At 39.2% G+C, this 288,358-nt stretch overlaps 2 protein-coding genes, 1 long non-coding RNA gene, 1 other non-coding gene and 3 pseudogenes across 5 annotated transcripts; 4 read left to right on the top strand and 3 right to left on the bottom strand.

Moving 5' to 3' along the window:
* The first annotated feature begins 16,498 nt into the window (after positions 1-16,498).
* LOC143680467 (bifunctional methylenetetrahydrofolate dehydrogenase/cyclohydrolase, mitochondrial pseudogene) lies at positions 16,499-17,653 on the top strand (annotated as a pseudogene).
* Positions 17,654-50,894: 33,241 nt separating this feature from the next.
* Positions 50,895-52,396, top strand: LOC143679254 (V-type proton ATPase subunit B, brain isoform pseudogene; annotated as a pseudogene).
* Positions 52,397-63,955: 11,559 nt separating this feature from the next.
* On the bottom strand, positions 63,956-80,681 carry DLEU7 (deleted in lymphocytic leukemia 7). Its single transcript, XM_077155826.1, has 2 exons — positions 80,247-80,681; positions 63,956-64,321 (listed from the first exon to the last, which is right to left on the bottom strand). Exons 1-2 carry the CDS (start codon positions 80,679-80,681, stop codon positions 64,115-64,117), a joined length of 642 nt encoding a protein of 213 aa, XP_077011941.1. The 3' UTR covers positions 63,956-64,114.
* On the top strand, positions 67,484-67,587 carry LOC143681924 (U6 spliceosomal RNA). The gene has a single exon (XR_013174965.1). It is a non-coding gene; the product is annotated as a U6 spliceosomal RNA (small nuclear RNA).
* A 41,455-nt stretch (positions 80,682-122,136) lies between the features above and the next one.
* LOC143681277 (uncharacterized) lies at positions 122,137-181,986 on the bottom strand. The gene is made up of 3 exons (XR_013174504.1): positions 181,895-181,986; positions 122,892-123,052; positions 122,137-122,469 (listed from the first exon to the last, which is right to left on the bottom strand). It is a non-coding gene; the product is annotated as an uncharacterized LOC143681277 (long non-coding RNA).
* On the top strand, positions 181,534-246,206 carry RNASEH2B (ribonuclease H2 subunit B). Of its 2 annotated transcripts, XM_077158171.1 has the most exons (11): positions 181,535-181,845; positions 209,153-209,224; positions 211,241-211,348; positions 214,453-214,529; positions 222,028-222,142; positions 225,641-225,705; positions 227,333-227,438; positions 229,380-229,461; positions 230,810-230,852; positions 235,123-235,203; positions 237,525-237,969. In XM_077158171.1, exons 1-11 carry the CDS (start codon positions 181,782-181,784, stop codon positions 237,639-237,641), a joined length of 930 nt encoding a protein of 309 aa, XP_077014286.1. In that variant the 5' UTR covers positions 181,535-181,781; the 3' UTR covers positions 237,642-237,969. The 2 variants fall into 2 exon arrangements, with proteins under 2 accessions (XP_077014287.1, XP_077014286.1); XM_077158172.1 differs by lacking the exons at positions 235,123-235,203; positions 237,525-237,969 and adding an exon at positions 246,075-246,206 and having other exon boundaries at positions 181,534-181,845.
* On the bottom strand, positions 215,426-217,016 carry LOC143679411 (iron-sulfur cluster co-chaperone protein HscB pseudogene; annotated as a pseudogene).
* Positions 246,207-288,358: the final 42,152 nt, after the last annotated feature.

The raw sequence follows: 288,358 nt of genomic DNA, 5'->3' as shown, positions 1-288,358 counted from the left end.
TCTCCTCTCCCCTCAATTCCAAGTCTCTATGGTAAACACTACCTCTATCCTCTGGTTTCTCAATTACATAAAACTGCCACTTTCTGTCTGACCTTTATCTGCACCTTCAGGTGGGCTTGGTAATACCCTTAGGGGAAAAGTTGTCTAAATATGGAATTCACTGAATAAGGGTCAAATCCCCACCAATTTTTGACAGCTTTTGTTCACTTCCCAGTTGTTTAGTTGGTTGATTGTTTTTTTCTCAGCTCATTATTGTTATTGGTGGGAGGGTATTCCAAGCCTCTCAGGCATTACCCTCTTTTGTTGTAATTTTCATCTATCTATGTTATATTCTTGGTAATTTCTGTACGTATATACTTCAATGCACTAAATCTGTCTCTCTGACCTTGTTTTGGCAGCTATTTAATCTCTCAACTGAGGTTTTAATTTGGATAGATATATATATCTACCATGGGCAGGCATCTGGAAATGACATGTCTCTGACATGGCAGGCAAGAGCTCTGCCTGCTGAGCCACCATGGGCCACCTGGGTGGTATATTTTTTTAATTTCTAGAAATTCTTTTTTTTAACATACCTTTTTCACCCAAGAATATTATTCTTTTCTTAACTTTTCAATTCCTTTTTAAGCCCCATAGTCATTTTAACAATGCTTAACTTATAACTTTTCTCTTAAAATTTATTTTCAGCATGTCTTGGTGATTGAATCCTATTGTTTATTGGGTCAGTTGACTTCTAGTCATGGTGGAGACTACCATTGTGTGTTTATACCTTTGGATTTTGAGTTTTTCTTCAACTGAGTTTTATCTGTGGATATGTTCTGCCAACCTTGGTGATGGATGTGGCCTTCTAGAGAGGTTTTGCATTAAATCATCATGATTCTAGTGCAGTCACTGTCACTTGTCCTGGGTACACTCTTAAGTAATTTTGTGGCTTCACAGTTCTTGTGCCTTACCAAGCTTTTCTCCAACCAGAGTTCAGGCTGAAATAGACAATATTCCTTGACATTTCCTTATGTTGATGGATATAGTTATTTCCAGTCCTTCCTTTTAATGAGGGGTTAGCCATTTAAGAGTCCTGGTTATAACTAGGACTCTTAAATGGCTAGTCCAGGATGTTTTCGAGCCTCTTGTGGATCCAAGAACTCAATTGCTATTCCTAAGTGGTCATTAAAACCCAAGCTTGGAAGGGTTGGGGAAAGGAAATAGGTAGTTAAGGCTTAAATTGTACAGAGTTTCTATTTGGAACGATGGAAATGTTTTGGTAATAGATTTGCTGTTAGTAGCACAGTATTGTGAGCATAATTACCAGCATTAAAATATATATATCTGAAACTGCACCACACAAACAATGAACCCTAAGTTAAACCAAAGACTATAGTTAATAGGACAATTACAGAAATGTGCTTTCATCAACTGTAACAAATGTATCATACCAATGCAAAGTGTTAATAATGGGGCTGTGAATGAAAACCCAATAATTTATGCATGATTTTTCTGTAATTTAACAACTTCTCAAACTTAAAAGAGAAAAAAGGGCAAACACAGCATCAACTACATGTTCACTACTCTTAGGATTTATTTTACCTTTCAAAGAGCTTAACTATACATTTAAATATCATTTTAAACATCTTACCTGCAATTACTGGATACTTTGTTAAAGGAGGGTTTCTGTTGTCTTTTTTGTCATGTTTTAGGGCAAGGAAATCCTAGTTCTATGTTTGTTTGTAAGTGACCTAATCAAGCAAGGATTATAGACAGAGGTTGCAAATTAGTGACTTACAGTGATTTGTGTGGTTGGTTTTCTTTAATCTAAACATTTCATACATAAATTCTGATTTCTAATTTCTCTTGAAAATTGAGAATCTTGGGCAACATTGGGTCATATTCTCATATGACAAGTATCAGCAAAAGCTGAGGAGTGGCTTCCCCTTTGAGAAGGAATATATGCTCTGGAGCTTGTCACAGTTCCTTGAGCACCACACAAACTTTAGCCTAATGTTGGAGAAGCCATGAAATATCGCTATTGTTGGAGAAGCCATAAAATGTTGCTAACATGGCTGCCGTGGCTGATGCAAGGCAACACAAAATGGCTGACCTGAAATCTGCCCTCCGCCCTAACAACAACAGTGACCAATCGTAATCTGCCCTCCAGCCCGACAACGACCACCAATCCCAGCCCGACACGTGTCCCTGCATGTTTCCCAGCCTATATAAACCTGTGCACTTCCTGAATAAAAGGACACCTTTCATTTTCTCCTGAGGGTTGTCTCCTGAGTCACGTGCTGTGTGCTCTGTGTCTGTGTGACTGACTCAGTACGGCCGCTTACCCCCAGCCATCAGCTAATCAACCATCAGCTCCCCCACAGCCTAATTGACTTTACTGACTATTGAAAGTAGTAAGTGTTCAACCACTAGTCTAACACAATTCTATCAAGTTGTTCTGGGTGGCAGTCAAACAAACAATTTCTTATTTTAGGAAGTCTTTCTTTTTCTTATTCATTTCCATAATCTATTCTTAAAAAAATAGTTTCCTCTCCTTGCCTAACAGAATTAGAAGTTCAGTTGTAGACTTACCTAACAAACAATGATGGGTCACAAAGTTTTGGGTAAGAAGGAATCTTTCATCTGTATAGTTTCCATCTTTCCATAATCTAACCTTCACCTTCTAATCTTTTTCCTTCCCATGTATTAAGCGATATCTCGTTTGTCTTCACCAAAAGGAGTGTGATGAAGTTTGATGAACACTGTAGTGGGAACTAAAAGACCTGCATTCTAGCTTTCAGAGTTTTTTATTAGCTAAATGACTCTGGTACATCACTCCCAGACTGTCAGGAAGACTGACAATCCCAAATTCTCAGGCTCTCTCTCAAATTCTTCATCTCTCTGCTGCTGTTTCCTTTTTCCTCTCTCTATCCTACAGGTAGGTGGGTCATCTTATATTAATCTAAAGAGTTTTTTTCATGGATAATTGCATTTTGAGAAGTTAAAATGTTAGAAAAACTAACCATATATACCCCATTGTAAAGAAAAATTCCAGGTATACCCCATTGTAAAGAATAATTCCAGGGATTTTAAAAGATTGTCTTTATATGAGAGAATAGCATAGTAATCTCTTTTAATTTGTAGGATAAAGTCTCCCAATTTTGCAAATGTTGTCAAGTAATTAACTTAAAACGAAATACTGGGTGGACAAAATAAAATAAGCCTGTGCACCCAATTTGGCCTAAGAGCCACTAATTTGAAGAAAGAAATCCTATATAAAAGGAAGAATTGCTTCATGGCTTTAGTGTTTAGTAAGCTAGATATATTAAACTTCAAAATGTAGTTTTTCACAGCAGCAAGAGAAAAACGATTTGCTATGTACAAGGGAAACCATAAATCTGAATTCAGACTACTCAACAGGCACTATGGAGGCAAGAAGTCAATGGAATGATACATTGAAGATCCTGAAAAAGAAAGATTTCCAGCTAAGAATTCTGTACCCAGCCAAACTGTCTTTCAAAACTGAGGGAGAGATTAAAATGTTCATAGACAAACAAATGCTGAGAGAATTTATCAACAAGAGACTGGCCTTACAAGAAATACTAAAGGGAGTTCTGTTGACTGAAAAAAAATGACAGGAGAAGGAAGTCTGGAGGAGGACACAAAATTGAAGAGCATCAGTAAGGATAGTGTAAAGGATAAAAAGAGTAAGAGGGAAAGGAGTATATAGCTCTGACAAATAAAATCCAAAGGATAAGATGGTAGATTCAAAGTAATGCCTTTACAGTAATAACTTTGAATATTAATGGACTAAGCTCACCAATTAAAAGACACAAATTGGCAGAACAGAATAATAAATATGATCCAGCTATCTAATACTCCCAAGAGACTCATCTGAGACACAAGGATACAAATAGATTGAAATTGAAAGGATGGAAAAAGATGTTCCATGTAAGCTGTAACCAAAAGAAAGGAGGTGTAGCTATACTAACAAGACAAAATACACTTAAGATATAAAGACATCATAAGAGACAAAGAAGGACACCACATATTAATAAAGGGGTCAATTCACCAAGAAGAAATAACAATCATAAATGTTTATGCTCCTAATCAAGGAGCTCCAAAGTACACGAGGCAAACATTGATAAAACTGAAGAGAGCAGTAGGCATTTTAACAATAATAGTAGGAGATTTCAATACACCACTCTCCTCTATAGATAGACAACCAGACAGAGGTTCACCAAGGAAATAGAGAACTTAAATAATTTGATAAATGAATTAGATCTAACAGACATATATAGCTCATTACACCCAAAAAACGACAAGAGATACATTCTTCTCTAGTGCTCAAAGAACATTTTCCAGGATAGATCATTCTGGGGCACAAAACAAATCTTTATAAATTTAAAAAGAGAAACTATTCAAAGCACTTTCTCTGATCACAATGGGATGAAGCTGGAATCAATAATCACCAAAGAACCAGAGTGTTCACAAATATGTGGAGATTAAAAACGCACTCTTAAACAACCAGTGGGTCAAAGAAGAAATTCCTAGAGAAATTGATAACTAACTGAAGATGAATGAAAATGAGAATTTGATATATCAGAACTTACGGGATGTGGCAAAGCCAGTGTTGAGAGGGAAATTTATTGCCCAAAATGTCTATATTAAAAAAAGAAGAATGAGCAAAAATTGAGGACTGAACTGCTCAACTGGAGGAACTAGAGAAAGAACAGCATGTAACTCAAAAAATAGAAGAATAGAAATAACAAAGATTAAAGCAGAATTAAATGAATTGGAGAATAAAAGACAACAGAAAGAATCAATAAAACCAAAAGTTGGTTCTTTAATAAAATTGATGGACCTCTAGTAAGGCTGAAAAAGAAAAAAGAGAGGATGCAAATAAACAAAATCAGAAGTGAGAGGGGAGTTTTATCATGGGCCACGAAGAAAGAAAAAGATCATAAGAGGATACTATGAACAACTATACACCCCAAAATTAAAAAACTTAAATGAAATGGACAAATTCCTAGAAACACATGAACAAGCAAGGGGGCAGGATATAAGATTAATGCAAAAATCAGTAATATTTCTATTCACAAGCAATGACCTGAGGAGTCAATTAAGGAAAAAAATTCATTCAAAATAGCATCTAAAAGAATCATGTATCTAGGAATGAACTTAACTAAGGACATAAAGGACCTATATAGAGAAAATTACATAACATTGCTAAAAGAAATCAGAGGATCTAAATAGGTGGAAAGACATTTCCTGCTTATGGACAGGAAGGTTAAATGAGTGAAGATGTCAATTCTATCCAAATTGATCTATAGATTCAATGCAATACCAATCAAAATTCCAACAACCTACTTTGAAGACATGGAAAAGCTAGTTACCAAATTCATTTGGAAGGGAAAGAGACCCCAAATAGCTAAAGATATCCTAAAGAAGAAGAATGAAGTGGGAAGATAAACACTTCCTGATTTCAAAGCTTATTATAAAGCCACAGTGGTCAAAACAGCATGGTACTGGTACAAAGAAAGAAGTATTGACCAATGGAATTGAATCAAAAGCACAGAAATAGACTACCGAATCTTTGGTCAACTCATTTTTGACAAGGCCTCCAAATCCACCCAACTGGGACAATATAGTCTTTTCAATAAATGGTCATGGGAGAACTATATAGCAATAGTCAAAAGAATGAAAGATGACCCTTACTTTACACCCTATATGAAAATACTCAAACTGGATCAGAGACCTAAAAATAAGAATGAGCACCATAAAACTCCTACAAGAAAACATAGGGAAACACCTTCAAGACCTAGTAATAGGAGGTAGATTCCTAAACTTTATACCAAAGCATATGCAATAAAAAACAAATAGATAAGTGGGAACTTCTCAAAATCAAATGCTTTTGTGCCTCAAAAATCTTTGTCAAAAAGGCAGCCAATTCAATGGGAGAAAATCTTTGGAAACACATATCGGATAAAGGTTTGTTAACCTGTATACATAAAGAAATCATATAACTCAACAAAAGTACAAACATCCTAATTATAAAAGGGGCTAAAGATATGAAAAGGTATTTTTCCACAGAGCAAATACAGATGGCTAAAAAGCACATGAAGAGATGCTCATTTTCATTAGCTGTAAGGGAAATGCAAATCAACACCACGAGATACCACCTCACACCTATTTGAATGGCTACTGTTAAATAAACAGGAAACTACAAATTTTGGAGAGAATGTGGAGAAATTGGGACACTTATGCACTGCTGGTGGCAATGTATAATGGTACAACTGCTATGGAAAATGGTCTGGCGGTTCCTTAGGAAACTATATATCAAGTTGTCCTATGATTTGGCAATACCACTACTCAGTATATACCCAGAGGAGCTGAAAGCAGTGACACAAGCAGACATTTGCACACCAATGTTCATAGCAGCATTATTCGCAATCATCAAAAGATGGAAGCAATCCAGGTGCCAATCAACAGACAAGTGGATTAACAAAACGTGGTATATACATACTTACCATGGAATATTATGCGGCAGTAAGATGAAATGATGCTCTGAACCACATGACAAGATGGATGAACTTTGAGGACATAATACTGAGTGAAATAAGCCAGACACAAAAGGATAGATAACTGTATGATTTCATTTATGGTCATGGTAAAGGTAGACTCAGAGACTTACAAAACTGAATATAGGGGAACTGGGTGAATGGTTAGCTGGTGAGGTTGAACTTTAATGTAAGGGAATGGATAGAAGTAAAGGCAGTTCATTAGTGGGTCTATAGGTAATATTGCCATATTGAATGTGAACATGATTGAAAGGGGTTGTATAGACCCATAAGCCCCACTGAATAACACTACAAATGTAAATAGGTTCTTGCATGAACTACTTCAAAGGTATGACTCTTGTACAAAGAGTGTACAATATCAGGGAATAGGGAGAAAACTGTTATTGCATGGTATGGGTTATGTTTAACAGGAAGACATCAATAGTACCATCGCAATACCAGGGGTAAATAATGGGGGAGGAGGGACAAGAGTTAAGAGGAGGGTTGGGAGAAACAGAATACAATAAAACAAGAAAATGTTTAAAAATGTTTCCCTTTCTTCCTTCCTTCCTTCCTTCTATCCTTCCTTCCTTCTCTCTGTCTTTCCTTTAAAAAAAAAAAAAAAAAAAAAAGAGGAGGGTTGGGTTTTCTATTTGGTGACATTGTACATAATGCCATATGGATGGAGGTGGCTGAGGGATACACTGAGAAGTAGAATGGCAAATGGTGGTGTATACATATAACAAAAATATTGTACTGCTACAGAAAGGAACGAAGTTGTGAGGCATGTAATGTTGTGAATGAAACTGTAGGACATTTTGTGATGCAAAATAAGCCAGAAACAAAAGAGCAAATAGTGTATGGTTTCATTAGAACACACTTATAAGAAAATTGAGGCCTAGCTTGTAAGCTCTTATAGCAGTCACATTTAGTCTGGAGCTGTAATTATTATGTCTAGATTTTGAGAGGCTGTGCCTTATATGTATAACCTGGTATTTCTCTGGAACTTTTGGTACCTTTGTGACACCTAAGACTCAGAGTAAGAGTTCTGCAGTTCTGAAGGTCAACATTGCCGCATGCAAAAACTATTAAAGAAATTGAAAAAAGAGATCAGGCTTCAATTAGAGACAAGAATGGAACCAATCAGGTTGGGATTCGAAATACAGGGGTATGGGAGACATTGTCTGTATTTTAGAACGTCACCTACTCTATGAGACCAAAGAAAGAACTATTTTGTCCAGAACCTAAATTTTCTGTAGCACATAATCTAACTCAACCCAACTAGGTGGATCATTTAGACAAGCCAAACACATGGAGCCCAGAGTGGGAATAAGGTCCAGTAACCCTGTGTAGCTTAATGTAATGCCTAGATACATCCCAGAGTATATTAAGCAGATAATCAAAAAGCATCATCAAAAAAAAACATCACCATCAGGAAATCCCCTGATACAGTGTCAAACTTTAGGGACACCCAAATCAATAGGCCATGGCCTTGATCTTGAGGATTACTATTGTGAAGCTTATGTAGGTAGGAAGAAGCTCCGCCTACCTATAGGTATGCCTAAGAATTACTTCTGGAGGACCTCTTTTTTTGCTCAGGTGTGGCCTCACTCTCTCTAAGCCCAATTCTGCAAGTGAAATCATTGCCCTCCTCAGTACATGGGACATGACATCCCGGGGTGAAGTTCTCCCTGGCAACATGGGAAAGGACTCCCAGGGATGAATGTGCCCTGAAACCATGGGATCAACAATTCCATCCTGACCAAAAGTGGGAAAAGAAGTGTAACTAATAAAGTATCAGTGACCAAGAGAGTTCAAATAGAATTAAGAGGCTACTCTGGAGGCTGCTCTTATGCAAGCTTCAGGTAGAACTTGCTACCTATCATAACCTGCCAAACCCCAAACAGGACCATTCCAGTCAATCCTAAAGAACACCACAAGGTTCCACAAGGGTTCCATGCACAAGTGTAACTTTCCAGAAACCTACAGACTCCAGATGGGTCCCTGGACCAGATAAGTCCTGAAACCTAGAGGGCCCAGCCTCTCCAGAACATCAGATAGTTCTGTGTGCCTACCCCATATTTGTGACAGACCCTTCCAACATGACAAATTTAGAATGGTCATACCCCAAACACCCCTTAAGAGAAGGATAGAAAGATCAAAGGTGATGGTGGAGCTATACAGAGAGGATAGGATTTAGCAAATGAATATGACTGCTGAATCACTAAATTGATATCTCTTTTAGTCTCCAGTATCTGAGAGCAGCTAGAAGTAAAAACCTAATATTGTGGGATTGTAACCCATGTCAAACTCTGAAATGTGTTCTACAACTAATTGTGGTGTTGCGCTTTGAAATTTATTGCTTTTTTGTATATATCTTATTTTTCAAAATTAAAAAAATGGATTATGGAAGAAAAAACATGATTCAAACAAAAGACAAAATATGAAAGAAAATGATACTGGCCATAATTGCCTATTAGTAGCAATAGTAGTAATAAATTTTATTTATTAATATTAGCATAAATATTAGTAGCAAAAAAATGTAGATTTTAATTTTATGTCATTTTCCCTTATCTAATGATTATAGATATTAATCTCTGGCCTCTCACTAGTACAATGGGAAATCATACCATTCACACATTGATATTTCCACACAAAGTTCTAGCAGGGTATAAGAGAAAGAGCAGACTGGCTTAGTCCAGCTAATGTTTTCACAGAACTGTAGACATGGAAAGTAACTAGAGAACTTCTAGTCCAAAGACGCAAACAACATGGCATACGTGCAGTCACCATTCCCCATCCTCAAGACAGACATTCCCTGGCACCATACCTGATCTTTGTACTTTCAGAGCTTGTGTTCCCTTGGATTAAGGTTAGGGTTTGGAATCTCCCTGTATTAGTTAGGGTTCTCTGGAGAAACAGAATCAGCAGGGAACACTCACAAATATAAAATTTATAAAAGTGTCTCACATGACCGCAGTGTCTCACGTGACCGCAGGAACACAGAGTCCAAAATCCACAGGGCAGGCTGTGAAGCCGACGATTCTGATGGAGGGTCTGGATGAACTCCACAGGAGAGGCTCGCTGTCGGAAGCAGGAAAAAGACTGTCTCTTCTGAATCCTCCTTGAAAGGCTTCCAGTGATTAGATTGTGCATCACTCATCGCAGAAGACTCTCTTCTTTGGCTGATTACAAATGGAATCAGCTGTGGATGCAGCTGACGTGATCATGATCTAATTCTATGAAATGTCCTCATTGCAACAGACAGGCCAGCACTTGCCCAACCAGACAAACAGGTACCACTTGGTCAAGTTGACACATGAACCTGACCATGACACTCCCTGAGTCCTATTTTAAAGAATAGAATTTCCAAACTTGTATTTCTTGAATCACTGATTTTGTGGAATAGCCTTAAGTACCAGATGGATAGTTTCTATGGTTGTGGCACTCAGGGTTTATAACCTGGATTCACTCTAGCTAGCTCAGGTTATTATTATTATTATTATTAATATATTTTTACTTCTCTCTTTTTTTATACTGGGGGACCAGACTGATGTGCTACATAGGTGGGAACAATGCATCTAGGGCCAAAAACTGGCAGAAAGTAATTCTCAAACATACCTCATTATTTTTTTTAATGGAAACCTCACTGCCACTGCCACTCTCAGCCACTTGGCAATGGCAGCATATGAGAGTGGACACCAGATGCTCCGTCACAGCTGCCACAAAGGAACTCAGCCACCTGCATCTCTGGGTTTGCCAAGGTATGCAATTCCTCCCTTATGTATCTATTTCCTCTTCCAGGCTCCACCTGGGAACATCTTGGTTGAATCTGGGTCCATGTGCTTGTATCCAACTCCCAACAGAACCCTGAGAAATTCCATTCTTAGAAAATGGAGATGGGCACATCCTAAGAGGAGTTGGAATAGGAGGTGGGTGAATGATCAAATTAGTTAAAATAGGTGTCTTTAGTTAGAACAGGCAAGTTTAAAGCATTGTCTTTATTAAAGTCTTTGCAGCACTTTTAAAAATTTGAATATTATTCTGAATTCTCCAAAAAGTGTTTTTTAAGGTTATTTGACCATGAAACTCTTGTTCCTAAACTCCCAGAACAATTGTGTTCTGTAGAACCCATTTTCACCTAAAACCAGGAGTTGGTTTATTGACGGTAATAGGTCCCTCTAAGCCTAGGCCTAATGCTTTGATGAATTTTGAAGGATAACCAGCAGAAGAGCAAAGCAGTCAGGATTTTTGAAATGATAGACTTGGGTGCACAGTCATGGTAGAGACACTTGGCACCTACTGGTTAACCTGAACAACTTGAGTTAAACTGTGTGTCCCGGAGGTCAAGAGTCACTCTGTTTGCATCGTTCCCAGGTAGCAGTTTCTGCACACACAGATTACTGCTCCCTTTGGATTAGATATCTGAACCCACTAAATGTATTTCATCAAGGACTTTTTGATTTAAAACCTGGTTTTAACTGTACTCCCAAATGCGAAAGGTCATTTTCTTTTCTACTAATGATTCACTTGCTGAGAGCAAACATCAATTTGCAGATTACTGAAAAGAACATTTGCAACACATTATCATGTGGGAATCAGATTACAGCTAAGGATTCCCTCGTAAAACAAGTTTTAACATTTACTGCATTTCTGGAGAAATAAAATGTGTTCTTTGCCTCAGTGAAGATGTAGTCATCTGCTTTATATGGATGTGGGGTGTGGAGAGAATACCATCTGACACTTCATGGTTGCTGAGATGAAGTAAGCTCAGTCCAGAAAGTAGAGTCAGCACTGGCCCTTGCCCAAAAAGATTCTTGCAGAAATGAGATAAGACACAAAGTAGAGGGAAAGGGAGAAGGCATTTGGTTGATCTCATGGAGATGGAATCTGTGGTTTTGCAGTGAAAGTCTGGCCAAGCAGGCCCAGAGAACGGCCAGTATGTCAATGAGTGCAGTATTTCAAACTTCCTCTTTCAACTCCAATTCTTTTCTTTTCTGCCTGATGCATCTCCATACCACCCACCCAGAGCCAGACTCCCAAATCTGGCTTTTTTCAAATGAAAAAAAAATGGGCATTTTTTTTCCATCCATCTGTCCATCTAACCCTGGGTTTGTTCAATCAACCAACCGTTCTCCGATTTTCTGCCTAAATTTTATCTGTCAAAAAATTGGACCATTTCTGCCTGCATTTCCTTAAGTAACTATCTTTTCCAAATCAATAAACATCCACATAGTATTGATCCTTCCAAGACCCCCAAGATTATTGAATTTACACTCTTAATCAATAATGGGAATCTGGAAAAACTTTTGTTGATGTGGGTTATATCAGTAATATTTACTAAATTAGATATCTACCATCATAGAAATTAATTGGAAACTAGAAAAAAATGTTTAGAACACAAGAATGCACAGACACATTCTACTAGTAATCTAAGATAGATGATGTCATATACATCGTGTAGCTTCTGGAAAACTTTGCTATGTATCAGCAAGAGAATGGAAGTGAAAAAGCAAATACCACCTTAAGATTATGTGAAAATAGTTTGACCTCAAGGACCTCCAGAGAGGCCTTGGGGACTGTGTCTTGTGTCAACCTGGCCAGGTTGTGGTACCCAGTTGTTTGGTCGGGCAAGTGCTGGCCTGTGTGTTGCTGTGAGGGCATTTCATGGACTTAAATCATGACCATGTTGGCTGCATCCCCAGCAATCAGCTAAAGGGAGTGTCTTCTGCAATGAGTGACCTTAAGAGAAGAGAGTTCGTTGAGAACCTTCACTGGAGCTGCCAGCTTGCAGCCTGCTTTACAGATCTTGGACTCTTGTATCTCCATGGTTACATAAGACACTTTTATAAATTTTATATTTACAGATATTTCCTGCTGATTCTGTTTCTCTAGAGAACCCTAGCTAATACAGGGACCCCCAAGAGTGCCCAGATACTTTGAAAACTGCTGCTCTAGAGCATCTCTAAATGTCCTTCTGCCTCCATTCCTTGTTCACTGAGTTGCTGCCTGGTTAGCCTTTCTAAAACACATATTTAATTGAGACACTCTCCTACCAAAAGCCCTTTTGTGGCCTATCTCATCATCTATAAGATAAATTACAAGCCTATGCATGGCACACCACACAGCCATGATCTGGGCTATGACCCTCTTTGCCTGGAAAACTTATATCCATCTTTTAGATCTCAGTTCAGATAGCTAAGCAATTGTGATTATTTTCACATTTTGCCTTACATAAAACAGAATGGAGAAAACATTTTCACTAAATCATTTATGTGCAGATTATTTCAGAATAAGAAGTAGATGGCTTTGATTTTATGTTAGGGGCCAGAAGATATTGAAATACTATGTCATGTGTACATTATAGCATTTAAATTTAAGACTCTGTAAGGCATTAATACCTTCTAATGTTTAAGAAGTCTTTCTTCACGTATTTATCCAAGCTGTGGATGTATTTATATACCTAGGGGTTGCCTTCTAGAATAAATGTATGTTACCTAAAAATGACAAAATTTTAAAAGCCCAATATCATATCTTTCAAGTAATCTTCCTTAACAGTCCTCCCTCCTTTTTAATGGTTTTCCATGAGTTCCCAGCATACCTAACTGTGCACTTCTATCTCAGCATCCGTGAGCCCCTTGAGGACATAAACCACTGTTTGTTAGTCTTTGTAGCCAGATTTTAACACAATGACTGGCATGATTCCTGAGACATAGTAGTCTCTCTAAAAATGTATACTAATAAACGGTTAATGAAATTCAAAAGTGTACATATGCTGTCCCTTTGCCAGGGTAATAATGTTCCTAACCTCCATATCATTCTCCATCACACTTTTTCTCCTTGACATCCAAGCTTCTGCTCTTAGCACCAAAATACTCTTCAATAGCCCCTATCAGAGCTTCAGTCATCTCTGAATCGTCCCTCACTCTTGGTCCCCTCATCCAATTCATGCCAAATCCTCTTCGCTTTATCTCTGCAATGTCTCTCACACCTATTTCTCCTTCCACTCTCCTCTGCCGCAGCTTTAATTTACTTCCTTTTATCTAGCCTCCTCATCTTCTCATCTTCTGACAAGAGTGTTCCAATTCCCACAAAATGAGCTTCTTAAGGGCAAAATACTGATTCCTTGCCATACTCCTGGCATATCGATAGCACAGGACTCAAAAAGTGTCTTTTGATGGACAATGTGAACTACTATTCACCAAATGCACTGTTCCCAAGAAAAAATAACTGCCAGGCACTTTCTAAGCATGTCTTTTACCTGTTCAAAAGCTTTCCATGTCTCCCTGTGACTTTAGCAAATACAGCAAATGCTGTTGATGCTTGGACCCATATCCCCTTGCCCCTTGAGTGCACCTGTAGCTGTGGAGTAGGGTTCCCAGCACATGGACAGTTTCCCTTCTGAAAGGCCTTCTTTCTTCCTGAGAGCTTTCTCCAGCCTTAAGAGCATTTGTTCTACAAATGGTATAATCCAGAAATTGGAAAAAGTCCACACCTCTGGGAGCAACCCTCAACCAATGGGGGTTGGGAGTCACTGGGTGAACATCTTGGCCTCCTCATTCTCTTGGAGACCAATTCTAAAGCACGGCCCTTCTAGTCTCTCAGAGGACCAGGCAGGATTGAGCTCCAGTCGACCACAGCACTAACCTACTCATTAGCAAATACTTTCCTCTCTTTTCTCCCTTCCTTCTCTTACTTGCCCTACTTCTTCACTTGTGTTTCTTGAGATCACCTCCCAAATAATCTGCAACCAAATGATGACACTGAGTGAAACCTAAAATTCTTACCCTCTCATTCAAATCCCCTCATAGCTTGATTCTTACCTCTTTTTTCCATGCTATGTCAGCTATTCCTTAGACATACTCTATCCTCTGGCCTGACTGGAAGGCTTGCTGGTCCTCACACCATCTCACTCCAAGTTGTGAGTGAGACCATTCCACACTTTAATGTACTTAGTAGGGCAATGAGACTACCGTGATTGGCTTAGAGCAATTGAGCTTCACTCCCCATGGTGGGGAAGAGCCTAACCTCCCCTAAATGATGTGGTCACTCAGAGGAGGGCGACTATATTGCAGTCCTCTAAGCAAGAGAAAATAGGCAATATGGCTGCTAGGTGGACAGCCAAGTACCTCCCACAAATGGAAAGAAGGAAGGTAAAAGAGAAAGAAAATAGATGGTCACCAAATTCAACACAAGATACTGGTGAGATGAAGCGAGCTATCTGGCATTTACCCCACTGAATTCTATAAGTGCCCATAGACCCAAACCTATGTCCCCTCTCTGATCCTTGCCATTGGCCCCACCCAGTGCTGGCCTATACTGGGACCAAGTGAATATCAGGGGCGGCTTTGCTAGGTCCAGCAGGTCTCTGCTCTGACTGCTTATGCCAGAATAAGGATCACAAATTTACCATTCTTGTTTTTAAGAAGTTATCAACACCTATTTAAGATTCCCTGCATCTTGCTGTATACATGATTTTTTGCTTGATGTGGATGTAGAAAATTTCCAGAAGTGCTCTGGAACTGATGTGGGTTTCAAGATATTAATCAAACACACATTTTAAGTGCCTTGGATGCGTTTTGATTTATTGATGTGCTAATATTGAGTGAGGACTATTTCTGGTGCAATCATGAATTCCTTTCAAAATACATTAAATATTCTTCTGAATATTTGTCCTTCGAGACTAAGCACTTTTCATAGCTCCTTAGAGTCCCATAAGTAGTAATGGAAAAATGCAGCCCAGCATCTCACGGGAAATCAAACATACTGTAATTCCATCTGTTCATCTGCCTTCCTTGAACTTGGCATTGATTCTCTGGGGTGTTCACACCTCTCACCTAGCTTGTTTCTGTCTCATAGGAAGAGGAGTATGGGAATTTGCAAGCACATTATTCTTCAAGAAAGATATTTCTGCCCCAAGCAGGTAATGGACATTTCCTCTCAAAAAGCATGTCACACTTAGATGAGCATCAAGTAAACTTTCCTGTAGGTACAAATAGCAGTTAGTACTGGAGACACTCACAGATAGACTAGATGACCACTGTCTTCCAGAGCCACGGATCCCACCCCTGATCCACTGATTAACCTTGGGCAAGCCACATGAACTGTCTGGGCCTCCATTCTCTGATCTGGAATAGGGGGACATTCTAGTTTGCTAGCTGCCAGAATGCAATATACCAGAAACAGAATGGCTTTTAAAAAGGGGAACTTAATAAGTCGCTAGTTTATAGTTTCAAGACTGAGAAAATGTCCCAATTAAAGCAATCTATAGAAATGTCCAATCAAAGGCATCCAGGGAAAGATACCTTGGTTCAAAAAGGCCCATGAAGTTTAGGGTTTCTCTCTCAAGTGGAAGGGTATATGGCAAACACAGTCAGAGTCTCTCTCTCATTCGGAAAGGCACATGGTGAACACAGTCAGGGTTTTTCTCTCATCTGGAAGGGCACATGGCTAACATGGCATCATCTGCTAGCTTCCTGTTTCATGACGCTCCCCAGGAGGCATTTTCCTTCTTCATCTCCAAAGGTTGCTGGCTGGTGGACTCTGGTTCTTGTGGTTATATCTTTCTGCTCTGCTGTCTCTGAATCTCTCATTCTCCAAAATGTTTCCTCTTTTATATGACTTCAGAAAATAATCAAGACTCACCCAAATGGGTGGAGACATGCCTCTACCTAATCCAGCTTAACAACCACTCTTGATTAAATCACATCTCCAGGGAGATAATCTAATTACAGTTTCAAGCATACAATACCAAATAGGGATTAGAAGAAACAGCTGCCTTTACAAAATGGGATTAGGATTAAAACATGACTTTTCTAGGTTACATACATCATTTCATACCAGCACAGTGGATAAATACAGCTGTGCAATCTCCTTCCTTGGATCTCTGTAAATAGTTGAGCTTTGTATACAAGTAAGTGATTCCTGCTCACCCAGCATGGGCAGCTGCACAGGCCATGGCTGGGTTCTCCCTTTTGTCCATGTTGGCCACTTGGCTTCTCCAGCCCACTCAGAGCTTCCCCCTCTGCCATCACCCCTTCCATCACTGGGTTGTTTGAAATGAAGCTGTCATCATTTCTGGAAAGAAACTTGGCCAGCAGATCAAGTGGCAAGTGTGGCAGGAGGTGGAAGAGTGGGTGGCCTTGGGCAATAGGTGGTTGCACCTGAACATGGTTCTGCTTGGTGAGAATCCCACCAGTCATTCCTATGTCCTCAGCAAGACCCGGGGCAGCCACAGATGTGGGAAACACCAGTGAAACGATTTTGAAACCAGCTTCAATTTCGCAGGAAGACTTGTTGAATTTGATCAATAAGCTAAATAATGATGACAATGTAGGTGGCCTCCTTGTTCAGCTGCTTCTTCCAGAGCACACTGATGAGAGAAAGGACGGCAATACTGTTTCTCCAGAAAAAGTTGTTGACAGCTTTCATGTAATTAAGTAGGGCGGACATGTTTGTGAGGTATTCCGTGCTCCCCACTACCCCATGCAGTGTGTGTGGAAATAATTAAATGCACTGAAATTCCAACACTAGGGAAGAATGCGGTTGTGGCTGGAAGGTCAAGGAATACTGGAATGCCCATTGCAGTGTTACTACACACAGATAGGGCACATGAAGGTCCTGGAGGTGATGCAACTGTTACAATAACTCATCGCTACACTCCCAAAGAACAGCTGGAGAAACACATAATTCTTACAGATATTATGATATCCGCTGTAGGCATTCCAAATCTGATCACAGCAGATATGATTGAGAAAGGAGCAGCAATCATTGATGTGGGAATAAACTGAGTTAAAGATCCTATAAACTCTAAGCGCAAGTTGGCTAGAGATGTGGACTTTGAAGAAGTCAGGAAGAAAGTTGGTTACATCATTCCAGCCCCTGGGGGTGTTGTCCCATGACAGTAGCCATGCTGATGAAAGATACCATTATTACTGCAAAAAAAGCTGCTGAGGCTTAAAGAACCAGAATTGCTGAAGTCTAAAGAGCTTGGAGTAGCAACCAATGAACGTTTTATCTTCTTTTTTATGAACAGCCTTCCAAGCCAATTCATGAAGCAAAACAGGCCAATAGAAATGCAATATTTTTTTATTCTACTGAAATGGTTTTAAATAGTGCTTTGTATTTATTGAAAGCTTGAATGGGTGGGTGTTTGCACAAATAGTTTACCAAGAGCGCACTGGTATGTTATTGGGCCATGGGACCCAAGAGATGCCATTCTCTTGGTCCCAAGCCATTCAACATGGAGCATTGTCAAATTGCAAATGAATGCTTAACTTTGTCAGGCTGCTGCAGTTGTTAAATTTGCCTTTTTGAGGATTGCTTTTCCTAAGTGCTATTCCACTAAGAGTTGATACCCACATTAGGTTCCAAACCTGTTGAGTTCAACTGGTCAAACCAAAGGAAAATATATTGCCAGAGAAAATTAAGGGAACAGTAAACAGGAAGAAATGATAGCAACTGAGTAAGAAAAAAATTACCAAGATTTACACATATAGTCATTGATAGCCAGATGTACCTAAATAAAACAATTGGGTTAGAAAGAAGAAAAAAATGTATGCTAATAGTATTTCTAAACTGCCAATTTGTGGCTTGGCCACTGGGAAGACATTTAGGATTCTAGCTGCTGTCAGATCTCATATTATGTATGTTACCATTTAGTGAGAGCTCCCCATGTTAATTTTCTCAGATTGAAAAGACCTATGTTATATGACTTATTCATGTGTGTTGTCATATTTCACTTTTGCTGTATCTTTAAACTTAATTGTTAATTTTTTTACTACTAAAGAGTATCTGTTTTAGTTTGCTAACTGTCAGAACGCAATATACCAGAAACAGAATGGCTTTTAAAAAGGGGAATTTAATAAGTTGCTAGTTTACAGCTCTAAGGCTGAGAAAATGTTCCAATTAAAACAAGTCTATAGAAATGTCCAATCTAAGGCATCCAAGGAAAGATACCTTGGTTCAAGAAGGCTGATGAAGTTCAGGGTTTCTCTCTCAAGTGAGAAGGCACATAGCGAACAGGGTCAGGGTTTCTCTCTCATCTGGAAAGGCATGTGGCGAACATGGCAGCATCTGCTAGCTTTCTCTCCCGGCTTCCCTTCACGAAGCTCCCTGGGAGGCATTTTCCTTCTTCATTTCCAAAGGTCACTAGCTGGTGGACTCTCTGCTTCTCATGGCTATGTCATTCTGCTCTCTCCGAATCTCCCTCATTCTCCAAAATGTTTCCTCTTTTATAGGATTCCAGTAAACTAATCAAGACCCACCCAAATGGGTGGAGATACATCTCCACTTAATCCAGTTTAACAACCACTCTTGATTGAGTCACATCTCCAGGGAGATGACCTAATTATAGTTTCAAACATACAGTACTGAATAGAGATTAGAAGAAATGGCTGCCTTTACAAAATGGGAGTAAGATTAAAACATGGCTTTTCTAGGGTACATACATCCTTTCAAACCTGTGCAGTATCTATATAGTTTCTTTGGTGTATCTTGAAGCTTATTTTTTAAAAAAAAACAAAACTGATAACAGAGTTGAGCTTAGTAATCAGAAGGGTAGCTTGTTTACATATGCAACTTTTTTTTCCACCAAAGATTTGTCAATAGCTGCTTGCTTTTCACTTTGAACCTGTTGGTTTTCCTAAAAGGTTTTTAAGAGCTTGAGTTAATAATGAATTTAATAAGAATTTTTTGATGAAAACTTTCTTAAAAAGAATAAAAAATAAGTGATTCCGATTTGAACCTGTCTTGTATCTCTAGCTGACTGGATCCCTGGTTTTTATTTGCCTTTGCTTCCCCCTAGAGCTGTCAGTCACCAACCTGGTACTGTCAGTCTTGAGATACACAAATTAGCACTTTTCAGCTGGAGGATAACATGGGGACTCAATTTTCTCCTCTATATTTAACATGATTGTGCTTCTACCTGGACGAGCTATAGGAAGGAAAAGGAATGATCCCTTCAGCTTACATCATTACTGTGGAGGTGCCATCGCTCCTTCATGTCAATTAGGACACCACTGGGTCCACTGCAGTCAGAAGTTTCCAAGGGATAATTTACTAGGGGGCCTCTGTTAGCATTCCTTACCATGACTTAAGTTGGAAGTAACTAATCTAGTCATGATATCAAATCATTTGAAGAAACTTGAATTCAATGGGCACATTTGATTGAAACAAGGGAGAGTCAGTGATGGATGCACTAGGAATTGGGACTGAGGCCAGTTACTCATTGATACTTCAATCATTTAGTTTCTCAGAAGGAATTTTAGCTTAAATCAGAAGATGTGACAGTTAGTAATAATAACCATTAGTATAATGTTGTCCCATTTCCTTGCTTTATTTGGCTGGGAGAGTATGGGGATAGAAAAGTTTCCTCCTAGAGTTTTGCTATATTAGGAGTTAAATCTGGTAGTTAATACTGGAGTCAACACAACCCACTGTTCTGGAAACTGAAGTGCTGAAGAATCCTTATAGCCCCATCCACAGCTGTAGAAAGATCACCAAAGTAACCTGGGAAAATTCTGGGTGAATATGAGGCTGTGAAACTAGATGGTAAATTAAACATAGTCATTATTATTAGACAGGCTCGTGGGAAACACTTCACTTTCTTCCTTCCTCCCTGGGCTGCAGGCAGTTTCCTGACTTCGAGAGTTTCATTTATGATCCTTTAAATGGAGATCAACACCTCCAAGTGTGGTGGGAAGATCCCATTTTCTCCAGGAGTAGAGCCTTTATTCCCAACACCTGATGGATGTTTACAAGGAACAGAGAGTTAGTATTAAGCATCACGGAGTTCCAGGTGGTGGCAGCTATGCTCCAGTCCTTTAAAAGATAAAGGCAGAGACATAGTGAAAACAACAACAGAATGTACAGAGGGCTGTAATAGAAGGAAACCACCAATTATAATTGCTTGAAAAGATTCTAGCATACGGACCAGCATTATGATGAAAATTAGGTGGGGACATTGAAGGTAGTCATCAGAGGATTTTGAAGTAGAGCATGGATGGTCCAGATTTGGCAGAAGAGAACCTGGTATAACACGATTTTGCTTTTCCGGCTTTGTAAATAGGACATACATGGGCCTGAGCTCTGGAAGAAGCCTGGTTCCTGAAATTTACATTGGCCTTACCCCTATTATCAAAGTGACTAATTTTTACCTCTTCTGTCTCCTCCCTCTATCTACAGCAAATATACTTGGTTCCCGTATGTATAGACAACCCTAAGACTCCTATAGAAAGGTCCAGATAAACTATATAATGAACCATATGGAAGAGCTTGTACCATATAACGCAAATACAATTTACCACGAGGTAGATTAATCCACAACCTGCCACATAGTAACAGTTCAGTAGATGTTTGTTAAATGAAATAAACCACCATTGGGTTCAGTAAGAAGAGAAATGGGGAAAAGTCAAGAATGAAGAAAAGAGTTTAACAAGTACATGGTAAGTGAATATGGAGACTTCTCTGTGGTCTCTAGCACCAGACTGAGTTTGAATTCTAACACTTACCATTTGGTTGTCTCTGACCTTGGGCAAGTCCCATAATTTCTCTGGGCATCAGTTTACTCATCTATAAAATGGGGATAATAATTTTTAAAATGCAACCTGCAAAACATAAAATCATGTCACTTTCCTGCCCCCAAATCTTCAGCTATTACCTATTCCCCACAGAAAAGCATCCAAGACCCACTGTCACTTAGTCTCAGCAGACCATCTCCACTGCTCTTTCCTTCAACCCACCCTTGTGGCCTCCCCCACCATCCATATTGGACCACCTGCCACCCCTCACATAGCTCCCAGTGCTGCTTCTCCTTCTCACAAACTTTACTCACCCTTCACAGTCTCCCTCTAATGTAACCTGCACTGTGAAACCTTCCCTTCAGCCTGAAATGACCTTCACTCCCCTCCTCTCCACTCACAAACTCTCTATTAAACCACCAATAGGAATTCGCCATCCCAGCTTATTATGTACAGTCTGAGGAATCAATGTCGTCTCCGCCTCTAGAGGTGACTCCTTAGAGTCCTGGGGCTAAGCTTCACTCAACCTCATGTTTCCTGGCCTCCCCCCTAGTGGCTGCACAGTCCCCAGCGGTAAATATTTGCTTACTGAGCTCTCTAACCTTACCCCTAGACTTTTCCTGGGGCAGGCTTTGGCTAGATGCTGAGCAACCCTGTTTCCCTTCTCTCATGGTACATGGCAAGACCACATTCCCCAGCTCCCCACCTTGGAATGTGAGTGAAAATGTGTAGATGAATTCCAGGCTGGCTGATGACACACCTCCACACAATACAGGCACCCATCCCTTCTTGTGTGTGTACATCTGCACATGTACATGTGTGTGTGCTTGGAAACATTAAAAAGTAACACCAAGGCTGTGAAAAAAAAAATGCAAACCTGCATTTCTAGAGAGACCTTCATTGTCAAGCACCCTCCTTAAATATTTAGGCTCCAGCATCAACTTGCTTGCCACCTCTTTAATACCTATGCTTCACTTTGAACACAGAACTACTACATCAGGTCTCTATTTCCTGGAATGATTTAGATAGAATGAAACTATATCACTTTTCAAGTGGCCAAGAAGTGAAAATGTTAAAAGTGAAAAATGATTTCCTGAGAGGAAAATAACATCAAGAGTTCTTGCTTAGAATTTTCAGGTGTGGAAACTACACACAGGAAAATCCCTACCTGAGGATAATAAGAGATATTGGGTTAAGTTTCCTAATAATGCTCCAAGTGAAAGCGTGATGATTAATTTTGCGTGTCAATTTGTCTAGGTTATGGTGTCCAATTGTTTGGTCAAATGCTAACCTATATGTTGCTGTAAATGCATTTTTAGGTAGGATTAGCATCTACAATCTGTTGACTTTAAGGAAAGGCAATGACCCTTGATTAATGTGATGCACCTCATCCATTTAGTTGAATGCCTTAAGAGTTAAAAATTCTTATTTGAGTTTCCCATCTGCTAGCCTGCCCTATGGATTTCAGACGTATCAGCCCCCATAATCGCAAGAGCCAATTCCTTAAAACAAATCTCTGATATATCTGCACACACACTTGCATGCGCATGTATATAATCTGTTTTATATATGTCTTTTACATATAACCTCTTGTATTTTTTTCCTCTGGAGAACCTAAACTGATACAGTAAGTGATGGGAAGGAGTGAGATTTGCTCCAACTTCTAAGTTAGGGTTTTTACCGAAGATTTAAACACAAGATTGGACATGAGCAAACAACAGTCCTATGTCCTCTCTGACACCATCCAACTCTGACACTCCTTTTGATACAGAGGCTGCCCCTATACCAACTGCATCTTATTTGCAACCATAAACACAGAGCGGGGAGCCTGGGTTCCATCAAAGAAGAGAGTAGCTAATAAGTAGTCTGTGGCAGCCTGAGGTTTATTTTTCCTTTAAAAGTCTGTAAATAAATGGTTTTAATTTTGGAAAATATACATCTGGAGTGTGGTTGTATTGCCAAATAGAGAAAGCCCTGTCACAATATGACAACAGCATCCAGAAAGTTGTCTGTTTTCACGGAATGTTGGGGTCTCAGAACTCAGAGTGTTCAGTGTTCACAGGTTAACTCTTGGGTTGGAGCCATGGAAGGACACATGTAACGGTGAGAACAGAGTGTGGACCCAGATTTTCTGAAGTTCTTTTCTTGGTTCTACAGCTGCCCTTACTTCCCAGTAACCCCCTCTGACCTCTCAGCACCTCATTGTCATCCCTTGGAAAATGGATGGACTGCCTTCTGTAGAAAAGCACAGCTAACCAAAATTGAGCTTGACATACTAGATAAAGAAACTCTGCATAAAGCTTCATCATGGGATTCATAAAAGCAGAAGATCCCACAATATGTTTAAAAATACATTTCAAAATGTATTTAATCACATTTTCAGGAGCATGATTGTTTCCTACAGAAAAGGATTTTTCTGAATTAAACACCCGTCAGTGCTTAATCAGTACATGTTGATGTGATTATGATACTTAAAAATACATAGGACAATATATGTATATATATATAGGACAAAAAACTCAACAAAATAGAGCTCAGCATTATTATGGACTTATGGCCCTAAAAGGGACCTTGGGAGTTGTTCCATCTTACTGTTCATATTGCAGAGAAGGAAACTGAAATCCAGTGAGATAAATTACTGGTTATTTCTAATATTTTTGCATATGGTTCCTATATAGGAGTTCATAATATTAGATAAAGAGCTGATCAGACAAAGTGACACATCTCAGAACTAAGCAGCAAATATTTTCACAAGTCTTTGTTTCCCAAAGTTATCTATCCACACGACAGTTTGTTTGACCATTACATTAATGTCTCTTTCTTTTGGTAGAATAGAATGACAAGATCTGAAGGGGGGAATGAATAGGAGTTGTGTGGGAGACAAGTTTGTTTTTCTTGTCTCAGATCCTTTCAAATTCTTTCCATGATACCATGTAGACTTGGAGGTTCCCTCTTGGGTCCACAGAGATCGCGTGTGAACCGAAATCAAGTTCCTTGTTTAAGGAGACCCCTGCTGCTTTTCCTTGTTATCTTTGAGGTATTTGCCATAGAGTCTGTCCATCATTCTTGCTCAGAGACAACTCTGAGAAACTCTTGGTTCCCTCCCAAGCCAGTGGGGAGGAAGCATGTTTGGGGAGACTGTGGAATGGCAGGGGGTGTGGAGGCCAGGCCATGGTGGTTCACCTGGGATGGAGATGAAGGAGTAGAGACTTGCTAGCTAGAGAAGGAAGACACCTCTGTCCTGGTCTGATTGTCCCACCAGAGGATGTATCTACTCCCATTGATCCCATTTAGACTCAGGGGGTGAGGCAGGAGAAATCAGCCATGGATGCTGTCTCTAGGTTCCATTACCTTCCCAAGCAAACCGGATGGGGGCTTTGCGCTCATTAGGAAAAACGCATTCCTTCCTCAAATTAAAGGAAAAATTATTTAGTATATTATTGGCCAACCTGAATTTACTTGGGTCACATACAAGAAAAGCCAGGGAAGGCGCTAGCACAGGGTGACATGGCTACCGCATACCCCAGGTGAGTGAGGTGCCTCTGGAGGGTGGCCTGTGAGAAGATGAGGGCATGGGAAAGAGAGGGGGAAGTGAGGACACAAAAAGGGAGTCAAGTATTGGATCTGGAGATTAAGTGATAAAATTCACCAAATATATATGTGCTGGTTTGAATCTGTGATGGACGCCAGAAAAGCTATGTCCTTTAATCCTCATTCAATACTGCTGGGTGGGAGCATTTTGATTGTTCCCATGGAGATGGGACCCACCCAATTGTGGGTGGTAACTTTTGATTAGATGATTTCCATGCAGGTGTGTCTCCACCCATTGAAGGTGGAGTTGCTTACTGGAATCCTTTAAAAGAGGAAACATTTTGGAGAGAGCCCCTTTTGTAGAGCCACGAGAAAGCCAGCAGATGCCACGATGTTCACCATGTGCCCTTCCAGCTGAGAGAGAAATGCTGAACGTCATGGCCTTCTTGAACCAAGGTATCTTTCCTTGGATGCCTTAAATTGGACATTTCTGCAGACTTGTTTTAATTGGGACATTTTCTCAGTCTTAGAACTGTATACTAGCAACTTATTAAACTCCCCTTTTTAAAAGCCACTGCATTCAGGCAGCTAGCAAACTAGAACAATATATATATACACAACTTGCGTTCTCATGAACCACACTTATTAAATGAATGCAGGAGTCCCATTAAAATTCAGGAGAAATTGTTGATGGACAGATGTGCCCCCTGGGCCTGTCTAGGCTCTTCCAAAGCAATTTCCAGGGCCAGGGAGGGCTGTGTACACACCTAGATATACCTCCACTCTCTCCGACATACATACCTTGGCATCCCCAGTGCTTTCCACCCCACTCCTTATCCCACAAAGGTGACCATGTAGGTTTCAGAGAATTTGGGGGGTGGAACATGGGTCTCCAGGAATAATCTCAGAGAATCCAAGCAGCAGTCAGGACAGAAGAGCAGGGTTCAGATGTGTGCCAGGGGGTATGAGCACTGGCTCTTGACTCCTCTAGAAACATCTGGAATCTTCCCTTACCTGACTGTGAACCCAGGTTTTGTGGTGCCTACAGCTTGTATCATTGAAGGATCCTCTCTAAAAAAAAAAAAAACTTGCAAATTCTGACTACAAATTTGGTATAAAAAGAAACATGCCTTTAAATGAAAAATGAAACCACAGCAAATGACAATTTTAAAAATCTGACAAATACCAAAAAAATCACAAAATCTATAACTATAGTATATTTTTTTCCTTTAATGGCCCAACACCCTTACATGTTTTCCCACATTATTTTGGCTGCTTTTCGATTACTACTTCCTATGGCAATGCTATTAGGAAGCATTGCATTGTTTTTTTTACAGAGAATAGAAAGACAATTCAATGTTTGTTTTCTAGCTGAAAATTGTCTTTCATCTTCACAACTTCTACTGACAATGTTTTGCATGTTTTTAGAATTGTTGTCAAATTTGACAAAACCTCTATCAAGTTTCTTTCATATAAGGGCTATAGGATTTCAGACCATCTCAATTTGTTTTTGCTACAGAGGCTAATTTTAAATATTATTTTGTAGTGGTGAATATAGGCTTTCTGCCTTCTTTATTGGTGTCAATATTTCATGTCAAATCAGCAGAAATTAAAACGTGTTCCTCAATATGTTCAAATAATCACTTCTCTTTCTTAATTGAATTATCAGGCAATTCAAGAACCTACTCATTACTTCTGTTTGAAGTACATCTTGGAAGATTTTCAATACAGGAAAAATGTATTGGCCCAATACCTATACAGAGAGCGTCTGTGAATCACCTAGGTATACTTCACTAAACCCAAACTAAATGATAATCTCCAAAGCAACCACCCTCAACTACATCCTGAAATGTCCATAGCCATTCCAGTTCCCTTCTCCCTTTGACACAGAGAGAAGCATGATAGAGGGGAAGAAAGTTCAGAAAGATACAGCAATCTTAGCCAATTGTAACTTAGAAGTCATTCTTTTGTAAGTTGTACGAAAACATGTGACTATATAAACATGTCTCCTCTTTCCAGGATGTTGGAAGAAGATTCCTGAATCCTCAGCCCTGCTCGGGTGGAGATGAATGTGCCCCTGGCCAGGACGTAAGTAATTATGTAAGTAGGTAATGTTCCATCCTCAAGTATTGCACCACCTTAACCGCTGTTCACACTGACCCTGAAGAAGGAGAGGAGAGGCAGTGGAAGCCTTCCAGAAACAAAGCTCAGAGATCTCTCTGTGCTTCACAAATTGTTGAGCCTGTTTGGATAGAAGTTCCACCAAAGCTCTAAGTATGGGAGATAATTTTTCCACAGATGGAATTTAATGTCAACACTTGCTTACTTCTAAGATTCCAAAGAAATTTCAAGAGAGCCTGGGGCTCTCTTGAAGGGAGATATCTCACCTAGCTTAGTGGCCTCAGCTTTGGATGCAGAGAGAAGGATTTTAGTTATAAGCCTTGCTCCCCTGCTTCCCACTAGGGGAGATCATTTAAATGGGGAAGAGGACACAGCCATGCTACTCCCTGCACTGTCCCAATGTGGCACCTCCTTTTACAGACGATGTCACTGGGGAATGAGTGCTTAATGAGATGCCTGAGAAGGACCAGAAATAACATCTCTTTGCTTTCTGAGGCAAGGCTGATTCATCAGGGAGAGCCTGGTTGACATTATACTACTTGTGTAACCAGAGCTTTGTTGACACCAGAGCTGAGCTCCACTCCCAGGTTTGGAGTCTCACTGCAAGAAAGAATTCAGGGACAAGAAAGCAAGTAGCAGTAAGCAGTACGGTTTATTGAACGATGACTGTATGCTAGAGAAATTGCTCAAGAGACATGCCCCAAGTGCCATAGGTCAGTCTGCTTTATAGGGAGGTTTAGCTAAATGATTTCTTGCTTTGACCTTTGAACACCAGGGGCCTTCTTTGTTTCAGGAGGTGATAACTATCAGTACTCATGCATACTTAAAGTTTGTTTGGGGCACTCAATTTAACAATCTTTATGACGTTAGGTTTTCTATTATTAACTAAAATTTTGCTTTGGGTCTGTGATTTTACAAGCTTCATGGTTTTGGGGGGGTTTCAGGGCTTTAGGGGAAATTCTTGTTCTAGGGAGTTTGCAGTTGTGCATTAACTCCTTCGGAGCTGGGTAGGAAACCAGGGACCACAGACTTGATGCTGTAGTATATGCTGCCTCACTCAGAACCCTGGATAATCAGATCTTAGTCATGCAACGCACATAGAGGAATGTCAAAGACTAGAGGGCTTGAGAGGTAGGACCATGGGTGTTTTCAAAAATTGTATTTTGATGTTATTATAATGTTGTTACAATGAAAAAAATTGAGGGGCAGGAGGTTTGGATGGAGAGACATAGAAGGATGGACCAACCCTTAGATAGCCACAAAGAGGCGAGCAGGAGAGCCAAATCGTGAGATGAGAAAAATTTCTCCTTAATACCTTCCCACTTCCTTTTCATTGGCCCATTTCTTCCTTTCACTCTGCTGCTCCTCTTCTCTACCCAATTTCAAGGACAGAATTTAGTCCAAATTTAAGCAAAGTTAGTGATTGGTGCTTGCGTGATGATTTTTTTTTAATGTCATTTTATGGTCTAATGGGTCTTTGGGCCTCAGCTCTAATGTGGGTTTTTTAGGAAAGCCTAACCAAACAGTTTAATTAAACCAGCCCCTTTCTCCCTGCTCACTCTTTTCGCATCACTTAGGTTTTAAGTGAATTATACTCGTTTGAAGTTATCTAGTCCATTTATTTGTTTGCTTATTATTGTTTGCATGCTTCTGCCCTCCTCTTCTGTTCCCTGCTGTAGCCCAGCTTCTCCACAATGTCCAGCTCAGCAAAGGGGCTCCATCAGTAAACCTAGAAGGAATACATCACAGTCCCCAATACTTTATCATTCAGGCTTGGATTTTGTTGAAAACCTCATGAAAGGGACCCTGTTTAATTTGAACTGGTTGATTATGATGATGAGATTCTAAGCCTTGGACATCTGAGTTTTTATAACCCGGGGTTGTAATCAGAAGAGGTATTATGCTCTTCATTTTTCAAATCCAGAAGGTGAAGGGCTGACTTGCCCAAAATCCTGCAGTTGAATTGGAGCCCAATTTGGTCTTGAACCCAGGGCCTCCGACCCCTATGCCTGTTTTTCATTGACTAGGTCAGGCTGTCAGATTACAGCTGGCATCTGATGAAAATGTCTAGTTCCTGGGGTTGACTTCCTATGGTTAGCAATGAACTTTGATTTGCAAAGCACTGGTGGAAGTGGTGCGTATGTGCTAAGAAAGAAGGGCATGCAGACGCTCTTCACATTTTCTCATTCTGTTTCACAATAGCTCTGTAACATCATCATTATTTAGTTTTTTTTTTTTTTAACTCAGGCTCAAATCGATCAATTTGCCAAAGGTCACAGTAAATGTCAAATTCAAGATTCAAGCCCAGATTAACCCCAAATGTCTTTCTTATACGAATTCCTTTGAGAGGGAAGGCCCATATTTACAAGTTGACTGGCTGGAGTTAGAAATCAAGTATGTGATAATCACACACAATAAAATTATTTGTTGAAAGCTAGACTAACATGTGACCTACTTCCATCTAATTAAGAATTTGGTGTTCTATCGCCCACAAGTCTGACTTCAAAATTCAAACCAAATGGCCCAAATTGTCAAGTCCCTGGCTTGCTTTGTGAATTGCCATTAATTAACTCAAAGCTGGAGATATGCTAGTTTACATCACCCATAGAAAATCTAAAAGTACTTTTCTGGAGAAGAGAGCTGACCTTGGAAAACCAATTTGTGGTCAATGGGTTCCATTTTTTTAGAAGGTTGAACAGATCCTCTTGGGTTCCAGCGGCCCTTTACTCAGAGTCCCTGGAAATAAGACTGGAGTCTACAGTCCAAGGAAAGATGTAAATTCATGTTACACTTATGCCCAGATTACCACCGGCCCTTCACTGCAGTTGAGTTTCTTGCGTACTCTCCAAGTCAACAAAAGCAACTTGACAATAAAGGGAAAGAGGGTAGAAATATGTGGTTTCCCACAGTTGTTCTCCTCCTTCCAGTCAGCAGTTCTGTTCCTTGGAGAAGAGTGATGGAGATGGTACTATAGCAAAGGCTGAAGCTTAATTTAGAAGATGTTGCATACCATACTAGGCATATGAAATATATCCAATTTTTGTTCAATATTCTTCAACTCAGATTAGGTCTCAAATTTTTTCTTTACTACTTTTATTGAGTTATGATTAGCATACAATAAACTACCCATAAACGCAGTGTACAATTTACTTTTTTAGAAAGTAAATTTTTTAAACATTAGAATTGTACATTTTGAATGATTAAATAAGGTACGTACGTATACATATTTGTGTTTCCATTAAATTCGTCAATAAATAGCAAACACTATTTAAATATTCTCTTATCAACAATCTAAAAGGTTAATCCCTATTGAGATTATTTTTAAAGTAAGCTACAGAATTGAGATCAGGTATATAAACTGGAAATTTGAAGATAATTGTTGTTATTAATCTCCACTCATTTTTATATCCTCATAGTAAAAAAAAAAAGCAATATAATATGATGAATAATAAGAGTTAGTCCTGATTATGGTGCAATTTGTCCCATCATCAAGGAACACTTGCAGTTCAAAGGTTTTAGTAATCTTTAATAGTGAAAGTTATGCGCTTGTGGTTGGTCTCCCAGGGCTCACCATCATCTGTGTTCTCATCTTCTTTCTCAGCACACTGCTGGATTCCATACTCCCAGTGGGAGTGCCCACGTGACTGTGTTCCAGCCAATGGAATGTGACAGTGAGATGTGCCACTTCCAGATCTGCTTGTGAACCCAACCCCCTTTGTCCAATCCTGGCTTTCCCCCCATCCTGACTACATGGAAAGGGGTCTAAAGACTTGGAGCAGGCAGACCTACCAGATGGAAGAAAACTGCGTCCCTGAGAGCCCACACGGACCCAACTCCCCTTCTGACTTGCATTGTACTGTACTATGAGCAAGAAGTAAACATTTTTGGTGATCATCCACTACTAATTTGAGGTTGTCTGGTAAAGCAATTATTGTCCCCTGGCTAATTCATTGAACAAAACATACTACAGAGAAGCCATAGGAAAACTAATTCCAAATAGAGATCCACTGCAGGGTTTGAAACAGACTTGGTTCATGATCAGCTTTGATGAGGATGTAAGAACTAAACATGAAATACATCGGATGGAGTCTCTGGTTCTGGTGTAAAAAGGGCAGAGATGTGAGACCAGAGAGTAGCTCTAGAGCCTGGACTCAACCCAAGGGAAGCTGTTGGCAAAGGTGCTGAGATTCTGCCTGCAGGAAACTGGGGCTCAGCGGTAAAAATCCAAGCACAGAGTCCAAAGCAGGAAACTCAGTCACAGGGGAGCGGGACACCAGGGAGGAAATCCAGCCAAAATCAATCTTGAGAGAAATCTAATCTTTTTCTGAAACATAGTAATATAATAAGGGCTCCAGACACAGAGGCCTTGTATCACACTTTAAAGGCTTCAATCACACAGCAACACTTACAGAAGTGGTTTTTCTTTGCAAGTTCTTGCATTTAGGAAAAAAATAGGAAACATTTTTGAAGAAGGCATGGGGGATGGAAAAGAGTAGGTATAGTTTCGTTTTGTGGTATTTTTAAAACATTATTGTATTTCGTTAGGCCTTGGGTTCAATAGCAATTGTCTACTCTCAGGGACAGAAAAGAAAAGGTGGTGGGAGTTTTCCTGCTCAGATCTTTACACATGTAACTAAGAAAAATGGTCAGAGATGCAAATCGACTTTCCTTTGGAAGATACTGAGGGCACTGACCATCCTTTTGGTGTCACATTTTGTATCTCTTCTCTTTTTCATATAAATTCGTTCATTGACTCAACAGATAATTATTGGGCCCTGATCCTGTGCCCCAAATGCTGCCAAAATCTGAGGGGACCACAAAAGAATGGTGAGTGACTCACCGCCCTCCCCCACCCCCCATCAGCTTTAGGAACATTCTTCAATTCATTTAGAAAATGTTTATTAAGCCTCTCTTCCGGGTCACACTGTTGGACTTTGGGAAAGAACAAGTAAAAAGGATTTCACAGTCTAACAGATGGGTAAATGAAGAATTAAGCATATTTTCATGATAATAATAGAATCACCAAAATAGCCTCTTCAAATGCCATTCTGTAAGTGCTATACCCATTTGAGACACTAATGTTTTGACAATTGTTTGTTGAGTGCACCCAGGTCTGGAAGCTCTCATTAATATCAATAAAGTGATTAACAACAGAAATCATTGAAAATGGCCTTATCTGCATGGATGAAATACATATTTATGCCTCATTCAAATACACAGGACACATATGGAGACGTGCGTAGACACAAAGTTGCCCCCAAACTCATCGGTTCTAAAAATAAGATTTTTAAAATATTTTTGGTTACTCAGCCTAATTTATAAGACCCATTCAGCTAGTGGAACATAAACTGAGTCTTAGTCAATATGATTCCCTAGAAGTTCAAGGCAGATGGGGAGGTGGGGAGGCAGTGAGGGGTTCCAGTGTGATGTCAGCACTTTTGCATGGAGCATTTAGTTCACGCCATCAGACAGGGCTGCCTTCCACCGAGATGGTCAGCCTCCTGTCTGGTTCTTGGCCCATAATCCATTAATCACATGTGTAGGTCCTGATCCAGCCCAGGGGGTATTTGTACTGTGTCTGGGGCATTCCTGGGCTCATGAGAACTATTTGGCTGCTCCCAAGCTGCACTGGAGAAGGATAAACTCTGTGAGGTTGTCCCGGTCCCATCTCTACTTCCAGACCACACTAGGCCTTAAAAGAAAAACAATTTTTCTGGTCACTCGCTCAAAAGGGAATCCCATGAGATAATCGAATTGTGCCATGCAAGCACAATGTCTCTGGAGTCTTCGTGCATTCTAAATCTTGGGTCCTCTTGGACCTCACACATGCGCGTGGGCAGCCTTCTCTCCTTACCCCAGCTGCAGACCCCCTACAGTCCAAGCACTTCTTGCATCTCCTCTGACTCTTCTCTTTCACCTAAGCTAGAGAAGCTATATCTTTCTCGCCAGGGTGAGAAGTTTTGTTATTTGTCTTCCCATTCTTTTCTGGGCATTGGTTTTTGAAACTCAAAAGCTAGAAAAGGCTCCCTTTTCTCTGTTTTGGCTGGAACACATCCTTTCCCTGAGTCAGAAAACCCCAAACAGCTATGAATTTTGCCTTATCTGGGGTAGGGCAGTGGACCTGTCAAGAAGCAACAAATAGCATCCTTCTACACACACATAAGTGCATAGAATGCACCTACATCCAAAGAGCATGACTACAGAACGGGCTAACGGAACTACAGCCTTTTTCACTGATGCAGCAATAAAACACACAGCAGAAATGGCCATGTTAAATTATGCCTGGTCCCTGTCTGGATACTTTTATTTGATTTGACTGGTTTGTGTTATTGGCTGGTCTTGGTCTCCATTTCACTTTGGTCCATATACCACTTTTACCACACCAGATGGGTCAGATTAATTCCCACCTACTACTGAAGCTGCTTTCTTAAGTACAGAGAATCCTGTCTTTCTGCAACTGCATAAATTTCTGACATGATAGTTTAAATTCTTTAATGACTCTATTTCTATAGCCTAGCTATTTTCATTCTTGGTTACTACTGCACAGATCTGGACAACTGCATGAAATTTAAGAGGCTTGGTTCTCCTCGGTGTGCAATGACTAATTCAAAATGTCTTCTCTCAGTATCATTAGAGAAGGCCCCTCTGATTTGCAGGCAGCAATTGAACAACTTTCGTTTTAGCTACCATCTAGAAAAGACTTCACCTCTCTCCTTCCTTCCTTCCTTAAAAGTCTTTCAGCTCTGTGATTATACCTGCGTTGCATTGTCTTCATTCTTCCAATGACAAAAACAGGGTTTACAATCTATCTCCAGCAATGCTGACGTTTGTTTTAACTATTCAGTGTCCACACAGATTTGTGTAAACACTATAAAAATGGACACAGGACATTGGAGGTGCAGAGAAGGGAATGATTAATTTTACCTGGGGAAAAAAACATTGGCAAGGGGCATTGGAGGCTTCATACAGGACGTAACACTCGAACTGTGTTGGAAGAATGAATCGAATTTCACCATGCGGGTGCAGGAAGCACGAGACAGAAGAGCTACAAATCGAAAGTAGCAAGAGTAAAAGGCTGTGGTATGAAAAGCACTATGTAGGTGCCATCCGACAGAGTGAAAGCATGGTTCTTGCATCAGAAGGGTGATATCTGTGGCTAATAACTCAGCCCTGGTGAATTGGGTGTGAAAGTGAAACTGAAAAGATTCAAAAATTAGTTGGGAAAATGCAAAGAAGAATAGCAAATTCAGAAAACAAGCAAGCACTCCTTCCTTTTTGGTTACAAACTGTGTCCTTTGCTTATCAGAGCTCTGAGCAGGAATTCCACACACTCCCTAAGGAATAAAGACTAGCCCCTTAAGTACCATTAAAGTTACTAATCGCTACCTACACCTCCAGGCATTAAACAACATTGAGAGCTGCTGTGGCACCTCTTTAGCTGCCCTTCGATAAAGAACATGAGCTAAAAATATAGCCAATATCAACCAAGGACGCATAAAGCAGAGCTTTCCCGAACACTGAAACTTCTGCCGGTCAAATCGCTTTAATCATGAAGACTCAAATTAATAGTGCTGAGCAAAAGATCCTAAGTGGAACAAAGACTTTCACTCGATTATATTTATCCTCTTAAGTCCTCCAATTATGGAGAGAAAGTAAGTTGTGGACTTTAGAGAGGAGAGGGGATGGGATGGGGGCAGCTACTGTCGCCTGTTGTCCTGATGGTTTAGTGGATTATTTGGGGAATGTTCAGCCTCAGACTCCTCCTTCGCACATCAATACACCACTTCTGCAGGGACCTAGAGATTCTCAAGGAAGGCCCACCCAAAGGGTGATCATTAGCAAGCCTGTCATGGGGTCGACTCTTTTGAAATGAGTGTTTGAGGAGACTTTTACAACTTCCTAGAAAATAGAGATTGTGACCCTGAGAAAGGAAGTGAAGGCAGTTCTACTCTCGGGAAACAATTCCAGCCACTGCTCCTTTTCAAAACTCACAAAGATAAGGAGAGGTCCAGCACCTCCCTCTCCAACCCCCGCCCCCCCCCCCCCCCCCCTCCCCGACTCCAAAATCTCTCCGCTGGAAAGCAATTCGCTGAAGTGGTAAATTGAAAAGGCTGGAGCCTCCTGTACACGCGGTCAGTCCTCAGGCCACCTTCTCCTTTTAAAGCAGCAACCTTTCCCGAAGCTGCCGCGAATGCTATTGACTAATTCAAACGCTCATTCAGCGGTATGAGGGTGTCGGCAATCTGTAAAGTGCGGTAACCCCCACCGCATTTTTTCACCTTTAAGGGTCCTTTCTGTTGCTGTTTTGTGAGCAAGGTCCTGTCTACGCCAAGAAAGTTCTGCAGTCCAGTTAAAACAACAGATCGGTAACTCAACACTGACCTCCAGTGGCCGCCACAGAAACACCTAACCCCTGCTCTCCAAATCCGGACTTTTTCAGAGAGGGCCAGGAGCTCTCTGCAACTTGCCTGGAGACGCCAACATTTCATTGATTAAAATGAAAGAATGGTTGTAAATCCCCCTTCCAGGAGGACCCTGGAAAGCTCCCCTGCACTGCCACGACGCAACCAGGACGCAGCCCCGTTTTACTTAGACCAAGTTTGGGAGTTCACGGTTGAATCCATGCGGGTTTGAGAATTCTGAGTCCATCTGTTCTCTTGTCGTTATGAACGACTACTCAGTTGTCATCTTCAAAATGCTTCAGGCGCGAATGGTCCATTTGACTCCATTTTCAATTGGCATAATGACCTCCCCTCCCCGCTGCCCGGACACCGCGTTGTCGCAGCCTTTGTCGCCTGCCAGCAGGCGGGCCGGGTAGACTCCATCAGCAACTGCTTCTGGGATGTGAGGGGTCGGGATGTGAAAGCAGACTGGGTTTTCCTGGAGAGGTGGAAGGCAAAGTCAACAGGAGGCCTCTGTAGCCTGAAAAAAATAAGAAAAAATAAAAGATAAAAAAAAAAAAAAAAAACAGACAAGTCTATTACTTTTCCTGGAATGGCTCCGTGCATTTAAATCCAGAAGGACCCGTCAGGAACTGGGCTGGAAGCCTAGCGGGGGCTTCCCGGCCTGGGTGGGTGCAGCGAGGTCAGGCAGCTTGGATGAGGTGCCAAGGGATTTGGAAAGACCTTCGTTTTGGTCCCATTTAGGGTCGGTCAGAAAGGTGTTCCTCACTCTGTTGGAAAAATTGGAGGCGAAAACAAAAGTTTGAAAACCGGGCAGATAGCAAAACCCTATGTTCTTCATATCCGAGCCTGCAATTGGTACGGGATGTTGCCTTAATGTGAAATATATTGAGGTGAATTTTAAAAAGAAAAAACAAAAAACAATAAATAACGCCTTTGCAATAGGTACCAAAAATTAAAGAATACAGTCTCAGTGGATGTCCTTGTCTCTTCAGTGCCTTTTAAATATATTAAATATTGCATTTATTTTTTGAATAGATAATACATATGCATGGTACTAAACTCAAAAGGTCTAAGAGGTAGAAAGTACCTTATCTGGATCCCAGAGACCAACAGTTCCCCTCCCACTAGGCAACCTCTTTTATTAACTATTTATTTATATAAATAGTCAATCTTTTATTTATTATTTTATTTATATGTCTATATAAATACATAACTATGTCTATATATTTATAGACCTATTGTCTCTGTCCTTCTAGAAACAAACTAAACGTCTGTAGATATGCATGCTATATATAATTTTTTTTCATATTTGTTCCCAGGTTATCCATGCTTGTCCATACCATTTGCTTTTCTTTTTCCAATGCCAAAAATATGTGCATTAGTCATTTTGATAGGTATTGCCAAATTTCTCTCCCTTGAGTTACCAATATGAACCCTTACCAACAACGTATAAGATGTTTGACTCTTCTTCCTCATGGGCCCAGGTTATTATCAAATGTATTGATCTTTGCTAATCTGAAATGAAAAATAGTTTTTCCTTGTAGTTGAATTTGAAATTCTCTTATTTTTAATGAATTAGTAATGCTTTGTCCTTTTTTTTTCCCCATTGGGTTGTTCCCCATTAGGTTTTTTCCCCATTAGGTTTTCTTGTTGATTTACGAGAATTCTTTCTCTATTAGGATATTTTATATTAAGTAAATAAATCCACTTAAGTGCTGTAAAATAGGGAGGCTGCCGGCCACATGTGGCTCTTGAGCATTTGAAATGTGGCTAGTCCAAATTAAGGTGTCTACAAGTGTAAAATACACACCAGTTTTCTTAATACTGAATGGAAAATATTTCATCTAAAACAGCTTATATTGATTACTTGTTGAAATGAAAATATTTTAATTTTGTCAAGTTAATGTATATTGAAATTAATTTCACCCATTTCTTCTTACTTTTCTATTTTTTTATTTTGTTTTTCTTCTTACTTTTTTAATGTGACTACTATAAAGTTAAAAGTTATGTATGTCCCGCATTATATTCCCATTGGATGCCATTAGTGTATAATATCAGGTTTATTTTTATGTTTCAAAAGTTATCAGTTGCTTTATGTCTTCTGAGTTTTATGATATACTTAGAAATATATCATATCCCACTATAATATTTTTTAAGTGTTTCATGGACTGCCTCAGTTCTTTTATATTTTTATTATTTACAGAGAAATCTTTAAATCATCATGAAATCATTTTGATGTAAGGGATGAAGTTAGAATACAATATGAATTCTTTTCCAGAGGGCAACTTCTAGTTATTCAAATGATTTATTGTTTAATTTCAACATCTTTTCCACTGATTTGAAATGCTACCCTTACTAAACATTCTGGATTAGTAACATACATTTTCTATTTTTTTTCTGAATTTTCCTAGTTCGTCTTGTTCATCTTCTATATGAATTTTAGGATCATATATATAGCTACCCAGATGCTGTTGATTTTTTTATAGGAATTGTATTACATGTTTAAATTAATTTAGAGAGAATTGAAAGTTTTGTGAAATTGCATTTCCCTTACTAAGAATATAGTAAACCTTTCAATTTCTTCAAGTGCTCTTTTGTGTCTGTCAGTAGCATTGGAAAGATTTCTTCATATGGAACTTGTACATCTGATAAATTTATTTCTAAATATTTTCTAATTTTGTTAATTAGAATGGTGGCTTAATGGCAGAGTTCGTGCCTGCCATGCCAGAGACCTGGGTTCAATTCCCAAAGTCTGCCCATGACAAAAAAAAAATTGTATTTTCTTCCATTATACCTTCTGTACTTTAATATATGACAGATAGTGCTTTTATATATGAATTTGGTGACCCAGGACCTACCTAAAATCCACTATTCATTATAGTAGTTTTTGAGTTGGATTACTTTTTATTATAATTCAAATATCAGATTTAATATCTGCAATTATTTGTCTTTTTCTTTGCCAATTTTTGTATACCTTATTTATTTTTCTTATGTAATTACATTGGTTATATTCTCTAGAACAATATTCATCAATAGTGGTGGTAAAAATTTCTGGGGTTTCCCATTAAACATGATGGTGCTCTTTAGACTGTAATGAATATATTTCATTACATTAAGGAAATTCTATCATTAAGTGCTTTTGTTTAAGCTAAGAATGGATGCTAGATTGTATCAAATACCTCACAGCATCTAGGTATTTGATAGGTTTTAATTTATTAGTGTGATGAAAAAATGTATTAATATATTTCCTATTACTGAAACAGCCTGGCATTCCTGGAATAAATTCCACTTGATTATGGTGTGTTAGTCTTTTGTGCTACTAGATATTTATTAGTGTTTACATTAACATTTCTTGCTTAGTGTTCTTAACGGACCTTGTTTATTATTTTGGTTTTCTTCTTCAGAGACACCAATACCCATTTGTATGAGAGCAATATTTCCTGACTGCCGCTTAGTTTTCCTCTTTCTTTCTTCCTTTATTTTCCCCCTTCTTTTAAAACTTTTGTGTAGATCCTGAGCGGCTTCCATTTTGATTGCTTGCCTTTGAGAGAGATCAGTTTTTCCTGAACTGGTTATTTCAAAAGTTTTTTTTAAAGGAGAGGGATATGGGCCATGTCCCAGCTAGCAGGAGGTTTATTTGTGGAAAGGATGGGGTTTAAAAGTGAGTTATTTTGGCCTTTAATTCCACCACCACCATCCCCCAGCCATTGATATCAGCCTATTTGGGCCATTCATGGAGTAACATCACTTTCCTCCTCAGTGCTTTACCAACAGACTGCTTCCAGCAGATACATGGCTTGTTTGTACGACTTCTCATGTAGTCTCACCTCTTCTCCTTTTTCTAGAAATCTCACCAGTTTCACATCCAGGCAAGCTCTCACTCAAGGCGGTACAGCTTCATTGCTATAGAACAGTGACTGGCAAGCTGCCGCCCACAGACCAGCTGCCTATTTTTGTAAATAAAAGTTTTATTGGAACATACGCCATTTGCTTACAGATCGCCAATGGTTGCAGTTGGGCTACTGTTGGTAGAGTTAAGTAGTTACAATAGAGACCACCTGGCCCACAAAGCCTAAAGTATTTACTCTATGGTTGTTTCAGATGAAGTTTGCTTACTAGCTGTTTATCTTGAGAACCCATATGAAAGGGGTTGCATCTGCTTGGCTATATAAAAGTTTGAACTTTCAGTCTGCAGTATCTTTAACAGGTTGTCTGTGATGCAGCACATTCTGGCTTAATGTTCATTCAACAATAAAACTTTTGTTGTCTGAAAAAAAAAAAAGTTTGCTAATTCCTACTGCAAAATGTTAGGTTTACCTGTCAGTACGTGTTGCTTGAAGCTGTGCTCTATGATTTTTTTCCCAGCTTAGCAGCCATGACATCATCCCTCTGGAGCTATGCTACTATTTGACCTTCCTCAATTTTGGAAGTCTTTTCTCTCATTTTTTCTCATTTTGGAATCTCAAGATTTTTTTTCCTAGTTTTCCTGAGTATGACCTTTGCATTACTCTTTTCCTTGTTGCTTTTGTGTGTGTTTTATTTTTGGAAATCTGAGTGATCTCTGCATTTTAAATTGGAAGTCTTCAGATGATATTCTGAGAAAAAATAAGTTTTTGTTTGCTTTTTTTGGTCAGTAATTTATTGGTTATTAGAGAAAGAGCCTAACATATTAATATCTTTTTTCCCCGCATCTTCTATAAAATTACTGCACTACTAGATGGTGTCAAGCTATAATTTAAATTAATTTGTATATTAGACTGCTATCTTAAAACAAAATGCCTATTTCATAAAATGTACATATTCTCTATATTCTCCAGTAATTAACAGATTTCCTTGAACTTTTTATATCAACAGATATATGAGCATAAATGTCATGGACATAATGTACTACAGTACCAGCTTTTTGAAGAAGTTTTCATTTACATCTTTACATTTTTGGCTGCCAAAAACAAGGGAAATATAAAAAAAAAGAAATAAAGAGATGGGATGGGTCTCTTCCCTGCCTCGTCCTACTCTCCTGAGAGCCAGGCTCAGGTATCGCTACCTACAAAGCCTTTTATCCAGAAACAGACTTCCTTTTTGGGTGTTGAGTTATTAATAAAAATTTTTAATGTTATTATCCTTCTTAAGAGAACTAATAGTTTGATTTGAAAATCTTGTCATCAGATATGCTTTTTAAAGAAAAGCGTAGAAACTCTTCTTAATTAGTCATTTCAGGAACTTTGAAGACAGAAAAAGAGAAAATATGTTTTGTAAGGGAACGTCTCACACATGCTCATAACACCAGCCTGGGCATCCTGGAACTTAGTCACATATTTTTTGCCCTGCATCTTCTTGCTCTCCAGTTTAGGGGGAGTGATAAGAGGTATACAGTGAGAAAACACCGTCTAGCCCAGTCAGTGATGGTGAAGCCAATGAAGGCTTCCCAAAGGACATGATGTCTGGCAGAAGGGAATTTCTTTCTGTGTAAAGGGATAAGCATGTGCAGAGGTTGGACAGCATGAAGGTGGAAAAACTGGACCACTGGAGTGGGCAATTAGAAGTTTATTGGTGCTCTCCAAGAGGAAACTTTCTATTAGAATGGGAGTAGATCAGTGGTTTAGCTTTGTAGGCTTATTAGGAACTCAGAAGATCAAGAAGGCAAAGTCAACAACATCTAATAGGGCCTTCTCAGAAACAAAGAAAAGCATTCCTCCTTAGCCTTAGGCTAAACCCTTCCTGCTGGTCAGCCAGTTCTCATGTGGGCCCTAAGGCAAGAGGACTCAGGCAGGAATGGAAATGTTTGATTACACATTCATCTAAATCAGAAGTAAATTCCAAGCATCTAACCTTCTTTGATGGGGTCAAACCACTACTGAGCAGTATCAAACTCAGTATATCCATTTCCATTCAATGGGCATCCAAGGCAGTTAAAAGAAACTGGATCATTCATGTGAGAACATGCATTTCCATTTTCTTTCTCTCTCTCTCCTTCCTTCCTTCCTTCCTTCCTTCCTTCCTTCCTTCCTTCCTTCCTTCCTTCCTTCCTTCCTTCCTTCCTTCCTTCCTTCCTTCCTCCCTCCCTCCCTCCCTCCCTCCCTCCCTCCCTCCCTCCCTCCCTTCCTTCCTTCTTCTTTCTTTCTTTCTAAAATAGGTCAAAATATGTTAAACCTATTTAAATATATGCATTTATAGGAGGTTAGGGAGTGGGACTTGAAAGGAGAGTAATTGTAGAAAACATGTCTTAAATATTATCACTATAAGAGCAGAATTCCATATCTCACTTGTACTCAGCAATATCTGCAGTACCTACAACGGTATCTGGCACACAGTAGGCACCTAATATGTAGAATTAATGGATGAATGAATGAATGCAAAGAAGATCCTGACTACAAGGTCTCCAGCTGCTGCTGTCAGAGTAGATAGGATCAATAAATGAGATAACTCCCCAAAGAGTCAGTTTGGAGTGGGGAGAGTGCAAAGGATAACTGGTTCATAAATTGGGCTAAGGAGTCCAAAATTAAACTCTAACAATCAGGTATAGCATAAGGATTCAAATGAGAAAGTGTGGAAGTTCTGAGGATGTCTATAAAATTCTGAGTCTAAAATTCTTTCTTTTCTTTCTGAAGAAAAAAATAGAAAAGTAAAAAAATAAAAAAGGAGTGTACTAGTTTGTTAAGCTTTATATACCAGAAATGGAAAGGCTTTTAAAAAGGGAATTTAAATAAGTCATAAAGTTACAGTTCTAAGCTTATGAAAATGTTCACCTAAGGTTTTCAGGGAAAGATAACCTTCATTCAAGAAAGGCCATTGGGACTGGAGCACCTCTGTCAGCTGGGAAGGCACGTGGCTGGCATCCGCTGGCCCCTTGCTCCTGGGCTCCATTGCTCTCAGCATCTGTTCCTGTGGGGGTTCCTCGCCTTATTTTTCCAGGGTTGGCTTTGATCTCTTGGCTTCCCTTGGCTCTCTTAAGCTTCTGTCTTGCTTAACCTCTCAGGCGAAGGCACACAGCAATGTCTGCTGGGCTCCAAGCATCTCCAAACATCCATGCCTCTGTTCTCTGAAGGAACTGTTCTCCAAGCATCTCTGTTGGCTCTTGTCATTTCTGAGGTTTCTCCAAAATGTTCCCCCTTTTAAAGACTCTAGTAAACTCATCAAGACCCACCTTGAATGGGTGGAGTCGCATCTCCATCGAATCAAAAGGTCACACCCACAATTGGGCATGCCACATCTCCATGGAAATAATCTAATCAACAAAGTTTGTGGCCTACAGTGTTGGAGCAGAATGAAAACATGTCTTTGCTGGGGTACATAACAAACTAGGCACCTAATATGTAGAATTAATGGATGAATGAATGAATGCAAAGAAGATCCTGACTACAAGGTCTCCAGCTGCTGCTGTCAGAGTAGATAGGACCAATAAATGAGATAACTCCCCAAAGAGTCAGTTTGGAGTGGGGAGAGGTGCAAAGGATAACAGGGGAAAAAGAAGCCCCAAACGGAAACCAGAATGGTGTCCCAGGACACATTTTAAATTAAAAGGTGCTTCAGCAAAATCTTTGTGTTGCGACATTTTTTTTAAAAGGGGTTACATTCCCAGTCAGCCAATTCTACGTCTTAAGATTGTCTACTTACTTGACTGACCCAAACATGATGATAGTAACTCAATGGGCAGTCGAACAGAGCTCAGCAAATATTCCTCACCCACCACAAGCCCCACAGGAGATATTAATCTCTGCAGTTTTTACCTTCTTCCTAATATTTAAGAAGTAAAACTTTAGCAATTCACTTCCAAATGCTTGGATTTTAAAAACAGAGAGGTTTCGCTCAATCTGTTCTAGAAATTATGGCCACCTCGGGACTGAACATTTCTTTCAGCCTTAACCCGAAGGCATTAAGGATGTTGTATGTATTTGGGGTGATAACAAAAAATTGAGTTGTGGTCTAACCCATTGCATCATTTCCATGCTAAAATTATTTTATGCTGGATGTAATGGCCCTATCGGTCAACCTATCATCTAGCTAGTTAAATGAAGTAGGAAAATAATCTCAGCTGGTCTCAGAGGAGTGGGAATTCAACCGCCTGAGGGGCTGAGATTTCCTGAGAGTTTGTTGCACATCTCTGTCTGGCCAGCCAGCATTCAATCTTACCTCCACCGAAAAGGCCATGGAGGCCGAGAGAAAAGGCGCTTTGGCTGAAGCCTGTCAGCCTAGATGGAAATAGTTACCCAGGCCATTTTTTTTTTTTCTTCTTGGTGGACCTAATGCACAGTGATCGCTCCTAATTAGGCAGTCTTACTTGAAAAAAATCCTCCCCAAATGCCAGAGGAGAACTCTCCTTTGACGTCTTTGAAACAAAGATACATCGGGGCAGAAAGTCAGTATTCATTTAAGAAGTCACAGCTGCATAAACAATGTTTGTGTGCTACAAGAAGAAAATTTATAGTATTTGTCAGTGAAAAGTAAACATATTGGGGGCTGTTTGTGACACAGTGTCATACTTCATGATCCTTTGAGCCAGCAGTCCTAGACAAGGAGCAGCAAGGAGATGGCTTTCTCACGATGTTTGGGGGCAGCACCTTTTTTTTTTTAACGGTAACTATTTTCTGTTTTCCAGTGCGAGGGCCTTACATTCAGCCCATCCTTACTTCTATGGATGCTGGGAAAAGGGAATAAAGCAGGGCGAAGACTGCCTTGACATTCCTCATTCTCTATCATACGTTCCAGAAGAGAAGAAGTCCTTCTAGAAAAGAAGCTAAATTCTCTTAAGAATTTCAGTGGTTATAGGCATTCTCTCTTGTTCTCCCCCAGGTCCTGGGGTGTGACCCAGTCTTACAGCAAAGTTTACCAGACTTTAGTTGACCATTTTAATTTCGTTCAAACTGGTTTTAAAACCAGTGCAGAATGTCCATCTTTTAATTTGATAAAGAAAAGACATTTAGGCAAAACAAAATATTTCTACCACCTACTACTGTCCTCCCTTTCAAAGAGATTGTAGATGTTAATACCAAAAACAGTAAGGCAAGGAAAACGAGGATAAACATCTCAAATAAAGGACAGAGTCTTACATTGAATACGTGCGGCTATTTGGGACGACTCACCGTATTTTCCCAGGGCTTCTTATGTCACAATGAACCATGGGAGGCCCTTGTCGATCGCTGGCTCTGCTTCCTGACTGGCATGAGGGATGGGCCAAAGAGAATGGACCAAGGACTGTAGAAAGGGGAGGTGTTTTGTTGCATGCTGGGCCATGCAGGGCTTTTTTGTAGTCATCCATCATTACCTACATTTCATCAACATACATGTGTTTCAGATGATCCTTGGGAGAGATTCAGCTGTGGCGAATTTTTTAGTTTATTTATAAGTTTGGCAAAATTTATATTCGACATCCCCAGAGTTTTACATCTTTAAAGCCCAGTGGAATTTCAAAGAGCTTAATGATGTTTTCTTTTTAATGCCCTTGACCCCAGAAATTCATTTTTAGAAGGAGTGTTATTGTAGAAAGCATTCTTAAAAATTTTCAGGATCACTTGTGGTGCAAGTGACACAGACTGCGTGGTGGTTTCACGCAAGGCGTTTGTGTGCGTGTGCGTGTGCATGAACGTGTCTGTGTATTACAGGTGTGTGTGCACTAATCTGTGTGTGCAGCAGCTGGAAGCAACTGCCAGGGATAGCCCTAGTTTTGTTTGTCATGACCTCAGGAACCTGTCACTTGTCACAGTTTTGGTCCTCTGCAGGGGACATCTGAACAGGAAAGGGAAGTGCAGGTAGAATGAGTTTAGCAGGAAGTGAATGTTAAAGGCCCAGAGACAGCAGTCAAAGGGAGAGGGGCAGTGTGACAGTTTGAGGTTGCATATACCCCAGAAAAGACCATGTTCTTTTAATCCATTCCTTTAGGTATAGGCCTATTGTAGGTGGGACCTTTTGCTTAGGTTATTTCCATTGAGATGTGACCCACCTCACACAGGGTGAGCCCTAATCCTCTTAGTAGAGTCCTTTATAAGAGAATAAAAGCCAAGGAGAAGGTCAGCAGGAAAAAAGTCCCCAGAGAAGCTGAGAAGGGAAGCTACTGCAGCCAGAAACTGAAAGCAAAGAATCCCAAGAGCGAAGGACCAACAGGTGCTGCTGTGTGCCTTTCCATGTGACAGAGGTGTCCTGGATCACCAGCTGTCTTTCTTCGGGAAGAAGGTAGCCTCCTATTGATACCTTGTTTTGGACATTTTCATGCCCTGAGAACTGTAAGCTTATAAGCTAATAAATCCCAATTATTAAAAACCAGTCCATTTCTAGTATATTGCATTTATCATCTCTTTACCTAACTAAAACAGGCCAGGAGGAAAAACTTCAGAGGACATATAGCCCACATAAGCCCAACTTCTTAACATGAGTTCTCAGACCTCCACGATCCCTGGTTACGCTGTGCAGGGCTTCATGAGCTTTCTCCTGTACACGGCACTTCTATCTATTTAACAAAAATGCTTACAGTTGTCTGGAAACTTCTGTCCCAGAAGGGATCGTAATGACTGGCATTTCTGAGAGGGAAAATTTGCTCATGTGGGAAATGTTCCTTGTAGAAACTTTTGTAGTTAGACTCAGGGAAAGAATGGGCCCCACCCAATGGCTTAGCATTGACAGTCCTTCTCACCCATCCCCAGTCTTTCCACCCCAACCTCATGATCTGGGGACGCCAGCCACAGAGGAAAACTAGCCACCCCAGCAGCCCAGTGTTTTAGTTTTAGGGCCTGAAAGACCCAAGGCAAAGATAGGAGTCAGAAGCACTGAACCCATCTCTGTACTCTTGGGACAGTCACTTAAACTCGCCAACCTCATATTTTTAAATCTATAAAATGAAGAAAGTGGTGAATATCAGCATTTGTTTTGTTTTGCATGCATTTTTAAATTTTATTTTTATTCTTTTCAGCGGCAGAAGCCTGTTTTCAATAGAAACGTTATTTGGAAATCAAAATAAATACATAACATGGAGTGAGCCAGATGACAAGGGGGAAGACATGGGAGACTCGGCGAGGGACTCAACAAGCTGGCGCATCTTCCAGAGTTAAAGCACTGCAGCCCCCCACCACTACCCCCACACCCAGCAGTCACCCACTCCTCTCAGAAAGCTCTGAGAAAGCAGAGCTTGAACCCATCAGAGATGATGACATTCGAGACCCCTCCAGCCTTCACAATTTCTGCCTCTATTCTAGAGCATAGTCTATGTGGGTCTGTACAGGTGGTTACCATTCTGAAAGATGGGCTTTAGTCTGTACAAAGAGATGTAGCGTACAGGGCAAGAAAGGCCATGAAAAAATAAACAGTTTTTTCAAAACTAAGCACATGAAATGCAGTTCTGAAGGTCCTGTTTACAAGCATCCAATGTCAGTATCATCAGCAGTGTCGAAAGAAAGGTATAGGGTGCACGGGTGGTTCAGTGGTAGAATGCTCGCCTTTCATGAGGGAGACCCAGGTTCGATTCTCAGACCATGCACCCAAAAAAAAAAAAAAGGCATGCACTTTAGTCTAGCAAATAAAGAAAACCAAACACCTATAATTCCTGGTGCCTGCCCATGCAAAAAAAAAAAAAAAAAGGAAAACTAAACATCTGTAAATCAATCAGAATTGGAATTCTGAGTTGTAATTTGTTAGTTTTTATGATTAACTCTTGTTTCAGGTTTTTTGGCTGCTCAAGCAAATACCATGAAATGGATCAGGTTAAATAATTAGTAGATCACAGTTTTGAGGTTGAAAGACCAAATCAAGGCATCATCGAGAAGATGCTTTCTTCCCAAAGACTGGTGTCCTGGGGCTGGCTGCTGGCAATCCTGGGTCTTTGGCTTGTCACATGGCAATGCACATGGCAGCATCTCTTGGTCTCTCCCTTTTCTTCTAGGTTCTGTTGATGTGCAGCTTCTGCTTGTTGTGTCTGTGGCCTTCTCTCTCTGTGTCTGAGCTTTATTCTGCTCATAAAGGACTCCAGTAATAAGATTAAGACCTATCCTGATCGAGGTGGAGCATACCTTAACTGAAGTAACTTCATCAAAATGTCCTACTCACAATGGGGTCATGCTTACAGGAATGGATTAAGCTTAAGCACATATTTTTCTGCAGTACTTAGAGCTCCAAACCACCACAATGATATATGGCTTTATGTGCATGAATCAACTTCTTAGGTAGAAAGAAAAATACTTAAAGTAATAGAAGAACATCTTGACATGAATGTAGCAAAAACTAAAGAGTGTAAAATTTGACTCGAGTTAATGACTGTGAAAAACCAAAGTTCTGAAAATATAAAAGAGCAAAAAAATTATTCTTTTTTTCTCTGAGTGATCAGCAGATATTAGAACTCTTCAATGTTGTGGTATGAGAGCACTTCATATTGGTGCATATGAGTTTTCCAAAAATGCTGTGGGCTTTGGGAAGAAGGATAACTAAGATTACACCTATCCTCTCTTGGATAACTAAAAAAAAAAAACTCTGTAATTTTTAATTTTTCATATCCACTTTAAAGTAAATAACTGATAGCTTTGGTTTAAATATTAAAGTGATGATCCTGGAATTATATAATAAAATAACCAAGGGCTATGTTTTATGACCCAGCATCTTAGGAGAAAAAAAGCACTATTTTGCTTAAGTTCTATGCATTTTTCATGATATATTTATTTTATGTCAATTATAACAAATTTCCTTCCAATTAGATTGAAATAGAATTTCTAGAAGATGTTCTTTCCATAAAGGCATTATTTTAAACTTTCTAAAAATGAAATAGCAAATGCCACATTTTCACTTTGAAATAAACAAGTAATTCATATTAAAGAGTCTGATCTTCCATATTCCATATCTAGAATAGCAAAAAATAAAACCCCAACATGGCATTTTAAGCAATAAGGATTTTTTAAAACATGTTGAACTTCAACCTGAATTTCATTTTAATTAGCAAAGTATTACTAGCCACACCTGGTAGGAGATCTAATAAGCAATATTTTATAGTCTAGTTATAAACCTCAGAAAAATGCATTAGAAATGGAAAGACCTGGCTCTGCATCCATTTGCAATAGGTCACTATTGCCACTCTAATAATTTTAAGGAGTCTCTTGTGAAGTGAAAATGTGGGAAATCACTTAATAGGAAAGAGCCACTCTTGGAAATATTTAGCTCATGTTATGTGTGATATGGTCTTGGGAAAGAGGAGTTCACAGGTGGAAATTCATTCTACCAGCCCAAGGTAAGAGAATGCTTTCAGTTTAATGATTTCATGAAGATTTTGATGAGAGCCAATTTAGCACCTAGAGCTTACTACTTAGCAGAATTATCCAGATGTGAACATTGCCAATAGGCTTTGCAAAGACCCTTTCACTTAGAAAATGAACTTTAAAAAGAGGAAAGTGAAGCAAATAGAGGCTGGCTGTATGAGTCCCTAGTTCCCCTTGACGTCCCAATCCAGTCTCAGTCCAGGAGAGGCCAAGACCAGTACTGCTGGAGAACTTCTCAACCCAGACCATCCATTCATCCATCTAGCCATCTGTCCATCCATTTCCTCATAATTTGGGTGAGAACAGTTAGTACTACAACTAAATAGAGTTTTTAATTATATGAGGAACATTTCTGCAACAAACTAGTGATAATAAGCACAGAGTACCTAGCATATATAATGAAGTCTCAACATTTCCAAGTCCTTTCATATCTCCTATCACAGCTGACCTGTCTAGGGCTGTGTGGAATCTACACTGGAGGGATTGTTAATCCCCTTTTGCAGACATGAGGGTTGAAAAGACAGAGGTTAAGGGATTTATATGCAGTCACACAATATTTAGCACTAGAACCAGAACCAGAACTCAGGTTTCCTAACTCCTGACCCTGGATACAATTTCTACTTCAGTTGCTTGGTTCTCTCCACTTCAGAGAGACAAAAGAAAAGAGAGAGAGGGGCACAAGGGTAGTTTAGTGGTAGAATTCTCACCTGCCATGCGGGAGACCTGGGTTCGATTGCTGACCCATGTACTTCTCCAAACAATCAAACAAGCGAGAAAAAAAAAAAAAGAAAACAAAAATTCAACAAATGGTGCTGCAATAATGGCATACTCACATGGAAAAAGAATGAAATGTAGCCTCTGCCATATAGCATACAAAAAAAAGTAAAAGAGAGAGAAAAATCACTAACAACCTACAATGATCAACACAACGTGACATAATAGGAAGACCACAAGACTTGAAACCAGGCAGACAAGGATCTCCATCTCAATATCAACATACTTTCTGCATAATTTTGGCCAAGCTTCTTCCCCTCTGTGAACCTCACCTTCCTCATTTAAGAAAAGGGAATAATGATGCTTTTTCCAAGGGTTTGTTGTGATAGTTAAATGAGATGGCTCTTATCTAGACATGGAGCTTGGCACACTATGTATCAGTTGAATAAATGAAGACACTTTTATTAATAAAGGGAAAGATGGCATTTGCTATAAACTAGAGAACAAATGCTGTTATATTATAAGCGTTGATGTAATAGAGGCCCCACTTGCTGGTCTCTAGTGAGTTATTGAGATTATATGAGAACCTCAGCCCTGTCATCAACCAAAACCCTTGTGTCATCAACCAAAACCCTTGTGTCATCAACCAAAACCCTTGGGTAACACTAAGCTGACCAGTAACCACAGTCGGTCCACCCAATCAAGGGCCCAGGATGCCCATAAAATGGCTCTAGAAATCCAAGGGAACCTTCAAGAGAATGTTTATAATGGGGTTGCACACTCTATGGCTAGATACATAAATTAAATGAGAAAAACAGCCTGGGGCTTGACTGTGAGGAAATGGAAAGCAAGTGTCCTATGTAAAGGGAGCAGTAGCCACTAAATTCTAGGAGACGTGAAGTTCCATGTAATGGGGTGGAAGACTGGAAGGAACGCAGCAGTAATGTTTTTTCAGCTCAACATTTCAAAAGAAGCTGGAAATCCAGACTATTATTTGAAATTTCCCAAATTTGAATATGGACTACAAAACCTCATTCTCTAAGCCCCCTAGAAAAAAAAAACTTCCATGGCACTTTTGGACCCACCGACCACCATCTGGGCTTTCATTGCACACATCCAAGTGAAGGAACGATCTCACTGGGCTTTGAAAGAAAGCATAATGGCTATTCACATCACATACCTCTGTCCATCTGCTTACTTCACACCCTAATATTTCACATCCAGTCTCATGGAAGACTCTTGTTGAAAATAAAATAGAATATCTACATCCTGGTTGTCTCAAAGCAGCAGAGTATGGGAGTTAAATGAAGAGCATCTCAAATCATACTAAAATTATACGAAAAGGAGACTCTGTGACACTAATACTCACCCTTTCATGGAGTCTCGATTTAATTCTGAATTAAATAGTGCCACTTACCAGGCCTCAGCCCTGGAAGTGGCTGAGCTGCCCCTGGAAAACTTGCTTGCCTGTATCATCAAACTCTGTGACTGCCAGGAAGCTGAGAGCCAAAATTTCCACAACTTATCACATGCAAATTTTGTGTGCTTACCTTAGTTCTGCTTTTTTAAAAATTTTCTTTATGCTGGCTTCTGATTTTCTCACTTGCCTATCATTACCTTGCTGTATTGTACCTATTTATGTGAGTTCCCCCAAACCACATTTTAGGAACGTGATGTGATGAACACAGATTTTAAAAATAAGTACTGTGGACTTCTACTCAGCAATAAAAAGGAGCAAATAATAGATACAGGCAATCTCCTAGATGGAGCTCAAGGGCATTTGCTTAGTGAAAAAAGACAATCTCATAAGGTACATACTGGGATGGAGGAGACAAGATGGTGCTGCAAGCAATTCGGGGAATCGTGAACAGGGCTATGCCCGAGCTACCCGTGCCCACCAGTGGGCTTATGGTGGGAGCTTGGGAGCAGGTGCTGCCTGTTAGCCAGAACTACCTTTCCCAACCTAGCCTCCCTTACAAGACAGTATCAGGAGTCAATGGGCCACTAGTGAGTTTAGATCACATAAAGTTTCCCAGATATACTGAGATTGTTCACTTGACATTACCAGATGGCAAGAAAGGAAGTAGACAAGTTCTAGAAGTTAGTGGTTCCAAACCAGTGGTTCAGGTATTTGAAGGGATTTCAGGTATAGATGCTAAGAAAATGCCTTGTGAGTTGAATATTCTCGGAATACCTGTGTCTGAGGATATGCTTGGTTGGGTATTCAGTGGATCAGGAAAACCCATTAACAGAGGCCCTGTTGCACTGGCTGAAGATTTCCTTGACATCATGGGTCAGCCAATCAATCCTCAGTGTCAAATCAACCCAGAAGAGATGATTCAGAATGGCATTTCGGTCATTGATGGCATGTACGGTATTGCTAGAGGGCAGAAAATACCTATCTTCTTTGTTGCTGACTTACCTTGCAATGAGATTGCAGCCCAAATCAGTTGCCAGGCTGGTGGTGGACTACAGTGAGGAAAATTTCACAACTGTATTTGCTGCTATGGTGTAAACATGGACACTACCCAAGTCTTCAAATCTGACTTTGAAGAAAATGGCTCAATGGACAAGGTTAATGGCTGCCCCTTTTTTAACTTGACTCATGACCCAATCATTGAGCAAATTATCACTCCTCACCTGGCTCTAACCACAGCTGAATTTCTGGCCTACTAATGTGAGAAACATGTATTGGTTATTCTAACAGACACGAGTGTTATGCAGAAGCACATCAAGAGGTTTCAGCAGCCAGGGAAAAAGGTCCTGGTCAATGAGTTTTTCCAGGGTACGTGTACACAGATTTAGCCACAATATGTGAAGGTGCTGGCCGAGTGGATGGTAGAAATGTTTCTACTACTCAAATCCCTTTTCTTACAATTCCTAATGATATTACTCACCCCATCCCTGACTTGAATGGATATATTACAGAGGGGTAAATCTGCGTAGACAGACAGTGGTACAATAAACAGATTTACCCACCTATAAATGTGCTGTCATCTTGATTAATGAAGTCTGCTATTGGAGAAGACAAGACCAGAAAGGATCATGTTGATGTATCTAACCAGCTGTATATGTGCTATGCTATTGGTGAGGATGTACAAGCCATGAAAACCATAGTTGGAAAAGAAGCTCTTACCTTGGATGATCTTCTTTACTTGGAATTTCTGCAGAAGTTTGAGAGGAAATTTATTGCTCAGGGTCCTTATGAAAACCTCACTGTCTATGAGACTTTGGACATTGGTAGGCAACTGCTCCAAGTCTTTCCTCCAAAGAAATGCTGGAGAATCCCTCAGAGCTCCCTGAGCGAACCCATCCCTTGAGATTCTGCAAAGCATTAGCTGCTACTTTATCGCTGGCTCCATACTCTGCACTCTTGTGAAATACTGGTTCTATTTTCTTCATTCCTTTTGCATTCCCCCATCCCCACCTTTGTGTTGGAGTTTACCACATTATCCTGTAATTAAAAACAAAGAATAGACAGTGGTAGAATTCTCGCATGTCATGCGGGAGACCCGGGTTCGATTCCCAGTCCATGCACTTCCCAAAACACAAACAAACAAGCAAAAAGCCAACCAACCAACCAAACAAACAAACAAAAAATTCAGCAAATGGTGTTGCAATAACGGGATATTCATATGGAAAAATAATGAAATGTGACCCTGCCATACAGCATACAAAAAACAAACAAACAAAACAAGTAATAGGTAGCATATTGTACCAGTGTTCCAATGTTTTAAAATGATAATAGGCTTCAAAATATCTCCTATTCGGAAAGCCTGAATAATCAGTTCTTTGTTTAAAGTAGCTGCAGGGATGGAAGTGAAGCTCTCTTTTTGAAGTGTGTATTTGTACATAGTGGTTTAGTTAGTCACCTAATAATGTCTTCATTATTTGGGTCTCCCAGGTCTTATCTCTCCTTCTCTTCAAGAGCATCACTATCTGAAGTTATAATGCTTTGGTCTCCAAATTAAGGGCAAATTCATATCTGAAAGAATCCCTCCTTCAAGGTTTATGCTGCTGTTATAAGCAAATGGTTTTTACTGTCCACTTGCACTTTCCTACTAAATGAGTAGATTAACAAAAGAAGTTTTCCCCTTATTTTTGGTATGAATGAGTTGTTACTCCTGTGTCTTACAGTTGTCCCTCTATGTAACACATAGAATCATACAACTTTTGCAAAAGCTAGCATTTATCTATTTAATAGTAAGATAATGGTCTTGGTAATCTTAACTTGATTGCCAGGCAGAATTAATGAAAATAATTTTCTCGCTTGCAAAGAATTGGGTGCAATAAAAAGAAGGAAGGAAAATCTACATCTTTTCCATATTATGTCATGCTAACAGTGGTTTACATTTTAGAGTGTTTACCAGAGGCTGAAGGTCAGGTAGGGAGAAGAAAGGTGACAACACATGTGTTTATGGATATTTGGGCCTCCCGTTTATTCTTGCTTTCTCACCTATTTCTGCCTTTTCAGGGTAATCTTGAAAAGCTTCAGAGTTTTAAATCTTGCTCCTTCCTCATGTTAGCCCTGAAGCTATCTTGTGTGCAGTCCTGCAATGTCTACTGTTTGGTCTTTTTTTGTTCTTTGTTACTGGGGTACAATAGCAACCTCTGTACTCTGTGCATTCCATCTCTCAAGTTGTGTAAAGTTCACTCGTGGGGGCGGTGGGGGAAACAAGCGTGATAATACTTTAATGTAGAAAATGTGACATCTGCATATAAAATAAATTAAATGGAAAAAAAGTTAAACATACTGTATGATTCCACTTATATAGTATTTTTGAAATGACAAAACTGTAAAAGTGGAGAAAAAATTAGTGGTTGCCACGATTCAGAGATGCTGGTAGGGGTATAGATGCAACTGTAAAGGGATAGCAAAAGAGGGTTCCTTGGTGGTGATGGAATCGTTCCCTATCTACATTGTGGCAGTGGTTACATGAAATTATAGAAAAAAATCAAATTGCATAGAAGCACACATACATACATGCAAATGAGTATGTGTGAAAAATGATGAAAACTGAATAAGCAACAATCCAGTGCCAGTTCAGGGTTTTGTCACCACTGGTGGCAAATGGGGGAAGAGTTCACATGACCTCATATGCTATATTTTGCAACTTCTTATGACTCTATAATCCATGAACATAGCCTATCCATCAATGAATCTACATTTCTAAATAAGAAGTTCAAAATTAAAACACATGTATGTATAGATAGAATTATCTGGATAAATGTAATAATGCCAAATTTATTCCATTGTCAGTGTTTCCTGACTAATAATTGTAAGCATGAAGCAGTTACAAGCTTATCTACAAGACAAAAAATTTACAGACTACAACTCAGCTTTAAATAGCATTTCTGGGCAGGCCACGGTGGCTCAGCAGGCAGAGCTCTAGCCTGCCATGCCGGAGACCCGGGTTCGTTTCCTGGTGCCTGCACATGCAAAAGAAAAATATATATATTTTAAATATCATTTCTATTGAGCCAAGTATGTAAACAAGTCACATCAGGCAAAGGCAAAACTCCCGAGTAACTCACGCCACGCCTACAAAAGTCCAGACCTTTGCTTCTGATATGTAACTAAGTGAAACCAGAACCGTGGCACAAATTTTTGGCTCTATTTATTTGCTCAGGAAACTCTTTTCTCCACTAGTGATCCTGATTTGCCTCCCTCCTTTTCCCAGGAACTTATTTGTAATAAATGTCTCTGAAAACCTGTAACTAAAAGGCCTCTGGAAAATTGTGATATAATAAATACAGGTCCGTGCTCAGAAAGCCTATTTGGCGACAGGTTTAATGTGGTATCACTGGTTAGAACAGCAAGTCATTCTGGAATTTCCCATTTCTATGGATACTCGTTCATAGAGAAGTCTCTTCACATAAAATTTTTTTCAACCTGCATTTTAATCTACTGAAATAGGTGAAGATAAGTAAGAAAGGACACCTGGAAATCATGTGTTTATTGATCCAGGAAATGACATTCAGGCATTCCCTACTGAACTGACTGGGTATGTTGTCAATGCCTTTTCAGTTATTTCCATCCCGCCTAGATAGCAATAGTGAGCATATCTAGTCATCAAAACACCTGGAAGCAATAGACCAACTGTATTCTGAATGTAGAATCGATGGTGATTTGCATGTGAGTTAAACCCAAGTAAGCTGGGAATGCGTATTTATAGATGCTCTAGGTGAATTTCAAGCAGAGCTTCCCACGGTTCCACTCAGGCTGCAGTTGGCTTTGGGAATGCTGGTTGATTTGATGTTGGAACATTTCCTCCAGAAGAAGCCAGGCCCTGAGAACAGAAGCATTCACTGCAGCCACCCAGCAGTATTTGCAACCACCTTTACTTTAGAGCTCCTGATACTACGAAAGAACAAAGTTACCCACTTTTTCTTAGGAAAAATCCAAAGCTTTGGTTTAGAGAACAAAGAAGTGACTACAAAAAATGTCAAATTTCACAATATAGGGTAATATAGATATCATGGTAACCACGTAAATTTAATTAAGCAAAAGGGTGAGGGCAATTACTTCAGTAAGGTTGTCTCCAGTTTCTGCCTTTTCGTCTTTAATAAAAATTCATTCAAGTCAGGGAAATGGATGGAAGAGCTCTATTCATAGTCCCTCTGGGTATAACTCTTCACCAATGTGGGTGTAAATGGTATTCCTCCTATCTACGTAGGTAGTCCATTTCTGAGTTATGCAGGAAATAGGTGTCTGACAAATATCAAGTAATCTGAGACTGTAAGAGAGGCGAGGGAATATATGAACACCTGAGGGAAAAGAATCAGAAACCGGCATCTGTTAATTTTATTTATACATGCAAGAATGCTAAGTCACAAGAACCATAAAGCGATTAATAGCTTTCGCCCACAAATTAGGTGAAAGAAGGTCAAATATGCAGAGAAGTTCTGAGAGAAGAGAGGTGAAGAGTGAGAGACGAGAGGACATCAATGACCAACTATGTCAATCGATTAAGATTGTGTATAAAATAGCTGAACTGCTACACCGGTACTCCTCCAGCATTACAAAATGGCATGATAAGTTCCGTTTGTGAGAAGCACTATATTTTCCAATTGACCAAACCAACAAACCAACCCAACTTATTTGACGAACTCTTTAAGGTCAGCCTGTGGATAGTCCCAAGGACACTGATTTTCTAAATTAGCCCACTGTTTTATGTTTGTGATTGTAGCACCTGGTTTGGGTATACTTCCTTCTCTCTGCCCTCCACCCCCAGGTGTCTGCATGGGCATGTGTGCGCGCGTGCGCACACACACACACACACACACACACAACACACACACACACACACACCATTTTACAAGCTCATGCTGTATTTCTGCATTTTTAAGCTAAATTCAGAGCTTGAGTGACAAGTGCTGGAAATGGGGTGGTGGGGAAGAGAGGAAAAGGGTGCAAAATTTACTCTCCTCTTTGTACCAGCTTAAGCTGTCATGATTTTGTGCAAACCTGTTTCTAGGATCACCATGAATTTGGTTTTTCTATTTTTATCAGATACCCTTACACTCCACAGATATTCCATAAAGCTTTTAAGGAAAAAAAATGAAGCCATAATTATTATCAAAATGTTCATCATTTTGTTCATCAAAGCAAGGGGAACAAATTAGTGTTGCTTTTGTGCTGGGAAGGATTTCTTCTAGCACTGTCAGTATTTCCTTACAACTGTAAGCATGGAGCTGTTACAAGGTTATCTACAAGAGGAGAAATTTACAAACTATTACTCAGCTCTGTTGAGTCGAGCAGTAAACAAGTCACATCAGGCAAAAGCAAAACTCCCTACTAACTCACACCAGGCCTACAAATGTCCAGACTTTTGCTTCTGATATGCAGCTAAGTGAAACCAGGACCGTGGAACAACTTTTTGGCTCTATCCTGTTGGAGCTACCCCGATGGTATGGAACATATCTCCCCTGAAGTTCTGCCGAATTAAATGTCTTGAAACTCATGGATCCACAGGATTTACACACTTCTTGAATAGATTTACTAGGTAGGAGCTGGCCGCAGAGCAAGAGGGAAAATGGAAAATGAGACCAACTGCTGGAGGGAATTTTGAGAAACAAAAGATTGATTCTTACAGTCCTGGATCCTGCTAGTAAAGCAAGTATCTGAATGGTTTCCTCCCCTCCAAAGAACTTCATTTAAAACAAAAAACCTAATCCACTTTGGGGAGAAAGTATGTCAGTTAGAAGCGAACAGAGCATAAATGGGGGAAGAAAATTGACTCTGAAGACGTGAGAGAATGGAACATGGCCATAAGAAACCTATGGATGATTTCGTATCAGTGCAAGGCAGCCGTCCAAAGGCTCTATGATCAGGCTGACTGGAAGCTCTTGGAGCTTCCAACAAAATAGAGAAGGCAATTAGGGGAGCATCTAAGGACAAAAGGAGAGGTACAGGGACCATCTTGCCACTTGCTTGCTCAGCTCCACCTAAAAAGTCCCCAGCATGGCCCTATTTTTACTCCATAAGAAAATGTATGTGCCCCATCCAGAAATCCTCTATTATGGGTCACCCAAAAATAAGAGTCCAGCAGAATGGGGAGGTGAAATAACTAAGGGAAACCAGTGGAGAAAATATCAGATGATAATTCAAGTTCTTCTCAGTGTTATGAAGAGGCATTCACAACCTGCCCTCATGCAAGTTTCACACATTGTTTAATGTACCATATAAGCTTAAACTAAACACAAACAAGCCCACAGCCTGATTCAAAGAGGTCCTAATTCCTCCAAACTAGCCAGAGACATTAAAAATATAGGCATCTTTTGAATCCCAGAGTGATTTGATCAGTGACTGAAAAGTATTTGCAAGCCCCCTTCAGGGAATGGTGAGAGTGGGGAGAAATTCAACTTCCCCAAGTTGAATTCTTGATATTCTCAAAAGCAGTGTGGACAACCAAAGCTATAGGCTGAGCCCCCAGTCTTAGGGTTTGTTCATATGAAACTTAACCCCACAAAGGATACGTCAAGCCTACTTAAAATTTAGGCCTAAGAGTCACCCCAAAGAGAGCCTCTTTTGTTGCTCAGATGTGGCCTCTCTCTCCAGCCAACATGACGAGCAGTCTCACCACCCTCCCCCTCTCTGTGTGGGACATGACTCCCAGGGGTGTGGACCTTCCTGGCAACGTGGGACAGAGATCCTGGAATGAGCTGAGACTCAGCATCAAGAGACTGAGAAAAACCCTAGCATGAGCTGAGAATTAACAGCAAGGGATTGAGAGAACCTTCTCGACCAAAGGGGGAAGAGTGAAATGAGACTGTGTCAATGGCTGAGAGATTCCAAACAGAGTTGAGAGGTTATCCTGGAGGTTATTCTTATGCATTAAGTAGATAACACCCTGTTTTTCAAGATGTAGTGGAGAGGCTGGAGGGAACTGCCTGAAAACATAGAGCTGTGTTCCAGTAGCCATGTTTCTTGATGATGATTGAACAATGATATAACTTTCACAATGAGACTCTGCGAATGTGAAAACCTTGTGTCTGATGCTCCTTTTAGCTACTATATCAACAGAAGAGTAGAACATATGGAATAAAAATAAATAATAGGGGGAACAAATGTTAAATTTAGTTTGAAATGCTAGTAGTAAATGAAAGCGAGAGGTAATGGGTATGGTATGTATAATCTTTTTTTTCTCTATTATCGTTTTATTTCTTTTTCTATTGCCTTTTCATTTCTTTTTCTAAATCGATGCAAATATTCTAAGAAATGATGAATATGCAACTATGTGATGATATTAAAAATTACTGATTGTATATGTAGAATGGAATGATATCTTAATGTTTTGTTTGTTAATTTTTTTTAATTAATAAAAAAAATTAAAAAAAATATATAGGCATCTTTATTGGCTGTGGGTGAAAACAGCCCACAATTATGAAGTGGTAAAATGCACTGGTTTTTAAAGGTACCTCAATTCTTTGAGATAGAGGAGAAGAGAAAAACAACTGCCAGAAAAGGTGAGGAGGGTGGAACCACTTTCCATCATAATTGAGTGATCACTGTATGATTGCTTTTAACACAACCCCTGACTAAAGTGGGCTCATCGGCTCAGTCCTTAACACTGTCTTTTTCTTTTCTTTCTTTGAGTTTAAATATTTTCCAAAAAACATAAATCTCGGGGAAACTTCTGGAGGGGTCAAATCCTTTATACAGAAAGAAAAAAAAAACGGCTTGAGTGATGAACCACATTACTTGTACATCTTCATTCATTCAATATTGATTGAGCCCCTACTCAGCACCAGGTATGGTTGCATTACTAGGGAGAAAGCCATGCAAAGCATTCTTGCAGCTTAAATTGTAGGGAGGAAAGAGAGGTGTATTTTGTTTCCCGTCACTGCCACAACAAATTACTCTGAACCGGGTGGCTTAACACATCAGAAATCTGTTCTCTCATAGTCCTGGAATCCAGAAGACTGAAATCAAAGTGTTGACAGGGCCATGCTGCTTCTGAAAGCATTGTGGGAGAATCCATTCTCTGCCTCTTTCAACTTCTGGTGGTTGTTGGCAAGCCTTGGGGTTCCTTGGGTTGTGGCCACATCATTCTACCTGTGGTCACATTGCTAAAAGCTCTTCTGCCTGTTTCCCTTTGCCTCTTTCTGATAATGACACTTGTGATGGTGTTTAGAGTCCTTCTGGATATTCCAGGATAATCTCCTCATTTCAAGATCCTTAATCACATCTGCATTCACTCTTTTGTCATACAAGGTAATAGTCACAGGTTCTAGGGATTAGGACAGAACCTTTCCAGAACCACCATTCAACCCACTATAGCAGGGAAGGAAGGAAGGAAGGAAGGAAGGAAGGAAGGAAGGGAGGGAGGGAGGGAGGAAGGGAGGAAGGGAGGAAGGGAGGAAGGGAGGAAGGGAGGAAGAAAGGAAGGAAGGAAGGAAGGAAGGAAGGAAGGAAGGAAGGAAGGAAGGAAGGAAGGAAGGAAGGAAGGAAGGAAGGAAGGAAGGAAGGAAGGAAGGAAGGAAGGAAGGAAGGAAGGAAGGAAGGAAGGAAGGAAGGAAGGAAGGACATTACAATAGCTATAGCATAAAAAAGCAGACAGAGGAGGCAGGAGAAGGACAGGGATGGTATTTTCAGTAAGAAGGTTAGAGAGGGCCTCTTTAATGAGGAGACCTACATGCAGCAAAGGAGTGAGTCACATAGACTTGAATGTATAAAAGGCATAGGGAAGAGTGAGTTGGTTGCTGTGTTTGAAGAGGTGAGAGTGGCAAAGAGGCCATCATCATCAGAATAGAAATGTGGTAGGAAGTAGGTCAGAGAAACAATTAGGGGCCAGATTCTGCAAGTCTTATGGTGCAAGGTAAGAATTTGGATTTTATTCTGAGTAAGAAGATAAGCCATTGGTGGGTTCAGCATTAAGAGAATCTCTGTGGCTGAAGACAGTGAAGCAACGGGACCATTTAGAAAGATGTTGCAATATTATGGGCATGAGTTGATAATTGCAAGGATGTGGGTAGTGGCTATGGAAGGGGTGAAAAGTGATCAGATCTGAGATATATTTTGAAGTAGAGCCTATGGGACTTGCTGAGAGAATGTAGGAGGTGAGAGTAATAGAGGAACCAAGAATGACACCAAAATTTTATTAACTGTGTGCCTGGAAGGATAAGGTCACCATCTAATGAGATTTGGAAGATGGGGGAGAAGAAGGTCAAGAATTTCATTTTGAATGTCATATTTGAGATGCCTTTTGGACATCCAAGTGGAGATGTTCTGCGGCCAGTTGGCTACAGAAAATGCGCTGAGGATGAAAGGTGTTTTGGGGCAGAGTCAGTGAACAGGTGGTATTTAAAATCACCAAGAAGTGGGCATCAATAGAGACGAAGACCAAAGAGAAACACCCCAAAGTTAAGAAGCCAGGGAGAGGTGGAAGAAACTGGAAAGAGTTCCGTGTGAACCAGTGAAGAAATAAAAGCAGAAAAGTGTGCTGATGTGGAAACCAAAATAAGAAAGTGATTCAAGGGGGGGTCTAACGAACTGTATGAAAAGCTGCTGATAGATTGAGTACTTACTTATTGGATTTATCAGTGGGGGTCATGACAATAGCATTTTGGGTAAAGTAGTGAGTTCAAAAGGCAATTGAAGAAAAGGAATTGTTTGGACAACTTATTTGAACAATTATTGCAATGAATATTGCTGTTAAGGGGAGTAAAGAAATAGGGTAGTATCTAGAAGAATATTTTTTAAATGATTAGAGATATAATATTATGACATAATATGCTGACAAACATGACCCAGTTGAGAGGCAAAAATTAATAAGCAGGCAAGGGAATGAGTGAAAGAGGGAAGTCTGTGAGGACACAAGAAAGAAAGTGGTTCCATGCATGAATGGCCCTCCAGCTTGCATGGGGACAGGACTAGTCCATGTTATAATAGGAGGAGACTCAGAGTGGATAATACAGATGCAGGGTTGGTCGATCTGCTAGAGAGAAGATGAACATGCCCTTCTGATGGATTTTATTTTCCTTGTGCAATCAGAACCAAGTCATCAGGTGCAAATAAGGATGGAGAAGAATGAACTTTGCAAAAGTGTGGACTGTCCCCCTCAGTGACTGAATTGTCAAGGATAGCACTAAATTGTCTAGTGAGTTTTCTAGGACAAAGCTAACCAACAGAAATATCATTCAATCCACAGAATATCATTTTTAATTTTCTAATAGCTACATCAAAAAGTCAAAGAAAACAGGCAAAATTAAATTGATTACTACATTTTACTGAACCCAACATATACAAAATATCATTTCAACATGTAATCAGTATTAAAAATTATTAATATAGGTTACATTCCTTTCTTTTTTAGTGCTGAATGTTCAAAAGTCAGTGTGTATTTTACACTTTGAACACATCTCAACTCAGACTAGCCATCATCTTTCAAATGCTGAACAGTGGCTGCCATTTTGGATACCACAGGTCTAGAAAATGAAGTTGGACTAATGGACAACACTGAGTCATGAATGTAAGTGAGATTGATGTTACTGTGTGTCTTCTTCCAGCTACATTCAGAACACACGTGCAGATATGTAGTAGTCAGAGAGGTGGTCTTGACCAGGAATGGAGTTTTGCCAGTAGCAGTCAACCAAGAGAAAAAGAGAAAGGGAATCGTGGCATATAGAGATTACACAGATTGACTACGGAATGTCAGTTACAGAAGTAAGAACTAGTGGGGCAGGGAGGGGGTGAAAAGGTGGTAGGGTGAATGGTTCTAGTAAGGTCAAAGAACTTTTTGGATTGTAGGTACCATGCAATATAGAAAAACGTCTAGAATAATCCCTGCTATCTGCAAGCTCACCTTGATGGTGGTTATACCAATGGCCATATGATAGTGATAAATCCCAGATCAGTGGCATAAAAAGTGCTCTATGTGAGTTCAGAGAGGAAAGAGCTCACTTTCTGTGGGATGTCCCAGAAGGGCTCATGGAGGGGTGGTGTTTAAATTGGGCTTTGAAGGAGGAGCAGGATTTTAATCAGTCTGTGGGAAACACTTTGCGAAATGAAGCAAACACACAGGTACAGATAGAAAAACAATAATATTCAATATTTCTTAGCATAAGAGTAGAAAAAAAAACAATTTTTATTGTGAGAAGTATTTATGACAACAGAGAAGGCAATCTAGAAAAGGATCTTGGGATAACTTTCCTGGGGAAGAAAGAATTTATAAAATAAAGTAATCCTCCAGATTGTGTTTCTTACGTGTGAGAGAAATAATTGCCAAGGATTGTTCCCAAGAAATTGAACCCTACATTCTTTCCCAGGCTGTCCCACCCCATACATTCACAGCTTGCATTGCTTTTCTCTTTTCTTTAGAATTCAGTCTCATAAACTTAATTCTCTTCTATGGAAATGCTCAATTACATTGTAAGAGGAGCAATACATGTCCCTTTCATCCTCAAATGCCAGAGGAAAATATTTAGAACAGTATAATTAAATAAACAATTTCGTGTAGTTTACAGAGCAGAAAGGATGTGATATTTAAAGGCTTTGATTCCTATTAACATTTTTTTCTAATAGATATTCCCTTACACACAGTTGGCAACCCCTTTAAATAGCAAGCTGCAAGAGTACATTATACTCTTTTTCCCCTAAATCTGGTGTCACTTCTATTAAAATTTTAAGGGAAGATCTGTTATTTCAATTTATTTTGGTTCTCAACATAGTCATCACTGAATAAAAGGAAATTTAGTTTCCCATAAATATGTGCAGATCAGTGTCGCGAAAAAAAAAAAAAGTACTGAAAAGCACCCTCTCTTTTCCCAGCTATAAATGTTCAGGGAATGTTTTTTTTTTTCCTCACAGGAATTCCGTACTTCAATTGTAATACTGAGAAACTGCAAGAAGAGTTAGCTGTTTTCTCATCAGACTTTAATATTACACTTTTATTTACATGTTGGATATATCCTTGGTGGTACTCCAAAGTTCTTTAACATTTTACATGTACAAATCAGTACATGAAAGCACAAAGTTTAGAAACAATTCTTTTCCTTCCTATTCAAAGGTAACTCAAGATGCCAGGAATGAACTTGTAATTACTGTTAATGGGGTCCCACCACAAGATTTAAAGGTCATTCTCATCACATAAAATGAAATATCCAAAAAGTAGAATGCATCAATTATCAAATATCCCATTTATTCAAGATAATTTTAAGAACCATAGAGCTTTGATCATATAAATAACCATATTAAGCCTCATTAGCTTGCATTAATATGAATATAGATTAAGGTATCACTCCATCAAAACTATGGAGTTTTTATTATGAATTAACAAATATATACATACATAATCTTATCAGCTCCACAAAGTGGAATATATTTCCATCCAAAAGTCAGCAAATATGTCAACATTTTTAGAAATATAAACTGCTGCCTTAAAAAATGCCACAAACATGCTATAATGCTAGAGGGTACAGGAACCCCAGGTTAGAGGACTACCCGTGCTCTCACATCTCTCCTTACTGCTAATAAAAACATCCACTGTCTGCGGACTTCAGTAGGAAGGTAGGGTGCACAGTTCTCTTCACAGTGCTGGATGCATCTTTAGTATTCAGATATCTGGGAGATTCTGTAAGATCTGTCTCAAGGAAGCACAGGCCACCACGTGTGCATCCGAAGGGAGGTTGGCAAGTGACTGAATCAGCTTCTTGACTATTGTCTTCAAGCACTGGTGGGCAGCATTCAAGTCCCTGTCAAACTGCTGGCCTTCCATTTGTAGAGCTAAATGACTGCAGATGTTTCTAAACTCAACACTATCCTGAAAGGAACAGCAAACACAAACAAGGAATCAGATAGGTGATGGGGCCATGTGTCGTACTTTGCTTACCCAGTTTCCATTTCCTTCCCTTCTAGTCAGAGCAACCTGATTTTTCTCCCAGGGAACTACTCTCCTCCTTTCTCAGCCTATGTCTTTTGACCAAGGCCAACCTCACCCTACAACCCCAGAGACCAGAAGCCAATCAGAGCCCCTTGGACACAGTGATTGGTCAAGTATGCATGGATGTGTGACCTAAGACAGGCCAAAAAACTACAATCCCAGGACATCTACTACAACTATTGGGGAAAAGATGTTCTCTTTAACTGGGATTGTTGGAAAATGTCTTGCCCCCATGAAGGGAGAGCCTGAAAGAGAATGAAGACAACACAGAGGAAAGTAGAACCAAGAGATGAAAAGACACTGACTCTAATAACATTTTCTGTGCATATAAATCTAGCTGAACTTAATCAGTAAAACCCAGGATGGTTCAGCCACATGAGTCAATAAATACCCCTTTTTCCATGAGCTAGTTTGAGTTGAGTTTCTATTCCTAGTTCCTAAAAGAGTTACGACTAATGACACAATTATTTTAAAACACTAACTGAATTCAAGATGCCAATACAGGATTTGTTGTTTACTGGACATGCTCTCAAGAAATTCCCAATTTCTTGGGATGGCGCGTGTGTCAGATTGCAGCTGAGGCAGGAAGGCCAGTTGGAGCACTCCTCATCAGGGAAATGGGGAGAGAAATTAAAAATACAGGTTATTCTGAAAAAAGCCACAGCAGATAGTGGCCCTTGGGAGCTTGGGCCTGAGTGACTGTACATGGAGATGCCGCTGGTAGAGGTTTGAAAATGCAGGTGCAGAGGATGCACTGGGAAATCTTAGTGTTGGAAGTGTGCATTTGAGTTATATGTGTAATCATCCCATGTTATAGTTCATGTGTGCTACTTTACAAACAAGATTTTATTCTATTCTAAAAAGCATGTTAATCTGCTCTTGAGCAATTCATTTTGCCCCAACAGTTTCCTGTTGTTAGCTTCTGTGCTAATTTGTTGCCAAATGCTTCAGTGTGACAGTATTTTCCACTGCTACAGTAAAGTGGTGGGGAGAAAGTTTTTAAATACTCTCATAAATCACTTTTTGTATTCAAAAGTCCCTCTTTGGCATCTCCCAAACACACCCAAACCAACCCCCTCCCTCACCCCCCACCCATGATGATTTGTGCTTTGACCATTTTTGCTGGATTCTTTCACTTAGCACAATGTTTTCAAGATTCTTACATGGTATAGCATATGCTAGTACTTTATTACTTTTTATAGTTGACTAATATTCCATGATATGAAATTACCACATTTTATTTATACTTTCTTCAATTGATGAACATTTGGATAGTTCCTACTTTGAGGTTATTATGCATATAACGCTGCCGTAAACATTCACATTCAAGTTTGCTTGACCATATGTTTTCATTTCTGTTGGAGTGCCTGGGAGAGGAATTGCTGGGTCATATGGCAACTCTATGTTTAACAATTTGAGGAACTGTAGACTGTGTTCTGCAGTGGCTGTACCATTTTACATTTCCACCAGTAACAGATGAAGGTTCTGTTTTCTCCACAGACTTGTCAACGTGTGGTCTTTTTCCTTGTGTATGTGTGTGCGTTTAATTATAGGTAATCTAGAGAGTGTGAAGTGGGACCTCATTGTGGTTTGGATTTTGCAATCCCTTAATGACTAATGATGCTGAGCATTTTCTCTTGTGTTTATTGACCATTTCATATCTTCTTTGGAGAAATGTCTATTCAAGTCCTTTGTCCATTTTTTAAATTGAATTATTTGTCTTTTTGTTAATAGATTTTTAATCCCTGAATGATTCATATTCTAAAATCCACTGGATGTAAACAGTACACTGAAATTATTCCATGTTAGAGATAATGGTGAGTATATCATCTCTTTAAAAGAAAATGGAAATGGTTTCTCCAAGACTTCTAGTTCTAGCAATGTGGTACACTCAATAACTTGAAAATCTCTTACTATTGAATTCCTAGAAATTCTAAATTATAAAGCACAACAAACATCCTGAGATTGCAATAATGTAAGGGGAATCCCTAGAGACCTGAAATAAAGAAAAAGCAGATTACTTTAGCTAACAGCATCCATCAACAAAAGCAAAATGGTTTCTCTTGAGCTGGATTTGGGGTAGTGAATAAAGGTTCCTGTGAATATGTAACAATGGATCTGTACCACACAGTAATTTGGGTATGGAGTTGCCCACCACATCATCTACATGTAATGGGAGCAATCACACTCAGAAATTAACTTAAAAATTGGAACTGGGCTGGAACTATTTATGGGCACATGGCAAAAGCAAACAAAACTACTCCAGGAGACCATGTTCTCAACCCAAAGCCTTTAATGTCCCTTAAAGTTCTGCTGAAGATGAACGCAAAATACGAACTTTAAAATACAACCTATGGTGATAACAGCTGACCCATTACAGAGCAGGACTAACCTCCAAAATTTCAAAGAGAAATTCAGATATAAATAGTAGTATAAAATACCTATTTTTAAACTGATTAAAGATATAAAAGAAGGAATAAAAATTATTTTAAGGAATAAAACAGACTATTTGAAAAAATACTTCCCCTAGAAATAACTATTGTGACAGACTGAAAGCTCTGAAGTGAGAATTAGTACACTAGATGGCAAATAGGAGAAAATTACCCAGAATAAAAATTAAAAATTTAAAGACATGAGCAATATGAATGACAGGTTAAGCAACGTGGATGACAGAATGATAGAGTCCAACAAATATATTTCCAGGAGACAAAAAGAGGAAATGGGGGAGGGGCAACATTTAAAGAGAATAATGGATGAGAAATTTCGAGACTTGATCAAAAACACAAATCCTTAGATTCAGAAAGTAAAATAGGTATTGAGCAGAATAAACTAAAAGAAATCCAAATCTAAATGTATTGAAGCAAAACGTCACTTAAAAGCAATCAGAGGAAAAAACATACAGTTTGTAAAGGATGACAAGACAGACAGCAGACTTCTCAATCACAACTGAATATAGGAGAAAATGGAATGATACCTTCAAATCGCTATAAACCTAGATTTTTATTTAATCTAAAGAAGTTATCACTCAAAAATTAAAGCAAAGTGCTCGTTTTGGCAACATATATTTAAAACTGGAACAATACAGAGAAGATTAGCTTTGTTCCTGTGACAGATGACATGAAATTCATGAAATATTCCATATTCTAAAAAATAAAAATAATAAATGGCAAAATAAATCTACTTTGATTCAAAAGGATAGAAGGAGTTTACCACTGTTTTAGTTTGCAAGCTAAAACAGAACTGGAACAGCTTTTAAAAAGGGGAATTTAGTAAGTTACAAGCTTACAGTTCTAAGCCTACAAAAATGTCCAAACTAAGGTATCCAGTGAAAGATACTTTAATTTAAGGAAGACCGATGGGTCTGGAACAGCTCTGTCAGTGGGGAAGTCACGAGGCTGGCATCTGCTGGTTCCTCACTCCTGGGCTATGTTGTTTTCAGCCTCTGGTCTTATGGGGCCCCCTCAGTTTGCTTCTCTGGGGCTGGCTTTCATCTCTTGGCTTCCCTTGGCTCTCTTCAGGTTCTGGCTTGCTTAACATCTCATGTTAATGTCTGCTGGGCTCCGAGAGTCTCCAAACATTTGTGTTTCTGTTTTCCAAGTGTCAGCATCTGTGTCCGCTCTGCTCTGAAGTTTCTCTTGACTCTGTCATCTCTCGCTCTCTCCAAAATGTTTCCTCTTTTAAAGGATTCTGGTAAGTTAATCAAAATCCACCTTCAATGGGTGGAGTCACAGCTCCATGTAATCAAAAGGTCATACCCACATGTGTGTGCCACATCTTCATGGAGATAATATAATCAAAAGTTTCTGCCCTACAGTACTGAATTAAGATGAAAAGAAACAGCTGTCTCCACAAGATTGAATCGGGATTTAAACGTGGCTTTTCTGAGGTACATAAAATTTTTAAAACAGCACAACCACTAACAGACCTTCACTCTTAAAACTTTCTAAAGATGTCATTCAAAGAGGAAATTAAACTCATGAGATGCATGAAACAACAGTGACCAAAAACATGGATGTAAACCTAAAGTACTGATAGTTTAAAATATAAATCGTAAAGACTAACATTTTACAAGATGGTTGTAAAATGCAGACCTTCAGCTATGCATAAGAGAGCACAGCCTTCTAAGGTATTGTATTCTTCAGAGAAGGTGGCAAAACTGATAAATGTTCATCTTGCTAAGGATGCATATAAGAAATTTAAAGGTTATCATTAAAAGTAAAGAAATAACACATAAAAACTCAAATCCAGTAGAGGGAAAAGGTGTATTAAAACTTTACAGATCCTAAACTTTCTTAATCCTATCTATGAAAGGTAGAAATGGAGAAAAATAAGAACACAAACATAAAGTGAGGTAAACAGAAAGCACCAAATAAGATGGCAGAAGTAAATCTAAATATATCAGAAAGCATAATACGTACCAATAGATAAACTTACCTTTTAAAAGATAGTGTTTGCCAAACAGGATTTTTAAAATCTAGTACTTGTTTACAAACAAAACCAAAAAACATAAGGTTTGAAATTTAATAAATAGTAAATAAATGCCAAAAAGAAGCCAAAATACAGCTATAAAAATCATTATTAGAGATAAATTCACTACAATTAATGAAAGAGACTATTCCCCCAGGAAAACAGAACAATTTTGTACTTGTATGTGTCTAACGTGATAACTTCAAAACACATGCAATCCATAGAGGCTGATTATAACCCAACTTTTGCAGAAACTGATAGAGCAAGCAACAAAACAAGCAGTATGAACAGAGAAGATTAAAAAATACAACTACAAGCTTGATCTAATGGAGATAAACAGATACACACTTTTTCTAAAACATGGTAGAATATTTATGAAGTCTATCACATAACCCAGAATGTAAGAAAATGAGAAATCAGTCAGATAAAGATAGCTTTCCCAAAACACATATGGCTGAAAAATCCTTCTGAGTATTTCATGGTTTTGGTGAAAAGTAATAAAAATTTACAAATTCTTTACATGGAGTGTACTGGTTTGAATCTGTTACGCATCTGAGAAAAGTCTATGGTATTTTAATCCAATCTTGTGAGGGAAGACATGTTGTGGGTGGAGTGTTTAATTACATTGCTTCCATGGAGAAGTGACCTTATCCATTCAAGGTGGGTCTTAATCCAATTGCTGCAGTTCTTTAAGAGAGCTGAGAGAGTTTAGAGAAGCCAAGACAGAAAACACCCGGGAGAAGCAAGAAGGACCCACAGGAGCTGAGAGAGCTGTTTGAAACCAAAAGCCAGGCCAGAAGGGCAGGAGACGTCACCATGTATCCTCCCATATAACAGGGGAACCCCAAATACCAGCTGCCTTTCCTCCAAGAACGCATTCTCTTGTTGGTGCCTTAATTTGGACATTTTCATGACCTTAGAAATGTAACTTGTGACTTAATAAATCCCCTTTGTAAAAGCCAATCCATTCTGATATTTTGCATTCCAGCAATTTTAGCAAACTGAAACATGAAGCAACTATACAAAAACTATATAAAGAAATTTGTGGATTGTGGCTAAAGTGGTACTTAGAAATGTAACAGACAAATGCTTATATATATTTTTAAATATTTTTTTATTGTGAGATATATATATATATACAAGCAATAAATTTTGAAGTATATTGTGACAAGTAGTTATAGAACAGATTTCAGAGTTTAGTTTGGGTTACAGTTCCACAATTTCAGGGTTTTTCCTTCTAGCTGCTCCAAGACACTGGAGACTAAAAGAAATATCAATGTGATGATTCAGTGGTCATACTCATTTGTTAAATCCCATCTTCTCTGTTATAACACCCCCTTCTCCTTTTATCCTTATCCCAATCTTATGGGGTAATTGACTCTGCCCATTCGAACTTTTTCATACTGGAAAGGGGTGTTGATAATATGGGATAGGGGGATGGAACAAGTTGATGTTCTTGGAGAGGCTGATCCTTCTGGATTTTACAACTTATCTGGCCTAAGAACCATCTGGAGGTTGTAGGTTTCTGGAAAGTAATCTTAGTGTGTGAAACTTCTGTAGAATCTCAGATAGAGTCCTAAGTGTTCTTTAGAGTTAACAGGAATGGTTTTGGTTGGAGTTTGGCAGACCATGGTAATTAGCAATATCTAGCTGAAACATGCATAAGAATGGTCTTCAGAATAGCTTTTGTACTCTATTTGAATTCTCTTAGCCACTGATACCTTATTTTCTTACATTTCTTTTCCCTCTTTTGGTCAGGAAGGCATTGTCGATCCCAAGGTGCCAGAGCCAGGTTCATCCCTGGGAGTCAAGTCCCATGTTGCTAAGGAGACTTTTACCCCTGGATGTCATGTTTCACTTAGTGGGGAGGGTAATGATTTTCCCTGCAGACTTGGGCTTACAGACAGAGAAGCCACATCTGAGCAACAAAAGAGGTTTTCTAGATGTAACCCTTAACATAAGTATAAGTAGTTAGCTATTCCACTACAGAAAAAGGTTTTATAAGAGCAAGCCTTAAATTAAGGGCTTGGCCTATTGGCTTGGGAATCCCTAAGTTTTGAATCAGTATCAGGGGTTTTCCAAGTGGTAAAGCTTAACAGTTCCATATTTTTTCCCACCCTTCAAGGAACTTTGTCAATACTTTTTAATTATCTGCCCAATATAGTCTGGGATGTATCTGGGTATTACCTTAACTATACAGAATTACAAGCCCTCATTCCTATTCTGGGTTTCATGTGTTTGGGTTGTTTAAATGAGTTATCCAGACAGGTTGAGTTAGATTATGTGCTACAGAAAATTTAGGTTTTGGACAAAATAAAGCTTTCTTCCTTTGGTCTCATACAGTAGGTGAAGTTCTAAAATACAGACAATGTCTTCCTTGCCCCTGTATTCTGAATTACCTAAATCCCAACCTGATTGGCTTCATTCTCATAACCAATTGAAGACAAATGCTTATATTAAAAAAGAGTAATCATAAAAAATTCATAAGCTAAGAATTTAACTCAATAAATCAGGTAAAGTAAAATAGATAATTCATAAGAAAGAACTGAATACTGAACCAAAGTTTGATGACGGACTAGAGTTTTTTTTCTTAACTAATTCTGTACAGAAGGAGAAACGATTTTCCCTCTAAGAAAAACCCTATCACTTGGGTGAGACAGGACTGGGTTTCTGACAGTTATTATTAGAGAAGCATCCCCCAAGAAATAAAAGAAACCCCCATTTATTTCAACCCAACAAACATTAGTAGTGAGACAACTGTGTGAACGAAGGTTTAGGGGAGAAAAATGATCACGTCCAGTACTAAGTATTCACAGGTTTCTATGCTTCTTGATATTTTTTTTTTTGGCTTTGTTTTGTTTTGCTCTTTAAAGTATTCTTGTTTCTCTGCCTTTGTGGCTCATTTCTGCTCAGCAGTGTCGAGCAGCTACTCAGAAAATACATCCCATAATTTATGGGGCAACCTGTTATTGTTGAAGCATCTTGCTTGGAAATGGGAAAGTAGGGGGGAATTTATTCTGGACTACTTCCCCAAGATCCACATCAAAGAGAACTTGACTGCTTGCTTTATAGAAGTAATCCGATTCTAAGTACAAAGAGGAAGGATCAAAGACAGCACGCAAAAGGAAATTCAAAATAGAAGGAACCATTAAAATTTGTGAGGACATGTGCCCATTGGCCAGTCTGCAAAGGCATCCATCACCCAAAGAAAATTAAGATGCCTTTAAAAATATATTTGTGGGCCTAAAATCTGAAGTCAAGTCCAAGTTTACTGTAAAGAATCAAAGAAGTCACCATTTGGGGAAATTATACGCACAATAAAATTCAACTGCTGGGCTGAACAGGTCCCTGAGGCCCCGGGTAAACTTAAAATCTCTGGCAAACTTTGCAAAATCTCTTTATTTTACTCTTTTTGCACTGTATTTTAATCCTTTCTCAAACATATTAACAGTCAAAGAAAACAAATTAATAGGAATAAGCTTTCCATGGGACTCTTAAGCCAGAAGGGAAAAATAAAACAGGTGGTTGCTTTCCTTCCTTTCTGGTAGGTCTGAAGGGCAATTACAGCCCTAACAGTCATGGGGTCCCCACAAATCTTCACTGATTCTGTCACAGAAGGTGGGGGTCACAAATTGCAGTGTTAAGGCAACGGCACATTAAATGGCTCATGGGCTTTGGGGAGAAACTCATGTGATCAATTCTGGCAACGATTTCACTTATAGTGCTTTCCATTGAATGAGAATATACTCTCCAAGATTTTATTTAGCATGTCCCAGACACTCCCAGGAATGATGCAATATCCTACATGGGGCTTGGAGCATTTTGCCAAAATCAGAACTCCATGGCTGAGCACTCGAAAAGGAGGTTTGGGAATTGCTAAAGCCTTATATAATTTTAGACACCGGATAGGTAATGTATTGCCACAGTGGTCCAAATTGATGGCTGACATTTACCTTCTTAAAGTGCATTGAAGTACTTTCCTGGGACTCAACTAACCTACTGGAGAAGGGCCTCAGACTGTTTGACTCAGTTCAAATGTGTATCAAGCCACCACCACATGAGCACACTGGAAAAAAGGGTCATAAGACCTGGTACCCGATCTCTAAAGAACTTGCAACCTTTATGAGACACATAAAGCATATGCCCAAAAGCCCAGGGAAGTGTGAAGAGGGTGTGGTGAAAATACAAAACCCAACCCCATGGAAGAACAGGAATTTCCAGTGTCAGAAATGAAGCACTGCCTGGGGTGACGCGAATCACTTTATGTGGCTGTCCAAAACTCACTTGGATAACCCCCAAAATCTCTCGTGCGTAGGAGCCAATCTGTTATGAGAGGCAGCTCTAGTTTTTCAAATACTCTTCCTAGTTTTAGGCTGAAATCTTCTCTGTGAGTAGGCAGAATGATGGCCTTCTAGAGCCATCCACATCCTAATCCCCAGAACCTGTAACTACGTGACCTTTCATAGCAAATGGGACTTTGTAGATGTGACTAAGTGAAGAATCCTAAAATAGGAGCATGTTCTGGATTATCAGGGTGGGCCCAATCTAAGTACAAGTGTCCTCAAAACTTAGAGAACTTTCCTGGCTGTGGTCAGGGGAAGATGTGACTTCAGAAGGAAGGTCAGAGAGATGCAATGTCACTGGTTTTGAAGACAGAAAGGAGTCATAAGCCAAGGAATGTGGGTGGCCTCTAGAAGGTGGAAAAGGCAAGGAAATGAATTCTCCTCTAGAATCTCCAGAAGGAACCCAGTCTTACTGACAACTTAATTTTAGCCCAGTAGACCGTTCCAGGCTCCTGACCTCCAGAAAGGCATGATAATAAATTTGCAATTTTTTAATCCACTAAATTTGTGGTAATTTGTTATGGCAGCAATGGAAAACAAATTTGGTCCCTATCGCTCCTGGTTCTTACCTATAGTGCAGTCCTTTCCAATCTTGTCCACATCAAAGAACACATAGAAAATACTTACATTCTGTTGATGTGTTGAAGTAAAAGGAACAGTCAGGGATTCCAGCTGCCCCAGGACCCATACACCAGGGAGCTAAAAAACCTTGCCACCCTTCTAACCATTTGCCACCCTTCTAATCAGCACACCTCTTGCAAAGCACTGCTCCAGGGCCATACCTCCAATCTTGTACCATACATCCTTTCAAACCTTCTCTTCTCCAGGCTAAGGATCATCAGTTATGTCAATGTCTGATCTGGAATGGTCCACCACTGAGGTTGTGGCCATGTGGACAAACCCATGGCCCTGTATCTCATGGGTTAAGAACTAAACTCAAAATTCCAGGGTAGTTATGAACATTTTAGAAGAAGGTGAGAGTCTGACCTGACCTTATTTTGGACACTGAATTCCTAGAGACGTGTCCTGAGATTATATTACCTTTTTCAATATTCTACAAATATATCTATGAATATGAACAAAATGGTCCTGGATCCATGGGGTTTTCAGTAACCTCAGCACTTTGAGTTATGTCACTTCCCATTGGGTTTTTGTCATCTAAAACCCCTACCTCTTTCCCATATGCATCAAGCCAGGACATACCACAGTACCTCTGCGTAAACTAATCTCCAGTTAATTGCATTTTATCTCATTAAGTATGTTGCATAATATCATGGTTTTCAGAAGTTCAATAAGACTTAAATTTTTTTATTTTTTTTATTTTACATGGGCAGGCACCGGGAATCGAACCCAGGTCCTCTGGCATGACAGGCAAGCATTCTTGCCTGCTGAGCCACCGTGGCCCTCAGTAAGACTTTAAAAGAGGGAGAGGGAAGGAGGGAGAAAAAAGAAGGAAGGCAGAGAGGGAGGGAGATGGTAAGTGAGAGAAAAGGGGGCAAGAGGAAGGGAAAGAAAAGAAGGAGAAGAAGAGAAAAGAAAAATAAGGCGAGGAGAGGGGAGGGGAAGGGATGGCATGGAAAGAAAAGAAGGAAAAGGGAAAATGAGCTCTGTAAAAGGTTAGACTCTAATAGGCACAATGAACCCTCTCTGGTACCATTTGGTAGTGTTATGGGATCACTGATCTGGCCCAGGTCCCTAAACTACCACTGGGCACCAGCTTCAGGCTCTTGTACTCCTGCCTCACTCAACAATCACGGCAGTCCACTGCAGGAGAAAAGGTGAAAAGAAAGGTAGCTTGGAGAAACCAAACAGTCAGCAGAGTGGAATTCACCTCTCTGTCAAAACTCAACTGTTGATCAAAGAACTGCCCCAAATTGGAAACTGGGCCAGATGCTGCAGATTGTAGCTACACACAGAGTTCGCCATGCAGGGTGGAAAACAGACAGGTGGACAGGAATTATGGAACTGTAGAAGCTACAGTGGGGTAAACAGGGCAGCACAGAAGCATGCAGCAGAGATAACTAAACTAGCGGAAGAGATGCAATAAAAATGTCTACAAGTGAATTATTTCATGTTTCTTCCTTGGCCATAATCAAACTGTTTTTTGTTTTTGTTTTTGTTTTTTTTTAAGCTTAACTGACTGTTGTGAGAATTACAAAGCTCAAATTGGCCATGATCACATCTAAACTGAAGACCAGCCTATAGGCCCAACTCCTTCGCTGCAGCCTAATCAAGAGGGCTTGGCTATTTGGAAGAGAGCCAAATCAGGGAACCTTCACTGCCCCAGTGTGAAGCCAATCCCTAGCAATCAGAGACCTCCCACTTTGAGTTCTCCCTTCCTCAGTTCTGTCCTCTTTGACCCTGTGTAAGGGAGGTGTTTTAGAAATATTGCCACACTTGTACTTTTTTGCATGAAGCACTGTGTTTCTTAGGAAACGGCATGTCCGGAATCTTGAACAATTGAAAATGCCCCTGCAAGGTCCACAAAGAGAGGTAAGTCCTATTTTAGCTTCTTATTAAAAGTAAACACTCTCATCAAAACTGAAGGCTGGAAGGCAGCGGGAATCTGTTTCAAAGCTTGTTTTCTGCAACCAACACTGACAGATCATAAAGTCGAAAATACCATACGTCTTTTTGGGCCTACAAATGCAGATAACTTTGAATCAATCTGCAGGTGGTTTGTTTTCATTTTCTTACCATGCCATCTTCAAAACCACGCCTGGGTCTACACAAATGATAAGTCAGTTCATAACTCTCTTAACCATCGGCTTGAAAAGAAGCTGACTTTTTCAAAGCAGTCATCTCCTGAGCTATATTCTACAATGGCCTCTTCTCACGCTTTCTCCTCTCACTCTCCCTGAAGGCTAAACATCTTTTACATATTGGGGCCTGACCTTAAATTCCAACCTGCCAGCAGACTGGTCTCCTCTGAAGAGGTCCAGTGGTCCCACCAAGGAATATAAATCCCTTCCATGGACCCATTGGGATCCTCCAGGCAGAACATGTACATAAAATGGGAAAGATGCTTGCGTGTTTTAGAAGATACTATCATGCATAGTATACTATGAATTGCCCTAAGTTCATTTGGTTCATTGAAATCTGGCTTTGATACAAAGAGCAGTCACCCATTGCCTGAACCCAAGGTTAGTCCAAAATAAATATGTAATTGGGTATTAATAAAACACCCAAGGAAGAACCAAAATATCTGACAGTCTATCACAAAAAGTCTGTTTTCCTCAGGAAATTCAGTATTTTTACTTGTAGTATATTCAGCATAGTTGCTCACAAGCAGCTGAAGTTCTTTATTGATTTGTTTTGGGCATGGGACCAGTTCTGTTTGAAGAGCCCAGTGAAAAGCACTTTGTGATGGGGACAAGCATTTGATTCAGGGAGACTCCTGAGGCAAACCAAAAGCATGCAAAATAGGACACTGCAGCATTTTGCACTGAGATGCCAAACATAAACAGTTGAGTGTTTCAGGGTCTTCCTGCAATATCTTCCCCCAAATTTTCATTTAAGAAAACTTATATGTAGTTCTTCTCAGACATCCACATTAAAAGGAATGGCAAGGGTATAAACGAGCTGCTTCTAGTGGCTTTATCGTATCCATGGGGGAGATTTCCACACACTTCCCAGTGACACACACATCTTATTTCCATTCACAGAAATCCTCCTGGAGCAATTCTGGTGTATAAAACCAATCTGCAGGGTTTTAATGAAAAGATATAGATAAACCCTGTCATGGTCAGGTTGACATGCCAACTTGGCCAGGTGGTGGTGGCCAGTTGTCTGGTCCGACAAGTGCTGGCCTGTCTGTTACTATGAGGATATTTCATGGACTTAAATCATGATTACATTGGTTACATCCACAGTATTTGCATCCACAGCTAAGGGGAGTGTCTGATGCAATGAACGATGCTTAATCTAATCACTGGAAGGCTTTTAAGGAGGAGTCAGAAGATACAATCACTCTTTCTGCTTCAGCCAGCCAGCTCTCCTGAGAGTTCATTGAGGACCTTCGTCGGAGCTGCCAGCTTGCAGCCTGCCCTATAGACCTTGGACTCTACATCCCCATGGTTACATGAGACACTTTTACAAATTTTATATTTACCGATATCTCCTGCTGAGTCTGTTTCTCCAGAGAACCCTAGCTAATAAACCCCCTTCCAAATCATTTGAATTAACACTAGTATTAACTAAGCCAAGTCTGCATGACCAAGTTCAGAAAGACACAGTGTTGTAATCGTGATTCTAAAAACCAAAAGGAGATATTACCTTTTTCCCTAATAACCAATCAAGCACATTCCAAGATGTCAGTCAGGAGGCAAAGCTTTTGGAGAAAATGCTCTCTTCTTTTTACCTTCTGAAGGCACCAGCTGTGTCCCTTAGGGGCCCTGAAACTCATTACACTCCTGCAGGGGAACAGCAGCTCCAGTAGTGAGACAGTTCAAGGTCCTATTTCTAAAGAACATTCCAGAAGCTTCCAGAAAGTAACAGCAACACATACAGATGACTACAAAGTTTGCCCATGACAAGGAAGGAAAGGACTGTGCATGAACCAAGGGTATGGATAGATAAGGAAGCTCTGAGTGTGTTTATGGACCAAGAGGAATAGGCTAAGAGAAATTAGCAGAAAATATAAGGAGACAGGTGAGGATTAATACAGAAAGGCCCTGGGGCAAGTGAAAGATCTGTTCCAGTGCCCAAGAAAAAGAATTTACATTTTTGGGAAGATATTTTTTTAATTAAAACACATACACACAACATTTCCTTATCAGAGTCAAGAAAGAAGATGATAAGTGGAAATGAAAGCTTTTAGGTAGACATGAAGATATCTGCGATCACTGGTCTCAGTTTTCTCCAAAAAGGAGTGAAAGGGTCGGGATTTGAATGAGAAGAGATTGAGGAAGACAGGAAATGCTTAGATAGATGTTGAAGGTGACATGGGGGAAAGTCTATTAGAAAAGCCTTTTTAAGGATTACCAAGCAGAAATGGGGCTATGTTAAACCAAAAAGGTGTTGTCTGTAGGAAACTGCCTCCCTAGCAGAGGACAAGGGGTTATGCCTCTGTTTGGGACTGGAGTCTTGCCTGCAGGCAATCATCTTCTGATCAGACTTTCAAACTGCAATTTCACCTCCCATGATTTATCTGTGCTCCAGACCCTGCTTTCCTCATTTCAACAACTACCTCGGCTTGCCAGACAAGCTAAGATCCTCAGAACAACTAAAGGCCTTTCACCAACCATTGTTTTCTGTCTTTTGCCAAAAGGAGCTAATTGCAGTCCCTCCAAAACCCCAGGCCCCTTCAATGCTTTAGGAGCATACAGCTCCCCCAAAATTATCTTTCTGTTGAATGCTTGGAGAGCACTTTTTTAAAGATGACCTCCTCCAAGAAGCCTTCCATGATTGTCCTTCAGGTAAAACAGATTTCTCATACTCTCTTTTATCAATCTGTATAGGTCTTGTATATATGCTGAATGTCACATCACTCTCCATATTTCATTGAGTCTAAGATTCACATTTATTTTTCACATTTAAAAATCTCCTTATTTAGAGTTTAGCTTATAATCAGTGTGCATAATTACTTAGCAGGAGATTTTGTTTCTTGGTAGTACCAAAAAAAAAAGGATTACAATCGCAAGCATTGGTGACATGCAGTTGTGTTAACTATTTGACCTCCCAAGGTGAGTACAGAAGTGACTTGCAACTGGAGATGACCCTCCACCCCCTCAACCCCATGGATACTTGTCAATGTCTGGAGAGATTTTTGTTTTCTCATCCTGGCGGCAAGAGGGAGGGTGTTACTGGCTTCTAGTTGGTAGAGGCCAGAGATGTTGCTAAACATCCTGCAATGGACAGGACAACCTCCTATGACAAAGAATGATTTAGCCCAAATCATCAATCATGCCAAGGCTGAGAAAGCCTGATGCAGAATAACTGTACTTATTGGGATATAAAATATGCTTTCTTATGTATGATGTAATCTAATACACTGCAACTTTTTCCAATGCTTGGTTTCTGGAACAAGATGAGCAGCTCCTAAGAAGTGCAAAGGACCCTAAATATTCCTTATCCTTACCCCCACCCCTGCCCGTACCCCAGTCCAGGCCCCGGCCCCTCTTCATTCAGCACTGACAGACCCAGGCGCTAGACTCCTAAGGGGAAACAACAGAGCAATACTTTAGGTTAAAATCTGAAAGCCAGAAAGTCTCGAGATTTGTGACCTTAAACCAATTAGGGTAGTGAATGGCAAAGCCAGGCCTCAAACCAAGAACCCCAGAATTCCCCAATCCCATCCCATCTGGGAAGAGAGGTGTTTGCTCTGTTCCCTGGTTAAACTGGTTAAAACAGTTTGATACCTTAAGAGCAAACCGCACCCTGCAAATATGAGTTGGAGGATTTAGCAGGTGTTCAGCATTAGCATTTAGTGGACCCTAGGCCCAACCCTGCTAACACCCACTTTATAAGAATTTAAGTTAACTCTACAAAGCCCTTGAGCTCTGTGGGGAACTGGATTTATGCAAAAATCACTGTGATTCATGAGTGTGAAGGAATCTTAAATAAACAGATAATTTCGTCAGACAAAAGGCAGAGGGGACTTAATAAATGAATTTAAGACTCTGGAGAAAGGGCTATCAATTTGGAAGGGCAGTCGGCAAGGGGTTGGAGGGAGGCAGCCGTCCTCCATCCCTGAATCTGCACCTGCGGAAACGGTCTTCGGCTGGAGCAGGAAGCATGATTTACGGACAGCGGGAAGGAGTTCCAGGGGGAGGTTTATGGCAAGACCTCCCCTTCCCTCTGTTCCGCAGGTGGCCCCCAGGTGGGCCCTGCCCCAACTGCCAAGTCCCGAGACAGTCACCGTCCCGGAGCTGAATCACGGTGGACAGCTCCGCGTAGGATCCCAGGACCCCAGCTCAGAGCCATCCGGGACCCGCAGCTCCGTCGTGCGGGGAACGCTGCACCCGAGGGGATGCAGGACGGAGGACTGGACTCACCTTCAGGTGGATGGGGAAGGACCGTTCCTGCTGGAGGGGGCCTAGCAGCGTCTGCTCCACGCTGACCAGCTCCGAGGTAGAATCCACCACGCGAGCCAGCGCGCTGCGCACCGCCATCCGCGCCAGCGTGCAGGGCCCGCGGTCCCGGGGGAATGGCAGCCGCTGCGCGCACCCCTCGGCGCCTTGCGCCACCTCCGCCTCGGGGGCGCCCCCAGGCCTGAGCCCCACTCCCCCCGAGTCTCTTCTGGGCTCCAGCCGGGCCCGCATCCGGCCTGAACGACACGCTGGGGCGGCGACCACGTGGGCCGGATGGCTGGGACCCCCGGGAGCGCCGGGACCATCCCCCCAACCCCACTCCTGCTGCAGCAGCTGTAAGGTCTGCAGAGCCACCATTTGGTGGCCGATGGAGATAACTAAGGGCTCTGCGCTGGCCATCGCCTCCGCCGGCGGCTCGGCTCGCTCCGCTGGCAGGTGGAGCCGCGAGCGAGCCTGGGGCGAGCGTTTGGGGTCGCCAGGGTCACCCTTCCTAACCCGCCCTTCTTGGCCCCCGCTCCTCTCGGCCGGTGCGGGCCCGCCCCGCCCCCAGTCCGTAGTCGGGCGCTGGTGCTGGTCTCTGTAGAAGCTTAAAGTCCCAAGCGGCACACTGGGATCCCCCCGGCTGCCTGAAGCGCCGCTCCCAGTGCACCTGAAAATCAGGGAGCCTCTGAGCTCTGTTGCTTCTTCTCTTGGGCTTGGATGAGAAGGCATTCCGCTTTGTGCCGGTGCATCTATCAACCCTCTCTCCTTTGAAGGATGCTTTCTGCAAAGACCACTTTGCGGAAAGTGTGATGTTCACACACACCCGCGAACCAAAGTGTGAAGAGCCACAGGAAAACAAGGCAAGACCGTGCCTGAACCTCTCCCCCAGCTGAGGGGAATTGTTGGGAACTTCTTGGAGTAGCCTTTAAGGCCTGGAGTCCCCCAAACAAAGGAGGGTGGACTTGTGTCTCTGGAAGTTCTGCTTTTCCCTGCTTTGCTCCAAGCAGCTCTGCAAGGGACAGCCTGGCCACTAAAGCAGCATCAGGGCTGGAGGGATGGCTTCTGCTGATCCGAAGGCCTGACTGGTTGTGTGTGAAACTCCCAAAGGGAGGAAGACCCCGAGGTTTGGAGCTGACTCCTTTTATGAGCCATGAACCTAGGGGCAGCTGTACAAATATTTGCTGTTTTTAATTAAACCTAATGCTGCTACTTCCTTGGTTCAGGTTAGGAAATAGGACTGGCAGTTTTATGCTTTGATGGATGGAAAATTATTAGCAGTTGATTAGAAGTTAAAAAGAAAGAAAGAAAACAGTACACTGAGAAGAATAGTATAGGGGGCTTCCTGTGATGGAAACCATTTCGATAACGCCAAGGCACAAGAAAGCAGGGACAAAATGTCCAGATCCACGATGGACAAGTGGGCTCCAGAAGGCCCAGAGGAGAGGATTTGATTCTTTGTTTAGCAGTGCCAGTCCACCCTTGATGCTGTAGGAGTGAGACCTGGAGAGGGATCTCTTGAGTGGGAGGGACAGGGGAGGGATGGGGGGTCTTTTAGAGGTTTCTTTAGCTCTGGGGTAGCTTGACCCCATACAGTTACTCCCAACTCTCCAGCAAGAGTTCATTCTCCCCCTTGGTGTTTTCCTCGCCTATAAAAACAAATCCGGATGCCAAGGCAAAGAAAAATTTTCTTAGACAAGAACGAGTATTTTCACACTGGTTATAACTAAGTAAAGATGCATGTCTGTGTATTGACAGAGAGAAAATCACGGGGGGAGGGGCAAATAGTTTAGTGTTGATTGAATTCTCTCGCTGTAAAGTTAAGTTCATAATAATAAATAGAAAGAGAATTCTTTGTTTGTTGTTTTTTTATCCCCAAGTGTTGAAATCCATTAAGTTCAGCAGAAACTAATCGGGAATAGCAAAACCTGGCCCCTAATTTTCACAGAGCATGTCAGATCTCCAGGGGTGCTCCTCTTTCCATTTACACAGGAAATCCAGTTGCACGGGCTAACCCTTCCACTATCAAATGGCTGACTGCGAAACCTTCTTGACAGATGAAATTCCAGCCAACCGCAGAAGTGAAATCACTAGACACAGCCCGACCTGAGGCCCCACAGTTCTACGGTTCAGTTGACTCTCAGAGCTGTGAGAACAACTAAGCCATAGGGTATAGTCAAGGGGGGAGCCAGAAAACCATGGGGCCTGCCTACATAGCTGCCTGGTTTTTCTAATATCCTTTAGGGAGTGCTGGATCATCCAACAACTCCGTGCTTTGTCTGCCCTGACCACGGTTCACACGGTCCTTTGCTGTGACTTCAAAATGGTTTATGTTCCAAAGCTGGAAAGATGACATCCTAACTGAGGAAAAGTATTCACAGGCTGTGGAGATGCATCAACAGCATAGAAGATGGTCTAAAACACCTGCAAAGTGACACCTGCTGGCTTTGCAGGTAATGAATCTCATACTCCCTGCCCACTGCACCCACAATTTAAGGCCACTATGTAATAAAAGGCACATTTAAAGGGGCATGTACTGATATTTTTCATTCACAGCATCTCTTCATTGTTTTCTGGAAACCGTAGCCTGGTCTGGTTAGTCCACGGGCTCTTCCTTCACCTCCATGCTCAGCTCATGTAGTCTGGTGGGATGAACCCATCCCACTTCGGAAGTGGTCTGGCCCCCTAGCCTGAGGCGAATCATATATCACATTCCCCAGTGCATGGTCAGGAATGAAGATATGACCCATGTAGAACCAGTGTCACATTGTGACTTAGGATGCTTTGCGCTAAAAATGTACTATAAAGGAGAGAACAAAGAAACTAGGAAAAGGTGTAGGCCAAAAGAAGAAACAGCAAAAGATCAAATTTGCTTTTAACAAGAAAACTCATCTTAGCAAAATGTATTCAATAAGAATAATTCATTGTCTTACATCAAGAGAAGTCCCAAGACCAGTGTCCTCAAAGTCCTTGCTTCCTTCTATCTTTCTGCTATACCATCCCCAGCACATGGCCTTTGTCCGTGGGTTAGCTCCCTCTATGGTAACTAGCTGTAGTAGCTGTAAGGTATCACATCTACACATCAACATCTAGAAGAAGACACTGTCTCTTCCTGTTTGTCCATTCTCAAGAGCAAGGAGACATTTCCCAAAAACATCAGCTGACTTGCTTTCATATCTCCTTGGCCAGAATTGTTTCACATGCTCCTGCCTAAATCAACCATGGTTAAGAAGAATGGAACACACTCAGGTCTTCAATCAACTGGAATCAAATCCAGGAGCTGGAGCTGGGGGTAGTCTCCCCTAAAGCATAGGGCTACACGGAGGAGAGAGGATACTTGATACAAATCATGGCTTTGTTACTGAGCAACAGCTATGGCAGCAAAGCACAGTGAGGCTTTTGCTGGGGCTTTGGGTAAAGAACATATCAGCTCTCCAAAGATGCCCCTTTTTTCAGGTATACAGGAAATCCACTTTCATGGGGCTAACCCTTACACAGTCAAATGGCTGGCTGCAAGGACTCCTGTGGATGGGAAACTGAGTAGATACATGTTTTGAAGCCTCTGAGGTCATCTCGTGAGCCTGTGAATGAGCTAACAATGAAAAGAGAGAAGCCAAGCTGTCTATAGAGAGAACCCAGTGGCCTGGTAGTGTCATTGGAACCCCACTTTTAGCAGTCCCAGAAGACAGTCTCACCTCTGTGCTCTTCAGTTATACAGCACGATAAATTCTCTTTTTTGCTTGAGCCACTTTGGATTGAGTTTATAGCCTCTTGCAACAAAGAGAGTCACAGTCTCAGCAAACAGCAGGACGTGTTATAGGAAAGATGGGATGTTAAGGAGCGACCCTGTGAGCCTCTTCTCCTTCGGCTGCTAGAAGGTCAGTCCAACAAACTACTTCCAGAAATGCTTTTTTATCATTCACCTAACTTTTCTACTGTTTCAACAACTGCTGGGGAGAGCTCTTCAAGCAACTCTGGTTATTCCTGACAATTGATGGGAGCATTTAAAAAATGGGCCATGGAGACCTTCATGATCCTAGGTGGTGTGGGGCAGGAAAGTGAAGGGGGTAAAACACTCAGAAAAGTGAGAAGCAATTTTTCCAGCTGTTAATGAACAAGGTAGAGTGTTGTTGAGAAAACAAGTATTGTGGTGCATCTATGACTCCAAAGGTTCCTTTCCCCATGTGAACAAAAGGAGTGAGCTTTTCTCCATTCCTGTGTGGAGTTATGGAGAAGCTGGGTGCAGGGAGAACCGAAGGCAGCTGGCAGAAGATGCAGCTATGTGGGAGCCTTCCTCAAAGCCCTGGGCAGAGCCCAGATACTTTTGAGCCCTGCTTATATTCTTTGGCAGGTCTCCAAAAGAGATCCAAGAGAATTCCAGAATTGGAGCTATTAACCTCCAACACACCCTGGTGAAGTTCATCAGTGGCAGCACAACAAAACATGACCAAAGAGAACAAAGAGTTATTATTCTTGTGTGAAAGTGATGATGGAGGAGAAACAGATGCTGAGTAGGGCACACCAAGATGGGCAAATGTACTGCAAGAGAAAGCAGTGGAACCAGGAAAAAGTGTAGCCCCAAGAAGAAACAGCAAAAAAAAAAAAAAAAAAAAAAAAATCAAGCTCCCTTTTAAAACATACAGTTGTAATGTTTGTATATGCCAAGTCATAAAAACGTGCATGTAGTTTTAATGTTGGACTAAACATTTGATTTTCAGGAAATATAAAAGATGCAATCCTGCCATGAAACCTCTGAATTGCCAAAAACAATTGTTTACATGGGATAAAAGGAAAATGTGTTTTCCAGACATCATATATGCCCTGCCTGCCCAGAGTTTCTGAAGCTAAGTGAAGGAAAAAATAGAGAAGTCTGGGTAAAGGAAGAAGAAAGAAAAGTAAAAAATGCTGAGCTCCACCTGCCTGTCGAGACAAAATCTGATGTACATTTACCCCCTTGCAGAGAGTCTCCTCAATGTAAAATACAATTCTTTGTGGATATACAAGTCATTTCACTTGGTTCTGTCTTAACTGGTTTATTTCCAGGAGGAATTCTTAATGTTGCAGGTATAAAAAATGTCTGAAATGGACTTTTATCAATTTTTCCTAATTTTAAAATTTTTCCCAGTTATTATCTTTTGGGCAGATGATTTAGGGTTTTTTTTTTCTTTATTAACTTAGCTTTTAAGAGTGACAGAATGTGAATCATATTGATATTTCTTTTAGTCTCCAATATCCAATAGCAGCTAGAAGTAAAAACCTAAAATTGTGGAATTGTAACCCATACCAAACTCTGAAATCTGTTCTACAACTGATTGTTGCTATGTGCTTTGAAATTTATTACTTTTTTGTATATATGTTATTTTTCACAAAAAGAAAACAATGTCTTCTAGCCCCCAGAGTTTTGGAGGAATTAGAAGGAAAAATCTGAAACAGTGGAATGGTAACCCATAACAGACTCTGAAATCTCTTCTGTAACTTTTTGCTGCAGTGTACTTTGAAAATCATTGCTTTTTCTTTTTTTGCTTGTATATGTGTTATATTTAACAATTAAAAAAACATTAAAAAAAAAGGAGTGACAGAGTGGTCACGGATTTTCATGCTGCTTACACATAATTTCAGCAGGGGCCTCTTGGCTGGAGACTCCCCACCAGTTCTAATCATAATATTTAACACCTGAAGAATATGCTTTCCCTTGGAAGGAAAAATTAAAAAAAAAAAAAAAAAAGCTGCTTGATTTCCTGAACTATTTCAATGAACTATGTAGATATGGCTAATAGTATTGAAATGGGAAAAAAATTTAGTGATTTTAACCTATTAAGTTCCAGGAATGTTAACCTTAGTGGGAAAAAAAATGTGACCCTCCCATCACTTTTCCTGATCACCCTGAATTTATCATTTCCAGTAGGCACCTTTTAATGTGGCAGGAAAAAAAATGTTTGGCTTGGATTGATATATTAAAAAAAAAAAAATCTTGCCAATTCTTTTCCTTACATTCATCATCATTCCCTTACGTGCTTTTTCTCCAAGGAGTTTTCATTCTTGTTCCTCAATGTCTATTCTCTCAGGCTTCACGATTTAATCTGCACTCTCATTATGGGAATTACTTCTCTCTGTCTTGTTTTTCAGGAGTGTGCTGGGAAAAATTGGGGCCCATGGCTCTTTTCTTTAGCTTTTGCTAGCTCATTATAGCTATGTTTCCATGAAGCGAAAACGTCATATTGGGAGATTCAATCAATACTTTACAAGTCTCCAGCTCTTAAAGTAAGGGAAAACTAAAGCAGTTTTGAAAACTTGATTAGTACCTCCTGATGATGGCTCTCTGGGTTAGGAAAACAAGAGAGGCCAACCAATTTGTTTATTTGCCTGATCTTTTTAATCACTTTTGTTCCAAATATTATTGAGAATGATTGGAAAAGTTGAAATAAGGTAAAAGAAATTTTAAAAATAAACATTTGTTGAACATGATTGAAGTGACCCATTTTATTTTCTTGAAGGAAAAAAATATGAAATACTCTAAATGTATTTGTATATAAAACATATTACATATGTTAGCATCAAGAATGTCTATTTTTTTAATCTTCATCATCTGTCTTTCTGACTGTTGACTGCTTATTAATTAGCCGTGGAGCCTTACTGATGTTGATCTGATTGTAAAACACAAATGTACCGCAGAAGGAATCAAATTTCAAGTGTTTTGTTAAAAAAAAAATCATATGTAAATTCTATTTGGTCTGTACTTCACATTTGAAAACTGAAACCACATTCAAAAGGATATTAATTCCACTGTTCAAATATCTAAGCTTTCTCAGAAGCTTAAATCATAACCTTTGATGGGTCGTTCCTAGATGATGGTAGATCACTTGTTTAAAAAGTATTGGAGCAGAGTTCTTGCCTGCCATGCCAGAGACCCCGGTTTGATTCCCAGTGCCTGACCATGAAAAAAAAAAAGCATTAAAAGCATTGGAGGAATTCCTAAAGTCCTACTCATTTTAGCTAAGGATGAAATCAAGTATTTTTTCAGTGAATGTTAACTTTAAACTATAATTCTATTCAACAATGGCTTATTTTTAAAAAGAATTTTAAATTATTATTCCAATGTTAGGGTAAAATTTGCCTTGAAATCTCTTATTTTACTTATCACAATTTACATGAGGCTTCAAATGAACACTTTTCCTAAGCTCCCTTAAATTTCCATGTTAATGTTTAATATTCCCACATTTGATACTCATAGGGAAGGGAATGTTTTATAGAAACTAAACGATTTGCCTCTTATAGATGATATAAAATAGAACTGTCTTCCTGGAGAATCCAAGAGAATCAGTGAAAAAGTATTAGAACGAATGAGAGTTTGTTTCAGATATATAGTCAACATACAAAAAATCATTAGCCTTTCTATATCCCATAATGATCAGCTAGAAAATGTCAGGAAAAAAAAAAAACAGTCCAATTCATAATAACAAGCCTGCAAAATGAATGGAAATAAACCTAACAAGAAAGTTTCCAGACTTATGATAAAAGCTATTCCTAAAAAGTATAAAGTAAACCTAAAAATATACAGAAAAACAATAAATTTTTTATCTAGGAGGCCAAATATTATAAAGCTCTCAGTTTCCCCTAAATTATTCTAGAAACTCAATGCAATCCCAATAGGATTTTTATGAAACTGGATAAGCATCCTCAAGTTCATCTAGAAGAGAAAGTATTAAAATAGCTTAGAAAAAAAATAGCTAAGAAAGTTTTGAAATAAAAACAATACGAAGGGACATTCATGATTAGATATCACAACACCCTATAAGCTGTAATAATTTTTAAAGGGTGGTAATGACACAAAAAATAGACAAAGATCAATAGTCAAAAGTATATATATATTATGATTATATTTATGTCAAATCAGACAGGAAATAGTGACAGGACAATTGGCTATTTGAACAGACATAAAATTAGATCTGTTTACTTCACATGCAAACATAAGTAACAGATAGATCAAAGAAATAAATATAAAATATCAAAATTATAAAAGTATTGAAAGAAAATTCTGTTGGATAAATTTTTAATCATTAAGTGGGGGAAGGCATTCTTAAACAAAAAACAGAATCTAGACATCATAGGAAAAAAACTATATAGATTTCATTACACAAAATATTAAACTTTTAAACTTTAAACTTTTGTTTGAGGAAAAATACCATAATATTGCAAAACAAGTGACAGATTGAGAGAAAATATTTGCAACAAAAAAACAGGCAAATGATTAATGTATGAATATATGATGAGCAACTATACATTTTTTAATGGCATGGATTCTTGACTGAAAAATAGGTAAAAGATACCAAGGAAATCAAAAGTCTAATATCATATGAAATCATAGTGTACCCTGTAGCAATCAGGAAAATGCAAATTAAATCAACAGTGAGATATCGCCTCCCTAACTTTGTAAAGGAACCATGGTAAAAACAGAGGCAGAGGGTAAGCTGGGGTCAGACCACACAGGTCCTTCCCCTAAGGAGTTCAGAATTTTGGGGGGTGGGGTGGCAGTCAATGGGGTATTTTCTTTTTACATTGAAAAAAACCGGAAAAGTTGTAAGAATCATACAAAGTGCTCCCATTTACTCCACCTAGAATCTTGATCAATTATTAGCATTTTGTCACATTTGTTTTATTTCTCACTCCATCTCTCTCTTTCACCGAATGATTTTTTACCTCAGCCTATCTGAGAGTAAATGCAGACATTATAACTTTTAACACCTAAGTACTTCTGTAGGAGACTCCTAAAAGCAAGGACAAGCTCTTACATAATCGAGGGTACAATTATCAAATTAAGAAAATTGAACGTTGATTAAATCCTACTGTCTAATAATTTCAAATTTCACCACTCACCCCAAGAAAGTTCTATATGGCCCTTTTTTTTTGGTCCAATCCAAAGTCCAATCCAGGGTCAAGCATTGCATCTAATGTCCTGTGTCTTTGGTCTCCTTTAAACTGGAAATGTCCCTCAGTCTTACTTTGTCTTTCAGGATCTCAATAGTTTTAAAGAGTACAAGTAAGATTCTTTGTAAACTGTCCCTCAGTTTGAGCTTGTTTAAAAAAATTCCCTGATGATTAATTACAGGATCTGCATTTGGGCTAGTGATCCTACAAAAACGATATGTCCTTCTCTGTGTGTCACATCAGGAGGCACATGATGTCACTTTGTCTCCTTGATGATGAGCATTTTTGATCACTCATTTACTATGCTCTCCCCTACATAGCTATCTTTTCCTTTCTATTAATTAACTAATAATTTGTGGGGAGATATTTTGAGAGAGTATAACAAAGTTCCCCTCCATAAACTTTGACTCCAGAGGTCTAGGGACTTTGGATTTTAAAGTACAGGAAGCCACTTGAGGGTAATAGTGTGATTCCAATAAGTTTATAAATAAAATTTGTATGTAAATGCTCAGGAAAAAGACTGGGAAGATCAAAATGGCAGTAGTTGTTAATACTGGAATTCTATGGTGTCTAAGTATTTTACAAGAATAACATACCCTTGAATTTCTTGTGTACTGGAAAACCTCTCTTCTGGTAGCTTCCCCCACCTCTCCGACTGGTCCTTCCCAGTCCTCCTTATAAGATCCTCTGTCTCTTTGGCTTTTAAACACCCGTATTCCATGTATTCCATCTTCCACCCTCTCCTCTTTTCCCACCTCCAATAATACCTGCTCAGACAACTCCTTCTCTGAACACCTGGCATAAAACAGTTGTTCTCTGTCACATCATATTATTTATTTTCTTTTTAGCACTGTGACTGCTGGGAAATCTTATTTACTGGGATGCTCACTTGTTTATGGTCTGTCGTTCCCTCTGGAATGTAAGTAAGCTCAGTGAGAAAAAGATCATGCATCGTCATTGCTTCTTTCTCCAGTGCTAGGACAATAACTGTGACAGAATGGCATTCAGTTGCATGAATGAAAGAATGAATGAACAAATGAACTCTATGCATTCTTCCTGAGCCATTTCTCTGTACCATCCCATTACTTATAGTTTTAATTTCCTGGGCTGCTGAAAACAGATATTGTGAAATGGGTCTGGCTCAACAATGGGAATTTATTAGCTTACACTCTGAAGCTATGAAAATGTGCAAGTCAAGGCATCATCAAGGTGACACTTTCTTTCTGAAGACTGGTAGTCAGTGATCCTTGGCTTCTCTGTTCCATGATAAGGCACATGGCAGTTGCTGCTGGTGTTTCTCATCTCTTCTGGGTTTCATTGACTTCAGCTTCTTGCTTCCATGGCTTTCATCTTCCTTGTCTGAATTTCATTCTCTAATAAAGGACTCCAGTAAGAGGATTAAGACCCATCCTGATTGAGGTGGGCAATACTTTAACTAAAGTTGCCTCATCAAAAGGGCCTACTTAAAATGGGTTCACACCACAGATTGGATTAAATTTAAGAGCATGCATTTCTGGGGTACATACAGTTTCAAACCCATGATGATGGCTTCCTAAAATATAACTTAGGGTTAGCCTCCTCTCTCTCTAACTCCACGGATGTGATAGACTGAATTTTGTAACCTGATTAGGCATGTTTTTTACTCTTAATCTACATTCCTGTGGGTGTAAACCCACTGTAAATAAAGGTGTTATTTTCAGTTAAGGGGTGGGCCTAACTAAATGAGGTAGTTCTTAACATGGATTACTGGAGGTGTTATAAAGGTCCAGAAGCCTGACTTCAGTGGAAAACCATAAGTGCAGAAGACAAGAGAGGATGTCACCATGTGGTGGGAAAGCCAAGGAACTCCAAGGAGTGCCTGCAACCAGCACCAGAACATAGCAGTTTCTGGGGAGAAGGCAAGCTTTGCCGGCATTTTGACATTGGGCTTCCTCTGAAGTCATAAAGCTAATAACTGTTTGTTGTTTAAGCTAACCCATTGTGTGTTATTTGTGATAGCAGCTCCAGTAAGCAGACAATGGGCACATGTCAACTTTCTATGAGATGTTTCTCCTTGCCTCTCCATAAGCACATCAAACTCAACCTACTCGGATGGAACTAATTTTTTTTCATCTTTATACTTGCTCTCCAGCTCATCTGCCAGGCTTCAGATAGACTCCTTGGCATCATCTTTAACTTCTCCTTCTCTCTCATGCTTTCCATGAACTTAGTAAGTATGATTTGTCCACCTGCCTCTGAAATATCTAACTGACCATGTCTCTTCAGCTCTGCCTATACCCTGTTCCAAAACATCATCATTTGACACACCATGGGGTGACTTAGAGCTATGTAACACAGGCAAACATGTTCTTAAATTTATTCCAATGCTGTGGGTGTGAAAACTTATAAATAGGACCTTTTGATGAGGTTACTTCAGTTAGAGTGTGGCTCAGTTGACTCAGGATGGGCCTTAATCCTTTTGCTGAAGGCCTTTAAGGAAAGTCACAGAGACAGAGAGAAAAGTACAGAAGGAGAAGCCAGAAGCTGAATGTCAATGGAGCCTAGAATAGAAGGGAGAAGGCAGAAGAGGCCATCATTTTCATTGTCATGTGACAGGAAAATGAAGGACCAAAGATCACCAGCAGCCAGTCCCAGAGTGCCACAGTCTTCTGGGGGAAAGCATCACCTTGATGATGCCTTGATTTTGAACTTGTAGCCTCAAAAGGGTGAACCAATAAATTCCCGTTGTTTAAGCCAACCCATTGCATGGTACTTACTTTGGCAGCCAGGAAACTGAAATACTACATTCTCCTAACTGGTTTCTCAGCTCTTTTCTCATCTACTCCCTAATTCATGAAGCACCCAGAGTGGTCCTTCAAAGGTAAAAATCCAATATAAAGATAATTCCCTCTTTTAAAAAATAAAACTCTTCACTAGCATCTCACTGCCCAAGATAAAGTTCAGATTCTGTTAAGTAACTTGTCAGATCTTCAAGGTCTTGTTCCTATTCAAGCTCCAGCATTGTCTCTCTTTATAGTCTGCGTGGGCAAGATTATGTCCCCCCAAAAAGCTCCATCCAAGTCTGAACCCTCAGTACCTGTGAATGTGACTTCATTTGGAAAATGGGGTCTTTTTGCAGATGTTATCACATTAAGATGAGGTCATCTGAATTAGGATGGGTCTTAATCCAATATGCTGGCTCCTTAAAAGAAGAGAGAAGTTGAGATACATGGACAGGTGGAGAAGAGATGCCAGAGAAGATGCAGAGGCACAGATGCAGTCCTGTGAAGATGGAGATTGGGAGTTATGCTGCAACAAGGAAAGGAATGCTGAGAACCACCAGAAGCTCAAAGAGGCAGAAAAGGATACTCCCCTAGAGATTTTGGAGGCAACAGGGCCCTGCTGACACATTGATTTCTGACGTTTGGCCTCCAGAACTACAAGTCAATAAATTTCTCTTGTTTAAGCCACCTAGTTTGTGGTTATTTGTTAATAGAAACCCTAGGAAACTAATACATATGCCTCTCACATGTTACACTGTGTATAACTCAGAATCACATCCACACTTAGCCCCTCAGATGCAGTATATTTTCTCTTGCCTCTGGAGTCTTGTATATGCTCTCCTTCCTGCTAAGAACACTGAGTCTACCCCTTCCTGGGGAGTAACTTCTGCTTATTCATAAATTCTTAGATTAAGTATTACTACTTCCAGGCTCCTTCTTTTACCCTCTGGGCATAATTACTTGTTTCTTCCATATATATCTGTATAGAATACCCTGATATCATCATATCAATTCCTGTAACAAATAAACCTAAACATTCAGTAGCTTACCAAAACAGAGGTTGATTTCTTTCTTATGTAACAAGAAATGAGGGTGGCCAGTGGGGAGAAGGAGCATAGGAGCTATGCTCCCTGAAGTCAAGGACACAGACTGACAGAAGCATTCCCATCTTCAACATTCTCAAATCTGCATCCACCTCTAGCTGTCAGAAGGAAAAAAAAACATTAGGGACAAGTGTGAAATTTCATGGACTCCAGCACTTCCAGTAATATTCTAGCTGCTAGAACTCAGTAAGTGACTACACCTAATTGCCCAGAAACTAGGTAATATCTAGTTGTGTTCCAAGGAAGGAGAGAAAATGGATTGGTGAACACCTAGAAGCCTCTGCTGGAAGCATTTTTTACATGCTGTGATTATGACCTCTCAACTCGTCTGCTTCTTCCACTACACAGTCAACTCTGGGAAGACAAAGACCATGTCTACTGTGTTCCCCATTTCATCCTTGGTGCCAGGCACAGGATTGGGAAATATCTTAGCTTCCTGGCTGCTAAAACAAATGCCATACAAAGGGTTGAATTAACAACAGGTATTTATTGATTCATGGTTTCAGAGGCTAGAAGACTTGTTTTCTCCTAAGGTTGGTCTCATCTCTTTTGGTGTGCTACCAACCCTTTGTCCTTGGCTTTTCCATCATATGGCATGGTGAGTTGAAGCTGCAGGTATGCAAGAAAAACATGTTCTTAAATTTAATCCTTTCCTGTGAGTTTTGTAAGAGGAACTTTTGATGAGGTAACTTCTGTTACCTCAATCAGGATGGGTCTTAATCTTCTTATTAAACTCCTTTATAATAGAATGAAACTCAGACACAGAGAGAGGAGGCCACAGGAAGCAAGAAGCTGAAACAAAATGCAAAAGAGAAGACAGAGAGCAGGCGATATGTACAGAAGAAGCAAGGCTTGCCAGCAGCCAGCCCCAGAATACCAGTGTTCAGGGAGAAAGCATCACTTTAATGATGCCTTAATTTGGACATTTTTCCTGGCCTCCAAACCATGAGCAAATAAATTCCCATTGTTTAAGCCAAACCATTTTATGGTATTTGCTTGAGAAGCCTGGGAAACTAAGCACATGGCAATGTACACGGCAGCGTCTTCTTTCTCCTCCAGGTCCCATTGACTGACAGTTTCTGGCTTCTCCCTATGACTTCTCCTTCCATGTCCTCTGCTTATAAGGACCCAGCTACATCACACTAAGGCCCACCTTCCTTCAATTTGGGTACATCATAACTAGTAACATCTTAGAACTCCTATTTATAATTGAGTTCATGCCCACAGAACTGTGGTTAGGACCTGAACATGCCTTTTGCAGAGGGTATGATTCAATCCCTAACAATATGTAATAGGTGAACAGCAATTTTTAAGTGAATGAACGACAGAACCTGATTTAAATCTAAGTTCTTGCTTGCAATATCAAAGAAAGGTCTCATATATATGGTATTAAAATATGCTTAGACCATGGAGGTAGGTTTCCCATTAGTTTCTGGGGAAACCCAGTCAATGATGAAGAAGTTACATGATATCTGCTTTGCATGGTGTTTATAATATATCTATAACAATAATATCTTATGGGGTTTCAAGTGCATCCATTTAGTGCTTTTTACAGAGGAAACTAAGACTTAGATATGAACAAACAGAAGAACCAGGGTTCACATGAAAAAATAATGAAATGTTACCCTGCCATGCAGCATACAAAAAAATAAAATAATATAAGGGATATGCTTTAAAGAAAAAAACAACAATCAGGGTTAGAACCCAAGTCTTCTGTAGCATTAGCCATACCTTTACCCCACCATTATCAAGAAATGCTTTTACTAATTGTGTACTTACTAATTCTCCATTCTTGGCAGCTCTTTTCTATAAATAACATTTCCCCTCACTCCTTAAGAAAATCATGAGAGAAATTACAAAATTCACCAATCATAGCAAGGAACCAGCATTGATTCTAAATAGGAAAATAGAGAGCAAAATGTTTAACTGTAACTGATATGGTTAGGCATAAGCCAGAAAACATCGATTGTAGACTAAGCAACCACTCAATTCATGTAGCATCGGGTCACTGAACTTCTCCATGCCTGTTGCCTTACTCAAGAAATGAGGAAAGTCCCTAAGATTCTGTCCTATGCTTAGATTTGTCAAATCCATGAGTAAATATTTATTATTGATTTAGGGCCCTTCATCATAAATATATTTAATTAAGAACCCACAAGTGATATTTTATGACTATATTGCCCATCAATGTATTTAACTGTATGTCACTGAATAATTAAGAGTTTACTCTGATGCTCCAAACACAAAAATTGAGAGGGACTGTCAATACATCAGAGTTCATAGCAAAGTATATTTATGAGTGTGACCTAAAGTGAAGAAATGGTGCTTCAGGGAACTCAAATTTCTTAGCAAATCAACATTTTGTAGGTGTCGGACTCCTCAGAACATGAGTTACCGCTCTATTGCCTCTGGAAGTCTCTATGCTGCTCTTGCTCACCTTACCTGGGAACTGACCTTGGATTTACACCTGAGGCTGCTCTTAGTGGTCTTGGGTTCCATGCTTCTCTCTTCTGTCCATGAAATGCTTCAATGAAAGAAAAGGCTCAATTATCAAGTGGCTTCCCATGAAGTAAATCCAGATCTTCAAACCCAGGTCTCAGGGGAAATTCCTAAATAAACCCAATAACACACCCTCAGTTTTCACTGAGCATAGCAATTAGCAATGACTAAGTTTGTCAGTATATATGTAAATGCCAAACTATTTTCTTTAGCCTCATCTGCAGCACTTCTGGTTTTTGAGGGCCCTGAACACAAAGCCTGAGGTCCACCTGTAACACTTTACTCACCAGGTGTGAGATCTTGGACAAGCAAATATCTCTCCACATTTCACCTTCCCTGTCTGTAGCAGTTAAATTGGCAATCTCTAAGATTCCTGTCAGTTCATTCATTCTTTTACTCATTGACTCAAAAATTATTTACTGAATGTTTATTTTGTGTCATACACTGTTCTATGGATACAGCAGTGAACAAAAACAGAAGAAAAAAGAAAACATGCTCTCTTGGAACTTATGCTCTAGAAAGCTCTTTCTTTACCTTTAATGAAATAACAATTATGAGTGATCAGAATGCAAAATTTGCAATATTCCCTTTGATTGTGGATTACATTTCTTGATTTTTTTCTGGTTCTAAAAGTGATAGAGCTATTGATAGTATCCTGTATTAATGAAGACATGGGAAAGTGAAGGAGAAGTTTCTTACCCTCTTGGTGGGGTGTAAATCAGTGTAGTCATTTTGGAAGATAATTTTGGAAGTATCTATCACAATTTTAGTGCATAATACTTTGATCCAGCAATTCCCCTCTGTATTAGTCTGCTAGAGTGGATACAACAAATACCACATAATGAGTTGGCTTAAGTAGCAAGCATTGATCATCTCATGGTTTTGAAAGATAAAAGTACCAAATCAAGGATCTATGAGGCCACGGTTTCTCTGAGTCTATAGTGCTCTGGGGCTGGCTTGCCACAATCCTTAGGGTTTCTTGACTCGCATCTCTGCCTCCATCATATATCAATGCCCATATTCACCTCCTGCAGCCGTCTCTGATTTCTGGCCTATGTCTTCTGGCATCTTTTTATATGGCTTAAGGCCCACCCTGATTCAATTGAGCTATACCTAAATAGGACCCTAGAACATCCTACTCACAAATGAGTCGAGACCTCAACTGATAATACATCTTCATGGGTCCTATTTACAAGTGGGTTCACACCTAAGGAACATAAATCAAGATTAAGCATGTCTTTATTGGCCTATATGATCCAATCTACCACACACCCTTTGAGAAATGTATATCACTAAAAAGCAGTGTCTGTTGTGTTAGTTAAAAAAAAAATTAGGAATCCTCTAAATATACATAATAAGGATGCTGAATAAATAAGTTACAATATATCATACTATGAAACACACTGAAACTATTAAAAAGAATGATATAAGTACTGACATGGAAAAATATTCAAGGCATATTGTATTATTTTCATAAGGTGTCTCAGGACTTATATACACTAATCCCAGTTCTATTTTTAAAATTACATAAGAACATGTATCAATCCCTACTTCTGGTAATGACAGAGGAATGAACTGGTCATTTGAAATCTCCCATCAAAAAACAATTTAAAAACTGGATAAAATAATTTTTAAATATTTAAAGAGAGTGGGGCTTCCAAAAGTACATGGAAACTGCAAAGGAGTTTGTTCTCAAAAAACTACTTGGAAGTGTAAGAATGATAAGTTTGTGATTTTCTGGCCCAAGGGCACCTCCCAACATCTGTGGTAATGGCTACAGAAAACTTTGGAGGAAAACCACATTTTTACTACCTAAAGGTTGCCAGAGATAAAAGTTGAGGGATTGAAAAGCAGCTGTAAATTTAAAGCAGAAATGCTGACAGGGAGAGAACAGGAGAAAGAATAAAATCCAAATTCTGAATGTAAACTCTCCCCAAATCCCTGACAGCTAAACTATACAGACATGGAGGAGGTCCTAGGAGTCCAGAAAACAAGCACATAGATCAAACTCCACTTTGTAAAGGTAAAATTACATGAGACCAGTCCTATAAGTTTGCTGCTCTTTGCTGTTATTGTGGAGTCTTATGGGCTTAAAGTGTAAACAACAGAGTCTGAAGCCAAAAGAGTTGGAAATTAGGAAGGACTCCATAGAAATAAGGAAACCAATAAGAGAATGAACCAAATTTATTCCCAAAGATCTAGCTGACTAATGTAATGCAGACACAAAACAGGCCAGGCTAAAATGCAGTAGTTGGAAATCATATGAACTGAGCAACATATCAACTGTTGCATCTGTGGGTGATAGACTGCATTATATACCCCAGTGTGACAGTTAGGTTTATGTGTCAATTTGGCCAAGTAATAGTGCCCAGTTGTCTGGTCAAGCAAGCCCTGGCCTAATAGCTATTGCAAGGACATTTAATGGACTTAAATCGTCAGTTAAGTTTATTACATCTATGACTGATTACATCTACACTCAACTTAGGAGAATGTCTTCAGCAATGAGAGACATTCAATCTAATAAGTTGAAGGCTTTAAAAAGAGAAGTGATGACTTCAGCAGTCAGATGAGAGAATTTTGATCTTTATTTCAGCCAGCCAGCTTCTCCTAGGGAATTTATGGGAAACCTCCATTGGTATTGCCAGCTTGTAGCCTGCCCTACAGAATTTGGACTCATGTGTTTCAACAATAAGACACTTTTATAAAATCTCATATTCACAAATATTTCCTGTTGGGTATGTTTCCCCAGAGAACCCTGACTAATATACCCCATATTTTTGTTTCCTAGGCTGCTCAAGCAAATGCCATGAAATTGGTTGAGTTAAACAACAAGAATTTGTTTGCCCATGGTTTGGAGACTAAAAGAAAATACAAATCAAGGCATCATCAAGGTGATGCTTTCTCCCTGAACTCTGTGACATTCCGGAGCTGACTGTTGGTGATCCTTGATCCTTAGTTTTCCACATGGCCAGGCACATGGTGGCAACTGCTGGTCTCTTCCTTCTCTTCTGGGTTCAGTTATTTCTTCCCATGACTTTTTCTCCCTATGTCTGAATTTCATTCTCTTATAAAGGTCTCCAGTAAGAGGAGTAGGACCCATCCTGAATGAGATGGCCATACTTTAACTGAAGTAACCTCATCAAAAGTCTTATTTACAATGAGATCACACCCAAAGGAATAAATTAAATTTAAAAGCATATTTTTCTGCAGTACCTACAACTTCAAACAACCACATCCAGCAAGCACATGCCTTTAATCTTAATCCACATCCCTGTGGGTGTGACCCCATTGTAAATAAGACTTTTTGAAGATTTTTTTTAGTCAGGTTATGGATAACTGATTCAGGATGGGTCTAAATCCATAATATTGAAAGTCTTATAAAGAGAAGAAATTGGAAACCAGAGTCAAAGAAAGCCTGTTCTAGTTTGCTAGCTGCCAGAATGCAATATACCAGAGATGGGATGGCTTTTTAAAAGGGGGGATTTAATAAGTTGCTAGTTTATAGTTCTAAGGCTGAGAAAATGTCCCAATTAAAACAAGTCTATAGAAATGTCCAATCAAAGGCATCCAGAGGAAGATACCTTGGCTCAAGAAGGACAGTGAAGTTCACAATTTCTTTCTCAAGTGGAAGGGCACATGATGAACACAGTCAGAGTTTCTCTCTCAGCTGGAAGGGCACACAGCGAACATGGCATCATTTGCTAGCTTTCTCTCTGGCTTCTGGTTTCATGAACCTCCCTGGGAGGCATTTTCCTTCTTCATCTCCAAAGGTCGCTGGCTCATGGACTCTCTGCTTTGTGGTGCTGCTCTCTCTGAATCTCCTTCATTCTCCAAAATATTTCCACTTTTATAGGACTCCAGAAACTTATCAAGACCCACCCAAATGGGTGGAGAGATGTTGTTACCTAATCCAGTTTAACAACCACTCTTGACTAAATCATATCATCCAGGGAGATTATCTGATTACAGTTTAAAACATACAGTATTGAATAAGGATTATTCTACCTTTATGAAATGGGATTTTTTAAAATAAATTTGTAATTTATTCACAACAACCCTGTGCAGTAGGTGGTAGCATTATTCCTAATTTTTCAAATGAAAATATTGAAAGATTATGATTTGGCTAAAATTTCCTTCAGCATGTCATTTAAGTGTGATTCCAAGTCTTTTGACTGTGATCTCATGCTATTTCCACTTTATAGTCAGATGGTCATGTATCATTAATGCGATGGAGGAAGTTCTGATGCTTGGGAAGGAAGTTAGACTGTATGATTATAATGTTCTCTTCTGACATTGAGAACCTTTGATATTCTGAAGATTGAAATTGGACCTCAGTTGCTTGTTCACTTGTTTCTTTGAAGACTGCCCAACCTATTTCCTAGCTAATATATTTGTCTTTGAAGTTTGTTTCTTTCTTTGCCTAGTAATATCTAAGTATGAAATGGGATTTCAAATTACAAATGGTTTTGATTAAAACATGACTTTTCTAGGGGTCATACATCCTTTGAAACCAGCACAAAGCCACAGGAAAAAGCCAGAAGTCAACAAAACTGAATGATCCCAAGTGATGGGAGGCAAAGATACAAGCCAAGGAACCCCAAAGGATTACCAGAAGCCAGCAACAGAAAACTACAGAATACGGGAGAAAACAAGCCTTGACAATATGTTGATTTTGGACTTCTAGCCTCAAAACCATGAGAAAATAAATGTTTGATTTTAGGCCAGTCCATCATGTGTATTTGTGATAATAGTTCTGATAACCTAAGGCAGTGGGGGAAAGTTTGCAGTTTGATCCTATAAAAGTTGATTGAATATTAGAATTAAAAAAAATCCTCAGGAGAACATAACAGACTCCAGCATAACTACCAAGTATTAATAAAATGTTCTGTCTCCAAACAAAATATAGTGAACATACATAGAAACAGAAAAGTGTAAATTCAATCAATAGAATTCAACTCCACATGAGCCCAAATGTTGGACTTAAGCAGATAAAGACTATAAAGCAGAAATTACAACATACTGAAAGTTTTAAGGAAAATATAGTATCAATGAATAATAGGTTATCTCTACTTAGAAATGGAAATTTTCATAAATAAATTGTCTGAAGCTGAAAATTAAAAATAAGCAATAAAAGGTCAATATACAAGCTAAATAACAAATTAAAAGTGGCAGAAAAAATGGATAAATAGAAATTACACAAACCAAGACAAACAGAAAAACTATTGAAGAAAATGAACAAAACCCCCAGAGATCTGTGAGATAATATCAAGTAGTGCAATGCTTGTGGAATAAGAATTTCAGGAAGAGAAGGGAATGAGGCAGAAAAAAAAATACTTGAGTATAAAACGGCTGAAAATTTCCCACTCTTAGTGAAAAGTATGAAAGCTCAAAATTTTCTTTTTAACTTCGGTTTTTAGCTCCAAGAAGCTCAACTAATCCCATATAAGATAAACTCAAGAGAAACCATTCCTAGACACATCAGAGCCAAAAAGCTGAAAGCCAAAGATAAAGAAAAAAATTTGAAAACATCTATAAGATGTGGGATCTTATAGATCTTATAGATTTCCCATCTATGGATCTCCCACATAAAGGAGAAAAATAACAATATTAATAACTGAAAACCAAAACTTTTGAAGCCAAGAGACTTCAGAGTAATCAAGGGAAAAAAATGTCAATGCAGAATTCTATAGTCAGTAAAATAATTCTCCAAAAAAGAAAAGTCACAATAAAGACATTTCATATAAATAAAAACATGGAATTTGTTGCAAAAAGAGCTGTATGACAGTAAATACAGATATACACATTCTGCATAATGTGTATTCATCACCATGATCTGAAGAAAAATAATACCAGATAGCAACTAAGGCATATAGGAAAAAATGATGAATGCCAGGGATGAAAATATTGGGTAAATAAAAATTCCTATATATCTTTTAATTTTTAAAAAACATAAAACTACTTAGAGTAAAAATGAAAAAAAAAGATGTCATTTACATGAGAATCATGGAATTATACTGCCATAAAACTCCTATGTTTTATCTGAGGTAAATTAATATTAACTCTAAATATACAGGGATATGTTAAATATTGTAAATAGAGAAACAAAGAAAGAGATGAGACAAAGAAAACACAAAAAGCAAAATGTCAGAACTAAATAAATCACATTTATTTATTTCTGACATTAAAAATAAATGAATTGAAAAAAATTTCTGTGATTATTAAATAGACTTCAGCTTCTAGCCAAGAGACAGCAACAAATTAGATTTATTCTCCCACCTTAAAACATGGACAAAGTGTATAGACTAATGGTTTTTTTACTATGTGACTATGTGATCATGAAAACCTTGGTTCTGATGCTCCTTTTATCCAGGGTATGGACAGAGGAGTGAAAGCATATAGATAAATACATAATAAATAGTAGGAAGAATAAGAGGTAAAATAAATTGGGTAGATTGAAATACTAGCAGTCAATGTGAGGGATGGGTAAGGTAGGATGTATGAATTTTTTCTTTTTTCTTTTTATTTCCTTTTCTGGAGTGATGCAAATGTTCAAAAAGAGATCATGGTGATGAATACACACTATGTGATGATATAGTGAGCCACTAATTGTATGCCATGTATTGAATGTGTTTGTATGAAGATTTGTCAATAAAAAGATATTTTTTTAAATCTCTGGAAACTCTCCAAGTATTCTTGAAACTAAATAGTACACTTCTAATTAACCCATGGAGCAACAAAATTTCAAAGGAGATATAAAAAAGTATTCTTACCTGAATGAAAATGGGAATAGAGCATATTAAGATTTATGGGATGCACCCAAAGCATTGCTTAGAGAGAAATTTATATAGTAAATATCTATATAATAAAAGAAGAAAGATTTAAAAAAATTAGTACAGTTTCCACCTGAAAGACACTAGAAAAGGAAAACAAGATAAATATAAAGAAAATGGAAGAAATTAAATAATAAAACACAAAGAAAACTTAGTGAAATGGAAAACAAAAAAATAGAGAAAACCAATAAAACCAAAATCTGATTATTTGAGATATCAATGAAATTGATATATCTCTCCAGCCAGATGGATCAGGCAAAAAGTAAAATACAAATTACCAATATTAGGGCTGAGAGAAATAATATCAATTCATATTCTACAAATATTTAAAGGATAATAAGAAAAGGCCACATCTGAACAACAAAAGAGGTTCTCCCTAGGCAAAATGGCTGCCTTAGGTGTGGAATTTAGTTAGTCCTCTACAGCAGCTAGTAAATAGCCAAGAACTCTTATTTAGTAAACAAACAGTTATTTATTTGAGGGACATCCATGACCCTCAAATCACATACTAGTCTGGAACAGGTGGAAGGGCTGAGATCATAGTACAGAACTGTAAGGAAAGCCCTTATCCTGTCTCTGGAGTCAAGAGCCCCCTCCCCATGGGCCCAGCAGGCTCATCTGGAGACACTTTCCTGTGGGAAAAAGAAGACCTCTCTCTATTTAGGAGCAAGGGGAGGCAGCTCAACCAAGCTCTAATTGTGGTTTTAGTTAACAAATTTGGAGTGCTGAATATAAACACCACGCAGAGATAAACAAAGAGAAAGCAGGAAAGTAACCCTGGTACAGAGAAGTGGTTGATGAAGGAAAAAAAATAGAGGCAGCTGAGCTCAGAATACTGGAAAAGGGCTGTGCTCTGAGATAAAGGGTACTTAGAGCTGGATACCAACTCTAGCTCTTGACTTGCAAACCTTGGGGGTTGGAGACTGGCTCTGAAGAAGGATTTTATTTTATTTTTTCATTCTCTCTATTTTTTCTTTCATCTTTTTTTTTTTCTGTTTTCTTTTCTTTCTTTTTAAGTACTCCAAGTAGCTCCTTAGAGAAAGCCTCGGGCATTTTCAATTGCCAAGGGGGACCCTGGCAAGGGCTGAGTTAAGATAGGTTTGAGAGACAAAGTAACAAGTCAAGCGCAGGAAATAATTCCCTAAAAGGCTTATCTTCCCCCAAGAAAAGTGGGTTGGGACCCAGCTCAAGTGGCTGCCCTCCTTAAGAGCATTCAGACCCCAGGTGCTGGGAACAAGAAATAGCTTGGGCTTGCATTCCACTTTAGCCTCTGTTGCAAACATTCCCCTGTCTGGCTGAGAAAAAAGTCTCCACACCTCTTTAAGCCAGTAGGGAATCTGTGGGCTGACAAGCACCACCTGTCAGGCAGGATAGGAAAAACACAAAGTTTAGTGGCGCCACAGGAAAATAAGATAAACTGCTGGGTCACATCCCTCAGAAAAACTTGATACTGATAACACCCTCCTCCTGAGACCTGGTCCTGCCTTGTCTGGAAAAATCTGATTGGGGTTAAGCATATCTGGGGAGACCCTCCTCAGGAAAAAGGATTCATATAGGCAGGGCAAGATCCAGAAAGGCAAAAGCTGAAAAATTTTTAACAGTTAAATAGAAATTATGCCAGAAGTCTGGAATAAATTGAACAGAATGCCAAAAAACAGATAGAGATCAAAACTAAACAGAATAAACTACTCATGGAAATCAGATGTCTGAACACTAGCAAGAAACTATAAGTCATACTAGGAAAAATGAAGATATGGTCCAGACAAAGAAACAAACTAAAACTCTAGAGAAGATACAGGTGTTGAAACAACAAATTGATGTTCAAACACATGCTAAATCAGTTCAAAAATCAAGGGTAGGCTACGGTGGCTCAGCAGGCAGAGTTCTTGCCTGCCATGCCGGAGACTCAGGTTCAATTCCCAGTGCCTGCCCATGCAAAATAAAAAAACATTGTGGTTAAGGGAAGATATGGCAAAAGAGATAAAGGATATACAGAAGATATTAGGCAACCATAAAGAAGAACTCAAAAGCTTGAAAAAACAAATAACAGAACCCTTGGTAAAGAAAGGCACAATAGAAGAGATGAAAAACACAATGGAGACATACAACAACAGATTTGAAGAGGTAGAAGAATTAGTGAGCTAAAGGACAGGATATCTGAAGTCCTCACACATAAGAAGAGATAGAGAGAAGTATGGAAAAATATAAGCAGAGTCTCAGGGAATGGAACGACAACATGAAATTTGTGCATATACTTGTTATGGATGTCTCAGGAGGAGAAGAGAAGGGAAATGGGAGAGAAAAAATAATGAAGGAAATTGCATTAGTCAGGTTCTCTGGAGAAACAAGAGATATCTGTAAATGTGAGATTTATAAAAGTGTCTCATGTAGCCATGGAGAAAAAAATCTGTAAGGCAGGATGTGAAGCTGGCAACTCCAATGAAGGGTCTTAATGAACCCCACAGAAAAGGCTCACTGGCTGAAGAAGAAGTGAAGATTCTCTCTTTTCCCTTAAACATCTTCAAAAGATTGGATCAAAAACAGTTGATGGGATTATCTTGGTTGCAAGCCCTTAGTTGATGGTAGATGTGATAAGCCACTGATGCAATTAACTGACTGATGATTTTATAACCAGTCCCCTGGTTTATCAACCAGCCACAAAATATACTTGCAGTAACAGACCAGTGCTTGCCTGACAAGACAATTGGTTACCATCACCTGGCCGAGTTGATACTGACACCAAACCATCACAGAAACCACCACTGAAAATTTCCCAACTGAAAGACATAAAATTGCAGATCCAAGAAACACAGCATATCCCAAACAGAATAAATATGAATGGGCCTACTCCAAGACTCTTACTAATCAGATTGTCAAATGTCAAAGACAACAAGTGAACTCTAAAAGCAGCAAGAGAAAAGGTATCCATCACATGCAAGGAAAGCTCAATTAGACTTATGTGCATATTTATCAACAGGAACCATGGAGGTGAGAAGGCAGTGGTATGATATATTTAAGATGCTGAAAGAGAAAAACTGTCAACCAAGAATTCTATGTCTGGCAAAACTGTACTTCAAAAATGAAGAATTTAAAATATTTTCAGACAAACAGAAAATGAGAGAGTTTGTGAGCAGTAGAACTGCTCTACAAGAAATAATGGGAGCACAACAGGCAGATAGGAAAATAAAGGAGAGCAGTTTGGAGAAGAGTGTAGAAATGAAGACTATCAGTAAGGGTAAAAAGAAGGAAAAAATGAGATATGATATATCAGAATAACAATGTGGTTTTGCCCTGTGGATGCAACAATGTGGATGAGCCCCGAGGACATTATGTTGAGTGAAATTAGACAGGAACAAAAAGAACAAACACTGTATGGTCTCAATAATATGAATAGCATTAGTGAGTGAACCTTGTGAATGCCAGTTGAGAGCACAAGATATCAAGAGATGAAAAGAGGATAGAGATTGGGCATTGGATGCAAAAGGAGAACCGAATGTTCAACAGGATTGATTGTAAAGATCCAGAAATGGATAGCACAATATTGTGCTATCCACTTCTGGATCTTTACAATCAATCCTGTTGAACATACTATCTGATGGTAGCAGATAGTATTGTAAGTACACTGAACAAAGATGAATGTGAGTATGGTTGAAATAGGAAATCTAGGGACATATATGATACTGGAAGTAAAGAGAGAAGATAAAGACTGGGACTGTCTAACATAACAAATCCTAGAGTGGACAATGATGGTGATTAAATGTACAAATATAATAATGCTTTTATATGAGGGAGAACAAATGAATACCAACAGTGCAAGGTGTTGAAAATGGGATGCTATACAGAAAAAATACAATCAATGCAAACCAGGGTCTATAGTTAACAACTTTGTAATTTGCTTCTATTAAATGTAATGAAGGCAATATGCCAAAGCTAAATATCAATAAAAGGGGTATGGAATTCTTGGTGTTACAATTGTTTCTCTTTTTTATTTTATTTTTATTTTTTTATTCTTTTTTCCCCTCTTCTTTCCTTATGGAAGAAATGGAAATGTACTCATGTAGATTGTGGTGCTGAATGCATAACTATGTGACTATACCAGGAACTATTGATTGTTTACTTTAGGATGGATTGTACGGTGTGTGAATAAAACTGCAAGTTGCGGATGGGGCACGCGTCCCTGGGACATGTCTCCTGGACACTCTCACCTCAGTCCTTTGGCCTCAACACACATCAAGGAATGCAGCACCTGCTGTATTTTGAAATTTATTGCTCTTTTGTATATATGCTATTTTTTACAAAAAAGAAAAAAAGTCAATTGTAATGAAAAAAAATTTCTTTCCTTTTGGCCTCCAATGTTCTGGAGCAGCTAGAAGGAAAAATCTGAGATGATGGTATGATAACCCATGACAAACTCTGGGATCTGTCCTGTAACTACTTGTTGAGGAGTGCTTTGAAAACTACTGCCTTCTTTCTTTGTTTTGTATATATATCAGATTATACAATAAAAAAGTTAAAAATAAATAAATAAATAAATAGAAAGATACAAGTGCTGGAGAAAAAGCAGAGAGAGAGATATACCTATTCACTGTCAGTAGGAAAGTTGAACGGTGCAGCCTCTCTGGAGGGCACTGTAGTGGTTCCATAGGAGTTTAAGTTTAGGGTTGCCATATGATCTTGCAACACCATTATTAGGTATATACTTGGAAGAGGGGACATGAATGGACATCTGCACACTGTGTTTATGGTGGCAGTATTCATGATTTGCAATGAATGGAGGTGGCCAAGAGTACATTAACTGACAATTGGAAGGGTGAACTGTGGTGTATACATACAATGAAATATTGAATGGTTACAAGAAGGAATGAAGTTGTGAGGCATGCAACTAGGTGAATAAACTTTGAGGACACTATAGTGAATGAAATAAGCCAGAAATGAAAAGGCAGATATTATAATGCCTCACTAAGATTGACTAACTGTAATGTAAAAACTCTGAGAATTGAATTCGAGAACATAAGTTGTCAGGGGAAGGCTTGCTGTAAAGGTTCCTAGATTGTAAGCTCTTACAGCAGTCACATCTATACCTGAGTTGTATCTGTTATTTCTAAATTTTCAGATGCTGGGCTCTTTGTGTATAATCTGGTCGTTCCCTGGAACTTCAGGTATCTGTGTGGCACCTGAGACTCACAGGTAGAGCTCTGCAGCCATGAAAGTCAGCATTACCCCATACAGCAACTGTTAAAAAGGTTTAGAAAGAGATCAGACTTCAATTAGAGATTTGAACGAAGCTAATCTGGTTAGGACTAAGATAAATCACACAATAAAGGGTAAAGGATGATATTGACTATATTTTAAAACTTCACCTTCAGTGTGAAACCAAAGGAAGAGGTGTTAACTTGGTGTAAAATTTATATTTTTGGTAGCACACTATCTAACTTGTATGGTCAGTTTATTTGAACACCATCATTGAACCTTGACTAGGGAGTGAGATCTTGTTGGTTTGTACAGGTTGATGTGATGCCCTGATACACCCTAAAGTAATCTGGGCAGGAGATAAAAAAGTATTTGCAAAGTCCCCTTGAGGGACTGGGAGAAAATGTGGCAATATTAAGCTTCCTCATCTGGGGAAGACCTGATATTCTCACAAGCATTGGGGACTACCAATTTAATGAGCCAAGCCTTCATTCTTAGGGCTTGCCCTTATGAAACTTATTCCTATGAAGGAGAAGCTAAGACTACTTATAATTATGCCTAAGAGTCACCCCAAAAGAACCTCTTTTATTGCCCAGATATGGCCTCTCTCTCTAAACCAACTCTGCAGGCAAACTCCCCCTTACATGGGCATGACTCTCAGGGATGTAAATTTCCCTAGCAATGCTGAAAGGTCATCTTATGATGACCCTGGCATCATAAAATTAACAAAGACTTCTTGACTAAAAGGAGGAAGAGAAATGAAACAAAATAAATGTTCAGTGGTTGATAGATTTCAAATAGAGTCAAGAAGTCATTCTGGAGGTTATTCTTATGCATTATATAAATATTTCTTTTCAGTTTTTGCTGTATTGGACTAACTAGAAGGAAATGCCTTAAACCACTGAACTGTAATCCAGTAGTCTTGACTCTTGAAGATGATTGTATAACTATATCACTTTTATGGTGTGACTGTGTGATTGTGAAAACATTGTGACTGACACTGCCTTTATTTAGTGTATGGACAGATGAGTAAAAAAATGAGGGCAATAAATAAATAAATAAAAGAGGGGGTAGGGGCATGGGAAGTTTTGGGTGTTCTTTTTTACTTTTATTTTTGTTTTTAGTCTTATTCTTATTGTTTTTGGAGCAATGAAAATGTTCAAAATCTATTGTGATAATGAATTCATAGCTATATGATGACACTGTGAACCACTGATTGAATACTTTGGGTGATTCTATAGTATGTGAATATAACAATAAAATTGCATTAAAAAAGAAAATATGAATAAATTTATGCCAATAAATTCAATAACTTACATAAAGTTGACACATTCCTTGAAAGACGTAAGCTACCGGTACATACTAAAGAGGAAATAAATAACATGATTAACCCTATTTATTAGGGAAAATTAATTTATAGCTAAAAACCTTCCCATGAAGGAAATTTCTGGCCCAGATGATTTCTCTCATATATTCCAACAAACAATTAGAGAAGATTATTATCATTCTATTCAATTTCTTCCAGGAACTCAAAGAGGACAGAACACTTCCAAAAACATTCTGTGAGACACGCATTATCCTCATTTCAAACCTGACAAATGCAGAGCAAGAAAAGAAAGCTGTGGACCACATCCCTATAAACATAGCCCACAAATTCTGATAATTTTTTAGCAAACTGAATCCTACACTATATGAAGAGCCTAATATATCATGATCAATTGTTTATTGAGAAATATAAGGTATATTTAACATATGAAAATCACTCAGTGAAGCACTCCATATTGACAGTCTGAAAAAAAGAAAAAATATATCATTACATCAACAGGTATAGAAAAGTGATTTGACAAAATCCAACATCCATTCCTGATTTTTTTAAAAACTTGCAGCAAACTAGGAATTTTTATCTTTTCATTCCTAGTTTGCTGCAAGTTAAGATGATAAAAAAATCTACAAAAAAACTTGCAGCTACATCATGCCAGTGGTAAATGACTGAATGTCCCCTAAGATTGGGAAAAGGCAATGACACTACTCTTACCCTTTCAACATTGATCTAAGAGAACCTAACCAATGCAATAAGGCAAGATAAATAAATCAAAGGCATCAGGATTAAAATGGATGAAATAAAACTAGTTTTATTTGCAAAAAACATGATCATCTATGTAGAAAATCCAGTTGAATGTGCAAAAAATCCACCATAACTAACAAAGGAGTATAGTATAGAAGTCATTTGCATTTGTATTTAGTAGCAACAAAAAATTAGAAATTGACATTTTAAAAAGTGTCATTTGCAATACATCAAAAAATAAGAAATACTTCAGGGTAAATTTGACAAAAGTTTTCTGGTACTTGTACACTAAAATAGATTTTTTAAATTGCTGAAAGAAATTAAAGACCTAAATAAATGAAGATATACCATGTCCATTTAAGAAAAGACATAGATATTGTTAAGATGTCAATTCTCTCTAAATGGATATACAATTCAACAATCCCATTCCAAATTTCAGCAGGATTTTTGTCTGAACTGACAACCTAACACTACAATAAATGTGGACAGGCAAAAGGCCTAGAATAGCCAAATTAGCTTTGAAGAAGAACAAAGTTGATCTCAAGACTTTTTATAAGGCACAGAAATCAAGATGGTGTCATATTAGGATAAAGCAAGACAAACAGATCAATGAAACACAAGAGTCTAGAAATAGACCCACATACATATAGTCAATTGATTTTCAACAAAGTTGCTAAAGTCATTCTGTGGGGAGGAAAATCTTTTTAACAAATGGTGCCTGAATGATTAAAAGGCTCTAATACAAAATAAAAAAAAAAAAGGATTTAGTATAGGATACAGTACAGCACGGTTCTGAAAGAGAAACAATGAAGCTAGGGAATTTATACTATCATAAATATTCAGTATATTTTTGACAAATGTACCAAGTCAATACAATAGGGTAAGAAAAAATTCTTTTAATAAATGGTGCTGGAAAAAAAAGAATATCTGTGCATAAAATTTGAGCTTCAATACTTATATAAATGTAAAAGGTAAAAATCTATAACCATAGAGATTTTAGGAAAAAAGTAAGAAAGTTCTTCTTAGACAGGACTTCAAAAATATTAATCATAAATTGGATTTCATCAAAATAAAAAAAGGCCTATGGCTCAAGAAAGACCACTAAGAAAATGAATAATCAAGTCATATACTTGAGAAAATATTCACAATACATATCTGACAGGTGGCATGTATTTAAATACATACAAATTAATAACAATAAAATACAATTCAATTTTAAAATTGATCAGAAGACCTAACCAATCATTTGTGAAAGAAGACATTCGAACTATCAGAAAGCACATGAAAAGGAGCTGAACATCATTAGCCATCTGAGAAATTGAAATTTAAACTATGATGTAATGAAATTTCACATCCACTAGAAAGGATAAAATATTTTAAATATATGACAACAACAAATGTGGGGGAGGATATAGAGTAGTTAGAACTCTCATACAGTGCTCGTGGGAATGTAAGGAATGCGACAAACAATTTGGAGAACTGCTTAACCGTTTCTCATGATATTAAATATGCATATCCCCTTATGACAGCAATTATATTTCTAGGCATATAACAAAAGAAATGCAAACATATGTTAACAAATAGATTTTAAAAGAACAGTCATAGCATCCATATTCACAATAGTCAAAAATTGGAAAAGTATACATTTCAATCAACTACAAAAGTAGGTAAGCAACCTGTAGTATATTCATAGAATGAAATACCACTCAAGAAGAAAAAAGTTTAAAACTACTGGCAATTGCAAAAATATGACCGAAGCTTGTAATGATTACTGTACTTGCAGAAAATGAATACAAAATTGTACTTGCAATAGAAAGGAAGCAAAACTTTGGCTCCAATGATCTTTGTCCATGTTACTATATCCATTAATGTGTTTCATTACATGGCAAAAAGGACTTTGAGTATGTAATTAAGGTTACTACTCAGTGGACCTTGAAATAGGGAGATCATTCTGGATTATGCTGGTGGGCCTAATTAACTACATGAGCCTTTAAAGGCAGAGACTAAAAAGGAAGCCATAAGAACTCAAAGCTTAAGAAAAACTAGACTGGCTTACAGATGGAGGGTCAGTGTGTAAATGTGAGAAAGAAAGAAATTCTGCCAGCAACCGCTGCTCAGAAGGGATCACTGAGCCCCTTATAAGAACTTTAAGCCAACCCTTTGATTTTGGCCTTATGAGACGCTGAGGGGAGAATCCAACCACATTTACTGGAAGATAATAAATGGATGTTGTTTTAAGTCACTGAGTTTAGGGTAATTTGTTATATAGCATGAAAAAATAATATACCATATGATCCCATTTATTGAGTTATTTGAACAGGGAATACTAATCTATGATAATAGAAGTCAAAAAGTAGTTGCCTCTGAAGGAAGAGAACTAAGAAAAATGGGCACAAGAGAAATTTCTGGGATAATAGAGATGCTCAATACATTGTTTTGGATGGTTATTACATCTTGTTTCAGTTTGCTAAAGCTACCAGAAGGCAACATACCAGAAACAGACTGGCTCTTATAAAGGGGATTTATTAAGTTACAAGTTAGAATTCTAAGGTCATGAAAATGTCCAAATTAAGACATCAACTAGGGGATACCATCACTCAAGATAGGCCAGTTACATCCAGAGTTCCTCTGTGACAAGGGAAGGCACATGGTGACATCTGCTGTCCTGTCCTGACTTCTGGTTTCAAATGGCTCTCTCAGCTTCTTGCCTCTCCTAGGACATTTCCTTCAGCATCTCCAAATGTCTGTGTCCTCTCCAAAATGTCTCTTTTAAGGGGCCCCAGTAAGTGGATTAAGACTCACCTTGAATAGTCAGGGTCACATCTCCATGCAAACAGCTTTATCAAAGTGTTCCACCCAACAATAGGTCTGTCCCCACAAGATTGTATTAAAAGAACATGGCTTAGGACAGCTAGAAGTAAAAACTCAAAATTGTGGAATTGTAACCCATATCAAACTCTGAAATCTGTTCTACAACTAATTGTTGCAATGTGCTTTGAAATTTACTGCTTTTTAGTATATGTTATTTCTCACAAAAAAGAAAAATATATATTTCTTCTAGCTTCCAGTGTTTTGGACCAGCTAGAAGGAAAAATCTGAAATAGTGGAATTGTAACCCATAACAAAATCTGAAATCTATTCTGTATCTACTTATTGAAGTGTACTTTGAAAATCATTGCTTTTTTTCTTTTCTTTGTACATATGTTATATTTAACAATAAAAAATGTTTTTTTAAAAAAAGAACATGGCTTTTTCTGGGGTATATAACAGTTTCAAACAAGCACACATGATTTCATAAAACTGTAAAAGTCAAACTTTGTATTGCCATAGAAATTGAAACCATGAGATACCACTTCATGCCCATAAGAATGGTTAAAATAAAAAATATTGACAATACCAAGTGTTGACAAGGATATGGATCAACTGGAATACATACATTGTTGATGGAAGTGTAAATTAGTGCAACCAATTTGGAGAAGTGCTTGGCAATTCTTATGAAGTTAAACATACATTCCTCCCCAATTCTAGCAATTCCACTCTTAGGAATTTATCTAGGGAAAATGGAGATAAATCCACAATACTGTTTGTACAACAATGATTATAACAGTTTTATTTATAACAGCCCCAAACTTAAAGCCCAAAGAGTCATTAATAGAAAAATGGATGAGCAAATTGTAGTATATCTATCTACACAATGGAATACAACTCAGTAGCAAAAATAAATGGAACCCACAGCAGCAAAGAAGGATCTTAAAAATGTCACACCAAATGAAATAATCTCTGCACAAAAGAATGCACTGCTGATGCCATTTATATGAAGTCCAAGAAAGGAAAACTTAGTTTACAGTGACATATTAGAAAGTAGTTGCCTCTGGGGCTAGAGGTGGGTAATTAAATGTAAAGAGGCACAGAGGAACTTTGGGGGTGATGGACATATTTTATATTGTTTTAGGGATCTGAAGACACAGGAGTAAATAATTATCAAAACTCATTAGACTGAATACTTAAGTCCTGTACAATATATTGTATGTAAATTATATTTTATGTAAGATATGGGCAAAATCTAAGCAAGTAGGAATGGAATTCATCTAGTTATCCACTTATTTTCATTGATCTGGTCAATTGTTGAGTGCCTACTATGTGCTGAGCCCTCAAGCTACAAGACCATTTTGGTTTGGCAGTCTTTGTCCTCTCATCTTGAAAGAAATCCTTCTTAAATGACAAATTTCATCATTTCAAACAGATATTTGTAGCATGAATGGTGGAAAATTACGTATTATAAATACACTATTAACATAAAACATTTCTCTTCCTAAAACTAGAATATAAAATGCAATGTAGTAATTGTCATAGGAAATGGAAAATGGTGTGGCTAAGGAGTGGTTTGATTTAGAATTTTGAGTCCACTCAAACTTTATGGGTTTGAAAAATTTGAATTAAACTGAAGGAAGATATTGGCGGCTATATTCCTTTTATCATTTATTTCTATTCTGGCAGCATTTGTCTGCTGCGGACCATTTATTCTCTGCTTCCATCTTTGCTGATGTCATCCAAGATCATTTAAATTTTATACTGTGGTGATTCTATAGATTTGAAGGTTTTATAGAGAATAGAGGGATTATTTAGAGATACATAGTTTAATAAAAATTCCATTTCATCTTCATGGAATATTTTGGTTGTTATAAACTTTAAAGCAATTTACGGTTCGCAAAAGAAGAAACACTTGACAAAAGGTAAGCCTTTCTAATAATAAAGAAAAAATAAATTCACGGATACCATGACTTTGCCTCTCAAATTATAAAATATATTTAAAAGTGCATTTTACCTAGGTTTGCTTGGGGTATGCCAAGGGTTTATAGTGCAAATGTTAACTGGCAGGGTCTTAGGAGACCCGTATGGCCATATGAGTCAAAAGCCTTAAAAATACAGGAAGCCCTTAACTGCACAGTGCCATGTTATCTGAAATTCCTTCCTATCAGAACCACGCAGAATGAGAATGTCTGTATTGCTCTAGATCCAACAATTCTACCAACAGAAATCCACTTTGAGATGACAAATAGGGAAGTATAAAAAGATTATAAGTATATTCATTGGGGCCTTATTTATAATAGAAGAAACTTGGAAATGATCAGCATGTCCAACAATAAGGAAATGATTAAATTATGGCAGTTTCACATAGTGGAACACTATGCTCCCATAAAAATCATGTTACCAAACAATAGCTAAAGACACTTGGAAATAATCATGGTATGATAGACAATAAAAAAGAAGGATTAAAAAAAGTTGAGTTTAGAGTGATCTTAATTTTATGTGCAACACAGCAGTCCAGTCTTGGGTACATATACATATGATATCAGTTTAAATTAGCAAAATAACAAGGGCTCTTTCTGAGTGATGAGTTTATGGGTAAAATCTGGAATTTTTCTTCAATGCTTCTCTAGCTCCCTAATCTTTGTTATGAAGCTGTAGTTTTTTATTATAGAAGTTGTATAATAAACATACAGTTCCCATATACCACCACCACCAGCCCACACGCAGAATTTCCCTATTCGTAATATTTTACATTAGTGTGGTATTTCTCTGACAATTTAAGAAACAATATTTGAATAATTATACTAGTAACTATTTGACATAGCTTACATTAAGTTTATTGATTGTGTGGTACAGTGCCATGTTCAAAATGTTCATTCTAGCAGCAAATATATATAATCAAAATTTCACCTTTTAACTATATTCAGATATATATATTTCAGTAGTGTTAATTACAATTATTACAACATTGTGCTGACATCACCATCATCCATTTCCTGTCATCCCAAACAGAAATTCTTTACCAATTAAGTATTAACTCTCCATTTTCTCCCCCACCCCAGCCCCTGGTAACCTGTATTCTAGTTTCTGACTCTATGAATTTGCTTCATCTAATATTTCTTATAAGTGGGATCATACGTTATACATGCTAGGTGTGCATGGCTGATTCCACTCACTCCTTTGTCTTCAGGGATCCCGCTGTTGTTGACTGTATCAGAACTTCATTCTTTTTACAGCTGAATTATATTCCATTGTGTTTATATACCACATTTGCTTATCCATTCACCAGTTGAGGGACACTTTGGTTATTTCTATCTTTTGGCAATTGTGAATAAAGCTACAAGAAACATTGCTGTGCAAATACCTGTTTGAATCCTGGTTTTCAGTTTGGGTAAGTGCATATATAGATGTGGGATTGCTGGACATATGGTGATTCTATACTTAACTTTCAAGGGAACTGCCAAATTATATTTCACGGTAGTTGCATCATTTTGCATTCCCACCAACAATGAACTAGTGTTCCTATTTCTCCACATCCTCTCAGTCACTTCTTATTTCCTGTGTTTTGTTCATAGTAACCATTCTAGTGGGTGAAAGATGATAACTCACTATGATTTGATTGCATTTCCCTATGGTTAATGATGGTGACAATCTTATGTTATTTTTGGCTAGTTTTATGTCTTACTCAGAGAAATGTCCATTCAAATCCATTGACCAATTGTAATTTGGTTATTTGACCTTGTGGTTAACTTGAAGGATTCTTTTATATATTTTGGATATTAAACCTTTATTAAATACATGGTTTCCAAATATTTTGAAGATGCAGAAATATTTTTAATTTTGATAAAGTCCAATTTGTCTATTTCTTCTCTGTTGCTTGTGTTTTTGGTATGAAGAATAAGAAAACATTGCCTAATACAGAGTTTTGAAGATTCTTTCCTATTTGTTTAGACATTTTATAGTTGTGGGTCTTATGTCTAGGTTTTTGATTCATTTTGAGTTTATTTTTGCATAGGTATCATTCTTTAGTATATTAATATCCAGTATCCCAACAACATTTATTGCAGAGACTATTCTTTCCCTATTGAGTGAACTTGGCACCCTGAAAATTGAAAAATCAATTGTTCATAGATGTGTTTATTTCTGAACTCTCAAGTTGCTTCCATTGGTCTGTATGTCTGCCCTTGTGTGACCATCATGCTGTTTCGGTTACAGTAGCTTTGCTATAAATTTTAAAATCAGGAAGTGTGAGCCCTCCAAATTCATTCTTCTTTCTCAAGATGGTTTTTGCTAGTTGGGGTTCCTTACTTCTCCATATAAATTTGATAATTTTTTCATTTCTGCAAATATGGCTGTTGGAATTTTAATTGGAATTGCATCAGATCTATACATTCTTTTAGGTAGACTTGACACCAGAACAATATTTAGGCTTTCATTTATTTAGGTTTTCTTTGATTTCTTTTAATAATATTTTGTAGTTTTCCATGTATACATCCCCTACATCCTTGGTTAAATTTATTTCTAGATATTTAGTTGCTATTGTAAGTGGAATTTTTTTTCTTGATTTCCTCCTCAGGTTGTTAATTACTAGTATATAAAAAACACTACTGATTTTTTGTGTGTGTTGATCTTGTATCCCACCACTTTGCTGAATTCATGTATTAGCTTTAGTAGCTTTGTTGTGGATTTTTCAGGATTTTCCATATATAATAGTAGGTCATCTGCAAATAGGGAATGGTTTACTTCTTCCTTTCCCATGAAAATGTCCTTTATGCATTTTTCTTGGCTAATTTATTTGCCTAGAAGTTCCAGTACAATGTTGAGTAACGGTGGTGACATGGGGCATTCTTGTCTTCTTCCAGATCTTGGAGAGAAAGATTTAAATCTTTCAGCATTGAGTAAGACATTATCCGTACGTTTTTTCATATATGCCCTTTATCATGTTGATGAAATGTCCTTCTAGTCCTAGTTTTTAAAGTGTTTTTATCAAGAAGCAGTACTGGATTTTGTCAAATGCCTTTTCTGTGTTAACTGCAATGGTCATGTTTTTTTCCCCCTTCATTCTGCAATGTAGTATGTTATAGTAATTGATTTTCCTATTTTTGATCACTATGGTTTACCTGGGTTAAATCCCACTTGACTGTGATGTATAATTACTTTTCTGTGGTATTGGATTCAGTTTGCTAGCATTTCATTGAGGATTTTTGCATTTATATTCACAAGGGACACTTGGTCTGTAACTCTCTTTCCTTGTGGTATTAGGGTAATATTAGCCTCATAGAATGAGTTAGGAGCTGTTCTCACTTCTTCAATTTTTTGAAGAGTTTGACCCAGATTGTTATTAATTCTTTCTGAAATGTTTGATAAAATTAACCAATGTAGCCATCTAATTCTGAGCTTCTCCTTTTTGGGAGGTTTTCTGATTACTGATTCAATCTTTTTACTTGAAACTGGCTGGCTGAGATCTTTTATTTCTTCTAGAGTCAGTGTGGGGAGTTTATTCCTAGTAAATTTTACATTTCATCTAGTTTGTCTAATTTGTTGGTGTATAGTCATTCATAGTGCCCTTTAAAATCTTTTTATATTTCTGTGGGGTTGGTAGTAATGTCCTTCCCTTTGTTTATGATTTTAGTTATTTATGCCCCTTCTTTTCTCTGTCAGTTGAGCTAAGGGTTTGTTTACTTTATTGATCGTCTCAAAGAGCCAGATTTTAATTTTGTTGACTTTTTCCCCTTTTTTCACTCTTGATTTCACTAATATCTGCTCTAATCTTTGTTATTTCCTTCCTTTCACTTACTTTGAGTTTAGTTTGCTCTTCTTTTTGTAGATCTTCCAGTTGTGAGGTTGGATCTCTGATTTGAGAGCTTTCTTCTTTGTTTTAGTGTAAACGTATGGAGCTATAAGTTTTTTCCCAGCACTTCTTTTGCTACATCTTATAACTATGTGTTGTGTTTTCATTTTCATTTGCCTCAAGCTATTTCCTAATTTTGTGACCCTTTGATTGTTTAATTTCCACATATTTGTGAATTTCCAAGTTCTCCCACTATTATTTCTAGCTTCATTCCATTCTGGTCAAAGAAGATACATTGCATGATTTCAATTTTTTATTTATTTTTTAGGCTTATTTTGTGACCTAACATAGGTTCTTTCCTGCAAGGTGATTCATCTGCACTAGAAAAGAATATATATTCTGCCACCATTGCATGAAATATTCTATATAAGTCTGTTATCTTGAGTAAGTTTATGACTCAACTTTTTTATTTCCCTATTGTTCTTCTGTCTACATGTTATATCCATACATTGGTATATATAAGTGTATATATTGGTATATTGAAGTCTCCTACTATTAATATAGAACCGTCTATTTCCCCCTTCATATTTGTCAACATTTGCTTCATATATTTTGGGACTTTATTGTCAGGTACATATATATTTGTAATTGAGCAGGATTGGTATTAATTCTTCCTGGAACATTTGGTAGAATTCTGAAGCTATTGGGTCTGGAGTTTTCATTGTTGAGAGGTTTTTGATGACATTCATTCTCTTTACTGTTAATTGGTTTGTTGAGTTGTTCAATTTCTCCTAGAGTCAGTGTAGGGTGTTTATATGTTTCTAGGAATTTGTCCATTTCATTGAACTTGTCTACATTTTCCACATACGGTTGTTGATAGTATCTTCTTTGATCCTTTTAATTCCTGTGGTCAGTAGTCACACATGCCTGTCATTTCTGATTTTAATTATTTTTATCTTTTCTCTTCTTTTCCCTTTGTCAGTCTAGCTAAAGTTTGTCAATTTTATTGATCATTTCAAAAAAGTAACTTTTGGGTGGTGCAAGGGTAGTTCAGAGGTAGAATTCTTGCCTCCCATGTGGGAGACCCCATTCAATTCCCAACCATGTACTTCCAAAAATAAATAAATAAATAAATTCAAGAAATTTCTTGAAATAAATACAAGAAATTGCTGCAATAATGGGATAGTCACATGGAAGAAGAATGAAATGTGACCCACACCATACAGCATACGAAAGAAAAAAAAGCAACTTTTGGTTTTGCTCATGTTATTGAAATGCTATTTCATTTATTTCGGCTCTAATCATCTTATCTCTTTCCTTAAGCTTGCTTTGGGTTCAGGTTGCTGGTTTTTTTCCTATGCCATTCAAATATGCAATTAGATCTTTAACTTGAGCTCTTTCTTCTGTTTAGTGTAAACATTTAGGGCTATAAATTTCCTTCTCAGCATTACCTTCTTTGCGTCCCACAAGTTTTGATAAGGTATGTTCTCATTTTCATTCATCTCAAGATATTTACTGATTTCCCTTGTGAGTTTTTTCTTTGGTCCATTGATTGTTTAAGAATGTCATTAAATCCATGTTTTGTGGATTTTCCAGTTCTTGGCCTGTTGTTGATTTTTAGCTTCATTCTATTGTGGTCAAAGATACTTTCTGTAATTTCAATCTTTCTAAATTTATTGCGACTTGTTTTGTGAACAAACATGGTTTCTGAAGACCAATCCATGTGCAGTTGAGAAGAATGTATATCCTGATGCTTTGGGATGCAATGTTTTAAAAATGTCTGTTAGGTTTAGTTACTCAAGTTCTGTTTCTTTATTGATCTCCTGTTTAGATGTCCTATCTATTGATGAAAGTTCAAAACTTTTGGTGTTTTGAGGTTTCGAACTATTTTTGTGAAGGTGTCTATTTCTCCTTTCAGTTGTATCAGTGTTTGCCTCATGTATTTTGGGCCACCCTCATTAGGTGTATAAATACTTCAGATCATTATTTCTTCTTTGCGGATTGCCCCTTTTATTAATATATAGCTTACTTCCTTGTTTCTTGTGCCAACTTTTGAATTAAAGTCTATTTTGTCAGATATTAGCTACCCTAGATCTCTTTTGGTTATTATTTTCATGAGTTATCTTTTCTCATCCTTACACTTGCAGCCTATTTGTGTCTTTGTGTCTAAGGTGAGTCTCTTATAAACAACATGTAGTTGGATCATGCTGTTTCAACCATCCTGCCAACGTGTCTTTTGATTGGGAAGTTTAGTCCATTAACATTCAGTGTTATTACTGCTAAGTAGTACTTACTTCAGCCATTTTGTCCTTTATTTATTTTATTTGTTTGATTGATTGATTGGTTGATTGATTGATTTACATGGGCAGGCACTAGGAAACAAACCTGGGTCTCCAGCATGGCAGGCAAGAACTCCGCCTGCTAAGCCACCGTGGCCCTCCCTGTCCTTTGTTTTCTATATATCATATCTGTTTTATCTCTCTTCCTTACTGTAGCCTCCTTTTCTGTATAGTTAATCTTTTGCCAGATATCTGATCCCTTTCTCATTTCCATTTCAGTTTATTTTTAAAATATTTTCTCTGTGGTTACTCTGGGGTATGTATAATACAACCTAAGTAAATAAGCTACTGATCTGAAAAGTACTAATTTAGCTTCAATAGCATACTATTCTCTACTCTCATATCCCTTAGTGTCCCCTTTTTATTTTGTTTTAGTCCCACACTACTTTTTTATATTTTGCGTGCCCATTACAAGGAAATATGACTGTTTCTTATTCAACTGTATTCTAACTCTTATAGGACTTAAAGAGTAGAGTTATATATTGAGAATACACTACTATTGGTTTTTGCATCTATCTGTTTAGTTCATTTTACTGAAGAATTTCACTTCACACTGTTCCAAGCCATTTTCTCCTGTCTTTTCCTTTTACCCTGAAGAACTCCCTTTATTAATTCTTGTAGGCGGATCTTTTGGTGATGAACCCTCAGCTTATGCTAATCTGTGTGCCTGATTGCTGCCCTGCACATGCAGTACAACTTTTAAGTTTGTTCTTTTATGTGCAATAGTTTCACCTCCAATAAAAAAGCTTCCTTTCATCTGTTCCTTCTTTGGGAATCCTGATCTAATTCTATATTTTTTTGGCAGAATTTCCTCCCCAGGACCTATGATCTGTTTAACTTCTTTCCCTTACTCATGCCCCCTTTACATTACACTTTTCTGTTCTGGACCCCTCACTTTTTGTTTTTTTTTTTCTGTGAAGCTTTTCTGCCTCCTTCTGGCTTCTGGGGAGTCAGCCAGATTGTGTCAATCCAAAAAGGTCTGTTAGGCATTTAGGTTGTCCAGCAAACAGATTGGATTGAGTGTGTGAGTGTGTGCACTTCTTGCCAATGGTTCTGCCATGGTCTCTCATTTCCCCCTCCCTGGGGGCCCGTCTGTATGCAGTGCTCCTTAATGGCATGCATCTCCCTTGGGTCTCTGCGGATTTGGGTCTCTGTGCCTGGACACGTGTGGGGTTCTAACTCGCTGCAGTGAGTGGCTCTCTAGTCTGCATCCACCCCAGGAGGGACCCAGGCTGTGCACCTCTGTGTGACTCCCAAACTGTGCCCCATGGAGTGAGGGGGAGGGGCTGGACTGGCCCGTCTGGGTCATAGATCTCCTGTCTTATTTACTATTCTTTTTCCTTTTTTAAAATTCAGCATTTTTGGAATCCTTTTCTGGTCTCTTCTGCATCCAGAGTTCCAAGCAAGTGAGATTTGTCATTTTATTAGTGGTTTCTGAGGGAAGACTTTTCCAGGGTATGTCTTACATCACCATTTGACGATGCCACCCTGTGTTCTAGTTTGCTGGCTGCCGGAATGCGATATAGCAGAAACAGAATGGCTTTTTTTGAAAGGGAGTTTATTAAGTTACAAAGTTCTAAGGCAGTGAAATTGTCCAAATTAAAGCAAATCTATAGAAATGTCCAATCAAAGGCATCCAGGGAAAGATACTTTGGTTCAAAAGATCTGTAACATTCAGGGTTTCTCTCTCTTAACTGGAAAGGCACGTGGTAAACATGGAGCTGTCTCCTAGCTTCTCTCCAGGCTTCTAGTTTCATGAATCAAACTCAGGGGCATTTTCCTTTATCTCCAAAGGTCTCTGGCTGTGTGGGCTCTCGTCGTTCTCATGGCTCTCAAGCTTTCTCCAAAATGTTTCCTCTTTTAAAGGATTCCAGTAAATTAATTAAGGCCCACCTGGAATCAGAGGAGTCATATCTGCCTTTAATCAAAGGTTAATACCCACAATTGGGCGAGTCACATCTCCACAGTTATAATCTAATCAAGTTCCCAACCTACAGTGCTGAATAGGGATTAAAAGAAACTGGCTGCCCCTACAAGACAGATCAGGATTAAGATGGCTTTTCTAGGGTGCATAATCCTTTCGAACCAGCACACCCTGTCATTAGATTTTGTACATTATCATCATGCTGTAGGCATGTCATCAAGTTTCCTTAAATATGTACACACATATACACACCTCCTTTTAAAAATACTGCCCCATTTGAAATTTATTGCTTTCTGTGTATATGTTATTTTTCACTATTAAAAAAAAAAGAAAGAACAGCTTAATAATGCCCTTAAACCTCTAAATCCAAACTTAATACGAAATTACTTACACGTTCATTGGTCTTCAAAAGTCTTTCCATTTTTGTAATATAATTCTTATAAGAAATGTATTCAACAGATATTTATTGCATGTCTGCTATGAATGAAGTATTGTTTCTGGGCCCGGGCATACAAGATAAAAGTTCCATGGAGTTTACGTTCCTGCAGACTTCTGGGGGGACAAAGAATCATGGTTTAGTTGTGTGTTCTGACATGTCCACATTCACCATAGTCAAACATTTGAAACAGCTATTTCAGGAGCCAAATTATGAATGCTAATTTACTCCAAATCTCTGCTGAAAAAAGTGATGCTTCTGTGTTCTGTGCAGATGTGAAGCCAGCAAGCTGCTGCCTGCCTCCGTGAGATTCTAGACATCTTTCAGCAGAATTGGAGTGCCGCATGGAAAAGTGCACGGGCACCCTCTGGGGCTGATGAGAGGATGACACCCTTCGCTATGTGCGGTTCTGTCATCTGTGACAGAATTAAAGCGGATAATTATGCTCTCTTCATAAGCAATCCAGTATGATCTAACAGAAGTTACTAATACACGTTAAAATGATTAGTCATCTAAAATTTCAAGAGCAGCATTTGTATGACAGAGAGCTAACTGAAATATGGTCCCATTCTGAATTACATTATCGCATTCATTTCTTTTCCTTAAACAACTGAGGCTAAAAAGTGGGAAATGCATTTCATCGTAGATGTGATTTGGATATAACATTTAAGAGCTTTTTTTTCTTGTACATGGGCAGGCACCGAGAAACAAACCCAAGTCTCCAGCATGGCAGGCAAGAAACCTGCCACTGAGTCACCGTCGCACCACCCAACATTTAAGAGCTTTAGAGCAAAGGATTTTATTGTTCATCTAACAAATCATAAGACATGGAGTCATGTATATTTACATGATTTTAGCTATGTAAAGCAGGGGTTAGCACAGTTTGTGTAAAGGTCCAAATAGCAAATAGTTTAGGCTTTTCCAGACTTCTGTCACAATTAGTCACTTCTGCTTTTATGTCAAGAAAGCAATCCTGGACAATATATAGACAAATGAGCATGACTGTGTCCCAGTAAAACTGTATTTACAAAAACAGGTGGTAGAGTAGACCGGGCCCATGGCCAAAGTTTGCCAACACCTCAGCAAAAAAGTTGGGGGCTTTGGAGTTGTAATTAGACTCTCCAGAAGAAAATATAGGTCATGCACAACTCTCCAGAAGAAAATACAGGTCAGACTCTGGCTGGCTGAAGACAGAATTGGTGGCTGCCTGTGTGCCATGAATGAAATACGACTGATCATGGAAATACTTCTAGACCTACATCATGGGATTTATACACGGGTTTGATATAGGTGAATAATAATCCTGGGACTAAGACTGGAAAAAGAGATAAATTCTTAATAGACTCTGCTGTAGGAACTTTCCTCTGAGTAGAGAAGAACTGGCCAGGTTAAGATCACTTTCAAAGTTCTAGAAGCTTCCAAAAAAATTCATTCATCTAGCCAGTCTTGATGTTGTCTGCACATGTTAGAAATCGAGAGTACAAAAATAAACAGAAAATAGTATCTAGGCACTCCTAGGCTTATAGTCTAGTGATAGAAAGAGTTGAAAAACATATAAAAGAATTTAATAAGTTCCACGGTAAAGGCAGGAATAAAGCATTTTGTGATGTGCGGAAAAGGAAGCTCTCAACTTTGCTTGAAGATTTCAAAGGTGACTTTGTGAAGAAGATGTCATTGATTTGGCTTTTAAAGGCTAAGGTGTTTGCAGACAGAAAAATGGCAGAGATAATTCTAGGCAGCGAGGAAATTTCATTTTACTTTCTTCATTCTCTTCTCACTCCTGTCATCTGGCTTCTGTCTCTGCAGTTTCACTGACACTTGACTCCTAAAGGACACCAATCTGGTAATTGTTTCTCAACTATTGTGCCTCACTGCTAACCACAATTTGCTCCTCCTCTCTCTTTTTCTTCTTCTTTTTTTTCTCTATCTTACACATTTCATTACTGAGGACAGAATATAGCAGGTAGACTGTTTAGGATTTTATTGTGTTAATCAAAGTAAGAAACGATGGGGCTAACCTAGGGCTTAGAGTACTAATGGAGGGGAGGAATGGGTTATGGAGGTACTAGGAGAATAGACTACAGTGAGCAGGGCCAGTAGGATGTAGAGCTGTGGGAGGTGGATAAGGCACAACCCCATTGGACTTGAACTGGGCTCTGTGTCTTAAAACCTTGACAAAGCAATTGGCTCCATTCTCAGAAATGCTTTCACCCATTAACCCATTATAAAACAGACCCAAGAATAAAACTTAGAAAACATTTTAAAACTTAAAAAAAAAATTTTAACATGCTTACACTGTTAAAAATGTCTGGAACTTCTTAATTTTAATAAAGTTAAATTTATTATATTTTCATTAAGCAGCATAATAGAAGAAGAGAAAAGACCAAAATTCAATATTGAACAGCACAATGTTCTCAAAAACCTCCACCTTCTATTTTCTTTTTCTGTCATTTTCTCTGGCTTTTCCTTTTTTACCTCTTATGATATATGGAAGAGAAGTTTGACAGTTAATATGTTAAAAAGGGCCCACATTTATTATAGCTATTGTTTGCATATAATCAGTGCTTGTTTTGTTTTTACTTGCATGTTTACAAAATTCCTTTTTCACCATATCTCCTTCCATCACAAGTCTTTCATTTGGGTTCAACTTTCTTTTTCCTAAGGAATATCCTTAGAAAGTTCTTTCAGCAAGGATCTATGATCAATTAATTTTCTCTGTTTGTGTTTCTCTGAAAACATCTTTTTTTTTTTGCATGGGCAGGCACCTGGAATCAAACCCAGGTCTCCAGCATGGCAGGCGAGAATTCTGCCACTGAGCCACTGTCACACCACCCTGAAAATCTATTTTACCTTCACTCTTGATTGAAAACAATAAAACCACAGCTATGCATATCGTAGTGAAACTGCATAATACCAAAGGCGACTACATCTGGAGATGTAATAACTTATGTAAAGACTTGGAAGTTGTCTTACAAATTGGAAGTCTTGGAGAAATCAGTTATTTAGGTAGATGAAAGATCTAACTGAAAAAGCAACATTGTTAAATTTTAGAAGAAAATAGAAAATAATATCATTATGACCATGGACCAGGGAAGTATTTCTTAAATAATATTTTTTTAGAAAGCACAATAAAAAAGTTAATAAACTTGAATAACTTTTAAAACTTTTTTATTGAGAAATCTTCACACGCATACTCAGTCCATTCACAGTATATAGTCAATGGCTCACAATACTGTCACATAGTTGTATATTCATCACCATGATCATTTTTAGAACATTTCCATCATTCCAGAAAAAGAAATAAAAAGATATAAGCAAAAACTCATGCATCCCAAATCCCTTACCCCTCCCTCTTACTGACAACTAGTATTTCAATCTACCCTATTTTTTACCCTTTATCCCCCTCTATTATTTATTTATTTTTACCCTTATTTTTTTTTTTTACTCATCTGTCCATACCCTGGATAAAAGGAACACCAGACACAAGATTTCACAATTGCACAGTCACATTGTAAAAGCTATATAGCTATATAATCATATTCAAGACTCAAGGCTACTGGAACACTGTTCATCAGTTTCAGGTACTTCCCTCCAGTCACTCCAATACACCATAAACTAAAAAAAGATATCAACATAATGCATAAGAATAACCTCCAGGACTGTATGTGTATGAAGATTTGTCAATAAAAATTTTTTTTAAAAGGACTTCACAGACACATGCACACACACACACACCACAAAGAATAATTTCCAGGATAACCTCTTGACTCCGTTTGAAATCTCTCATCCATGGAAATTTATTTTGTCTCATTTCTTTCTTCCCCTTTTTGGTCAAGAAGGCTTTCTCAGTTCCTCGATGCTGGGTCCTGGCTCATCCTGGGAGTTCTGTCTCACATTGCCAGGAAGATTTCTACCCCTGGGAGTCACGTCCCACATGGAGGGAGGACAGTGAGTTCACCTACCCAGCTGGCTTAAAGAGAGGCCACATCTGAGCAACAAAAGAGGTTCTCTAGGGGTGACTCTTACACATAATTTTAAGTGGGCTTAGCTTCTCTTTTGCAGGAACAAGTTTCATAGGGGCAAACCCCAAGATCAAGGTCTCAGCCTATTGATTTGGTTGTCCTCACTGCTTGCGAGAATATCAGGAATTCCCTAGATAAGGAATTTTAATATTTCCTCCTTTCTCCCCAATTTCCCAAGGGGACTTTGCAAATACTTTTTTCTCCTCTGCCCAAATTATTCTGGGATATTTCGGAGCATCACACTAACATGGACAAACTAACAAGATCTTTTACACTATTCAAGATTCCATGTACTTACGGTGTTTAATTAAACTGACCATACAAGTTAATTTAGTAATGCACTACCCAAAATGTAAATTTTGCATCAAATAAACATCTCTCCCTTTGATCTCACACAGAAGTTGAAGTTTTAAAATTTGAACGATATTACTCTTTACCCTGTATCTGATTTACTTTAGTCTTACCCAGATCAGCTTAATTCAAATCTCTAGTCAAAGTCTGATCACTTTTTCAACTTTTTTAGCAGAAGCTGTATACAGCTTCAGTGCTGTAAATTTTAGTCTCAGGTGTTACATAAATACCCAAAGTTTCAGGAAATGACCAGGTGATACACAAATAGCTCAGTATCTCGAAATTTATAAATAACAGTTAGAACTCCTGACTGTATGTGACTGCTGTAAGAGCTTACAATCTAGGACCCCTTACAATAGGCCCCAACCTGATAACCCATGCTCTTGACTTCAGTTCACTGAGTTTTTATGTTATATTTAGTCAATATGGGTGAGGCATGCTAATATCTCTCTTTTTTTTCTGACATTTCCTTCAGCATACTGTCCTTAAACTGCATTCATGACAGTTCCGGAGAAGATGGCGGCTTAGTAAGATGCGTGGGTCTTAGTTCCTCCTCCAGAAAAGCAACTAAAGAAACAGAAACAATACAAAACAGCTCCTGGAGTCAGGACAGAGACCAAAAAGACAGCGTACCCATTCTGGAACGGCTGAATGGGCAGGGAGAATCCTCTGCGGTGAGATACCCAAGGGGCGCACGTTTTCCCGGCCGGGCGGCTGGTGACTGGGGTCCCCTCCACGCATGTGGCTCCCCGGTCTGACTGGGAATGTTGGATAGCGGGGCCCTCCCGTCACGCTTGGCGTCTCGGGCCAGCTGGGCAATTTGGACCGGCACTCTCCCAAGCCGCGGCGGCCAGCGACCCCCACCTCCACGCGCGGTTTCCCAGGCCAACTGCCATGCAGACAGACGAGCGCCACGAGCGCCACCTACTGGGCAGGAAAAGAAAAACAGAGCCCAGAGATTCCACAGAAAAACCTTTCAACCAGCTGGGTCCCACACCCAGGGAAATCTGATCAAATGCCCAGACACCAGCAGAAAATAATGGATGACGCTCGGAAAATTGAAGATATGGCCCAGTCAAAGGAACAAACCAATAGTTCAAATGAGATACAGGAGCTGAGACAACTAATGCTGAATATACGAACAGAAATGGAAAAACTCTTCAAAAACCAAATCAATAAATTGAGGGAGGACATGAAGAAGACATGGGCTGAACAAAAAGAAGAAACAGAAAATCTGAAAAAACAAATCACAGAACTTATGGGAGTGAAGGACAAAGAAGAAAAAATGGAAAAAACAATGGATACCTACAATGGTAGATCTAAAGAGACAGAAGCTACAATTAGTGAACTGGAGGATGGAACATCTGAATTCCAAAAAGAAACAGAAACTATAGGGAAAAGAATGGAAAAACTTGAGCAGGGAATCAGGGAACTGAATGACAATATGAAGCGCACAAATATACGTGTTGTGGGTGTCCCAGAAGGAGAAGAGAAGCGAAAAGGAGGAGAAAAACTAATGGAAGAAATTATCACTGAAAATTTCCCAACTCTTATGAAAGACCTAAATATACAGATCCAAGAAGTGCAGTGCACCCCAAAGAGAATAGACCCAAATAGGCATTCTCCAAGACATTTACTAGTTAGAATGTCAGAGGTCAAAGAGAAAGAGAGGATCTTGAAAGCACCAAGAGAAAAACAATCTGTCACATACAAGGGAAACCCAATAAGACTATGTGTAGATTTCTCAGCAGAAACCATGGAAGCTAGAAGACAGTGGGATGATATATTTAAATTACTAAAAGAGAAAAACTGCCAACCAGACTCCTATATCCAGCAAAATTGTCCTTCAAAAATGAAGGAGAAATTAAAACATTTATAGACAAAAAGTCACTGAGAGAATTTGTGACCAAGAGACCAGCTCTGCAAGAAATACTAAAGGGAGCACTAGAGTCAGATATGAAAAGACAGAAGAGAGAGGTATGGAGTAAAGTGTAGAAAGAAGGAAAATCAGATATGATATATATAATACAAAAGCCAAAATGGTAGAGGAAAATATTATCCAAACAGTAATAACACTGAAAGTTAATGGACTGAATTTCCCAATCAAAAGACATAGAATGGCAGAATCGATTACGACCCAGCAATACCACTGCTAGGTATCTACTCAAAGGACTTAAGGGCAAAGACACAGATGGACATTTGCACACCAGTGTTTATAGCAGCATTATCTACAATTGCAAAGAGATGGAAACAGCCAAAATGTCCATCAACAGACGAGTGGCTAAACAAACTGTGGCGTATACCTACGATGGAATATTATGCAGCTTTAAGACAGACTAAACTTATGAAGCATGTAATAACATGGATGGACCTAGAGAACATTACGCTGAGTGAGTCTAGCCCAAAACTAAAGGACAAATACTGTATGGTCCCACTGATGTGAACCGACATTCGAGAATCAGCTTGGAATATATCATTGGTAACAGAGACCAGCAGGAGTTAGAAACAGGGTAAGATAATGGGTAATTGGAGCTGAAGGGATACAGACTGTGCAACAGGACTAGATACAAAAACTCAAAAATGGACAGCACAATAATACCTAAGTGTAATGTAACTAGGTTGGAACACTGAATGAAGCTGCACCTGAAATATGGTTTTTTGTTTGTTTGTTTGTGTGTTTGTATCTTTTGTTTTTGTTTTTTCTTTTTCCTTTATATATATATATATATATTTTATTAGTAAAAAAAAAAAACTGCATTCATGTAATTGCATGCCCCACAGCTTCATTCCTTCTTACAGCTGCTCAGTTGTCCATTGAATGTATACACCACAGTTCCCCCTTCCATTCCTCAGTTGACGTACCTTAGGGCATCTCCGTCCATTGTGAATCATGAACACTGCACCATAAACACCAGTGCGCAACTGTCCATTTGTGTCCCACTTCTCAGTTCCTCCAGATATATACCTAGCAACAGGGTTGCAGGATCATATGGCAACCCCACCACTAGCCTCCTGTGGAACTGCTGCACTGCTCTCCAGAGGGGCTGCACCTCTCAGCTTCCCTACCAACTTGAATATCTTAAAGTCTTAAAAACTTCTACATCATAAATGACACCATATATAAAGTGAAGAAGTAAGAAACAAAGTAGAATATTTGCGCAGTACATGTCCCAGGAATGTCCAAAGAACACATCTTTCTCCAGAACCTTGAGAAATAAATTTGTGAGACTAGCTCCATCAACCCTGAAGAGCTCTGTAGTCGCCCTTCTCTCTAGGCCAGATATTACTGTGGGAACTGTTGTCACTGAGCTGGAATCCTTAAACACAATGGGGATGATCATATCACAAGTTGGCAGAAACCAGATAGTGACAGTCAATCCCATAAACAAGGTGGACATGGCCCCCATAATGGACAGCAGACTCCAAGCAGCAGACAAAATAATCTGACTTGAAGAGACTTGTGGCGTGGGCTAGAAGATCATGGGATATCTAGAAATAAAATAAATGGGAAGTCTACTAAATTCTTGTTTAAGTTTTATAAGCAGAAGAATTCTAGGTCAAGTGAACAGAAGTCTAACTTGAATTATAAAACCAGAGAGTCACGACCCCTATATCAATTCCCAGACTTGAGACAGTTTACAGAACCAGAGTCCCTCAGATGAGGGGAGGGCTGAACATCCTTGGGGAGGATCCTTTTATGCTGTTAATCTTCCTCCATGCCTTCCCCAAGGACACCTATGGCCTTTTACCAGGGTGACTGTGCATGGGAAAAAGGAAATGATTGGATATTTTGGGGATTATAAGATACTTCCTGAAAGTGACACTAATTCCAGGAGACCTAAAACATCACCCTGGTCCACCAGTCAGAGAAGGGGCTTATGGAGCTCAGGTGAGTCTCACAGTGGTTCCAGTGGGTCCCCAGATGCATTCTTTGGTCATTTCCCCAGTTCCAGAATGCATAAATGGGATAGACATATGAGCAACTGGCAGAATCCCCACATTGGCTCTCTGACTTGTGGAGTGAGGGCTATTATGGTAGGAAAGGCCAAGTGGAAGCCAATAGAACTGCCTCTACCTAGCAAAATAGTAAGTCAGAAGTAATACCAGATTCCTTAAGGGATTGCAGAGATCAGTGCCACTCTTAAGAATTTGAAGGATGCAGGGGTAGTGATTCCCACTACATCTTCATTCAACTCTCCTACTTGGCCTGTGCACACAGGGAAGTGGCCCAAATGCCTATGGTCCCCACTCCGGCCACATTACCTTGTATTTCCCAGAGCAGAGTTATGGGCTCTTGGGGAGTTTCGTACAATCAGTTGACTGAAAAAGAGAAAACTCGTGCCTGGTTTACAGATGGTTCTGCACGATATGCAGGGACCACTCAGAAGTGGATAGCTGCAGCACTACTACTCCATTCTAGGATGTCCTTAAAGAACAGTGGTGAGAAGAAATCCTTCCAGTGGGCAGAACTTCAAGCAGTGCACCTGGTTGTTCATTTTGTTTGGAAGGAGACCTGGCCAGAGGTGCATTTGTATACAGACTCAAGGGCTGTTGCTAATGGTTTGACTGAATGGTCAAGGACTTGGAAGGAGCATGATTAGAAAAATGGTGACAAAGAGGTCTGGGGAAGAGGTATGTGGATAGACCTTTCTGAGTGGGCAAAGAACATGAAGATATTTGTGTTTCATGTGAATGCTCACCAGAGGGTAACTTCAGCAGTGGAAGGTTTTAATAATAAAATGAATAAGATGACCTGTCCTGTGGCTACAAGTCATCACGTTTCCTCAAACACTCCTGCCATTACCCAATGAGCTCATGAAAAAAGCTGTCATGGTGGTAGGGATGGAGGTTATGCATGGGATGAGCAATATGGATTTCTACTCACCATGGCCAACCTGGCTATGGCCACTGCTGAGTGCCCAATCTGCCAGCAATACAGGCCCATACTCAGTCCCCAATAAGGCACTATTCCTTGAGGTGATCAGCCTGATACCTGGTAGCAGATTGATTACATTGGAACACTTCAATCATGGAAGGGGCAGTGATTAGTTCCAACTGGAATAGACACATACTCTGGATATGAGTTTGCTTTCCCTGCATGTAAAGCTTCTGTAAAAACTACTCTGGATATGAGCTTGCTTTCCCTGCATGTAAAACTTCTGTGAGTCCATGGACTCACAGAATGCCTTATCTATCATCATGGTATTCCACACAGCATTGATTTTGATCAAGGAACCCACTTCACAGAAAATGAAGTGTGGGAATGGGCATATGTTGAATTCTCTGGTCATACCATGTTCCCCATCATCCAGAGGCAGCTGGGCTGATTGAACGGCAGAATGGCCTTTTGAAGGCCCAATTACAGTGCCTACCAAGTGAAATACCTTGAAGTGATGGGGCAATGTTCTCCAGGAGGCTGTGTATGCTCTGTATCAGCGTCCACTGTATGGTGTTGTCTCTCCCATAGCCAGGATTCATGGGTCCAGGAATTAAGGGGTGGAAATGGGAATGGCACCACTAAGGATCCACCTGGAAAATTCTTGCTTCCTGCCCCTGAAACCTTGAGTTCTGCTAGTCTACAGGTCTTAGTTTCAAAAGGAGGAGTGCTCTTACCAGAAAACACAACAATGACTCCATTGAACTGGAAGTTAAGCCTGCCACATTGCCACTTTGGGCTTCTTATGTCACTGAATCATCAGGAATGAATGGGGATTACTGTTCTGTCTGGGGTGATTGATCCTGACTATCAATGGGATATAGGACCGCAACTACACAATTGATGTAAAGACGTGCTTTCCTAGAATACAGGTGATCCCCTAGGGTGTTTCTTAGTAATACCATGCCCTGTAATTAAAGTCAATGGAAAACTGCAACAACCCAATACAAGCAGGACTGCCAGTGGCCCAGAAATTTCAGGAATGAAGGTTCAGGTCATCCCACCTGACAAAGAACGATGGCCAGCTGAAGTGCTTGCTGAGGGTAAAGGAAACCTGGAATGGATAGTGGAAGAAGGTAGTGATACATATGAACTATGACCATGTGGCCATTGCAGAAATGAGGACTATGATTGCATGAAAATTTCCTCCCTCTTTTTGTTATGAGTATGTTAAAATTTGTACTTAAGCAAATATCTTGTTTTCCTCTTATATGGCATAAGTTGTACTGTTTGTGTTATAGTATTTAAGCCTTAGGATATGAACTTTAAGAGTGAGTGTTACTTAAGAACTTGCACCCTATTCTGGAGAGATGTAGTGATTTCTGGTTGTGTGCAGGACAGTTGAATACTGTTAGGCAAAACACATCTGTTATTGTGTTCTATTTGGAAATTAATGTGTTTCAAGATGATGTGCACAGCTGCCATGTTGACAAGCAATGGAATGTGATGGTGGGGTTCTGGTGTCAACTTGGCCAAATGATTATGCCCCATTGTCTGGTCAGGCAAGCACTGGCTTGACCATTGCTGCAAGAATATTTTGTGATTGGTTGATAAACTGAAAGGCTGTTGCATTAACTCATCAGTCAGTTGATTGCATCTGCAGCTGATTACATTGGTGATCAACTAAGATATATCTGCCAGAAGGATATAATCCAATCAGTTGAAGGCTGTTAAGGAAGAAAACTCTTTCACTGCTTCTTCAGTCTGCAAGCCTCTCCTGTTGAGTTCCTCCAGATCCTTCATCAGAGCTGCCAGCTTTACAGCCTGCCTTGCTGATTTTGGATTCTTCAATTCCCATCATTGCATGAAACACCTTTATAAATCTTATATTTGCAGATATCTCTTATTGGTTCTGTTCCTCTAGAGAACCCTGACTAGCACATTATCCAAAAAGGATTAGTAAATAAAGAATTCCAACAAATTAATGAGAAAAGGGAATAACACAATACCAAGTAGGCAAATAACATGAATAAGCAATTTATAGAAGAAACATGAATAACCAATGTACCTGTGAAAAAAATGGTCAACTTCACTCGTAGCCAGAAAAATTAAAACCAAAACTTTAGGGTGTCACTTAAAACTCATTGTATTGGCAAAAAATATTTTAATCTGACAACACCAAACATCAGTGAGATGTGGAAGAAGAGCTCTTAGAAATCATTGGTTGGAGTGTAAACTGCTACAATCACTTCAGAAAACAATTTAATATTAAAGCTGAAGGTGCACATAACCTACAACCTGGCAGTTCCACCTACTTCAGGTATAGCACCTAAAGAATCTCCCCAACATGTTCGAAAAAATTGCAGATATTCAGTGCAGCACTTTTAGTAACTACAAAAAGAGGACTAACAACTTAAGTCAATGTGTGAATAATTAAAGTATAGTTTAGCATGGAAGAGATTGCCATGTAGCAGTTAGAATAAAGGGACTAGTTTATTTACACCTTAATATGGATGAGCCTTTAGAATATAAAGTTATCTGTTCAAAGCAAGTTTCAGAACAATGTAACTCAAGTTTCCTGGGAAACAGACTATGCAACTATGAGACAACATAGAGGAAGTTTATTGGAAGTGCTCAGAATCCACAATTTTAAGGGAGTGCAGGAAACAGACTGGCAGGGAGAGAAGTTCGGTTATGATGCAGCAGCAAGAGGTTCAGCTAATTCCATGGGGAGCTCTGGAGCTGGGATCTCCCCTCAGAATTGTCCTGAGTTGAAGTAAGAAGGTCAAGCATGTCTACTGGCTATCTTCCCTCTACCCAGCAGACAGCGGACACCTCCAGGAAGGAGGCATGACTTGGAGTAACACAGCTTCCTTTGGCCAAGTAGAATTCCCAGTGAGGGACAGAACTGTGAAGTATTGACAGCCAACACGCCCAACTGGGAGAATGCATGCCTTGTACTGAATGTGGTATCTGGTGGCCACACCACATTGTTCACTGCACAGACTAACTCAAATAGAACAATAGATATGTAAAGGTTATAAACAACCCCCAAAATGCATATTGTTCAATACATATAAATATGTACTAAAATTACAAACACATGTATGGGAATGACATTAATTTCTCCATAGTATGCACTGCTAAGAATGGAGAATGGAGGTAGGGGTGGAGTGACTGAGGCTTTAGCCATTTCCATAATTTTCATTTCTGAGAGAGTGAAAGAATATACCAAAATGTTAACATCTGTCCAATATAATAAATGAAGACATCAATGTCTGTTATTTTTGTACTTTTCTATATGTTTTATAAGATTTTATTGTTTAAAATTAAAGAAAACGTTAGAGAATATATTTCAGGCACATGAACTTAAGAGTCATTCTACTAGGCTTCAAGTGGTGATTGGAAGAGCAGAGACTGCCCTCCTGCAAAGGGAGCTATTTTAGTTTGTAAAAGCTGCCAGATTTCAATATACTAGAAATGGAATGACTTTTATATAGGAAATTTAATAAGTTAAAAATTTACAATTCTAAGCCTATAAAAATGTCCAAACTAGCACATCCAGGTAAAGATACCTTAATTCAAGAAAGGCCAGTGTATCTGGAACACCTATGTCAACTGGGAAGGCATGCTGGTCCCTTGTTGGTCCCTTGCTCTTGGGCTCCATTGCTTTTAGCCTCTCTTCCTATGGCGGTTCCTCACTTTGCTTCTCCAGGGCTGTCTTTCCTCTCTTGGCCTCCCTTGGCTTTCTCTAGGTTCTGGCTGGCTTAACAGCTCACAGCAACATCTGCTGGGCTCCAAGCATCTCCAAACATCTGTGTCTCTGTTCTCTAAGTTTTGGCATCTGTGTCAGCTCTGTTCTGAGGTTTCTGTTGGCTCTGTCATTTCTTCAAAATGTTTCCCCTTTAAAAGACTCTAGCAAACAAATCAAGACCCACCTGGAGTGGGTGGAGTCATATCTCTATCTAATCAAAAGGTCACACCCACAATTGGGTGTGTCGCATCTCCAGGGAGATAATCTAAAGAAAAGTTTTCAACATAGAGTATTGAATCAGAATTAAAAGAAATGGTTGCCCCGAAGATTGGATCAGGATTTAAACATGTCTTTTCTGGGGTACATAATACTTTCAAACCAGTACAGGGACTCAGGGTCATTAGTTGTGAAGTAAACTAGATTATCTTAACTCCACTTCCAATTTGAAAGTTCCTAAATCCTATGAGTGTTTTAATAAATCAGAGTTGCTGATTAAGGAAACTTTTAATTCTGTGCAGAAGTAGTTCTCCAACTTAGAAAGAATACAAGTTCAGTTCTTAAATTTTTATAATCAAGTATCAACTTTGCTCTTACTTGTATCTAAAGCATAGAGACCACTTTTTAATAAGCACTCAATGAATATTTAACAAATGTTTATTGATCTATAAATCCTCATCAATATTTGTCAATTGCCTATTAGGAACTAGGCACTAGAGATACAGTGGAAAACAAAACAAATAAAAAATCCTTGCCTTCATGGAGCTTACACAAGGATTGCAGGAAAAGGAAATAAATAGGGTAGTGTGTGTATATGTGTGCATGTAAGTGTGTGCATGTATATATGTGTGTATATATAATTAAATATTAGCAATTTTACATGGAATGGTCATGAGAGGCTTCACTGAGAAAGGACATTTAAGAATTAATAAAAGTCTAAGAACACCTCCACTGTAGATATGCACCGGACTTCTATTTTAAGCAAAGCTTCTGTCAAAACCTCAGGTAAATATTAGGTGAAAGAATAGATTCAACTGACAACCCCTGATTCCCTGATCAATCTTAACATCAATATAAATAAGACCACTAGAAATTATGTGTCTCCTGATTGAATGCAGTTGGAAATACACAACACAATCTATGAAGTATTCTGCCGAAATGAATGAATCTGTTTTTAAGCAAGCCTCACACTCAAGCCACTAGAGGTTTATGAGAAATACAGCAGATTGGTTAATGGGTTAAAATTAGGATGCAAAATCAGCACAACCTGGCATGTGGGAAATGCTACAGCACAAATGAACGAATGTCTTCAACAAATAAATGGCTAAAGGAGGGGAAGGGAGAACTTTTAGAGATTAGAAGATATTTAAGACTTATATGAACCAAATGCAATGTGTGAACCTTGTTTTGTGATTTCAACAAAAGAACTGTAAAATATTTATTTTTAAGGAAATCAGGAAAATTTGAACATGAACTGGATTAGGTGACATTATAGAATTAATATTAATTTGTCAGATATGATAATGGAATTGTAGATTTGCTTTTAAAAGTAAATTAGTAGATTTTCAACCTACTGAAATAACTGTAGTGAAGTAATATGTCAAAAAAAAGAGAAAACAGATAAAACATGATTGATTGGCAAAAGCTGACAGTTTCTCAAGTTGGATGTTGCATAAATGGGTTTCATTATATTAGTCTCTACTTTTGTGTGTTTGAGAATTTCCATAATAAAACAATTTTGAAAATCCAAAAAATACCAAGAGATAATGCATATAAAAGCAGTAGTCTAGGGCAGTGATTTTCAAGACCTTATCATTAATCTTTATTTAAGAAAAATTTCTTTTGAAAGTAGATTATGTGGATTTCAAATATGCATAAGGGATACTCTTAGAATTACTCTGTCTGAAATAGCAGTGGGGCCCACGCCTTTTCTTATGACTAGCCCCTGAAGGGGAAATACATATAAAAATTGAAATCAGTTGAATTAAGGAAATTATCTATTTCTTAGTCAATGTTCAGTGGTCTTTTTGGATTTGCTGGATACTTTCAAATACTAGGACTTGGAGTAGGACAATTCAAAGAATTAAAAGAATCAAGAATACCCTACACAAATCAACAATAATTGCACTACAATAAAATAACGAAATCTCATGTGTCTATAAAAACATTGGTTATTAATATACTATTTTAAAAAAATTAAAAATATATATATACTATTTACTTGGTCTCCCTTCAGCATTGTGTCACTATGTGAGTACATTTATCTACTGCCCTGACTGTGATGTCTTTTATATTTATAGAAAAATTTGAGGGTGTTCCAGTGAACACTCCTCTCATCACCTCTAGCATGATGTCTCTTTCTCAGCGACTCCTTTCTATACAATGGCACATAATCTGATGTGCTCAATATTCTACATTCAACAAAAAGTTCAAAGTTGGAGCAAAAACAACATTTTTATTAATTTTTATTAATTATTAATTAACAATTTACTGGCCTCCTTGATAGTATTAATAGTCCATGAATTGGGTGTTGCTTTACGTTTAATCACCTGAAAGGTACATACTCGAACTAATTTATAACCTCAGATACACATCAAAGACCTAAAAGAACTATGAGTTAATATGCTCTATCATAATTCTTTTGATATAAGTAAAAACAGACTAAAAATCGTCTACAACTTTCTTGGAAATTATAAAATTATTTATGTGCCACATTATAGTTTACACACAGGAAAATGTTTGCTTCCTTTTATTAGTAAATCTTACCTTGATTTTTACATGTCTGTAATGGTTTGATTCATGTGTCAACTTGGCCAGGCAATAGTGCCTTATTTTCTGGTCAAGTAAGCACTGGCCTATTTGTTGCTGTGAGGACATTTCATGGACTTAAATCATGAACATGTTGGCTGCATCCATGGCTGATGACATATGCAGTTGGCTAAGGGGAGTGTCTTCTGCAGTGAGTGACACTTAACCTAATCACCTGAAGGCTTTCTCTCTCTCTCTCTCTCTCTCTCTCTCTCTCTCTCTCTGCTTCAGCCAGGCAGGCTTTCCTGGGGAGTTCACTGAGGACCTTCATTGAAGCTGCCAGATCACAGCCTGCCATATAGGTTTTGGACTCTTCCATCCTCACGGTTGTGTGAGACATTTTAGTAAATTTCATATTTCCAGATACCTCCTATTGGTTCTGTTTCCGTGAGAACCCTAACTAATACAATGTCAGAGCTAAATTGCAGCACCATAATTAATTTAGGTTTTCTGGGACAGTTAACCCTACTTATCCCCATCCCTTTTTGCTTAACTTAATGTCTTCAATGCATATCTGCCTGTTGTGAACATCTTTTTTTTTTTTTATTTTTGTCTGTCCAATCCAAACACTCCCTCTTCTTCTGGTAGCAGCACCACCTTTTTATAGATAAATGCTCCTCTTCCTCTCCCTACTTTCAATTTCAACCTTGTATCTTAGGAAGGCATCCAATCTCTGCTTTCTCCCCATTAACTTCTACCCAGCAGCCATGGCTATGGTGTTTTCCCAGTGATCATATCTGGGCCAGAGTCCTTGCCTAGCAGTTTCTCAAACTGGCATCAAGGAACTAAGGAAAGCATGTACCTTCTTAACTCCATGAACTTGACTTGCAACACTCCATGAACTGAGGGGGACATGAAGTAAGTCTGCAGCAGAAACCAAATACTGCTGAGATAAGGGTCACAACTTTTAAAGTTTCATAAGGGAGGGTGAACTGACACTTCAAATCAGATCTCCACAGTTGAAATAAATACTAAGAGGCCACTGAGTTCTTCTATTTTACTGTTAGTGACCTCATGTTTTCATTAGGAGTATTACAAACATGAAGTTGCTTATTCTAATTATTGCATAACAGCAGAATACAATATTTGTTCCTTTATGTCTGGCTTATTTCACACAACATGATGTCTTCAGTGTTCATCCATGTTGTCACATGTATCAGAACTTCATTCTTTTTTCCAGATGAATAATACTCCATTATGTATATATACCACATTTCGTCTATCCATTCATCTGTTGATGGACACTTGGGTTGCTTTCACCTTGGCAATTGTGAATAATGCCACTTTGAATACTGGTGTGCAAATATCTGTTTGAGTCCCTGCTTACAATTTACCTGGGATAAAAGTGGAATTGCCAAGTTATATGATAATTCTTTACCCAACTTTATGAGAAACCACCAAAAGTTGTTCACAGCAGCTGCATGATTTTACATTTCCACTAACAATTATCAAGTGTTCCTATTTCTCTACAACCATCTAACCCTTGTTACTTTTTTTAATAGTACCCATACTTTGGATAAATTATCTTCTTTGGATAAATTTCTATTCAAGTCTGTTTTAGCTTGTAAAGTGACCAGAATGCAATATACCTGAAACAGAGTGGTTTTTAGAAAGGGGAACTTATTAAGTTGCAAGTTTACAGTTCTAAGGCTGTGAAAATGTCCAAATTAAGGCAAAGCTATATAAAGGTCCAAACTAAGATATCCAGGGTACCTTGGTTCAAGAAAGCTGATAAAGGGCAGGATTTCTTTCTCAGCTGGAAAGGCACATGGAGACATCTGCTAGTTTCCCTCCAGACTTCTTCAATGGCTTTCCTGTGGCTCTATCTGTTCTGCTGGCCCTGTTGGTTCTGACGACTCTAAAGCTTTTTCCAAAATGGTTCCCTCTTAAAAGATTCCAGTAAGCAATCCCACCTTGAATGGGTGGAGACACATCTCCATGGAAATCATCTAATCAATGGTTACCAACCACAATTTGGTGGGTCACATCTCTATGGAAACAGTAAAAAAGATCCCACCCAGCAATATTGAATCGGGGGTTAAAGAACTTGGCTTTTCTGAGGTACACAACAGATTCACACTGGCACAAAGTCCATTGCCCTTTTACTGACAATACTATTCTTTATTATTATTATTATTAATATTATTATCTTTTTCAGGGAGAAGCATGAATTTCTACAGCACCTGTAAACAAATCAGTGCAGGATACTATTATGAGAGTTCCCATACTTTTTTGGAATGTTAGAAAATTACAACTGCATTACAAAATAGTTTCTGAAGGCAAGTTTGTCTAAACCAAGGGAGAAATTTTGTGGCTAAAATATTCATAGCAGCAACTTTTAAACTATGATTTTCTTAAATAAAGTCATTTGATTTGGTCAAATTTCATTGCTACAGCAAAAAAGGCCACTAAGTAACACTTATTACTGATTAACTGATTGTCCTATTCTGCTTATACATCTCAAGTTCAAATGCAAGTATAAAATGTTTACCAGAAAATCTAGAGAGCACTTGGTTTTTTTCTGTAATCAGAGTAGGGAGCATAAAAAAGAGAATCATCTGTTACACCAGGTCTATTCTGTCGACTCTTCACACAAATTTTGTAAAGAGGTGCCAGCTTTATATAATAAGACAAAGAAGCTTATTGGTCATACACACACACAAATACTGTCTTTTTGTGGTTCGGCTGTAGGATTTCATTGTAAACTCTGGATATTAATCCCTTATCAGAGATGAAGTTTCCAAATAATTTCTCCCATTTTGTAGGTTGTCTTTTCATTTTAATGATAAATGCATTTGAGGCACATTAATCCCATTTATCTACTTTTTCTTTTGTTATTCATAGTATCAGTGTAAAGTACAAGAAATGATTTCCTAACACAAGGATATGAAGATACTTCCCTATGTTTTCTTCTTGGACTTTTAAAGTTTTGGTTCCTAGATTTAGGTTTTGGATCCGTTTTGATTTAATTTTTGCATACAGTATGAGGTAGGAGTCTACCTTCATTTTTTTGCAGATGGATATCCAGCTTCCCAGCACCATTTGTGAAAGAAACAATTCTTTCCCAGTGGAGTGGACTTGGCACCCTTTTTAAAAATCAATAGATGATAGATTGAGGAATTATTCCTGAATTCTCAACTGATTCCATTGGCTTATATGTTTGTCCTTGTGCAGGTACCATGGTTTTGATTACTGTATCCTGGTAAGTTTTAAAATCAGGAAGTATGAATCTTCCAACTTCATTCTTTTTTTTCAAAATGGTTTGGCCATTTGGGGCCCATTACACTTCCATACAAATTTGATGACTGGCTTACCATTTCTGCAAAGAAGGCTGTTGGATTGTGCTGAAACAGTAAATCACTTTCAGTAGAATTTACAAGTTAATGATATGTAGTTTTCTAAAATATGAACACTGAATGACTTTCCATTTATTTAGGTCTTCTTTGATTTCTTTCAGCAACATTTCATATTTTTCCTCATACAAGTCCTTTACATCCCTGGTTAAATTTATTCCTAGATATCTTACTCTTTTAGCTGCTACTATACATGGAATCTTTTTTTAATTTCCTCACCGGACTGCTAATTACTAGAGTATAGAAATACTACAGACTTTTGCATGTAAATCTTGTACTCTGACATTTTGCTGAATTCATTTGTTAGCTCTCGTAGCTTTGTTGGATATTTTTCAGTGTTTTCCATATACAGTACAGGATCATGCCATCTGTAAACTGGAAATGATTTGTTTCTTTTCTTTCCAGTTTGGTTGTCTTTTATTTCTTTTTTTTTGCCAATTGCTGTGGTTAGAACTTCCAGAACAATATTGACTGAAAGTGGTGGCAGTGGGCAGCCCGGTCTTGTTCATAATCTTAGGAGGAAAGCTTTCAGTCATTCACTGTTGGGTATGAGGCTATACATGCCCTTTATTATGGTGAGAAAATTTCTCTATATACAGTTTTCTAAGTATTTTTTATCAACAGAAAGTGTTGGATTCTGTAAAATGCCTTTTCTGCATCAATTGAGATGATCATGTTTGTCCCCCTCTTTGTTCTATTAATGTGGTGTATTATACTAACTCATTTTCTTTTGTTGAACTACCTATGCATACCTGGTGTTGTGGTTCAGAGCTATGCATTCCAGAAAAACATGTTATTAAACTTAATCCATTCCTGTGGTTGTGAACTATTGTATATAGGTCCTCTGGATGAGATTGTTTAAGTAAAGTATGGCCCAGCTGAATGAGGATAGGTCTAAATTCTATTACAAAGATAATTTTAAGGAAGGTCATACAGAGAGAGAAAGCCAGATGGAGCAGCCTGAGGCTGCATGTTAATGGAACTGGGAACCCAGAAAAGATGGAAGAGCCAGGAGTGGCCATTATGTGTCTTGCCATGTGTCAAAAAAACCCAAGGATCAGTGATCACAGTAGCCAGTCCAGAAGGCCATATTCTTCCAGGAGGAAGCAGAGCCTTAGTTACTCCTTGATTTTGAACTTCCTCTACCCTAAAATCATGAGCCAATAAATTCCTGTTGTTTAAACCAAACCATTACATGGTATTTGCTTTAGCATCACAGAAACCAAAGTTTTTGTTACCAAGAGAGGGTGGTGCTGCTATTGCAAATACCGAAAAAAAAAAATGTGGAAATGTCTCTGGAATTAGGTAATTGGGGAGGCTAGAAGAATATGAGACACTCGATAGAAAGTCTCAATTGCTTTAAAGGGACTATTGGTAGAAACATGGATGCTAAAGGTACTTCCAATGAGGTCTTAGAAGGAAATGAAGGCATTATTGGAAACTGAAGGAATGGCGATTCTTCTTTTAAAGTGGCAAAGGACTTGTCAAATCTGAATTCTGATGTATGGAAGGGAGAAATTGAAAGCAATGAACTTGAATATTTAGCTGAGGAGATTCCCAAGCTAATTGAGGAAGGTAGAACTTACAGTAAAATGAAAGAGCAAAGGGATAAACTGAGAAGCACAAAGAAACTAGAAATTGATTGGAAAATCCTAAGTCTATCCAGATAGTGTGCTCTGAGACCAGGACAAGAAACGTTTGATATCAGGGACCTCCCTGAGCTTCTGGAAAGTGAGTCCCCAGAAAATAGGGTTCCATGTGGGTTTAACTGAACATGGATCCAATCAGTCATTTCAGGAGAAGTCAGAATTGGAATGTAGGAAGATTCTATTGCCTGATGGATTGAAACTCTGTGAACTGCACACTAAACTAATAAGGATTTTGTGAAATTTGTGTGAGTAAAACCACTGCCAGCCTGAACTGAAAGGAACAGAGAACAGACAAATTGAAGGAAGAATGAATTTAAGGGCAGAGCCACAGCTTAGGTCTGCACTGCAGAGCTCTTCTTAGATCAAGACAGTAGGCCAGCACATATTGGTGGAAAGGGTAAGTACACCCTGTGTTTGGAGGTGATGGGACTCGTGCCCTGTGGTTCACGGAGTAGACTGCCCCTCAGTGCTCAGATATGTTGGCACCTGGACCCCAGGCTTTGTGGTCAGCCTTGCTGCCATCCAATGCTTGAAGAGGGTAAGCCTTCATTCCAATGTACAGGGAGAGGATGGCAACTGTGGAAGCACTGGGAAGGGAAGGGGCTCATGTTCTATAAGGCCCAAGGAGAAAATATCAATTCTTTGATAACACTCAGACCTGAAATCTGATGGAGTTTGCCATGTTGGGTTTCATAATTGTTTGGAACCCATGACCCCTGTTTTCCTTCCAATTTCTCCCTTCTGGAATAATTATGGTTTATCCTATGCCTGTCCCTCCATTGCATATTGAAAACAGTTAACTCACTCTCTAGGTTCCACAGGTTCATAGATAGAAGAAATTATATCCCAAGACAGACCACATCCACAACCAATTTTGATGAGACATTGTACGTAGCAATATTACTGAAATGATTTAAGGCTTTTAGGATGTTGTGATGGAATTAATGTATCTTGCATGTAGAAAGAACATGTCTTTTTGAGGTCCAACGGGTGGACTGTGATGGTATGGCGCTATGTACCCCCCAAAACATGTTCTTAAACTGAATTCATTCTTGTCAGTGTGAACCCTTATATATAGGGCTTTTTGATGAATTTACTTCAGTTAAAGTGTGGCCTGAATAAATCAGGATTGGTCTTAAGCTTATTACTTAAGTCCTTATAGGAAAGGTCACACCAAAAAAAAAGCCAGAGGAAGCAGCCAGAAGCTGAGGATCAAGGGAACCTGAGAGAGAAGAAAGAGCCCAGAGAGGCTGCCATGTACATTGCCATGTGACAGAAAAGCCAAGGACCAAGGATTTCCCATAGCCAACCCAGAGCACCACAATCTTCTTGAAGGAGGTATCACCTTGATGATGCCTTGATTTCTCCTAGCTTCAAAATCATGAGCCAATAAATCTGCATTGTTTAAGCCAACCCGTTGCATGGTATTTGCTTTAGCAACAAAAATTATAAAATATCTGCAATAAATCCCACTTGATCATTGTGTATAATTCTTTTAAAGAGCTGTTGGATTTGGTTTGTGAGTATTTTGTTGAGAATTTTGCAACTATATTCATAAGGGCTGTTTGTCTGAAATTTTATTTTCTTGTGGTATTTTTATCTGACTTTGATATTAGAGTGATGTTAGCTCCACTATATGAGTTAGGATGTGTGCCCTTCTCTTCAATTTTTCTTTTTTCTTTTTTTTTCTTTTTTTTTGCATGGGCAGGCACTGGGAATGAAATCCAAGTCTCTGGCATGGCAGGTGAGAACCGTGGCCCGCCCTCTTCTCTCCAATTTTTTGGAAGAAATTTTTGGTAGAGTTCACCTGTGAAGCCATCTGGCTCTGGGCTTTTCTTTACTGGAAACTTTTTGATTACTGATTCAATCTCCTTATTCGTTATTGGAATGTTAAAATCTATTCTTGAATCAGAGTAGATATCTCTTGGATTTCTAGGAATTCCCTGTTTCATCTAGCTTATTTAATTTTCTGTTCATAATATCCTCTTTTAATCCTTTTTATTTCTGTGAGATCGGTAGTAATATTCCTCCTTTCTTTTTTGATTTTGATTATTGGCATCCTCTCTCTCTCTTTCTTTGTCAGTCTAGGTAAAAGTTTGTTAATATTATTGATCATTTCAAAGAACCAACTTTAAGTTTAATTTATTTTCTCTATTGTTTTTTGTTTTCTGTTTTATTTATCTCTGCTATAATCATTATTTCCTTCCTTCTGCTTGCTTTGTGTTTAGTTTGTGCTTATTTTTCTAGATCCTACATTTGTATGTTAGGTCTCTTTCTTCTTCTTAATGTTGGCACTTAAAACTATAAATTATCCTCTCAGCACTGCCTTTGGTGCATCCCATTAGATATGTTATATTTTCTTTTTCATTTGCCTCAAGATATTTCCTAGTGATTTCCATTTGATTCATTGGTAGGTAATTTAAGAGTTTGTTGTTTCCACATATTTGTGAATTTTCCTGTTCTTGCACTGTTATTCTTTTCTAACTTCATTCCATTACGGTAAGAGAAAATAATTAAAATTGTACAATTTCAATATTCTGGATTTTTTTGAGATCTGTTTTGTGTCCTAACATATGCTGTATCCTAGAGAATGATCCATGTGCATTAGAGAAGAATGTGTAATCTGCTGATCTTGAGTGGAATGTTTTATATATGTCTGTGCTGGTTTGAAACTGTTATGTAGTCCCAGAAAAGCCATGTTCTTCTAATCCAATCTTGTCGGGATAGAACGGTTGTGGGTGGTACCTTTTGATTAAATTTGTTTTCATGAAGATGTGACCCAGCCAATTTAAGGTGTGTTTTAATCCTTCTACCAGATTTTTTTTGGGGGGAGGGGGCGGGCATGGGCAGTCTCCAGGAATCAAACCCAGGTCTCTGGCACAGCAGGAGAGAATTCTGCCACTAAGCCACCGGTGCACCACCCCTTTTACTGGATTTTATTCTTTCCGAGGAGAATAAAAGAAAACACAGAGAGAACTCAGAGCCGATAGAGAGAGCTCAGAGCCAATACAGAGAGCAGAGAGATGAAATAAAGTGAAGGACACAATCGTAGAGAGACACTCCAGAGATTCTGAGAGGAGACTCACAGAACACAGGAGCCCAGAGGTATGTCCCCACAGAAGTGAGTAAGGGACCACAGAAGCTCAGAAAGAAAGCCACTGGAATCAGAGGTTGAAAGCAAAGCAGCCTGGCAGTGAAGGACCAGTAGATGCCAGCCACTTACCTTCCCATCTGACAGGTGTGCCAGATGCTGGTAACTTTTTCTTCAGAGTCCAGGTATCATCTTGCTGATACCTTAAATTTGGTCATTTTCATGGCCCTAGAATTGTAAATTTATAACCTAATAAATCCCCTTTAAAAAGCCAATCCATTGATATTGTGAGCCGTTAATCGTACACCACGTATGGAATATTTGTATGTTAAGAATGTTCATGTTTGTCTCTCATAGCAGTTTTTGAGTTAAAGTTTATTTTATCTGATTTTGGTATAGCTACCCCAGCTCTCTTTTGCTTACTATTTATATGGCATTATTTTTCACATCTTTTGACTTTCACCCTACTAGGGTCTTTGAATTTAAGGTGAGTCTTTTGTAAATAGTATATAATTGGGTCATGATTTTTTATCCATTCTGTCAATATCTGCCTTTTGACAAGAGAGTTTAAGTCACTTAAATTTAAAATAACTATTGATAATATGAGAATTTCTTCTGCCATTTTGTTATTTGGTCTTTATAAATCTTAAACCTTTTATGTCCCTCAATTCTTTCATCAATGCCTATTTTCATATTCACTTGATTTTTTTGTAGTGTTTGCAGATTTCCTTCTGTATGTATTTTTCAGATATTTTCTTTGTGGTTACCATGGAGTTTAAGTTTAACATCTTAAACATATAACAATCATGTTTTCTTTTATTCCAGCTTAATTTCAATAGCATTCACAAACCCTGTTCCTATACCCCTCCATACACCCACCTTTTTGCTGTACTTGTTACAAATTATATATTAATATATTTTATGTTGCGAACCATAGACTTATCATTACTTTTATGCATCTACATTTTAGAACCTGTAAGAAGTAAAAAGTTGGGTTACATGTCAAAAATACAATACAATAATACTCATATTTATAATTACCCATATAGTTAACTGTACCAGAGGTCTTTATTTCTTTATGCTGCTTTGATGAACTGTTTAGTGTCCTTTCCTTTCGATATGAAAAATCAATTTAGAATTGTTTTTGAGCAGGTCTTGTGGTGACAGTTTCCCTCCACTTTGTTTGTCTGGGAATGTCTTAATCTCTCCCTTATTTTTAAAGGCAGTCTCACTAGATATAAAATTCTTTGCTGACAATTTTTTTTATTTCAGCACTAAGTATTTCATACCACTGTCTTCTCGCCTACATGGTTTTTTTTTTTTTTTTTTTTTTTAAAGGAAAGACAGAGAGAAGGAAGGAAGGATAGAAGGAAGGAAGAGAGGAAGAAAGGGAAACATCTTTTTTAAACATTTTCTTGTTTTATTGTATTTTGTTTCTCCGTTTTCGTTACATGGGCTGGGGCCGGGAATCGAACCGAGGTCCTCCGGCATAGCAGGCAAGCACTTTGCCCGCTGAGCCACCGCGGCCCGCCCGCCTACATGGTTTTTGATAATAACTTAATCCCAATAAGAACTTAATCTTATTGAGGCTCTTTGTACATAACACTTTGCTTTTCTCTTGCAGCTTTCAGAATCCCCTGCTGTCCTCATCCTTGTTCTTCCAAAATTTCATTACTTATATGTCTGGACATGATTCTCTTTGCGTTTATATTGTTTGGGTTTTGTTGGGCTTCTTAGATGTGTATCTTCATGTCTTTCATTAAATTTGGTGAGTTTTCTGCCTTTATTTCTTTGACTTTTTCTCTCTTTCTTCTCCTGCTGGTACTTCCTTGATGAATGTGCTGGTTTGAAACTCTTATGTACCCCCAGAAAAGCCATACTCTTTCAATCCTAATCCACACTTGTGGGGGCAGACCTACTGTTTAGGGTAGAACCTTTGACTACATTGTTTCCATGCAGATGTGGCACATGCAATTGTGTGTGTGACCTTTTGATTAGATGGAGATGTGACTCTGCCAATTCAAGGTGGGTCTTCATTAGCTTACTGAAGTCCTTAAAAGAGCCAACACAGAGCTCAGTTACAGACATTTGGAGATACAGATGAAAATGCCAGAAGAACCTACAGGATTTGTGAGAGCTGCTTGAAACAAAAAGCTGGGAGAAAAGCCCAGCAGACACTGCCATGTGCAGTGTCTCATCCCATGAGATGCTAAGCAAGCCAAAACCTAGAGTTTTGCCCCAGAAAAATAAAGTGATGGCCCACAGAAATTTAGAGAGGAAGCCATTGGAATCAGAGGCACAAAGCAATGAACCAGAAGCAAGGACCTCAGATGCCAGCCACAGGCCTTCCCAGCTAACAGTGAAATCCTGGATGTTGTTAGGCCTTTCTTCGGAGTCAAATTATCTTTTCCTGGATGCCTTAGTTTGGACATTTTTAAGACCTTAGAACTGTAAACTTGTAACTTATAAAAGTCACTCCATTTCTGGTATACTGCATTTTGGCAGCATTAGCAAACTAAAACAATGCATATATTGATATGCTTGATGGTATCCCAGAGTTTTCTTAGGCCCCGTTCACTTTTTTTTTCTTTTCTGCTCCTCAGCCTGAATTCTTTCAATTGCATTGTCTTTAAGCTACTTGTTTTTTCTTCTGCCATCTATAATTTGCTATTGAAACCCTCTAGGGAATTTTTTATTTTGGTTATTGTGATCTTCAATTCCAGTATTATCTGTTTGGCTCTTTTTTAAAATTTCTACTTTTTATTGATATTCTTGTATTGCTCATCCATTCTCTTACTAATATCCTTTTGTTCTTTCTCTGTGTTTTCCTTTATCTCTTTGAGCATCTTGGAGATCATCATTTTAAATTCTTTCTCTGGTATGTCCATAATCTAGTCCTATTAATTGATGATTTCTAAATTTTTATCTGATTCCTTTGGATGGACCATTACTTCTTGTTTCTTTGTGTGTCTTTTAGTCTTTTGTTGTACACTGTACAGTTTAATATTTTAGTGATTTAATGCTGGGATTTAGTCCATGAGCCAACTGTTCCTTCATTCTGTGTTCAATTAGTAATATGACAGAGAGTTCCTTGAGTGCCAGGTGTAAACAAAAACAAACAAGGCAATTCAGTAAAAAACACCTTTCACAGTCTTTACAAATTTTCTCTGCCCTGGATCATGATCTCTTTCAGGGGTTAGCTCTACTATCAATATAACTGAAAAGTGTGTGGTGCCTCTGTCCTATCTGAGCCTGAATCTTATTCTTGGTTTGCATTCATGGCCTTAGTAATTTCCCCATTTACAGAAATCTTTATGCCCCCTCTACACCCTGTGGAATAGACTTTCCCCTTCCTGGGAGCTCTGTTGTATGTCTGAGTATCTATAATCTTTTGTCCCAGGCTGCTTTGTCTGACTTGTTTCTTAAAAGGTTCAGCTGTCCACAATCTCCTACTGCTGCAGAGCACGTTCTGGGAGTACAAGCCAGAAGGAAGTGTCCTGGTTCAGTCTTTCATCTTGACATAGGGCTCATGAACTAAATCCCAGCATTAAATCACTAAAATATTAAACTGTACCGTGTACAACAAAAGACTAAAAGACACACAAAGAAACAAGAAGTAACGGTCCATCCAAAGGAATCAGATGTCAGCATGAAAATGACATAGGGAGAGTGATCTGCTCCCTCCTGAAGAGGGCCAGCAACCCACAATGGGAACACAGGCCCCACCCCATGCCAGGGAGAGGCCAGGGTGAGAAAAGATGCAACGAGGTTCTTCTACCAATTTTAAAGCTGTGTTATCTTGATTCATTACACACCCAGTAATTGCAACCACTTAATATTTTTACAGATTTTTGAGGAAGGTGGTTTTCCCAATTTTTGGTATTTGTGCTAAGATTCTGCGGAGAATGGTACCCAGCGCATCTTATGTTGCCATCTTGGGTGACCAGAAGTACAAATTTAGTTATAAATGAAGAGAGACTGAGAGCTGATATTATCTCATGGATGGGGCAAATGAGAGTGTAAGGAACCAGGAAAGTAAGATGCTCAGCCTGGAGTTATCAGGGAGAGAAGTTTGAATGAGATGGTCCACTACCTTTTCTATGAGATTTTAAAAAAATCTGTTTTCTTAATCTTAATGTTAATCTGTTACTTCTTGAATAAAATATTACAAAATTAGATATTTCTTTCCTAAGTTAAGGAATTTAAATTAATCTATTTGCAGATATTTTTCTTATGTTCCATTTAAAAAGAATAAATAAAAGAGCAAAAGCTTCTTATATCATTTTTCACTAATGTCTTTTTTAAAACATTTTTTTACTGTGAAATATAACAGATAAACAAAGAAAAGAAAGAAAAAGCAATAATTTTCAAAGTACACTTCAGCAAGTGGTTACAGAACAGATTTCAGTGTTTGATATGGGTTACCATTCCACTACCTCAGATTTTTCCTTCTAGTGGCTCCAAAACACTGGAGGCTAGAAAAAATACTAATATAGTGATTCAGCAGTCATACATATTTGTTAAATCCTGTCTTCTCTGTTATAGTTCCTCTTTCTCCTTTGATCCTTCTCCCAATCTATGGGTTATTTAGGAAATGCCTGTTCTGACTTTAACATGTTGAGAAGGGGTGTCAGTGCTGCACCTGACATGACAGCTGCTTGCAGTGCCTGGCTGGGGAACAGCCCCCAGCACCCAGAGGTGCAGTTGTCTGTGGTGGATGACCAGGAATGGCTCTGGGCTCCCCACAGGCACTGCCAGCTGTGCGGCTACTCTCTGTCTACTGTATCGTTCATCCCTGTGAGGTGTGCCATTTTTCTAATTAATCTTTTGAATTCTTCTTTATGCTCTTCTAGCATCTTCCTGATAGCCTTTATTTTTTATAAGTATCTTTAAGTAGTTGTTCTGGTGTTTTGATTTGGTCATTTGGCTGAGCCATTTCTGCTTGGATCTTCACATGCTTTGTGATTTTCTGTTGTTTGGGGTATTTGATGATCTTAATGAGGTCATTTTGCCAGTTGGTTTCCTTCTCTCCTCTAAAATGTACTTGGTTTTGCATTGAAGGCTCCCCTTTTGCAGTTGGTTTGTCAATAATTCCCTTCCAAACCAAGGCCCGGATTTAATGTAGGGGAACAATTCCACCTGAGGGTCTAGTAAGAGCTATGCAGGGGAGCGCAGGTAGTTGAGTGGCTGAATGTCCACCCACCATGGGCTCATTTCATGTTCTTGTAATAAAATAATGTTTTTAGAAAACCACATCTCCATAGTAGTAGGCCACAATGTCAGGAGGAGACACCTCAAGACATATTGGGAATGAGCTCAGACTGGTGCCCACAGAAGACGAGAAAATTTTTTAAAAAGTCAAAAATATATAAATATATAAACACATAGACAAATAAAAATTTTAAAATAATAATAATAAAATATAGAAAAATATATCTTAAAAAATAAATAACAACCTAGATAAGTGCCAGACTACATTTATCACTTCCTCCCTTACGTCTTTCCCTCAGGTTCACCCCTCCCCAACTGCAGCTGGGAAGATGATATGCTCAGCGGGAGGGCTGCTTCCAGTCTGTAGTGGCCAGATGGCTGGCCCCAGTGTACGGGACAGAGCAGCTGACCACAGTACCCAGGTGAGCTGATCTGAGGCACCCAGCAGATCTACCACTCACTGCATCTGATATGACAACCACTTGCAGTGCCTGGCTGGGTGACTTAGATTGTTGTGGTGGATGGCCAGGAATGACTCTGGACTCTCCACAGGCACCACTGGCTGTAGAGCCCCTCAGGGAGGTTCGCCCAGCCAGCAGCTGAGGCAGGCTGGAGCAGGGGATAGTCAGTTTCCGCAGATCCACACTCCCCCCCCCCACACTGCCATCCTGCCCCAGTGGGTCTCACGGCCCATCAGACGCACCCTATTCTGCTCATCCCAATTCCCCCACCTTCCTCCTTCCCAGCAAACACGGAAGATCCTATTTGATCACTCTGGGACCACAGTCCCGGTCATTCTCTCCCTGTTCTCTAGCTTGTCCTGCAGAGGGGAATGAACTTAGTCCACTCCACTCTGCCATCTTCCTGATGGTCATCCATTTTTCATCAATGATTTTTTAAAAAATAATTTTAAGATAATAAGTACTTCATGCTGAACTCTCAATCAAATGTTTGTCATGATAATGCTTGCCACATAATTTGAAGTCCCCATTCACCTGATAACATATAGCTGAATATGATTTATAGGATACACTATCATACTTTGTTCTATAAGTTTAAATAAATACTAAACAAATGTTAGTATTTTGGTTAAACTATTTCCCACTCAGTGAGTGCCTTTATTATTTTCAAAATACTTGCCTTTATTATTTTCAAAATACAACCTTTGACCGTCTGTTGTCCATACCCAAATAAGTATGGAGTAAGTGGATGGGCAGTGGGTGGTGGTGCTGGGTAAATGTGCTGACTGTTTGTCTCCTTGCTTTTGCCCCCTGATGGTTGGATGCTTAGCTAGAGTTCATCGGGCATTTAACATTCTTTCAGAGAAATCTCTCTATCTATAGAGGAAATGAATGTAAAGGAGGTGGAAAGACATTGTATTGGTTTGCTAAAGCTGCAGGAATACAATATACCATAGGTATATTGGTTTTTACAAAAGGCATTATTAAGCTACAAGTTACAATTCTAAGTCCATAGAAATGTCCAAATTGAGGTATCAACAATAGGATACCGTCACTGAAGATAGACTAATGGCATCCAGTTCCTTTGTCACATGGGAAGGCACATGGTGATGTCTGCTGGCCCTTCTCTTCTGGGTTGGTTTCAAAATGGCTCTTTCAACTTCTGTGGGTCCTTCTGGCTTCTTCTAGGGCATTTTCTTTCTCCAAGTATCTGTACTTTCTCCAAAATGTTTCCCTCTTAAAGGATTCCAGTAAGCAGATTAAAATCCACCTTGAATGGGCAAGGTCACATCTCACAACCTAATCAAAAGTTCCCACCCAATCATAGATCTGGTCCCACAAGAATGCATTGAAAAAACATAGCTTTTCATGGGGTACATAACAATTTCAAGCCAGCACAGACATCAAGGCAAATAGAGTTACCGAACAGAAGCAGGAATTCTCTGCCAGATATGCTCAAATGACCAATTCCTGAGACACTGGGATTTCAAAAACAGAAAAAGTTTATTTATTGCTATGTGCAAAGTACACATCAGATATCAGATAGCCTATTGGCCTAAAACTCTATCTCCCCTAGACTAAGAAGTTCAGAGTTTTTATGGATTCAAACAAGGGAAGGTGGAGTGGTTACTATTACAATAGCAAGTATAAACAAGGTTGGGACTAGGCTAGAATAACTGTCACAATATTAAGCATAAACAAAGGCTGGGTCGAGTTCAAGCAGGTTCACTAATTCCAGTATAGAAAGTTTAAAAAAAAAAGGGGGGGGGGGTCCAAATAATGATTCAGTAATCCTAATCATTTGTTAATTCTTAACTCTCATTACAGTAGATGGGGACATGGAAGAGCAAAGTAAGAAGCAGAAAGGTAAAAGAGAAGGGCTGTGGTTTTATAATGCAAAGCTTGAAAATGGAAAATGAAAACAAAATAAATGACCAAAAAATTTAAAGCTATGAAACTAAGTGTCACGGTCAGGTTCACGTGTCAACTTGGCCAAGTGGTGGTACCTGTTTGAGTGGTTCAGCAAGTGCTGGCCTGTCTTTTTGCTATAAGGACATTTCATAGAATTAAGTCATGATCACGTCAGCTACATCCACAGCTGATTCCATTTGTAATCAGCCAGGGGGAGTGTCTTCTTTAATGAGTTATGCTTAATCTAATCACTAGAAGCCTTTTAAGGAGGATTCAGAAGAGACAGACTCTCTTCCTGGTTTGGCCAGCAAGCTTCACCTGTGGAGTTCGTCCAGACTCCTCACCAGAATCGCCAGCTTCACAGCCTGCCCTATGGATTTTGGACTGTATGTTCCCATGGTTATGTGAGACACTTTTATAAATTTTGCATTTACGAATATTTCCTGTTGACTCTGTTTCTCTAGAGAATCCTAACTAATACAAATTGGTACTAGGAGTGGTTCTTAAGAAACAGAACCTTAAAAATGGGTTTTTATTAATGGCTTTCTACTCTGACTGGATGCAAAGGCACTAAGGACTCTGATTCCCACAACCAGAGTTGCCAATTCATGGAATGAGTTGGCAAAAGAGAGTCAAAATATCACCATTCAATTCTTCTAATGTTTTGCTTGTATGAAGCCAGGCTCTGGGGGATAATGTTTTTGACACCTTTACAGAGTTTTGTGGAAATAGGAAGTATAGAGATGTTGGCTGGTTGTTGTTAAATACACTGGATACATTAATGAGTGAAAAGGATGAGCTTAAGGCTTCATAGGAGAAGCTTAAGCACCATCTGACAGATGTAGATATTTCTGTGAGTGTCCTGAAGGACAATCTTATTTCCTGCAGCCATAGACTTGAGATCTCTTAAAATCAGACTCAAAATCTTATTTTAGAGTTGCAAATTTACAATGTAAATTGAAATGTCAATCTTGGATGGTGTCTGCCGTTGAAGTGAGGGTATTGATTGGACAGGAGTGGAACCCTGAAAAATGGGATGGCTACATTTGGATGGACAATGATGTCGGGTGTGAGGTAGAAACCCTAGGTCATGCTGAGTCTTCTCTAGATAACCCTGTAATAGTCTGTCCTGAGGACATAGCCACCCCACCTCCAGCCTGCCCTGAGGAGTTGGCCAACCGACCTCCACCTGAAGGGATTAGCCCTAGAGTGATTAATCCTGTTTCACCAGATGAAACTGCAAATGAAGGCCCTGAAGTAAATGGCTTGGAAGAGACTTTTAATTCTTTTCATGACCTACCAGCACCACCCCTCATTTCTTCCAGACCTATAACTAGACTAAAGTCCCAACAGGCCCCTAAAGGTGAGGTACATAGTATCACACATGAGGAGGTACATTATACTCCAAAAGAACCGTGTGAGTTTCCCAATTTATATAGAAATCAGGGGAATATGTGTGGCAATGGATTTTAAAGGTGTGGGATAATGGTGGGAGGAATATAAGGCTGGATCAGGCTGAATTTATTGATATGGGCCCACTAAGTAGAGATTCTGCATTCAATGTTATAGCTCGAGCAGTTAGAAAAGGTATTGAAATGCCAGAACTGCCCTGGTATAACATAAATGAGGGGATCCAGAGGGTTAGAGAGATTGGAATGTTAGAGTGGATTTATCATGCAAAGCCTGCTCTTATACCCCAGGAATGTCCGGAGGATGCACCTTTTACCAGAACAGTGAGAAATAAATTTGTGAGACTAGCGCCATCATCCCTGAAGAGCTCTGTAGTTGCACTTCTCTGTAGGTCAGATATTACTGTGGGAACTGCTGTCACTGAGCTGGAATCTTTAAACACAGTGGGGATGATGGGATCCCGAGTTGGCAGAAGCCAGGTGGCAGCACTTAATTGCCAAATACAGGGTGGATGTGGCTATTATAATAGATAGCAACTCAAAGCAGGATTCAAAATAATCTGACTCAGAGATTTGTGGTGTTGGCTAGTAAATCATGGGGTACCTAGAAATACAATAGATGGGCAGTCTACTAAATTCTTGCTTGAGCTGTATGAACAAAAGAGTTCTAGGTCAAGTGAACCGAAGTCTAACTTGAATTACAAAAACACAGAATCACGGCCCCTTAATCAATTTTCAGACTTGAGACAGTTTACAGACCCAGAGCCCCTTGAATAAAGGGGAGACCAGGTCACTTTGGGGGAGAACCCTGTTACACTGCCACAAATCTATACTGTTAATCTTCCTCCAAGCCTTCCCCAAGGAGACTGACGGCCTTTTACCAGGGTAACTGTGCATTGGGGAAAAGGAAATGATCAGATATTTTGGGAATTATTAAACACTGGTTCAGAAGTGACATTAATTCCAGGGAACCCAAAATGTCACTCTGGTCCACCAGTCAGAGTTGGGGCTTATAGAGGTCAGGCAATCGATGGAGTTTTAGCTCAGGTCCATTTCACAGTGGGTCCACTGGGGCCCTGGACCAATTCTGTAGTTATTTCCCCAGTTCCAGAATGCATAATTGGAATAGACATACTGAGCAACTGGCAGAATCCCCACATTGGCATTTTAACTCATGCAGTGAGGGCTATTATGGTGGGAAAAGCCAAGTGGAAGCCACTAGAAGTGCCCCTACCTAGCAAAATAGTAAATCAGAAGCTATACTGGATTGCTGGAGGGATTGCAGAGATTACTGCCACTCTTAAGGACTTGAAGGATGCAGGGTTGGTGATTCCCACCACATCCCCATTCAACTCTCCTATTTGGCCTGTGCAGAAAACAGATGGGTCTTGGAGGATGACAGTGGATTATCGTAAGCTCAACCAGGTGGTAACTTCAATTGCAGCTACTGTTCCAGATGTGGTATCATTGCAAATCAATACATCCCTTGTACCTGGTATGCAGCTATTGATCTGACAAATGCCTTTTTCTCAATAACTGTTAGTAAGGACCACCAGAAACAGTTTGCTTTCAGCTGGCAAGGTCAGCAATATACTTTCACTGTCCTACCTCAGGGTTATATCATTTCTCTAGCCCTATGTCATAATCTTGTTCACAGGGACCTTGATCATTTCTCCCATAAGACACCACACTGGTCCATTATATTGATGATATCGTGTTGATTGCACCTAGTGAGCAAGAAGTAGCAACTATTCTAGACTTACTGGTAAGGCATTTGTGTGTCCGGGGATGGGAGATAAATCCAACAAAAACACAGGGGCCTTCCACCTCAGTGAAATTTTTAGGTGTCCAGTGGTGTGGGGCATGTCACAATATCCCTTCTAAGGTGAAGGATAAGTTGCTGCATCTGGCCCCTCCTACAACCAAAAAAGAGGCACAATACCTAGTTGGTCTCTTTGGATTTTGGCAACAACATATTCCTCATTTGGGTGTGCTACTCTGGCCCATTTATCGAATGACCAGAAAAGCTGCTAATTTTGAGTGGGGACCTGAACAAGAGGAGGCACTGCAACAGGTCCAGGCTGCTGTACAAGCTGCTCTGCCACTTGGGCCATATGGTCCAGCAGATCCAATGGTGCTGGAAGTATCAGTGGCAAATAGAGATGCTGTCTGGAGCCTCTGTCAGGCCCCTATAGGAGAATCACAATGCAGACCCTTAGGATTTTGGAGCAAAGCCTTACCATCTGCTGCAGATAACTACTCTCCTTTTGAGAAACAGCTTTAGGCCTGCTACTGGGCCTTAGTGGAGACCAAAAGCTTAACCATGGGCCACCAAGTTACAATGAGACCTGAGTTGCCTATCATGAGCTGGGTGTTGTCTGACCCACCCAGCCATTAAGTTGGGTGTGTACAGCAGCATTCCATCATGAAATGGAAATGGTATATACGAGACAGTGCCAGAGTATGTCCTGAAGGCACAAGTAAGTTACATGAGAAAGTTGCCCAAATACCCATGGTCTCCACTCCTGCCACATTACCTTCTCTTTCCCAGACCAGAGCTATGACCTCTTGGGGAGTTCCTTATAGTGAATTGATTGAGGAAAGGAAAACTCGACCTGGTTTACAGATGGTTTAGCACGATATACAGGTACTATCCAAAAATGGACAGCTACAGCACTACAACCCCTTTCTGGGGTGTCCTTGAAGGTGCACCTGGTTGGTCATTTTCCTCGGAAGGAGAACTGGCCAGAGGTGCATTTGTATACTGACTCATACATAGGGCTGTTGCTAATGGTTTGGATGGATGGTCAGGGACTTGGAAAGAACATAATTGGAAAACTGGTGACAACGAAGTCTGGGGAAGAGGTATGTGGATAGACTTTTCTAAATGGGCTAAAAACATGAAGACATTTGTGTTTCATATGAATGTGCACCAGAGGGTGACTTTAACAGAGGAAGGTTTTAATAATGAAGTGGATAAGATGACCCGTTCTGTGGATACCAGTCCGCCTGTTTCCCCAGCAACTCCTGTCATTGCCCAATGGGCTCATGAACAAAGTGGTCATGGTGGTAGGGATGGAGGTTATGCATAGGCACAGCAACATGGACTTTCACCCACCTGGCTACAGCCACTGCTGAGTGCCCAATCTGCCAACAGCAAAGACCCACACTCAGCCCCAGATATGGCATCATTCCCTGAGGTGAACAGCTGGCTACATGGTGGCAGGGTGATTACACTTGACCATCTCTTCATGGAAGGGGCAGCGATTTGTTCTAACTGGAATAGACACATACTCTGGATCTGGGTTTGCTTTTCCTACACACAATGCTTTTGCCAAAAGTACCATCCATGGGCTTACAGGATGCCTTATCCATCGTCATGGTATTCCACACAGCATTGCTTCTGATCAGGGAACACATTTCACAGCAAATGAAGTGCGGGAATAGACACATGCTCATGGAATTCTCTGGTCTTACTATGTTCCCCATCACCCAGAAGCAGCTGGATTGATAGAATGGTGGAATGGCCTTCTGAAAACTCAATTATGGTGTCAGCTAGGTGGCAATACCTTGAAGGGCTGGGGTAACATTCTCCAGGAAGTTGTGTATGCTCTGAATCAGCATCCGCTGTATGGTGCTGTTTCTCCCATAGCTAGGATCCATGGGTCCAGGAACCAAGGGGTGGAAATGGGAGTGGCACCACTTACTATTACCCCTAGTGATCCACTAGAAAAATTTTTGCTTCCTGTCCCTGTGACCCTGAGCTCTGCTGGTCTACAGGTTTTAGTTCCCAAAGGGGGAGTGCTTCCACCAGGAGAACCAACAATGATTCCATTGAACTGGAATCTAAGACTGCCACCTGGTCACTTTGGGCTACTCATGCCCCTGGATTCACAAGCCAAGAAGGGGATTACATTACCGGCTAGGGTGATTGATCCTGGCTTATCAGGGAAATAGGACTGCAACCACACAATGGAGGTAAAGAAGAATTTTCCTGGAATATAGGGGATCCCTAGGGTGTCTTTTGATATTACCTTGCCCTATGATTAAAATCAATGAAAAACTGCAACAACCCAATCCTGGCAGGACTACCAATGACTCCAAAACTTCAGGAATGAAGGTTTGGGTCACCCCACCAGGCAAAGAACCATGGCCAGCTGAAGTGCTTGCTGAGGGTAAAGGGAACATGGAATGGGTAGTGGAAGAAGGTAGTGATAAATATGAACTACAACCACATGATCAGCTACAGAAATGAGGACAGTAATGCTGTTTTGTTCATGTTATACTATTTAAGCTGTAAGATATCATGTTTAAGAAGGAATATTAATTATCCAAGGACTTGCACCCTATTCTGGAGAGATTTAATGTGTTTCTGGTTATATGCAGGAGAGTTGAGTATTGTTAGGTGGAAAAAATGTGTCTTATTGTTTTCTATTTAGAAATTAGGTATGGTTTAAGGTGATGAGTATAGCTGCCAAGTTGACAAGGGACGGACTGTCATGGTCAGGTTCACATGTCAACTTGGCCAAGTGGTAATACCTGTGTGGCTCAGCAAGTGCTGGCCTGTCTTCTGCTATGAGGACATTTCATAGAATTAAGTCATGATTACATCGGCTACATCCACAGCTGATTCCATTTGTAATCAGTCAAGGGGAGTGTCTTTAATGAGTTATGCTTAATCTAATCACTGGAAGCCTTTTAAGGAGGATTCAGAAGAAACAGGCTCTCTTCCTGCTTTGGGTGGCAAGCCTCTCCTGTGGAGTTCATCCAGACCTTCCTTCGCAATCATCAGCTTCACAGCCTGCCCTATGGATTTTGGACTCCGCGTTCCCATGGTTACATGAGACACTTTTATAAATTTTGCATTTACGAATATTTCCTGTTGTTTCTGTTTCTCTAGAGAACCCTAACTAATACACTAAGAAATGAGAGAAACAAAATCTTAAATCTGAAAAGACAAAGAAACATGATTTATAATAAATAAAGAGCAAATTGACTCAAGAATATCCTGGAATCTCAGTGAGAGCACAAAAGGGAGAACTGGACCCAAGTGTTTCTCATTGTCGGTTTCCATCTTCCAAATAAAGATGAAAGCTGTAAATTTTGAAATGATTTTTAAAAATGCTCTTGAATGAGGAATCAAAGAGCTAGTCCAATTCATGTCGGGCCATATAAGGTAAGTCCTTTCATTTCATTAATGTGCTATGCAATGTTTGGTTGACTTTTGAGATTGTGAGACCATCAGAATTCCAGCTAAATTTGGGGTTTTCTCACCTTATAATTTTGGTACCAAAGCCTTACAAGAGCTTTTGTGAAGGAAAAATCAGTAATGTTAAAAAAGCAATCATTTGTAAGAAAAATTCCAAACAGAGTAGTAACTTAAAATGATGAAAGTGCCAAAGATATGAAAAATAAAGACAATTGTTACAAGGCATAATGGCTCTAAACGTTTGCTTTTATGTGACAGATGTTTTTAACCAAAGCTCAACGCTGGCACTTTGAGTACACTTATGATCTTAATTTGTATTCTATCCCCCTTTCATATCAATGTCTATTTACAACATCTGTGAAGGCTCTGTAACCTGAATTTGACAGGAGAAAGCGACCAGACTGCTTTTGGAGTATTTCCATTAAGTCCAAGTAACAGACTGTTAACAAAACTCTTAAATAGCTATTCTAATCATCGACAGGGATCTTACACAAATTAAATTAGACCCAAAGGGCCAGATTAACTTAAAAATGCCTTACAGGCATGTAACATAAATTTACCCTTCCCCCACCCCTTGGAGTAGAAATAATGTTGGTTGTTCAATATGAGTCAGATTCACAGTTAAAAAAAAAAAAAGTTAGCATGCATGCATAAGGACATGGAGACAGGGTTTCATTTTCTTTATCAGGAAACCACACTTGTGTGCATAGAAATTCAGTTAAGCCACAGCCAACATCTCCTGTATTTACATGTAAAACAGACGCTTTGAAAGAAAAGTAGGATTTTCACTGAAGTTACCTGGAAACAATAGCTCCTCTAATCAGCTCAACAAGGCCCTATTGCTAAAGAAAGGAGACATATATCAACTGGCATTAATATTAAAAATATGCCATCAATAGAGGTAAAAGCTGAACTAGAATTTCTGCAATTCAAACCCACCAATCAAGAAATCAGTTAGATTCGTGATTTAAAGTATGATTACAACCACAAATCAAGGAAAAACCATTTAAAAAAATCTTCTGTTCTCTACTCTAGCCAAATCCCTAGGAAGTTATACAAATATATTTCTTGAATTTTCACTCATCCTAGATCTCAGCCAGCAATTTCATCATCTATACATTTGGTATTGTCTCCAGTCCTCACATGTGCTTGATAACTTCCTTCCAGCTGCATGGAAGACATGCTTTCAGCCCAAATTCATAGCAGTAAATGAGAAAACCAATTCATAGTAAAGGCTAGACACCATTAGAATGACTACATTTCTGAGGGCTTGTTAGTGTGGGTAACAGATGTCTTTCAACTCCTACAAAACTTCCACAGCCATCTTAACTGCCAATTTCTATACCTAAGGGTATCCCCAAGATAAATCCTTTCATGAAACAGGAGATGTAGTCTTCTTCCTACACTCCAGATGCCAGATTAGGGTCAGGGAACGTGTGCATTGCTTGCAGAACATCATTTGTACCTTACACAACCAAAGTATTTTTCAGAAATGTACTCCCCCTCCACACATCTCAGGGGAATTCAACCCCATCAGTATCTCCACAGATAGAATTTGATTAGTTCAAGCCAATGGCAGTTCCCCAGCCACCATGATTAGGCCAAGGGTGGGCACATAATCTGAGATGAGATAAACAGAATAAAAAAGAAAGACTGTATTCCATGCTTAGATGTAAACAAGGAAGCACGCAGCACTGCTAATGGCAGCCATAGTGTGAGCATGAGGAAACCAGTCTTCGGACAAAACTTATGCCGCTGTATCTTAGGAATCCAGTTATATAGATAAATGTTCTCACTGCGTACGCCAGCTTGAGTTGGTCACTTTAATTCCTTGCAATTGGAAACACTCAACTGACTCAAGTGGTCTTAATGAGCAATTTATACTCCAATGTCTTCAATTTTTTCCTAGAATTCAACCACCAATCCATATGTATGGAAACACAAGAAACTCTAAAGAGTGCATGATATATTCAATATTGCTCACATCCTCAAGTGCTATCAAACTGTTGTTTAAAATGGTTATTTTTCCAAAAAAATCCTATCCTTATGCAACTAAATTTTTCCTAATGTTTGTCAAAAGTCCTGGCTAGAATAAGTCAGACTAAGTTCAAGCTAGAATCACTGATAAATGAATAAATGTACTTTTATATGAAGTTTGAGCTAAAAATGTTTTTTTGTTTATTTGTTTAGTTTAGTTTATCAAGCTTATCGCTCTCAATTTTAGGTGAAACCTAGTCTGGGGAAACCAGCTGACTAGAGATAGAACAGAGAACAAGGTTCCCAGCTCTTATCCGCGACCATCCTGCTATCCTACAGGTACAAGCTAAAACCAAATGCTCTTTCCTAATGGCATATAAGCATTATATGAGTGATACTGAGGGTTTGAAATAAAACTGTTAAGATTCTATGTTTAAGAAGGGTGGCATAACATATTTGTGATATTAGCTGTTATTACCATTTATTAGGTGGTACCTAGATGCAGTGAAAATCTAAAGAAGTACAAATCATGGGGAAAGGGTTTTAAGCTCCAAGTTTAGGTTAAGCATCAGTTGTCTGATTGGTTATAAGATTGCCCAATCATACCGAGGCTTCTTTTAAGTGTGCTCTAAAATACTTAGTTAATACTTCTGTTAAAAAAAATAATCTATAGATATAAGAATCTTAACTGATCTTCTCAGAATCCACACCAAGTTGGATGGGAACGAGAAAGGCTAGTCCTCTTTTCTCATAAGTCTTACTATGAGAAGCTACTGGTCCCTCCAGCAAGACCAAAACCAGCAAAGGCTCTGGGTGTTTAGTGATGTAGGACATGTCCAGATTATTTCTCTCCATCCATCCATCAACACTTTTAGAGGAGCATTTGAATTTCATGGTGTGTGAGGTGCTCCGTTGAATATAAGATAAAAGAAACTATAGCTTACTCATGAAAATTTACAAACCAGTTTGAAAAGATTTACACATATGAAAGAATTAGAAAACATTACTCAACAATGAGAGCTGGACTCTTTGAGAAGGAAGAGGGACTTATAATGAGCCTTATAGGATAAATAGAATTCCCACATATTATTTGTGGGAATCAATATTTATTTTAAAATATTGTGAAGTTTAATAGGATGAAATGTGTTGAGTTTCCTGCATTATGTAAAATATTATGTTTTAACATACAAGTTGGACATATTTCAGAAGCAAAGAATCTGAGATATGCTGATTGTTTTAAGCATATATGCAAATGTATCCATTGTTGATAATTTATGGATAATTAATGAATCCCAATTCATAACCAATTCATTTTTAACATTCCTCTTCATAATTTCCAATGTCAGTTAGAATGTTTTACTTGTTTCTGAGGCCTCCACATTTATGGGCTCTTAGGCTAACTTCCTAATACACCCTAGTGAACAGCAAAAAAAAAAAAGAAGAAAAACAGTATAATATAAAAATGAAGCAAAAAAAGAATGTTGACCTCTTGCTTTATACCTACACCATATGAAATATTTCACTATGAAAATTGCTGCAAAACAAATTTTGAAACATAATTTTTCATATATTCCTGGTCAAGAACACACACTGGCTTCTTTCCCCCTCCATCCTCAAGTCTAGTGTTTTCTGGCTGATTTCTAAAGCATTCTGTGACCACACACCACCAATTATTCAACTATTTCCCTTCATCACCTCTTGTTCTGTCTAAAACGTGTGCACTGTAGCCAGAACCTGCCAATTAATATTCCTCTGGTGTTCAGGAATATTCTTCCTTACAGGTTTTAGTTTATATTGTTCTGGTGCTTGAAATGCCCTCTCAACTCTTCTTGGTTCAAATTCTATTTATCCTATAAGGTTCATTATAAGTCCCTCTTCCTTCTCAAAGAGTCCAGCTCTCATCGTTGAGTAATGTTTTCTAATTCTTTCATATGTGTAAATCTTTTCAAACTGGTTTGTAAATTTTCATGAGTAAGCTATAGTTTCTTTTATCTTATATTCAACGGAGCACCTCACACACCATGAAATTCAAATGCTCCTCTAAAAATGTTGATGGATGGATGGAGAGAAATAATCTGGACGTGTCCTACATCACTAAACACCCAGAGCCTTTGCTGGTTTTGGTCTTGCTGGGGGGACCAGTAGCTTCTCATAGTAAGACTTATGAGAAAAGAGGACCAGCCTTTCTCGTTCCCATCCAACTTGGTGTGGATTCTGAGAAGATCAGTTAAGATTTCTCATATCTATAGGGTTACAGACAGAATCTCAAATTTCAAAGAGCATCTATGATAATGATAATCCCTTCTAGTTCCAAGTAGGATAGGATCTAAATTGTCTCAGCAAAGTTCTTGTTCTCAAAATCCACAGGCAGCCTTGAAAGTCTTTCTAAGATATGAAGTTATTTCTAATATCTAATCTAAATCTCTTTGGCTACAACTCAAGTCTGTTCCCTTTATCAAAACCCTAAGTAGAAACAGGGACCAGGACTTTCTTTGCTGAAAACCATGTCCACACCACATAACTGCTTTTTATTTTACCCACTAGTTTTCTTTACCAGTTAAGGATGTGGTGGTATGTTTTATATATGGTCTCCATTTTAAAATAAATGGCCATCTGCAGTAATGATTATAATGAGGCAAGCTCTTTAAATTTTCAAACGTACAGGAAGTACAGATAAAGTTCATCACATTTGCTTTAAATATTTTACTTAAGAATGTAAGATAGTATAGATACAGTTGGTGTTCCCTTTGTACCTTCCGCTGTTCTCCCTCTCAAGGAATAACCACTATCCTGAAGCTAAAAGCATATCCTTCCTTTATGTTTTAAATCATACATACTTTTGGGTTTTTTTCTCTCTTTTTAACTTTTTATTTTGAAATACTTCCAAATGCACAGGACAGTTACAAAAATAATGCTGACCTCTGATGGTTTAAAGCTATATGTACCCCAAAAAACATGTTCTTAAAGCTAATCCTTTCCTGTGAGTGTAAAGCCATTGTAAGTAGGATCTTTTAACAAAGTTACTTCAGGGGACCCACCTCATTCAGGGTGGGTCTTAACCCACTTACTGGAGCCCTTTATAAATGAGATGTATACAGACAGAGAGAGCAAGAAAGCCACAGAAGCAAAAGGCTGCAATCCATGAAACCCAGAAGGGAGAGACTAGCAGACGCTGGCATGTGCCTTGCAGTGTGGCAGAGGAAGCAAGAATCACTGGCAACAGGTCTTTGGAAAGAAATAATCAGCTTGATGATGTCTTGATTTGGACATTCTCATGTTCTCAACTGTAATCAAATAAATTCCCATTTCATGATATCTATTTTGAGCAGCTTCGGAAACTAAAACAAGATCCCATGTAGAGAACGCCAACATACCCCTATCTTCCCAAATACCCAGATCTACCAATTTTAACATTTTGTGACATTTACCATATTGATCTATCTATCATCTATCTACATATCTACTGTGTCAGTTTGAAACTGTTATGTACCCCAGAAAAGCCATGTTCTTTAGTCCTGATTCAAAATTGCTGGTGGGGGCTGGGGGATCTTTTTGATTAAGTTTTTTCCATGAAGATGTATCTCCACCCATTCAAAGTGGGTCTTAATAGCCCACTGAAGTCCTTTAAGATGGAACCATTTTGGAAAGACCAGATAGAGCTGACAGAGCCAACATAAGACCCAGATGTGTGGAGATGCAGAAAGAACATGCCCCCAGGGAAGCTCTCTGAAATCTAGGAGCCAGAGGACCAGCAGACATTAGCCACATGCCTTCCCAGCTGTGCCAGTCTGAATCTGTTATATACCCTAGAAAAGTCAACATTCAAAAAAAATATTGAAAAAAATTCAATATTGATGGGGAACTCTTTTTGATTGTTTCCATGGAGATATGACCCACCCAACCATGGGTGGTAACTTTTGGTTAGATGGTTTCCATGGAGGTGTGTCTCCACCCTTTCAAGGTGGGGTTGCTTACTGGAGCCCTTTAAGAGGGAACCATTTTAGAAAAAGCTACAGAGCCATGAGAGCTACCAGAATCGACAGAGCCGATAGAGCATATGGAGCCCTGGGAAAGCCACTGAAGAGAAAGCGAGCAGATTTCACCATGTGCCTTTCCAGCTGAGAGAGAAGCCCTGAACTGTCATTGATCTTGAACCAAGGTATCTTTACCTGGATGCCTTAGATTAGACATTTTTATAGCCTTGTTTAATTCAGACATTTTCATGGCCTTAGAACTATAAACTAGCAACTTAATAAATTTCCCTTTTTAAAAGCCATTCCAGTTCTGGTATATTGCATTCTGGCAGCTTTAGCAAACAAACTAGAACACCAGCTGAAGAGGTGTTCTGGACCCATTGGCGTTTCTTGAGTTAAGGTGTCTTTCTCTGGATACCTTCATGTGGACATTTTAATGACCTTAGGACTGTAAACTTGTAATAAATTTCCTTTATAAAAGCTATTCCATTTCTGGTATGTTACATTCCAGAAGCTTTAACAAACTTATACATCTACCTAACTACTTTTATCCATTTTCTGAACATTTGAGAGCAAGTTGTGTGTACTTCAAACTTCTTGAACACATAATACTTCCATGTACATTTCCTGAGAACAAGGATATTTACTTATGTAGCCACCTTAAGTGCAGTTATCAAGTTCAAGAAACTTGCTTCCAGTCTAAATCCCAATTTTTTCCAGTTGACAAATGGAGAGGTTGGCCTTAGAGAGGTATGCAGAGAGTTCTTTTAAATAACAGGGGGGAAGGCAGTGGTGCTGGTAGGTGGGTAGATGTAGTGATGGGAAGATATGAAAGTTTTCGTCTTAGGGCCTCAGTTTTTTTCCCCAGCCCAGCAGGAAGCAGAATCATCAAATGAGAATGAGATTGGGGAGGAGGTGTGGAGGATTGAAGGAAGAAGAGAAGATATGGAGTAGTTATCTAAGAGGACAAAAGTGTGACTAGACGTGGGAGATATAGAAGGATGACTGATCATCGTCCAGGGTCCTCTAGGAGTATAAAGGAAATCAAGCAGTGCAGCTCTGTTTCCGCTCCAGCCAGTCATGTTCCACTATATGGATGCAGACAAGGGCCAGGTGAAGAGAATTAGATAAGTGGAGCTGGCATTTATAACAGAGAGAGAGAGAGGGTAAGAAATCTGCGGCATATACAAGGAAATCATTTTAATGGAATTTAAATTGGATAGGATGGGGCAATGGGATTTGGGTTCTAGAGGGAGTAAAATGGAAAATAGGGTATTTGGTAAGAGAAGGGGAAATTTGAAATTGAGTGCCTAGAAGTGTTTTAGTTGATAATGGCAAAGTGTATGTCATGACAATGGAAGTGAGCAGCTGAGATTACAGGAGATGAATAAAAAGAATAGAGAGGCCCACACCTTAAAAGGGTCGCATATAAGGAGACTGACATCTCTAAGACTTATGAAATTGTCTAGAAATTGAGATCTTGAACTGGAAGCTAAAGTCCTTGAGGAGTGAAGATGATGGTGGCAGTGGTGACCCATGGGCTGGTAGAAGGAGGGAGAGTGGGTGTTAAAATCTGATGATACAAAACCCATACTATAGGGAGGAGGGGCTAAGGATGGTCTTGAAATGACTAGGGGCAAGAAGTACACTTATCCTTTCTTAAAGCCAAGTGGTATGAAGAATATGAGAAGGAAAACTGGGGAGGACTTCAAGGAGTGCATTGTCCTCAGGGCGATCGAGAAATGCTTTACATTAAGAAGAAAAAGATCACATTCTGAGAAGAGATGGAGAATACAGGGGATTTGGGGGACAATGGATTATGAATTTCAGTGGGTATATTCAACGGTTTAGGAGCTGGGGGGAGTCAGGAGGTGGGGACAAAACAGCATGCACTTTTCAACCAGGACTCATGTACCTCAATGATTTCTGAAAATATTCAGGCAACCTTTCCCCAGTTAGCACTTCTCTACCATTCCCTTCATCTGAACTCTTACTGGAGCCCCTCAGCCTAACACCACCATATTTAGGACCTGGTTTTTCATATTTCTTCCTCTTTATCTGTGCTGCTTTCTAAGACCCTCATTGCTATCTTCCAATTCACCATTTTATTTATCTGTGTACAGTCTAGAATATATTCTGTTTAATGCATGTTTATTTCAATGACTATATTTTTCATTCAGAGGAAACTAACTGAATATGTTTTGTTATATACCTTTGTTCTCATTTTATTTCTGCTGGTTGTTATTTCATAATTTCTTATTGTTCCTTATGAGGTTATTTCTCATCTCTCTGGGGCTTGGAAGCACTAATTTTGAAGTCACTTTCAGGTTGCCCTATTATTTTCATATCACTTTGAGAGAATTCATGTTTCTCTTGTAGATTTTATGGGCTATATTTTGTACAGTAACTCTCCTCCTCCTCATGTACTTTAGAATTGTAAGTTATCTTGAGTGGGAGATTTGTTGTTTGTCCTCCCACCCTGATACCTGGCCCCACTCCTACCCTTTCATCTAACAATTCTGTCATTGCCTCCACTGTGATGGTTTAAGCCTGTATGTACCCCAGAAAATCATGTTCTTTATCTATTCCTATGGTTGTGGACCATTGTCAGAAGGATCTCTTGGTGAGTAGGCTTTTAACTCAAGATGTGAGCTGCCTTATTTAGGATGGATTTTAATCCTCTTACCAGAGTCCTTTATAGATGCAATAGAAAGAAACTGAGTGAGACAGAGAGAGAAAGAACGTAGAAGCTAAGAGAGAAACATACAGAAGCTCAGAAAGAAAGCCACAGACAGAGCTGCCAGAAGCGGAAAGCAACAAAACCCTGGATAAAAGGACCAGCAGATGCTCCCATGTGCCTTTCCATGTGACAGAGGAGACCTGTATCACCAGCAGCCTTTCTTTAGGAAGAAGGTATCATCCTATTGATGCCTTAATTTGGACATTTTCTCAGCCTCAGAACTTTAAACTTATAAGTTAATACATCCCTACTGTTAAAGATAACCCATTTTTGGTCTATTGCATTTTGTCAGTTTTAGCAAACTAAAACATCCACTGTATTAGTTAGGGCTCTCTTGAGAAACAGAATCAACAGGAAATAACCACAAATATAAAATTTATAAAAGTGTCTCATATAACTGTGGGAACTAGAGTCCAAAATCCGTAGGGCAGGCTGTGAACCTGACAATGCCAATGGAGGGTTTGGACGAACTCCATAGGACGGTCTTACTGGCTGAAGCAGGAAGAGAGACCATCTCTTCTGAATCCTCCTTAAAAGTCTTCCATTGGTGAGATTAAACATCACTCATTGCAGAAGACACGCCCCTTGGCTGATTACAAATGGAATCAGCTGTGGATGGTGGCTGCAGCCAATGTGGTCATGATTTAATTCTATGAAACATCCTCATAGCAACAGACAGGCCAGCACTTGCCCAACCAGACAAACGGGTACCACCACCTGGCCAAGTTGACAAATGAACCTGACCATGACACCCACCCAACCCCAACTCAGAGCCAAGCCTTATATTGGCAGATCAGGGCTCCCTCCTAGGATTCTTGGAGGTGTCCAAGGCCCAGTCACCTGGTTGTGGATGGCTTAGCATAGACAAGGCTGTGTCTGCACCTTCCCTCTTCCCATCATCTCTCTTTTCATATCTACCTCACTTACTGGTTTGAAATAGTGAGTCTGACCTGATCCTCATCTCTCAGAGTATATTCATAATCCAGGTACCTGCTGGAGCTGAACTCTAAGTTGCCTCTTCCTGCTTCTGGACCAAGAGCCTAATTAACCTGCAGTTCCAGCTTACCGCTTTTTGTTTCCTCTCTATTTCTAGTCCATAAAGACATTTGTTTTGTTTTCAATTTTTTAATCATATGTATAAATGCTATTTATTTGGGCTTGTGTGGATGGGGACTTGCTGTATGAACTTAGGGCAATTTGAGCTGAAGCGCTGCTTATATTGAATAGATAAGAGGGCATTCGGGGTACAAATGGAAGGAATACCCTCAGTTAGACCCAATTTAGTGGTTAATTGAATAACTAGTAGGAACTTGGGTATTGGAAATGGGAGACAAGGAATAGTTACTTCATTGAGACATGCTTAGACTTAATAGAATCAGAACAAATTCTTGATTCTTGAGAAATGATGATTTGTAGGGGTCCAAAACCTTTGGGTAAAACAATCTTTGTAGGCCAAAGTAAATGATAATTAAGAATCACCAACAATTTTTTCCTCTTATGATAATTATTCTACAGCAATTATGCTATTTTTAGACTTGAAATAATTCACATAGTCACTCATTAGCAGGAATTTATCAAGCTTTTTCTGACATACAGGTACCTTCCTTTCCTTCAGGGTCTCAGTGAAAATGGGACATCCTCTGAAAACCCTCTCACCATATTCCAGTATTCTCTGGTCTGTCTCAGAGCCTGTTTCAACATGCTTATCACAATTTATTATTATTTTGTTTGTTCACTAAGGAAACATCTATTATCCCAACTGCACTGTAAATTCCACAAGGACAGGGAGCCTTTCTATTTAGCCCTGGTTTCTTGGCTGTCATTCTCTAGGTCCTCACACAGTCCCGGCTACTAGCTGGAACTCAACAAATATTTCATGAATGAATGAATAAGTGAACAATAAGAATAACAATAAGGAGGCCTAAAAAATGAGTAAAAGTTGGCCAGGAGAAAGGAAAGCATGGGAGGAGAATCAGCTGGGGGTAGAAGACCTTGGCTGGCAAAGGAAGCAATTTGTGTCAAGACCTCGGGGTTGGACAAGGCATAGCTGTCTACATTTAAATAAATTAAAATTAATAAAAATGTAAAATTCAGTTTCACGTCATGCTGTCTACATTTCAAGACCTGAAAGCATTATGTGACCACTGACTACCTTGGCACAGTTATTGAGCATCTCCCATTTTTCAGAAAGTTTCAGGGAATGATGACGTTCAAGAAAAACCGGACACTCTGAAGTGCAGTGAATTGATTATAGAAGAAAAGTCCAGTGTACTATAAAGCTTTCACCTCTCCAATGGTAAATCAGAGAACTTTTTGCAGAGAAAAAGAAATCTTTCAAAACTATAATCTGGTTGAAAAACAAATGCTGAGTTTTGAATTGGCAATTTAACAAAAGTTCAGAAAAGACCCAATGCTTTTATACCCTTAAGTCCAAGGAGCTCTGGGAAATTCTCAAAAATTTTTGAGATATAGTTACAAAATTTGCACTGTTTTCTAAAAACAAATATATCAAATGAATGATCTGGAGATAATGGACACAAATCTATCGGCAAATTTACTAATTAGGATCACATCTATACTTTTATGTAAAAATTATACATTTGTTTATTTGAAGTAAAATCTCTTTAGCTAGCTACCATAAATATTGGCTGTCTGTCAGAGATGACGCACCTGAATTTCACATGTTTTACATTTCCTGGAGACTTAGTCAACACAATGTTTTTATATAATGACAGCTGTCGTGAAAGCAGAATATCTTATATATACATTGGATTTTGATTAATGGGTTAATGGTGTCTCCTCTTTAATGTCATTAACCCTGGTACAGTTTTTAACCAAAACATGCTCAGAGTTGACAATGATGTTGATTATGTCATCCATGTGTTAGGATGTAGCTGAAATAACCATATTGCTTAAAGCAATGTTTTTTCAACTGCAGATCACAGTCCATTACTAGGTTGTGAACTCAATTTAGTGAATTATATTGGCATCAAAGAAATCAAATAGGCTGTAAAGTACCAATAATATTAGAGTACCTTGAGCATAATGCATCTAAGTATTGACTCATGAAAGCTTTGTTTTGATGCGTCTGTGTTTTTATGTGTGGCTGTTAGATCATACTGTACAATATATTTCTGACTGTGTAGTATAGTGAAAGTATTTTGAGAAACATTGGGCTGCTTTCAGGATTTTAGTTGTAAGTACTCTTGGATGTTCTACCTTTTCCCCTGGCTGCATGTTGGTCAAAGCTGCATTCTCATGCATTCTATTTTTATCTGTCCTCAGTCAACCTTTCAGCAGATCCCATTTCACCTTTCCTATGTCCTGCAGGGCCCCCCATTTCTCTGACCTCATCTCCCACTGCTCTCTTCCCTTTGTTCCCTCCACTCAAACCTTTGCTATCCTTGAAAATGCCATGCAGGTGGCTGCCACAGGCCTCCACACAGGCTATTCTCAGCCCAGAAGACTCTTGCCTCAGATATCCGCATGGCTCCTTTCTTCCTTCGAGTCTACAAATGTTACCTTCTTACTGAGACTGACTCTGATTACTTTATTTAAAGTGCAACCTTGCTTGTACTCATGAACCCTCTTTCCTTGCTGCATATATCACATATATATACATATCTCAATATACTATATAATTTATTACATATGTTGTTTGTATATCTCCCTCTCCTAGATGTAAACTCCAGGATAGTGGATTTCTTGGTGAGTTTTATTTACTGATATATGCCAAGCAACCAGGACGGTGCCTCCCACAGTATAGTTATCAATGAATACTTGTTAAATAAATTCTGGTTGGTCCAGATTAATAGAGAGGAGAGAGAGAGAGAGAGGGAGAGAGAGAGAGAGCAACAGAGAGAGAGAGAGAGAGAGAGGGGAAGAGAAAGAGAGGACAACAAATAGAACTTTACTTGGAGGTTGTTATTGTATTCTTAGTTTATTTCCTGTTCTTTATCAAAAATGTCTAACTTTTCTTTGAAGCAGCCATTCTATTTTATATTTTCTTCTTATAAGGCCCATTCCTCATCTGGCTCAAAATAAGAGCTTCCAGTAACTTCCAGGAATCCATCCCAAAGGAGTGTAGAACAAGTTAAAAAATGAGCCCCTGGTAATGATTTATGGTCTTCAGACAGCTAATCTAGGCTAAATCATCAAAACATGTGCCTCTGCTGAACTTACACATTTATCCAACATGGAAAATGAAACAGTAAAGGAGGTAAGAAAATAAATCATGTAGTTGGTTGGTTTACTACATACAACTCAAGGAGAAGAGTAACAGGATAAATGCGAGGGTCCCTGAATTTTTTTCTGGAGCCATCCAGTTTAGTGAGTAAAGATCTGCAATGTTGGCTCTGTCACTGCACTGGAGGGTTAAATTCTTGGTATATTTCCTTTAGTTCCTGCCTCAAATTTTCCAAAAGAATTATAAAGTCAAAATGACTGTGTGTGCTTATTCCAAAACAATAACATTCAAAGAGATATTGTTATAAGGTGTATGTAGGACATACTTTCTGTTTTTTTCTTTTTCAATTAGATTTTTATTAAGTTAATCATTTCTGGAAGAAATGGTAGCAAAATCACTTTTGAGTTGTATGTAGTTGCTGTAGAGATGTCATTTGTAAATTGGGTCACGGAAGACACATATGATGTTAGAAATAACTAAACATTGACTCCAAAGAGATAGATGGACACCACAAAAATAGTACAGCCAGAACCAACCTGCAAAACCTCAGCAAGGGAGCCTACAGTGTCTGCTGCCCCTTTTAATCATGCTTCAACCTGAGCTTATTTATTGACCATACTGCATAGAATTATGTGAGAAACTAAAAGCAATATTCATTTTTTCTTTTGCCCCCAAATTTGTGCCTCCTTCCCCCCAGTTCGTATTTATAGACGGAGCAATTTGAACATAAATTCAATTGTAAAGCTCCATTCTATCACAGTGTTTAAATCAAAGCCAGATGTGTTGCATCTTCTCTTGCTTAAACTTAATTTTTAACATCTTAAACCACATTTTAAATAAATGGAAACAGGTCTGGACTGTCCCCACCCATAAGGAAGAAAATAAAGAGTCTGTTTCTTTAGAGGCTTGTCACTTTTTAGTCAATTATTGCCAAAGCGATGGAGCAAACATTGTCAACTTTAAGTTGAAGGCAATCCTTTCACATTTAGAATTAATATTAAATTATTTTCTTTGGTTGCTTCCCAATTCCAGGATGAGGGATGCATGCTTTATTGCAAATTCGTCGTCACTGTTATGACCTTCATAAGAAAAACACAAACTCATTTACTCTGTCTAAAAGTTTTGATAAAAAGATTTTTAAAAAGATTATGTTTTGTTTATATGCTAAAAATAGAGAAATTATAACCTCTTTTAAAGGACAATACTTTTATTAGTTTAATTAGATACTCAAATAATTTGGAAAATTTAATAAAATGCTGAACTTGACTACTTTTTCAAGAATATTACTCTTGCATGATTGACATAATTATGAAAGTCAACATGAAATGGACTATTCTGTAGAATATACAACAACTTCTCTTTAAATACATCATCAATATCACTTATTTTTGCTGATGAGTAAACCACTGTGCTTAAACTCACATATTAAGAGAAAAATTTGTTAATCTTTGGCAATACATTAGCTATAGTCAGCATTTGTAGTTTGTTTTCAGATGATAATTTTCATTCTCAAATTAAAAATATTAACTGAACAATTTTAGAAAACATATTAAAGTAGAAAGAAGCAATTCAAGGATACGGTTAGATTTTAGTCATCAAAGTTTTATTTTTATTAGTCATTTTACCTATGATCATGTACCCCAGACAAGCTTGTATTCTGCTTTTGAAAACAAGATATTTAAATGAAAAATAGCCACATTGGGGTGTTTATTAACCATTTAGGAAATGCATAGCTAAAAAAAAAAACAACCCACATCTCAAATGCATTGCATTATAAAATGTATTAATAGCATACATAAAAGCAAATTAAGTGAGAAGAATTAGGACACCAAGTTATTAAGATTATGAGAATTAATGATGATCGCTTAGGGAGATATGCAGTAAAATGTGCAATTACTTGATTATCTGACTTATTTGATCATGGTAGTCAATCTCCACAGACAGTTCAGACATAAAAGCATATTTTGGAGCTCGAAATGCCTGGATTTTCTGGCGACCTTGATGTTATATAAATATATGTATAACTGTGTATACAAACACACACACAGAAATGTGTAAACATTGTGTCATACTCTCTAGCTAAAGACCAGCAGGAACACCCCTACATTTGAACACGTTGAGTCCTTGTAGCAGTGAGAGAGAACACACACCAAAGGGAACTATGGGGTGTCTCAGTAAGAGGGTCTTGGAAGCTATTGTAGGATTTGCAATTTGGTGATCTGGATCTAAGGGTGCAAGGATTCACTTTCTGTTGAGTGCTGTTGGAAAGTGGGAGTGGCTCTATCACAGGCTGTCTCAATGGGTCTTAGTTGTAGAGAGGGGAGATTAGAATGACATTAAGCCATAATTGATAAGAAGTAGCTGTCACACATTTCGGCTAAGAGGGGAGGTGTTTTGTGGGTGGCACAGTGACCTTGTTTTTGTCTCTGCTTAGGCAGCCCTATGATGCGGCCTTGCTCTGCCTCATTTTTCATGGTCTCTGAATAGCCTTGTCCAGGGTTGGGGTACTGTGAGGCTGTTTATGTCTAATGGGGGAATAATATGGACTCACTGTGAGCGCCAGCCTGCCTCTGAATATCAGGGGCTCTTCTTTTTATTTCTTCCAGTAACTTCATTCTTACTCTATCATTGGCAGATCTCATTGTCAGTATGTACATATGAGTCACACTGCCCCTTTTACCATGAGGACAATTCAACATTAGGTTGGTGTGGATAAGACAGTGAACAGAAAGGGAATATTTTCCCAGAAAAGTTGATTCAGTCTTCCTCCTCGGAAACCCTGCTTCAGTTTGCTAAAGCTGCTGGAATACAATATACCAGAAATAGACTGGCTTTTAACAATGAGGGTTTTTTAGCTAACAAATTTCCATTCTAAGGTCGTAAGAATGTCAAATTACGACATCAACAGGATGATACCTTCTCTGAAGACAAGTTACCAGTGCCTTCTCTGTCACACGGAAGGCACATGGTGATGTCTGCTGGTCCTTCTCTTCTGGGTTTCCTTGCTTCAGCTTCTGGCTCTTCTGTCAGTGGCTATTTCTTTAAACTTCTCTGGGTATTTCTCTATGAGCTTCTTTGAGATCTCTGGGCTTCATCATTTTTAAGGGACTCCAGTAAAAGGATTAAAACCCACTTGGGACAACTTCTCAACTGAAATAACCTAATCAAAAGTTCCCACCCACAATACGTCTGCACCCACAGGAATGGATTAAAAGATCATGGCCTTTTCTGGGGTACATAACAGCTTCAGACCACCAGAATCCCCTTGCAAACAGCTGACCCTTTTGAGAACTGACCCTTTTCTTCTCCCTGCTTCATGCTTGAAGACCTTGTGGCCTTCTCTATTGTCATCAATAGATGCGCATTTAGCAACCAGAAAAAAGCAAGGCAATAGCCTTTTCTTCTAATAAAAGTGGTGATAAACACTGGATTTTCATTTTCATTTAAAAGAAGCATTCTCATAAGTTGTTGTTTTTCTATTTTTCATGGGCAGGCACCAGTAATCAAACCCAGGTCTCCAGAATGGCAGGTGAGAACTCTGCCTGCTGAGGCACCGTGGCTCATCCTCTCATAAGTTTTTAATAATCCATAAGAGAAAAAATAATTTCTCCACTGCTCTTAGTGCGAGCTCTCTCTGCTGAGGCCAGGGCTACTGAGGCCAGGGCTAAAACATTGCTGAAGGTCATTTGGCTCTGAACCCATCCTTCCCCTCCAGCCCCCAGTTCTGGGTTTTTGCTTCGTTTTTCTTTTTGTTTGAAAATGAACATCTCATTGCTCCCAGCATTTAGAAAAGTCTCTATGATTCTCTACTCAGAGGTACTCAGGTTGCTGCTACTGTCTCATTTTCTGGAGAGTGACCTGCTTGTCTCTTTCGCATAAATAAAAATGATTTTATGGAACATTTTAGGATATACTGGACATAATTGATTTGTTCTTGTTTTTAAAACTAGTTAATAACATATGTCCTTGACTATTACCATGACCACCTATCTATCTGCATAAACATTTACTCAAGAAATATTTACTGAGCACCTGCTCTGGGCCCAGACAGTTTTGTCCCAGGCACTGGGTCACTGAGGAGGGGGGCTGACTAAGAGCCAGTCTCTGGAATCCCCTGCCATTCGCTAATTGTGCTCTGTTGAGCGATTACTTGATTATTTATCAACTTTACACTCTTTCTCAGTAAAAATGTGGGTGATCATACTAATATTTCCCCACAGGGCTGATGGGGGATGGAAAGAGATAATCCAAGTTGAGTGCTAGCACTAGTATGAGCCAATTTTATTTTCTGAGGATAAAGGGATGAATGATTAAGTGGTGTCCTTATCTCAAGGGACGAGGGCCTGGTGGTAGAGCCTGCAGGGCAATTACTCATTCCTAGGGGAGGGTGCTAGAGGGGTACTGATGGGTGAGGGACAGTTGTCCAGAAGGTAGTGCCAGAACAGGGAGGCAAGTAGAGTGCTCAGAGCACCAGGCATGGGGGACGCAATGCCAAGTGTTGGATGCAGGCAGCTCTTATGGCTGTGGGCGGGGTGTGCGTGAAGAAGGCCTTGGCAGCTGTGGCCAGGTATTTAAAGCTTAGCACCTTGGACTTGAACTAGAGGACAGAGGGACCTAGCATCAATTTCCACACCACCACTGCACCCCCTTTCAAGAAGATACTTAACTATTCTAGAGGCTACTCTTACACAAACTTCAGTTAGATGTTGCTAATTGCTACATTTTGCCAAACCCCAAACAAGACCATTCCTGTTAACCCTAAAGAACACCTAGGGCTTTATCTGAGATTCTACAAAAGTTTCACATGCTAAAAGATTACTTTCCAGAAGCCTACAACCTCCAGATGGGTTCTGAGGTCAGATAAGTCCTGCAACCCAGAGGGACCAGCCTCTCTAAGAACACCAACTAATTCCATCCCCCCATTCCACATCGTGGACACCCTCCTTCAACATGAAAAAGTTAGAATGGGCATAGCCCAAATACCCCTAAAGACTGGGAGAAGGATCACAGGAGAAGGAGGAGTTAAACCAGAGAAAATAGGAATTAACAAATGAATATGATTGCTGAATCATTATATTGCTATTTCTTTTTAAGTCTCCAGTATCTTGGAGAAGCTAGAAGGACAAACTTGAACTCGTGGAACTATTACCTACACCAGGCTCTGAAATCTGTTCTATAACTACTTGTTAAATTGTACCTTGAAATTTATTGCTTTTTTGTATATATATTTCACAATAAAAAATGTTTTAAAAAAAGAAGATATTAAGTCATTAAAAAACAAAACATCTCTCTCTCAGCCAACAGAGCAAGCAAACTCACCACCTTCCCCCTTTCTATGTGGGACATGACTCCCAGAGGTGTAAACCTCCCTGCCAACATGGGACAGAAATCCTAGAAAGAGCTGGGACTCAGCATCAAGGGATTGAGAAAACCTTCTTGACTGAAAGGGGGAAGAGAGAAATTAGACAAAATAAAGTGCCAGTGGCTGAGAGATTTCAAACAGGTCGAGAGGTTATCCTAGAGGTTATTCTTAAGCAATATATAGATATCCCCTTTTTAGTATAAGTATAGTAGAGTAGCTGGAGGGAAGTGCCTGAAACCATAGAGCTGTGTTCCAGTAGCCACGCTTCTTGAAGATGACTATATAAAGATACAGTTTTCGCAATGTGACTGTGTGATTGTGAAAACCTTGTGTCTGATGCTCCTTTTATCTATGGTATGGACAGACGAGAAAAACATATGGAATAAAAATGAATGCATAATAGGCAGAACAAATGTTAAATTGAGTAGATTGAAAAACAAAAAAATGGGACAAAAGAAAGTTGTATGGATGTTTGCTGCACCACTTAAAAAAAAAAATCTGTGTCTTTGGATCGACTCTCATTCATAGTGAATGAGAGTCTCATTTCATACTGATTATGAGAGTCTCATTTCATACCATAGTGAGGTGTCCCTGGGGGTCCTGACCCCTCTTTATTGTCTTAACCCCACCCTTCAGCCTTACCCACACTCCCTGCATTTTAAAGACACACATTTTCTATGTATTTGAGACATGGCCTTAACTATGCACATATCCTGGGAAAATATGTAGTGCTCTATGTATGTGTTTCTACTTTACCTATGTGGTCATCTGCTAAAAATCTTTTTTCTCTCTCAATAGAAAGCATCCACATGGCTACATGTACATCTTGCCTATAGCTTTGAATGCTTTAATATGTATGTCCATACATAATATACATTCAAGCTTTATTTATAATAAACATCTGCAATAACCGTGGTACATAACCAGTACGACATAGCACATCCATTAGCGGTGATTTTTCTGAATACAATGGGAAAAATGTTTATGACAGTGAAAGACAAAGCAGGCTAAATTGTCTTTCCACTGTGAAAACATTCACATAAAAGAACATATTCATACAGCCACAGGCTGGAAAGGATCAGAGAAAAAAACGAAACCAGCTCCGGAGAGCCAGGGCATGAGGAAGGGTTGTTGTCCGTTCTGGTGATGTTGTGCCTTTCAATTCAGCCTATACCACGGCTTTTCAGATAGTTTAATTTGGGGGGTGAGGGGTCAAGGTAATAGTTTAATTTGGGGGGTGAGGGGTCAAGGTAATAGTTTAATTTGGGGGGTGAGGGGTCAAGGTAATATCTGCCCCACCCCTCACCCCGCAGCCAGGAAGACTCCCTCTGCACCAGGGATGTCCTACACTCAACTTCAGCTGCATCTGTCTCAACCCCACTGCAAACAGTATTGAAGTTAAAAATCTGTTCCGATGGCTGAGATGGATCTGACAAATTTAACCATCTTCAGAATTAAACAAACAACAAAAAAGCAAAATGCATGAATTGTGGATGTTTCTCTTTCATTTTATGCAAAAATCAAACCACCCGGAGCTTGAGTTGACACGGAAAAACTGGGAGAATAATCAAGAACTACTAACAAGAACTGCCTCTGGGGAGGGGTATTACGGATCTGGAGTAAGAGAAAAATATACTTTTCTGTGAAGTATCAAAGAAATAATTTTCTTTCCCTTTTTTTTTTTTGAACCACGTACCAATCCTTACCTTTTCAATTAAAATTTTATTTGTGCGTTTAATATCTAAGTATCACGGCCTTAGCTTTTTTAGAAACCGCTTTAAATTTTTTTCCGTTTAATTCATGGCAAATAGTCTTCCCCTAAAGCAAACAGATTCATATTCTGAGATCTCAATTGCGCGCCTCTTTTAGCCGATGGAACTAAGTCCCAGTGGAGGACCCGCTTCCCATATTTTGTAAGTTCAGGTGCACACCGCAGCCTGGCATTAATTCCAGCGCAGAAAAAATCCGAACACCCGTCTAGGAGTTCCTTCACGACTGGGACGCGACAGCTACTGTCCCAACATGGGCTGGCTCCAGGCTGTCGGGCCCAGGCCCGGGGCTCCCGCGCGGGGTGCCCTGCCCCAAGGGTGCGGGAGTGGAGTGGGGGGAGAGGACACCTCGCCCGCGCCGATCACCAGGCGAGGGGAAAGGGCCGCCCAGTGGGGCGCCCCAGGCCAGGCCGCCGCGACCCCACCCCCGCCGCACCCGCGTCGCCGCGTCACTGCGCCCTCAGGGCGCGCACCTCGGCGTCTACCGCTGTCCCGGGAGCGGAAGGGGAGGCCCCGCGCACCGCCGCCATGGTCGCCGCGGTCGCCTGGGCCCGGCGCTAAATTCAAAACCCAGGCGGAGGCCCGGCTGCGCCCCGGCGGCTGGTTGGCTCCGGAAGCGGAACGCCGCGGGCCGCGCGCGCCACCCCCTCGGCGTCCGCAGTAGGCCGTTCTCCCGCCACTGGCGGCTCCCGAGCCCCGGCCCGCGAGCCCAGGGCCCCGGGAGCAGCGCGCGGCATGGCGGCGGGCGGGGAATACGGGGACGCGGGGCGCGCGCGCCAGTACGTCTTCCTGCTCCCAGGTAAACGCGGCCGCCCGGCCCTCCCCACCAACCCCTCTTCCCCGCAAACCTGCCGGGGCTCCGGGCGGGCCTGGGCACGTGGGAGCGGCACGGCCTTCCCTCGGGGACGCACTTCTCGTCTTGCTCTAGCCAGAAGCTGGCGTCTCAGGCGGGCTCCTTATGCACCGGTGGGCGGGAGGGCTGGGCCCGGCCTGCAGAGGGCTGGGTGGCTTCGGGGTCCCGGGGCGCGCTGCCTTGGGGGATAACTGGGTACCCACCACCGCGCTCGGCAGTTGGCCCGGCGTCCCGGGTCCGTGTCGGGTCCTGAGATCCAACAGGCCCGGAGTTGCCTGCGAAGACGGGCCAGGGACAACTGAGGTGTGAGATCAGTTTGGGGCGTAAAGGAAGGTGGCGGCAGCTAGGACAAGGGGGAGCTCTCAGCGACTCGGGCAACGGTGACCACTAGGCTGCCTGCGCCGGACCCAGCGATACAGGGCGTGCGGGGAACTGGGGCCAGGGCCACTCCGTTGCGACCCGAGAAAGCCCCAACCCGATAAGCTACCGAGTCAGAGGTAGTGGTTAGAGAGTGTGAGGCAGAAAGGTTTGGCTTTTGTATAGGATATGTTTAATGGTGTGACATTGGAAAGAAGGGCAATCTGCTGTTGACCGTATTTGTGAGATTTAGCGTAGAAAAATGCAGTGAGTACAGCGTGCAGTTTAGGTGGTTAATGAATGGTGTGTTGACACATTCCCCTCAAACTAGTAGCTGTTCTCAGCCACCGGAGTTCCAGGCCCACCGGTCGCCAGAGATTGGGGTCAGCTGAAATGTGTACCCCTTTGCCTCTGGTTTTTTCCACTCAAAATTGTGAGGTCCATCCATGTTGGGTGGGGAAGTGGTTTGGTTTGGCTTTGTGGTTTTGCTTTCGGGTGTATCTCATTGTCCAAATATGCATACTGTCTCTTCTCCAGTATTCTACATACTGCCGAACAGTTTCCAAAGTGGTTGTACCAATTTACACTCCCGCCACCCGTGAGTGAGTGAGCCTTCCTGTGGTGCCCTGTGCTCCCTAGAGATGCTTGTATAGTAAAATAGTGTGAAATTCAAGATTTCAGCTTAATTCTGCCAAAGGGCTACTTTTCTACATGCTTTACATTAGAAAAATCCTCCCTTCTCACTTCCGCCACATCAGTGCAATTGGATTTAAAGGTTATGAACTCTAATCACTCTTTCAGAATGCAATATAGGGTTATCATTCAGATCCCCGTACTGAGGGTAATTTGAGTCTTTTATTCTGTTCTGTTTTACTCAGCATTAACAGCTTCATTCTTTTTTTTTTTTTTTTTTTTTTTTTTTTTTTTTTAAAGAGAGAGGGAGGAAGGGAAGGAAAGACAGAGAGAAGGAAGGAAGGATGGAAGGAAGAAAGGGAAACATCTTTTAAACATTTTCTTGTTTTATTATATTTTGTTTGTTTGTTTGTTTGTTTCTTACATGGGCTGGGGCCGGGAATCGAACCGGGGTCCTCCGGCATAGCAGGCAAGCACTCTTGCCCGCTGAGCCACCGCGGCCCGCCCAACAGCTTCATTCTTGAAGTGTGTTTGCAGCCTCACTGTATTTAAATGCCTAAGACCCTAAATATCAATCAAATCCTGACAGTTGTAGGTTTAAAATGTCCACTGCTGTGCTGTGAGGAGAATTTCAGCCCTGTTCTTGTTCAGAGCTATAAGGAACTGTGACCTTAGGGCGGCCTAAGCCGCTGGTAAAGAACTGATGAAGAAAATAACTGATGAGGAAACTAAAGGGTCGGTCAGGCCGGTTCTGGAACAGTGAAAGTGGGCAGGGCTCTAACCTGTCATCCTTCTGGCTGGCCTTCAGTGCCACCTGCAGGCTCCCAGGGTAAGTCCACAAGCATGCTTCTGTGGCTCCTGCTGTGGAACAGCCGTTCTCAGGCTTGGGAGTATCAGAAAACCCAGGGGAGTCCGGCCCCACCCCGGAGGGTTGGATTCACTAGGTCGGGGTGGGCCCGAGAATGAGCATTTCTCACAAGTTCCCAGATACTCCCGATGCTGTGGGTCAGGTGTCCTGGGAACTAGGACCGGAAGGCCCCAGGTTTAACTTGGGACGTAGGACTTCGGTTTAGGATTCAGGTTTAGCATTGGGAGGTAAGGTTTAGCTTTGGGTTTGGGATTCAGGTTTAGGACGGGGAGATTGGTTGAGCTGTCTGTCTTGGGCCAGAATTTTCGAGGGGGGAGAGTTCCCATAAGCACGGGGTGTGGAGCCTGAATTCACAGAGGTATTGGTCATTTTCCCCCACACTCCCCACAGGTGGGAAGTCAATGCAGTTAGTCACCCAAGAGGAAGAGTGAACACCATAGTGTGGGGGGGAGGGGCTTAGTAAGAAAAGAGTTCATATAGAATTTTTCAGAATTATTTGATGGAGGCTCCATCTTAGAAAACTTCTGGGATATGAAGGGCTTACTCTGTATACTGATAAGTGAGCACATTGCCAACAGGCCAATAGAACATTGAAGATATTTATATCGGAAACTGAAGTAAAGTCACCTGACTTTGCCATGAGACTTTTCCAACATTTAATTCACATTTTTCATCAAGTTGCCTACCATGTGCATTGTGTTATATCTTGAAGAATGTATTAAAAAATACGATTTAGATCTCTTACTCTCTGGTTTTCCTTATCTCTGGCAAAGCTGAATATACTAGATAAACACAGGCTGGAATTTGGCAGGGGTACTTGTGAGATGTGAAGACTTGGGACCTTGATTTTCATGGACATGTGGAGACAGGACTGCTGCCCGTTTCAGCAAGGGAAGCGTGCCTTGTTGTTTGGGATGGCCATTTCTCCTTGATGGCCTGGGAGTACTATAGGCTATTTGCAGTTTTAGTTATAAGGGATTGTTAACATCACCACTTTTTGGAATATGGTTGGAGTTTCCATCCTTTTGCTTTTCTAAAAATAAATGTTCAAGTCATATGTTTTCTATTTTTCTGTAGTCCAAGTTTTATACAACTGTCAGTTCTGTTGATTTGGGGTGGACCCAGTTGTGAAAAGGAAGCCAAGAACAAATTCACCGGGTGTAGATAGGGTATAATGTTCTGTTTATTGCTTATGGGGGCTGAACCCCGTTACCTAGTCATCTCCAAGGAAATGTTAAAACATTGGGAGACTCTGCGTGTGAAGTCAGGGAAAATAAAGGGAAATGACCTCAGGACCCAAAAGATACTCATTTGGGTCCACTTAGGCCAATTTAAACATCCTTTATATTCGATCAGGTTGGCAGTCAGAGCGCATCTCCAACTGTAGGCATGATTTGTGATAAAATCATCCCCTGTGTATTGTACAAAATAATGTGTTAAAAGGTGTTTTAGGAAGGGTAGTAATTGTTAATTTTTTCCACAGATAGCATAATTCACGGCCAGTTTTGGGGGGAGGATAGAGACTGGGTTATTTCTGAAGAATCCTAGGCCTGCCAACTGTAGACAGGGCTGTACATTTCAACTTCAATAATGAACTTATTTATCCACGATAATAGGCACATAGTAGTCACAGGATTTATCAGATTTGTGTTTCTAGCACAATGTAAAAATAGATGTGAGAGCATTGTATGGATGAGCACTTTTGAACTGTTCTAATTCAATCATTAAAAAAGAAATCATGCTCGCCTTCCGAAGACCTGGGTTTAGTTCCTGGCCCGTGCACCTAAAAGAAAAAAAAAGAAAGAAATCAAATTTAAAATGGAAAACTAGTTTTTTTATTTAACAATGGGGAAAATTTATATTTATGTTATTTCTGATTTTAGTTTTGTTGATGTAGCTTATGACCCCAAGAGAAACCTCTCTTTTTGGAAAACAAAAAAATGGTAATAAAGTGTATAGCAAAGGAAGAACTATTGTAGTCCTAAATGACTCTTCGGTGACCCTAAAAAATTAAAATAAAAATTTTTCCTCCCTTCCCCCTAAGGAGGAAAGTTAATCTCAGAAAAAAAATGAGGTTTTTTTTGTTGTTGTTGTTCTTTGTAAAACTATCCATACATGTGTGTGTTTGTATTTAGAAATACACCTTGTAGGCTGAAAGCTTCCTACCCTTCAAAAGAGCTTATTCTGATGGGACAAACCACACTTAACTTGGCAAGCAGTAGGGGACCTGGCCTATGCAAGTGCTGATTTAAGACAACTGAATAATTATGCTCAGCTTCTTGGAAGATAGTTCATTTTACTGAAGAGGACCCCGCAGGCATCAGCAGTGTGGGAGTCTCTGAGCTTGCCAAGCTCCAGCTTGGAGTGTATTTGACATTTTCCACACGAATGCTGAGTCTAGTGTTCCTGGAGGGAGCGCTTTCTCAGATGGCCGTTGGCCGGCTCCCCTTGCTATCTGAGCACGTTCTGCAGTGGACGGACTAATCAGTTGCCAGTTGGTGTAATCATACTGTTACCGGAGCCTCGTCTTCTGCCCCACTGGTAATCTTTCCAAAAGATCTGGGACATTTATAAGTAAGAACTTATGACTTCCATATATCTGGTAAAAAAACAAACAACTCATTCAGTGCTCTCTAAAGCCTGGCACGTAATAAAGCATACCTGAAAAGTAGATATATGCTGCTTGTTAGCTGTGTCCTTGGGAAATTACTTATTGCAAAGCTACTGCTAAGGTAAGAACAGTGCCAATCTCATGGGTCTGTTGGTTCGAGTTACACTTGAGCTTTCTGTTTGTACCTCAAACTCTTAGCCGCAGACCTGAGACAGAGTAGATAGGTATTCAATACATATTTATTGAAAGAATGAATATCTCACATATCTTGCTGCAGTAGCTTTACATCTACTGTCCTCTTTCCACTCCCCTCCATTTCTCTCCAAGTACTTACTTTTCTTCAAAATTTGATTCGATTTGAGTTTCTGCAAAGCCAAACCATTCCCACTTGCTCCAGCCCAGATTCTTTCTTTGATCCCCCTTCCTGCTCTTCCCCACTTTCTCTGCCTGGCAGAGTTCTCCTGGGTTAAAACTCAGCTCCAGGGTCACCTCCTTCAGGAAGACTTCCTTCCGGGCCTCTCCTTTAGGAAGCAGTGCAGTGCATGCTTGGTACTATGCAGAGACCCCTCCGACCATCCACATGTTTCTCACAATGATTGGTTCCGTTGTCCTCTTCACACAGATATGCACAGAAGCCCCGCTGCGGGCAGTTGCTGGGGTGCATTCATGTGTGCTGTCCCCTCAGTGGCCCTTAGCTTCCTAGCAGTGGCCCTTGGGCCCAGACCTTCACAATACAGCCTTTTCCCAGGGACTCTGAAGAGTGGGGCTTGCCACTAAGGACTGCGGGGTTTTTTTTGTTCAAAAGTTCCTTTATATTTGCTTTTAAAATACCTTTTTTTACCTTCATCAATCTTTTTTTTTAATTGAGAAATCTTTACACACATGCATTCTATACCTGGTGTGCAATCAGTGGCCCACAATGTCACATAGTTGTGTACTCACCACCGTGATAGTTTTTTAGAACATTTGTATCACTCCAGAAAAAGAAATAAAAAGAAAAGAAAAAACTCATACATACCATACCCCTTACTCCTCCCTCTCACTGACCATGAGTGTTTCCATCTACCCAATTTATTTTACCCTTTGTCCCCCTTATTATTTATTTATTTATTATCCATATTTTTTACTCATCTGTCCATATCCTGGATATAAGGAGCATCAGACACAAAGTTTTCACAATCACAGTCACATTCTAATAGCTATTGAGTTATACAATATAGCTTTGTAAAAATTATATAGTTTTACAGTTGTCTTCAAGAATCAAGGCCACTGGAACACAACACAACAGTTTCAGGTACTTCCAGCCACTCCAATACATCATAAACTAAAAGGGGATATCCCTATATAATAATGCAGAAGAATAACCTCCAGGATAACCTCTCGAGTCTGTTTGAAATCTCTCAGCCACTGACACTTTGTCTCATTTCTCTCTCTTCCCCCTTTTGGTCAAGAAGGCTTTCTCTATCTCTTAATACTGGGTCCCAGCTTATCCTGGGATTTCTGTCCCACGTTGCCAGGGAGATTTAAAATATCTTTAAAGCTGACTTTTTTACCCTTGATATGATTATTTGTTAAAGCAAGCTCCCTGGTAAGGATTAGCTTCTGCATGTTTTGGTGCTTTATGGTCTGATCTGGGAGGACAGGTTGACCAGGCCTCCGCTTCCCCACGGAGCTGATTTCCTCCGTGGCCCTGAGTCCCAGCCGTCTTTGCTAGGCTCTCTGCCGATACCAACCACCTTGCCCTCAGTGGTTACACACTTCTCTTCTGTGGCTCATTTAATCTGTTTTCAACAGATTTCTCTTCATTTACACATTTCTCTCAAGTGTTTTCTTTTTAATAACTTTTTTTTTAATTAGAGAAGTAATATATGTCCATGTAAAAATTTTGGTAATGCAGAAGAACATTGAGAAAATGAATTTAGCCATCATCCTATCACCCAGAAGTAACATTTTTGGAGCGATTTCTCTCCAGTCTTTGGTGTGTGTATCACCAAATAAATGCCAGTGTCCTGAGATGCTCTCTCATTCTAATCATCCCTTATTTCACTGTTTATTTTCCTTCTTATTCATTGTGGCACTCCCCAGAGTCCTCCGGGATGCCAGGGGCTTCTAGGATGCTGCACAGAAATGGGTGGCAGAGCTCTGGTACTGTCCACTGTTCGTCCACACACAGTTAGGAATGGACAGTTTGAATGTAGAACCAAGGCCTGAGACATTTTCCTTCTAATTTAGATAAAGACAGAAACTTACATAGTAATGTGAGCAGAAAGACAGAGAAGATGCAGAGCTCCTACTTTGAGCACTGAAGGGCCTATTATGAGTTTATTAATTTAATCGTAAAAAATAGGTCAAATAGGCAGGCCACGGTGGCTCAGCAGGCAGGAATGCTTGCCTGCAATGCCAGAGGACCCGGGTTCGATTCCCGGTGCCTGCCCATGTAAAATTAAAAAAAAAAAACAGGTCAAATAGGTTTTGCTCCACAAGGTAGACAGTATGTGTTTGGAATGGATGGTCTTCAGGGGTGGCTGGAAAGACAATTAGGTGCAGCAGAGAAAAACTAGAGATGAATTCAGAGGCAAGTAAGGATGTTGTGAAAGATTTCGACACAGAACATCCCTTGGGGCACTTTCCGTAATGAGGTGCCAGGTTGAATGGGCCTTGAATCTGCCTTAATACAGAGATGACTAGTTTTTTGTTTTTTTTTTTTTATAGTTGTGGTTGCTGTTCCTATTAAGATGGTAAGTCTTTTTAAATTGTGACACACTTATTATTATTGGACCTATCCTGGAGGTAGCTGGGTTTTCCTTTAGTGACTGTCTTGCAGCAGTGCTTGCAGCAAAGGTCTGATTTGGTGGAAGAAAAGGTTATAGTCACAGAACAAACAGGATGTAAGAAAAGCTCTCTCTATTTTTTTTAAAGTTCTGTCCTGGCAAGTGTTTTTTTTTTTAAAGAAACATTTTCCATTTATTTATGTGTTTATGTGCATTCTTTTTTTTTTTTTTTGATTAGAGAAGTTGTAGGTTTACAGAAAAATCATGCAGAAAGCACAGTTCCGATACATTAGCACCACTCCCCTTTAAGTAAAATCTTATGTGGTGTATTTTTTTTTTCATAAAATCTTTTTTTTTTAATTAATTAAAAAAAAATTAACTAACACAACATTTAGAAATCATTCCATTCTACATATGCAATCAGTAATTCTTAATATCATCACATAGATGTATGATCATCATTTCTTAGTACATTTGCATCGATTTAGAAAAAGAAATAGCAAGACAACAGAAAAAAATAAAATGATAATATAGAGAAAAAAATAAAAATAAGAAATACAAAAAATATATATAAAAAACAAACAAAAAAAAAACTATAGCTCAGATGCAGCACAATACTACCTAATTGTAATGTAATTATGTTAAAACACTGAATGAAGATGACTAGTTTTTGAAAGTGGGTTTCATGTGCCTAGGATGTGGATTAGACTTCTAAGGGGCTCTTAGCAAGGCCCCATGTTCCTGGGGAGGGACAGCTGTGTGCTGGGGGGATGGGATTGTTGACAGCTGAAGGTCTAGGGTGACTTGTCCTCAGCAGACCAAGGGTTTCTGCCTCTCTGAATGTTAACTCACTCTCCTCAACCTCCTCCCTCCACTTCATGGAAAACAGGCTGCCTGCTGCAACCAAACCTCAGATCTCCCTCGTCTACCAGGGGGCCCCCTTCTCTTCATGAAGGTCCTCTGTGGTCACCTGCAGCCTCTTCCCCAATTGGCTGTCTCCAGGGAGGTGCAGCCTCCTCCAGAACTACCGGGAGGAGGGGAGTGAGGCAGAGGGATCCCCAAGGGTAGGGAGCACTTTTCCTGAAGAGGAAGAGGGCACAGGAAAGGCAGCGTGGGAGCTCTGAGCTCTGGCCAGAAGCCTTAGCCACACATGGCCTCGACTGCCTGTGCCCGGCATTCAGTTTCTCAGCTCTTTGCCACCTCTCTGCCTAGATTGAGTATAGGGATGGCAGAGGCTTATTTGTCTGAAATGTTGGATTCTGGCTGTAACTTGCACCTGCCTTCATTTATCAACACTCTGTATAATTTTTAGGAAGCCCAGCTCCTAGGTCTTCCAGTTCTTATAATTTTGCAGTACACGTTCACTATGCCATTGCATGTGACCTTCACAGTGACCTTGGGAAGCAGGTGAGGGGAGCTTTATTGTCCACATGTTACAGATCCAGAAACCAGATCTGTTCAGTAGACAGTGGGAATGCAGTGACTCAGCCTGCCGGCTCACCTAAGTCCTCCTCCAGGACCCTGCTGTGCGCCAAACGCCACTCTGCAGTCAGAGTGGCACTGTCCCCCCACTGTGGGAAAGGCTGGGAGACCAGGAAGGGTAGGAGTCCCCTCCACCCTCCCATCAGCTCAATGACTGGGCAACAGGCACGCCTCCTGTCCTGCAGCACTACCAGTTGCTATTGGACTTCCCATACAGGTCTGCCCTTTCTATCTCTCCTAGAGTTTCCTGCTTCCCAAATGCTGCAAGCATTTAACTCTACCTCTGAATGAAGGTTACTGCCAGAGTTGATTGGCTTTGAACCTGAAGTTTTCCATCAGCTCCTTTGGTGCACAGGCCATCCCAGGAAACGTGGCTACTGACAGGGACAGACCTGAAAGACTGAAGATTTTATCTTTCATGGTTTTGATGAAGGCCAGCTTTCTGTTTGGTTTTGTTCTTTATCTCTCACCACTTCAAAAAAAAAAGTTACACTTAGGTGAACCTATTACTTGGAAATATTTTCCTAATTGCATGCCTCTCTAGCCTTCTATAGCCTTTGAAGGAAGAGTGCATCTCAAAGCCAAGAAAATGACCCAGATTGCTTTGCTGGCAATGCTAATGTTTTGGGAAAGGAAAGCATATAGTTATTTACTGAAATTGGCCTACCTGGGTGCAGCATTTAACTTAAAAATCATGCTGATTTTTGCATGTGCATGTGCATGCATTGTGTTGTGTCTTAGCGAGTGTTTCCAAGGCAGTATCTCTGGCAGTCAGGGCAGGAGGAACTAGAGGTTCTGAGCATGTTGTAATGGCTGAAGTCTAAAGAATATAAACTGGGACTTGTTTGACTTGCATGAGCATGGCAGTGATCATCTAAATGCCTTTGCTTATTTATTTACTTTTCCTACTGAATCTTCTTAAGAAATCAGAATAGTCTTGGTATGGTGTCTAATAATAAGATCGATGGCTATAGTTTCTGTACTTTCTTCTCTGTGTAACAGTGGGCATGTGCTTCTCAGATCTTATCTACTGTGAGACAAAAATCCGCCAGGGTCATGACTTCCAGGTCATAAGAGCACTTGGCAAAAAAGTAGCTTTCTATTTCCTGTCTCATGTCCTTGAATTTTAAACAATATGAAGAAATTTGTCTTAATCAAGAAAGGAATGAAAAGGAGCCTGCCAAGTTTAAAAAACTGGTTGATAAATGACTTCATATCAACTGTATAATAAATCCATACTATATAAACTATGGAATGAAGATACTATTTTTGCTTATACAATATTTCGTGGTAAATTTTTCAGAATTGCAAAATGCTTTAAGTTTGTGCCTTGATACATGCTGTGTGCCCTGTTTTTTTAATTAGAAAAGTTGTAGGTTTGCAGAAAAAGCATACATATGCTGCAGAGTTTCCATATACCACACTATTAGCACCTTGCATTAGTGTGGGGCATTTATTATAATTTATTAAAGAACATTTTTATAATTGTACTATTAACTCTAGTCCATTGTTCATAATAGGGGTCACTGTGGTGCTTTTATTCTAGTAACATATATATTATCTAAAATTTCCTTTCATATATTTCACATATATTTCACATTCACATATATAGTTAAATGTCAGTAATTACATTCACTATGTTGTGACGCCACCTAGAATAATTTAGAATAATTTAGAATAATTACCAGACTTTATGACCAACCCAAATGGTAGCTCTGACTCTATGAATTTGCTTATTCTAGTTATTTCCTATCAGTGAAATCATACAATAATTTGTCCTTTTACTTCTGGCTTTTTCCCTCAACATGTCATCAAGGTTCATCCATGTTGCATATATCAGAACTTAATTTGTTTTTACGGCTGGGTAACATTCCATTGTATGTATATCACACCTTTTATTTATCCATTCGTGAGTTGATGGATATTTTGGTTACTTCCATCTTTTGGCAGTTGTGAATAATACTTCTGTGAACATCGTTGTGCAAATATTTGAGTCCCTGCTTTAGATCTTACCTTGAGTAGTAAGATTGCCCAGTTATATAGTAATTATGTATGTCCATGTACAAAAGAATGAAGGTGGGCTTCTACCTCACGCCAAATGCAAAAATCAACTCAAAATGGATCATAGATCTAAACGTAAAAACCGGAACTATAAAACTCCTAGAAGAAAACATAGCGAAGTATCTTCAGGGCCTTGTGTTAGGCAGTAGTTTCTTAAACTTTACACCTTAAAGCACAAGCAACAAAAAAACTCATCAGAATTAAAAACTTTACCGCATCATGAGGACTTTATCATGAAAGTAAAAAGACAACCTACTCAATGGAAGAAAATAATTGGATTTCTGATAAGGATGCCCTAGTTTTTTTTTATTATGAACAACAAATATGCAAACATTCTTGACATACAAACATTCTTAACATGGTTATAATCAGTGGCTCACAATATCATCATATAGTTGTGTATTCATCACCATGATCATTTTCTTGAACATTTGCATCTCTCCAGCAAAAGAAAGAAGAAAAAACTCGTATATACCTTACCCCTCCCTCTTATTGACCACTAATATTTCAATCTACTCAATTTTTTTTAACCTTTGTGCCCCCTATTATTTGTTTATTTCTTATCCATATTTTTTACTCATCTGTCCATACCGTAGGTAAAAGGAACATCAGACACAAGGTTTTCACAATCACACAGTCACACTGCGAAAGCTGTAACATTATACAGTCATCTTCAAGGAACATGGCTACTGGAACACAGCTCTGCAGTTTCAGGTTGCCCTAATTTTTAAGCTTTGAAATATCACAAATAAAAGGGGAGTACATGGAGTTAAGTCTAGGAGACTGTAATCTGTAATAGGAGCATGACCTTTTTTTTAATTTTTCTTGGCATGGGCAGTCTCCGGGAATCGAACCCAGGTCACCAGCATGGCAGGCGAGAATTCTGCCACTGAGCCACCGTTGCACCACCTGGAGCATTACTTTTATTCATCTTCACCGCCGGAGGTTTCATATATTCCACAACAAATGTCTCTCGTTCTTTTATGAAGTTTTTGATCCTGCCTTTTTCTTCCTCCTTCCTGTGGTGTACTAGGTGGGTTGGAGTGGGAGCCAATTCAACCCGTGAATTTGAGACATTTGTGTCATAGAACAGTCTGGTCCAGCGTAGTTATTGTGCTTCAGAGCTGCAGTGTGTGTTTTCTGAGTTAGGAAGGGTGGGGCTCGAGATCAAGATCTCCTCTGTGATACCATAGTTTAAAATGTTAGCTCTGGAATAATATTTATAAATGAAAAACCTTTTCTACACTCCCCTTCTTTTTACAGATTCTTGCTCATGACCAACTGCAGATTTTTTCTAATTAGCATAGCTATTCCTCAACTGTTGTAGATGCAAGTCTGAGAGTAAAAGAAACAGGATGAAATGTCTAAGCCTGATGGGTGAGAAGCTATCTCAGGGGATGATCCAGAGCTTTCGAATTTAGATGAAAATAAAAACTCTTTAACTTTGAGAGAGGCTTTAATTCTTAGTCACAAGTAATTTTGTGTGCCTCAGGCAAGGTATAGACTAACACATTTATCCAGGGGTATTATAAAAATGTGAGTTCTTTTTTCATACTAAGCCATCAAATTCCAGTCTGGGTAAATCCTCTGCATAAAAGCAATGGAAATACTAGTAAAAATTGTCAAAAATAAAACTTTTTCAGACCTCTGTAATTGACCAGAGAATTACAAAAATCCAAGGAACATTTATTCAAGAAAACTGATGAATGTTGGTGAGAACAGCATGGTTTGTGGCATTATAACTTGAACTATTCCCATCTCTTTTTCCTCAGCTCTGGTACCTTTGAAAACCAGCACTCTTGCAGACGTAGTGGCTGTAAAAATCAGCAGCCTTGTAGCCACTGGAGTGGGTAGACTGGGTTGGAGTATCTCAAAAGTCCCATCCCAAGAGCATTGTCTCTATTTGCCCTGATCTGCAACTCCCTGGGAAAAAACCATTTGTGGGCATTGTCATTATTTGACCTGTCTTGGGGTTCAGAGCACACTTTGCAGGAAAATTCCTATCCTCGGGGCATTTTTCAGGAAAAGTAAGTGGCAGTTGTTAAAAATCACAGCTGCTGAGGTGATGGTACCAGTTGGGGCAAATAAGAACATGGCTAGAGTCTTAAAATGAAGGTTTGGGAGGAACGAGATGTTTGTGCGAAGGCCAGGCCCCCAGTCTCATATCTGGGTGACTTTGAGATCCTGGGCAGGTTGTAAGTAAAAGCTAGGGTAGTAGTATAGAGTGCCCGAGTGTTGAAGGTGTGATTCAGCACTTACACACAGGCCCTCAGCACAGGTTGGGAGAAGTTGGTTCGAAGCATTTAAAGAAATCTCTGACCAATTAGTTCACCACCAACTAAAAGAGCAGAGACTTCAGTGGCTGCACACTACAGGGGATACAAACTCTGTCCCCATAGACTAAATAAGCAGTAACAGCCATAGGGTGACAAGAAATAGCACAACAGATGTTGGAGAGTTGGGGGATGGGTGTGAGTTTCAGAATTAGCACATTATATTATGTAAAATGTTGAGAAATTATGAGATACACACAGAAACAGCAAAGTTGGACCCACACACAGGGGGATAAACACTAAATAGAAGCGCTGCTTGAGAAAGCCCAAGTGTTAGACTTTGTCAACGAGACTTTAATCAGCTACTGTAAATATATTCAAAGAACTAAAGGATACCATGTCCAGAGAATGAAAGGAAAATACGACATCTCACCAAAGAGAATTTCAACAGAAAGGTAGATATTTTTAAAGAACCAGATATAAATCCTGGATTTGAGAAGTGCAATAACTAAAATGAGATTCACTCGCAGGTTATCATTATAGTGATTGTATTGGTGAGCTGATGGTTAACTTATATGACAATTATAGCGTTGAGAAGGGGTGAGGAGAAGGTCTGTACCGCATGAACATTTCTTTACACTGTTGAAATTTGTTAGTATTAATACAAACTACATTTGTTAAAATGCTAATTGTAATTCCCAGGGCAACCACCAAGAAAATATTCCCCAAAAAATATAAAGTAAGAAAGATGGCAAGTGGATCAAAATGGTACAATAGAAGATATCTATTTAATCCAACAAAAAGAAGTTATAGATGAATCATGACATGACATTCTTAAGGGAAGCAAAGAGCTAAATGGCAGGTATAATTTCTACCTTATCTGTAATTATATTAAACAAAATGAATTAAACACTTCTATTAAAAGGCAGAGAGCTGAAATGGAGGGAACAGCCACGATCTGACAGAATGCTACCTGCAAGAGGTATACATTAGATTCGAAAGATACAAAGATGCAAATTATTTGAAAGTAAAAAGATGGAAAAGACATGCAGTGCAAACAATAACCAAAAGAGAGCTGGTCAGATGAAATAGAATGTAAGACAAAAAATTCACTGGACACAAAAAGGGTATTTCATGATAACAGGGTCAGTCTTTCAGGCAGATAGAACAGTTATAAGCATATATGCACCCAGTAACAGGCCCCAAAATACTTGAAGCAGACACTGACAGAATTGTAGAGAGAAATGGATAACACAATAATAATAGTTGGGCACTGTAATAACCCACTTTCAATAATGGATGAAACAACTAGACAGAGAACCATCAAGGAAATGGAAGACTTGAACAACAGTATAAGCAAACAAAGCAGGTGAAAAACTCTGTAAGTAACAACAGTAGAACACACATTCCTCTCAAGTGAGCATGGAACGTTCTCCAGGACAGACCATATGCTGAGCCATAAAGCAAGATGCAATACATTTAAAAGGATTAAAATAATACAAAATATGTTCTCCAAAGCAGTGAGATGAAATAAGGCAATAATGGAAGCAAATTTGGGGAATTAAAAAATATCTGGAAATTAAGCAACACATCCTAAATAATCAGTGGGTCAAAGAAAAAGTCAAAAGGGAAATCAGAAAATGCTTGGAGGTGAATGAAACTGAAGACACAACTTACCCAAACATATGTGATGTAGTTAAAATAGTGCTTAAAGGGAAATGTACAGCTGTAAATGCCTATATTAAGACAGAAGAAAGAAACCAAATTAATAAACTAGTTCCACCTTAACACCATGAAAAAAAAAAAACTAAACCCAAAGCAAACAGAAGGGAAGTGATAACTATTACAGCATAAATAAGTGAAATAATATTGAAAAGTAACAAAAATCAGTGAAGCTCTTTTGAAAAGATCAGCAAAATTGACAAAAGCTTTAGCTAGACTGAGCATGAATAAAAGAATAAAAAAAATTTCTAAAATCAGGAATAAAAGGGACATCACTAGTGACCTTATAGAGGCAAAATGGATTATAACAGAATATAGCTGTATGCCAACAAGTTAATTTAGATGAAATGGACAGATTCCTAGAAAGACAAACTACTGACATTGACTCAAAAAGAAATTGAAAATCTGAATAACCTATAGCAAGTAAGAGTATTATTAAATTAGCAATTTTAAAACTTCCCATAAGGAATTTCCAGATAAAGTGAAAGAGAGCTAAATGAATGTAAAAACATCATATGTACATAGATTGGAAGAATTAATATTGTAAATGTGACAACTCTTCACAAATTGATCTACAGATTCAATGCAATCCCTATCAAAATCCCAATTAGTTTTGTTTTGTTTTGGTAAAAATTGGCATACTCATCCTACAGGGTTTGTATGGAAATGCGAAGGATCTAGAATAGCCACAACAGTTTTTACAAAAGAACAAATTGGAGGATTCGTGTTTTCCAATTTCAAAATTTACTCCAAACTACAGGTATCAAGATAATGTAGTTCTGTCATAGGATAGACATCTAGGTCCATGGAAAAGACTCAAGAGTTCAGAAATAACGCCTTACAATTGTAGTCAGTTAGGTGCCAGGACATTAAATGGGTGAAAGAATAGTCCTTTCAACAAATGGTCCTGGGCCATCTGGCTATCTGCATCCAGAGTATGAATTTAGATACCTTTCTACCTTATACCATACATAAAACTTAACTCAAAATGGATCGAAGACCTAAATGTATAAGCTAAAACTATTGAACTCTAGGACTATATCCTCTTGGTCTTGGAAATAGACATTGTTTTTTTTTAAGATGTGATACAGAAATTGCAACAAAAGAAAAGAAACTTAAATTTAACTTATAGTAAATTAAAAACTGTTCTCTGCAAACAATGCCATCAAGAAAGTGAAAGCATAACCCACAAAATGGGAGGAAATATTTGTAAATCGTATATCTGATAAGGAAATGGCATCCAGAATATATAAAGAAATTTTACTACTCAGTAACAAGACCACACAATTTAAAAATGAGCAAAACATTTTTTTTCCAAGGAAAATATTAAAATGACCAATAAGCACATGAAAAGTTGCCCAATATGGTTAGTCATTAAGGACATCCAAATCAGAACTATGACCCACCCCTTATACTCACTTGGATGAATGTAATTAAACAGACAGACAATAACAAGTGTTGACAAGAATATGAAGGAATTAGAACACTCATACACTGTTAGTGGGAATGTAAAATGGTGCAGACTCTTTGGAAAACAGCCTGGTCATCCCTTAAAACGTTAAACGTAGAGTTACCCTATGATTTAGCTATTCTACTCCTAGGAATTACAAAAGAAAAGAAATGAAAATGTATGTCCACAAGGAACTGATTCATAAATGTTTGTAGCAGTCTTATTTGTAATAGTCCCAGAGTGGAAGTAACCCAAATGTCCATCAACTGATGGATGGTAACATGGTATATCCATACAATGGAATATAATTTGGTAATAAAAATGTACTGAAACTTGCTGCAACATATGAACCTTGACAGCATCACATTACGTGAAAGAAGGCAGTCACAAAGACCATATATTGTATGATTCCATTCATATAAAATGTCCAAAAAGAGCAAATCCATGGACAGACCCGTTTTGGTTGTCTGTAATTGGGAGAAGAGGGAAATGAAGAGTCACTGCTAATGAATATGGAGTTTCTTTGTGGGGTAATGAAAATGATGAATTCGCAGCTCTAAATATACTAAAAAACCATTGAATTGTACACTTTAAATGAATGAATTTTATAGTATATGGGTTATATATTAAAGGTTTTTTTAAAAATTAAAAAAAAAGCCAGTGTATATTTTATACTTTCAGTACATCTCATTTTGAATTTGCCACATTTCAAGTGTTCAGTCATCATGCATACCTTAGTATCTTTCACATGTTGAAATTGTTGCCACCTTAATGGGCTCTTGTGCCCAATGTGTGAGAAAATCAATATGTGACACTAGAATTTCGGGAATAGAAAGAACTCATTTGAGAAGTCCACAAACGAGGAGATCAGTGGCAAGCCTCAGATCAGTCTCCCAAACTGCTAAGCTAGTGGGTTTTTATCTGCTAATTTGGGAATTGTCTTAGGGGTAGGGGAAGGAATGGGGTGAGGCCATGTAGATATCACAGGCAGTTTCTAAGGGAGCATGTCCCTTAAGTCATGCTAGAACATGCTTCTACACACATCACATGTTACAAAACTGGTTAAATTCTTCCCAGGGTTGTGATTTTTACTGTTATAATGAAGCATAAGTAACTCTCAGGTCAGGGTTGCAATTACTACACATTCATTGCAGCTAAAGCTAGTTAGAGCTGGTTCTGCTGGGATGGTCCAAAACAGAAACTCATCTTCCAGTGAAAACAAGCTTCTTATGAATATACATAAGGAGGTGGAGGGTCTAAGAAGAAGGAAGTGGAAACTTCTATCAACCAGCGAGGGATGGGGGCTACCCTGGAAAACCGGTTAGCAGGTATCAGCTTCAGTGGAAATTGTTGCAAAGCTAGCAAGGCAAGGGTATCCCCCTCCCCTGCTCCTGGGAGAGGGGTGATTACAAAATGAAAATATTATTGGATCAAATAATATAGTATTAAAATTAATTTTACCTATTTTTTTTAATTGTGACTCCTAAAAGACTTAAATTACATAAGTGGGTCACATTTGTGGCTTTCATTTTACTTACTGAACAGCACAGTCCTGGACCCCAGGCTTCCAGTTTCCAGCTGATCTGGGTTCTATTCCCTTTACTGTGGAGACTGGCTGATTGGGATTTGAGAGCAAAACATAGGAATTGATGGTCTGTAGTGGATGAGAGGTAGGCGAGGGAAGATGAAGGGATGTTTTAGATGTCATCCTGTGGAGGTAGGGGCTTTGTTTTATTCACAACCTAGAATGGCACCTGAACTGGTGACATAGAATTGGTAACAGAAAAAGCTCCAGTAAGAGGGTAATATTTATTATGAAATGGTGGTTTATTTGGTGCCTGACATTTACCAGGTCCTGCCCTGGGTGCGTGGAATGTAGCAAATGAGAAAGCAGTTTTGCAAGTACAGACATGGCCTTTGACCATTATCCAACCTTGAAATGAGTGCACAAGATGTTAAAGCAGGCTGAGGGCAACTAGAGATGGTGAGTTTGAGAGTATGCGTTTATTGTTGCCAGGTCTTTTGCTTTTGCCAGGAAAAATATTTGCCTAATAATTTTTTCGTATTAAGGGAAAATATGTATTTGAAGCCTGCAATTTAAACAAAATCATCTGATTTTCAAATATCAGCACCTAATTCAATTTTTTACAATGCGTGTATCAAACAAAACCATCTGTGGACTGGGTTTAGCCCCAGGAACCAGCTAAAGATTTAGTTGTGAAATAAATGAATAATTCCTTTGACTCCATGGCCATAAAAGCAAAGACCTTAGCCAGTACTAGGCACAGGAAGCCTTACAGACCTCCTTGTCTAGGGTATACCCTCCATCATAGTCTCATAGTTCATGTATTTCTGCTTCACTGTTACATTTTAATGTCATTTTTGCATGTGATTATTTGATTTAATGTCTGTCACTTCCATGAATTGTCCATTAGCTCCAAAAGGGCATGGACTGGGTCAATTTTTGCTAATCAATATTTGATTAATGAATACGTGAATTAGACAGGAGAGAATAGTTTTGAAATACAATCTATATATAGCTAGAGCAAGGCAAAACAACCTGAGTAAAGCATCTCATGTTGAATTCTGTGTTAAAAGAGTCAATCTAACAGCAAGTTGTTTTTCTGCATAATGTGAGAAAAAATGACTCCCTCGACTACAGAATAGACATTTTAGTGTTATCTGTGCTGGTATATCTCAAAGCATTAATTGGAGAACACTGGTATCAGCAACATAACACATTAATGCCAGTATTTATTTGTAGTTAGTAATTCCAGAAATTCTCAGGGTTTGAACTTAACAGCTGCTCTTACTGGGAAAATAGAAATACTAGTTCCCTTGTATAGCTATTATATATATATATTTTAGTTTTTTGAAATTGTAAATGTTGAATTGCTTTAAACTCTGGAGCAATGGGAAAGCTGAAGAACTAGTAAGGATCATTAGAACCAGTTTTCTATTTAAAAAAAAATGAAATAAAAGGAAACAACAGTTCATGTTGAAGTTGAAAGATCTAGTAGTTAAATATGAATAAGTGATGTATTGCTGAAATAGAAAGTGGTCACTTTTTCTGTGTCTTGACATTTAATGAAGATACATGATGCTGGAAAAGTGAGAAACACACAGGGAAAAGAGAGGAAACCACAACTTGTTTTATGTTTTTGGATAAGTTTTTAATAATGCTAAACTTGATCCTTTACATTTTTATCCGGAAATAATTTGCAGAAAGGAAATTCTTAAGAGATTCGTAAAATTGAATCTGTGGTTTCAGTTCTGTAACATTCTCAGTCGGAATCGTAGAGAGAGAGAAGAGATTAGTGGCTGCCAGAGTTCAGGGATAGAGAAGGAAATTGTATCAGTTTTTCCTAATTAAATTTGAAGCTCTGTATTAGGTTACATAAACGTTTATGATGGTTTTGTGCTCTTGATTAATTGATCCTTCTATCATATGCCATGATCTTCTGTATCCCTGATAATATCCTTTGGCATTGTTATATAACCATATCGTCTTATTTTAAATTATTTTTAGTATGATATATCTTCTTTTACTTTTGACGTGCTTGCACCTTTATATTTAATGAAGTATGTTTTTTAGAGGCAGCATACAGTTTTGTCTTTTTAAATCCAACCTGGCAAATTCTGCCTTTTAATTGAGGTAGTTAGACCGTTTACATTTAATGTGATCATTCATGTGGTTAGGTTTGAGTCACTCATCTTGCTCTTTCTTTTCTGTCTCATCCATTCCTTGTATCCTGTTAACTCTCTGCCTTCGTTTGGACTGAGGTTTTTTTGCTTTTTAAAAATTCTATTTCATTTTCTTTGTTGTCCTAGTGACATTTTTCTTTTTTTTTTTTTTTAATTTTGGTGGATGCTTTCGGGCTTATTTTATACTTGTTTAACTTACATTTTTCTTTCAAGTGATATACCACTTTACATATAGTATGATGCGTGCCTTTCAGCTCTTGTATGTCCGAAAAATACCTTCATTTTTTTTCAAAGGTAGTTTTATTGTATTTGGAATTCTAGATCTGTGCTGTTTTCTTTTAGTATTTTAAAAATGTTACGCCACTGTCTTCTGGCTTGCATTGTTCCTGATGAGAAAGCTGCGGTCATCTTTAGCGTTGTTCATCTGTACATAATGTGTCTTCCCATCACCTCCTCCAGCCACCCTGGTGGTTTTTTGTTTTGTTTTGTTTTGTTTTTTTAATGGAGTTGACTTATTTAAAGACTAAGTTACAAATTAAGGTACTCCCATATTGAGTACAGACATGGAATTCCTGAGATATGATTACTCTTGCTTGCTTATTAGAGGGGTAGATGAGGACTTTCTACTTCAATGAGATTTATATTGTGAGTTCTCTCAGATGTTATATCATCAGACCAACTACTAAGGTTTCTGCTACAAAGATGACATATGTGTTCTCTCCTATAGAAATGTCCTTATATTAACTGAAATAGTACTGAAGTGAAGACTAAAAGCACTACTATATTGATTACAAGCATAGTGTTTCTTCAGTGAGTTCTCTGGTGTGTTTGAAGTTTAAAGCTATGGCTGAAATCTTTTCCATATTCAAAACATGTAGTGTTAGTTCTCTAATTCCATCCGAGTCTGAATATTGCATGAAGGCTTTCCCACACTGATGACCTTCATAGGCTTCCTCTCCCATTTGAATATATTCATGTTTAAGCATAGAAAAATTAAGGTGTTCCCATAGAGGTGATATTCTTATGGCTTCTGTCCACTGTGCATTCTACTATGTTGCCTGAGAGCAGAACTATGAGGAAAAGCTGTTCCATATAGATAACATTCTAGGGGTCTCTGGTTTCATTCTTTCATGTGTACTAAGAGAAGAATAATGAATGAAGGTTTTCAACATAAATGACATTCATGGGGTTTCTATCCAGTGTGAGTTCTGTTGTCTGAGAGTAGATCAGTGACAGAAGACTTTCCCCCATGCATGGTATTCAGCAGGGTGTTTCTCTAGTGTGAATTTGCTAATGCTGTCTCAGGGCAGGACAATGACAGAAGGCTTTCCCACATATATTACATTCATAGGATTTCTCTCTGTTGTGTGTTCTCTCATGTTGTCTAAGATAATATTGACTGAAGGTTTCCCCACATAGATGGCATTCATGGGGTTTCATTCCAATGTGAGTTCTTTCATGTTTTTGAAGATTAGAAGATTGGAGGCTTTTCCACATAAATTACATTCACAGGGCTTCTCTCCAGTGCGTGTTCTTTCATGTTGTCTAAGGTCAGAAGATCTAATGGAAGTTTTCCAACACCAGAGGCATTCATATGGGTTATATTCAGTTTCAGTTCCTTTGGTCAGAGGTTTTAATGAAGGCTTTAGCTACTTCTGTGGCATTCATCTAATTTACTCCTAGTTTGAATCTGCTTATGTTGGCGAAAAGATGACTAGTCACTGAGGACTTTTCCTAGTTGTTTTCTTAAATATGGTTTATTTCTCATGGGAATTAATGCGTGTTGAGTCATTGTGGAACTGAGATTGGAATCTTCTTGCAAATGATTACATTGAAAGGAATTCTTATATATATGAACATTCTTAACATGCACATTCTTAACATACAAACATTCTGTGCATGGGGTTCCATCAGTGGCTCACAGTATCATCCCATATTAGTATATTCATCACCATGATCATTTCTTACAACATTTGTATCACTCCAGAAAAAGAAATAGCAACAAAAAAGAAAAAAACTCATACATACCATGCCCCTTACCCCTCCCTCTCGTTGATCACTAGTATTTATTCAATAGATTTTAAACTTTGTTCCCCTTATTTTTTTTCCTATACCCCACCACTCCCTTTCATTGTTCTCTAGTATTTCAATCTAGTCAATTTATTTTAACATTTGTTCCCCCTATTATTTATTTATAATCCATATTTTTTACTCATCTGTCAATATCATAGATAAAAGGAGCATCAGTCACAAGGTTTTCACAATCACATAGTCACATTGCAAACGCTATATCATTATACATTCATCTTCAAGAAACATGACTACTGGAACACAGCTCTACAGTTTCAGGCACTTCCTTCTAGCCTCTCTAATATTCCTTAAACTAAAAAGGGAATATCTATAAAATGTGTAAGAATAACCTCCAGGGTAACCGCTTGGCTCCATTTCAAATCTCTTAACCACTGACACTTTATTTTTGTCTCGTTTCTCTCTTCCCCTTTTCAGTTGATAAGGTTTTCTTAATCCCTTGATGCTGAGTCCCAGCTCATTCTAGGATTTCTGTCCCACGTTGCCAGGGAGGTCTACACCTCAGGGAGTCATGTCCCATGTAGAGAGGGGAAAGGTGGTGAGTTTGCTTGCTGTGTTGGCTGAGAGAGAGTGGCCACATCTGAGCAAAAAAAGAGGTTCTCTGGGGGTGACTCTTAGGCCTAATTTTAAGTGGGCTTAGCCTATCCTTTGCGGGGATAAGTTTCATATGAACAAACCCGAAAATTGAGGGCTTGGCCTATTGATTTGGTTGTCGCCACTGCTTAGGAGAATATCAGGAATTCTCCACATTGGGAAGTTGAATTTTCCCTTTTCTCATCATTCCCCCAAGGGGACTTTGCAAATACTCTTTTATTTGCTGTTCAAATCACTCTGGGATTTATTGGGGCATCACTCTGGACAACCTACACAAACTCATGCCCTATTCAAGGGTCCATGTACTTATGGTGTTCAATTAAACTGCCCATATAAGTTATATTAGGAAATGCACTAGTCAAAATATAAATTTTGTACCAAATAAACCATTTTTGCTTTAGTCTCACACAAAAGTTAAAGTTTTAAAATATGAATGACCATCTATTTTCAATGCCCTGCAATATTGACATTCCTTTGTTCTTCCTCATGCAAAAACATTTTTAAATTTGAACATTTAGTCACTATCATTGTACACTCTAGGCATTCCTAGATTATACCATCTCAGTCTTTATCATCCATCTTTTCTTCTGGTTTCATTTGTGCCCCCAGCCCTCCTCCCTCTATCATTCTCACATTCACCTTCATTCAGTGTACTAACATTATTGTGCTACAATTAGGTAGAATTGTGCTATCCATTTCTGTATTTTTATAGTCAGTCCTATTGTACAATCTGTATCCTTGAAAGGAATTCTTTTGAGAATGAGATATCTGCTGGACACTGGTTTTGGAGAAATCCCATTCTTTCTCCCCACACATCCTCTCTTTGTGCCAATGGGAAAGCACATCTGATTTGCAGACCTGACATCCCACAGAGACCAAATAATTGACATTCTCCGGCATTGCGTCTCTGAACAGCTTTGTCTGGGATGTGTCTAGCAATGCCAGCTCTTCTTGGGTGACATCTACAGCTACATCTGTCACTAACTCCTATGGTTGCATTGTCAATATCTCAGATGACAACTTTCTTCCTTTGGCTTTACACTCACAAAAAGACATGCAGTAGGTGACCAAAGGAGATTTATAGTTCCAGTTGTATCTTATGTCCATCCCAGCCAACTTTCATGTCCCAGGCTGCTGCTTACTTGTGGTCTCATCCTGACTTAAGATTTTCTATCATTGGTTTTGAATTATTGATGATAATGTATATTGGTATAATTTTATTCCTCTTTCTTTGCTTTGAGTTTGTTGACCTTTGATCTGTGGGTTTATTATTTTCATCAAATTTGGAAACATTCCAGCCATACTTATGTTAAATATTTTTTTCTCTTCCCCTCTCTTGTCTCCTTCAGTAACTCCAGTTACACATATATTAGGACGTTCAACTAAGGCACTTTATGTTTCCTAAAAATTATTTTTCCCATGTGTTTTCATCTTTTATAGTTTCTATTACTGTGTCTTTAAATTTACTAATCATTTTTCTGCCATTAATCCTATCCAGTGTAGTTTTCATCTTAGATATTATCGTTTTTATTTAGAAATTCAATTTGAAGTTTTTTTTAATCTCCTATGGCTCTATTTAACTGTTTATACATGTGAAATATTGTCTTTAAATGTCCTTGTCTGCTATTTTTGACATCTATGTCCAGTATCAATACCTTCTCCCAATAAGTGACTTTTTTTCTCATTATGGAGAATTATTTTCCTGCTTCTTTGCATGCCTAGTGATCTTTGATGTTAGGCATTATAAGTGTTACTTTTTTGGTGCTGAGTATTTTTGTATTCTGATACATACCCTTGAACTTTGATCTGGAACACAGTTCAATTACTTAGAAGCAGTTTGTTTTTTAAAAGTAGGTCAGCAGGACCCAGCAGTATTTCATCTAGGGCTAGTTATACCCTGCCATTGAGGCAAGACCCCTTTGAGTACTCCACAGAATGCCCACAAATTATGAAGTTTTCCAGTCTGGCTGGCTGGGAGGAGGTGCAGTTCACATTACGAACTGTCCTCAGGTGATGTCAGAACATGGCCTCAGGTGATGTCAGAACATGGCCTCAGGTGGTGTCATAACATGGCCTCAGGTGATGTCATAACATGGCCTCAGGTGATGTCATAACATGGCCTCAGGTGGTGTCATAACATGGCCTCAGGTGATGTCATAACATGGCCTCAGGTGGTGTCGTAACATGGCCTCAGGTGATGTCATAACATGGCCTCAGGTGGTGTCATAACTTGCATGCAGGACACTGTACAGATCACTAGGGTTTGCTTCCTTTACACTCCTTCCTCTCCTTGTGCTGTCTTGTGAGCTTTAGCCACCATGGTGGTTTCAGGGCTCTCCCTTCTGGCTCCTCGATGCAGGGAGTCGGCCAGGCTTCACCTGGCTCCTCCTTTCTGCACAGGTTCTGGAAACTCTCATAGGACAACCAGAGGCTCACCTCGTTTGTTCCAGCTTGTAGATAGCATTGCTCTGCATGGCTTGATTTCCATTTCTTGAAAACAGTTGCTTCATGTATTCAGCTGGAATTCTTGTTGTTGTTTCAGATGAGAGGGTGTTCTAGTTTGCTAGCTGCAAGAATGAATATACAAGAAATGAATGGCTTTTGAAAAAGAGGAATCCAATAAGTCACTAGTTTACAGTTCTAAGGCCAAGAAAATGTCCCAATTAAAACAAGTCTATAGAAGTGTCCAATCAAAGGCATCCAGGGAAAGATACCTTGGTTCAAGAAGGACAGTGAAGTTCAGGGTTTCTCTCTCAAGTGAGAAGGCACATGGTGAACACAGAGTTTCTCTCTTGGCTGTAAGGGCGCATGGTAAACATAGCATCATCTGCTAGCTTTCTCTCCTGGCTTCCTGTTTCATGAAGCTCCCCAGGAGCCATTTTCCTTCATCTCTAAAGGTCACTAACTAGTGGACTCTCTGCTTCATGGTGCTGCAGCGTCCTCTGCTCTCTGAATCTCCTTACATTCTCCAAAATGTTTCCTCTTTTATAGGATTCCAGTAAACTAATCAAGACCCACCCATATGGATGGAGACACGTCTCCACCTAATCCAGTTTAACAACCGTTCTTGATTGAATCACGTCCCCAAGGAGATGATCTAATTACAGTTTCAAACATGCAGTACTGAATAGGGATTAGAAGAAGTGGCTGCCTTTACAAAATGGGATTAGGATTAAAACATGGCTTTTCTAGGGTACATATATCATTTCCGACCAGCGCAGAGAGAAATTGGGTTCCTGTCAGTCTACCTTAGTTGAAAGTAGACATCTCAAATTTAGTTTGTTTTTTTTTCCTTTACATATTTAATATCATTATTCCTTTAAGAAAAGAATTATATCTTGACCACTTTTGAATAAGCCCCTTTTAAAACATGCTCACTATGTTTAAGTTTATGGAAACCTGAAGTGAGGGCGAAGGGACCTGAGGCCGTAAGAAATAAAAGAGAGTAAAAGCTCTCTTCCCTCCCCCAAAGCTTCCTGTTTGACTCATTTGGCAGAGGTCACCATGCCCCTTATTAATCAGCCCTTTATTCTTTAGAAGAGTGACTCTTTAAATGAGCTCTGTAAATGTGCCACACAAAATATAGGGAAGACACGTTATCAAAAATGTAGTCAAGATCTTACTGCTTTAATCAGCATAATTAAAACTTTCACAGTCATATTATAGAGGAAACATAATGAAGAGAGCTTACCTTACTAGGTATTAAAAAGTATTTTAAAGCTATGGTAGTTAAAGTTTTGTTCCTGATGTCAATATGGATACAAATTAGTAGATCAAATTCTAATTCCATAAATGGACTCATAAATGTATCTTAAATATTTAGCAAAAAGGTGATATTTCATTGATGGGCTATTCAGTAGATGTTGTTGGTAAATTGGTCAACTCAATGGAAAAAAAAATTAAAGTTAGGGCTCCTTCCCAAATCTTATACCCAGGTATATTTCAAGTAGATTAAATATATAATCTAAAAGTATTAGAAAAAAATACAGTCTTGAAGAAGAAAAAGCCTTTTCCAAGTTAAAAAGCAGAGTTGATAAACTTCTTTTATGAAGATTCCTAATAAAGTAGTAAAAAGAAGAGGAGCACCACACTAAAAAAGTGCTCAAAGGACCTGATTAGGTAATCACAGTTAGGGCAGAAAAACCTAAATGACCACTACGCATTTATTTACAAAATGGTCTGCTTCATGGTAATAGTAACAGTAGCCCCAGTAATACTGGCTCCTATTGATTATGTATTCCCGTTCACCTGATTATATTAAGAGCTTTCAACTGATCAGCGAATCCATTGAAAGGCAAGTTTATTATTACCATTTTATAAATATGGCAGCTGAAGCAGAAGACTAAGAAACTTGCCCAAGGTGACAAAACCTTCGGTTGGTTGAGCCAAGATAAAAATCCAGACCAAATGACTCTGCCCTGCTCTTCACCACTCCTCAAAGAAATGACGACTGCCTGGAATCCCACTGCAGGTTACAAAGAAATTAGTCATTTTTTTAATGATCACGCAGCTCATAAGTGATAAAATTGAGTTAAAAGTTTTAGAAAGAAAAATAAATAGAAGAAAGTAAAACACAATAACTTCAGATGAACCACAAGGAAAATGGCTTAATTTTAAAAATTCACCATTTCTTTTCAGAATGTTTGAAAGATGCTCCGAAGAAGATCAAAAGTGGCCTTATGTTTGTAAAATTGGTTAACCCATGTTCAGGTAAGTTTCTTTTTCCTCTTCTTTTCCTGTTTTTTCTTTGCTTTCTTTTCTCTGATGATGATAACTTGAATGTTTTTTAAACATTGTGGATAAAAAACAGATATACTTTTTTTACTTTGTATCTTCATTCTTCCTGAATAGCTTGTAAAGTTACTATGGAATCACAAGATGACAAAAGCAAGCTGAAGATATTACTAATTTTCCTAGACAATTTACTCAACCTAAATATTTTTTATTTCTTCTTATAATTTTAATCCATAGAACTGTTCATCAGAAATGCTGCAAAGTGAAAGAGTAGCAAGTTCAATTTCTTTGTTAAAGTAGATGAATTTTATTTGGCTTTCTCAAGCCGGCTTTTTTTAGAGTAGTTATCCAATATAAGTGTTTATTTACATTCATTTTATGTTATAAAGTAAAATAAACATGAGGTTTTTGTTTTTTTTAAAGCAGGCTTTTACTTGACTTGCCAAGATTTTGAGTAGTTTCATTTTTAGCTGAACTTTCTTATTTTGTTCCATCCAAAACATATTTTTTTCCTTACAAGGGATGGATTTTTATTTTTGTATTCAAAGCATTGTATATTGAAGAACTACATATTTTAATGGAAATAATTTTATCATAACTTTATATATGGTGTATTTTCTGTTTTGTGTTCTAAATCTATTGGTTAGGCAAAATATTTAAAAATGTGATCTAAATAGGCAGTGATATTGTTGATATTTATCTGTGAAATTGTTTTCCTATTAATTTATAAGGTTTTGAATAGACACCTGACACTTAGCAAATTAGGGCATTCTCCTGGTTACTATAGTACTGATAGTAAAAGTAAGTGAAAGCGAGTGGTTAATACCTTCTTGTTGTGTTGTTGTTGTTGGAAAGACATATAATAGAAGCAACTAGAGAGGAAAAAATACCTGACTTCCTTCAGTGTTCTTTTCTTCAAGATAAAATTGAATGTAATTGGTTGGCTATATGCTTGGAACTCATGATTATATGCATAAGACTACATTAACGTGAGAAATAGTTCTTCAAGAAAAGTTTTAGGTAGCAGTAAAGGTTATAAAATATTTAGCCAAAGTACAGGTACAAAAAAAAAAAAAAAAACTCAGCCTTCTTCTAAAATTTCTGTTTTATTGGAATTTCCACAGACAATAGAGGAATAGATGCTTTTATTTTGTTAACTTGAGTGTGGAAAAACAGAGGCAAACATTTGTTGAACATTTACTATATGCCAAATACAGTTTTAAGAACTTTACATGCATCCTGTCTTTTTAATCCTTATAAAAACCCTATGAGCTGGGTGCACCATTGCTCCGATTTTACCACTGTGAATACAGAGGCACAGAAAGCAGATGTGACTTCCCCAAGGGCATGTGGCCAGCATGGTAACGAGATGGGGTCAAATTCAGGCATGTTGGCTCCTGAGGTTGTGCTATGTTCAGAACAGTATTTCATGAATTGGATAGATAATATGTGCACCCCTTACTGCACCCCTGCTGTTTTTAACAAAGAAAGGGGAAAACCCATGAGGCTTTGCCCACTCCTTTCGGCCTGGAGCACATAGGAGCCTTCCCTCGCTCCCTTAGAGCCGATCCGCAGGGTCTGTGGACTTGGACACCATGTAGGGGAGCCGTGAGCTGCCTAGGGACTAGGAACTGATGGCCTGCTCTGTCCATCTGGCTGCATCAGGTTTGGGTAGTTTGGGAATGGAGCCTCTCTCCTGGTCTGACAGGGATCCTCTGAGAGGCTTCATAGCAGTTAAGATAAATAATTTATACTTTTTAATTTATTGGTTTAAGTTCAGTGGGAATTATAGAACTGGAAAACAAGCATCTGTATTTAATAACAAAGCTTTAAGCTTTCCTCAGAGTCGATTTGTATAGAATACATCTATGTATGTTTATGTTCATTTTAGGGACATTCCTCACAACTATTAAACAGGCTTTTGATTCTTTTTGTGTGTGTTTGTGTGTGTGTGTGAAAACTTTCAAATAAAAAAGAGATTTGTCTTAACAGGGGAAGGAGCCATTTACTTGTTCAATATGTGTGTGCGGCAGCTGTTTGAAATAAAGGTTTTCAAGGAAAAACACCACTCTTGGTTTATAAATCAATCAGTTCAGTCAGGTAAGTGACATCATGTATATATCCTCATTAACTCGAAACACGCTCTAGCTTTTCCATCCTCCACGCATGGGGACCGGGCTGTCCGAGTGGTTTTGACTCTGATCGACGTTTTACCCTTCCTGGCGTCAGAACAGGGTTTAATCAAGGAGAAAGAAAGGATCATTTGAGCAAGTTTAGATCAATATCCATGTGCCTTTTAGGAAGGAAATTTTAAACTAGCAACCCTGATTTCTCCACTAAAGCACCAAACATCTTTAGTCAGGAGTTGTTTTACCCCCAGCATGGAGGATACATTGTGTTGACTGTTAGCCACTTTTGAGGATCTTCAAGTTCTTAATATCTATACTGATATCGCTTCTAAAATATACAAGAATATAACAAGGATCTTCTTTTTTTTTTTCATTTGTCATGGAAACTGCTATTCTCTCTCTGTTCTAGTTTGCTAGCTGCTGGAATGCAAAATACCAGAAACAGAACAGCTTTTTAAAAAGGGAGTTTAATAAGTTGCAAGTTAACAATTTTTAGGCCATGGAAATGTCCCAATTAAAGCAAGTCTATAGAAATTAGAGGCATCCAGGGAAAGATTCCTTGATTCAGGAAGGCCAATGAAGTTCAGGGTTTCTCTCTCAAGTGAGAAGGCACATGGTGAACACAGTCAGGGTTTCTGTCTTGGCTGGAAGGGCACATGGTGAACACGGCATCATCTGCTAGCTTTCTCTCCTGGCTTCCTGTTTCATGAAGCTCCCCAGGAGGCATTTTCCTTCTTCATCTCCAAAGGTCAGTGGCTGGTGGACTCTCTGCTTCTCATGGCTATGTCAGTCTGCTCTCTCTGAATCTCCCACATTCTCCAAAATGTTTCCTCTTTTATAGGATTCCAGTAAACTAATCAAGACCTACCCAAATGGGCGGAGACATGTCTTCACCTAATCCAGCTTCACAACCGCTCTTGATTGAGTCACATCTCCAGGGGGGTGATCTAATTAGTTTCAGACCTGCAATACTGAATAGGGATTAGAAGAAGCAGCTGCCTTTACAAAATGGGATTAGGATTAAAACATGGCTTTTCTAGGGAACATACATCCTTTCAAACTGGCACACTCCCCCCGTACTAGTCCTCCCCTCGCCGTCCCAAGTTCTTGCTCTTTTCGTGTCCCCTAATTTGGGAGCATTGCTGACTCAGAGGGAACAAGGATACCAAGAGGACCACATTCTGGGACTATTGAGATATCTTCACATAGAGTCCATCCAAAGTACATAATCAGTGGCTCACAGTATCATCAACATAGTAGTGTATTCATCATCATGATCATTTTTAGAACATTTGCATCACTCCCGAAAAAGAAATAATAAGAAAAAAACTCATACATTCCATACTGCTTACCCTCTTTCTCAGTTGACCACTAGTGTTTCAATCTACTCAATTTTTTTTACCCCTTATTCCACCACCCCCATATTTATTGTTTTTTTACTGATCTGTCCATTCCCTGTTTGTTTATTTGTTTTTTAATTTTCATAGAAATAAGTCATTGGATATTGAAGGCGTCCTACATTCCCTTTGTTCTTTCATCCTGTTCAGAAGGCTTTTTGTTTCTTTCTAAGCACTCTGTTCTCTGTTGGCTGTATATGTGCCCCTTCTTGCTAAGGTAGGAAGGGTACTTTGCTTTTCTTCTAAGCATTCCAGAAGAAGGGTTTAATGCTGGGATAAATTTTATGTGCCTGTGTACATGAGATTGAAGTAGTTTTGTGTTGGCAAAATGCATATGGTAGGCTATTTGCCTGAAAGGCAGCAAGTGTACATACCTTTTGTTGTTGCAGCTAGGCTTATTCGTTTGGCAATAAGTGGGAGTTCCAACTCTAATACAGTACACTTGAAATTGGATTTAGCGAGACTGCCCATGGTAAAATCCAGATTGAAACTGGAAAATAAATGTTGGAAGACAGTGATTGATCCTCTGTCCTGGACTGCTTGAGTGGGTATCTGTTTTTCTCATCATTGTCTTCTTTGAAAATTTACCCATTTTTAAAAGTATCTACCAGAATATTATTTTCAGACCTAGAAACCTTTTCCTAAGTTCTGAATATGAACATAGAGCTTCTGATAAGGTAGTTTTCATAAACCTCTCTTCTGCTTTTTTTTAAAAAAAATAATAAAGCAGTGTCCCAGTATAAAATTATTTCATTAAATTTTTTTACTTATGAAATGAATTCCATAGTGTCTGTATGTTTGTGTCTATGTGTATAAAATCTAAGGTTCATATTTCTTGGCTGTATGTATTCTGTTAAAGAATAAATATAAGTACATGTGTTTCCTGAAGCCAGAATAAGTTTGCACACGTAAATGAATTGTTCATTGTTCCATTTGGTAAAATACCTGTTCTGGTTCCCTTCCCTGGAAGGAGGAGTCTGGGATGCTTGGAAAGGAGTGTGTTGGAGGAAGGGACTGGAGAGCAGATGGGCTGGCTGGGTTTGATTTGCCCTTTTTTTCTTCCAGCCTGGAGAGAAGGTTACTCTTCTCCCAGAGTTACTTGCTTGCTAATGTTCAGTCCTATTAGATTGCTGCCCTCCTGCCTTTTTCCTTCTGGAGGCTGGGGAGGTTAGTTTACAGCCTTATGCGCTTTGTGTCAGTAGCATTTGCAGACTTGTGAGCCCCCTGGAGCCCAGACCATGGAAGGAGCTATTTCAGAGTGGATGATACTGCTTTCCTGTAGCTTCATCCGCAGAAGCACCGGAAGGTACTTTGCACTATTGCTTTATAGACAGACTTACTTATACAGGTTTCATAATATTTGCTAGTTTTACCATTTTGTCTATGCCTACCCCAACTTTTTTTTTTGGACTCTGTTGAAAATGATTTCTTACAAAGTTAAAAATTGATGTCAGTGTCTTGGTTCTCCACCCCCCACAGGGATTTGAAGCTATTTGGAATGCATTTTCTGTCTTTTGAGAAAATCACATAGAATCTTGGGCCTGTATAAGAAGATCTTCTTAATTGGGGATTTCAAATCTGTTTTCCAATAAATGATTTTTGCATTGGGATTAAGATGAAGTAACCAAGCTGTCTTTCCAAGACATTTAATTCTCTTCATTTTCTTTTTAACCTGTAGGAGGACATCTCCACTTTGCCACACCAATGGACCCCTTATTTCTCATTCTCTACTATCTCAGAAAGGCTGATAAAGAGGTAAGCTTCCCATTGTGGGCAATAACAATGAGGAAATAAAATTAACTCTTCCTCGCTTTGTCTTCCTTCCCTCCTTTCAATTATTCAGATGTCGATTCCCTACGCTTCAGATGCATTTCTATTGTCAGAAAAGTATGTGTGTCTTGTGTGCTGGTGCAGAGCAGGGCATTGAGGCTGGGAGCAGCTGAGCTGGGTCCGGTTGACACCAGCTAGACGTCACCTCTGACCTCTGACACCCACCCCAACGACCATGCTCTCGCCTTCCTGGGCTGTCAACAGTTAAAACTGTCCTCACCCTTCCCTCGGCAATCGTTGGCTGTTTCCCTTCCCCTGGCCTAGTGGGCTCTGGTGTAAACCACATTGGTCAGGCTCTGGTAAAGCAGCTTCCTTTGAGGGCATGCTGTTGTTCAGGACAACCTCTGGGCACATTTCAAAATGGTTCTGCTCCCCCCGAGCAGGGGGTGGAGTTTTTCTCAGATCTTTTCCATGTAAACCCTGTGGGGTTCCTGGAGGTAAAACTTGGGGGCACTCCCTCTGAGGCTGGGGCCCCCTGGTCAGTGTTCTGACAGGTCATTGGTTCCAGCAGCTTCTGTCTCCAAAAACTCTCATTCTCTGTACTTACCCGTCTTTCCCATTTTCAAAGCATACTTAGCCCTGTGACTTCAGTTCTGACGGATCTAAGAAGAGTTGTTGATTTTCAACTTGTTCAGCTTTTTTTCTTGTTAGGAGAATGGGAGTGGCAACTTCCAAATTCTTTACCGAAATTCCCAGTAGTGCATTTGCTTATTCATAATTGGGATTTTCATGGTAAGAATAAAATTCTAGCATGTACCATTACTTTTTTTTTTTGAGAAATGTGTAAGAACTTATTTTAAAAACCTTTAAATTAGCCACAATTAGAGTGGAATCTTCTTTAACTTGATATTTTCTTCTGTATTTGAAAAGTATTTCATCTTTCTTAAAATTTCCTTGGCGTTTTCAAAGTCTTCTTGTTCAAAGCTCTGTTTACACTGTCAGTATAGTCTTTCTGTTAGCGCTGACAATGGATTCAACTTCTTTTGTGGCTGCTTTACTTTTTGAGCTTCTGTGAGTTTTTTATTGATTTCCAAATTATTTCCATGAGGATCTTGTTCATTGCATCATCTGTCCCTTTGTGAATGCGTTCCACGAGGTTTTAGCTTGCAAGGTATAGTCCCTGCTCAGGGGAGCCAGAAGAGTCTTACAGGCACCATTCACCAGGGTTGGCTGCTTCTCTGAGAAGTTCTTTCAGTCTGAGACCTTTGGCTGAAAAAGTCTGGATGGACGAGATGCTGGTCCCCAGCCTGGAGCTTGGCAGTGTCCGCCTGAAGGAACGCGCAGTTCGTGAGGCTGAAGTAGTCACGAGAGGGTTGTGGGGCCTGCGGCCGCGGTGCTGCTGGGAGAAGAATGCACCCTGCCATGTGGCCCTGGGGCCGCCACAGTTCAACATTGAGGGGCGGGGCTTGGTGCCTGTGATGCAGCGTTGGCGCTTAGCCGTCCCTTCCTGGGCACCCCTGCCGGCCATAACCCCACACCCAGAGCAGGGTGCCGACCCTCTCACCCCACTTTTGTCCTATGTCACTGTGGTTGCCCGTGCTGGGGAAAAACGTGTCATTACTGTATTAGGGTTCTCTAGAGAAACAGAATCAACAGGGAACACTCACAAATATGAAATTTATAAAAAGTGTCTCACGTGACCATGGGAACAGAGTCCAAAGTCCGCAGGACAGGCTGTGAAGCCGACGATTCCGATGGAGGGTCTGGACGAACTCCACAGGAGAGGCTCGCTGGCTGAAGCAGGAAGAGAGCCTGTCTTTTCTGAATCCTCCTTAAAAGGCTTCCAGTGATTAGATTAAGCATCACTCATTGCAGAAGACACTCCCCTTGGCTGACTACAAATGGAATCAGCTGTGGATGCAGCTGATGTGTTCATGATTTAATTCTATGAAATGTCCTCATCACAACAGACAGGTCAGTACTTGGCCAACCAGACAAACAGGTACCACCACCTGGCCAAGTTGACACATGAATCTGACCATGACAATTACTTTTTAAAAAGTTTTATCTGGTATATATAACACATCTATTGTGCATTTTAGTCATTTCAACTGTACAATTCAGTGTTATTAATTATATTTAAAATGCCATACTACCATCACCACTAACCATTACCAAAACTTTTATATCACCCCCAAATAAAAACTCTTTAAGAAATCACCCTTTAAGAAATAATTCCCCACTCTATCCACTACTCCTTCACCTCCAGCTCTTCGTAACCTCTAATCCGCTTTCTGTCTCTGTGTATTTGCTTATTCTAAATTTTTCATATAAGTGGAATCATACAACATTTGTTCTTTTGTGTCTGGTTTATTTCACTCAACCTGAGGTCTTTGAGGTTCATCCACGTTGTAGCATATACCAGAACTTCTTTCCTTTTCTAGAGCAGAATAGTCCATCTCCGTTATCCATTCATCTATTGATAAATACTTTCATTGCTTCCACCTTTTGGCTGTTTTGAGAGTAACGCTGCCATGAACACTGTTGTGTACTCAGCTGTTCAAATCTCTGTTTTCAGTTCTTTTGGATATACATCTAGAAGTGGAATTGCCATGTGGGGATGAGGTAGTATCTCACTGTGGTTTGGATTTGTATTTCCCTAATGACCCATGATATTGATCATCTTTTCATGTGCTTGTTGGCCTCTAGTATATTTTCTTTGGAGAAATATCTGTTCTAGTCCTTTGCCCATTTTTTTTCATTGAGTTATTTGTCTTTTTGTTGTTGAGTTATAGGAGTTCTGTAAGTATTCTGAATATTAAATCGTTATCAGATATGTGGTTTGCAACTATTTTCTCTCATTCTCTAGGTTGTGTTTTCACTTTCTTTATAATGTCTTTGATGCCCTGCTATTTACTTTTAAACAACTTTTTACTGTCAAATATCTTATATTGTCTTCAGGTTTGGCTTTTATGGTTGTTGTTTTGGCCATTAGAGAGATAATGTATGGAAAATGCTTAACACAGTGCCAGTACATGTAGTGTTCTATAAATTTTTTCTGTTATAGAGAATATTCTAATAAACATCTCTACAAGTGTAGTTTTTATATGATAATTTTATTTTAATAATAATAATGCAGGTTCACTGTAAGAAAATCAAACAATACAAAACAAAACATTATCCAATGCTAATCCAGTGCTACCACAAACATGTTGTTCTAATTTGCTAGCTGCTGGAATGCAATGCACCAGAGACGGATTGACTTTTAATAAAAGGGGATTTATTTCATTAGTTCTTCAGAGGAAAGGCAACTAACTTTCATCTGAGGTTCTTTCTTACCTGGGAAGGCTCAGGGTGATCTCTGCTGGCCTTCTCTCCAGGCCTCTGGGTTCCAGCAACTTTCCCCCGGGGTGATTCCTTTCTGCATCTCCAAAGGCCCGGGCTGAGCTGTGAGTGCTGAGATGAGGTATGCCAAGCTGCTTGGGCTGTGCTACGTTGAGTCTCTCATTTAAGCCCCAGCCAATTAACTCAAACATCATTCATTGCAGCAGGCACACCTCCCAGCCAACTGCAGATGTAAATCAGCAACAGATGAGGTTCACGTACCGTTGGCTCATGTCCGCAGCAACAGAACTAGGTGCCTTCACCTGGCCAAGGTGACAACCGAATCTAACTACCACACGTGTGTATAAATAAAAGGATTGCAGTATGACATAAATAGTATGTTATAAATGCTATTATGTTATTTCAAAGAACATTTGTTCAGGGAGGAAGTTGGAAATCTGGCTTATAAACATGATGGTTTCTAGGGATAAATGAACAGAGATAAAGCTACTAGCCAGCCTTAGTACATGTGTTATGTATATTTAAAGCCCCCTCCCTTTTAATCAGGAGTGTTTCTCTATTTCCCATCAGAACTGTGCCGCTAATGGCTGAGACCCCACCCCAGTCTCCCGGGGGTGCTCTGGGGCACCCCAGTGTACAACGAAGCAGAGGTACTGCTCAGGTTGTTAGTTTACTTGCCCTTTAGGCCCTCTTACTTTCTCTTTCTCTTCTAAAGTACTAGAAATAACTTGTAAAATAGCATGTGAAGCACTTAGTTATTTTCTTCCCTATATATTAGAAGTGATCTTTTCTTATTTAGTTAAAAAAAAAAATTGGTAAGCACTTTTGAAATGTCAGCCTTTTCTTTTTTAATCATGATTTATTTTTGTATCAGTAAAAATATCTCTTCTTTGAGCCATCCCAAGTATCATCAACATTATATTCAAAGCACTAGCAAGTTGTCTTATTGAGCATTTACTTTTTGTGTATATGTGGAAAAGAAAACAGGAATAAAAAATTACTTAATTGTGAAATTATTTTATATCAAACTGTGGTATCCTATTATATATAAATAGAGTGTTACTTTAGTGTAGTTAAATATTTGAAATATTGTTTGATCATGAAAGAAAATAGGTTAAGATAGAAATCTAAAGACAGTAAGCCTTGGGAAATCTGTAAATTCTTAATATTTGACAGGAAAAGAACATTTGAATTGAAGCATTTCCTAGCACTTGTTAGCCTAACAGAGAGTATGACATGTGCTACCAAACAAGTCAGATTTCACACTTAAAACCAAAGAAATCTGCTTTCCCAGAAAGAAGACTGATCAGACATAGATTTTCTCTTTTTAGAAGTAGATGTCACTAGAACAGGAAGGTAGAGTGAGCTGGAAGTGGGGTGTGAGCTAAGCTATGCATCCTTTCCAAAGCCTGGCATCCCTAATCGGGGGACTCATATCCTAATTTAGACAAACTTCACTTCTCTGTGCTGCTAATAAAGTTAAAGGAAATCAAGCCTAATTGAGAAGATTAATGTTCTGAATTCTAATATTCTGCACTTCGGGCCCCTTTGCCTAAAAGGCAATATGAACTAATCTGAGCCTGAGCTGAGCGTGTCCACACCTTCTTTGTACTTATCCATCTGGCAAGCTTTTCTTTCTCTTCTTATTTTTCCTTTTATTAGAGACGCTGCGGGTTTACAGACCAATCATGCATAAAATAACAGGATGCCCATGCACTACCCCACCACCAGCACCTGGCAGTGCTATGAAACATTCGTTACAATTAATGATAGTACCTTTTAAAGTAATACTACTTTTTTTTAAACAGTAGTGTCGTTGTTACAAATGATGAAAAGATGTCAATATAGTATTAACTATTGTCCCATAATTTACATTAGGTGTTTTTTTTCCCATATACCAAACCACCCTATTATTGACACCTTTTCTTGGTGTCATACATTTGTTAAAATTCATGAAAGAACATTCTTTTATTTATACTAAAACTATAGTTTAACATCTACAATAGAATTCACTCTTATGCAGTATCATGCTCTATCTTTTAATTTTTATTCTAGTAATATATAAAATCTAAAGTTTCCCCCTTTAACCACATTCACCTATATAATTCAGTGCTGTTAACTGCACTCATTGTACCACCATCACCAGCATCTATTTCCAAACCTTTACAATCAACCTAAATAGAAATTCTGTACTAATCAAACTCTCTGTTCTATAACCCCAGTCTTTCCTCTGGAAACCTGTGTTCTAGATTCTAACTCTTTGACTTTCCTTATCATAATTAGTAAATATTAGTGAGATCATGGAATATTTGTCCTTTTGGGTCTGGGTTATTTCATTCAGCATAATGTCCTCAAGACTCATCCATGTTATTGCATGTATCAGGACTTCATTCCTTTTTATGGCTGAGTAATATTCCATTGAATGTATATACCACATTTTGTTTATTCATGCATTTGTTGATGGATACTTGGGTTGTTTCCATCTTTTAGAAATTGTGAATAGTGTGCTGTGAATATCGGGGTGAAAATGTCTGTTCGAGTTCCTGCTTTCAGTTCTTCTGGGTATATACCTAGTAGAGGGATTGCTAATCTATATGATAATTCTATACTTAGCTTCCTGAGGAACCGCCAAAATGTCTTCACAATAGCTGCACATTTTATATTTCCACCATTAGTGATTAAGTATTCCTATTTCTCTGCATCCTCTCCCAAAACTTGTAGTTTTCTGGGGTTTTTTTTTTATAGTAGCCTTTCTAGTGGGTGTAAAATGTTACCTCATTGTGGTTTTGATTTGGCATTTCCCTAAAAGCCAATGAGTTGAGCACCTTTTCAAGTGCCTTTTTGCCATTTTTATTTCCTCTTTGAAGAAATGTCTATCAAGTCTTTTGTCCATTTTTTAATTGAGTTATTTGTCTTTTTATTGTTGAATTGTAGAATTTATATATATATTCTGGTTATTAAGCCCCTATCGGATATGTGGTTTCCAGATCTTTTCTCCTGTTGAGTAGGCTGCCTTTCCACTGTCCTGACAAAGTCTTTTGATGTGCAAAAGTTTTTAAACTCTCCATTAGGGTATCCTGATCCAGGGAGCCAGATAGGGTCAATCCAGAAAGATGGATCACTCCAGAAGCGTCAGTTTTGTGTTTTGGTGGTCCAGCCAACAGAAAGTAGATTGAATTAGTACAATACTTTCCAGACGTGCTTTTTTTCTGTCTCTCTTTTTTTTTTTAACCCTCTCAGGGCATTTATGCATGCAGCACATCTTAGAGGTGTGTGTTCCATCCTGGGTCTCTGTGCTTGAAAACACATGGGGTGCCATCCCTGTTGTCCAGGTGGGTGGTGGAAGGATCCAGGCCACAGCCTTGAAGCATCTCCCCAAGCTGCAAGGGACCAAGTGAAGGAGAGAGAGTGCAAGGAAATTTCCTACTTGGTATTTTCCTTTTTCCACAATTCAGCATTTGTGGGACCCTTCTCCAGTCTCTACATCTTCAGAGTTCTAAGTGAGTGGGATTTGTCCTTTTATTCTCAGAATCTTTGAGGAGGTTTTTTCCAAGGGATGTCTTATGTCGTCACCCTGACTAGCTTTTTCTTTCTTATAGTTTAAATTTGAAAGCGTTGTCAGACAGCTTTGACAGGAGCAGATTCACTTTTGGAGCTTTTGTTGTGGGTGTTTTCTTCCTTCAGTCCTGGAGGGAGGATGGAGAGGAGAGATGTGTCTGCTGGACCTGTCTGGGCTTCCTCTTGTGTGATGGTCAGGACTCTGGCTGTGTGGACTGCTGCTAGTCCATCTTCAAGTTGAATGGGTTGGACTGGTCCTGGGTACTCTCTGCCACTTTTGCAAGTGCCAGTAGCTTCCAGTGCTGACCAGGATTTTGTCCCCCTGTTCACCTGGGACTGCGCCCTGGAAGTAGATGGCTTGCTGACTGGAACCTACCCTGTAAGTACCTTCCTTACTGGAGCTAAGGTCAGTTCGGGGCCTTCGCCTTTTAGTTTAGGATTTGTTGTATGAAACGTTGGCCCTCGCCTGTGATTAGGGACACAGCCGTACAATAACATATATTTTACTCATCTTTTGATGTGTGAGTTTGCTGACTGTAACACTTGCATTCTGACTGACTAAAGTATTTTTTCCCCCCAGGGAAAGTTTCAGCCTCTAGATCAAGTAGTGGTGGATGACATATTTCCAAACTGTGTCTTATTGCTACAGTTTCCTGGACTGGAGAAGTTACTTCGCCATGTGACAGAGGAAAAAGGTATGGTACATGAGCCTTTGAGAATCAGACTTGGGCCGACAGACTGCTGAAGGGCTTGCTGTTTGTGATGCCTCTTCTGTGTGGGCCATTCAGAGGATTTGCTGCCACCTGTCACTGCCATTCCTCTGTCATACTGAATTGTTCAGTCTTTGAAACTCTGAACTAGTTCAGCTCTTCTTTGAACTCGATTTGTAACCTTAGGCAAGTCACTTAACTGCTTAGGCAAGTCTCTTAACTGCTTCTTGGTTTGAGAAGCATTTATTGAGAGCTACAAAGAAACATTTGTTGAGCATTAGTTCTAGATTCTGGGCACACTTATGAATAAGAGACATTGCCCTTTCCCTCAAATTGCTTTAAGTCTTGCGGGGTTGGTGGCACAGAGGGCAGTGGCAGAGCAGTGTCAGAAACGAGTCCTGGGTCTCTGGGACAGCTCCATAACCTGGCCTGGACTGGGCAGGGGGTCGAGGATGGGTGTTGTGTTGCTTTCCTGGGGGAAAGGCCCTCTCAGTGGAATCCAGGGAATAGGGACAGAGTAGCAGCAAATAGAGGTGTGGATGAGTGGAAGCCCCAAGGTGTTCAGTATCGCTGTTATATAGGATGCCGGGGAGGCTTTGGATTGGTGAGGAATAGGGTGAGAGCGCAGCGTGAGGACCTAGGTCATGGCGGGCCTTTGATGCGTTTGGACTTGACTTAATGACAGTTGCATGAGGGTGAAGTCTCAAGCAGGGCAGTGCTGTAGTTGGAGAATGTGTTGGATAAACTGAGATCAGATTCCTGGAGGCTGCTGCTGTGGTCTAGGAGGAAATGTTGGCAGCCTGAGCCGAGGAGACGGAGGCACACAGAGAGAGCAGTTTGCAGTGGGGTCAGCCACATGGTAGGTGGCTGCAAGGAAGGAATCAAGGATGGCTTGCAGGTGTGTGCCTTGATCGGCAGCTGTGCAATGCTGGTGTCCTGGGGGTGATGGAGAGGTGGGTTCCAGGTCTATAGTTCATTTGAATTTTGAGAGGAGAAAGTGAAGCCATGTATGTGATAGGCTATAAGCACTGTATGAGCCTCGTATCAGCGTTTCAGAAACACGATTGCAGTGGTCTCCAGGCGCATGGAACCAGAATGTGGGGACCAGCATGTCAGGCTGATGAGCTGTGGCTGCTCAGGCTGGTTTGGCTAACTGACAGTTCTCCTGGGAACAAGGAAGTGGTGATTCTAAGACTTGTACACTTACAGGGAAAGTCATTTCACACTTCAGGTCTGAGGGTCTACTGAACACATGCTTTGCCAGTCTTGGAGCTCTGTTTTCCATCTGGGGGGCTGTATAGGGCCAAGGTTTTATCAAAGCAGTCCCTTTAAAGATTTCCCTCAGTTTGGAAGGAGACAGTAGTCTTTCTTTTGGGTGACAAAAGAAGTAGCACATAATTTTTGAAAGCTAAAGTAATGAAGGATAATTGAAAGTCATTTTAATTTTTGCCAAGTTAACCCAAGTTGAAAATGCATTTATAATTCTTCCCTTAGCCGTGTAAGAATAGTAATTTTAAATCAAACCCCAGAAACCCAGATTTAGAAGCTGCATTAACTCATCAGCGCTTATTAGCTTACAGTCTGTTTCAAAACAAGAGCTTCCCTTTCTCACATTCCTTCCTTTCTGCACAACAAACCTCTGACCATTCATTCTTTGAATCATTATAGGAACTTCTTTTCTTCATCTCTTTCACTTCTCCAACATTGCCTAACTTTTAGAAGTTCTGTAATATTGGAAATGCATACCCTCTATTTATTCTGTTTGATGGACCCTAAAATCCAGTTTTAGACTTCAGAGTTATATATTCTCCTTATTTAACCTTCATCCAAAGAGACATCCATTTCAGCAAGCTGCCCTGGTACTTGGGAACTTTCGTAAGTAAAATGTTTCATGTATTTATGTTGTGAAGGAAATAATGTGAAATGCGTATGTGTATTTTGATGAGCAGGACTCATGTAGACTGCTGCTGGTCCACCCTCACCAGTGACCGAGGAGCTGCGAAGGGGCCCCGAGAGTGCCAGAGAGGAGGAAAACGGGGGTGGATTATAGAAGTATCTTGCAAAATGTCTTTCAGAAGCTTTAAAAGTAGAGCAAGAGAGAAAGATAAATAGCAGAGTCAAGATTACTCTTGACTCTCTTAGGAGAGACGAGCTTTCTTGGAGATTTGTATCAGGCAATAAGCAGAACTTCAAAAATTAATTCAACAGCATGCATTTATTGAGTATTTATTTATTGAGCTGAATGCTCTTGGAATTCTCCTTACACAAGGTGGGAAGTGGTCTCCTAGGAAACTGAGTCTTGTGCCATCTCCCTTAGTTCTAGAGTTGCCTAGGAGCCCAGGTGGTCCCAACTCTGGCTTGGCAGACAGAATGCCATTTGCAGACGTCTCCCCTTTTTGTTATTCCAGGACACGTTCTGAGGACATGGGTGCAGGAGTCCTGCCTCCACTCTTTCCTCCTTCAGTATTGCCCGGTTGCCCATGACACTGACAGCCACAAGGCTGGGATGGGTAGGGAACACACAGGATCTGAGGCCTAGGACATTTAGTGGTAAACAGGTCACCAGGTGGTACTCATGCAATGTAGCAAACTGCAGGAAACTCCTGAACAAGTAGTCTCCACTTCCTACCCCAAGGGGTCACTCTGCAGAACTCTAGAGCAAGTCACAGACAACTCCTTTGCATCTGGCCTAAGATTTGCAGAAGTCATAAAGAAAACTCCTGCATGGAGGAGGGAGGCTCAGAGTGGAAGTGCTGCCTCTGCCAGTTGCACGGGAAGCAAGAAACCCCATGAATGATAAGTGTGATGTGGCAGCTGTGGTTTAATGACATAGTAAAAAGAGGTGGATTGCGAGGAGTGGAAATATAATTTGTAAGAGGTAATTTGCCTGTAAAGGCCAAGGTGAACCTGCCATAATTTAAATGCCCTTGAAGTAGCCATGATTATATTGATAATATATTCAAAGATATGTGAGTATATATGTTTTTCCATTTACTCTACTAGTACTACCAGCAAGATTTTTTATTTATTTATTTACTTACTTATTTAATTGAATTATGCAGTAAGCTTCCTAGGCCACTGAATTTAATTTCTATTTTCTTGCTTTGGATTTCCATTATAATTTTAGAAAAGAAGCCTTTCATGAGAGAATTTCAGATTATTCAGAAACCTCAACGTTGCTTGGCATGGCAGTTTGCTGAGTCTTAAAAATTACCTTTCCTATCATTTGTTTGTACATTTGATGGTTTTCTTAAATTCCTGCCTCATTAGTGGTTGGGTGAGCCCTGAGGTACCCACATTCTGAGAACTTTTTTTACATCTCAAGTCATCTTTCAGTTTTATAAATTGAGTTTATCAAGAATATAATCTATTTTGAAATATTTTAAAGTTAATTAACTTGCATATGATATATGTTTATGAGTTTATTTTTTGTTTAATTCACCGTGGTCTTTTTTTTTTTTTTTTCCCTTTGACTTCGTCCAGAAATAGATGGCAAGAAATATTACAAATACAGCAAAGAGAAGACATTAAAGTGGTTGGAAAAAAAGGTATAGTAGCTCTCTAATTCTGTGTGATAAAAGAAGAAATTTAATGCTCCTTTAAAACAATCTTCAGTGAAGGTAGTTAAATCTGAATCTAAAGTCCATCTTATATATACAACTGTAAAAGGAAAGCTGCGTAGAAATGTCCAAGTGTGAGAAGAAGTCTTTCATTTTTTGCTCTCCCTAACTCATGTATCTCTGGAGTTAGCTGGATGTTTTCCTTTGACTTGCAGCCCCCTTTCTCTCTGATCCCACCAGGGAATGAAGGAATTCTTTGCTATGTGTTGGTATAGATACTAGCCTTCCAAGCATTTGCTGCTCTCCATCCTGCAGACATGTTGGGAGTTGGCGATGCCCACGGGCAGCCAGGCAGGAGACTGTGGGTAGTGACTGTCCACGCTCAGGGCATGTGGGTCCTGCTCTCAGTGTCTGGACTCCAAAGAGAGCACGTGTTCCAGGCAAACCGTGACAGTCTTAGTAACTCTGAAAATTATGACTTAATCTAAAGTCTAGGACAGTGCTTTCGCATTGATTTAGAAGGTCACATCCAGCATCTCCCATGGATGGGCTGGGACAGGATAGGCTAGGAGGTATCCCAGTACATCACAGGTTAAGTATTAAATATGGTCCGATGAAACATATATATATGTTTGAGCATTGAATTGCCGTATATTTCTTACTGTGGGTTGTAATAAAAAATATCTTTGAAAGCTGCTAATCTAAGGATTGCACCCATGGCATCGCATTAACTAGCCATATCTATCAGTGACAAAGCTTCTCAGTAGTTCAATGGATAGCGACAGGGATGGGATTGTTTCCTGAGATCCTCTTCTATCTGAAAAATATATTTATTTATCATTCACATTTACCAGGCACACTAGGAGCCCGAAAACATGGAAATAGAGCCTGTGAAAGTGCGTAGGCTCCTAATTTACCAAATAGAGAGGATATGTAAAGGATGCCACCTTGTTTCAGATTTCATTTCCTGTAGAATGGTAGTGTTCAGCTTGGAGGAAGAACAAGCCTAAATGCTGAGCTGAATCTTGAGTCTTGAATCTTAGTGTTTACCCTTAGCAAATGATAATGACGTGAATAGCAAACCGAGGCTTATGTTTATTGATTTTTTGTTTCCTTTCTTAATTTCCTAGGAAGAAAGAAACTTATTTTTTCCGTTTAGAAAATTATGACATATAAATAATAGCAAACACATATAATGTTGCTCTGTGCCTGGTTCTCTTCTAAGTGCTTTACATACATTACCTCATTTAATCCTCCCAACAATTCTACAAGTTGAGTGCTTGTTTTTAATCCCCACTTCACAGATGGGGAGAAAGAGAAGTTAAGTAACTAGTCTGTGGTCACAGAGCAAACCCTGGCAGCTTGGCTCCCGAGCTGGGGCTCTCACTCACCACACCCCTCATCTAAGCCCATGTGTCACCGTCAGCCAGAAATACTGTTGCTGCTCCTCGCCTTTTCTCCAAGTCTGCAGCCAACTATCATCTTCTGGTAACTGGCAAAGGTATTTCCAGGTCCTGAAATGCTTCTTAAATGGATTGAGGACCATCTACAAAGCCTTGAATTGCTAAACTGAGGGTAGAAATGCCCTGATTTTTCCCTTTTGGACATTTTGTAGGTGATTCAGACTACAGCAGCATTGAAAGCTGATAACGTCATTGTGGGAGCCCGGGTCCAGTCAGCTGCCTTTTTACCTGGTGGCCAGGTGTCCAGAGATAAGGAAGGTAAGGAGACTGTGTCATCGGAGATGATTTTTATCTGGGCCAAGTATCTTGTGTAAACCCTATCTTAGGATTTAAAAACCTTAGCATCCCAGAAGCTGCGTATTCTTGTGTATTCTCATAGGTATTGTGATGGGGATTCATTTCAGAATCAAGCCGTATTTCTACCCTAGATCTCTTCTGTCATTAACTTATACTTAAGCCATTTATTCGGCGAATATTTATTTTATGCTAATAGTAATAACAAACTCTACTCATTTAGGGTGTTTTATCCACCAGGCCCTTTGATAAGTTGCCAGCTTATATACTTTATCTCATTTGACCCTCCAAGTAAATCTGTGAATTAGGTCTCATTTTACAATTGTAAGTCTTGAGGCGGTATCCAAAATCATGCAGCTGTAAGTGATTAAGCTGAGCTGCCTGTGGAGCTTGTCTGACTGTCCTCCCTCCTAAGCTTTCTGCTCTACTGTTCCTGCAGCACAGGGTTTCCAATAGGCTGAGTGTTTGCATCTTGCTCTCAAGAACTTATGTCCTAAGGGAGGTTTCAATATTTTGATTTTAGATGAAAATTGAATCATTTACTTCATCTAGCAGATTTTTTTTTGTTAAGTTATTAAGCTACATTCTTTTGCTTTTTCAGTGTAGCGTCCTCTTATTTTCATATATACAGTTGAATAAAGCAGCTCTGTAATGCAATTAACATTCTCGAATGGTGGGACAGAAATTATCGTGACTTAATTTCCAGTCAGTGTTCCCTCTTCTAGGTATGCAACTCTGAAACAATTGACTTTCATCATTAAAAAAAAATACATGAATAAAACTAGTTTGTGAATGATAGTAATTCAGCAGTCTTTAACTTGCAGAACTCTGCCCCACAACACCCTGCTCATACAAATAGCTGACTACTTGCATTTCAGAGCGGTGGATGGAACCCTCACCACACTAAATATACCAGCTGTCGATGTCTCTAATTTAATTTAACAGAAGTAGAGATACATGGATGGGGTGTATGGGTGGGTGGGATGGATGCATGCAATCAATAAAACCATGCGTTTGTTTTTGTTTTTTTAGTAGGAAAAGAGGTTTTAGAGGTTATTTCAATAGATCCTGTCATTTTAGAAGTGAAAAACTGGCTCTCAGAGAGCTAGATGACCTAGCCCAGGCTTAGATATAGACTTAGCCAGGGCTTTACCCAAATGCTAAACATAAGGGTCAAGACTTGCTGTTATTGCCCTTGAGTGCCCTAGACATAAAATAAGCTTTCCACACTTTACACAACTTCCATCTTTAGATCTCTAGTTTGGGATGGTTCCAGAGGAATCAAATGAGTGATGTATTGGCCTTCTTAAAATAGTTTTCTTTTCCTGTTCATGAGTCACTGGATAATTACTAACCCAGAACCAAGAACAAATTTAAGAAGGTCCAGTGGTAACTTTCAATTCTACCATTGACAGTGAAAATCTCTTATTGAAGACTTTTTGAGTCCAGGTAGTTATCGGATGACAGTCATTTTCCAGCTAATTGTTGGAAATTAGCCAAATTGTTACCTTAGCTTGAAGGCAGAAGAGGAAAGAAAAAAAGGAGCTAATAAAAAGAAAAAAGGGAGCCTTGAAAAAAAGCAGACATGGTATTTTGCTTTGTTACTGCTGATTTTTGAACTGTGTTCGTATTCAAAGTCATCAATTAGGAAGCAATTCAGCTTCTTGTTTTTACCATCATTTAGTGGGCATCTGTTGTGTTGCACTTGCATCTTCTTATCATATACAATTCTGACAAATGGATAACTGTCTCCATTTTACAAGTGAAGAAATTGAGGCTAAGAGTTTAGGTGAGCTTCCCAAGGTCAGCTGGAGCCAGAATTTGAACTCATGTCACCTGACTGTAAAATCACCATAATTATTTCCAGTTTTTCTTTCTTTCATTCTCCATTATGTTTTCTTTCAGAGGATTATATTCGTTATGCCCATGGTCTGATATCTGAATACATTTCTAAAGAATTAAGCGATGACTTATCTAAATACTTAAAGTAAGTATTGGCCGTGTTGTATCCTGGTTAAGAAGTACCTTTGTGCTTCTTGGTTTCCCCAAAATAGGGTTTCTTTATGGCTTATCATATCACGGTTCCTGAACTAGCAATTATTCTTGAGTTATGCCATAAGCTCTGTGATTTGGAGGTGATTTCTAATGGCCTTCATTTGATTGGAATGTACTGATTTGCTGGGTCCTGACTGCAGGGGGCATTGAGTATTCGGAATGAAGTTATGAGTAGTGTGATTTTAGAGGATAAGCTGAGTTAAAATTTTATCCCCAGATTAGACTTAATTAATTTGGTTCTGTGTGATCATTTTGTATAGAAAGAAAGGTGGGAAAGAGTTGATGACATGTAAACTAATTTTGAAAATTTAGATTTAAAGGTTTTGTCCATTTCACCATCATTGCTAGATATTCACTAAGTTCCTTTATTAAGCCAAGGACTTGGAACCAGAAGGCGTTTGAAATATTATCTGTGTCCTTGAGGGGATGAAGAAGGGTTTTAAGAGTGATTTGAGTTGTGTTCCTTCCTTTATAATAAAGAACTTTAATATAGTATAAAGGCTTTACCTTAGATTGAAAGAATGTGTTTATTTTCTAGAGTTTAGTGACTATTAAGATTTTATGTGTGCATTGATTTAATAGCTTTTCCTGATCCTTATAAATCCTCCTCCTCTGATTCATGAAGATAAAATAAGTTTTTAATAGACATATAGATGCTGATTTTAGCAAATTCCACTGGCCCTATTTAAAAAAAAAAGTAGTGGAAACTGGTTTCTATAATAGTTAAAGTGTGTTGAAAGTCTGCTTTAAGTTGGTAATCATATCCATCTGTTGAGTATTTCCCCGGATCTCTTGGCTGCTTGTCTTGTTAGGGACCTTAGTTCTTTGTACTTCATTATTTTTTTAGATTCTTTTTCAGTGGGATTTTTAAGTTTTGGTTAAAGATTTCGGGGAAAAGATATATAAGTCAATTAAACTTCTCTTTACTGAAGAAAAAAGAAAACAGGCAAAGTTCATATCACCAGGTAAAACAATTTTCACTTTTAAATACATGATCGCATTGTCATTTGTGAAGAAAATTACTCCAGTGCCAAAAGGCAGGTTTGTGGAGGCTGCCAAAGAAAAGCAGCTCCTTTATAACAAATAGGTAATAACTTTTTTTTTGATCAGATAATTCCAATACTAGGGATTAAGTAACAAAATGAAGATTCATTTAGAAAAATTTCATTCTTTTCACTGGGATGACTGTACAGTAAGTGTATGGAGGTAAAGCTGGAGAGTGAAAGTGGAACTTCCTAAATCTGATGTCAGTCTTTTTTTTTTTTTTTTCACTTTCTTAGGCTTCCAGAACCTTTCCCTTCATTGCCAAACCCTCCACCAAAGGTAAGACACTATGACAGGTATTTCTGGAGGACTTGGGAAAATGTACTTTTACCACATGAGATCAACTTTGCTCCGGTATAATTTAAACATACAAAATCCACCTTGTACATAGCAATACAGTATGGATTCAGGCCTGTACTGGGCTCTCCATCACTTTTTTTTTGGTAGATTTTGCTGGAATGCCAAATAAAATGCTATGAAAACCAACATAGAAAGAATTAGCTTTAGCAAGGCCCCAGTAAAATGCTGTAGTTGTATAATAAAACAGTTACATCTTCTTGAATTAGCCAGATCACTTTATTAATCAGCAGACATACCCAACCCGTAACTAAAACTCATTTTGCTTAATTGAATGGTCCCTGGCAAAAGGGTACACAGAACATGACTTTTTGGCAAGGATGACCACATCTTTTTTTTCTTCTATATTTGAAACGATCAAGAAATTTCTGGGTAATCTTTATCAGCTAGTGGACACAAACTCTTCCTCCTCCAGACATTCCCAAACCACCACCCGTAGCTTCTCTGCACGGTGGGCTGTGGTATGTGACCGTCTCACGAATCTGGAGCTCGGAGAAGCTGGTCGTAAACCACACCTGATCTCAGCCCATGGCAGGTCTCAGGCGAGTCGGCACGGCTCAGAGCCAGGAAACAAACACGCACCAGCGAGTCAGGGACGCCATTCTCCATGCACCAGCTGCAGCCAGGGAAGTGATGGTGCATGAGGATAGAAAAGGACATGGGCTAAAGGGCTTCCCCGTCCCCCTGTAGCTACGCATCATGGCCAACACGCTCAGCACGTTGTGGCGTCGCATCCTGTTTGGAGGTGGCAATGGCTCCAAAGCATTCGTTACTTTGACTTTTAGAAAAGATATAATTTACATGCATTACTGATAGTTTGGGCTGGTTTCAGCACATTGTCAAAGGAGGTGCATCTTTTATACTCCTGAAGACTAGTGCTGGGAAAAAGGGCCACTCTGGGACAGATGCCACCCTCCCATCCAGTGGGGCTGGCAGACCAAGAGACGTCATTGTTTTCTTGTGACAAAAAGAGTAGGAGTTTTGAAAGTGCTAGTTTCTCTCTAATTTCTGTCCTTCAAAAAGCCAGGCATTTTCTTTTCTCCCCAATATCTGTTTTCTGTACCAACTCAGATATCATTCATAAATTGATCGAACTCTTTCTGGATGATTTGAGCTTCTGATACCTCCTGGAGAAATGAGTTTCATAGGTTTATTCTTTTCTGTCTCAACTTTTTTGTCTTCTTGTTTTAATTTCCAAACTTTAAGTAGTTCATGATTTTATTGTTTATGATTTAGATCAGGTGTCAGCAAACTTCTTCTGTAAAGGCCAGATAGTAAGTATTTTAGGCTTTGTGGACCATATGGCCTCTGTCACAACTACTCAACTACGCTGTTGTAGCAAAAGCAACCACAGACCATTCATAGGCGAAGTAGCATGAGTGCATTCCAGGGAAATGTTCATTTGCTAAAGCAGGTGGCTGGTTGGACTTGGCCCCAGGGGCCACAGTTTGCTGTCTTAGTGTCCTAGGGTGACTGTAACAAAGTACCACAAGCTGGATGGTCACACAGAAATTTATTGTCTTACAGTTTTGGAGGCTAAAAGTCCAAAATTGAGATATCAAGAGAGGTCCTGAAGTCTGTGGGGAAGAATCCACTCCATGCTTCTCTCCTGGCTTCTGGTGATGCCTGGCAGTTGGTCCATGGCATCCCTTGGCTGGTGGAACATAAAGTCTCTGCCTGTATCCTCTCCCCTTGTTATAAGGACACCGTGGTATTGAATTCAAGGCCCACCCTACTCCCACGTGACCTCATTTTAACTTAACTAATTCCATCTTATTTCCCAACAAGCACACATTCTGAGGTAATAGGGGTTAGGACTTAAACATATCTTTTTGGGGAACACAGCTCAACCCATAATATTTGCCAAGCGCTGGTTTAGGTTTCTGCATCTTGTTATTCCTAAGCCAATGCCTCATCTCCTGGGTTCTTTTTGTTGCTTTTTCTGTCTTCTCCTCAGTCTGTCTTACTTGGGTGCATTGTACACATTACAGACTGTACTTGGTGATGTGCTGTGGTTTAAACAAAGATAGGATATGGTCTGCTATTTGTCCTGTCTAGATCCAGAATTTGATTGATTTTTATGCCAATTTGGTTGATTGTTTTCATGAAATACATTCCAGTGGCTCTTAGGTATCTTTTTTCTGTGCTGTAATTGGTAGTGCAAAGCCTGTCCTACTTAATATGTTCTGCAGTATTTCCCCCTATTATCATCCTAGGGAATATGTTAAATTCATTCGACTGTGTTGAAGCTCAGTTCTCCATACCCGTTGCCCTTCAACATTTTTAATTTGTCACTGTCTGTCCTGCTTTCATTCACTAACAGAGCTGAATGCAGTTGATAGTACATTTGTATATATTCTTGAGTTCCTTCTTACAGTGATTTTTAGGAATTAGGCAACTCCTAGCTTTAATCCCTGAGACAGTCTATTCTTGCTCTTCTCTTTCTAGAAATATTCCCATTTGGCCTTATCCTTTGTTACTCTCTTTCTGAGCCACTTTTCTATCTCTACTGAAACATCTCCCCAAATCCAAAGTGATTGGCTGTTTTAAGTAATAGATGTTCAAGTAAATGTAACAGATGTTTTCACCAACATATTCACAAAAACTGGTTGTATGTAGAGGTTGCCACGCTTTCTTTTTTATGAGTACCTGTAACATGGTGTCTTGTTTGGTACTAAGCCGTGGGACATGGGTAAAGTCAGTCTTGTCAGGAAACATTCTATATTTATAAGGAATTATGTTTCATCTTGGGTTCTCATCAGGAACATTTTTAAATTCTATGTATCAGTGAAAAGTGAATAAGGTCCACATGGTTATAATGAAATCTATATTAGAAACATTTTAACATGGGAAAGCAAAGCAGACATCCATACCACATCAAGCTTTCGGTGTTTCGAAAATATTAATAGCCTTCAGCATTATCAGCAGAGAGTTCTACTCTCTGGGTTGAATATTCTCTTCTAGTAATAAGGCACGTCACAGAAACACCTTTTGCTATCTTCACTTAAATAGAAGAATGTATTCTGAAGAGAGTTGCATGAATGCTTGCACATTGTGTTGGCAGGTAATTCATACCTGAAAAGCTAGTCTTTTTCTTTTTCCCAGTGTATTTTCTAGAGGCTGCTCTGTGGCCAAAAGATGGTTTTCCCACAGTATATGGTATACTTCCGGGATGGAGTTGTTTACAATAAAGAGTTTCAAAAAACAAAAAATTTGTTATTTTGTCCCCTTGTGTTTTGCATGCTGTGACACCCATTAGGACCAACTCTGCCGTTTCTTTGTCTAGCAAAAGTTGGGGCCTGAGTAGTGAAATTAGGCACAAATCTTCATCTTGTCCACCTGCGGTCTCCCCCAGGAGCCAGTGGGTCTAATAATCTGAGCTATGGGTGCTCTGCAGTTGGTTCTCTATCTCAGACATTAAGACATGCCCGCCCTGCCGTGGTGCCTTTCCCATCATGAGCGTGTCATGGTCTGTTCTATATTAAAGCCATGTCCAGCTCATGAAAAGGTTCTCACATTCGTGGGCACAAAACGTTAACAGAAGAAGTGAACATGTTCACAAAGGTCTGGGTTGGTGCTCCCTGGGTCTGTTGGAAAGAGCTCTTGAAGGAAAGTGGAGGACCTGCCCCATGCCTACTGCTTAGTAACTTTAAGCTAATCATTTAACCTCTCCATGCTTCCCCCTGTCAATGGTTGCTTCTTTGTAAGGTTGCCCTTGGGTGGATAAAATGAGATGATTGAATATAAAGAAGGTAAGAACGTGAAGCTGTACAAAAATGGGAATCCTAGGATACTCCTATCTCTCTATTCACAAAGGCCAGCCCAGGAGGTGAATGAAGCAGGGGTTCTGGCTGGGCCCGTGGCCTCTCAGTGAGAATTCTCATCTGAGACTTTATCCCAGAGGCCGGCAGGCACCTAGAGCCTGCAGTTCTTGGGCATAAAAGGAGGTGTTTGATATTGCCAGACCACGTAGGCATGATCAGAACGTGGCTTAGTTCCCTCATACCTGGCAGAACACGTAGGAGCTTGAAAAACTTCAAGCCCTTTCAGGGATCTCCATTTGCCCCCCTGTGAGAAGTGACTGCTGGGTCCAGTTGTGCATGGTGGGTGTTTCTGTTTGTTTTTTTTAATTTTTAATGGATTGACCTGTGAAGGTAGCATTTGACAGCACTTCACTGCTCTAACATTGCAGAAAATAAAGTTATCAGATGAACCTGTTGAAGCAAAAGAAGATTATACTAAATTTAACACTAAAGATTTGAAGACTGAAAAGGTACGTGTGTCAGAAGTGGTGGATGCTGCACGTCCTTAGTGTGAACTGCTGCGTGAATGCATCAAGGAACGATTGCACACGTGGTGGGGGTTTACAGTTTTGCTAGGAAAAATGATTAACTGGTTTTTCTTGTGACTTTATTAAAAAATTCTGGGTGGCAATGCAGTGTCAAACAACCAAGACTTTTCATGAATCAAAGAAAAGCAAAATATTTTGCAAGAGTGTGTCTGAACTTTGCTAAGTATTCATACTGTGATCGGGCAGGATAGAGGCAGGAACACCCACAAATAGTATTTGTGCCAACCCTGTTACCCAGACACTTCCCAGAAATTATGAGAGGAGCAAAGTAATCACTTATCCCACAATTCAGCAATAACCTTGGCAAATACTTTGCTATCTTTTATTCCTGAATTTTACCTCATGCATGCATTATATAAACAGAGATGCCTTTTAAAATCTCCATTATGATATTTTTATAGTTTTTAACTCTGTCCTTTCATTTAACATTAAATTGTGAAAATAATCACATCATTAAACACTCTTTGAAAAGCATTTAATGTTTTCATAATATTTCAGTTTGGGGTATTTATTTTGTCATACAGATTATAATTTATTTCATCATTCCCCTATTTTTGGTCACATAGACTACTTCCAATTTTAAATTGTTTTGTTATGAGGAAATGATAAACATTTGTACTTATAGTCTGGCTGCATCTCATTATTTCATTAGATACAATTTAGAAATAAGAACTCAGAGAACACGGACTCTTTCATGATTATTGAATATATACAGCAAAATGCTTTCCAAAAATGCAGTAAAATCTGTACTCCCAATCTGTTGCTGGGGAGTGTCCATCTAGCATACTTGAAAACATTCAGTATTATTTCTCTTATTGAAAATTTTTGCCTATCACATTAGTTTACGTCTCATTGACTAGAAAGATTTCCTTTCTAATACTTACATATTAGTACATTGCATTTGGTTCGTGTTCTCTGCCTGTTTTTATATTGGGATAGAAATGTTTTTCTTGTTGATTATAAGAGTCTTTCTAGATTTAAACAGTTTTAAATTGTACTGAGGATTACTTATAGAAATTGTTTTTCTCTTTGATTTTCCAGTTGCTTTTATGCTTAGGAAGCATTTACCTATCCCAGGACAAGTTAATTTCCACTTAGACTTAAATAGTATTTAACTTACTCCCCTTAAAGTCCTTTTTTTTAATTTTAGTTTCTATTCTTTAACCTGTATATAGTCTACAATTCCTGTTGTATCAGGGAATGATCCGACTTGAGATTTGACGCAATAGGTGATTATCTCAGTGCTCTTTGTGAGGAGGGGCGTTTTGAGTTTCTCTAATGTATTTCTGCCCCATCCTTCTAAGTGCTGCTTCCATTGTATCTACCTGGGAGTAGCACAGGCAGGTGAGGGCTTGGGCCAGGGTATCACCTAAATTCATGGGGAAACTTGTCTGAAAGAGACTGTTTTCAGTATCCATTCAAAAAATCAGTCTATAAAAGTGTAAGTTCAGAATATGAGAAGAAAGGTTATGGGGGTCAGATACTTTGCCCTTTAAAGATACTATGGCAAAGGTTTTGTTTCTCCATTCCCAAGGAGAAAGGTGATGTCCCATCATTTATTCTTCTGAGCAAGCTGTGATGCATGTAAATAAAATCAGCTGCTGCTTACCTTCCAATAATGTTTGTTATAGGATGTGCCCCCCCCCAAAAAAAATTGCTGTGACCAGAAAGAGATAGAAATTTAAAAGGGAAAACTATCTAGAGGCTGCTTTTTTAGAAAGTATTTCTTTGTTGCAAGGAAAACAGGGTACCATCCTTAGATCCCAGGAGGCTTTTGCAATGCAGGTTATCTTTTGGGTTGTCCTTGGTTTCCCATAGAGTGTATGAACAAAACCAAGTGGGAGATTGGTGTGAAGTATTCAACATGTGGTATTACAAGGCTGTAATTCCTCCTTCTGACAAGTCTCTGTCCATGTAACCAAAGATTGAACTGGGCCAGGTTAGTTCCTTCGTTTGTGATACTGTGCGCAACGCATCAGAATTCCCCCTGAAGGAAACTTAAGCCTGCCATTCCACTTCTTGGAAGGCAGCAGTTTTGTCTTTTAATATATTCTGTCTCTTAAGCCTAAATTCTGAACAGAATTCAGAACCTTTTAAAAATAATCACTCCTTTTAAAGTGTTAGCAGCGAACGTTTCTCTCTCCTTAATAAATCTCCAGACATGCACAGTCTTGTTTGATTTGCATGTATGATTTATAAATGTTACATCTGTAACAGTTTTTCTCTCTTATTTTCATTAACAGAAAAATAGCAAAGTGACTGCAGCTCAGAAGGCTTTGGCTAAAGTTGACAAGCGTGGAATGAAAAGTATTGACACCTTTTTTGGTGCAAAACATAAAAAAAAAATTGAAAAGATTTGAAACTTTGCAAATGAAATCTAGCAAAAACTTGTTTGTACATTTTACCCACTCCCTTTGCATCCTTCTTCTCTGCCACTGTACTTTCTGACCGTTAGTTGCCATGTTTTGGGGGGAAAAAATGTCCCACAAAGATACTGAAGGGCAGTTTTCAAATTCACTTCAGCATTTCTTTGTATATGATTTTTGTTCCTGAGCAAACTTTGGACAATTCATTGTATAACTTCATGGCTGGTGACCTTTGGCGACTTGTTTGACATAATAAAAATAATCAAATGAATTGAATTAACATATAGCAGCACAATTTCCTCAATAAACTGACATAGAACAATATTTGAGTGTATTCCTGTTGTTTTATGCAACTTTGGCACACAGTAGCTGTAGCAGTACTGTTTTCAATACTGAGACAAACTGCACAACATAGCTCTCGGGTAAACTGTGACCTTTCAAAAGGATTTAGTCTTTGGTAAAGCTTTTGTTTGGTGTTATTTTTCTGTTTTTATACATGTTAAATTTTTATGCATTTAGAAAATATAGAAAGGTGTAAAAGAAAAATTGATACATTTTCTTGGAAAACTAATTTTTAAAAAGGAGTAGTATCAGTAATTTTATAATTTTATATATATTTTGGACAACAGTATTTTGTGAGCATTTTCCCAGGCTACTTAGTATTCTTCCTAAAATGCTTTTTTAATGATAGTATAATTTTCCATGATTTGGATAGTTCATTACTTGATAACCATGACCCAATTTTGAACATTTAGATTATTTCCAAATGTTCATGATTATAAATCATGTGAAGAATCAGATTATATGTAAATATTTGTCCACATCTTTTATTGCTTCCTTAGAATGTATTTTTAGGTGTGGGCTTACCTGAGTCAAAAATACAAAGTTTTTCCAATTTTTAGTTCTACATTTCGCAGAAAGTCTTTAGAATATTGCATTCTAACAAATAGTGTGTATGTATTCTTATTCAGTATCTCTTTTTGTTAGCTTTGTTATATTTGCCAAATAAACAGGAAAAAGGCATTTTACTGTGGTTGTAATTTTTATTTCCCTGATTAGTAAATGTATTGAACACTTTTTCCACATTTACTGATCATTTGTCTTCTGGAAAATTATCTGTTTATGTCCTGTATTTATTGGTGTGTCAGTATTTTTCTTATTGACTCTAAAATCATTCTCTGAGTTAAGGGCATTGAGTCTTGTCTGCCATGTTTGTTGTAACTTTCTTTTTCTTGCTGTGTAATTTGCTTTTAACTTGGTTTATGATTGTTTGACATACAGTTGCATTTTTGCTTTTAGGTAGACATGTAAAGGCCCCATGTATGTTCATTGTTGTACTAATATGCCATTGCTTAGAGACCCACTCAGTGGGCAGTGCACACACAGATATGCACACACTATATTTCTGTATCAAAATGTCAAAATTTATCCATATATCTGTCAATATCTGTGTGTGTGGTTTTTATATATTCTCTTTATCAGGTTAAAGAAGTTCTCTTCTGTTCCCTGTTCACTGAGAGGTTTTATCATGAATGGGTATTGAGATTTGTCAAATGTGTTTTCTGCATCTATTGAAATGACCATAGAACTTCCTTTAATAAAGGAATACCTTTGAAAATGTGAAGTATAGTGATTTATTTTTAAATATTGTACTAATCTTGCATTCCTAGGATAAACCCTACTTGATCACAGTGTATTCAGCTTTTCATATATAGTATTGGGTTTTATTTTGTAGTATTTTATTAAGAATTTCATATCTGTTCATGAGAAATACTGCCTTATAATTTTCTTTACTTGTAATAACTTTTTCTGATCTTTATATTCAGAGTAAAACTGACTTTATGAAATGAATTGGGAAATATTCTCTATTCACTTGTTTTCTGAAAGAATTGTGTAAAATTGATTTATTTCTTTTTTATATGCTCTATATGTTGGACAGAACTCACCAGAGCAGCCATTTGGGCCTGAAATTTTCTTTCTGAGAAAGTTTTTATTAACTAATTCAACTTCTGTAACAGATAAAAGGCTATTTTGATTTTCTCCTTTTTGTGCCAATTTTGATAATTTATGTTTTCCAAGAAACACGTTCTTATCATCTAAGTTGTCACATATATTGCAGTAAGTTGTTCATCATATTGTTTTTCTGTGGAGCTGGGGTGATGTTCCGTCTTCCACACCTGATGTAGCTCATCTGCATCTCCCCTTTGTTTTCTCGGTTAGTTTAGCTAAAAGTTTATCCATTTATTTGGTCCTTTCAAGGAACATTGTCTTCAGACTTACATAGTTTCCGATGAGATATCTCTGGTCACTCTTATATTTCTTCCACTTTATATAATGTGTCCCCAGTCTCTCATGTTTATGTTTTCCTTCTCCCTTTAAGATTTTTTTCCTTACTATTAGTTTTCAGCAAGAACTAATATATTATATGATATATAATATATAAAATATACTTTATGTAATGTATTATATTGATGTGGTTTCCTTTGTGTTTACCTATTAGGGGTTTGTTAAACTTCTTGAATCTTTGAGTTTATAATTTTCATCTATTTGGAAACTTTCTGGCCAATATTTCTTTGAATATTTTTCTGTTCCTTCTCCCATTTTTCCACCCACATCCCTTCCCCACACCCAGCTTCTGCGATCCTAATAATATAAATGCTAGACTACTTGATAGTGTCCCGCAGGTCCTATTGCTGAGTTTCTGTAGTTCTTTTGTTTTGTTTTGTTCAGTGTTAGGTTTTTCTTGCTTTATTTTCAAGTTTACAGATCCTTTTTCTTGATTGTCTTAACCTCAATTAGTGATTTTTTTTAATTTTTTATTAATTAAAAAAATTATAAGAAACAAACATTCCCAACACATACACTCAGCAATTCACAATATCATCATTCAATTAGTGATTTTTATTTCAAATATTGTAATTTCAGTTCTAGATGTCCCATTTGGATTTTCTGTTTCTCTCTCATGTTTATGTTTTCCTTTTAATCTTGATTATAGTTAAAATAGATGCCTAAATATTCCTGCCTGCTAGCTTCAACTCTGTTTTCTTTATTTTTTTATTTTGAAGTAATTTCAGACTTTCAGGAAAATAGAAAAATAGTACAGAGAATTCACACGTGTTCATCACCTAGCATTCTAACCTTACATAACTGTAGTACAATGATCAAAACTAGAATATTCGCAATGATGCAATGCTATTAACTAATCTACAACCTTATTTGAATTTAGCCTGTTTTTTCACAAGTGTCCTTTTTCTGATCCAGAATTCAATCAGGACCTCACATTGCCTTGAGTTGTCATGTGTCATTTTCTTCTAACCTGGAAGAGTCCCTCAGACTGTCTTTGTCTTTCAATGAGAGTACTAGTCAGTTGTTTTGTAGAATGCCCTTCAGTGGGGTTTATCAGATATTTTTTCATGTTAAGAATGAGATATGTGTTTTAGGCAAGAATACCACAGAAATGGTATTGACCCCTTCTCTGCATCCCATCAGGGCTCCCTGGAGTCAACATGTCTTACTAATGGTGACATTAACTAATCACCTGGTTGAGGTAGTGTCTGCCAGGTTTCTCCACTGTGAAATTGCTATTTCCCCCTTTATATTTATAGGGTATCTTTAAGCTACTTTGAAACTATGGTAATATCCTTTTCCTCACGTGACCATTTAACAACACTAACACTAACACTAGCAGACAGTGTTTCGTACTTATGTTGTTGGCAGCGCTCTGTGCTCTTTACGTAGTTACTTATTTAATCCCCGTGTCAACTATAGTTCTGGGACAAGGTACCATAGGAGCCAGGAGAGTGACCCACAACCCAAAGGGCCAAAGACGAGTGGAAAGGCTGAGCACCTGCGTCATCATCCCTGCTGGAAGCGAGCCCCTTAATGGCCGGCGCTCAGTGCTGTTCACATTTGCATCGTGTTGGGTCCAGACAATGCGCTGGTAAATGTATGTTGCCTAGGTGGTAGTTTGGGTAATCCAACCAGTAACCTGACTAGTTGGACTTGACTGTGTTTTTAATTCCAAGATCCAAAGTCAAGATCTTGACCCACCTTCTGACTTTGGAAACTTCCGAGCTGTCCCCTGGCCTCTTGGCTGGGCCGTGCTTGTTCCCGCTGAGGCGCCTTTGGAAGCAGGATTATAACTGCGCTTCCCACTCCACAAAGACTGGCTCCTTCTTGTCATTTTCTCTCATCTCCAGAATCACCTCTTCAGAGATGCAACCCTGACCTGCCTTACCCATCACCCCGCTCCCGCTCAGTCACTGTTATCCCGATACCCTGCCTCACTGCCCCCACTGGACTGGTCTGGCTGGCCCGTGGCTATAGCCACAGCACCTTAGACGGGGCAGCCCAAAACAGGCCTTCAAGAAATACTGGCTGCATGAGAGAACTGATCAGCCAATCAGTCAGTCGCTCTTTTCTGGGCACTTGAGACGGGCTTTGCAGCACAGCATTAGGGTCTAGGATTTCAAGGTTAATTCGTAAACTTCTTGTCTGGGCCTTCAACTTGATGCTGACAGTAAATGAGATGGATAGGATTTTTACTTCTCTGGGTAAAGGGATGCAATTTTTTTTCTGTTCAGTCATGTTATCGAAGTGTCATGAGATCTGAAATTAGAATACACTGTTAACCTCTGTGGCTATCCTGCTTGTAAGAAATTTGCTTTTAACTGGCATTTAGATATTTGTATCAAGCCCACAACCTAAATTAATACATTTTGGGAATATACATTTATGGTTTCATATAAACTCTGTCTTCCAAGGAACTTTAAACAGGAGCTTTCATCATAACTTAGGCACCTATTAAATGGGAATTTGGGAGGTCAGCAGTTTTTAGTTTTCTTGCATATGTAACTTTACCTTTGATCCAAGATGAAGGTCCTAGCCTCACTTGGCATGGACAGCATTGACTGGGAGCTGAATAGTAATTAAAAAATGAAAACACAAACGATACTACATATGCCAAGAGCTACTTTGGAGATGACATTAGGAACAAATCAATGTAGGTTTATATATACACCTCCACATCCACAGTTACATGCACAGGTAACTGATACACATGTACACACACACACACACACAAATATACAGGTGCACACTTCACATGTTGCACATACACATATGTAGACATTTATTTCCTTTGCTTTTAAATTCTTTGTAAAGAATTGCAAACTAGACTTTATCATACCAAGCATCAGTATACTTTATCTTGCTTAAAGCCTTTGGCCCATTGCTTCTCTTACATCTTTTTTCATTTTGGTTGATGTGCTGAGTTTGGGAAAAGCCTCAAAATATTTCTGCAAGCTATAAAGCCAGTTGGGTATACACACACACACACGCACCCAAGAGCCTCGATCTTTTTTCTTCAAACCATACATTTTCTGAAACTCATCCCAGATTACCAACATTCTTGCTGTTTTTATGTCTCATGCTATCTAATTTATCTTCTACTTAAGTTTTCCTTATACCATCACTCTCAGGCCCTTTCATTTTTCAAGGTTTATGCTTCTTCCGTTTTGCTCTCTCCAGGAGACTTTCCTCCATAAGGTTTATTGTGGACGCCAAGTAGGATTGTTTTCTGTCAGTTTGGGTCTATTCTGTAATGTGCTACCTTCCGTTCCAAGATCAAACTTCTCCGACTTGGGGTCTTAGCAAGACACAGAGGCAGTTTGGAAGGGAGACACTAAAGTGTACCTATTTACTGACTAAATGTACGGCGTTGTTTGGTTGCATGAAAATTTGTAACAAGAATAAATTGATACCTTAATCTTCAGAAATGTAAATGAATTGAAAAGGGACTTCAAATAACCAACCATGTGTCTCTACTAAAAAGACGAGTCCATTCAATGTGACTAGATTGTATCTGGCTGTAGTCGCAGCCCTGCCTTAACTCTGAGACCCCCGGCCAATCTCCTATCACGCTGGCCTGCAGCACCTCGTCCACGAGATGGACCAGTATCCCAGTTGTTTTTTCCTGCAGCTGCCAATGCACAATGCTGCCTCACGCACACCTGTAAGGAAGATGCTTTCAGGCTCAGCATTTGTGGGGCGCTCACTGGGCCCAGGCATTTCTGTAAGCCTGGCAGATGGATCATCTCATCTGTTGCATTGGCAAACAGTCAGCAAGGAGACATACCAAAACAAATGCTCAGACTGGCTTTTGTTCTAGTCATGTTATTTTTTTTTCTTTTCTCTATTTTCCAAAGACTACATTCTTTTGTAATAGAAAGAAATACAAAGAGCACAATGATAGAAGGCAAAGACAAACAAACAAAAACAGTGTTTTACAATTTCTTCAGTTCATGGTACATGAATTTTTGTGTTTAATCCTTCCTGAAACCATAGAACTCAAGTGGCATTGTTTGGTCAGATCATGGGCTGATCAGGGACAAGGGCAGAAATTGAACTCGGAACCCGTGGCTGCGCAGTCTGTGCCACACTGAGTTTCCTCTCCTGACAGTCCCTCCCTTTGACTTCTGTTACATCCTCAGAAGTTACCTTTTCACCAGATGTGAGAGACAGCCTCTTCACACACCTTAGGAATTGACTTTCTCTCTGTTCTGAAAGGGATCTAACTTGACTGGCCATTTTGTATCACTTTTTTTTCCCCCAGACACTCCTTTCCCCACAACTAAGCCCAAATTTGGTGGACTTTAGGGTTAGCTGCCCCAGACCGTCGAACTTGGAAGACAGACAGACCCAGGTCAAGGAGGATGAGTGTAGTGGATGTTTTCTTAGTGTGTGTAGAAGATGCCTATCGGCTTTGAACTTGTCCAAATAGGCAGGAGATGAGAATTCATGTGCCCACCTTTTTGTGCTCTGAGAGTTCTGTGCTTCTTGGGTTTTATGCTTCTCAGCACATCAGACCAGGGAAGGGGTTTCCCATCACATTGTCTGTTGTGGTACCTAAACTTAATAGTATTTTAAGTTTTCACAGCAATCACACATTGAGTATTTAATCTTTACCTTACAATAGCCCCCAAGTAGACTGGAAAGGGGCAGTTCCCCTGCCTTATGGCCTCAGAGAGCCTCTCTCCGTTCAGCCTTCCTGAGGCTGTCCAGAGAAGGCCATCCTGTGTGTCTTTGTGGCTTTGGTCACTTACCTGGTCTGTTTAAAATGTGAATTTTATTTTAAGAAAGGAAAACTCAGATTGTATTCTGCTTTATAAATGAATTTTGCAGGTCAGTTTATCCTCAGGAGTGGTGAGTCAAAATTTAAGTCGAAAATTAAGTAGAGCTTCTACTTTATCTGCTACCACAGCATGTCAAATCTTTAATTGAGCTGTCAGCTTTTTAGCAGTCTCTGTATTTCATTTACAAATGTTACTTTAATGGTCTTGCACTCCAGCCCACTAGAAAGGGGGAGAGAAAACACAAAATGAGATTGATCCAGGAATAAGAGTCTTCACAGGGGTTAAGAGAAATGTCACCTTACACGTGTGTTTTCATCAGAATGTATATGAAATTAAAGGAAGTCACGTTCTTGCAAAAGAAAGTGGAAGCCAAGGAATAAGCTTAGATTCATGTATTCATTCAGTAACATGTGCCAAGCACCCACTACCTGCCACTGGTCCAGCTATTGGGAGTGTGGCTGGAAGCACACCAGATGGAAATACTGGTCCTCACAGAGATTCTGGGCTGGGGAAGCCTTCAGATGGGATGTCAGGCGGTGCCAAGCAGGGTGGGAAAAGATGAGCAGAAAGGGGACAGAGTTCTGAAGGGTCTGTGAGGGTGGGAGGGGAGGTTGCAATTTTAAGTTGGACAAGGGAGGCCTGACCTGCACATCTTATCTGCATTACGGCATAAAAATCTGATTCCCATCAACAATTTTTTTTGTAACTTGTAGCTCTAGAATAGATTTTTAGCTTTATACTCAACGAGCCAGCAACTAGTAATAGTTAAACTCACTGAGTGACATTGTTTGGAGGGATGTCAGCAGCTACTGCTTCAAGCAGCAGCTCTACAGTTACCTATTTTTTATGCATTGAAGCCTGTATAAGGCTTCCTACTTTTTTTTTTTTCTTTTTTGAGGATCTACCTTAAGGAGAAAAAGGTTATCCCCTTAGAACTTTGTTTTCACATTTCTGGTAGTTTATTTTTTTTCCTAGAATGTTGATGTACATTCCGTAAGTTTGGGCACCCCTACCTTTATTTTGCATTTCACTTCCTTTGAACATGGGAAGAAAAATCCTCCCTGGTCTGCTGTCCAGCATCCTGATACTCAACCCTAGAAGTGGAGTCGCTGAGGCTGGCAACACGGCAGAGTTCATCACTGTCTGATCTCAGAAGTGAAAACGAACAGCTGCTTGTTCTCAGGAGTGAACAAGCCAGCCTTGCTTTTCTGTTCTAGAAACCACAGCTCGTGTTGGGATTTTAGGGGGATGCTTTTCCCCTTTTGGATACAACCCGTTTCCCTTTTCTCTCTAGATGGCAGCACGAAGACAGAAAAGGGGCAAGTGAAGGTGTCTCACCTAAGACCCAGCGGCGTCCGATGCAACTTCAGATACTCCTAAAGGGAATAAGGCTTTTTGCTTCTGCACTTTCTAGAAAATCACCACATGCAAAAAGGTGTGTTTTAAATCACCACGAATGCTTCTATTTGATTTGTGCAATGCCACCAGTCTGTGTGGACGCGGTGCATCCCGCTGGAGCACTTGGCAACACAAGCTGCTACGGAGACCGGGAGTGCCCCAAGCTTGGATCTGCCAGAGAGGCTGTGCTGGCAGCGGGCCTGGGGACTCCAAGACCCTTCAGCCTCTGCTGCCTCCCCCCTGCACCCACACTCTTCTTCTGCAAAGGCATGGGTCTTTACAGCACAGTGCTGAGGTTTCCAAGCGTCAGCAGGAGGCTTGCTGTGAAACCCACTGGCTCGGCCTTCGAGGTGTCTGTGTGGTGACTGTCAGCTCTCGCATCCACACAGAAAGCTTTTCATGAACCAAGTTTCAACCCTTACTTTAAGGAAAGAAAAAAAATCCTGACCCTTCTTTGCCCTGTATCAATTTGGCAGCGTCTAATTCATAACGATACATAAACGTGCATTTTATGTTCTCCTGGAGTTATAAATGTGGCTTCATTTGTAAAAGATTTGTCCAATATGTATATTATATTTTTTTCAAATAAGGGCATATGATAGGGGTAAGTTGAAAGTAGATGCCAAGAAATAATTTATGGGAAGCTCTGGTGCATAGCGAATATTTTGGGGGGGACAGTGGGGCTTTTGTACCAGAATCTCCAGGGATGTGGGCTGCCTCCTCCACTTGACATGCAACAAGATGTGGGTGAACGCGGCTCAGTCATCTTCCTGCACAAACAGGCCCTTGACCCTTTACTTGAGGAAGTAATTTTGTTTCTGAATCACTGTCTGTCAGGTGAGTAGGTCCCGGGTGCTTTTTGCATGCCTCATTTCTCACCAGGCATGTTCCTTAGCCTCAGGAGACTTGGAACCCCCACCCCCCATGCTCCTGTTAGTTGATCTGCAAATCCTTTCTGTCCAAGGACCCGACTCAGGGGCTCCAGTCGTGGAATTCAGAAGGTAGTACAGTCTTTTAGGAGGCGTGGTCCACAGAAATACAGGCCATTTTGGTCAGATTCAGGAGGCTGACAATTCGACACACATTGGTGGAATTAAAATCTGGTGTTTCAGTCATCGCCTTGCAGAAGCAATTACCTGCATTGGAGTTCTACAGCCGAGTATGTCCCAAGGCCTTGAGCAAATCCACTACCTCTCAAGACCACCTCTCAGATGGGAGACCTGCTAAAAGGATGACCATCAGGACACAGGTGCCTCCCTACCCATGCCTTGCCCTCCTCCAGGGAGACACGTTCTGAGAGACCTCCATGGGCTCTGTGGCCCCAGATGAGTAAGGCTTCCCCAATTTACAAAGGGCTTGTGGCATGGCACTTTTCCACTGGCTTCACTAGTCACTTTGCCTCTGACCCCCTGCTTTTATATACACTCCCTCAAATTTAATTCATTCTTTGGTGGCCAATATCACTGGACACTGATGATACCAAGTTGTCACTGGAAGACCCTCTCTCGCCTGTGCCCCCAAATTCACTCCAGGGGCCTCTGGACTTTGAAGAACTAACACCTCAAATTTTACACCCCTAAAATTACAAAAATCCATTTGATTTTTTTAATGTTGAGTAATTTATGATACACATCTCCCCCAGCCAAAAAAAAAAATTTAAAAGACAGAGAAATCAAAAGTACTCTCATCCCCTTTCCCTACCCAGGGCTCCTTGCCCCAGGCTCTCCTGACTAATTGTATCTTTAGCTCTTGAATTAGGCCCTTTTCTTTGTTTTCCAATTTCCGATATCCAGTTTCTATAATTTTTCTAGCTAGAATCCAATGGCCATTTTTCATTCCATCCACTTCATCATTTTATCCAAGAATCAAATCCTATTCCTTCAGAAATGCCTCACAGGAAAGCTGAAATTAAAACATCAGTCACAACAAAACCTCAGCTCTTTCAAGTTTGCCCTTTCCTCTCCAGTGCCCTGCCACCAAGCAGAAGGCAGTTTCCTAGCCGGGTTGCCAGGTCTCCTGAGGGCAGAGAGCGTCCGGTTCATGTCTCTGTTTCCCACAGCCTGGATATTTCATTTGTGTTCCACACTCAGTGGGACACTGAGGTACAAATATAATGAGAAATTCCTTCTCGATCAAACTGTCGAAAGACTTAAAAAAAAAAAAAAAGCAGTGTTCTCAGCTAGAGAGATGTGGAAATGGGCACTGCTGCTGAGAAAAATATTGAAAGCTTTAAAGTTTTGCATTCCCTTTGCCCATGCAATGCCCAGTTAGAAATAATATGCTGAGGAAATGATCACAGGTGAATGCAAAGACTTGCTAGAAGAATTTTCATTGTGGGACTGTTTAAATACTAAACAAATTGGAGAAAAAAGTCCAAATTGGAGAATTGAGGGGAATTATTAAATAAATGTTGGTATTAATAGTATATGTGTCTCTCTCTCGCTCTTTCACCCTTTCTCTTGCTTCTTTCTTTCCTTCCTTCCTCTCTTTCTTCTTGTTTCCCTTCTGTAGAAAATTTCTCTAATAAAATAAATACAATTACTATTGTATTAATTCAAAACAATAAAATGGTTATTTAAAATACTCAGGTGATTTAGACCATTGGTCCCTTAAAATTTTTTCTGTCAAGATTGTATCAATTTACTTTTAACTTTTGTGTCTTTCCTTTGGTATGTAAGTTACATAGAGAAAGAATCATGACATATATGTTCCACTCTTCTGTGCTTAGTATTCACGTGGGTATTTAGGAAATATTGTTAGTCATCAAATAATTGCCTCTCTCCTTTCTCTAAAATGTTTCAGATCCCTGCTCTTTGATTGATAACTTAACTTTCCTTATCCAATCAAAAACATGCTTCGCTTTAAATTGTATGTATTCGACATGGATTGTGAAATTCATTAATTTTGCTTTGAAGATGTACTAAGAGCCCTAGAAATAATTGCAAATGCTCTGGGGTGTTTCACAACCAGAGCTAAGATTTAGTGGTCCCATCCAGAAAACTGAGATGTGAGAAAAACCCATAGAACTGGACTGAGGAGAGCCAAGAAGACAACGTCTCACACCTGCTGTTGTGAAGTCCTTGCTGTTTTCTCCCCAGCAGATAGTAACCCCGAATTGCTCAATTTTATAGCAAGAATTTAGAGCCTCAATTACTGAGCTCTAGTAACTGATTTTTCAAAGAAACTTTATAAGGATGAATTAAGACAGATTAATACTATGCTTTCTTTTAATGGTTTTAAACTTATGGAAGCCACGTCTAGAAATATGTAAAATTGTACAGCGCTAAATCAATTTTTCACTTCCCTGCTATTTTGTATGTCTCCGATAACTTAGTAAAGGAAATTATAAATCTTGGAGAGCATTGGAGCCTTTTTAGGTGATAGAAATACATTTTTCTTTATATTGTTTTTGCCCAAACAAGTTAGATAATGAAAAAGGGTTTATGGCAAAATAAGTGGGTTGTACCAAATTAAACAGATTTCTTTCCTGGATTTCAGATGTGCATTGCAAAACTCCTAGAAACAGATATAGAATTCACCATTTCCAAAACATATTTTGCCACAGTAACCCTTTTCCCCAGAGAGCATCTCAATGAACTTGTGTTCTATGAAGCACCTCTGGGGACGTGTTAGAGCAGGGGTGACTTCACAACATGTCATAAGAGCACAGCACGCACCCGTGAGGAAACCACCAGTCCAGTGATATGAAGCCTCCTGGCTGCTCTTAACCCCTTCTTTTACAAAAGCAAAGGTAGAAAAGCTTTCCAGAGAATTCTCTTCATTTAGGAACCCTGGGGCACTGGTTTGGTTTTTGTTCGCATCACCCAGCCTGTCTTTATACAGCTACTGAGACCTTCAGTATCACCAGCCCTTGAAAAACCCAGTTGTAGTCTATTCGGTGCTGTATATTGAGGTATTTTTCTCTAACAAGTTGGTCAAGCTGAATGCCACCTTTCAGTTATTATTTCAAAATTTCAGGGCTCCAAAACCTGGTTAGTGCAGAAAACTCTTAAAACGACCAAACTGTTCTGAAAAAGATAATTTTTGCTATTCCTCAAAACTCTGACCGTCCTGTACAATCCCCTTAGACAATGTGCTCAACACCCATGGACTCAGTTGCTCTGTGTGGACAGGTTGCCCACAGAGCTCCCACCTCAGCATCCAACTCAAGTGTCCAGGTTCTGTGTAGCATCATGCGTGGCAATTGCAAAGACATCTCAAACTCATGCTCTTCTTGACCAAAAATAAGTCAATACATCAGCAGGAAAAAGAAAGGAAAAGTCCCCTTAGAAACAAATACAATTGACTTCAGCTTTTCCTCGATTTAGCCGACTGCACAAGCCAGAAATCTTAGGCTCGTTCTTGACCCCTCCCTCCATTCCATCCCTGCCGTGCGCTATGCCTGGTCTTTCGACTGTACCTGTGCACCTCGCAAAACCAGAAACACTGCTTCGTCCTCATCAGGTGAGCCCAAACTTTTCCTGTTTGTCCCGAGAGCTGCTGTATGGGTGGCATCCCATCTGTTCTCCCACTGTAGCCCGAGCCAGCCCGTCTGACCCCAGACTCCAAGAGGTCACGTCCGTGCCCCAACTGTACTAAGTACCTTTCCCTGCTTTCTGCTCACTCTGAGGACGCAGCCCCAAATCCTCACCGTGACCTGCAAGTCTCTGCGAGCCACAGCTCCGACCTCCCCTCTCCGCTTCAGCCACACAACCTTCCCAGACTCAGCCATGCAACAGTCACTCTGGCCCCAGGGCTTTCATAGAATGTTCTGCCAGCCCCCCTCAAATTAACTAGGGCCTCCCCTTCCCTCGGAGCTCAGCCTAGAAGTGTGCCTTGGGGAAGCCTGGGGGAAGGCTCTCCCGACTTGGACGCTGGAGACTTATCACCAGTCCCCAAGGCCCGTCCTCCCTGGACCTACCGCACCCCCATTTTTATAGGATGCCTATGACGATTAGATGACTGTCCCTCCCCAATTGCACAAAGCTCACGAAGACAGAGACCATTTTCGCTTCCCATTTGTGCAGAAGAGAGTGAACACAGCAGGCGGCTACCCTTGGAAAGGCCTGCTCGCAAGCTTGGACTCGGGCTGGCTCCCGGAAACTTGGCTGGCAAACATTCCCACCCTGATATGAAACTTTCCTGAAGGGGTAAGTGGGGTTCCCTGCACCTTAACGGTTTGTACAAACAATATGGTTTATGCTGAACACGTGCTTGCCTTCTCGGGGTCTGGAATGGTGGTGCGTGCTCAACAGGCTGCCTACGTGACCAGCCCTTGCTGAAAACTTGGGGGCAAGTTCCTAATGGGGTTCCTTAGGCAGAAACATTGCACAGAAGTTGCTGCATTTTTGTCACTGGGGGAAGAGTATGCTCTGCATTAAGCCTTCACATGGATTCCTACGGATACCACCTGAATCATTTTCCCTTATAATAATCCAGCTGTGTATCCTTACTACACTGCTGTCATGAATCTTAGCTGTGAGTACAGCTGTATACCAATTTCTGGGAGCCTTATCATGAGTCTCTGAATGTGAGAATGGATGTGGGAGCCATCACCCCATCACTGTATCCCCAGAACCTTGCAACATATTTGGCATTTAATAAGTAGCTTAATACATTTTTTTTGAAACGACAATGAAAATGACCTCAGGGGCCTAAGGTTAAGTCTCGTATGGAATTCTTAAGAGAACTGATAAATGTATAATTGATCAACTACATCCTAATCACCCAAATGGAAAATTCACATACTTCTGAAAAATACGGAATAGACAGGGAAATGATTTAGGCAATTTTGCACACCTGAATCTTTTTCTCATGAAGATTAATATTCTGGATCTGAAGTGGCAGGGGGAGAAGAGGGGTCTGGGGACTTCACTCTGCCTCAAATGCTGTTTCACTGACTTTATTGTCTTCTTCCTTCTCTACCACATGTTGGCATCGTCAGCCACTTCCATAATGTAGAGTGATACCTCGGCATCAGGTGGGAGCAGTGCTTCTCAACTTGGCTGCAAGTTGGGAATCCCCAGGAAGCTTTAGAGAAGATTGATGCTCGGGTCCTACCCTGGAAAATCTGATATAATGGATCTGAGCTGTGGCCTGGGCTTTGGGATTTTAATATATTTAATGTGCAACCCTTCCCCACCCTACCCCCCAACCCCAACCCCCTTGGAGCAATCAGATTTCACAAGGTCCATACTTCTACCCAAGGCCAATTTATTCTTATTTTGGAAACACTTTTTAAAATCTTTGCCTTCTGGCTCCCTAGGTCACGGCCAACAGGCTGGTGTACATAAGAGGAAGAAATAACACCTTTCACCTCAACAGCTCAAGAAGGAGCAGGACAACCAGGGGGAACAGGTCAAACTCGAAGCCGTAAAGATTGGCACGATTTCAGGTTGGATCACGCCTGAAATCATCACTGTGGGGCAAAGCAAAATAATCAATGAGAGTGGTTTTCAGCAGCAACTAGTAGGTCATTTATCCAGTATACACCTCCACTCACTCTCCCTGCCCCCACCCCCGACATATGCTTCACTTTCCATATCAGATGACAAGAATTAACCTCATTTTGAATGTCTGCAAACAACTCATAACCAGGGGTGAGTATACACGTGGGATTTATTGTACCTGGAAGCTCGGTCCTCCAATAGCTGTAAGTCCATTCATGTGCCATATCTTGACTCTTCTCTGTGCAAGATGGCAGATGATGGCAGGCACCATCTGTTAATTGGCAGAGCTGGGCTTTGACTTTCCTTTGTAACACCTGGCGTAGCCACACAGGAAATGATTGTGGAGTGTGCGATAAGTTGGGTGTGGTGAGAGAGACCTCGGGGTCACCGTGCATCGATGGGACAGCCCATGGAGAGGGCAGGCCTGAGCCAAGGCACCGGCGGGGTTGGGAGTGGGGGATGGGGGTAGGGGGACAGGAGCTACCAGTATGCACACCTACTATGGACCCACCTGTCCCATCCTCAGAATGGGAAACAGAAGGATTCAGAAAGGAGGTAGTGTAGACTCTTTGGGGTTTGGAGAATCGCTTTGGGATACAATTCCACTTTTGATCTCTGCCCCGTGTCATGGCCTAAAGGTGGCAGTGGAAGTCCCAAGATAAGTTTTGGCTGGAACTTCTGCTGCAAGTCGAGACTCAACAGGGACTGGCTAACAAGTCATTGGGGATGCCTAGAGGAGGGGCAGCAGCTGTCTGGGGGGTGCCCTGGGGTTGGGCAGGCCCAGGCAAGGCAAACACACAAGCAGGAGACTTTATTTTCTCCGTGGCTCCTGCCAAGAACCAGGTGTGAAGTCAAGGTGCAGCTCTTCAAGGCGATCCAATCTGCTCTCCGTTGTTAACAAGCCCACCAGAGGCAACTAATCACCTCATGGGCACTATCATCTCGCTGCTCACTTCTCTTCCCCATTAATGTTTCTCAACATGGAAGTTTATATTTCCAAAGAATGAAGACTTGTGGAAAGGGTGGTGGAATTTATGACTGCAGGAAACCAGCCTCCACTCTGTACTGCAAACAGGTTGATAAGGTCAAGGTGAAAAACATTTCTAAGCAAATGCACTTTTAGGAAATGTATTTTTGACCCTTTTATCATCTGCCAATACAAAGGTTATTTGCACGGATTTCATAATGAATGATGAAAAATAGTCAAAACACAGTGGGCATTTTAAAAAATGAAAAAGCCCCACTGGGTTTTTGTTTGGGTTGTCTGGTTTTCCAAAGATGAGCTGGGGAGAAGGCACATGGATCTTCAAAGCTGTCTACTTGGTCTGTTTGTTTGTTTGTTTTTGCTTTTCTGAATGTTCATAGCTGCTTTATTCATAATATCCCAAGAGTGGTCCATGTGTGCATCAGTAGGAGAATGGACACACAGACTACGGGACGTCCTCACAGTGGGAGACCAGTTAGCAGCAAGAAGGAAGGAACTGCTGCTAATACCCAACCCCCTGGATGAACCTCAGAAACATCATGCTGAGAGAGAAGCAAGCTGCAAAAAGATACATACTGTATGAATTAATTTATATGAAATTCAAAGGGTACAGTTAAGGCAGGTATATTGACATTTTTATCATGGGTAAATTTTACAATGAAACAATAAAAAAGAACCATAAATAAATATTGAGCTCTACCTAGGGATATGCAGGCAAACATATTGAGGAGGTAGTGTGCTGATGCTACAATTTTCTATGAGATGCAAAAATAAATAAATAAAACAGGTTGATGGAAAGATACATGATAAAGCAAATACAGTAAAATACAAAAAAAAACACATTAAAGATAAGACAGTGGGTTATATGTGTGTTTTCGGTAAAATCTTTCAACTTTCCTGTATATTTTTAAAATATTTTTATTGATGAATCTTCACACACATAGAGTCCATCCAAAGTATACAATCAGTGGCTTACAATGTTATCCCATAGTTATGTATTCATCATCATAATCATTTTTAGAACATTCGCATCACCCCAGAAAAAAGAAATAGAAAGAAAAAAGAAAAAGCTCATACATCCCATGCCCCTTAACCCTCCCTCTCATTGACCAATCATATTTCAATGTACCCAATTTATTTTTACCCCTTTATCCCCCGCTATTATTTATTTATTTCTTGTCCTTATGATTTTACTCATCTGTCCATACCCTGGATAAAGGGCATATCAGACACAAGTTTTTCACAATCACACAGTCACATTGTAAAAACTATATAGCCAATCTTCAAGAATCAAGGCTAGTCTTCAAGAATCAAGGCTACCAGAATATAGTGTAACAGTTTTGGGCACTTCCCTCTAGCCACTCCAATACACCATAAACTAAAAAGGGATTCCTATATAATGTATAAGAACAACCTCCAGGATAATCTCTCCATTCTGTTTGAAATCTCTCAGCCACTGAAACTTTATTTTGTCTCATTTCTCTCTTCTCCCTTTTGGTCAAGAACGTTTTCTGAATCACATAACGCTGGGTCCCAGCTCATCCCCAGCAGTCCTGTCCCACATTGCCAGGGAGATTTATACCCCAGGAGCCATGTCCCATGTAGTGGGGGGAAGCAGTGGGTTCATCTCTTAGAGAGAGAGGCCACATCTGAGCAACAAAGAAGACTCTCCCGGGGTGACCTTAGGCATAATTATAAGTAGGTTTAGCTTCTCCATTGCAGGAATAAATTTCATATGGGCGAACCCCCAAGATTGAGGGCTCGGCCTATTGATATGGTTGTCCTCCACTGCTTGTGAGAATACTAGGAATTTTCCTGGCAAATAGTTCTTTATTCACTACCCAAGCTACTCTGGGATATATTGGGACATCACACTAACCTGGACAAACTAACAACATCTCACATCCTATTCAAGATTCCATGCACTTATGGCATTCAACTGACCATACAAGTTAAATTAGGAAATGTGCTATGCAAAATATAAATTTTGCACCAAATAAACATCTCTCCCTTTGGTCTCACACAAAAACTGAAGTTTTAATATATGGACAATATCATCCTTTACCCAGTATTCTGATTTACCTTTGTCCTATCCAGATCAGCTTTATTCATATCTCTAGTCGAAGTCTGATCAGTTTCCAACTTTTTTAACAGTTCCTGTATGGGTTACTACTGACTTTCAGAGCTTTGAAAAGCTCTAACTCTGAGTCTCAGGTGTCACATAAATATCCAAAGTTTTGGGGAATATATGAACAGCTCAGTATCTCAGAATTTAGAAATAACTGTTTCAACTCCTGAATATAAGTGACTTCTGTAAGAGCTTACAGTCAGTGGCCCTTTACAATAGGCCTCAACTTAATAACCCATGCTCTTGACTTCAGTTCACCAAGTTTTCATATTATAGCTAGCCAATATGGTGAGGAATGATAATATTTGTCTTTTTATTCCTGACATTTCATTCCACATACAGTCCTGGAGTTTCATTCACCTAGTTGCATGCCTCACAACTAGGTTCATTCCTTTTTGCAGCTGCTCAGTAGTCCCTTGTATGTATATGCCACAGTTCCCCCTTCCTTCCCTCAGTCGTTGTATTTAGGCCACCTCCATTCATGGTGAATCACGATCACTGCTGCCATAGACACCCGTGTGCAAATGTCCATTCATGTCCCCACACTCAATTCCTCCAGGTACATACTGAGCAACGGGGTTTCAGGATCATATGGAAACCCCACCCCTAGCCTCCTATGGAACCCCTACACTGCCCTCCATGGGGTGCACCTCTCAGTTTTCCTACCAACAGCGTATAGGTACATCTCTTTTTTTTTGCATTTTCTCTAGCACTTGTTTCTCTCTGTTCATTTTAAACAATTTTATTCACACATCATACAATCTAACCTATGTGTATAGACATAACTTCACCACCATACTCTATATAAGACATTTCCTTTCCTTCAACAAAGAATCCTGACCCACCCCATACCTTCCTCCCCACCCCCGCCGCCTGTTGACATTTAGTTTTGGCATAAAGCCTTCATCACATTCTGTGGAAACATATTGCAATGTTACAGTTAACTATAGACCCTAGCTTGCACTGATTGTATTTTTTTCCTGTATATCATCTATTTTCAACACCTTGCAATGTTGACATTCATTTGTTCTCCCTCACACAAAAATGTTTTTATATTTGTTCATTTAATCACCATTGTTGTCTGCTCTATGCATCCCTAAGTTACACTATTGTAAATAGGCCTCTATTTTTCCTTCTGGTTTTATATGTGCCCCCAACATTTCAACCACACTCACGTCCAGCTTCATTCAGTGTACTTATATTATTGTGCTACAATCAGGTAGTATTGTGCTATCCCATTTCTGAATTTTTGCAATCAGTCCTGTAGCACACTCTGTATTCCTTCAGCACCAAATGCCCAGTCTCTACCCTATTTCTATCTCTTGATAACCTGTGTCTTTAACTCTCAAAGTTCATTCATTGATGTTAGTTCATATTAATGAGACCATACATTATTTGTCTTTTTGTTTCTGGCTAATTTCACTCAGCATAATGTCTTCAAGGTCCATCCATGTTGTTACATGCTTCATGAATTTATTCTGTCTTACAGCTGCATAATATTCCATCTTACATTATGTACCACATTCCATTTAGCCACTCATCCATTGATGGAAGTTTGGCTGTTTCCATCTCTTGGCAATCATAAATAAAGCTGCTATAAACAATGGTGTACAAATGATCATTTGTGTCCTTGCCTTCAGTTCCTCTGAATATATACCTAGTAATAGGATTGCTGGATCATATGATAATTCCATAGTTAGCTTCCTGAGGAACCACCAACTGCCTTCCAGAGTGGTTACACCATTTTACATTCTCATCAACACTGCATAAGTGTGACTCTTTCTCCACATCCTCTCCAGTACTTGTTCTTTTGTTTTTTTGTTTGTTTGTTTGTTTCTGTTTTTTGATAATGGCCATTCTAGTAGGTGTAAGATGATATCTCTTTGTGGTTTTTTGTTTGTTTGTTTTGTTTTGTTTTGCATGAGCAGGCACTGGGAAATGAACCTATGTCTCTGGCAAGGCAGGCGAGGATTCTGTCTGCTGAGCCACCATGGCCCACCCCTCATTGTGGTTTTGATTTGCATTTCCCTAATAACAAATGAAGTTGAGCATCTTTTCATGTGCCTTTTAGCTATTTGTATTTCCTCTTCTAAGAAGTGTGTGTGCATTTCTTTTGTCCATTTTTTTACGGGGTTGTTTGTCTTTTTGTTGTTGAGTTGTAGAATCTTTTTATATATTCTGGATAATAAACCCTTATGTGATATGTGGCTTCCAAATATTGTCTCCCATTGTGTAGTCTGCCTTGTTACTTTCCTGACAAAGTTCTTTGAGGCACAAAAGTGTTTAATTTTTAGGAAATCCCATGTATCTATTTCTTTATTCATTGTTCATGCTTTGGGTGTAAGGTCTAGGAAACCACCACCTATCACAAGATTTATTAGATATTTCCCTACATTTTCTTCTAAAAGTTTTATGGTCTTAGCTCTAATGTTTAGGTCTGTTCTAGTTTGCTAGCTGCTGGACTGCAATATACCAGAAACGGAATGGTTTTTAAAAGGGGAAATTTAATGAGTTGCTAGTCTACAGTTCTAAGGCTGAGAAAATGTCCCAATTAAAACAAGTCTATAGAAATGTCCAATCAAAGACATCCAGGGAAAAATACCTTGGTTCAAGAAGGCCGATGAAGTTCAGGGTCTCTCTCTCTCATCCGAGAAGGCACATGGTGAACACAGTCATGGTTTCTCTCTCAGCTGGAAGGCACATGGCGAGTAAGGCATCATCTGCTAGCTTTCTCTCCTGGCTTTCTGTTTCATGAAGCTTCCCGGAGACGTTTTCCTTCTTCATCCCCAAAGGTCTCTGGTTGGTGGACGCTCTGCTTCTTGTGGCTTCTCGTTCTGCTCTGCTCTCTCTGAATCTCTCATTCTCCAAAATATTTCCTCTTTTATAGGACTCCAATAAACCAATCAAGATCCCCCCAAATGGGTGGAGACATGTCATCCCCTAATCCAGTTTAACAACCATTCTTGACTAAATCACATCATCCAGGGAGATGATCTGATTACAGTTTCAAACATACAGTATTGAATAGAGATTATTCTACCTTTATGAATGATATTTTGATTAAAACATGGCTTTTCTAGGGGGCATCCTTCCTTTCAAACCAGTACAAGGTCTTTGATCCATTTGGAGTTAATTTTTTGTATAATGTGAGATATGGGTCCTCTTTCATTCTTTCACATATGGATATCCAATTCTCCAAACACCATTTATTGAAGAGGCGACTGTGCCCAGTTGAGTTGGCTTGAACACCTTATCAAAGACCAATTGTCCATAGATGAGAGTTATTTCTGAGCACTTAATATGATTCCATTGGTCAGTATATCTAGCTTTATGCTAGTACCATGCTGTTTTGACCACTGTAGCTTTGTAATATACTTTAAAGACAGATAATGTGAGATCTTCCACTTCATTTTTCTTTCTTAAGATATTTCTAGTTATTTGGGTCACACTGACCTTCTAAATACATTTGGTTATTGGTTTTTCTATTTCTGTAAAGTAAGTTGTTGGGATTTTAATTGATATTGCACTGAATGTTTAAATCAATATGAGTAGAACTGACATGCTAACTATAGTCTTATAATCCATGAACGCCACATGTCCTTCCATTTATTTAGGTCTTCCATGATTTCTTTGAGTAATTTCTTGTAGTTTTCTGTGTGTAGGAAATGTATTTGTCTTTTGTGTCCTTAGTTAAATTTATTCCTAAATATTTTATTCTTTTGGTTGCTATTGTAAATGGAGTTTCTTTTTCTTGATCTCCTCCTCAGATTGCTCATTACTAGTGTTTAGAAACACATGGATTTTTGGGTATTGATCTTGTATGCTGCCACTTTGTTCTCATTTATTATCCATAGTAGCTTTGCTTTAGATTTTGGGGGGTTTTTGACATATAGTATCATGTCTTCTGTAAACAATGAGAGTTTACTTCTTCCTTTCCAATTTGGATACCTTTTATTTCTTTTTCTTATCTAAGTGCTCTGGCTAGAACTTCCAGCACAATATTGAATAAAAATGGTGAGAGTGGCCATTCTTGTCTTGTTCCTGATCTTAGAGAGAAAGCTTTCAGCCTTTCCCCATTGAGGATAATGTGAGCTATGGGTTTTTCATATATTCCCTTTATCATGTTGAGGAAGTTTCCTTCTATTTCTACCCCTTGAAGTGTTTTCATTAATAAAAGATGTTGAATTTTGTCAAACGCCTCCTCTGCATCAATCAAGATGATCCTGTGGTTTTTCCTCTTTGACTTAGTGATATGGTATGTTACACTAATTGATTTCCTTATGTTGAACCAACCTTGCATATCTGGAATAAATTCCACTTGGTCATGTGCATAATTATTTTAATGTGCTGCTGGATTTGATTTGCAAGTACCTCGTTGAGGATTTTTGCACCTATAGTCGTTAAAGAGATAGGTCTGTTATTTTCCTTTCTTGTTGTATCTTTGTCTGACTTTGGTATTAGGGTGATGTTGCCTTTATAGAAAGTTAGGTGGCTTTCCCTTCTCTTCAATTATTTTGAAGAGTTTGAGCAGGATTAGTACTAATTCTTCTTTGAATGCTTGGTAGAATTCACATGAGAAGCCCTCTGGTCTTGGACTTTTCTTTTTGGGGAGCTTCTTGATGACTGATGCAATCTCTTTACTTGTGATTGGTTTATTGGGGTCTATTTCTTCTCAAGTCAATGTTGGTTGTTCATGCCTTTCTAGGAGGTTTTCCATTTCATCCACATTGTCTAGTTTATTAGCATATATTTGCTCATAGTATCCTTCCATTGCCTCCTTTATTTCTGCAGGGTCAGTGGTTATGTCTCTTCTGTTTCTGATTTAATTTATTTGCATCCTCTCTCTCTCTCTCTCTCTCTCTCTCTCTCTCTCTCTCTCTCTCTCTCTCTCTTTTTCAGCCTAATTAAGGATCCATCAATTTTATTGATTTTCTCAAAGAACCGACTTCTGATTTTGTTAATTTTCTCTATTGTTATCATATCCTCAATTTCATTTATTTCTGCTTTAATCTCCATTAGTTCTTTCCTTATGTTTGCTTTAGGGTTAGTTTGCTGTTCTTTCTCTAGTTCCTCCAGGTCAACAGTTAATTCTTCAATTCTTGCTCACTCTTTTTTTTTTTCTTTTTCTTTTCTTTCTTCTTTCTGACTATCGGCATTTAGGGCAAAAACTTTCCCTCTCAAGACTACTTTTGCTGCATTCTATAAATTTTGATGTGTTTTCATTTTCACTTGCCTCACGATATTTACTGATTTCTTTTGCAATTTCTTCCTTGACCCATTGATTGTTTAAGAATGTGCTGTTTACCCTCCATATATTTGTGAATTTTCCAGCCCTCTGCCTGTTATTGATTTCCAACTTCATTCCATTATGATTCAAGAAAGTGTTTTGTATAATTTCAATCTTTTTAAATTTATTGAATCTTGCTTTGTGACCCAGCATATGGTTTATTCTTGAGAACGTTTCAGGAGCACTTGAGAAAAATGTGTACCCTGCTGTTGTGGGGTGCAATGTTCCGTAGATGTCTGTAAGTCTAGTTCCTTTTTCATATGATTCAAAATCTCTGTTTCCTTACTGATCCTCTGTCTAGATGTTCTATCTAATTGAAGACTCCAACTATTATGGTAGAGGTGTCTTCTTCTCCCTTCAGTGTTGTCAGTGTTTGTCTAATATATTTTGGGGCACTCTGGCTCTGTGCATAAATAGTTATGATTGTAATGTCTTTTTGTTGAGTTGTTCCTTTTATTAATACATAATTCCCTCTTTTTCTCTTGTAGTTGTTTTACATTTGAAGTCTAACTTGTGGGATATTAGTATAGCCACCCCTGCTCGTTTCTATTGTTGTTTGCATGAAATATTTTTTTCCAACCTTTCCTTTCAATATGTTTTTGTCCTTGTGTCTAAAGTGAGTATCCTGTAGACAGCATAAAGTTGGGTCCTGTTTTTTCAAGCCATTCTGCCAGTCTATGCCTTGATTGGGGAGTTTAATCCATTAACATTTAATGTTTTTACTGTAAAAACAGTATTTCCTTCTACCATTTTGTCTTTTGTATTTTATATATCATATCTTATTCTTTTCTCTTTTTACCTTTACTGATAGTCTTCATTTCTATGCTGTTCTCCAGTATTTTCCTATCTGCCTGTTAGTGCCCCCTTTAGTATTTCTTTTAGAGCTGATCTCTTAGTCACAAATTCTCCCAGTGATTGTTTATCTGAAAATATTTTAATCTCTCCCTCATTTTTAAAGGACAATTTTGCTGGGTATAGAATTCTTGGATGGTAATTTTTCTCCTCCAGAATCTTAAATATATCATATCATTTGCCTCCATGGTTTCTCCTGAGAAACCTACACATAATCTTATCAGGTTTCCCTTGTATGTGATGGATTGCTTTTCTCTTGCTGCTTTCACAATTCTCTCTTTGTCTTTAACATTTGACAATTTGATTAATAAGTATCTTGGAGTAGGTGTATTTGGATCTATTCTGTTTAGGGTACAATGCACTTCTAGTATCTGTAATTTTATGTCTTTCATAGAAGATGGAAATTTTTCAGTTATTATTTCCTCCATTGGTCTTTCTGCTCCTTTTCCCTGCTCTTCTCCTTCTGGGACACCCACAACACATATATTCATGTGCTTCATGTTGTCATTCAATTCTCTGAGACTGTGGCTATATTTTTCCATTCTTTTCCCTATCTTTTCTTTTTTTTTTTTTTTTTTTTTTTTTTTTAAGGAAAGACAGAGAGAAGGAAGGAAGGATAGAAGGAAGGAAGGAAGGAAGAAAGGGAAACATTTTTAAACATTTTCTTGTTTTATTGTATTCTGTTTCTCCGTTTTTGTTACATGGGCTGGGGCCGGGAATCGAACCGAGGTCCTCCGGCATAGCAGGCAAGCACTTTGCCCGCTGAGCCACCGCGGCCCGCCCTTCCCTATCTTTTCTTTTGTGTGTAAGATTTCAGTTCTGTCTTCTAGTTCACTAATCCTTTCTTCTGCCTCTTCAAATCTACTGTTATAGGTCTCCATTGTTTTTTTTTTCCTCTGCTATTGTGCCATTCATTCCCATAATTTTTGTGATTTGATTTTTCAATTTCATCTTTATGTGTGCCCAATGTCTTCTTTTATCTTTATCTCTTTTGCCATATCTTCCCTCAACTCATTGATTTGATTTTTTATGAGATTTTCCATGTCTATTCAAACATCCTGAATTAGTTGTTTCTACTCCTGTATCTCATTTGAAGTGCTGGTTTGTTCCTTTGACTGGGCCAATTTTCCTACATGACTTATTATTTTTTGCTGGCCTCTAAGCATTTGATTTCCTTAATTAGTTTGTTCTGGAGGTTGTTTTCACTCTTTTACCTAGGGTTTTCTTGTTGGATAGCTTTGTTCTCTGTCTGTTCTTCGGCATCCAGTTCAATTTATTTTAGACCTCTAGCATAGAGTCTGCTTAACTGATCAGAATTTTCAGCTCTTGTTTTTCCATTTCTTGTCCTGTATATATAGAACCTTTTTCTGAGGAGGTTCTCAGATATGATCAACCCCAGTCAGATTTTCCCAGGCCAGACAAGCCCACATCTCATGAGGAGAGAGTAGCAAATATCAAGTTTTCCTGAGGGTGAGACCCAACAAATTGTCAGGCTTTCCTACTAAGCCTCTACACTCTGTGCTTTTCCTATCCTGCTCAGCATGTGACACTTGTCTCTCCACACTTTCCACCAGTGATGTGGTGACTTTCATTTCAGTGGCCTTTCCCTGCTAATTGTGTGATTGAGATTGAGGTTGAGGTAGAAGTCGGGCTTAGGTTGCTTCTGTTTTTAAGACTTTGGGGCCTGAGTTCCCTAAAAGAGGGTCACCCCTTGGGCTGGGCTCTACTCCCACTTTCTTGGGAAACATACACCCTTTAGGGAATTGTTCCCATTTACCTATTTACTTTGTCACTTATTCCTGTGCTTGCCTGGGGCAGGATGAGCCTTGAGGGTGCTGGTAGTCCTGTCTAATGAGCTATTAAGTAAAAAAGAAAAGAAAAAAGGACAAAAAAAGCCTTTTCAGAGCCAAACCTCAGCTCCCCAGCTTTCCCACTTAAGAGCTGGAGTTAGACTGTGGCTCTCTGTGTCCCCAGGCTCTATGTGAGCCCTTATCTTGGGGACCAGTCCTTTTCCAGCATTTTGTTCAGTTCAACCGGAAAAGCCTCTGTTGTTGCTGTGGGGTTTTTTTTGTTGTTGTTGTCATTTTTCATCATCCCCACCTTCATCTCTGTAAGGACAAAACTTCAGGTTCCTTTAGTGCTCACTTCAGGTTTAGCTATGCTCAGGGCCTGCTAATTGATTCCACAACTGCAGCTTGGTTGAGCCAGCTCCTTGTTACTAGTAAAGTCTGTTTCCTTACCCTTTGGGGAACCAGCCTGCCATGCGCTGGCCTCTGCACCTTGGGAAACTTACATTTCTGGGTGGGATCTCAGACATTCCACCCTTTCTAGACTCATGTACAATGCAAGTTCAGTCACTGATGTCCCCCTAGCTGGTCACTGATGTTCCTTCAACCAGGTTTGTTTGAAAAAGGGATGGTTTGCCTAACTGATGAAATCATTAAAGTTTGTTAAATTAATACCCTTTTTTAGAGTATACTTTCCAGAACACTAGCCTGAGCAGGGTGGATTCAGTCACCAGTGGATTAACAGAAGAGTTAATCCATTCTGGTTGTGTCATGATCAGAAGCTAAATCAATATGAAGAGTAGATTACAAGACTGGATTTAAAAGGAAGTGCTGTGGAGGGAGTGATGTCATCAACATGATGACATAAGACATCCCTGAAAAAGTCTTTCCAGAAAATCAGCTAATAAAAAGACAAATCCCACTTGCTTAGAACTCTGGGAGACAGTTGAGATGGGAGAGGGGCACCAAGAGTTCTGAATCGAAGAAAAAAAAATTAGGAATTTTCCATCCTAGACCTACCTTCTGCACAGCTTGGGGGTAACACAGAAGCCCAGGTCCCTCCCGCCATGGACACAGATTATAGAGTCACTCACAAAGCCATGAGTTAGAGTCCCATACAAATCCAGACACAGGGACCCTGGGTGGAACACAAGTCTCTAAGTAGTTCTGCACACAAAAGTGCCCCCAGGGGTATTAAAAAAGGAGCCTGTGACAGAACTGTTGACAAGAGGTATCTCACTCAATCCAGTTTCTGTTGGCTAGACTACTCAAATGCATAAACAGACTTTTCTGGAGTTGCCCATCCTTCTAGACTGCCCCAATATGGCTCCCCAGGGCAGTATACCCTAACATGGAAAAAACTGAAGGTGTAAAAGCCTCATGGAAGAAAAGGAGGACAATTTAAACTGAACTTCTATAATACAGATTGGGTCCAAGAACCGAAAAGTATAAGAAAAAGCAGGTACTGTTTGTGGGAGTTAATTTAAACAAATCCTAGGAGCTGGGGAGAAAATTTGCACAAAAACAAACAGAGCAGATCAAAATTCTTAGAGAAGGAACAGAGGAATGGAAGCCTTCTCCTGGAAACAATTGCACAAACAGTACAATCTTAAAAACAGTGCCACATATTTAGGTCAAGAATCAGATGAAAAGCACAAGGAGCACAGAATAAGAAAGGTTCTTTAATCCTGTATAGATTATTGTAATGTATGGATACATCGTAAAGTATATTAAGCAGATAATAAAGAAGTATTGGCAAAGTTCCCTCAGGGAAGGGAGAAAGAATATGGAACAATTAAACCTTAGCATCAAGGAATCCCCTGATACTGTGTCAAACTTTAGGGACATCCAAATCAATAGGCCATGCCCTCGATCATGAAGCTTACTCTTGTGTAGCTTATGTAAGTAGCAGAGAACCTTAGACTACCTATAGGCATGCCTAAAAGTTACTTCTGGAGGACCTCTTTTGTTGCTCAGATGTGGCCTCAGTCTCTCTAAGCCCAACTCTGCAAATGAAATCATTGCTTTCCCTGCTACATGGGACATGACATCTGGGGGTGAATGTCTTCCTGGCATCATGGGAGATGAATCCCAGGGATGAATCCAGACCTGGCACTGTGGGATCAACAATTATATCCTGACCAAAAGGGGGGAAAAAGAGTAATTAATAAAGTTTCAGTAGCAGAGAGAGTTCAAATAGAGTTGAGAGGCTACTCTGGAGGTTGCTCTTATGCAAGCTTCAGTTAGACATTGCTACCTATCATAACCTGCCAACCCCCAATGAGCACTATTCCAGCCAATCCTGAAGAACACCTAGGGCAACACATAAGATTCCACAAGGGTTCCATGTACTACAGTAACCCAGAAACCTACAACCTCCATATGGGTCCCTGGTCCAGATAAGTCCTGGGAAACCTAGCCCAGCCTTCCCAGAACATCAGATAGTTCCATCTCCCTACCGCATATTAGTGACAGACCCTTCTAATATGAAAAATTTAGAATTGCCACAGCTCAAACACCCCTAAAGAGAAGGATGGAAAGATTAAAGGTGATGGTGGAGTTACACAGAGAAGATAGGATATGAATGCTGAATCATTAAATTGATATCTCTTTTAGTCTCCAGTATTTTAGAGCAGCTAGAAGTAAAAACCTAAACTTGTGGAATTGTAACCCATGTCAAACTCTGAAATCTGTTCTACAACTAATTGTAGTGCCGTACTTTGAAATGTATATTTATATTTTGTATATATTTTATTTTTCACAAAAAAAGAAGGAAAAAAAGTCAGTTGTAATGATAAAAAAATATTTAAGCCTTCTAGCTTCCTATATTCTGGAGCAGCTAGTAGGAAAAATGTGAGAGGATCGTATGGTAGCCCATGACAAATTCTGGGATCTGTCCTGTAACTACTTGTTGAAGAGTGCTTTGAAAACTATTGCTTTTTTATTTCTTTGCTTTGTATGTATGTTATACTATACAATAAAAAAAAAGTTAAAAATAAAAAAGAAGAATCAGATGAAGAAGAGGTGAGAATATCTAAACAGTTAAACACAATCTACTTTAAAGATCTATAATAAGTTCAATCAAGCATCAAAGAAGAGTCTGAACACAAAGCCAATCAGCAATGTAACTCTAGACAAAAGGGAGAAACTGACCTTCAGAGATACTTCATCAAGATATTCAGATACCTAGAAATGAGTGAAAACTTACAAGCCATACTAAGAATCTGGAAGGTATGGCTCAGTCAAAGGAACAAATTAAAACATCAGAGGAGGGCGGGCCATGGTGGCTCAGTAGGTAAGAGTGCTTGCCTGCCATGCCCGAGGACCCGGGTTCAATTCCCAGTGCCTGCCCATGTAAAAAAAAAAAAACGTCAGAGGAGAATGAGAATTTGGAAACACTAATCAAGGAAGTTCAAACCAATCTCCTAAACCAATTCAAGGAGATGAGGGAAAATATGGATAAAGAGCTAAATGATATTAAGAAGACAATGTGCAAGCATAAAGAATGATTTGAAAGTATATAAAGAAACAAATTATGGGGCTGAAAGGCACAATAGTAGAGATAAAAAAATACATGCAAGGCACACATAGCAGATTTGAACAGGCAGAAGATAGAATCAGGAAGACAGGACAATCAAAATCATACAGCCAGAAGAGCAGATAGATAAAATAATAGAAAAAATTGAGCATGTCTCAGGGAGTCGAGTGACAGCATGAAGTACACAAACAAACATGTCATGGGTGTCCCAAAAGGCAGAAAGAATATGTGAGGGAATAATGACCCAAAATTCCCCAACTTCTATGAAAGACATGTCCAAGAAACACAACACACACACATTTCCATAGAAACCACCTAAGCAAAAGGTCCCAACCCTAAGGTAAATCAGAATACAGGATAAAGGATGATGTAGTCTATATTTTAAAACTTCAACTTCTGTGTGAGATTAAAGGAAGAGATGTTTCTTAGGTACAAAATTTATGTATTCAGTAGCACATTATCTAATTTAACTTGTATGATCAGTTTATTTGAACACCCTAACTACATGGAATCTTGAATAAGGCATGAGATCTTGTTGGTTTGTACAAGTTAGTGTGATGCCCGAGCACAGCCCAGAGTAATTCGGGCAGAGAATAAAAAAGTATTTGCAAAGTTCCCTTGGGAGACTGGGGAATAAGGAGGAAATATTCTTGCAAGCAGTGAGGAGAACCAGTTCAACTGACTGTGCCCTCGATCTTGGGGTTCGCCTTTATGAAACTTATTCCTGCTAAGGGTAAGCTAAACCTTCTTATAATTATGCCTAAGAGTCACCCCCAGAGAACCTCTTTTGTTGGTCAGATGTGGCCTCTTTCTCTAAGCCAGCTCTGCAGTTGACCCTACTGCCCTCTCTCCTATGAGACATGATACCCAGGAGTGTATATCTCCCTGGCAACATGGAACATGATTCCCAGGGATGAGATGGGACCCAGAATCATGGGATTGAGAAAGTCTTCTTGACCAAAAGGGGGAAGAGAGAAATGAGACAACATAAAGTTTCAATGGCTGAGAGACTACAAACAGATTTAAGAGGTTATACTGGAAGTTATATAGATGATCTGTATTATATAGATGACCCTTTTTAATTTGTGGTGTATTGGAGCTAGAGGGAAGTACCTGAAACGGTTGAACTATATTCTAGTAGCCTTGATTCTTTTTTATTTTTTTTTAACTTTTTAATTTTAAAATATAACATATATATCAAGCAAAGAAGGAAAAAAGCAATAGTGTCCAAAGTAGCTACAGAATAGATCCAAGAATTTGCCATGGGCTATCATACCATCATCTCAGATTTTTCCTTCAAGATGGTTCTTGAAAATGATTGCATAACTACATAGCTTTTATAATCACCAGGTGATTGAAAACCTTGTGTCTGATGCTCCCTTTATCTAAGGTATGGACAGATGCGTAAAAAATTAAGACAATAAAATGAATAATAGAGAGGGCGATTGAGGGCAAAAGAAAATTGGGTAGATTGCAATACTAGTGGTAAATGAAAAGGAGAGGTAAGAGGTATGAGATGAAGGTTTTGTCTTTTTCCTTTTAATTTCTTTTTCTGGAGTGATGCAAATGTTCTTAAAATGATCATAGTGATGAATACCCAACTATGTGATGATATTGTGTCGTTAATTGTATACTTTGGATGGGCTGTATGTGCATGGAGATATCTCAATAAAAACATATTTTTTAAATCCCACCCACACTTGGATGGGTGACAGCTCCATGGAAACAACTTAATCAAAAGGCTCCACCCTAAACAATAAGTTGGCCCCACAAGACTGGACCAGAACCAAAAGAACCTGGCTTTTCTGGGGTGCACAAAAGACTCAGACCAGCACTTCCAACTCATTCAAGGTTGGTCTTAATCCTCTTACTGGGGTCCTTTATAAGAGGATAAAAGAAAAAGACCAGAGAAACTGAGAGGAAGCCACTGAAGCCAGAAGCTGAAAGCAACCAAACCCAGGAGAGAAGGACTAGCAGACATTGTCATGTGTCTTCCCATGTGACAGAGGTGTCCCAGATGACCGTAGCTTTTTTCAGGAAGAAAGCATCATCCTGTCGATGCCTTAATTTGGATATTATCATGGTCTTAGAAGTATAAACTTGTAAGCTAATTAATCTCCATTTTAAAAGGCCAGTCAATTTCTGGTATATTGCATTTCATCAACTTTTGCAAATTAAAACAGAGGCCAACATCACCCTAATACCAAAGCCAGAAAAAGATATTTCAAGAAAAGAAAATTACAGATCAATTTCTCTTATGCATAAGGATGCAAATATCCTCAATAAAATCCTTGAAAATCAAGTCCAGTGGCACATCAAAAGAATTATACATGAATCATAAATGAAATCAGCAATGTAGTGGGTACAAGACCAACACAAAAAGAAGTAGTGTTCTTATATGCTAGTAAAGTGGGTTTTATCCCAAGTAAGCAAGGGTGATTCAACATAAGAAAAACAATTCACTAATTGTTTTAATGCATCTCATCAACAAAATGAAAGGAAAAAACACATGATCATCTCAATTGCTGCAGAAAGGCACTCGACAAAGTTCAGGATCCTTTCTGGATAAAAACACTTAGAAAAATAGGTTTCTAAGTCTTAACTTCCTCAACTTGATAAAAGGCATATATGAAAAATATAAAGCTAACCTTATACTCAATGGTGGAAGTCTGAAACCTTTCCCTCTAAGATCTGGAATAAGACAAGGATGCCTCCTGTCACCATTGTTATTCAACATTTCACTGGAAGGTGTGGTCAGAGCAATTAGGCAAGAAAAAGAACTATGAGGCCTTCAAATCGGAAAGGAAGAATCTTTTGGTTTACTAAAGCTGCCAGAATGCAGCATATAAGAAATGGGTTGGCTTTTACAATGGGAATTAATGAGTTTACAAATTTAAGTTCTAAAGCCATGAAAATATCCAAATTAAGGCATCAACAGGACCATACCTTCTCTGACGAAAGGTCCCTGGCATCTGGGGCACCTCTGTCACATGGGAAGGCACAGGGTTCTTCACCTCCAGGCCCATTGCTTTCAGCTTCTGGTAGTGACCTCCTCTCTGTGCTTTTGTGGGGCCTCTCTCAGTAGCTCCAGGGCTTTTCTCTCTGCAGGGGCTTTTCTCTAAGCTCTCTTCAAACTTCTCTAGGTGTTTCTTTCTGAGCTCATTTGGCTTTTCTGTCTTTTATCCTCATAAAGGATTCCAGTAAAGGATTAAGACCCCTTGAATTGGTTAGAACACATCTTAATTAAAACTACCTGATTAAAAGTTTCCACCAACAATAGGTCTTACCCACAAGAATGGATTAAAAGAACATGACCTTTTCTGGGGTATGTAACAGCTTCAAAGCAGCACAAAGAAGTAGAACTTTCATTATTTGCTGATGACTGGTCCAATGTATAGAAAGTTCTGAAAAATCAACACAGAGCTACCAGAGGAGATAAATGAAATCAGCAACCTGGTGGGTTCAAGAACAACATGTGAAAATAAGTAGTGTTTCTATACACTAGTAAAGAGCAAGCTGAGGTGAAAATCAAGGAAAAAATCCATTTTCAATAGCTATTAAAATAATCAAGTACCTAGGTATAAATCTAACCAAGGATATAAAGGACTTGTACACAGAAAACTACAAAATTTTGTTAAAAGAAATCAAAGAAGACCTAAAGAAATCCCATGTTCATGTATTGGAACACTAAATGACATTAAGATGTCAATTCTACCCAATCAAAATTCCCGATCAACACAATACCAATCAAAATTCCAACAGCCTACTTTGTAGAAATGGAAAAGCTAATTATCAAATTTATTTGGAAGGATAAGGGGCCCTGACTAACCAAAAGCATCTTGAAAATGAAGAACAAAGTTGGAAGACTCACACTTTCTGCCTTTAAATTTTATTACAAAGGTACAGTGGTCAAAACAGCAAAGGAACTGGCACAAGGATTGATATTTTAACCAATGGAATCAAAGTATGAGTTCAGATATACACCCTCACATCTATTGCCAATTTATTTGTGACAAGGTCACCAATTTCACTCAATTGGAAAAGAACAGGCTTTTCAACAAGTGGTGCTGGCAGAACTGGATATCTGCATGCCAAAGAATGAATGAGGACCCCTATCTCACACCATATACTAAAATTAACTAAAAATTGATCATGCACCTAAATATAAGGACTAGGATCATAAACTCCTAAATGAATACATAGGGAAGCATCTTTTAGGCAATGATTTCTTAGATTTTAAACCCAAAGCACAAGCAACAAAAGAAAAAATAAATGGTTCCTCCTCAAAATTAAATTAACAACTTTTGTGTATCAAAGGACTGTGTCATGAAAGTAAAAAGGTAAACTATTCAATGGGAGAAAATATTTGGCAACTACATATTTGATAAGGGTTTAATAACCAGAATATATGAAGAACTTCTATAACTCAACAATAAAAGGACAAACAACCCAATTGCAAATGGGCAAAAGACTTGTATAGACATTTCTCCAAAGAGGATATACACCTGGCTAAAAAAGCCTATGAAAAGATGTTCAATATCACTAGCTATTAGGGAAATGCAAATCAAAACCACAATGAAATATCATTTCACACCGACTAGAATGGCTAATATTAAAAAAAGAGAAAATGGATGAGCAATGGTAGCTTGGTGGCAGAATTCTCGCCTGCCATGCCAGAGACCCAGGTTCAATTCCCAGAGCCTGCCCATGCCAAGAAAAAAAGAAGAGAGGAAACTACAAGTGTTGGAGAGGATGTGGAGAAACAGAGGAACACTCATTCAATGCTAGTGGAGTTTTAAAATTGTAGCCTGTGCTGGTTTGAAAGGATGTATGTACCCTAGAAAAGCCATGTTTTAAACCTAATCCCATTTTGTAAAGGCAGCCATTTCTTCTAATCCCTATTCAGTACTGTATGCTTCAAACTGTAATTAGATAATCTCCCTGGAGATGTGACTCGGTTAAGAGTGGTTGTTAAACTGGATTAGATGGAGACGAGTCTCCACCCATTCAGGTGGGTCTTGATTAGTTTACTGGAATCCTATAAAAAAGAAAACTTTTTGGAGAAAGAGGAGATTTAGAGAGAGCAGAGAAGAAAAGATTGAAAAAGGACCAGGATTTCCATCCTGGCTCAACCATATCAAATAAATCCTGCAATTGCTTTGAACTTCATTCCTCAGACTTTAAAATGGAGTTTATAATAATTTCTATCTCACAGGAATATTGGCCTAGGTATAGTTCCTAGCACAGAGTCAGACACACCATAAGCCACAAGAAGCAGAGTCCACCAGCCAGCAACCTTTGAAGATAAAGAAGGAAAATGCCTCCTGGGGAGCTTCATGAAACAGGAAGCCAGGAGAGAAAACTAGCAGACGATGTTGTGTTCACCATGTGCCCTTCCAGAGACAGAGAAACCCTGACTATGTTTGCCATGTGCCTTCTCACTTGAGAGAGAAACCCTGAACTTCATCGGCCTTCTCGAACCAAGGTGTCTTTCTCTGGATGCCTTTGATTGGACATTCCTATATTTTAATTGAGACATGTTCTAGCCTTAGAACTGTGAACTAGCAATTTATTAAACTTCCTTTTTAAAAAGACACTCCGTTCCTGGTATATTGCATTCCAGCAGCTAACAAACTAGAACATAGCCACCATAGAATACAGTTTGGCAGTTCCTCAGAAAGCTAAGTATAAAATTACCATATAACCTGGCAATCCTGCTTCTAGGTATATATCCAAAAGGATTGAAAGTAGGGACTCAGATATTTGCACATTGTGCTGGTTTGAAACTGTTATGTACCCCAGAAAAGCCATATTCTTTTAATCCAATTTTGTGGGTGCAGACTTATTGTAGGTAGGATATTTTTATTAGGTGGTTTCCATGGAGATGTGACCCCACCCATTCAAGGTGGGTCTTCATTAGTTTACTGGAGTCCTTAAAAGAGCTCACGGAGAAAGAGAGAGCTCAGAGCTGATACAGAGAGCAGACACCTAGACACAGACATTTGAAGATTCAGAAGGAGGATGCCCCAGGGGAAGCCAGAAAACGAGCCATTTGAAACCAGGAGCCAGGAGATAGGGGCAGCAGACATTGTCATGTACCTTCCCATGTGACACAGAGACCCTGGATGCCATTGGTCTTTCTTCAGAGTCAAGGTATCTTTCTCCAGATGCCTTAGTTTGGGCATCTTTATGGCCTTAGAACTGTAAACTTGCAACTTAATAACTCCCCTTGTTTTAGTTTGCTAATGCTGCTGGAATGCAATATACCAGAAATTGTTTGACTTTTATAAAGAGGATTTATTAAGTTATAAGTTTACAGTAGTAAGGCCACACAAATGTCCAAACTAAGGCATCCTGAGGAAGAAACCTCAACTCAAGAAAGGCCGATGGCATCTGGAACACTTCTGTCAGCTGGAAAGACATATGGTTGATATCTGCCAGTCCTGTGGCTTCTGATTTCAAACAGCTCTCCCAGGGACATTTTCTCTCTGCATCACCATATGTTTCTGTCTGTGACAGCTCTGTGGTTTTCCCAAAGTGGTTCCTTGTTAAAGGACTCCAGTAAGCAGATTAAGACCTACCTTGAATGGGCAGAGACACATCTCCATGGAAACCACCTATTCAAAACTTCCCACCCACAATAGAGTGGGTCACATCTCCGTGAAAACAACCTAATCAAAAAGTCCCATTGTAAACAATAGACCTGCCTCTATAAGATTGGATTAGGAAAAAGAACATGGTTTTTTGGGATATATAACAATTTCAAACCAGCATACTCTTTACCAAAGCCAATCTATTTCTGATACATTGCATTCCAGTAGCATTAGCAAATCAGAACACACATCAATGTTCATGATGGTCTCATTCAAAATAGCCCAAAGATGGAAGCAACCCAAGTGTCCATCAACTGATGAATGGATAAACAAAATGTGGTATACACATATAATGGAATATTATTTAGCTGTTAAAAGGAATGAATCCTTATATATGTGACAACACTGATGAACCTTGAGAGCATTGTGTTGCGTGAAATAAACCAGACATGGGACAAATATTGTATGATCTCCCTGATAAGAAATAATTTGGATCAGCAACTCATAAAGTTAGAATCTAGAATGTAAGTCACTAGGGGATGGATTGTGGGTAGAGAATAGGGAGTGAATGCTTCATTTGTATAGAATTTGTATTTAAGTTGATTGCAAAGTTTTAGAAATGGATAGTGATGAAAGCAGTATATTATTGTAAGTTTAATTAAGAGCACTGAATTATATATGTTAATGTGGTTGAAAAAGGACATCGTAGGTCATATATGTTATTGGAATAAAAATTATAAGATAAAATATAGAGCTGCGTAACACAGTGAACCCTATTTTAGGTGATGGATCATAGTCAATAATGTAAAAATAAAAATATTCTCTCTTGAAGTTTAACAAATGTACCACACTAGTAGAAGGTGATAAAAATAGGGTGGTATATGAGGGAAAATTGCAACTAATGTAAACTATAGATGATCATTAGTACGATATTCTTTCACTGATCGTACACAGGTACCACACAACGTAAAGTGTCAACAACAGTAGAGTATTTGGAACACTGTATTTTTTACATGATTTTTTAATAAACTGACAACTTCTCCCATGGATTTCAGGAAGGTCAAGCCCACATGTCTATGAATGAAGCTCTGGGAAAGAGCAAAACTTCAGGTTGTAAAGGACCAGGATTTCCATCCTGACACTACCATATTGAATAAATCCTGTAATTGCTTTGAACTTCATTCCTCAAGTCTTTAAAATGGAGTTTATAATAATTTCTATCTCACAGGAATATTAACCTATATATAGTTCCTAGCATAGAGTCAGACACACCATAATTTCTCAATACCACTCAGTTTTCCTCTTTCTACTTTAGAGATCCAAACTTCTCTCTCAACCATGTATCCCAGGGTATAGATTCCAATACCAATAATTCACTTTCTTTTCTTTTATTTTTGCGTGGGCAAGTTCCAGAAATCAAACCCAGGTCTCTGGCATGGCAAGTGAGAACTCTGCCACTTTGCCAAGGCTGCCTGCCCTTAAAATTCAAGTTGATCCTTTTTTTTTTACATGGGCAGGCACTGGAAATCAAATCTGGGTCTCCAGTCTTCTGCATGGTAGGCGAGAACTCTGCCACTGAGCCACCATGGGCCACTAATTCACTTTCTTGAGTTACACCTTGGGTTGTCCACTCTGTCTTAAGGCTTTAGAAATCTTGTAGTCAAACCCTTTCACTGGAAGAATGAAGACAGAGAGATTAAATGCCTTGGTCAAATGATAAGCCAAGAAAATACCCAAAGATCCATAGTAATATCCATAATCTATCTTGTATATTGAGACAACAAAATATCATTATGCTCTGGAAGTGCATCCTATATTGTTTTTCTTACTTTAAATGGTTTTCAAAATTAACTGCCTTCAACTATACAGTATTCACGTTGAAAACCTGAAATATTAGCCTCCAAGTTTCTGGTTTGAAGATGAAAGTGTAAAGTCAGTCTTTCTCCTTCTCTTCCTCAAAATCATCCAAAGCAAAGAACAAAATAGGAAATTTTCAGCCAAATTAGATATTTAAGACCACAAATAACAAAATAGGTAGAAGGGCTACGTTCTAGTTTGCTAGCTGCCAAAATGCAACATACCAGAAACGGAATGGCTTATGGCTTTTAAAAAGGGGAATTTAATAAGTTGCTAATTTACAGTTCTAAGGCCGAGAAAACATCCCAATAAAACAAGTCTACAGAAATATCCAATCTAAGGCATCCAGGGAAAGATATCTTGGTTCAAGGCTGATGAAGTTCAGGGTTTCTCTCTCAAGTGGAAGGGCACATGGTGAACACAGTCAGAGTTCCTCTCTCATCTGGAAGGGTCCATGGCGAAAATGGCATCATCTGCTAGCTTCTTCTCCTGGCTTCCTGTTTCATGAAGCTCTCCAGGAGGCACGTTCCTTCTTCATCTCCAAAGGTCACTGGCTGGTGGACTCTGCTTCTTGTGGCTATGTCATTCTGCTCTGCTCTCTCTGAATCTCCTTCTTTCTCCATAATTTTTCCTCTTTTATAGGACTCCAGAAACTAATCAAGACCCACCCAAATGGGTGGAGACATGCCTCCAGCTAATCCAGTTTAACACACACTATTGATTAAATCACATCTACAGGGAGATGATCTAATTATAGTTTCAAGCATTCAATACTGAATCAGAATTAGAAGAAACGGCGGTGTTTGCAAGATGGGATTAGGATTAAAACATAAATCATTTCAAACCAGCACATTCCACCCTCTGGGCCCTAAAAAAGACAAAAATACATTCATTCCCGCACAATATCAGAAAACTTTAAAACATTTCAGTAACAATCAAATTAAGGATTAAAACCAGTACAAAGTCTCATCAAGTTAGGTACAAGCATGGTTTGTGCTCAGACAAATTCTCCTCTGTCTCTGGACCTTTGAAAACTCATAACAAGTTATTTGCTGCCAACATACAAAAGAGGAACAGTCATGGGATACATATAAGCATTTCCATAGGGAGGAAAGAACACAGGGGTCACTGGAACCAGACAGTTTTGAAAACCTGCAGGGCAAAGACCATTAGATTTCAAAGTCTGAAAGTCATTTATCTTCAGGGCTTTAGAAAGCAGCAGTCCCACCCTTTCCAAAGGCCTAGGCAGAGGCCTGCCTCTCTCTGAACGCAACCTTGTAGAATATTGGGGAGACCACCTTTTTCTCAGCTCCACCCTCTCCAAGCATTGGGGCTGCACCTGGGCTCTCTGCCATCTCCAGAGCGCACACTCAACCCATCCATGTGGTGGCAGCCAGGCTCTCCCCAAACCCCAAGAAATGGTTTCACCCTCTCAAAGGCCTGAGGTGGCATGACTCTTCTACTGCAATGAGGTGGAAGGTCCATCCTCTGCCTTCAGGGCAATCTCACCCTCTTCACTGGCTTGGGTGGGTCCACTCTCCTGGACCGAGTCTTCTTGACGTCAGACCTCAGTCTCCATGGTTTTGCCTCTGAAGTTATTTTTTCTCCAATGTGTCCCTTCTCTGAACTCCCCAGTCCAGACTGGCAGCGGCTCTATTTATACAGGTCCCACAGCACTCCCATTGGCTTTCTATGCAGTAGCCTCGGATTGTGCCCATCAGACATAAGGAGTTTCCACAAACCCTTCCTGGATAACTCCATGTCCAATCCTGGCTCTCTCTGAAATGGCTGACTGGTTCCACATCTGGCCAGCTCACATGGAGCATTATTCTCTAGGGTCTTCCTTCCTGGAAACCCAGAATTTTTGGTTTCTTTGTACCCAAGAGTTCAGTTTTCAGCTTATCTCTTTCCTGTTGCATTTTACTATATAAGCTATGAGGAGAAACCAGGCTACGTTCCACATTTAATTTGGAGATCTCTTCTGCTAAATATCCAAGTTCATGGCTTTTAAAATCTGCCTTCCAGCCAAAGCCACTAGTAAATTTTGCCAGATTATCTACCATTTTAAAGCAAGGCTTGTCTTCCTTCCAGTCTATAATAACACACACCTCATTTATGTCTAAGGTTTTATCAGAAGTGTCTTTAGAGTCCACATTTCTACCAACAATCTCTTCAAAGCATTTTAGGCCTTCTCTGAAAAGCTCCCCACAACTCTTCTAGAACATTCCCCTTATCCATTTAAAAAGCCATTTCAACATGTTTGGTATTTGCAAACTGCAGCAGCACCACACTTCTGGTACCAAGTTGTATTAGTTAGTGTTTTCTAGAGAAACAGAATCAACAGGAAGCACTCACAAATATAAAATTTATAAAAGTGTCTCACATAACTACGGGAACGCAGAGTCCAAAATCCACAGGGCAGGTTGTGAAGCCAACAATTCCGGTGGAAGTTCTGGACAAACTCCACAGGAGAGGCTCGCCGGCTGAAGCAGGAAGAGAGCCTGTGTCTTCTGAATCCTCCTTAAAAGGCTTCCAGTGATTAGATTAAGCATCATTCATTGCAGAAGACATGCTTCTTAGCTGATTACAAATGGAATCAGCTGTGGATGCAGCTGATGTGATCGTGATTTAATTCTATGAAATGTCCTCATCGCAACAGACAGGCCAGCACTTGCCCAACCAGACAAACAAGAACCATCACCACTTGGCTAAGCTGACACATGAACCTGACCATGACAGGCTACAAATAGCAAGTGGTGAATCCATGAGGGAGAGGAAAGGATAGTGCATACTTGCAGCTATCAGAATGAGTCAGCAAAACTACATGTGTCAAAGGGGAGGTGGTAAGGTGTGGAACAGAATCTAAATAACATTTGTGCAATAGGGCAAACAGCCTGCATTTGCAGGGAACACTCAACTTTGGGGGCAACAGGAAATAAAAGACACATCGCTTTTTGAAAACCCTCATAGCTGCCTGTTTCTATTAGCTGTGAAGAAAAATAATCTAAAATACCCACAAAACCCTGATCCAGAAATAAAATACTTACTAGGCTGGAATATGGTCCTGAAAACATGTGGAACAAGAAAAATTCACCAACATCATAAAGAACTGACCTGGGCAGGCAATGGTGGCTCAGTGGCAGAGTTCTTGCCTGCCATGGAGAGACCTGGGTTCATTTCCTGGTGCCTGCCTAAGTGAAAAAAAAAGAACTGATCCAAGCGTGCTGGTTTGAAACTGTTGTGTACCCCAGAAAAGCCATGTTTGTTAATTCTGATTTAATATTATAGAGTGGAGTCTTTTTGATTCAGTTGTTTCCATGGAGATATGATGCACCCAATTGTGGGTGGGGCCTTTGATTAGGTGGTTTCTGTGGAGAAATGGGGCCACTTAATGGAGTCCTTTGAGAGGGAACCATTTTGAAAAACCTTCAGCACAGACAAAGCCCACACAACTAGAGACCTTTGGAGATGCAGAAGGAAAACACCCCAGGGAAGACTTATGAATTGAGGAGAGAAAGCTAGCAGATGTTGCCATGTGCCTTTGTAGCTGACAGAGGTATCCAGAAGCCAGAGATCCCAGCAGGCAACAGCCACATGCCTTCCCAGCTGACAAAGGTGTTCCGAATGGTATCAGCCTTCCTTGAGTGATGGTAACCTCTTGTTGATCCCTTAATTTGGACATTTTCCTGGCCTTAGAACTGTAAACTTGCAACTTAATAAATTCCCTTTGTAGAGCCATTCTATTTCTGGTTTATTGCATTCCAACAGCTTTAACAAACTAAAATACCAAGAGATTTCAGAGATACAAGAAGTAAAAGAAGAAAAAGATCAAGAAAATAAATGGCAGATTAAATGTTGCCAAAGAGCAGAAGAAAGTAATGACCAAATATTTTACCACGAATTTTAAAAATTTAATGAAGCAATGACCCTTTTGAAGCATGGCACAAAACAAAGATGCAAGAATTCAATGCTCAGGGAAGAAATGGAAGAAAAAAGTCAAGTGTCAAAGAAATGAGGATGAATTAGGATCCAAAATGTGAGCATGACACTAATACAAAAATCTGGTAATAACTATACAATTAAAAAAGCAAACCTTCTTAAGAATACTGAGGCAAAAATACTAAGTAAAGTATTACCAGAAAGCAACTCGTTAAACAAATAATATAATAAAGCTAAGAAAGTCAGCTTTAGTCATAATGCAAAGATGGTTTGATATTAGGGAATCCATTTATATGAATTCACCATAACAATGATCAAAAGAAAAAAGAAATGTATTTATCTTCCAAGATGCTTAGAAGACACTTAGAATTCAACTTCTATTATTTATCTAAAAAAATCCAATAAAATAGTAATAGATGTATTTCCTAACATATACTAACTTGAAAGTCAACATTATGCCTAAAAAGAGATACCAATAGCATTCCCATTAAACTTAGGAACAAGATAAGAACGTCCTAAAGATACTATCTAGTGTAGTTAGAAGAGAGAAGTTAGACCTATAAAAATCAAAAAGAAGGAAGTAAAATTATTGTCTGCAGATTATGTTTTTAGTCTAGAATAAACCCAAGTGGATCATCTAAAATAGATTTTAAAAACAAGAAATCAGTAAGGTGGCTTAATCTAAAATTAATATATAACTATCAGAAGCTTTCATACATGTATGAAACTGTCAGAAGATATAATACAAGAGAAGATCTTTTTATACTTACAATAACAACAGAAAAGTTAAAAATAATGAAAAATAAGTAATGTTCCAGATCTATAGGAATAAAACTTTAAATAAATCCTGAAAGGCATGAGAACAGTCTTGAACAAATGAGAGGCATACTATATTCTTGGATAAAAAGAGTGAATGTCATAAAAATGCCAATTCTCCATAAGTTCATCTGCTTGTAATCCCAGTCAGTGCGCTACCAGGATATTTTTGTAACTCAACAAGCTGATTCTAAAGTTCATATAAGAAAATACATTAGGAGAAATATTCAGAAAAATTCCTTAAAACATGAATACCAAGGGATACAGTAGCCAGCTCAGATATTAAAATATATTTAAAGGCACAAAATTTAGGAGGATGGTATTGGTGGATGAATAGACAGATAATCAAAATAGAAAAGACTACAGATAGACCCAAAAATATACTAAAATATAGTATATAATAAAGCAGGATTTTAAATCAGTAGCAAAATGATGGATTAATTTAGTAAATGATTTTGGGACAAGTGGCAATTTTGAGAAAATTTAGTTGAATTCATACCTTATACATCAGGACAAATCTCAAGTGGATCAAATATTAAATATCAAAACACAAAAGAAATATTGGAGACTTAAAAATAAAATTCTTCAAGGAAAAAACCTGTATAAGCAAAGTCCAGAGAAGAGATAACTGGAAGAAAATACTTGCACCTCATATCCCAAAGAACTAATATCCTAGAAAATGAAAAGTAAAATAATAACAAACAATAAAAAATGTGCAGGGAGATGGAAAATTAAATGAAAAGAAATATACCAAATTGCAAAGGCATTTATTCTTTGACATGCTAATTGCAGTTTTGGGGATTTATATACCTGCAATTGTACAAAATGATATATATAGGCAAGATTATTCGTTGCTTCATTTTTTTTTAAATAACAAAAGATTGAAAACAACCTAAGTGTTCATCTATAAGGGACTAATTAAATAAACTGTGAACAACTGTGTTCAGGTGACCAATTGCTATGCAACAAATTACCTTAAAACATTACAATTTATTATCTCACTGTTCTGTGGGTGGAGCAGGCACAGTGGGGAGGTTCTCACTAGGGAATTCTCATGCAGTTTCAAGCAGATCTTGGTTGGCTTGGAATCATCTAAGGGCTCAACAGCCTTCTTCATTCCCTGTCTGGTGTGTGGCTGGGCTGGCATAGCTGAAAACGCTGGGAACTGGTTGAATATCTTGCCCTATGTGGCCCCACCATATGACTGCTTGGGCTTCCTCACAGCATGGTGGTCTCAGAGTAGTCAGGCTTCTGTTAAAGCAACTGGCCTCCCCCAAAGTGAATGAATGTTCCAAGTGGCAGAAGGTGGAAATAGCCAACCTCTTAAGGACTGGCCTAGCAACTTCCACCCTATTCTATTGGTCAAACAGGCCACTAAGGTAGCACACATCCAAGGATAAGGGGATTTCAATTGCCCCTCAGTGGGAGGAGGGGCAAAGGATTTAGTGCCATCTTGAATGTATAATGAAAACATATGCAGTGTAAAAACAAATAAGGAAGCTCTTCATATACTGACATGGAAAAACTTCACTTTTCTCTTACATGATAAAAGCCAAGTGCAGGTCATTGTAAACAGTATAGTATCTTCTGTGTAAAAGAACATGGGATGGGGAAGAAAAGTACTTATTTCTGTTTGCTTGTATTTTTGTAAAGAAAATATAGACAAGAAGTCAATAGACATGATTATCAATAATGAAGAGAACGGATAGATAGGGAAAGAGGTGAGAGAGAGACTTCGTAATGTATGCTTTGAATATTATTTTGACTAGTAAGAAAACATTTGCATCTTAAAGAAACTCAAAGATGCTCAACCTTGCTCATTTCCTCAAGGTAATTGGAGTCATTTGGGGAAGTAATGGTGAGTTCTATTTTTTAAATCCCATTAAATTCCAAGGAGAGGGTGGGCCACGGTGGCTCAGCAGGCAAGAATGCATGCCAGAGAACCCAGGCTCGATTCCCGGTGCCTGCCCATGTGAAAAAAAAAAAAAATTCCAAGGAGACTTACGTTTTACCACCAAAGCAATAAAATCAGCTTAGAAAATGGACCATTTGGCCATATGTCTAGTTTCAGCTACTATTACACTGGTTACATTGCATAAGATCATGGAGAGTGGTAGATTTGTGTCACTGTCTGTCCAACCCAAACTACCATTTGATATGCAATTTAAGATGTTGAAAGTCTGAAAATAGAAGTTTACCCAGTAGTGTGCCATTATTAAATATTCAGGAGTATTGCAAGCCAGCTATTAAAACCATTTGGAGCTTGAAATCAGACATGGTGGGTAGATTTACACCATGGGAATTGGCAAAGTTTACAAATCAGTGCTCATTACCTGCATATTGTTGTAAAGCATTCAGTAGCACACTACCAAAATTATCTGCCTGGAGAAATACAAACTATGAGATGTCACTCCCTTGAGACATTTTAGAAGCAACAGATCAATTTTCACTCTTCGCTGGTACCCGTATTTCTTAGAACATAATTGCCTGTTCTTATTGAGGCATCTCTTTTGAACTTTGTCAACCTTTAAAAGTCACCTACCTAGTGTGAGCCAGGCACTACTCTCCATCCTAAGGGATACAGTATCGAAAAGGCAAACAGTTCTTGTCTTCAGGAGTCTATATTCTAGTGGGAGGAATGACAATAAACAAGTACATAAACCAATAAAATTACTTTGGGTAGCCAGATTGCCATAAACGAAAAACACAGGAAAGTTTGGAAAGAGAAGGAACTGGAGGGGAGCTCAAGTATAACAAGTGATCAAACAAGGTGACTTTTCAAAGTTATATTGGCCTCATTAATGAGATTTAGAATTTCTACTTTTCCTGCAGACATGGACCCTATCAGGCTTTTTCTTAAATAATTAACATGTATTGCACACTTACATGTATAAGACATTCCGTGCTTTGCAAGTATTATCTCACAAATCATCGTAACAACCTATCGAGGTAGGAACAATGATGATTTCCATTTTTTCCAGAAAGAAAATCAAGGGTCCAAAGGTGGAAAGTGATTTGTACAAACCAGTCATCCAGAGAGCCAGAATCCAAACCAGTAGTTTGACCCAGTACCGCCTCATTTAAGCATCATGCTGAAAACCCATCACACTATTATTTGAAATAATATAATAATAACAATAATAATCAGAAAAACATGAGCAAGAAAAATAAAACACCCATAATTCCAGTTTCTAAAGATGGCCACTATTAACATTTGGAGCTAAATTGGTGGCTTGTTTCTTCCTTTTTCCAAATGGATTCTGATCCATCTGGGGTCTGCAATTCACTTCCATGACTAATTGTGGCTCACTCTGAAACGATTTCTCAGCGATTGGAGGGGTATAATCTGAAAAATCCCACACGTGCTGTTTATATGGTCTGTCCATTATCTCATTTATTATTCTTGTGATCAGTGACATAGCTTTTCAAAGTTTCTGTTGTCCATGGTCAAGTGTAAGGATCCCGATATGATTTTCTGGGAAAGTTCTGGCAAACTTTCCCTCACTGCTGCATCCCCACTGATTACTCTACCCTCTTTGGCCAAAAATCAGTTTTGCTTTTCTTAAGATGCTTAGGCATTATAGTTATATACATGCTTAGTCACACGCATCTGTTACTTGAGGGGCTGTTGAATATTCAAATACGCACCCATACGTGTACATACACACATACATAGATGCATCCCACCTTTGCCAAAGAATTGTGCAAAAGTCATAATCACAGATTAGTATAATCATATTTTCAAATAAATGTGCTAGAAAGAAGAAAGAAGAGAGGAGAGAAACAGAAGAGAAAGAGAAGAAGAAAGCAAAGCGAATTCTTCCTTAAACAGTGTTGTTTTTCGTTTGTGTGTGTGTTTTTTCCCATCGCAAGATACATTAATGGCCAAAAAAGATTTTGAATGGTTTTCTAAATGATTTTCTACATTTGGGACATTAAAATGACTTGTGATGGAGAGAAGAGGAAGTATGTTTGACGTTCATGAATCACAGGCAAATCAGAAGACATCCCAGGTTTTGTTTAACTCACAGATGTTTTCTACCATTGGGTATCTTGGACTTTAAAAATGGGGCTTGTTGCATCTGGAAAAGTGTTAGAGGTCCCCCTCATAAGCTGATCTTGCTTTTTGTTTGCTTTTGTTGTGCTAAGAACTTGTAATGAAGTGTTAAACAAATTTTTTGGTGGAAAGATAAAATCTGCTCATTGCATTGGCTATGATGTATTTTAGGGGACAACTTCAATTTTAGTTCTTCCTGATCTTTAAATGCTGACTTTGATTGCTTTTCCCATTTTCTTCTCTTCATTTCTCTCCTCTTCAATCTTTAGCATTTGGGTTCTATGGAACAAGGCACAGCCAAGTTTATTCAGTTTGGCCGGTCCCAAGGGCTCTGATAATTCCAGCCACAGGTATGTTCCTGTTGCTTTCTTCAACTTTTGAATCATCTATGTTTGGGTGATTTGTGACTTCTGGATCTTTTGTGCTTATCACTAGGGGGTCAATCCTTTCTAATTAAGGTAGTTATTGGACGGGACTCATCATTGATATTTTTCGTTTCTGCAATGAAGCTTATTATACTAATGTTTTCAAACAAGTGCATTAAAGATGAAAACAAATAAAACTAATTCCTCCTTAAGCCAAAATCTAATTGTTTTCCTAACATAGGGCAAAGCTGTTGGTCTAAAAGCTTTTAAACCCCCCTAAATGTTTTTCTAACCCTGGATAAGTCAAGTTAATCATGATTGGAGGACGATGTGTGCGTAACTGGCGTTTATTAGTCACTAGTAAATTAGTAGACGACTTGTCTCCTGACACCTCCAGTGGTGTTTAATTAGTGTATTTTCTCCACAATGGAGCCTCTTGAACTTTCAAAATGGCACTTGTTGAATCTGGGAAAGTAGTAGAGATTCCTGTGTACACCTATTTTGCTTTTCTTATGCTTAATCATATGCTCCATTTAAAAAATACTTTTTTTTTGAAAAATAAAATGCCTTCCCTTCTTTTCCCCCCGTTCTAATTGGTGATCAGTTTTAGTGCAATCAAGGCAGCTGTTTTATGGGGAAATTAAGGGGCTGCTGGAATCCACAGCCGGCTGCATCTGTGTTTCCTCCACAAGAGACAAGAGCAATAGCCGGTGTTTAAAATATCCATTTTACTTTTTGGATAAAATAAGCTAATTTACCAACAATTTTGCACACATTGTGTGACAAATTTTATTGCATATTTCAGAGCCCAAATTAACCTTTTGTTTAAACGGCTGGATATTTTACGGGGTAAAAATAAGTTTTAACTTTTGTTTCGGTCTCCCTTGTATACTCAAAATACACGTTTCTGACACGAGATGTGCTTTAAAATGCATGCAGGAGTCACCAGTTTTCTTCCTACCATCTGATAAAACTGTGCTCAAAGGGAACATCAGAGAGCGTGAAGGCCAGAGGCGGGTGAGCCAGGTCCAAAAGCCTGGTTCTTCCGTGGACCTCTGTGCCTCAGTTTCCCCATCCATAAAATGTGATAGTACTGATACAGCCTCAGCAGGCCACGTAGGTAAGCGCGCAGCTGGCCGCTTGGCCCATAATAAGTACGCAACCTGCAGTAACCACAGTGAGATCATCACCCCCATTTCTCTAGCAAGAATTCCTAGTTACCTAAGACAGAATGCAGATGTGAAGCTGACCCAGCCAGGTGGGTAGACACGACGTCACAGCCTTCCTCTTCGCTTCCGCCGACCGGAGCACACCGAGGGGGGAAGCGAAAGCGAAACCAGGTAAAACACTCCTAAGCCTTGCATTTTTGAAAACCAGAAAACAGATGCTCTGAGAAGCATCTGCCCGGGTTTGAATGCACTTTTTAAATAGGTTTTCTACTGCCTTCTCCACAGGGATGAGTTAAGCTGTTCGTTGACATATCATTATCACATTTTGAAGTTAAACAGCCACAGGATCTATGAACTCTCATCACACAGTTAATTATTCTTCGGCTTTTCTGGGCTCTTGCAACATGTTCTATTTATTTAACAGTCCCCCGGGAGCGCTGGCCGCCTTTGTCCTGTGACACGGCCTCTGCATCTCAAACCTCTGCATCTGTCAGATCTCTCCATGTGAAGCGTAATTGCCTCATTTCCATCTGAAAGTACAGGCCTGACATTAAAACTACATAGACCCCCAAATGATCACAATGATTTCTTGACACCTACCGAGGAAAGGGGGCAGGGAGAGACTTCATGTGATAATAAATATGTACTCAATGAATGCTCCCCCTCAGAAGAGCCAGGTCTGAATTTACAGCTGCAGATGAAGTGTTCCTTGGAAACAATAATAAAAAAGGAGAAGAAGAAAGGAAAAGAAACCACCAGATTAGCATCAGCATGAGTCTGTTGAGGCCAGATGGCTCTCTGAGGAAAGCGAACTTTCTCTGCTTTATCCCAGTAACCCCGAGAAGCAGCCAGCCAGCCTGCTAAGAGGGGAGAGAAATGATCTCACTCCTCAGCCAGGCACACGATTTTCTCCTCCTTTCTCTCACACACAACTCAAGCTGAAGGAAAGTTGGAAAAGAGAGAAAGGGTGAAAAAGAGAAGGGGTGGGGGAGGGGGAGGGGGAGGGAGGTTGTTGTAAAGAATGAGCAAGTTGTGGTCCAAACCGCGGGTGAGCTGCTGGTCTCGCAGCCAGGCCCAGGGACATGCAAACTGAGCTCAGATGTCCAGGGAGGATAAAGCTGTGCAGAGACGGGTGCCCGGGCATCTAGGGGGTCTCCCCACTGAAGTCCAGAGCTTTACCTCTAGGAGCTAATGGTGCACAGAGGCTGGGTGTTTAATGGGGCTGGAAGGAGGGGCAGGGGCTGGCAGTAGAAGCCAGGGGGTGAAGCCCTGCAGCTGCGTAGGTTAGGATGGTGGGCAGTGTTTTCACGTCCTTAATGGGAAAGCGTTCTCCTCTTTCTGTGTGAGTTCGTAAAAGTCCTTGGCCCAGGTACCACGTCGGAAGGCAGCCCAGCCATCTGCTTGGATCCCAGTCTGCCACGCAGCTGGGCTGCTGCCCCAGGGCAAGGGGGGAGAGCGAACCTAACAGGTTGTAGGTGTGGCAGGGCACCCCTCCTCAAGTTCCTGGGCCTGGAGGAGGCTCGGGCTGGGGTCATTCTGCCTTGCCTGCTTAGTGAAGCACTCGCTGCTCATAAACAAAAGCCTGTTACCTAGAGTGGAAGCCAGATGCCAGCCTATGGAGGTCAGGCAGACCACCAGATGCCGGGGTTAGCACATAGCGTTGGCAGAGGCATGCAGAGGTGCCGGGACCCACGATTGGATCTGCCCTCGTAGTGGGAATTCACAGTTCCCAGCTGTGCTCCAAGAAAGAAAGAAGCCTCTCTTGGGAGTGCTGGGAGCTCTCAGGTCACGTCTTCAGCTTGGCTAGCTCTCCCGGGCACCTGAAGTTTGTCTCCACCAGTGTTTATGTAAAAGGATAAATAGTTGGCTCCAGAGGGGTACAAAATGCAAGAAGAGTTAGTCATTCCTTTACAGCTGGGAATGATTATTTCAATCATAATAAACATGGAGCCAAATCCTCTCCATTTTAAACCAGGACCAGGCACCTGCTTCCCAGTCTCTGGCGGTCTTAGGTATGGCTGTGCATCTTAAATTGGCACATGCGTTTGGAGTCAAGGAAGCAAAGCAAAACTGCCAGCTGGGAGCCAAGGCCCAAGGGTCCTGCTCTTTTCTTTCCAAAAACAAAACAGAAACCCCAGCAGCTCAAGGAACAACTTCTTAGCTCTTCAACTCACAGGCAATGCTTCCACCTCACCTTGTTCATAAGTCTACAACTGAGTGAAAGGATTTTGAAGAAAAGACGAGAGGGAAAGTAGCAAGAATTGTGAACTATATCTTCTTGCTTTGCCCCCACTTTAGTAGTGAGACAACTTGATGAGAAGTTTTTTTTTTAATAGAGAAGTTTACAGAAAACTTACT

The sequence above is a fragment of the Tamandua tetradactyla genome, chromosome 4 (assembly GCF_023851605.1).
Source record: "Tamandua tetradactyla isolate mTamTet1 chromosome 4, mTamTet1.pri, whole genome shotgun sequence".
Lineage (NCBI taxonomy): Eukaryota > Metazoa > Chordata > Mammalia > Pilosa > Myrmecophagidae > Tamandua > Tamandua tetradactyla.
Note: the sequence above shows the minus strand (reverse complement) of the source record. Positions and strands in the feature narration are given on the sequence as shown.

What these genes read in the sequence shown, in the direction of transcription:
- DLEU7 (XM_077155826.1), bottom strand. Translation starts at nt 80,681, where the DNA reads ATGGCCAGCGCAGAGCCCTTAGTTATCTCCATCGGCCACCAAATGGTG. An exon ending in CCTTCCCCATCCACCTGAAG is followed by an intron (nt 64,322 to 80,246) that starts GTGAGTCCAGTC and finishes TGTTCCTTTCAG; the next exon opens with GATAGTGTTGAGTTTAGAAA.
- RNASEH2B (XM_077158171.1), top strand. Translation starts at nt 181,782, where the DNA reads ATGGCGGCGGGCGGGGAATACGGGGACGCGGGGCGCGCGCGCCAGTAC. An exon ending in AAATCAATCAGTTCAGTCAG is followed by an intron (nt 211,349 to 214,452) that starts GTAAGTGACATC and finishes TTTAACCTGTAG; the next exon opens with GAGGACATCTCCACTTTGCC. An exon ending in AAGATTTGAAGACTGAAAAG is followed by an intron (nt 235,204 to 237,524) that starts GTACGTGTGTCA and finishes TTTCATTAACAG; the next exon opens with AAAAATAGCAAAGTGACTGC.